At 39.6% G+C, this 286791-nt stretch overlaps 10 protein-coding genes across 16 annotated transcripts; 4 read left to right on the forward strand and 6 right to left on the reverse strand.

The window, feature by feature from the left end:
• Window positions 1–42513: 42513 nt before the first annotated feature.
• SHCBP1 (SHC binding and spindle associated 1) lies at window positions 42514–133846 on the reverse strand. Of its 2 annotated transcripts, XM_064160313.1 has the most exons (13): window positions 59371–59482; window positions 57070–57237; window positions 56383–56498; window positions 55273–55481; window positions 54288–54380; window positions 50767–51000; window positions 50507–50675; window positions 49145–49265; window positions 46104–46235; window positions 45567–45685; window positions 44748–44834; window positions 44293–44434; window positions 42514–43664 (listed from the first exon to the last, which is right to left on the reverse strand). In XM_064160313.1, the coding sequence occupies exons 1-13, from the start codon at window positions 59441–59443 to the stop codon at window positions 43345–43347; spliced, it is 1983 nt and encodes a 660-aa protein (XP_064016383.1). In that variant the 5' UTR covers window positions 59444–59482; the 3' UTR covers window positions 42514–43344. The 2 variants fall into 2 exon arrangements, with proteins under 2 accessions (XP_064016383.1, XP_064016384.1); XM_064160314.1 differs by lacking the exons at window positions 56383–56498; window positions 57070–57237; window positions 59371–59482 and adding an exon at window positions 133842–133846.
• Window positions 72954–78948, forward strand: LOC135184483 (histamine H3 receptor-like). The gene is made up of 3 exons (XM_064160306.1): window positions 72954–73224; window positions 73304–73470; window positions 75712–78948. The coding sequence occupies exons 1-3, from the start codon at window positions 72969–72971 to the stop codon at window positions 76594–76596; spliced, it is 1308 nt and encodes a 435-aa protein (XP_064016376.1). The 5' UTR covers window positions 72954–72968; the 3' UTR covers window positions 76597–78948.
• Window positions 79033–101749, reverse strand: VPS35 (VPS35 retromer complex component). Its single transcript, XM_064160305.1, has 17 exons — window positions 101646–101749; window positions 95074–95172; window positions 93520–93616; window positions 92646–92769; window positions 91082–91264; window positions 90553–90766; window positions 89710–89793; window positions 89158–89267; window positions 86820–86916; window positions 86577–86725; window positions 85884–86091; window positions 85239–85394; window positions 84086–84208; window positions 82992–83171; window positions 81613–81852; window positions 81028–81171; window positions 79033–79931 (listed from the first exon to the last, which is right to left on the reverse strand). Exons 1-17 carry the CDS (start codon window positions 101646–101648, stop codon window positions 79752–79754), a joined length of 2391 nt encoding a protein of 796 aa, XP_064016375.1. The 5' UTR covers window positions 101649–101749; the 3' UTR covers window positions 79033–79751.
• Window positions 101857–108261, forward strand: ORC6 (origin recognition complex subunit 6). Its single transcript, XM_064159758.1, is given in 8 exon segments — window positions 101857–101957; window positions 102616–102745; window positions 103757–103920; window positions 104956–105045; window positions 106043–106155; window positions 107392–107466; window positions 108085–108218; window positions 108220–108261. Coding segments are annotated over 8 exon segments (813 nt in total). The 5' UTR covers window positions 101857–101892.
• MYLK3 (myosin light chain kinase 3) lies at window positions 109817–158538 on the reverse strand. Of its 6 annotated transcripts, none has more exons than XM_064160307.1 (15): window positions 157309–158538; window positions 153931–154038; window positions 130448–130538; window positions 128769–129207; window positions 124499–125061; window positions 122631–122736; window positions 121420–121513; window positions 121012–121121; window positions 120370–120511; window positions 119332–119402; window positions 116401–116529; window positions 114132–114284; window positions 112411–112543; window positions 111391–111439; window positions 109817–110240 (listed from the first exon to the last, which is right to left on the reverse strand). In XM_064160307.1, exons 1-15 carry the CDS (start codon window positions 157309–157311, stop codon window positions 110080–110082), a joined length of 2352 nt encoding a protein of 783 aa, XP_064016377.1. In that variant the 5' UTR covers window positions 157312–158538; the 3' UTR covers window positions 109817–110079. The 6 variants fall into 6 exon arrangements, 5 of the variants coding, with proteins under 5 accessions (XP_064016377.1, XP_064016381.1, XP_064016380.1 ...); XR_010306055.1 differs by having other exon boundaries at window positions 110172–110240; window positions 110605–111439; XM_064160311.1 differs by lacking the exon at window positions 153931–154038.
• Window positions 158539–158627: 89 nt separating this feature from the next.
• On the reverse strand, window positions 158628–171521 carry C20H16orf87 (chromosome 20 C16orf87 homolog). Its single transcript, XM_064160315.1, has 4 exons — window positions 171248–171521; window positions 166832–166928; window positions 164773–164955; window positions 158628–159166 (listed from the first exon to the last, which is right to left on the reverse strand). Exons 1-4 carry the CDS (start codon window positions 171311–171313, stop codon window positions 159048–159050), a joined length of 465 nt encoding a protein of 154 aa, XP_064016385.1. The 5' UTR covers window positions 171314–171521; the 3' UTR covers window positions 158628–159047.
• Window positions 171522–180564: 9043 nt separating this feature from the next.
• GPT2 (glutamic--pyruvic transaminase 2) lies at window positions 180565–204792 on the forward strand. The gene is given in 15 exon segments (XM_064159759.1): window positions 180565–180581; window positions 180687–181071; window positions 189876–189965; window positions 191424–191532; window positions 195141–195274; window positions 197187–197430; window positions 198193–198272; window positions 198824–198869; window positions 198872–198959; window positions 199646–199694; window positions 199697–199822; window positions 200620–200641; window positions 200644–200780; window positions 201370–201482; window positions 202584–204792. Coding segments are annotated over 15 exon segments (1731 nt in total). The 3' UTR covers window positions 202675–204792.
• A 2143-nt stretch (window positions 204793–206935) lies between these two features.
• On the forward strand, window positions 206936–215334 carry LOC135184487 (borealin-2-like). Its single transcript, XM_064160316.1, has 10 exons — window positions 206936–207287; window positions 208105–208233; window positions 209203–209243; window positions 209558–209618; window positions 210294–210361; window positions 211132–211199; window positions 212382–212480; window positions 213150–213282; window positions 213523–213609; window positions 214951–215334. The coding sequence occupies exons 1-10, from the start codon at window positions 206951–206953 to the stop codon at window positions 214996–214998; spliced, it is 1071 nt and encodes a 356-aa protein (XP_064016386.1). The 5' UTR covers window positions 206936–206950; the 3' UTR covers window positions 214999–215334.
• Window positions 215335–216951: 1617 nt separating this feature from the next.
• Window positions 216952–229005, reverse strand: DNAJA2 (DnaJ heat shock protein family (Hsp40) member A2). Its single transcript, XM_064160317.1, has 9 exons — window positions 228812–229005; window positions 225971–226030; window positions 224855–225078; window positions 222758–222838; window positions 222324–222457; window positions 220562–220758; window positions 219430–219574; window positions 219169–219296; window positions 216952–218665 (listed from the first exon to the last, which is right to left on the reverse strand). Exons 1-9 carry the CDS (start codon window positions 228887–228889, stop codon window positions 218477–218479), a joined length of 1236 nt encoding a protein of 411 aa, XP_064016387.1. The 5' UTR covers window positions 228890–229005; the 3' UTR covers window positions 216952–218476.
• Window positions 229006–254460: 25455 nt separating this feature from the next.
• NETO2 (neuropilin and tolloid like 2) lies at window positions 254461–286093 on the reverse strand. Its single transcript, XM_064160318.1, has 9 exons — window positions 285565–286093; window positions 273181–273237; window positions 271733–271873; window positions 270067–270315; window positions 267588–267632; window positions 267372–267499; window positions 264048–264276; window positions 260040–260153; window positions 254461–258395 (listed from the first exon to the last, which is right to left on the reverse strand). The coding sequence occupies exons 1-9, from the start codon at window positions 285596–285598 to the stop codon at window positions 257818–257820; spliced, it is 1575 nt and encodes a 524-aa protein (XP_064016388.1). The 5' UTR covers window positions 285599–286093; the 3' UTR covers window positions 254461–257817.
• Between the last annotated feature and the right edge of the window lie 698 nt (window positions 286094–286791).

The raw sequence follows: 286791 nt of genomic DNA on the forward strand, positions 1-286791 counted from the left end.
CTGGTACATCTAAGAATCATTTGATGAAATGCAGTCATTCCTTTCCAGCCCAAGTCTGCACTGCTACAGCCAGGTAGGATCCAGAACAAAGTAATTGATTCTGAAATTCCACAGCACTTAGAATTTCCCTCTTACAGGTGTCATGAACAGCATATGCTAAACCTTGCAATGTGTGGGAGTTTTCAGCTTTCCAGATTTCTTAGAGTTCTGCTGAATCGAGACTCTACTTCAAATTTGTTATCTACTGCTCATCTGTACTTTATCAACTGCCAATAGTTAAGTTTGTGATACCCAAATGGGTATCACAAAAGTCCTGTTCTTCAGATGCCTGATTATCATCTTGTGAGTAGAGTCAACTTAGTGAGCCCTGGAACAGAAATAATTCCTTTTGAAAAAAAAGCAGTGGAAGTGGCAGTGGGGTTTAGAGGACCAGAATAAGAAATCAGCCCCTCTCACCCAGTGAATATTCACTTGTTTATTTGTTGTGAAAAATGAGACGCCACCTATATTCGAATGGTTCAGATATCCACAGGACATGAAAGAATGAAAAACAAAGGTTAACATCTCTGTACTAAAGTGCAAAATATAAAGCAGTTTGGTCCTCTTGTACTATGCTATACTAGGTCAGCATTTTAAACTCAAACAGCAGCCTGTATTTGATAATCTGTTAAGTTTGGGAAGTTTCAATTTTGGAATTAAAGTATTTCCTGAAATTCCAGTAAGGGAACTTCTTTCACATATCTTTCCAACGTCAAAGTAAAATGTTTATTTCGTGTATTTTTCATCATAACAGATACCTCTGCTAAAGATACACATTCTTACTAAATTGGTACTTTTTATACTACTGATTTGGTCAGATTTGAAAAATCTTTTCCTGTCAACATAATGATCTATTCAGATTGCAGCAAAACTGGAAGAATATTTGAAAGTATTTCTTTCATTTTGCAGATTTTTCCTTTTGAAGTACTTAGAGATTTTCAAATCAGGAAATGGAATTGCATTTAACATTCAATATTACTCATGTAAATTCTCATATACTCTCAAAAAGTCCTGAGGATCCTTATAGTTGGATGCTGAGTACCTAGGCAACTCACAGTTGCCTCTGATTACATTGACAGACCTATTCAAAAAGTCCTATTTTCTGCATATGCACTATTTCATAAACAGCAAAGTACATCTGGGCCATGCTTTCATTTGATTTGTAGCAAAATATTTAATTTAATACTAGCCATCCTGCTTGGAACCAAGTCGAGTGCAGAGTAACTCATTTCACATCTTCCTAGCTATAACTGGGCAGGCTTTAATGCAGGAAACAGTTTTAAATTGAAAACTGTTTGAAATTTGTGCAGACCAATAGCAATGTAGATGAACAAAAATAACAACAGGTATTGCTTAAATGCCTGAAGCTGTCTTCTAAACTTCCAAGCACAAACTACAGAATTGCATTTTACTTTCTGCTGCTAGTCGAGTGAAGCAGCTCTTTTATCCAGAACTTGTCAGTCTCTTAAATTAATTAGAGGCAGTTCAATGATCCATAACCAGGGTACTTTCTACCGTCACTGACAATCGATTTCCATCTAATTCACAATGGACTGAGCTCTGGCCTTACGTACAACCCTGTATTCTTTCATCACCCATGTGTTACATAAGGGCAGAATTAATGTAAGGATTTCTAACAGAAATCTGTGTCATTGATGTCTCAGCTTTCAACAAGCTAATTACGGTATTTGTGAACAAATAACAGTTGAGAGGAACTTCTGACGTGTTATTTTGGGGAGGTCATTTGGAGTGTTTTTTAAATTAAGTTCCCTTCTAATCTTGTAACATTAAAAAGGCAAAATTATCTGACACATGGTATATCACTTAACTAATGAATGAATATTTACTCCAGATGAACAAGTCCCAGCAGCTTTAGTGAAAGGCCTACATATTGGATATGCCACAGAAAAATAAAGAACAGAAGAAATAGAACTTTAGTAGAATGGTAGATTCCATTGCTAAAATTTGATACAAATAATTCACCGTGATCCTGTCAATCTGAGCTTTTGTTTACTCCTGAGTTTCAGAGGAATTCTAAAGCCTTTTAAAACAATGTTCTGTTCAAACAGTCATGCTGATTTAGTGAATTGTGTGCTCTATCATTCTGAGATTAACTGAGGTAGGAGGGGAGAAAAATTGAAAAAAAATAAGAAAAGTAAAACATTCCACACTAGCTATATATAGTGTAAGTCCCAACACTGACAAAAGTAATATGTTTTGAGGACCTGAAAAAGAAATACTCACCAGTTAGACAAACACAGGACAGAACAAGGTTCAATTACGCAATAAGATGTTTTCCTTATATTTATGGCATTTATAATAAGCATCTTCATGGGTACTTCAGAAGTATGAAATTTATTTATGAAAACAATGTAGGTTTAAAAGGGCTAAGATTTTTCATTAAGATTGAAATCCTGAACTTGATCAAATCCCTTCTAAACACTTTAAGTTCTGAGTTAGTACATTGAAATAAAATGTCACAAAGTAGTAACCATCTTACATTACTGTGCTCAACTCCAAACCTGTTGTCATTCTTTCTGATAAAACATGTATCACATTTATTTCAAATGGCTAATGTGTTTTTAACAACATTTTAGCCTATACCAGTGATTCTCCATAACCATTTAATCCTTGAAATGTTTAACCTGCTACAGAATCTGATGTATTTATAGCATGTGAGGCAACCAAGGCACATTTATCACTTGTACCTTTGAAAGTTGAGTTTTATAGATCAAGATACCATGAATATTCCTCATAATATTAGTAACAATGTCAGCACTGGTCAAACAGGAGCTATTCTCATTAGATTATCATGCATTTCTACAGTTGAATACTGTACTGTTAGAAAGGCTGACAGTCTTATGATTAACATTGAAGCAAGCTATTTTATTACTGAAACCTCATAAAACACTGCAACTGAAACCCTTTACTGTTTGTAGCATAGCAATCCTTTCAATATGAGGAATAGTACATTTGTGCAATATCTCTTTAATTGATTGGATGCTGCAAGCTTGTGTGTGTGGGAGAATGCCCACTTCAGAATTCCAATGTGTTTTGTCTGAGCTGCATGTTAGGATTCACATCACATCTACAGTTTGTCATAGGCATTACCCTTGATACCATTTGACTTCAAAGCTGCTCGCTACAAATCCTCTACAATCAGGTTGTACTTGTTATTAATACCTTTAATCTGACCTCAGACAGGAAATCTAGTGCAGGGTGATTTTGCCAAACAGACTGAGCAGTAATCAGCAACCATATCTGATGGATTATGTTCTTAGTAGACAATTTACAGTGAGCAAGAAACACAAAACCACGCATATGTTCATGCCCGTGTGTTACTGTGCATGCAGGCACTGGAGCTGAGTACATTTGTATTCTCACCATTATGTTCTTTGCATGAAGATCAGTTGAAAAGAAATAGCAGTTCTGGGGACATACTGTCCCTCTAATGAAAATATTTATTCACAGCTTTTATTAGTGAAACACAAAACATGCTACAATTTGCATATACTATCCAGTAAACAGTAATTCTGATCACACTTCTATGTGTTTTCTTTTGCATATTTAACTGAAAGCCCAGGAACTTCTGGGATCTTAGGAAAAATCACTAACAATTTCAATTCCCTTCCTGGAAAATATCACTCATCACTTCATTACTACTCATCCCTTCAATTTAATCTGCCATTATAGTCATAATTCTGAGATTCCTGTAACTAGATGCCAATACTATACTACTAACGTAAGTGAATTTTCCTTTCACAGCATTCATTTTGACAACTGTTCTTTTTTTTTTTTTTTTGCTAAAGACAATCTATGTATGCACTGTAGTCTCACCCTATTGGAACCACAGTGTCTACAAAATTCCTTTCCTTTGTGCACAAAGAGCTCATCACTGAGGTTCTGATAGTTTAAAGAATTCATCTGCTCTGCTAAATAGCAGAAATACATGCCCAAGAAGAAAAAAAAGCACAGACTGTCAGTAGAACTTAAATGAAATGCCATAGCACAGACAAACAATGTCAATCTGCTGAAAATAATACAGCACAATGAACTGAAATGTTGATAAGAATAACCAAAAAAAAAAAAAAAAAACCTGACATTAACTTTGTTACACACATTACTTTAATTGGACTGCTTCTTCAGACTCTAGGAAATATCAGTAAGTGAAAACTGGTAGTCAGCTGTGCAGCCACACGTTTACACAACAGGAACATCACACGAATGCTGATTATCACTTCTGTCTTACTCTCAATTACTATCACTCATCAATTTTACCAAATTATTTTTCAGCTTATATTTGGAGAACCCCTTGCTAGAGACATTTAATTTATAGGTACCTAATAGATGTATAAAGGTTGCTGAGTTGGATTAGCTACCCTCTAACCAGAGCTCTTAGTTGAAGAAACAGACAAGGAAAGAAAAATTAATCAATGAAGTAGCACAAAGAAAACACAGGATGCCTGAAATTGGAGGGGACTCAAAGAGATCAAGTCCAAACCCCCCTGCCAGAGTAGAACCATACAATCTAGCTCAGGTCACAGAGGAATGCATCCAGATAGGCCTTGAAAGTCTACAGAGGAGATTTCACAACTTCTCTGGGGAACCTGTGCCAGTGCTCTGTGACCATTACAATAAAGAAGTTCTCCCTTATGTTGAGGTGGAACCTCCTGTGCTACAGCTTGCATCTATTGCTCTTCACCCTATTACAGGGAACAAATGAACAGAGCCTGTTGCCTTCCTCCTGACACTCAGCCCTCAGATATTTATAAACATTTATTAAATCTCCTCTCAGTCTTCTCTTCTCCACACTAAAAAGCCCCAGGTCCCTCAGCATCTCCTCATCAGGCAGTGCTTCACTCCACTGATCATCCTCTTAGCCCTCCACTGAACCTTCTCCAGCAGATTCCTGTCCCTTTTTAACTGGGGAGCCCAAAAGAGAACACAGTACTCAAGATGAGATCTCACCAGGGATGAGTAGAAGCAGAGGATGACCTCCCTTGATCTGCTGGACACACTCTTCTTAATACATCCCAGGATCCCATTGGCCTTCTGGGCCAAAAGGGCACATTGCTGCCCCATGCATAATTTGTTATCCACCAAGACTCCCAGGTCCCTCTCCACAGGGCTGCTCTCCAGCAGATCACCTCCCATCCTGTACTGATGCAGTTTATTATTTCTCCCCAGGTGCAGGGCTCTGCACTTGTCCTTGCTGAACCACAATGGGTTCCCCTTGCCCAGCTCTCCAGTCTGTCCAAGCCTCGCTGGATGGCCACACAGCCTTCAGCTGTATCAGTCAAGCCTCCTAGTTTGGTGTCATCAGCAAACTTGCTGAGCAGACACTCTGACCCCTCATCAATGTCATTGATGAAGATGTTGAACAGCACTGGACCCAACACTGATCACTGGAGGACTCCACTAGTTACAGCTCTCCATCTGGACCTGGCACCATTGATCACCAGTCTTTGAACTCTGTCTTGTAACCAGCTCAAATCCACCTCACTGTCTGCTTTTCCATCTCACACTTCCTGAGCTGCTCACCAGGGTGTCATGGGAGACTATGTCAAAGGCCTTGCTAAGGTCAAGGTAGACTACATCCACTGGTCTCCCTGCATCTACCCATTCAGTTATGTCCTCATAGAATGCTATCAGCTTAGTCAAGCATGATTTCCCCTTGGTAAATCCATGCTGACTACTCCTGATAACCTTCTTCTCTTCCAAGTGCCTTGAAATGCCCTCCACAAGAAGCCGTGCCGTCATTTTTCCAGGGATGGAGGCGAGGCTGACTGGTCAATAGTTCCCTGGGACCTCCTTCTTGCCCTTTTTGAAGACTGGAGTGACATTGGCTCTCCTCCAGTCCTCAGGCATCCCTCCTGTCTGCCAGAGTTTTGAGAAGATGATGGAGAGTGGCAGAGCGATAACATCAGCCAGTTCTCTCAGCACTCTTGGGAGCATCTCATCAGGGCCCATGGACTTGTGAATGTTCACTTTGTGTAGGTGATCCCTAACCCAGTCACTAACCAGTGGGGAGCACTCCCTCCCCCAGGCTTCCTCTCTTTCATCCAGGGTCTGGAGTACATACGGGAGTTCAGTCTTAGGTGTAAAGACTGAAGCCATGAAGGCATTCAGCAAGTCTGCCTTCTCTGCATCCTCAGTTATCAAAACAAATAAACTCTTAGGTATTGAAAATAAAGCATGTGATTATAAAGTGCAGGACTAGCACAAGTACTAAAGAACTAGGCTGTAGATCTGCCAATATTGATCAAAAAAGAATTTGATGTAAAGACTCACAGAACAAAATGGAATGGATCAGTCATGTTGGTAGGGTGCAGAAAACCATAATTGATAAACAACATATCCACATCCTGAGATTAACATCTCGCTTTTGCAAAGTTCATTGAAAACTCCTTTTCTGAAGAAGTTTTACCTGCCAGAAAATAACTGTCATCACTGACACTCTGAAAACTGTGTTACTTGAGATTTTTTAAAACAAACACAATTATTTTCGTCTGCTGCCTAGTGATTATGTTCTAACACTTAAGTATGGGTCTGCATGTTTAGCTGCATCTAAAATATTCATTTATACCGATCTCTGGAGGTGACTAAGAATGGGGGGAAATTGCTCTTTTACTCTATAATTTCCATTTATATAACAGGCTTTACGTAGTTGTTCTTACTGTTTTATCTAACTCCAGTGGCTATTTTAGCATTTTTCAAGTGAAAAATACATTAAAAATTAGTACTATAACTAACAGAACATGTTGGGCAAGTGGAAAAAAAACCAATATGCATACAAATAAGTAGTACAGCCTGATAGCAAACAATTACATCTTACTTTAGGGCCTGCAGCTTTCTCCACTTTTCACATAAAGGTGTCTAGTCACAATTAATATCACTTCCTAAGACTTAAACTAAACTCTGAGAAAGATACGGCCTGTCAGCTAAGGAAAAAAAAAAAAGCAGAAGGGCTTAAAACCGTAAGGTACATTAGCTCTTGATCAGCAGGTAAATAGTGCAATGAAAAAAAGTAAATATGTGGAATTGCTTCCCTTGAAAAGGAGAATGAGTTTATTTGGAAGTACTGAAGAGTTCCTTTGGGAGGCCTAGAGTTAAACTCTTCTGGCAAATGCTGTTCAAAATCAAGCAGCTGTGTCATAGAAATTCTACATCTGAATAGGATCAACACTTTCAGGAACTCAGGATTTATTACAGGGAAGCCTTCTTCACACAGAAAAATTCAGATGGCAAGAAAAGCACATATAAAGATTTCATCTTTTTTAATTGGTTCCATGTCAGCATAAGGAATTTGTTTTTTCACTGTGAAGGTGACAGAATACTAGAACAGACTGCCCAGAGCGGTTGTGAAGTCATCTGGAGACATTCATAACCTACCTGCATGCTTTTGTGTGTGACCTACCACGGGTGATCCTGATCTGGCAAGGAGGTTGAACTAGACAATCTTTTAAAGCCCCTTCCAACCTGTAACATTCTGTGAAACTGCTTTTGAAGTAAAATAAAAAATGCCTATCTTCTACTCCCAAACTAGCTCTATCAGTACAGCATGGGACTCTCAACCCCAATGTTGTGGGTTCATGCATCACATTGAACACCAATAAATCTCTCAAGGTTAAGGGCTGGGCCAGGCACTAAACAAGTCACAGATGTTCTCTATCAAGCCCCTTCCCCTCCCAAAAGGAAGATAAAAGGAAGAGAGGAGGGAGAATTATGATTTGGAAAAGGAAGCTAAAGCCACTTCGATAAAGTTAATCACTATTTCTTATTCTGGGCATTGCTATAATTTTGCTAGCTAAAATGCATGCATTTCTTGTTAAAGTGCATAAACCAGGACACAAAACATTATTGGTCTTGCACTGAGGAACCAATTCAACATAATGACAGTTTATCAGATAAATTATTATATTTTACAGTTTACCCCTGTGACCAGTTTTCACACACTTCTTCAGCTCAGAATGAAACTCCCTTACTATGAAAGACAGAAATGTTGACTTTATTAGGTTGCATTATTTTTAAACCTGAATAAAAGTAATGAATTCTGATTCTGAGTAAATGCCACAGTAGAATGAAAATGTGTTGCATATAAACACTTGACTGCTTGCAAATCCTAATGATACCTTGATTAACACAGTGATTCATGGCAAGGGAGCAAAGCAGCCTCACTGGGCCATACATGGCAATACTGTGACTTATGGCTTTATATTTTTAAATTGGCCTCTCCAGCATGATCTGATAAATCAACACAGAAGTCATTAAATGGTTCATTATCCTAGTAATATGAGTCAATTTCTCTGCCAGGAAATGCAAGAGATGATGGGCATCTTCTACTTGCAACTACGACTGTCCATCAATATAACAGATTAACTGTATGAGGGAGTTCAGTTTGATCTAGAGGGCAACGAGATGGTTCAGATGACAATTATTCTTCTGCAAGGCTTGACCTCTTAGCACAAAAAAGAGAAGTATGTACTAAGAAGAAGAGAATGCAGTTATCCTTCTGTGTAGGCAGCTTTTAAAAATAAAACAATCATTAAGTTAAAAAATAAGAGCCATGACAGAAGAAAAAGAAACTGTTGACAGGTACTTAGCTAGCTATTTTCATGCATGTAGTCCAAGAGACTTTAGTCATAAAGTTCTTATTTCTTAGGAGAGCAAAACTTAGATGTAGTTTCATAAGACAAATACCTCTGGTATAATCTGGACATGGTCACTTAGACATGCTTGCCTTACTGCTTTGTCACCATTAAGTCTGGCACAATCAGTAGCCTATGCTTAGAAGGCCAGAACTTAAAACTATGGCAGTATGCCACAGATCAAGGGTGAGTTACACTGCAGCTTTACATATGCAAGCTGACATGCTAACACGTGCTACAAGTTTCTGAGTACTTATTATGGGTTCAAGGATTATTATTTACTACAGGATCAAGAATTATGAGGATGCCATAACATCCTCATAGGTAAGCTTAGAAGTGTGAGTTAGATGAGCAGACAGTGAGGTGGACGGAGAACTGGCTAAATGACAGAGCACAGAGGGTTGCAATCAACAGTGCAGTCTAGTTGGAAGCCTGTAGCTAGTGGTGTTCCCCAGGGATCAGTACTGGGTCCAGTCTTGTTCAACATATTAAATTGATGACCTAGATGAAGAGACAGAGCATACTCTCAGCAAGTTTGCTGATGGGACAAAATTAGGAGGAGTGGCTGACACACTGTCAGGCTGTGCTGTCATCCAACAAGACCTAGACAGACTGGAGAGCTGGGCAGAAGTGAACCTCATGAATTTCAATAAGGGCAAGTGTAGAGTCCTGCATGTGGGGAGGAATAAACCAGCACAGGGTAAGAGCTGACTTGCTGGAAAGCAGCTTGCTGGAGAAGGTCCTGGGATGCTGGTGGAAAACATCAAGAAGGCCAATGGTAGTCTGGGATGCATTAAGAAAAGTGTGGCCAGTAGGTCAAGGGAGTTTCTCTTCTCCTACTCTGCCTGGGTGAAGCCATACCTGATGTCAGTTTCTGATGTCCACAGTTAAAGAGGGACAGGGAAGTACTGGAGAGAGTCCAGTGGAGGGCTGTAGCTACCCCAGTGACTGACAAAAGCAGCAACAACTTTTGAATTGATGCAGGTGCCCTTTAATCCATGCAAGTGCTCTTTATTACATGCCAGTGTGAGTCACAGGATCACAGGATATTAGGGGTTGGAAGGGACCCAAGGAGATCATCGAGTCCAACCCCCCCACCAGAGCAAGACAAGTCTATTAAATGCCCATGTCCCCCTAATACATGGTGGCGCTCCATTTCATACAATCATATGAACAGCACATTAACGTAATTCAGATAATGTACAGTCCTGGTTTTCCCCTGGGCCAGGTGGCCTACTATCTCCACTCCCCATTGGGAGACAGTTTGAAGCTGTGGGAATCAAAGCCACTTACTTGGTACACAGCTCATTGCTTTTCTCTCTTACATCTCTTCTTTCTTGTATTCCCACAGAGTGTCACAAAAATTGTTAGGGGACTGGAGCATCTCTCTTACAAGGACAGGTGGAGAGACCTGAGGCTCTTTAGCCTGGATGTTACCAATGCATATAAATATCTAAGGGTGAAGGTCATGAGGATGTGGCTGGTCTCTTTTCAGTGGTGCCCAGTGATAAGACAAGAGGCAACTGCTACAGACTAGAACACAGGAGGTTTCACTTAAATGTAGGAAAAAACTTGGAGAACAGGCTACCCAGAGCAGTTCTGGACACTTTTCAACGTCTCTCTGGAGATTTTCAAAACCTGTCTGGACGTGATGCTTTGCAGCCTGATCTAGGCTGAACCTACACTAGCAAAAGGGGTTGTACTGTATGATCTCCGGCACTCTCTTCCAACCCCTACCTACCATTCTGCAATTGTGTGAAGGAAAAAACTTTTCAATCACTAGTGTGATAATGGTTTTAAATGTCTCTTCAAGCAATCCTAATATGTTTACAGTAGTAGCAGCACATTAAATATCTTTCTAAATAAAAATATGGACATACAAACTAAAGAAAGAGCAATACAACCCTACATACTAACTACACAGAGGAAAAAAACATTAATTGAAGTATACAGAGAACAGTGCCCAAGTGGGCATAGAATTGCTGCTTCACCATGACAGAACCAAATATCACTTTTTTACTATGTATTCCTGTTTCCGATTGCCCAAAAGGTCCAGGCAGTTATAGCAATAGCAGCATCCAGCATATTTCTTAGGGAAAAGAGAGGACATTTTACTAAAAGTAATCTGTCTTGCTACTGAATAAGGCAAAAAAAAACCCCACTTCCTAAGACCAATGAGGTGTAAGGAAGCATGCATTTCATTATAGAGAATAGCTCCACCTAATTGTACCAAAGCCAGTAAAATTCAAAGAATATATGCTTACATCTCATACATAATCATTACTTTTCTAAGAAGTAATTAGTGCATTCACAGCAGTTCGCGGACTTGGTTACATATGTAAATCTCCTGCACGCATGCTCATTATATACTGTGGAGGCCCCCTAGTGGTCATTTCTGGCATCCATCCTCTTCCCTATGGCCTTTAGCTGAACTTTGTACTTGCACATGCCCTCTAGGCTGTGTAATATGTCTGAAGAGACAGACTGACCACAGAGTCAGCTTAAACCAGTTTCCTCCTCTTCTTCTTCAAGCCAACAGTTACAATTTCTTATTGTTTACACGGATAATGAATCTTACTTTACACAATACATTCATTTTAGGAAGATGTAATCCTCATAAACGTTCTTATGTTAATACAGTTTCATTACTCCTCCTTTTCTTTTGAGGATTTGTTGCTACTCCAAAGCTACAATCAGCTTAAAGAGATTTTGCTATAGGGTGGTACAGCAATTACAACACTGAATCATTATATAAGCAATTACACAAACTGTCACTGTTATAATGGTTATTTAACACCTGCAGTGGCTCAGCAGTCTAAGATTATACACATACCCAGTGTCCAGGCTTGAATGGATGAGTTGGGGAGTCCTGGTTACAGCAAGGATTTGGAGAATCTTACCTGGAACTGGGAAGTCCTACGCAGTGCATCCACTCATAGGTGGGGCTTCCAAAGTTGTTGCAAGAGGATCCGCCTTTTATTACTCTGTGGAATAAACACATTTACGTGACTCTAAATGTCAAAACCTCTGACTTCAACCTCCTCTTAGATTTCTCAGACCCTGGCTAAGGCCCAGGGGGAAATGAACACAGCTCTTTATCCATTTAGAAAGTTACATTACATACACATATAGAGGTGATCTCTGGGTGCAGTATGCACACAAACACGGCTGGATCCTACATCAGTGAACACAGGGCTGCTAGAAATCAAAGGGTACATTTCATGTTTGCATCTGGCTAAAATTTGTTTTAAGCTGATTGAACACCAATATCTTTAAGTATGCAATTTGCATGGTCCAGCGCCTCCTTTTTGCTGGTGTACTTCCAGGAAGGCAATTGTACAGTTCTTCAAGAGATTTGTTGCTTCAGGTCCAAGTCTCTCAGATGATAGTGATGCATCAGTATGTCTAAAGTTGCTGGAGAAGCTAAAACAACAAACTTACGCAAAGATGAGGGTACCTTTTCCAAATGGACTGTTGTGGTAGACAGGTAAATTTAATCATGCAGGACCTCTAAAATAAAACTCAATACCACCTAGTTATTTTCAAAAATAACATTTAGTGTCAGAGACGTATTCCCACTTCCTTGTCCAGGCCTCACAATCAGAATGTAAACATTCCCATGGCTACAATTTCAGCCAGTTCAGGAGAGTTACTGGGTTGTTTGGTGTCTATTTTTGCCTCACTGTTGAGGTCAGAATTCATTTGGCTACATTCAGGCAGGAAAAAATTGGGATGGGGGCATGGAGGTTGATTTTCTTGCTGCTTCAAACTTCAGGCCACACAATCACCAGATCCACGTGGGCTGCCACCAACAGCCACAACCAACTCTGTGCCACTGTTGTTGGGAACCATGGAAAAAACAACAACAAACAAACAAGGAAAAACAGCTGTACATGCACACAAAACTCACATTGTTCAACAGGCAAACTGACTTGCAAACCAAAATTATTTATCTGACAAAATACTAACTTTAAATAAATTATAAATAAGGAAAAATAAGTTCATTGTTATTCAAAAGCATAAAATATTTAGATGAGAAATAAAACATTTCTGAAGTTTCAGATTTCAACATTTAGCTATACCAATTATCAAGTTTAATGCTGACATACACAGAATTATGAGTCAGGTAATGTCTTCAACATGACTGCCTTTCCAGATGTGTAGGATACATAGTCCTGCAACATCTTTTCAGCAAATATTGGCAATATCAAATGCACTAGGAATACTTCCACAGAGCACCTTTTGGTGATTCAATATCCAGTTTCAGAGGTCTAGGGGGTTTTAACTCAATATAGAACACTGCCATGTATAGAAATAGAAAGTTAGTCAACTATGCATGAAAAGAAGAAAAAAAAAAGTTGTATTATATATTGTATCAGTTATTTTTGATAGTGTTTTTACTTGAAACCTATTGTTTTCCAAATTACTCATTAAACTGGAAACATCTCACAACCTCAAAAAAAAACCAAGCAATTTCCAAGTCCAACAACTTGGCATACAAAACAGCTTAGTGTTACTATAGCAACATACTCGTATTTCTAGACTTCTATGTTTAACTGCAAATCTTAACACTGCATGTGCATACTTTCACACAAATATGCTGTGGTGGAGTAGCATCACTCTCACAGAAGCCAACAGAGAGATGCAGCACTGAAAGCAGAATCTGCCAGGTGACAAATTCCACCTGCTGGCACATCAACAATGTATTTAGTATACACATGTACACACCACACAACACAAGGCAACACCCTTCTGTTTTCTAGATGCTACCTGATGAAACAGGGATAATAATTAACGCCCTGATTGCTAGATATAGACATGCTTGCAGTATGTGTGCATGTAAGTGTAAGTTCTGTTGGACAAGCAGTAATTTGAAGGTTATCATCTCACATAAGAGTGAACACAGCTGTCTTCAGAAGGAAATTGCTTTATGTCAGTCGTGTTTGTGTTTTGTCCTTAGATGCTGGCTTTGTAAGCTGCTAAAGAGGAAGCTTTATACCAGAGTGCCTTCTAGTGGTTAAGGTGCTATAAACCTCCACTTGAAGTAGAAATTCTAACATTTACCAAATAATAATTCAGTAAGTTAATCGACACAAAAATATATTTTAAGCGCTCTTATTCAAAATATTTGTTGCATGTAAGAAGCACAGTTTTCCATGGTAATAATGTTTATAAAAATAGAATGAAAATATATCCTTTACCAAAGAAAGCAAGAAAAAAAAAAATAGGATAATACACTGTTCAGCTTCGGGAATACACTTGACTTGGACTGCAGGTTTATGCCAGGTGGTAAAAAATAAAAATCCTGTTAGCTAATTTCACTGAACAATCCTGTTAAGCAATATTTATCAGAATGATTTTTAACTATATCATTCTCACATCAGAAGTTCATGTGATGGTGAGCCACTTTTAAAAGAGTAAAAGATACAGAAGTTTTTGCCTGGATCTGCTTAGCAGCTTTCAGCCAGTCTATCATCAGAGTAGCTTAGCATCTAATAGCCCAATGCCACACTAAGCCACATCACATCGTTTTCTTTCTTAGATCAGAAAACAGACTCTTGCTGGTAAGTTACACATAATAGTAGCTTGTTTGTGTTATCTAAACATCAATCTAAACTCATGTTTGTTTAGGTATTTCCATAAAAAAGGTATGAAGTATGAAGCAATAAATGGATAATATAGGCTACTATTCAGAAACCAGTGAAGAGCAGCAAATCATTGGAAAAGAAACAACTGCAGATCAGTTTGATGCTGCTGTTTGTAACTAAGTCCAGGCTACAATACTTGATCAGACTACAGATGAGTAAAGAAAAAAGGGGGCAAAGAAAGTACCTTTGTAACAACTTTCTCAAGCATATCAAGCACTATAAACCTCATAAGCAGCCTTTAAGAGTTTGAAAAAGTAAATATTCCAAATAAACACCACAGTCACAAATGGAAATCCTGAGATATAAAACTGTCTAGAAAAGTGGAAAAGAAATGGTCAGATTGTTCAGGGATATTGCATTTTTCTCAGCCTATCAAGCCTATCTGTAAAGTGTTTTGTAAAGACTTCACACTAAGCTATATATAAATTGCAGTTGCAGACCCCTGGCTGCTCTGTAACTAACAGCAGTAGGATTTGGGACCAACCCTCTAGCTTAGAATTGTCATAAGGAAGAAACATAAGCTACTGGTGAGGAAGGGAAGAGAGCTGTCTGTTCACAGAGATGTGCGTCTTCACCTAACCTCTGGGCTAGATCACCAGCATTATACTGCATTGAAACCACTTCTTCAAACAGCTTTTTCATTTCTGGAAGTTAGACAGACCAGTGCATAGAAGCTACTGGGAAACTGTGCTGTATCCAAGGAAAAAGAGATCATGCACCAAACCAGCCCTGAACACATTTGAATATTTCATATGTGTTTCAGAAGAGATGTTTAATGGTTACAGAAAACCTGTGAGGAGGGCTCCATTCAAACACAGGTTACACTGACAAAAACTAAGAAAGACTCAAAGCCAGTTACAGATTAATTTCTACAAACAACAGAGTAACAATTTGTACTTTCCCAAATCACTTCTATGACTAGCATCAAAGCTACCACAAACACATCCCTGTTCCAAGTAAACACTGCTGCTCCCACAATCCTGAGGGAAGACTTGGCAATTAGGACAGTTTATACGAGACAATCCATTTCTCACATAACTCTCTAAATTACCGCATTTGCATTTGACGCCAAACGTGACAAAAACCTCTAGTAATTTAGGGAACTGTGCGTGTGGATCAAACCTGCTAATCACCAACATCAACCGCCTGCGTTCTCCACAGGTGCAAGCAAAACACCTAGCGGTCAGAAAGGGAAGCTGTTCCCTATCTGGGGGCTGCGCCTCAGCACTTTATTTGATGAAGACACCGCACCCACCTCAGCCCAGCACGGTGCCTTCAGACGGTGGAGCTATCCAGAGCTCCCCAGCCCGCCCAGGCGCGTACTCTGCGCAGCCCACGGCCGCCTCACGCAGGGCTAAGCTGCAGGGCGCGCTTCGCCCGCGCGCTTCGCCCGGGAACCTTCTGGAAGCCGGGGGCAGCGCGCGGCCGCCCTCGCGCTTGCAAGGCACGAGTCAGCCGTTAGCCCCGGCGCGCGCCCGCTCGCGCGCTGCTGCTCTGGCAGCCCCGGGGCGGCGCAGGTGCGGGCGTTCTGCTGCGGCATCACGGCGGGGATGCAAAGCTCAGAGGACCGTACTACCGCTGGCTTGTAATGCTGGTGCAGTTGAATCCTCGCTTGGCAGCAGAGCTTGCTCCCTGTGAACCACCGGCAGGGCGGGCTGCTCGGGGATTTACCTACCTCCATGTAGCCTAGCAGTGAGCAAACTGTGTCATCTCACCCCAGCCCAAAGGCTGCAATAAATCACTGGTGTGCACTGCTGCAGGGCATTTGAAGTAGTACAATACAGCCTTTGGATAGGCTCTCTTTGTATGAACCTGCTGCCCCAGCCACCTGCAGAGTCACAGAAGAATAATTTCGTTTACACCAATGAGGCTAATGCATGCATGCAAAACTAAATACTGTGGAAACTGCAATCTCACATAAACAAGATACATAGCACCTTATGATTTTCAGTGAAGACTTCCAACCAAAGAAGTCACATAAACTACTTGCCTGCATACATAGTTTCAGCTCGGTATCAGTAACCAAACAGGTAGCCTACCCTATGGCAAAGTAAGGCCTGTGGGACCTGCCTACAGTCTGCTACTCCAAAGTAGAAGGGTAATAGAACACAATATCCTAAATAAAGTATCACAAACCAAGTGCAGTCATCTAATCATTTTTTTAAAAATCAGCCTAGCTCAGCTTACTTGTACGGGAAGCTGAAGCCAGGTCAGGTCTTCTACTGCCATCTACTTCAGCAATATTTGTGTGGAGAGACCTGGGCCTCAGCAATACCTTTTTGCAGGAGCAGAACAGTTTTTATCACCACATTGCTTCTCCATGAGTCCTCCCTTCTCTACAAACACTTTTTTATTGAATTCCTAAGTGTAAGAGGTCTTCAGCATAGAAATGTTTCTACATCCCTTTCTGAAATGTATTTCTGCGTATTTTATAACAAGAGTTTCAGATTACATTTGATTAGCACACAAACTAATGGAAAATTTCTAACCTATGACCATATCTTTAACTCCATTCTATCAAACACACTCTGTTCATGAGGACAAGTGCCTTCTAACTCCCCCACAGTAATCTGTGTACTGGTGGTTGTCTGTTCTAGGTAGAGGAAGGACACCAGAACGTTTGTCATACCAATATTTGAGCCAGGACTTTAGTAACAGGAACAATTAATGCTGTTTCAGTTTCTCCTTTCTCTCAGTATATTTCTACCATATAGTAACATACATATACCATATAGTAATATCATATAGAAACACTATTTCTGAAACAAATTTCTTAGAGCTTTCTAATGAAAGAAAGAGGGGCAGTAGAGGACCTTCATAAAACTGGTAGTTTACAACTCCTGTATTCTCACCTCCATGTTGGTGCCAAGCTGACTTTTAGCTTTTCCAGAAGGTTCTCCGCTAGACTCAGAAGTTTGTCTGTTTTCACCTTGCTAATCCTTTTGTGAGCTCCTACTCTTTAACCTAGAAATTATTATAGTGGATCCATTCCATTCTGCAAACTGTATCTGGATTAGCTCTTTGTTGAAATGTTAGATTCCTAACAGGCTGCATATAGATCATCTAGAGACACTTTAAACCACTGTTCATGAATTTAGTCTTCATCATTGTTAATGCATTCTATGCCAATAAAGACACCTTTTTATTGATATTTCTCAAGTGCAGGAGTTTTTTTTAACAGATATTGCTTCAACGTATTCTTGAGATTCACTTCTGTTTGACACCTTGTTTTCCTATTTCATGCTTACAACGGGTACATGTAATGGTAGAGAATGCAAAAACAAGGACACATTGTGACAGATTGCACTCTCACAGCAGAAAGGTTGAAGAATGTAGTGATATTTTAAAGCCAGATATGTTTTCTGATTTGTTTCAAACACATACAGAACTTCTGCTGCATCATCATTATACTCTGTACTTCTGCTGGAATGTCTAAAATGTCCTGAAGAAAGATTGGAAAACAACCAGTAAAAGCATCTGTTCAGAGTTAATCTGTATTTGTTAGTACAGATGCAATGCCAGCCATAAGCAAAGTCTTAGAAACTTAGACATTAAGAAACGGACTTTCACACATGAATAATTTTTTTAAAGGACTCATCTTTGTTCTTTTGGCTTCTTGCATTTGGATAATTAGAAATGTGAAAGAGAAGTGTCCTTTCCTGTTGTTTGCCCACAATCAGTGCAAATCACATGATCTTCTTTAAAAAGACATCATGCAGATTGATGCTTTGCCTTGCTATTTTCAGAGTGATATGAAATTGTCAGGAATGAGAAGAGAGCACACTTTGCCTAAAAGCAACATATGCTGTTAGCTGGAAGAGCCTCCAGCTGAGAAAGAAATGGCAGAACAGCAAGAAGGGAGCCTGCAGCACAAAGGTAAGCTGGGACAGTCCTCATAAATGCAGGCCATGGATACACAAGCAGAGCATTGATGTAGAAGGAGAGAACAGCATTTTCTTAGCCACACAGAATGTACATCTGTTTAAGATCTATTAATTAAAAAAGGATATTAACTAAGGATGGGAAGGGTCCATACTGAAAGAACAAAATGGCCAAGAAGAAATCATTGCCAAAATACCATTTTAGCCAAATAATCTTAATTTCTTTTAATTTTAGATATCTCATATTCATAAGGGTTTTTTTTAATAGGATTACATGCATGCAAAATGTTTTTAACTTTACAAACCAGAATTTCCTCAAGATGGTTCATCCAAAAAAACTCCTGACAAACTCTAACAAAATTATTCATATGCCCCACATGTGTAGATAGCAGTACCAGTGGTTTAATAAGCTGACTCCCATCAATAACAAAAAGAGACAGTTTGTTTATACTGAAGGGCACAATCAAATGTTATACAACACTAAAATAATCTTAAAATGCAGAACTATGTACAATTATGAAAATAAAAACACTATTTCACCAAGTCAGAAAGTCTCAACTAGACAATGCATGGATTTGGCAAACACTTTGTTAGCAGTAATAAATTCTATCTTTTCAGAGCTTCAGTGAAGAGGAACAGCTTTGCTACAGCTGAAGGAACTCTCCAAAGATTCTGGACTGGGCAGTATGTGTACTTCTTAAATCAATAGAGAGAGAAGTCTTTTAAGTCAGTTAAAATGGAAAGAATGCAATGTTGGCCTGCTTTAGTAAAAGTAACCGATGAAATCTCAGCTTTATGGCTTTGCTCTTTATCAACATCTTCTGTTAAAGTGCTTCATAAATAGTCTTGCCTCTAAAATGTGCAAATGCTCATACTACTACAGGTAATGAATCGATGGAATGAACATCCGTTTGTGATTGCTATCAGGTCGACAGCAGTTAAGTAGACCACTTAACTTTAAAGAGCAAGCTTAAATCTTACTGGAGACTATTATGTCCTTTGCTGCATTTGAACTGAAGAAAAATGCTGGTAGCAGCTTTAACAGGCTCATAGTTATGTTCAGCAGTAAGACAATTAGGATTAGTAAAAGGTAATAATAGAGTAGCCTGGACTCAAAAGTATATATGCCAAATGTAGATTACCGACTGAACAGGAGTGTGTTATATTGAAAACCACAAAACTGATTAAGGGAGTAGAACATCTTCCTTACGAGGAGACTGAGGAGAGGAGGAGACTAAGAGATGAGCTCATTAATGTTTACACCAATATGTAAGGGGCGAGCATCAACAGGATGGAGTCAAGCTCTTCTTGGTGATGCCAAATGACAGAACAAGCAGCAATGAATGGAAGCTGAGGCACCGAAAGTTCAATCAAACTGTGAGGCTGACAGAACACGGGAACAGGCTGTTATGGGGGGTTAGAGTCTCCCTCTCTGCATATATTCAAAACCTGCCTGGATGCACACAGTATAAGTGATCCTGCTCTGGCAGGGATTAGACTGTATGATCCTTTCTGGTTCCTTCCAGCCCCTAACATTCTGTGAGTCCGTGAAAACTATTTGGTTCCTCTAGTTCAATCTTGAAACCATGGGTCAGACTATTTCCAGAAGGAGTAACATTTTTAAGTGACCTTTGGTACATAGCAGTCATAATAATGTCTTGGCTTCTGTATTCTTACCTTAGTTTTCATTTTACTTCTTATTACAGGAAAGATTTCCAACAAACACTAGCAGGCCCAGGGCAAAATTAGTCAGTGTTATTTAGAATTAAATTTGCATTTGAAAGAGAGTTAGGCAAATCTAAGCTTTTATGATATGCCAGCCCAAAGAGAAACATGACGTTAGTAAAGGCAAGACTCTCAAGAGGCATTGAGGCTATAAAACAAAACACTCCATCCTGTCTCACAGGATGTTTCATTTTCTACTTTGTGATGCTGTTATACCTCTGTGTTTCTTTAACCAGTTCAGGTGGATTCATAGGCATCTTTCTCACTTTTATTGGAAAGTTCCCAACAGCTCTAAGAGAACTCAGAAAATTTTACTTTTTGTTTCTTTACCATAAGTTTCTACCAACAGTAATATCCTCCTCTATAATCTCTAAAATTTTTCACTGAAAGCAAATATGGTCTGTCTTTTCTTCCATTTTACAGATATCTTGGAGCTTAGTGTAGCCATCAGTTGCACACAGTCATATTCTGTCAAATTACTAAAAATTAGTTGAAAAAAAATCACACAATCTGAGTTGCTGTTAGCATATCAGAAAACAATTAAATACAGCACAGATCTATATACCTAGTGCAGAACTATAGAGAGAATAATTTTATGGGTTTTTAAAATGGTGATGCCACTTTCACATTCATTGTACACAGAGTGTTTCATTTACTGGGACATATTGACATGAACATCTTGAGCTCTATAAATACCAATTATTTTAAGCTTACATTTATTTTAAAGAGGCATGTTCGAAAGTAGTTTGTGACAGTAGGCCAAGTTTGCTACCAGTGAGTTTCTGGCATGTGTTGGATTTAAACTAGAAGTGAATTTAGCCCACTGTGCTTTCTTATCTTTTGATATTAAGTGATTAGTTCACTCCATAACATCCATCTGTCAATGTAGTAGCTTTCTATAACAACCTTTTCTAATAGCCTTTCAAAAGAGTTTCCCATACCACTTCAAAATGCATGCCCTAGTTAAATTTGGATAGAGGCCACTGATAACCAAAGATGACAGGGTTCCAAATAAAGTTGCCTAATCATATCCTGACACTTTTCTCCTTGTTTCTATGAGAAACGCTCAGAAACATTATGAATCAGATGAGTACTCAACCTAAACCAAGCTTGAATTAGTGCTGTGATACATTGACTAGCATGCTCACAGAGACATGGTCCAGCATAAGAAGTTTACAGTTCAGGCAGCTGTGATTCCCACCACAGAAAACTGGAAATTGCCCTCCAATACAAGAGGTTTTTTTAATGTGTTTCTTTCCAGTATAAAGACTCTAAAACTTCTTTTCTAAAACAAAAAAATAAATACCTCTGGATTTTTTCTTTCTAATAAATATTGCATGTACTTGAAAGGGAGATGTAAAGGCAATGGAATTCTTTCTGTAGTGTCGATACCCATCATGATTCTCTTATCCTTTCACAACCCTGTTATTTATGGTGAAATCTGAGAAAACCAGCAGCTACAAGAAATTCTCATTCTACTCACAACTAGAAACTAAAACAAAATTCTAAGCATTTCACTCCTGCAGAACTTTTCCTAACACATTCACACAAGCTTTTGTACCATATTTTGTAAACAGCAGTTGACAATACCAGAAAATACAATCTTATATAATTGTCAGGAAAGAAGTTTTCAGCCTTAGGAAAGATTTTACAGAGTAGCATAGTTAACATTATGAAGATTTTTAAGGTACTACTCTTTCCTTCCGATATTAAAATAGGAAATTCACGTAAGTCCATATCTGCAAATTACTACTCACCTAAGTAAGAGATTTTGTAGGAACAGATTCACAATCTCACTTCAGCAGGGTTTTGGCATATGTAAAACTAGAATTTGGCCTATGGGAAGTGTTAAATTAATTTATATTACAGAGAACCAGTGACACAGAAAATGAAAGCAGATGCAATATCCATAAAAAAGCTCTCTCATGAATATTCAAGTTTTTATTTTAAGTATACACTTAAGTATACATTGCCCTACTCCAAAAAGACGTTCAACATTATCAGCAAGTAAGTAGTAGTGGGGCAGAGTGCAAAACTGTGAGGCATTAGGAAATTCTACTTGCAAATAGAAATGTGTGTATTTTTGGTTTGGGAACATATAACAGTTTTATAATTCTGTCTGCATATTAATGGACCAAATGTTTAGATTTGCATATAGAGAAGGTGTTGGGTAGGACATGCAAAGTCTCAGTTTTGAAAGAAAAGTTCTTTCTACAGGCACATAATGCACATCCAAAGTACAAGAAGATGTGCACATGGATACTGAAGGAAAATTGATGGGATGTCAATTCCTATGTTGTTAATTCTGTTTATTTCATTATATTTGATTTTGACCTTGGAAACTGATTTCCTTGTGGAGCAGGAATAAATGTTGTTGGTACTGGCTTTAAAAAGACAGCCAAATTACACCCCAGTTCCATGAAAGTCTGTTTTGTACTGGAAAATGTGGGAAAGGGTTTAGAAAAAAAGGGAGCAAAAATACAGTTCCATGTAAATAGTCAAGTACCACAATTGCTATAACTTGGATAGCTTTGACTTAGATTTGTGTTGTGCAAGTACTGGTTCTATCCTGCACTCCTCAAGCTCACTTCCTATTCAAACAGAGGCAGGGCAAAACCTAATGGAACTCCTTTCAGCAATGTGAACAAGCCAGGGAAAGCCCTAGATAAATCTAAATTCTCATCTCCCATAATTTCTTTTTAAGAGTTCACATGAAATACAGGTGGGTTCTGGGTGTCATTTAGATGCATGGAACAAGAGTGTGCTTGAGTCCCTCGGTTGGCCTGTCCTCTTTAAAATTGTCACAGAATGTTCAGGGTTGGAAAAGACCTCAAAAGATCATCTAAGACAAACTCTCCTGCCAGAGCAGGATCATCCAGATTAGGTCACACAAGAATAATGTATAGCTGATGCTATAGGCCAAGAAAACCTGGTACTCAGCAGTGCTCATTCTGTGTCCCTTTTCCATGCATGAGTCATGCAAAAGGTCATTTCCCACGATAAGTCTAAACCATTTATCTATGGGAGCACAAGATGCCACAATTCTTCTAGACTTATTTCACATTTCTTATTCTACAGTATGGTTTCCTCTGCTTTCCATAAAAAACATAGCTCAAAGTTTTCTTATTCAAGGCTATGCGTAGTGGTTCTCTAGAAAATTCCAGATACTAGGATAGACTGACATAGAGGCACCCAAAATAACCAGTAACAAAGGTGAAGTACAACATCTTTAGTTATGAACTCCTGCTTGCTGTTTATCTCCATGGCCCCATATGTCCGAGAGCTGACCATAGCCCTAACTTATGTAGCACAATTTTCTTGTGGCAGGAAACAAATACAATTGGATACAGTGGGCTGTTCATGCTCCAGGAAAACAGAAAGTGAGAACTTAAAAACAAGCTATATATAAATTCCCCATCATCAGGCACTCCTGCAGCTAGGCCATTCCAGAAAAGCCTCTTTGAATTTTATCAGTGCAGCTATTGATCAGATGTAACAGAAGTCAAAAGCAAGGTAAACAAACTCAAAAAAAAAAAAAAAAAAACCTGGCACAGAGAGATTTTTGCTAATCCCTTCAAGTTGACAGTTATTGCTGTTTTCAGAGGAAACATAGAACTCCTAAGGACACAATGGCTTGGCACATTCTATACAAAGCAAATAAGTGCCCTTCAAATAGCTTTTTGGGTTATAAGATGCCTATCTACACAGCTTTTCTGTTTTTCTTTGGGAAGTGAGGGGATTTTTTTTTTTCTGGTTAAGATTTCACAATCTCTAACCTCTCCTCAAGCTCCAAGAGTAATAAAATTTTGCTCAGTTCCCAAAGCCCAGGAACACAGCAGAAAGAAGAGACGTTGTCAGAGTCGCTTTGCTTGTTATTCACTATTGAGGGAGGCAGGAAGACATTTCTGGGTAAGAAAATTGTCTAAAACATGTCTGACTCTTTTACTGCAGAAGTCATCACAACTGGCAGAGAATCCATCTGTTCAGTGTAACACCAACATATTTGCCATTCTGTCAGCTGAACTAGAGACGTTATTTATTCATGCCTTCACGGTCCCCTGGACATACAAAGTATTCATCTGTGTCTTTGGTAATTAACATCACATTACCAAAGGGTAAAACAGTTTTTCAGTAGAATGCAGCTAACTCCTACCTTACACATTATTCCACAGATGTCACATAACAAAAAACTAGCAGTAACAATGCTTAAAAATAGGCAGCCTTGCCAAACAAGATGCCAAGCATCCCTCTTTGCTTGAGTTGCCCCCAAGGAAAGCAGTGTAGAGTAGAATAGATATGCCTATTTCCATAGAGGAAATACAGCTCACTGATTTATTTTTACTCTCCCAAATCATTGAGACACAGTTCCAGATTTCAAGCTGGCAAGGTTACTTTGTTAGGTTCAACAAAAAAGATCTGCTGGTCTAATATGGGAGTAATGGGTATATATCTCTCCTAAAGACTGGTGCAAAAGTGCTATGAGCATGCACATTTTTGGAAAACCTATAGCAAGAATGAACAGACAGCTGCAAAAGATACTGAACTGCATGGGATTGTCTTTCAAAAAGAAAGCACCAGTGCTTCCCCAAGAAAACTCTTTCAAGGTACATTCCTCAACTAATGCACAAGAACTCTGAATGGAAATCAGCCTTCCTGTAACCTTACCCACCCTGGACCAGAACGACTGCAGATAAGTTACATGCACAGACAACATACCACTATTAAAATCTGATATAATTGTTCAATAACTCCTACTCTACAGGGCATCGTCTTGTTCTGTTTGGTTTTAACATCAAGATGGAATAAGTATTAATACTACATGAAGTCAATAGGATATTTTACAAGACAAAATTTTGTCAGTTGAGCATTTTGGCATCTGCAAAATACTCTTTCAGCAATTAATGCTATCTTCCAAGCCATCTAAAGCTTCAGCAGACCATGAACAAAGCCATTTAACATCCCAGATTTCTTCCACACCCAAGAACTTGTATGACAAAATTGTACCTCACTTTTTGTGATGGTCTCCATGTAATAGAATATGTAAAATACACTGGGAAAATAGGATGAGATTTAACAGACTGCATCATTCAACCAGAAGACTACTTCCAGTTTGCCAGGACTGAAGTGGTTTTACGGACAGAAAAGAACACACGTGCAAGTCATTTTACCCCAGCCATTCTTGGCACTGACTTGCTAGCTTAGACAAATTCCTTATAGCACTACCAGCTGGAAGTGACAGCTACCAAAATATCTGCAACTCAGAGTGGCGGGTGCTGGGCTAGGAACTGGAGGTGCAGTGGAATCCAGGGACCAGCACTTTGTCACAGAGGAGAGAGGAACTGATCTTTTTCTTTCTTTCACATGTCATGTCTTGAGGAGGCACATATCCACTTCTTGTCACAGATGAGAATGATAGCAATGCATATGTTTCTCAGTCAAGGAAAGGGAAAAGACCTTTCAAAAGTCCAAGGCAGCAGGAGGGTAAGAAAGAATTTGTATCGTTACCCCAGTAATATACTTCCTTTGGTACATAACAGCAGTAATAGTACCAATTCCTCCTCTACCATCTTTGGCACATTACAGTGCCAACAGAGAAAGGTATGCAGGTGGTCTCAATGACTGAAACAAAACTTCAGAGCTCCCAGAGGAGAAGGTGGAAAGTTTGCCATTGTCACTGTACCACACAACCAAAATATGCAAAAGACAATGCAGTGGTCGTCCTCCAGTAAATCTCCTGGTTGTGCACTGAGGCTGGCTGCATATCAGAGCTTTAACCCAAGACTGTTTCTAGGCCATGCTTACATTATGTTATTCTGTGGAAAAGGACATGTCCCTCTGACTTTTTGGTGTTATCTTGTCTTTCCTTTGTATGTATACTGTTCAAATTATGATCGAGTCCTGCCTCCATATGGTGCTTTAATCTTAACTAAATTGATTACAATTAAAATAGATGGTTCTTTGACTGATCCTCTTTTCTTAAGTAGAACTAATGCAGATTAACTGTCCATAGGAAGAAGCTTTAAGTATGCAGTGCAAGAGAAATCTCAAGTTTTAAGAGTAGCATTACCATGTATTAACATTGTTGTTTAATGTTTTGTGCTGTTTGACATTATAATAAAAATTAGCAACTAAAAATACATGTTCATGCAAAAAGACCCAACTTTTATCTTTCTCACTTGCATTTTATGTGTGTTGTCTCACTGAACAGCAGAACACCTACAGCAAGTAGTAATCCTTGCGTGTCCTGTAAAGTTGTACCTCCTGAAAAATTAGGCTGTCCACAGAACCATGTATTTGAAATTTCCTAATTACCTTTTTATCTTAATTTTGGTTTTAAACAGATCTAAATACATTAAATGAAAGACATGGGAGATTGCAATGACTGTTGAGACACAAACAACCTCATACAGTGGAGTATAACATCATTTGCAACTGCATTCCAAGGCAAAATCCCCAAATAATGAGCATGCATAAATTAAACTACAAAACTTTTAAAAAAATCCTTCATTTTCCATGAGTGGCTTATTTTGCTTTGACAGAAAAGTCGTGGTCAAGGAAATGATTTCCAACATACACAAGTCAATGAATATGTCCATGTGTATATCTTACTATATAACAAACATCAGGTTTGTGTAAGATAAGCTGTTTACATAAGGAGCAGATGGATGCAAAGGACTGATTCATGGGATAGTTTAAATGAAACCTTTCTTCTTTGGTATTAGTCCTCACAGAAGAGATCAATGAGTATTTTACTATCTGTTGAAAACACAACAGCAAATGCCTGCAGAATTTGGACAAATTCACGTTGCTGTAAGATTTTTTTCAGTATTATTTGTACCCATTTTTCCTCCAGTGGGTTGCAGAGCCTACGCTACAGCTATTTAAGTCCTCCAAAGATATTTCTGGATACAAGCATGAAAGGCACAAATGAATCCAATGCCAGGTGAAAAGGAGCATGTTTTGATTCTTAATGTTCCCAGACATGAATACTTGAGAATTACTGAATCATCACAGAAGGGTTAAGCAAAATAAAGCAGCAGAATGTTTGTTAATGCTTCAGTAAGAAATGCACTTGCTTAACTATAATCCCACTTCTAGATGAAGATTTTGTTTTGAGAAAGATACTCACTTTCAAATAATTGAAGTTTTGATATATGTTTCAGTACATAAAGAAGATTATTATCTTTTAAAACTACGTAGAAGTATGTCTTCAAAAATGTTTTGCAACCACAGGAAAAAGGGTCCTTGATGAATAATTCTGCAGAAACATAAGTATTTCATTTGACAGGGAACAGAGGTATGGCAAGAATGCATGAAAATAAATGCCGGGGCTAAATTTAGCTGACTTGCAAGAGAGCAACTGCGACAGCCACTACATTAGTAATACAGCTCATGCTGATGTTGACCTGGAAGGAAACACACATTTACAAACTGGTTGTACATGGAGGATTTAGGTCTGATGACATTTTATCTCAAATGGAATTTGTCCAGGTAAACTGTCCTATGGCAGTAGAAATTTTACTACAGCAATGTAAAGATTTTTGAGATGAAAATTTTGACAATCTCCTAAAATAGTTGACAATGCATTGTGACAGTAGCCTACCTCCTACAAGAAAGTACTTGCACTTTGGCCACAAGAACCCCAAGCAGCGCTATAGGCTGGGGACTGAGTGGCTGGAGAGCAGTCAGGAGGAAAGGGACCTGGGGGTACTGATAGATAGTAAGCTGAAGATGGGCCAGCAGTGTGCCCAGGTGGCCAAGAGAGCCAATGGCATCCTGGCCTGGATCAGGAACAGTGTGGCCAGTAGGACAAGGGAGGTTATTCTTCCCCTGTACTCAGCACTGGTCAGACCACACCTTGAGTACTGTGTCCAGTTCTGGGCCCCTCAATTCAAGAGGGATGTTGAGGTGCTGGAACATGTCCAGAGAAGGGCAACAAAGCTGGTGAGGGGCCTGGGGCACAGATCCTATGAGGAGAGGTTGAGGGAGCTGGGCCTGTTTAGCCTGGAGAAGAGGAGGCTCAGGGGTGATCTTATTACTGTCTACAACTACCTGAAGGGGCATTGTAGCCAGGTGGGGGGTGGCCTCTTCTCCCAGGTAACCAGCAATAGAACAAGGGGACACAGTCTCAAGTTGTGCCAGGGTAGGTATAGGCTGGATGTTAGGAGGAAGTTCTTCACAGAGAGAGTGATTTCCCATTGGAATGGGCTGCCCAGGGAGGTGGTGGAGGCGCCATCCCTGGGGGTCTTCAAGAAAAGACTGGATGGGGCACTTAGTGCCATGGTCTAGTTGATTGGATAGGGCTGGGTGATAGGTTGGACTGGAGGTCTCTTCCAACCTGGTTGATTCTATGATTCTATGGCAGCGTTCAGTGACTTTAGGATGAGTCTTGTGAGCAGTCACTACTAAACCACATCATCTATTACTGTACAGCACACATGCCACACTTCACACTTGGTACTGGGATTTAACTCCCACCAATTGCATGAGTATCATTTTCAGAAAGTGCAAGTTCTGAGCAGCAAGAACAAGCTTCAGAACACATTTTACTATGACAAACCACAACAGCAATCCAGAAGTCAATAATACAAAAATTATTATACAATCTAATATGCTTAGAAAGTATTTCTCTTCAAATTTAAAATCATATAAACCATTACCCTGTTAAAAAAAAAAATTCCTTAACATAACCTTCTGGATGAGCAACGAAGCATCCAAAAATAATATTCTTTTTCATGCTAATGGTTTCAACTTTATAACATTAGAACAGGCAAGCAGGCCCTACTGAGAGAAAGGATTGTGACAGATGGCAGGAGATATTGCAGTAATTGGACTGACAAAGCAGTAAACCTGACAGAACTTCAAAATCCATTCAATATATTCCATTTGAAGCAAATTTAACATGTATTAAAGTAGAAGCTTCATAGTAATGTTACCCCAAAAAGAGAAGCTTTCTATGTGATTCTGTTTGTTTTCTGGATGAAAGTGTTAAACTTCCATTTGGGAAATAAACAAAAGGACTGTTTACAATTTATCTTCATGTACTAGAATAGGATTAAGAACTCTGGAACCAAAGTTTGGAGCACTGGAAAAATTGGTTATGGTAGTGTAATTTATAGATATTTGATGATACAGGCAAATACTTCACATAGTACTCTTTAAGTGGATTAGTTAAGAGAGCCATACACTTTTGCTGGCAAATCTGAATTCAGTTTGAAGAGACAAGAAAATGTATCACTAGTTACCAAAGTTAATTAAGTTGTTAATTCTGTATGGTCACAGATAAGAAGCATTCATGTCATGTTTTTGCACCAAACCACTGCTGTCCATGGAAACTTAAGGATTAATGCAAATTTAAATGATATTTTTTTCAGAATAAAAGGAAACATGACAACGAAGCAAGCAGCCAAAAAGTAGTCAAAATTATCATTAAGGAACATGAACACACTATAGCAACAAACGAGGCCGATGTTGCTGGAGGCCTAAGTTATTTGCTTTAACATTCAAGAAAGGATGTGTAGAACATGCCTCAGACCAATATACATTTTCATAGAGGAGAGCGACTTGGTGAATGAAATATGAGACAGTTTTATTATTCCAGAGCTTGAATAAATTAGAAGACTATGAAAATCTGATTTTGCATCAGCTTACCAAAAAAAAAAAAAAAACAACCAACCACCCACCACCAAAAAAATGGACAGTCTTAACTTGCTGTTTTCCAGCAGGGAAGATGATACAACAGCAGAAACTAGAAGATGACAGTATTCCACTTAAACCTGTCAAAGTGTCCAAGTCACTGGCTAAAATAGTTTCACATCCTAGCATGAATGATGTGCTAGCATGCTTGTGCTATTTTACTATTTTGAAAAATATCATCGACCTCACTTATTTAGCTTTCAATAAACTGGCTTAAAACCTAAAATGACAATGACTATTTGCTGACAGACACAAAGAGCAGGGATGAGCCATGCCCCCTGCAGGCAACTATCAGATACATGAACTTTATCAAAGTAACCATACCAAAATCACCTGGCAGGATCTGTTTGGCTCACAAAAGGCCTTTGACAGAGTTCTTCAACACAATTCTGTTTAAAAAGCCAAAGAGCCATATGGTAAAAACTCAGAATACTAGCTTAAAAACAAAAGTTGTCCAGGGGGATAGAAATTAAGGAATAATCACTTTACTATCAGTATGGCTAAAGAATAACAGTAATGCCTTAAGATTTTGTACAGCATTATTTATAAGCCAATTTGAGAGAAAATATGAGAATATCATATTTGGCCAGCACAGTCTGTACTGTGGAGTTAGGCTACTACTGCTGAAGAGACTCTGACAAGCTTTCTGTTTGCTATGGCTACCATGTCTAATTCTTTTTACAGGCTACCAGCTTGCCACTTCTGTCACACATTTAAGCGTTTTTATCTCCTGAATAAAAGAAGAGTTCAGGTAAGCATGGTTAATTTATCATATTCACAAGATGAACTTTAGGCAAGGATTAGATTTTCTGTTGAAGAAAATTAGTCCCCTTCTTTTTGTGAATGAGCAAGGTCATCCACGAGGCATCTTTCACCTGTCAGTCTCCTGAATCACAGTGGTGAGTTGGATTTGTTTGAATCCTACAAGCCACCTTTTTTACTAAAATGAAAAAGCTTCCCATGCATGTTCCAGCACGAAAGCTGTAATTCCCTATTCTTTGTACTGATTGCAGCACTTAGATAAGAGAAACATCACAACAAATACTGCAGAATAATCTTTGGGTTAAGATTCTGTATTGCCATTATGAAACGTTTGAGTTTTTAAAACCAATAGGCATGATAAAAAATTTAAAATCAATCTAATAAGTTACAATTAAATACAATGATTAAATGAAGGAGGAAAGCAAGCTAAAAATCACACTGACCTCAAGGCTTCTGCAGCAGCCATTCCCCATTGTAGGTGTAAAAGGATGGATTTGTTATAGATGGGAGGAAACTGAAATTTTCAACAGACTCCTGGAATATCAGAAAGATCAGATAGGACATCATGCAGTAAATTTATGTTTTCATTACATAACTGTAAATGACTTTGCATTGCTTTAAATGCAGATCATATTTTGTGGTATCTGTCAGGTTACCTAGGATGGTCACTTCTAGCAGGCAAATTGCAAGAATTACACAGAACAAAGATTCAGTTCCTCACTATTAAATCCTTTCCAAATAAACTTGAAGTCATTGGGCCATAGACATGTGGGTCCTTACTAAAAGTTTATTTACACACATGAAAAACATCTACATTCATCATGCCCTCCGTTGGTTTGTAGGAACTGTTTGGGCTACAAAGACACCACCACCACCCCCCCCCCAGCTACCTGTCCATAATCACCACTGCTTTGCTGGAAGTCTCCTGGCAGCTTTACAAAGTCAGTTATGAAGCTGTTTACTTTGCTGTGAACTGGAATTTTGCAGTAATTAAATATTTTCCAAGGAAGAAGGCTCAGTGCAAATCTGCAACAGCTATAGCTATCCTTCTGTCACCTTCATTCCTTTCCCTACAATTCATATTAGTTATCTTTCTCAGTAAAAGCAATGTTTGAGTGCTCTGTGCAGTATGCTGGGTATGCCTTTCTCTTCTGTGCCTGTGTCTTCATGTATGAAACTGTCTAGCTGTACAGGGGACTTTTCACCTTGATTTTGTGCATGTTTTTTAACATACAATTTCAAGACATGTTACAGGAGGTTAGGAGGACAAACAGTACTTCTACTGTACAATTATAATGATAATGCTTATGGCATCATAATTGTGACATCATTACAGTCTTACACAGGAATTCTAAGACTTTAAGTGTTGTAGCAGAGTACTCACGCAGGTAAGTTAAACATGATGCACTACACAGCTGATTGGTTTACATGAGGCTTAAATTATTTGTGTGGAGTTGTTACACCAGCATGTTCCTCGTCTGAAGCAAAAGCCTCTCCAACAGCGAACTAAGACATTTAAACCAGCCTCCTTTGTCTGTTGCTATAGTAACTACCTTCAGTAAGAACTCTGCAGACATTTCAAACATAGCCTATATGAATTGTTTATATAATCATATTTTATAGGCAGACTGATTTCTTTCTTAATAAGAAGTCATTGTCTCAGGGGGGAAATGTAAATTTTACTGGCTGCATTAGCAGAACAGATGTAATATATGACCCTGATATGAATAAAGACACTGATTTTTTACTAAGCATTTTTAACAGTTACGACACATCGTTACTCTATGATATATTTGTACTAGGACACAAACATTCTGTCTTTAGGGCTGCCAGTCAAGCATACCTGCCAGCATTAAAGTCATTTGGACAACATCTAGACTGTTTCTCTCATACAGCAAATATTTTGAAAAAAACACAAATATTTTCACATAATCAAATTTACAAAAAACCTCTCACACACACCCAAATGCACTCTGCTTGAGGGACAACTACAGTATTGAGGGAACCTCCTCAGGATATATGATAGTCAGATACCACTGTTGGGTCTCTGGGGAGAAGTTGAAATCTCAAGTTCCCTACAGATACTTTGATTCCACTCTAAAAAAGTTGGATTGATTGTAAAAAGGGATATAATCCAAAGCTCTAAACCCTGCCATTAAATCTAAGATGTGAAATAGGAAAGTTATAGCTGGTTCCCTGCAACTGAAATGCAGTTTTAACGTATTTTCAGCACTGTAAGAGATTTAAAGCAAAACACATTACAAAATTAAACACATAGTGAGAGCCTTCATTACAAAAAAGCAGTCTATCACTTTACACCCAAGATGTGATTAATGTATCCCAAAAAATTATCTTATAGGTTTGAAAACATTTAAGCAAGAGAAGTTATTAGTCTATGTTAATTCCAAGCACCTTACTAACTTACCTGAAAATACACTCTCATGAAAGACAAATGCACATACAGCACAAAGGAAAAGCATTTGGTAACTTCTCAGAGTACTTCAGGATTCATTATTTCCTACTTTTGGCTGAAGCACTTCACAATAAAATTTAGAATAGAGAATTATGCATATGAGGCTAAAGTTCCTTTTTAAACTTTTGACATTACATTAATGGATTTAGTCTAAGTTTGGATGGATTTCATCCAAATTTGGATGAAACTCTTTTGAAGCACTTCGATTCTGGGACAGTTCACCCTTCTATTTTAATGATCTGCACATCTGGTGGCATAACTGTGCTTTTGTGGCTTTTCTTCCAGTTTGATTTGCCATATTAGAAGCTTGTTAATGATTTCATTATCTCTAATTTAATTACATGTACTTCTAAAAAAATGAGATTCCTGAACAGGTCAAGATAATGTTCTTGCTAAACAAAGTAGCAAGACAGTAACTTTTCATAATCCACAAAGATTACTTGTAAAACATTCTCCAAAATTCAAGGTTTTTGTCTTTTTCTTGTCATTGAATGAGGTTTATCACTGTTAATTGTTGCTATGAAACTAAAATAGTAATTCACTCCATACTTCAGATGCAACTCTTGAAGCACCATACTGTCTTTACCTGAAACCTTTGCTCCTAAATATTTCAGGCACTTAACTCTAGTGCAGTCACATTTGAAAACACCATATGATGAAGTAAGACCAGAGTGGTGTTTCTGATAATAATCAATAGCAAATGTATACAAAATAAAAAGAAACACCACTCAGAATTAGCAATTCTAATCAAAGCTTTGGGAAAATGGCATTATCACAGCTGCAAAACTAAGAGTATGGCTTTTTTTGTTCTAAGACACATCTTAAATTCAGCTGGCTACCCACTCTATAATGAAGTTCTGTGCTAAGAAGGATCATCATCATGCAAAACATAATGCAAGGTGGATTCTGAGAATGCTTTCTGCATTAACTGTTTCTGGAACTGGGTAGGAAAGAGAAACTGTGAATTTAACCATAACAAAGAGACTTCATACATATTATTCATCTCACCAAGGTTCCCATTACAGCATTTTATGTACTATGTGGTGCATTTATCACAGTGAAAAATAATTTCTTCTATGTTTTTACTATAATCACTCCATAACATTAGAGTAGTCTCAGACAAGTTTGCCACTAATATAGCAATAAAGACAAAAAACCCTCCCAAACTATAAGGCACTAACAAAATAATTATTGCTTTGATCAAATTACTCTCAGTCAGGGAAGGAAGATAAACACACATGATGTTTAACTGAAAACAGAAAAGTAACATCCTCCAATAGAAGGAATTATCCAAGTTACCTTGCATTGAAATCTTGGAATTGATTTGTCATTAGTAGTAAAAACACAAGTGCTTCAAATGGGGAAAAGCAAAATCAATATTCATCTGTGTGGGTTCTTTTGGCAAATTCTTTATTGATCTGAAAGAAATTGCAATTTAAACCATCAAAGAGATTAATTTACTATATCACTTAACTACTATTCAACAAACAGCAAGAGTGAGCCTAGTGTATATGGCCAGAGAGACAGAATAAAAATGTATCCTAACAGAAAATCCATGGACAAACTGAAACAACAACCTAAATCTAGTTAATTCAGCTGTTTTCCCATATCCAAAAGAAAATGCAAGACTTCACAACTGAAAAGCACTCCATTACTATGGGATACAAAACCAGAAAGAACACACATGAGTTTCTCTGAAACACCTCCAAGAACAGAAATTGTATATAAGGAAGACATCTTCCAAGCCTCCTCTTGAGGCCATAACGTGTTTTATAGAACGTCTGCACTTAATCATGTAGTACAAAAAACAGACTTTAAAGACCGGAAAAATTTTCACACAGATCCTTATGTGTTCAAAAGAAAGGGGGGGAAAAATGACAGACAAAATCAGGAGCTCTGTCTGCCCTTAAAGTCAAATGTCAGCACCCAGAAACAGGGAAAGAATGGCACACTACTCCAGGCTGTTTCATAATTCGAGATGTGGTCTTGCAATATCTAACTCTTTCTGCATGTCCTATCTTGCTTGTTGTGTCTTGTATCATCATGAGAGTGAGAATTTTTTTATTCAAAAAAGAGAAATTCAATACAAATGTCAGTCATGAAACCCATGTATGCATGAACATAACTTTGTGAGCTACCAAAATTTGTGAACAACATTAAAGACAAAACCAAGACTTGCACAACCATGGGTACAGCCCCTCAAGGAACTTAAACAAGAACCAAGTCATACCTTAACATCAACCCTTCAAGTAAATCACCTATATTTTCACATTACATTTTCTGTCTAAGTATTTAAGCAAAGCATGAAGGTGTTTTGGGCTCCCATTTAGAATGTTTACTTTGTACAAACAGTAGCAAGCATTAACTGCAGGTAGAGATAAACAAAGACTATATTTGAGATATCCTGAAGAGAAGACAGAATATGAATCTCATTTTAGGAAACATTTTAGAAGAACTTCTCAAAATAACCAAATCTAAAAATCCAGAAGCTTAGAGACAGAGTAACTGTAGGAATAGCAGAGATGCCAGTGATGCAACATCTTGCACCTCATACAGAAGGAGTATCAAATTTACTTTATGTAAATGCATTGCAGTTTCAAATACTAATTTGGGCACTTAATGTGCTGCAAGGTCATAATAGCAATATGAATTATTGTCTGCTATTATTATAAAGTGTAGAAACTAGGATAAACTGAAAGATATATTTGAATAGATGAACACAGCAACAGCATTACAATTTTGCAGCCTGTGAATACTTTTCTTTTTTACTCCATGATGCAAAAAGCTAACACAACACACAGTTTGACAGAAAGTTATGCTCAAACCAGCACTGACAGAGATGTAGATCAGACTTAAATAGACTCAGGTATTGGTAAAACTTTCCTAGAGTCATGAAACACTATTGATACTTTAAATGACTCAATATTTGGGGGGAGGAGGGATTGGAAAGCCTTGGAAACACTGAGCACTAGCCCACTTCATTTCAGAGAAGAGGTACAGCAAGTCAAACATGAACTTTAACCCACAGTGTTTTATCCCAAACTGCAGTAGAGGCATCAGTGAATAGCACTACCTTTAAAAACGGCTGTACAGGGTGACACTGAGGACTAAGAATGTGCTGATGTGATAAATACCTGTGAAAAACATGCTTCACACTATTAAACAGGCATTCCAAACCTGGAGAAAACTGTTTGAACAAGAGCATGTTTTAATATAAGCTTTTGAGGTGAAGATCTGAAAGACTCTTTGAAGACTCTCTAGAAAATTGGTATTTTCTATTATAGTACTGCTTTAAAGTTTTAAGTGGGTTAAGACCACCCAGTCATTTACCAAAAATTACACAAGTGCACCACACAGTGTGAGTGACTCAAAAACTGCAGCCTGCAGGCCATGAAATATGCTGTGGACCTACACAGTGCAGTAATCACAGGAGTGATTGCTCACCAGAGCTCAATTAGAAACAAGCATGATGAAGCAGCTGAAATTAGTCAGAACATAACTACGTTTCTGTGAGCCACAAGAATAAATGCACTTGTAAAAAGGGAAAAAAAAAAAAAGTAACTCTTCCTGCTAGAATTGGATTATCAATTCACTAAGTTAACAAAGAAATCTTCATGCCTGTGGTCATAAGGAAAAACTCTGGGTAAAGGATGTTTTTGGAACGTTAATCTCTTACTGCTGAGTACTGAGAAGTCCAACAGTCTATTACCCTGTATGCACAACATTGAAAAGGACACTGTTGAGTTGCCTTAGTATGTAAGGATGAGGACCGTTAATGCACTTCGGTGATATGAGCTTTGTCTTCCAAGGCACTCTTAATATTACAAGATTTTGGACAGTGATATAAGGAGCTGTATTGAAAATATATGAACACATACTTGAATTTCCACATAAAGTCCATTTACTCCATCTCCCTTAGAAAAAAAAAAAAAAAAAAAAGGATCAATACAGTGCTTAATTTACATGTTATCATCTAACCCACCAACATTACCAGCCTCTTCAATCGAGGAGCCCAGAACTGAACACAGTACTCAAGGTGTAGCCTGACCAGTGTTGAGTACAGGGGCAGAACAACCTCCCTTGTCCTACAGGCCACATTGTTCCTGATACAGGCCAGAATGCCGCTGGCTCATGTTCAGCCTACTATCTAACAGTACCCTCAGGTCCCTTTCTTCCTGGCTGCTCTCCAGCCACTCTGTCCCCAGCCTGTAGCACTGCTAGGGGTTGTTGTAGCCAAAGTGTAGAATCCCTGCACTTGGCCTTGTTAAATCTCATCCCATTCACCTTTGTGCACCCATCCAGCCTGTCAAGGTCCCTCTGCAGGGCTCTCTTACCCTCCAACAGATCAACACCTGCTCCTAACTTGATGTCATCTGCAAACTTACTGATGCTGGACTCAATCCCCTCCTCCAGATCATCAATAAAGATATTGAAAAGGACTATAAACAGCTATCTAGAAACAACTCAAAGATCCCGAGCCAGAACATTCACATTTAATGACAACAAAATAGCATCTTCCCATTTGCAGCTTTAGAATTCCTGACTCAGACACCTATGCAGTAAAGCCACGTGGCCAAACAACAGGAGTCTAGGATACTGGGATTTGAAGCAGTTCATAATAGCTACAGTGCTGCAGCCTGAAGGTAGATTAGAAAGTAAAAATAAAGCTCCATCAATCTGCCAGGAGCTGTAATCGCACATTTGACCTCGCACAGCCAAGGAACCTGCCTACATCTGGATCGTCACCAGTTTCTTCTTGCAGTGGTGGTCAAGCTCACAAGAATGAGGCAGACCATCCCCTAGGCCAGCTCCTAATCTCTTTGCTCAGGTTTTCAGTCTTCACGACAGCAATTGAAGACTAGAAGCTGTCTTCTCGCATTACCACACATGCACCTAAACCAGAAATGGGGATACATGAGATATGCTGCTAGCTTTCCAGCAGTAGAAAACACACCACTATTAACTGGTGTAAAAATCAGCTAAGTCTTAGCCTCCTTACCTTACTGTAGGCATTGATCAGTACCTGCTCTCTGTATTACTTCTTATCCTGCTTTAACTAGTTCAAGTATGACTCTAATAAGCAGACTTTCAGATACACCAAGCTTCTATGAAGCCATAATCCACCCTTGAAAGCAAGGCAATTCTCCTCTTTGAAAATAGCCAAATCATCCAGAATAACATTAGCTTCATAACTTAACATGGCAGAACACTGATCTCTCAACTCCATTTGCTTACCAGTGTGGTACATACAATGATTTACATTATTACTGAAAAGCTTTTGAGCCAACAACAGTTTCAAAGCATACACACTGAAATTTCTTCATTCTCAGAAATTCTGTAAATGGTGAATTTGCTTTATTAGTAAATAGAGCAAAACAAATAAATTTTATCACACTCTTTCATACTGCACTACATCCAGACTAGAAAATATGAAAACCTGCCAGGTTTATTTTGGTTCCCATGTTTTAACCCTCAGCTTTGCATATTAACCACAAAAATCTATGCTTACAAACAAAATCATACAGTAAGTAGTTTCAGCAGAAGATAAAGCAAAATATTAACCTAAAACCCCCTCTGGCCAGCTGACAAAAACTCCTTCGCACTGGATAAAAATCTTCTCTGACACACAATAACATGCTGCTGCTGGCAAGACTGCTGCAGTGTAGGACTGAGTTATCACTTTGACAACATACACGCATCATATCATCCAATCTCACATATTTAAGGACAGAGGCTAGACTTCCTTCAGCTCTCCTTAATTTTAGAACAAGAAATAGGCAACTTACATCATGGATTGCTTCCCTGAGTCAGATCAGCCAATAGCAGTAGGAGCAAACCAGTCAGATTTACTTTTGAATTTTACTTACCTTTAAGTTCTTGCATTGTTGAAATTTGACCTTTTCCATCACCACCAACTGCCAAATCCCTTTGCTACTCACTCCAAGGTGAAGACTTCAGTTTCTTGCTGAAGTGTACTATTTTGTGTAAGTAATTAAATATTTATTGGAACACTTTAATGTGATTCTCACACGTTCCTTATGATCGTAATAGCCACTGTCTGGACCACTTAAGAAGTAGGCTGTTTAATTTTATACATCTGGTTTATTAGACCAGGGCTGTGATTATCCACAGGAAAATGTGACTGCTGTAAGGCACAAATGAAAACAAAACAATAGCAAAAAAAAATCCTTCAGTGAACATGAAGGTAATAGGAAGTGATTGTTTGCATTAATAACAAAAAATGTTCTTTACCATGTCAAGCATAGAAATCTCCAAATATTCTCTAGACCAGGAACATAGCAATGTGTACCGCAGTGGACAACGTAACTCCTGATACTTTTGAAATCAGCCTGACAGATGAAAAATGAAAGCAGTATGGTTTGCCATAGTAAGTGTAGAGCTGATTTGAAGCGCTGAAGTCCCCCTCATTATCTGAAGTGATGCGAGGCATATGCACCACAGGAAAAGAAAATCGTTATTTTAAGACTGGGCTTTGTATCTCCCAGTTCAGGCTGAGGTGTTTCCTCCTGCCACAACTCTCCAGTGCCTTGTGGGAAATAAGAGGGCTACCTCTGCTGTGCCAGCAGCCTGTCATACCACCAAGAAAGGAACAATAAAATTAGAAGAATTACATTCCTGAACAATAACAGAGTAATATCCTGCTTTGTTAGAGAATGACTTAGCAAACAACCTAGCTGCTACGCTCTTCAAGATGGCACTTCAGACACCACCCCTCTGCACCCTGAACTTTCACCTTCTTGACTGACTACAAGCATCTGCACCTGATCAAGTCATGAAGGCATGCTCACCATGAAAATCTGCAATAGCCCAGCTAAAGCAGACAGGTACACCAGCAGGTCCCTGAGCCTTTTGAGGCTGTGTCAGTGAGGCTGCAGTCACAGAACAATCTGTTGCACCAACGCAAATTGCCAAAGCACTGCAACAGGAAAGGAAATGCATGGGTAAAGCCCAGTCACTGGCCGTATCGTAGAACAGCCCTGTATCTACGTGTACTGCAACAGTGTATTGCCATCTGGAAGGTAGAGTAGTGGAGCATGGAGCCTCAGCATCGTTCCGAGAGAAAAAGCATAGGAAGGGCTAGCATGTTAGTTCTGTTACCCATGAGGTTTTCCAAGTCTTTTCCTCCACTGATGCAGTCTAGCATATCTTCCCCTGCACCAAAGTTCATCCCAACAAAATTTACACTGAAGCACCTTCTGGTTTAACACAGCTAATGTGTGTTTTACGGGGGAAAAAAAACCCACCACACAACATAGTGGAGAGATAAACATTATGACTAAGCTTGCAGGGCTTTGGTTTTACTTTCCATGTATATTTTTATACATGGAAAGTAAAAGAAAAATAGTTTTTTATATAATTTAATGTACAGAAAATACGCAGCCAGCTATTAATTTTGCTTTGTCTAATGAATTATTTTACTGAGTTTTAGAGTAGAAGCTCCATCTCCACAGATTTGTCTCAAAAGCTGTTTCATATACTCTAGGCTCACAGTACAGCTGTAAAATCATGTCTAGAATGTATCATACTCATGTCTTCATCTAAGCTAGTAAAAATCAGTGCTTAATTACCAGAATATGTGTTGCCTAGGAATCCTCCAGGAAAAGGGTATTCAGAGAACAGGAATATAGATCAAATTTGCTGTCAGAAAAGAGAGATTAATACAATGTCACACATTACTGTCAGGGTTCAGTTATGATAAGCTAGGACAAGAATGATGCATGCATCTTGTTCCTCCTAGAAATACTTGTGCGGCAGTAAATTTATCTACTCAGTAAAGATACACAAAGAAAAGGTTAAGACAAAGCTCAAGTTTGCCCAGATTTAAGAATGGAATAGTGGAAAGGCCAGACAGCAATGAAATGAAGCCAAGACCAACTAGGAAAACCACAGGCTGAACTTAATTGCACATTTACTAAGTGTCAAATGCAGTTAAGTCTGAAATAGACTAGATAAATAGGATGAGGAGATCTTATCCTGGAAGAGTTATCTTGCAACTGCATAAAGATTTTGCAAAACTAAACATTTTCTCCAGCTTTTCTAACAGCTACACAAGAAAGCATTCTGGAATTAGTGTCTCACTTAAGAGGCAGGAAACATCAAAAGGGAGATGAGCAGATCATTAGTCATCACTATAACATCTAATGCCTTTAAGGGAAAAAAAAAAAAAAAGAATATTTTTAAATGAAAAACAACAGAAAGGTAAGAGAACTTTTCAAGAAGGAACTGATTTTCTAGTTTCAAATATATAATCCACTAACAAAATACATCACTCAAAGTTGAGTTTACAAGCCTTGTGTTAGGTCTTTCGCTTTAAGTATTTCTTTCTGTACTCCTGAAGGAAAAGCTGTAAAACAAAGAAACTTCAATTTATTAGCGATGGGATTGGAAGGACAGAACTCTGAGATTGAGAGAGCTCCATTCAAAGCCTAATGATATTTGAGTCCCAAGGGACTAAGAATTTAACCACAATTTCATCATACAGTTCCTTCACAAAGCAAATGGCTGGAAGTTGTACTAACAGCTTCATCTTTTCACATTTTGCTCTTGACCTACTGACAACTTGCACAATAGAGTCAACCATTGGCATCTGGTAATGAAAAGGCAAAACTGTGCTGGCATTGAAAGCAGAAGAGTCACATTTTTATTATGTTCATAAATGTAAAGCTGATTCTTAAAAAAGAGATAAGAGGCTGTCAGGAGATAAACCAGGCTTAAAATGAAGCACAAGGGAAAGAAATACTACCTATACATCAGGAAGGCAGCTCGCTGAGAATTAGTTTTGAAAAGATGAAAGAACCACAAGATTAGTTTGTAGCCCAAGTCCTTTAATAAGGATTACACTTGGGAAATAAAGGGACAACATCAAAGCATGAAACATGGCATGTGACCTAATGAATAGCTCGAGATATGAAAATATTGCCAGATTTAACATTAAAGAAATCCTTGAGTGAAGTTAAAGCCTAAAGTCACTAAGTTGCAAACATTTGTGGGTTTGTGCACATAGAGATACTGCAATGGCATTTACGTTCAGCAAAATGTAAAGGTGAATTCTGATGTTAAGTGTCCTGAGCAGAACAAAACCAGCAGCAGTGCACTAGTAAAGCTGCAATGAATACTGTAGTTCACATAATGGGGGGGGGGGGGGAGAGGTGAGAGGGAAGCTTCTAAATTACATCTTTCTCTTCTATTGGCTGTTCACTAGAATGAGTGATTTGTTGTTGTCATCTCACTTTAAAAATGGCTAGAGTGAAAAGTCTGCATCAGACTAATTACATCTGCTTCTATGCAGCACATTCGCTTCTGGTGAAGGCATATGCCTGCTAGGCTACTTTCAGAAATTATTCCCAAGTCACTTGTCTGGCAATGGGCTCTTTACACCATGTATGATTGTTCCATAGGACACAATGAACCACAATTAACTATTTTCCTATATACACTTTACATACCAGTTCAAAAGCTGACTCTTGCACATAGTACAAAAAAAAAATCTGAGGGCAGCTTCTAGGTTTGTAATTGAAGAGTCCTTCACCAGGCAATCCTTCCAGTTTTTCTCTCAAGTGAAAACTAATGCACTGTGCAACAGTGAGCCACTGAATGTTCACAGCTGTGGGCGGAGAAGATTGCAGTTGAGAACATAATTTTAATTTTCCATTCATTTCCAAAACATCAGCTGCTACAAATGGCATACGGTTTTAAAAGCGTTACAATAATGCACTGAAAGGCACAGTATGAATGCCACTAATAGAGACATTACTTTGATTTCTCTTTATTCAGATTAATGGGATTTAGTTAGATGCTGTCCTCCCTCAGGAAAAGGTGCATGGGCACTGATAGCTGCTCGAAGTAAACAGCTGGGCAAAGAAAAAACACAGAAGGCTGAATTATGCTACCCTTCCAAATGCTGTTTTCTAGAAATCCCTTCAAGTAGGAAACATGGCAGCCAACCACTATGTTGAATAGAAGCTAATGAAATACTTGTAAATGTTTTATGTTAAGAAAGAGCATGTCAATGTTTAATAGCAGTGAGCTATAGATGAATGACACTGAAAACCATGGAGAAAGATATACCACTAGTTGCTGAACATCTGTTGTCCACTCTCCCATGATGAACTCTGTGTTCTCTCTTTGAAGATTTCCTTTTTTCCCCTCGCAATGAAAAGCATAATAGATTAAAAAAAACTTCCACAACACTGGAGAGCTAGGAAAAAGTAGCACACAGATTATTAAAACACATGCACAATCTCCATGCTAGAGCTGTTTTCTACCATGTTCTCCATACTTGCAGCAATGCAGCAAAGTTTCCACATGCAGTATATACACTATTAATAAATATTTGTCACATTTTATTGACATTATGTAAGGCTAATGGAACAGGTTAACTGCTTGGAAAGCAGCAGTAAAAATAGCTTGTGCAAATATTTTAATCGCAATGCTACTAGGAGTCAGGCCAGTCAAAAAAGAAAGGTACCAAAACTTCCCTTCCCATTCCATTTGAACTGATTGCCCACAATGGAAACAAACACTTCCTGGGACATTAAGTTTTCGTCAGCTTCTGTGATACCCAGTTCACTCAGTCTCTTCTTGTGCATCTGGTGCTTCTTTGCAGAAGTAGTCCCAAGTTCATTTGCAATTTCATAATTGCCTTCCATTTCTTCAGAATTTTCAGCTTTTTCATAAAGCTCCAACTCAGTTACACATCCAGATAGTTGTTCTTGTCTGAAGTCCCCCACACAAGTTGTCCCACCACCTGCCTGGGTAGGGTGTGTACCCCCTAAGTTGAGAAGTAATAATCACATAAAACAGAGAAATTATTTAAAACTCTTAGAATTATATTTTCTTTAGTCTTACTGTTTTCACCTTCATCTCTCTTATTTTTGAGGTAACTACTCAGTGGCAGTCACATATTCCAAATACTGTGTAAGATGTTGAGGAAAACACAGAAACAGTTGTCACATTTATTGCAGAGAAGAAAAAAAACTGTGCTAGGAGCAGAGCCCAGCTCTAACACATGAAAGAAAAAAAATAGGGGGAAATTAACATAAAGTGGAAGAGCTAAAAGAGAAGCTCTAACTGCTTTCCTGCTGGTTTCTGTATGACCCAAAGAGGCCAGCAGTCACACAGGCTCTGCTTAGCACAGGGAACACAGATCAGACACTTAAAGACTTAACAATGAAAGTGCACACATATCACATAGCACAGACATTCACAGTATCTCTCTGCAGCAAGTCCACCCTTTTGAAAATTCCAGTGTTCCAAAATTTACACAAATTTATTTCTGCTAAAGCTACCTAGACATTATCAACACATTAGGAGACTTGATTATGAAAGATGCAATCAAAAACCTGGGTATACTAGATTTACTAGTTTCAAGCCTTCCTTTTAAGAAAAGAAAAAAGTACCTTTTGTTCTCAATTCAGAAGCATCCTTTACATCAGAGGGTATTGCTGGTCTAACCAGGACCACACCGTATCCTTCATTATTATGGATCATATTATTGACCATGGTTATCTTGGGAATGTCATTATGTTCATCCAAAAAGTTCTAGAGCAAAGAAATAGAAAATCAGTATGTTACATTCAGCTCAAAGGAGGGAAAAATCTAGTTAGGATTTACATGTATTGGCTAGAATGTTTTTCTTGGCCTATGCAAGTGACGTTGCAAAAGGCATTTTATTCCTTGCAGATAAGAAATTATACTGCTATAGCGGACCAATCCAAGGCAAACAAATACCATCACCATCTTATGTGACACAAGAGTTCTACCAGAAGGCAGCAAGGTTATAAAGCCAACTTGAATGCAATTATCTGCATGAATTCTAGTAGTTAAAAGCAAGAACATTCTGCCTTGAACTGACCTTTATCAGTACTCCCTCCTTGCAGTGGTGTATGCCATTGTCTAGCAATGCACATGTACTACCTGGGTATATTTCCACACCAGCACCCTACAAGATAAAATTGATAGCGGTTCAGGCACATACTTCAGGCACATCTCCAGTTTAACTTGACAACTCCATTGCAGATCTTTGTGTTCATCTACCAGTTTGTGCAATGCAAAACTCTTTTCACTCCAGCTTGACAGGTTTAACCAACTTCAGCAGCCACCTTCAAGGTAAGAGGCCCTATCAATGATATCACCACCAGTCTCTAACAGCTTTATTAAAGAGTAACTTTAATATTGCTTTCTTGTTCTTTAGTCATTCACCTCAACACTTAAAGATCCCACCATTCTTCAGACTGTCCTAACCAGAGCTCAATTCTGCATTTATCATCCTTCTGTAAGAATCAGTGGATGAGGTCTCCAAAAGGGTCGTTTCCAGAACAAATGCAAGGTTTAATGAAAAAAAAATTCATAAGAGAAAAATGAAAGTCATGTTCAGCAAGAACTTTAAAATTAATCAGTCCAGCAATGTTGCAATGATCATTTTAAAGACATCCCCTGTTAGAACATCATTTTCATATCACACACACACATCTGCATGAGACACCTCAACTCTAGATATTAATGGAGTCCACAAGACCACTGAGACCAATCTCAAGCTTAGTAGCATGTAGCTGTCTAAAATTAATTTGTAAAGGTTCACTCAAGAATGACAGAAGCCACCCCATCACCACTTATATTATTTCCAAGCAGAAACCCTGAATCTAGGAAATAAGCCAGCATTAAGAATTTGTACCTTGGCACCATACAGATCTGACTTTTGCATCAGTAGTTCAGCTGATGTTCGTACTGTTATGCCTGTAGTTTCACATTGTAACACACAGTTCTCCAGGGTGGTTTTCCCTTGATGGACATCTACATACACAGAAAACAAACACTGTTAATTGAATCAATTAATCAGCTCCTACAAACAGATGAGCTTCTAGTATTTCTGCAGTGTGAATAAATTACTATTTTGAAACAATCCGCTTCAGGTACATTTTAGTTATTTGCTCATGCACGGTTTGAACTCGTGCTATCATGCTAGTGTAAGCAGAAACACTGCTGCAAAGGAGCATCAGTCCAAGATTTGTCTTAGAGATTTTGGAGTTTTTGTTCTTTAAAGTGACAGTGTCTGTTTTTGTCATTGCATTCCTAAGACTTTTGAATTGGTAAGGTATTACATACATATTAACATCTGTGTACATTTTAACATCTTCGGGCATTTTAAACATGTTAAAATGATGTTGAGGCAAATTCTTACCTAGCAAGGTCAAGATGCTTTTATACTTACTTATAATCCCCTCCACAGCATCATGTTGTATTAACTTCAAACTGGAGATCCTTATATTGGCTCCTGTGCAATCTATAAAATTGTCTCCTTTCCCCTGTTTTTCTATCACGATGTCATCTGGCAGGCCATAGCCTTAAAGCAGAGATGAAAGATGTAAGTTTGACAAATAAGTGTTAACAGTCAGGTACTTAGTATATAACACATGAAATACAGAGATTTACAAGTCTAAACTCTTTAACACCCAGCAGTCAGGCTACACCTTACATCTCCTTTGTAACTAATCACAGGCGCCCAAAACCAAACTCAAGAGTTACCTTAATAACATATAATAAAATGCAAAGTTATCTCAGACAGCTGAACAAAAGGGTAATACCTTACATTTGCCAAGGCCAAAATTCTCACTCCCAAAAGTTACAAGAGACCAGGAATATGCAGTAACCGCTGACAGATAGGCACCTGCAGTCTGCTTGCAAAGAAGTTCACTAAGGCAGAAGGTCTAAAGAACACAATGAAAAAAGCAGCTGCCACCACCACACGAGAACGCAAGTAAAAAGCACTTGATGTTGTGAGATTTGCTTAGCTTCCCTATTTAAATGAATCTTGGGACAGTGTTCCTGTGTTGTTTCCAGTCTGACTCAGATTAAAAAGAAACTTTCACAAGTGCATGCCAACACTGATTTAGTAAGCCATCCACAGTTGTCACCATTCAACCACTTACAGGGAAATTTATGAGCATGTAAAGTTTTTATTGCTTGTCACTGACAAGAATCATGATAAGGAAAGCAATAACGCAACATCTATTAAAGCAGCATGAGTCCTATCATTTTCTGAAAGCACATGCAAACTCAGATAAGAAGTGCCTGAAAAGGATGTTAGCTTTTAACCAAGAACATAAATACTGTAATGTGCAAGTCAAAAGATTAAAAAAGCCAAACAAAAGAAACCCAAACAGCCTTTGAGCAGGAGTTGGCAGAAAGTTTAAGACAGCAGACTAAATGCAAAGTTAGGTGACTTCATCACACTATACTACCAAGAAATCTTTTCCCTCTGCTACCAATTTAAGGTCACCCCTAGGGAGGGTGACATGGGGCAGTTCACTTCCAGTATGCAGAAGAGCACCACAGGACAGCAGATTGATCTTGTTTCACTTCACACCACTACAGAGAAGAGGTAGCATCCAAGGCAAGAGTTTTAAGAATAACTGTCTTACAGTAATTTTGCAGATTTTCTATCCATGCTTTTAGATTGCTTTACACTTCACTTCTGAAGAAGCAGTTGCTGACGTAGTAAGAAGGAAATGGTAATGAGACAAGGAAAGAGTGACCCACTGTCAAGTGGTGTTCAATGCACGACATGGCCACAGCTGTACACCCTCTCCATAAGCTAAACAACTCCACAGAAGCTAAAAGCAACTGTCATCCAGTAACACTGATCACATGTAGATGGGCAGATACTGCAGCTTGAGCAAATACTGCACAAGCAGAAGGGAAGTTCTCAGGTGCCTCTGCTACACATTTTTGTCAAGTACTAGAAATAAGCCTTTCCATATTTCCTGCAGCTGCTACTGCTTTAGCCTTTAGTTCTGGTAGGTTTTTAATTATCCCTGATTTGCTAATCCTCATACTTCCAACTTCAGTGTGACTTGCACAGTGTCTGGAGAACAATAAAAGCTCTACTAACCAAAGTGACATTATGTCTCTGATGAGTCACTCCATCCCAAGAAAACCACTAAAACAGCCAGCTGTTCAGATTAGTGCCAGCAATTTTTTTCTTGATGCTCCTACTTCAAAGATTTTTTTTCTGATATTATTGCTATAAGAACTTCTCTAACAAGAGTCCTCACAAGAAGATTAAATGCACTGACATGTACTCATTCAGATGGAGTTGTACTAAAGATAACTATTTATGTGCCATACTCCTTAAAGCTCAACTCACCCTTTAATAGGTGTTCATTGCACCATTTGTATTACTGTTTCCCCAAAGCTTAAAAAAAGCAATAAATATCACCCCATGCAATTTGAGAATAATGTCATTCTTGCAAATAAAGCACTCTGAGGTCCTTTATCCTACAGGTATATTATCTATCAGTCTGTATATCTACGTAAATCAAACAAATGAGAGAAGGGCAGGAAAGAAAACAACCCTGGTAGAACACAAAGGACAAGAAAAATAACAGCAGGAAATTAAACTCCCAGCCTTCTTCCCATTAAGAAGTTTTGACAAGATAGCACAGCTAAATAAGCATCTGAACAGCTGTAAAGCCCCAGTGATATACAGATTATTATGCATGCATGTAGTTGCAGTATAAAGCAGAGGAACTACACTGAGAAATCAAGAATTGCAAGGAAAGTGATAGCAACATATCCTAAACAAGGCAAAACTATTTAGAACACAAATGTTTTGCAAGAAAAATGCAATCACATGCTGCGTCTGTTTCTACAGAAAAGATGTACACATTAAATCCACAGCTCCCTCCTCTACCCACAAGCTTGACGTAATGTAGCTTCATCTTGGTAGCCCATACACATCACAGACGTATAGTGCCATAAGCTAAGTTCCAATTGCACTTCACTCTTTCCCTCTGTATTCACCTGTGCTATACTGGCAGAAAGTCTCAGAGCATATACCTCTGAGGCAGATTAAGATATGCAAAGAAAGAGTACATCTCAAGTACTTCTAAGTTAATGGTTCAAAAAACTGAAGGCTCCTAGCAGGACTTTTGCACTTTCTAGATTAAAAAATAAAGAGTAAAACAAGTCTGCCATGTATCTCTTGAATTCCACCTATATAACCAAGATTTATCCTGGCAAATAGAGGTGGGAATGATGAATTTATTAACATTCTGCAGTCTACAGAAGTAATTATGGCTGATGAAACAGCTTACTTTATCGTGCATCAGACAGTTCTACAAGCAGAAAGGGAAATGCTTTGAAGAAAAAAGCAAATGCTCCTGCCAAACTGCAAAAAGTCAACCATTATGCAGAGGTAGCTTATAACATTGTTTACTGTTTTAAACACCTCTGTGCTAGCAAACTCTTTACCTTCTAGTTCAACTGAATCAGCAATGCAGAACACACCATCTACAACATAATGACCAGGACAGATGATGACTCTGTCTCCTTCATAACAGGCATTTACAGCTGTCAGTGGATCATTGTGAAACTGTAAAAAACAAAGAATACAATCAGCTTCTGGAGAAGCTATAAAAATAGATGTATTTATGCTTTCAAAGCTTGTCTTTTAATTAAATGTTGTCGCTTTTGCTTCAAAGAAATCCTTTCTAATGGCATCAATAATATACAGTTTCTACCTTTAATTCAAGAACCATAGCACTGCACAAAGGAAAACCAAACATTCCTTTTGTTTGTGTCATGATCATTCCCCAATGAGAAAACTTGGACAAAAGCACAGATTGAAGAGCACATGCAGCAGAAAGCAAACCTCAATATAGACTTGGATCCAGGACAACATTTGAACTGAGCCTTGCTATGAATTACTGAAGAAATTGATGGCAGAAGGTAAAGAAAACAAAAACTACCTGCAAGCTGATCTGAACACTGACATAATAGGTTGGACTGGATGGTCTTGGAGGCCTCTTCCAACCTGGTTGATTCTATGATTCTATAACTTTGCTCTGCTGCAAGTCACCCCAAAACTGAGTTCCGATAAAACAATGGGAAACATCAGGTCCTTTTTCTCACTCAAAGAGGGCAGGCTGATACCTTTCTCAAATATTGATGGGGAATTCTGCACTGAAGGATAACTAGTGTATAGAAACACTGAACATTTACTGCATCCTAGCAAACTCTAGAGTAGGCCTAGTGAGAGCATTTTTCAACTGCCAAGCCAGAAAATCTGATTTATAGCCCCAGAGTTAATTCAGGGCCTTCCAAATGGTTCCATTTAGCTTATCTGTAATTCATGAACTTGATCAGAGTGCAATAAACAATTTCATTTGGGCCCAAAGAATCCAGACCAGTCTTAACTGCTAAAGTGCTAAGTCCTGCCTGAACTCACTAAAACTAAACTGAACTGTAAATGTATCTCTTACATAGAACTGGAGCAATGGACTGACATTTTTCTTCAAACTCTAAATAACTATCAGTAGTATCAAAAGACACAAGTGTTTCAAGACTATCTTCCCATGTTTCTTTGTAGAATCATTACAGATGGTTCTCCTATTATTTCCTACACTCAGGAAGGAAACTGCCTGTATAGGCTACTCAGCTGACAAATTATTTGCATCGTCCAGTCTTAGCACTTACTGTTTAAATTACAGTGCTTTTATGAACTGAAAAAATAACTGTGCAAATGCAGCATCTTGCACATGATAGATTAACTTATTCTTCCAAACTGTTTCTGGAGAAACGGTATCAGCAGACAGACAGTTCCTGTTACTGTACCTGTATTTCTAGTTCTTCACCACAAGCTTTAGGGCAAAGTTTGTCCCTCACCAGCGACTGCAGAAGACTTGCCATCATGGTTGATGACACAATATGAGTGATCTTGGTACCCATTGGTCTCAGTCCTTTAGCTTGAAGACCACTGTATTTTTGGTAACCAAAGACATACCTAAAGAGAGCAAAGCCATCAGTTTGCTTCAGCAAAGAGTACCTGTGTGTAGTTTCCCATATGGCCTTTCTTGCATATACCCACCAATTACCTCAGCAGAGGATTCTCAATTAGCTTTAGCTTTTGTTTTAAGTGCTCTACTTTCTCGTACAATTTTAGTCCTTCCACCATGGAGATGTTTTCTATTTCTGAATCCAAATCACTGCTTGATATGCTGCTCCTCACATGTAAGAACTTCTTGTAAAGCTCTTCGCACTGAGACAACAAGTCCTGGTAATCAGCTACAATCCCAGAAGGCACACGGTGTTCAAGAATGTCATAATGCCTGCAATTCAAGCAAGGGGGTCAGTATATTCCAGATTTACAATTTTGAAAGATCAAGTATAAACCTGGAGAGAAGCTGAGCAGTTCTGCATCAGTACTTTAGTCAAGATTCTCTGCAGTCCATATCAATGCTGCTCATTCTTTTATGAAAGCAACAAAACCAAAACTCTGAACAGACACAAGCGTTACTTTAAGTAGTTGCCTACCCATCCTGAAAAATGATCAAAGCTCACTCTAAAACAAAGCACAGCTATTAAAAAGCCAAACAGTAATAATTCAGAAAGTAATTATATAGAAAAATCATCCTAGCTTTAAGTATTTATTGAAAAAGCTTAAAAAAAATTCTGAAGTAGAACAATGTCAAGTCTCTACTAGCAACAACCTAAACAACTATCCACATTAAAAAAAATGCAGAATGAGTAAGACTGACATTATCAGCACCAAACCAAGAATCTGAAGGCACTGCACAGTAAAATTTTGCAGTGTCTCAAGAGTATTCTCTACAAATGAAAAAGCAGGCCAGAAAATGCCAGCCCAAAGCTGCATTGCCAAATTCTGAAAGATAAGGACATCTGCCAGCTAAACAGTGCCAAGAACTCAAGGGCCAATCATGTAGGAACAATCATGGTCACCATAAAAACAGCTGTACAGCAATCAATGATACAAGCAAAACAATATTTAATTATTTCACACCATTTTTATAGGGAGTCAAATAACCAAGAGGCTATTCAAGAGACTGCATGAAACACCAGACAAGATATTCCCTCAACTTTCAAAGGTTCTTTAAAAGAAAACTTGTAGTTAGTCAATTTCTATATAATTCCCATAAACAGTGTTCAAAAACAAAGAGTTTCATAAAATATTAGCAACAGGGTTATCAGAGACAGAGTAACTCAATGGAGCATGATTAACAGCAGAACATTTTATAGCAATATAGAAGCATAAAACGCTTGAAGTAAACAATGTTGTAATTTGGCAATGACAGTATATAGCTGGTCAATATGAAAGTGACTAAAACTACCTTGTTTTTTCAAGCTTTAAACAACTTGCCTCAGAAGACTAGTACAACCTGGTGTGCAGTGTAAAGACACTGTTTGTTCTCATTAATAACGCTCCAAGACCTGAAAAGCATCATGTTGCTATGCATTAAAGATTTATTTCTGCGCTGACATATCAGTGCTTAGATTACAACACAGGATAGCACCATCATCAGTGTAGCTTGGAAATAAGCTTTACATCAAGTATTATATGGAAAAATAAGAGAGGATTTGCTTTTCTTCTAAAAGACTTTAAGTGTTCTGCATTCTTGCTAAAATGGCTGTTACATTTGCAAAAAAACCTTAATAAAGATACTAATCCATGGCACGTCATAGCATTCTGGTTTCATTCCACACAGTCTCCCTAAGACTCAAAAATTCCACAGAAACAGCTATTGTTGGAGTGTAAACACTGCAAAAAAAAGCATACAATAACACATCCTTTTTAATTTGTGTGATCTCAGCAAAATACAGGCAAACCCAAAGTCTTCATATGTCATATTGCAGCCTCTAGCTGCAAAGTCTGGGTAACCACACAAAGTTCATTTGTAAAACACATGCTATATTCTAGCTCACATAATGCTATATTCTAAATAGCATTTCAGGATAGGTTACAAATATTCTTTCATCACTGAACAGTAGATATTGGTAGAGAACTCTGGAGATCATCTAATCTAACCCCCGCCTAACACAGGTTGCACAGGAAGGCATCCAGGTGGATTTTGAAAGTCTCCAGAAAAGGTGACTCCACAACCTCTCTGGACAGCCGATTCCAGTGCTCCATCATCCTCAAAGTAAAGGATTTTCCTTAAGTAAAAACACCTGTGTTGTGGTCTGTGCCTGTTGTCCCTTGTCCTGCCACTGGACACCACTGAAAAGAGCCCAGGCCCCACCCTCATGACATCCACTTAAGATACCAACAATGATAAAATTCCCTCTGTCTTATCTTTTCCAGGCTAAAAAGCCACAGATCTTTCAGCATCTCCCTGTAACAGAAATGCTCCAGTCCCCTAATCATTTTCACGGCCCTTTGTTGGACTCTTTCCAGTAGTTCCCTGTCCTTCTTGAACTAGAGACCCCAGAACGGGACACAATACTCCAGGTAGAGCTCACCAGGGCAGAGTAGACGGGGAGAAGAACTTCCCATGACCTGTTGGCCCCATTCTTAGTGCATCCCAGAATACCATTGGCCATTTTGGCAACGAAGGCACGTGGTGAGTTTGTCCACCACTACACTCAAGTTCTTACCTGCAGAGTAAGGTCAACCTCCTATCTGGACTGGTGTATGGGGTTATTACTCCCCAGCTGCACGACTCTGCACCTGCCCTTGTTGAACTTCATGATGTTTACCTCTGCCCAACTCTCCAGCCTCTCCAGATGTTGCTAAATAGCAGCAGAGTGTGGCAATGTGCCAGCTCCTCCTCAGTTTTCTAGATTCACAGAATGGTTTAGGAGGGAGTTGACCTTGAAGATAATCTAGTTCTAACCCCCTCATTTTGTATCAACAGCAAACTTGCTGAGAACACATTGTTTTAATTCCCCAGCATCAAACCTGGATCTGCATAACACACAAACTTCCAGATATTCATGATGCTGAGTTATGGCAAGTGAAGGAACTGAAAAGTAACTTTCATGAGCAGTGTGTCAAATCTCAGAGGAAAACCTACAGCAAGAATCACTTCCCAACTATTTGTTCAAGGTATGTTTTCTGGTGTGCTTTGTTTATCTAGTGCTCAAAAATATAAGCAGATTGTGTCCTTGTGCACTGCCTCAGTTCCATATGGCATGACAGCATTAAAAACTCACCTTCAGAAAACCTAACGCAGACTAATCCCACTAGGGAAAGAAACACACACATTCCTCCTTCAGCATGACCAATTTACAAGGTTTTGTTTACATTCAATTCCATTCTGGTTTTCATTCTATGCCCAGAGGTATCAGATCATCCCACACAAGCTTTAATTAGGATTACAATTGGTATGCCTGCACTTCGAAGATGACTCTAGCTGAGTTTGGAGTGCCATCTGATGGAAGGTTAAGGATTACTGGGAAAAACAGGGTCCAGAACCCATGAAGCAACTTCAGCTGTACCGTCTTCACACAAAATTCTGACTATCAGACAGTGCATACTGTTAGAACAAACTTGTTTTGATTCAGTAGTAAAGAAATTTTTTTTTTTTAACCAAATTCTGTCTCAATTCCAACACTCCTGTGGTTCTACTCTAATAACATCAAAAGGTTTTGCACTCACAATCTCAGTCGAGGCTCAACGCATCGCACGAAGTAATCAAAATCATCCTCCTCTTCCTCGTCCCAGGTCCTCCAGATGCACTGGTAGAAGAACCTTTTGAAGTAAAGTATTTAGTCACACAAAGGAGACCACATTTGCCTGCACTGAGACAATAGTGCTGAAAATATGACTGCAACCAATTTGATAATTTATCACAAAGCATCATCTCTCTCCAGCTCCATGTTACTGCCCTGTAAACTATTTAGTATACATAGCTGTTATCTTTCTTGCCCTTCATCTGCATAAAGGGATTTTTGTGCATAAAAGGTCAAAATTCATTATAGCCTGAATCCCACCTGAGTAAAAAAAAAAAAAAAAAAAGAAGTGAACAGCTAAAAGGTGGATTTCAACACCAGACTTTTTTTTCCAATCTTAGATCTCTACTACTGAAGTATTCTCCACCTGCGCTCATGACTTCTGACACTCAAATCTGGACAAAAAGGTCATTCCTCCTATATTGCCTATTTGTAGACAGCTTTGAAACAACATGAGCATATGAAATCAAAGGAGATTTAAAAGACAGAAAAATTACAAGGAAAAAAGAACAAGTATGATGTGAACAAGCGCTTGAAGAATAAAAAACAAATTTGGAGCAGAAGGCAAAATATGCAAAAAAAAAGATAAAATGTTATCGAAGAGAAAGGAACACTGCACTAGAGCCAGAAACTGATACAGCCCAAGGAAATCTGGAGTGAAGGAGAAGGAAAGCAACACAATTTTTCCCCCCCCCGCTTTGACAGAGAAGTGATAGTAACCTGCAGCTAAACACACCTTACAGTTGCATAGCTGCAGAGGACAGAAATTTCTCTGTGAGCAGTGTCCTCAGAATACCATTTCATTTTGCAAACCTTGACTTGCAGAGCTGCCAGCATGACCACAAGAACTCAGAGCATCACTCAGAGTGCAGTCGTTTAAGAAAAAAAATGAACATTGAGCATTTTCCTACCTGACATGCTCTACAGCTAGTGCTGTCTGGTCAAACTCTCCTGACTCATCATACACAACCCACAGCTCCTGTAGTGGTATCTGACGCTCCTTCAGCTCCAGGAGTTCCTGCATGCACTCAAAGGTAAAGGTGCTATCCTGTGACTCACACAGGAAAGGCTCACTAAGTTGCACAACTGCTTTCAGAGCAGAGTACTCCATATCAACAACCTGTTGGAACAAATAGCTTTCAGAACCTTAGATCCAGCTGAAGAACAGCTAACATGGAGTGCATAAGTTAATAGGCCACACTGCCTATTGACCCGCACAAACCAATGTACATTGCAGCAAAGCATCTTTTCAGTTGAAATGATGACTCCAGAATTAAGCTTCTGAGACCACCCATCTAGAGACTTTCCCACATTTAAAACTCTGTTCAAATCCCTCATAATACTCATATAAGACCATTAAGCTGCTTATGAAGTTGGGGGTTTTTTTTGTTCTTTTTAAAAATAGGCAAAAATCAGTAGTATCCTCAGGCTCAAACAGATCAACACCTTACAGATCTTTGGGACTCTTTTGGAGTTCATTTTTCAAAGTGCTGACAAGAGATGAACAATCCAAAGAGTTGGGCCAGTGAAAGCCATTTGTCACTAACGGAATTGAAAATTGAACAACCAGGAATTGCACAAAGATGTTTCACTTGGATGCTGACAGACCTAGAGAAGGAGTTTCTGGTTTGGGATACCCTCAGTGGGCCTAAAGGCAGGAGTATGCAATGCAGAAGAACTATTGTCAATACTAAGGTCAGTTACAAGGAGAAATTTTACTGACAAAAAACCTGACAAATTATTAGAGCCTTAACATTTTGAAAAACATTACAACAGCCAGCTCTGTGTACAAATAGCTCTATCTCACAGCTCACCAGCACTGACTTCGGGTTGTTCCTTCCATTTTCAAGAAAGGTGCACTTTGAAAAAACTCCAATGGCTCTAGCCATCACTGGCAATTAGATATGAAAACATTACTTTTCTTTATCAGCTCATAAACTTCAGAGATAAATGATCAGCCTGTTGCAGAGGTAAATTATGTTAATTGGAAACAAATGCCTGAGCAATTCAATTCCATTTACCTCAACGAGGACCTCAAACACATTAGTGCGCCAGACTGCTTGCCATCCAGATGGTTCAATGACCTTCTCCAGATACTCAGCTGTGAAGTCTTTCACTTCAGAAGCTTTGCAGTCAGCTAAAAAAAAAAAATTAAAATCAAAGACAGTATTTTTATGCAAGCAAATAGAAAGTCGTCGAGATCACTGGGAAGTGACAGCCACCATAGCTGAAAAGTTCCTCTGCCACGTCTGAAGTTGGTCTTCATTCTGTTTTGCTCATAATAACTGTCAGAAATTTTGCTTTCTCTCAGTGCTGAGGGAGCAGGAGAGTCATCTGTTTTGTGCTTCTCTGGAAGAAGAGGTCCACTAAGCCTTATAGGTACTGAGGGCTTCAGAGCCAGTAGCATTAAATACCTGTGATCTGTACCTTAAACAGTCACAGAAAACAAAACAAAAATCTAGCAAGATCAGCTAAAACCAAGGCCCAGAATCCACTACTAACACTTTTTAACTTGTATTAAAATCATTGCCCCCCAGGTCACTAGCTAGAACAGCTAACATGACAGCACAAATTATCTTTTCTAGTCCCTGTTATTAAGAGCATCTCGTGCCATTTAATACAAAATTGGGTCTGTTCAAACTGGACCATCTAAACAGTCACTACAGGAAACCTAACTGCATATTCTTTTCTACTAAGAAATTACTTACCTAAGATGTAATCCTGGTAAGCTTTAAAGCGCTCATAAAACAAAAGATGATCAGTATGAAAAGTATCTGGAAAAAGCACATTCCTGTTGGGCACAGTCCTTCCTAAAGCAGTCCCTGGTTTGTCATGACTGCCGTAACCACTGCAGGAATCATTTTCCTGGAGCAGATCTGGGAGAAGAGTGGGAACAAAGTAAAGCCTAAAATCAGTTCAATGCTATCATTACTCGCTGCTCTATTACCAAAGAATTTCTGTTCTGTTCTGTCATGAATTTGCTTTCTACAACACATATAAAGTTATGCTTGGTGAAGATACTGGCTTAGTTGGTTACTTTATAGATTCATAAAGTGGTTTGAGTTGGAAGAAACCTTGAAGATCACCTGTTTACAACCCCTCTGCCATGGGCACAGACACCCTCCACTAGACCAGGTTGGTCAAGGCCTCATCCAACCTGGCCTTGAACACCTCCAGGGAAGGGCCATCCACAGTCTCCCTGAGCAACCTATTGCAGTGCATGCTCCTTTCAGAATATTTACCCTGTCTCAAAAGTGGATATCCCTGTTTGTGATTATCTGCCCTAAGCTGCAGTTACATGCTAACTTACTTTGTCCTGATATATGATTTAAAACAATTCAGATTCACCATTCACACACACTGCCTGCACCACCAAAGAGCAAAGTATAAGCAAAATGAACGGTAAAATGGCAGATAATGGTCTAAGCTTAACCTGTGCTTTCACAGTTGCTCTTCTCCCAAGTCTTTTTCTGTTCTTTGGTATAAGCATTATTTTTGTTTTAATAAGCTGACAAATAACTCCATGGACGTTTCAAACAACATGTTTAGACATGAAGACGACAGTGTAATTCTTAGCCTGCTGAAATAGACATTGGTTGAATCTTCATTTTGATGGGATGCAATGGCAATGCCCCTTTAGCTGTCTTCAAAAGAAGTGGTTCTACTTCTGTTCTCATTACAACTCAGTCACTACTGGTCTTAAAGTATCTCTCAAGCCTAGTCACCTATAAGCTCTGAAAATGTTAGAGGACAATTTCAGTAAACAAATTATGATAGTGATTCAAGTCTATGTTTTTTCTCTTTTCATTAAACATAATGGTTCAGGGCACTCTCCTTGTCTGAAACTATCCATAGGTCCTTGCATTTTCATTAGATTGCAGTATGACCTTCACTATATATACCCTAAACCCCCACATTCCTAGCATATCCCTTACATTTCAGGATGCATTATGAAAGCTAATAGTTTAGACCTTAAGTCTAAGTTCTTACGTATCTGGGGCCAAATTCAATTCAGCAAAACAAACCCACAGAACCGATGTTGTTACAAGTTCTTTTAACAGCTTAACTTTCTGTGTAGCAGAGCCACTGTAGTAATTGTAAAGTAAGGAAACGAAAAGATGATCATCGAAATGGGTTTTAAAATATACATTTAAAGATTTTGGTGAAGCTGTAGCTAATGTTATGTATATGAGAGCTTTTCCCTGCACAACCAAATCTAGCAACTATAATAGCTATACCCTGTGCAAGCCACACTGTGAATTACAGAACACAGCATACATTTCAACAAGCCCTTTAACTTAGCTTGCTCTTCGTTTACAAATGGCAAGCACTAAGTACTAACGGTCTAACACTGAAGGACAATACTCAATAAATAGTAAAAGCACCAATATTGTGCTATTAAGGCAGAGGGAGAACAAAGAAGTCACCTCTAAGAAAGCGTTTTTCCTCTGTCAGTGTTTGAAACACATACATGCTGCTGGACTCTAATTTAAATGCCTGTGGTACACATCTGAGACACACATGGAAAAGAAGAAAAAAAAAAAATCTAAAAGAAGAAGTTACTGGTGTCCGAGAACATCCTTATGTTACCTCTCAGGACACTATTTCCCAGTCCCCATGGCACGCACCAGCAGCTTCGGAGCCAGGGGAGAGCAGAGCCACAGCCTGAGGCTAGCCCTGGGCACTGCAGCTACACAGAACAGGCTGCAGACAAAAAACACTATTCCCGTAAGGGCGGCCAAACAACACGGCAGGGACGGCTGTGCAGTTTCTGTTCCTGGATATACTCCAGCCCCAGCCGGAACAGCCCTAAAGCGAGACAGACGGTGCCAGCGACCTTCCTCCGGCTCGCCTTTCTCCTTCCCAGGTGGGACAGCTGCCTGCGAAGGCACACGCCGACGCCGGCCCTTCGACGCCGCTCCGGGCAAGCTGGCGGAAAAACGGGCGGCGGCGCCTGGACACGCCCGGCCGTCGGTGGCTCCCGGCCGCCCGGGACAGCGAACTCCTACCTGGCTTCGCCTCCTCGACACACCGCTGCAGGCCGGTGCTGCTCTGCGCCGGCGGCGGCCCCACCTCAGCCATGCTGCCGCCTGCCTGCGCGCCTCCGCCCGCGGAAATTTCAAACTGCCTCGGCCATTCACCCCTGTAACGTCACAGGCAGCGGCCGCTCCGATTGGCTGGCGGCAGCGGCGGGCGGTGGCACCAGGCCCGCTGGGACCGCCTTGCACGGGGCGGGCCGGGGTGGGGTGTGGCAGTCAGCCGTTACCCGCAGCTGTGCGCGGGCATAGGGGGGGCAAGCTTCCCGCTTTCCAGAAGGATGGCCCCGCTTCCTCTGGAGCCGGGGGTCAGCCGGAGATACTACAACGGAAAAGAACGCTTGAAAATCTCCGCTCGTCAGCCGTAATCGAAGCCATACACCAGGCCCATTCTTGCAGAACGAGACATGGAAGTGCCGGCGAGGAGGTACAGCTCTTCTCAACACGTAATTCACTGAACAATTCCTTCACCTAACTCCAGGAAGTTACGTGAAGCTTTGCTTCTGACTCAGACTGCTACACAAAAGGCACCCGATGCAAATACAAAGCCCAGGTTTGGCTCCGGGCTTTTGACTTAGGCATCTTAGCAACAGCATCACCTTTCTGTGATGACATCTCTTCATCTTTCACAACACAGCTTTGCAAGCTGTCACTGGTGGTTCCGAGCCTGTTACCACAAACTCCAAAATGTATTAAAATCAAAATAGTGTTACTACTTAGTAAGGTTGAGCAAACGAATTGGAAGACATATCTGAGTAGGTATGATGAGAAGACTGCAGCTCACTATACAGATCTCGGGTAAGATATAAAGACAGAAAAAGTCAAGATGCTCTGCGAAGAATGTGCAGCCCTCTGTGCAATGCATTTCAAAGAACCAGGATCAGAGTCCTGTGACCGAAGCCATATTTGGGACAGTAGAGTCTGCTCATATAACACCACTGTTGGAGTCAGGGATGTAAGATTGCAGCTGTAGGGCAGTCTTTGAGAGAGCTGCTCCTGGCAATTCAACCACTTCAGTCAATACCACGGAGAAACTGGGTTTGAGCTGTATTGTCACCACAGGCTCTTTATGTCATCAACACCTTTAACAAGTGTTACAGCAGAATTGTTCAATTGGGAAGCACTTACTTCTCCAAACGGCTGTTGTTAAACGGGTTTTGAAAGAAATGCTTCAGAACATCAATGGCCACGAGGGGGCTCCATTAGATTTCTAACAAAAAGACTGAATTAGATGCCAGGTCGCAGTTTCTTAATCTTTATTTTCCAAATATTAATTGCTTTTGTAGCAGCAATGCAATGCCTACAGCAGTTTGGATATTTAGAGTAAAGCCACAGACCTATTCATCCTGGCATTGCATAAGTCTGAGTTGTAGATCTACTGAAATCAACCCTTGCTCTTCAAACCAGAAAAAAAAGAGCCTCTTAGACCCTGAGACTTTTCTGCAGTGTGCTATCACAACGTAACCGTTATACTGTGGAAGTATGTTTAACCATATTCAGGTCGTTTTTCCTCTATCATAATGAGTTACAAAATTACACTAAAACTTCTAAATATCACCACTGCCCAAGCATATTTTTGTGGTAAGGCCAGCCTTCAAAGCAGTGTGTTTGTAAATGAAATGTCTGTGAATTGGTACATTTTAACTAACTAACAATTGAGAGTTTGTGCCTTTGAAACCTAGATAATGAACGAACAGCAATGAGAACTTTCACAATAGGGATGAAGTACTGGAAAAGGGATATTCCACCGAGATGATAGTCATCTTTTGGGACTTAGGTCTAAGTTACCCTAGTGGGATTTTCCTCACCTTGTACTCTTTTCAACAGATAGAATGAAGAGAGACTACCAGAAGGACAGGACCGAAATAGTGAACACAACAGACCAAAAAAAGACAAACAGACAAACAAACAAAAAAGACTAAATAAAAGACAGGAAAAGCAGAATACCTTAAGATGGCCTAGATAGCTGCTGTTAAATCTTTACCATTATGTATTTGTTTATAAACCTTGGACCCGTGATCTTGCCTGTACATATAACTTTATATATGGAATAATTGTAAAGATACAGGTGTGTAGATTCTCATATTATTTAAATGATTAATTTTTTTTTCTCTAGATAGATACAATAAACTCAGGAACTCTTCAGGGCTCACACTGGGAAGGTTAGTTCCACTTACCCCTATTTGTTTAGTTTTCAGCTTAGCTGGAAGCAGAATTACTATTTAAGATACATAATATCTTACTATATAAGACAGTTCTACAATGTGTCATTAATCAACCGAACCCTTGCAACAGAGCTATTTTACTTCAAAGAAGCACAGTACACAAAGAAGCACAGAAAGGTACTCATACACAAGCCTGGAGTAAGAACTCTAGGTAAGTGCAAAGCATTAGCAAGACTATATGAAATATTAATGGTCCTGAATTTGAAAGGAAGAAGAGAAAGTGGTTGCCCTCACACTCTGTATTCTGCTTTCACACTTTTGAATGAAATCTTATTGCTACTGCTCTTGTCAATGAGATGCATGCATTTCAGTCACTCTAAACCCGCTATCTTAAGCCCCAAATACATTTGCTCAGCTACTTTTTCGTTGCAATATTAAAGCAGTAAGAAGTGCTAGTTTGTAAAGGACTCTGACATTTGAAATCTGAGATAGACCTTCACTCAAAAACAAGGCACAACAAGTACAATTTGTAAACCACAGAAGGCTTTACAGAAATTGAGGGAAGTGTAGCTACATAAACCCAAGAAAATGAAGAAACAACCTAGAGTCTTAATACTAAAAACACTAAAAGATAATTTTCTTTTGGCATTTCACTAAAGGAACACAAAGCAGATCCCACATGTGGTATCTGACCAGGTTGGGTGTCCTGACAACATGCACGTCACAAACAGCTGAACAATAGCAGCTCCTATGCACGTGCAACATAGAAATCAATAAGACTCTGCCAGCTCAAAGCCTGGTGGTAACCCACAGCCCTCGCTAAACAAAGCAGCAAGCCAGAAGGGCTGCTGAAACTGGCATATATAAGTCAGTCTATAATTGCTTATGGAGCCAGACTGACATGCAGTGAAAAATTATTGCTGTGTAAAGTTATGCCGAGAAGTTGCTTCAGCTCTCCAAATTTGATGTCTGCAAGTTATTGAATATAGAGCATGCAGTCCACAGCTCAGGACAGCCTTTCCTTTTATATGTGGGCTCATGATGAAAAAACACCCATCTACAGAAATATATGATAGCAAACTTACTTGGTTACTCTGGAACAGAATTTCATTATGTGCCACTAAGTTCACTGGGACAACGTATGTTCATGCCAAACACAAACTTCATTCCAAAGTTAAAACCTGAAAGAAAAATAGCAGTGTTTTACCCAGCCTTCTTACAGAAAGAAGAAAATAGGTTAATTCTAATTCACTCACTGCTAGAAGATAAATGCTTTGATATTAGTTCTCTTTTGTGGCCATCCATATATCTCAGTTAAAAGCACAGGATCTGTATGTTTTAATATGACTTAAATTAATATCTTCTTTGTCATGTATCATTAATTACAAGGCAATCTTATATACCAATAGGACAAAAAGATCAAATTATTATATTGCATGTAATAAAAAAATTGTAAGGCTTGCAAATCAGAAGTTAGTCTATCAAATGTGTGGAATGAGCAGTTGAGAAAGCTAGCAGAGATGTGATAATGATGGGAAAGAAACAAATATGCACAGAAGACAGTTTAAAAAAAAAAAAGAGGCTGTTACATAAGACAGTAAAAATATTCTCTGTATTTTTCCTCATCTTGACACAAATTCTCTCTGTAGGCATGGCAATCATTTTAGTCTCTAGGCCTCCATTTGCCTACTATAAAAATGCAGATAGTACTTTTTACTGAATATGTTTTATTAATTTGTTTGCAAATCACTTTTATGTCTGGGGAAGAATGTTGTCATATAACTGTAGATTGCTGTTAATTAGTTGGGTTTTAGCTATAACTAATATCCTTTGCCAGGTACTTCATCAGTCTTCAGACTTCCTTTTATAGCTGTATAAAGATAAATCATTGTAAACCTAAATAAATTGAATCAAACCAAAAAGGCAATTAAACCTTTGAAAAACCTGTATACGCTTATTACCTCAAAAAGTCAAATTCAGTTATTTTTATGAACCATTCTGGAGTTTAACAGATTTGGGGCCCTTTTGCTGATCAAAGAAGATTCTGCAGTTCTGTTTTCACCCACCCTTCCACATACTTCCCAGGTGTTACTGAAGAACAGGTAAGGCACTTCAGGAAGAGCAGAACTACTCCCATTGGAGGACTGATCTAAATTAGATGGGGTTTTGATTTTTGTGGTTGGCTACACACAATGTAGTATGTTACACATACTGAAATGTATCTGCCTCTCAGATATGCCTTCTCCTCAGGAAATGTACCATTTACATATTGACTTTGAGAAGGAATCTGCATAATAATGGAAAATTCAAATCTGCAGAGATTTCTTGATAAATTACTGCTCTTCAACAGAAATGTTATTGATTGTGTTACCCTAGTATTGGGTAGGCCCTTTCTCCAAACACTCGGCAAACTGGAAGGAGGTTTGAAAAAAGCAGCAATCTTTTTTAGATGTTTCAAAGCTGTCAGGAGCCCTGGAAAAATACACTGAGCCTCAAACAAGGTGTTTCTCACCTGATTTTAGCAGTACAGCAGAGTATAGTCCATAACAAAGTGTTTTCTTTCTTTGGAGACAAGCAATAGGCAGGCAGATTTTCTGACAGATATTAAAATTGAAATTGAGTTTAAATGGGAATAAACAGACTTTGGGCAAAAATGGGAATTGCAAACAGGCTTCAGCTTTATGACTAACACTATGGCATTTATTGATCAGGCATTTAACACTGCTTAGCAGAATGAGTGCTGTATTGTGCTCTATTACTGTCAAAATTCTCATTGGCAATGGTGCCTATTCTTACTAATGCCATCACCAGCCCATTACATTTCTGCCCCTCTACTGCCCACACTTTTGAAAGAATAGCAAAAATTCAGCGATTAAATATAAGGCTGCAATCATGATTAATGCAGATGGAGAATGAAACGGATCATCAGACATAATTACGTGGTGAAGGTAGCATGCTTGAATTAAGGCTCTTTCCTATAACCTGGAAAGTTTCACGTTGTATGCTCTTCAGCCAAGAAAGGGCTCTGGTTCAAAAATGTCTTGCCCAGCTCCTGGTTCAAATGGGCAAGTTGCAACCATTCCAGGTTATAAGAGCCCAACCCCACAACAGGAAATTCTGGACTACCGCTTTTTCTGGCAGAAGGTGAAGCAAGACATATGCATTGATACAGAGTCCTTTTGTTGCCAAATAGCACACCAAAATTAAACATTCCAGGTTAGCAGTGAAAGTAAGGAACTTAGCCCCAAATTCCTTTGTTCTATAGGTGACTTGCAAGGAGTCCATAAGAATAGGAACAGAGAATTCTCAGCTAGCTCTTCCTTTGCAGGAACTGGAGCAAGGCACATGCAGTTCTGAATCAGAGATTTTTTTTTTTTTTTTTTTTTTTGTCCAAATAGCACACAAAGAGAAGCATTTCAGGCTATAATCTAAAGAGCCTGTAAAACAGACTGGAGAATTCAGGGCTACAACTTTCTCTACAGGAGATGGAGAACCAGAGCGCTTTCTCAGCTGAAGAGCACACAGAGAGGCACATTCCTTCATTTTATTCCTAAATTGCAAGGAAACTGTAAGAATGGAACAGAAAATTCAGGGCTACCACTTGTTCTGATGCAACTGGAGCAAGACATAGGCATTTTTGAACTAGAGTCCTTTTTCATTCGGCTGGCACTCAAAGTGAAATATTCAAGGATATAAACTGAAGTATAGAGCTTATCTCCAAATTCCTTTTTTCAGGCCTGAGTTGCAAGGAGACAGTAAGAGCAGAACACTAGTGACTACACATGATCATTGCATCTCTTCATTCACTGTAAAGGAAACAAAATTTACTAGTGAGGCAAAAGAATGCAGCTGCTGGTGATGGGGTAGTATATCACTTTGATCAGCACCTCCTTTTGTTTCAGTTAAAATTTGACTGAGGCTGTTCAAAAGCAATTCTCCTATGATTTTGTATAGTTCAAGTACTTTATTTTTTTGAAAAGATGGACGTATCCTTAACTTGACAACTAATGTGTGCCGATGATGCCTCTGGTCTTACAAATCAGCTACTTGAATGTGTTGGAAAAGAGATTAATTAGCATGTGTTCTAACAAACACTCATCAGTGGGCTTATGAATATATTTTAACAGATGGTAATTTGAAAAGCTGGAACTACCCAAACTTCAGCTGATAGTCAGAACAGTGACATGCAGAGAGTTCATTTTGGGCATTAAATTCAGGCACACTATACTTTTGTAGTTGTTTTTCTCTTGATGACTTGTTATCCAGTGCTCAGCAATCTTCTTAGCAATTGTGCATAATTGCAGTAATTTTACCACATACTACATAAATGGGTAATACAGAGAATCATAGAAGCATAGAATGGTTTGTCTTGGTTAGAGACCCTAACCTGGAGCCTTGTATTGTCTGGTCTGAACAAACCCAGCACCCACAGCCCTCCTCATGGGAGAAGTGCTCCAGCTCCCTCATCGTTCCTGTGGCACTCTTCTGTGGAGGGCCCCAGAGACAGACATAGTACTCTAGGTGAGATCCCACTAGAGCAGAGCAGTGGCAGAATCACCTCTCTTGATCTGCTGGTCACATTTCTTTTGATGCAGCCTTGGACGCATTTTGCCTTCTAGGTGCAAGCACACTGTTGGCTCATATCAAGCTTCTCATCCACCAGAACTGTCCAATCCTTTTCAGCAGGGCTGCTTTCTAACTGCATGTATTGATAATGATGATTGTTCTGTCCCAGGTGCCATATCATTTACTTGGTCTTGTTGAAGGACCTCATGAGGTTCACCTGGGCCTGCATCCCTATCTTGTTCAGGTCCTTCTGGATTGTAATGATAAAAATCGATATCCACATACATACTCAAATGTCACAGGGAAGTGTGGATGTTTCAGCTGGGTGTGCAGTGGCTGGCAGCATGGTGTGGATGAAAAAATATTGTATCCATCATAGTGCTGATGAATAAAGGCTGATTGGCATGCCCATCTCCTGTCTTATATTTAACATAGTAAACATGCAGCTTTCTACTAGGCAGATAACACTCCAGCACTCCAGATTCTGTCTAATGTAAAAAAAGGCATTTTTAACTAACTTCCCTCTATGGAGATGAAGCGTTCTGCAACACTCATAACCACATTAGCCTGTGTTTTCAAATGATGTTTTTATTCCTATGTTATCTATCTCCAATCAAAGTAGTATGGATATTCAAATGTTGTCAGTGGCAACAATATGTTAGTCACCTGTACCATGATGACATACATGGCACACTATCTCATGTTTTCACGCTGAAGCCTGGAGGAGCCTCTTTCAAGCAGGAACCTCTACAAAATGAAACCAAAGGTGCCAAACAGGCACATATGCAGCTTCCTCAGATGTTGATGTATTTCATAGGAAGGCAATGAGAGCTATGTCTTGCAGAGTAGATTCTACTTATCTTATAACCTCTTACTACTTAAGCATTCCTTCCATGGATGAATCAAAAATCTGATGCACAACCTGAACAGATTCATCAGGGTTTGACTAACTATAAGGAGCTCTTGAAAACTTACCCAGATGATGAAGGCCATCTAACACAGGAAAAATTGCCATAAAAACTATTAATAACAATGCAATATCAGTCATTATTTACCAGTCACATCTCTTAAAAAAAACAGTATGATCTTAATCATGACTGGTGAAGGGTACTTTGAGTATTTTTTTTGGCTTAAATCCAGAATTCACTGATTAAAAGTTCACTGCTATGATACAGCAGACAAGCAATTGAAAATTGATAATAAAATACTGAAGAATAGCATATTCTAACAGGCAACTGGGTAGAGAAAAGAACACTTAAGTAAAAAGAGAATTATTATATGTTTTTCACCTCAAAATTTTCCCAAACTTAGTTCACCCTGCCCATGGAATAAATTAGGCTCTTGCTGCACCAGACAAATGCTTTTCAAGTGGTATCTAATGGTAGAAACCCCATTAATCTCTACAATGACATGACAAGTTCATTACTTAGTACCTGTATGAGTACCAAAGTGCAGCACCTCCACTCCATCTCGATTTTACTCCTTGGACAAATGAGAAATCTGAACGCATCACCTTTTTTAAGGCTACCATAGAAACTAGTTTTATAAAGACTATACAAGCAGAGAAAATAGGTCAGACACCTGGTGTGTGTGCATGAAATTCAAGACACACATTATCTTCAGCATTAAATTAACCCTCCAGGTCAGTAACAGCACTAGAGATTAGACAGACCATATACCTGGACATTAGCAGTGCAAATGAAAAAGGTGACAGGCCAGGGGGAAAAGGAACCTTTCCAATAATTAAGGAAGAAGGAATTCAGAATAAGTCTGGGTAGCTCTGACATATGCTATGTCCTAGTAACCAGTACATTGAGAGATACTTCCTGAACATCTATCCAGCTGTGAGTACAACTGATAAACATTCAGTCATTTGTACTGTCCTTGCAGCCAAGAGACAAGATTACAATGACAATTTGATGCTGACAACATAAGTGAAAGCTTTTAAGTGAAATACCGAGAGGAGCCGGGATGGGAAGGATACAAACGTCAAACTTGCTGCATTGCTGAAGCTGGTAATACAGAGTACTTGTACTAATAAGTGGAACTGATGTATGCAGAAGGAACAAAAAGACATCAAACTATTTGTAGTGCTTCTCAATGCTAACATAATTTTGTGTAACCTTACAGCAAGTGCCTATGGGATAACTATTTCTGGTACCTCATTTCAGACTTTCATAATCCAAGTCCTTTACTTAAACCATGTTTCAAATCTCCCATCTATATTAATCAAACCCACAAATCTTATTTCTTTAAAAAATATTATTAAAACAATAAAGCCAGATGTAGAGGGGGCTCTCAAGCTCATGGTATTTGGATGAATTCATAGAGTCACACAGCAATCATGACATCACCTGAAGTGCAGAACTGAATCATCTTGGCCTGATCCCTATTATCTCTCTGGCATCACATTCTTGTTTCCACGTAAGCGCAATGGAACTTGACCAAACAGTATACCACAGCCAAAGCAGATGGAAAACAGTTTGTTGATGTTTGAACAAGTGGCTCGTCAAGAACTAAGGGCATAGAAGTCTGCTTTCTTTATACTATTAAGAAAGCAGTACATCACCTTTAAGCTCTAGCCATGCCTTTACAAGTGCCTTTTAAAAAAATCTGGAACAACTATAGACAAGTGATGGTGCTGATACCTACACCAAACCTTGCAATCCTACCAGCCTCAATATATGCACAACTGAATGTTACTTTAATGAAGACAAGAGCAAGTGCATAATCAGTAAATGGTAGGCAATGCTGTGTCCCCTGGCACAGCTCAGATAGGTGTTTGTTTTCTACAGACGCAGGAACAGGAATTATTTTAAAATATTGTTTCATGTGCATGGAGACATGTGCAGAGCATTAAACAAAATTAAGGAAGTCAATATGAAAGCAAAATCCTGACTGGCAAAGTCTTGAAAGTTAGTAGGAAATGATCTTAGCAGAATTTAGTTTTCTCCATGTAACTAGGATCAGCTCTGACAGCAGAATTTGATTTACTGGTTGATAAAGCCATGTATACATTCTCTCAGTCTGAAAATCATTCCTCATTTCCTGGCCTAGGAACCGTTTTCTCTGCCACATACTCATCGTCAGAGAAGAGTTGACAACAACCTATAAATGTTAAATAGGGTTACTGGCAACTAAATATTTTGTCAGAAATTTGGAAAACTACTACTGAATAGTTTGCTTTATGTAAGTGAAGGTTCCACAGCTATGGTATGCTTTCATATCCTTCACTGAAACATGTAACAAGTGCCCTCCAATTCAATAGGGAACACAGCTTAAGTATCAGACAGCACTGGACCTGCTGAGGAGAAGTTATCCTGTAGGTGAAATCCAAGGACTAAAACGTAATATCATTAAAAGGCACAAGCAAATGAAGAAATATTATGTGCAATAAAAGATCAAGTTTAGTTTTCATCTCACGTTCAAGGTAAGTGTACTTACTGCCTGCCTTAATTGTGCATGAAAGAAGATGGCAGCTAAGAAAGCCTTCTGCACCTTCTGCACCAACAGCCTATATGCCCATCTGGAGTCTACCCCTTCTCTCCATGGTTATCTAAGACTATTTGGAAGCTGAGTTTAGCCTATTCCATAGTGTCATCTGTCTGTGGTCTGAAAAAACACATTCTGTTTTTCTATCATTTCTGTAGAGACACTCTTCCACATATGCAAGAGTCATGGGAAACTGCATGATTCAGACAACTTTCTTTTGAAAATCACTGAAGGAAAACTTACAGCAAAGAAAACAAGTATAACTAAAGAAATCACATGAAACAAAAATCAACATTTCAGAGCAGGTAGCACTATATGCCTTGAAAAGTGATGCATTTTTCATTATCCTCCTGGGCTGTTGTCATTCCTCTTTACCAATTCTAATAATTTCTGCCTTTTGCTGCAAGGATTAGATGAATAATAGGAACAAAATCTTTTCAGAAGTCTACAATTCAGTCTTACTCAAAGACACTTTATAAAGAGTTACTCATTGATTTTTACTTCAATCCTACCAGGATCCATTAATCAGAGTGTTCTACTTCCAGGACAGACTGCTTGGACAAGGGAGCTGATAAAGTACAGCTCTCTTGTTTTAAAGTATTTTTTCCAGTGTGTGAATGTATCTACATCACCACAATGTAGATTATGATGTAAAATGAAGCTCTTCTCACAAGAATTAATGTTCTTAAAAGAAAATCAATATCTCAGTAAAAAAGACAGTAACTCACGGGCATGAAAAAAAATCTTTTTTTTCAGGAAAAAGTAAATGCTTGAAGTCTGGGTTTTTAAACCCTGCTGTTCCAAGAGTGCTGTCCATCAGATGCACATTTGGATTTGCTGCCTGCAAGGATTTTCAGACAGCATTAGTACAGTCTTCAACAATAAGTCCCCAAAAGAGCAGAGTCAGGAACTAACAGTCCATGCTTTTAACAACAGAGTTGTGTTAAGAGTTTCAGTCATCATGCCTTGCCAAAGCAGCAATAATAAAAGAGGATCAAAAGACAGTAGAGGTGATTATTATGGAACATACCAAATCTTAAAATCTGCTAGGACATAATATATTACAAAAGTCCCTTCAAATACAATACACAAGTGTACATGCTGGAAACTCAATGAGCTGCAGTAAAATTGCTTTACATTAGAGGCATTAAAGAACATAGCAATTATTAGTGAAAGAATTAATTCTCCCATGTTTTCCTGGTGATTGAGATACTTGGTTTTCTTTGTGTCTCTCAACTGCCTCTTTAACCTTTTATGCTCCACAGCACATTCAGACAGCAATAATTATCAACAAACTTTACCATGACCAAAATGAAGTGTATGGAAAATTGCCAACTGGGCTCAAAGAGGAGTGAAAATGAGTCCCTAAATTAGACAATAACGATAATCACTATGGTAATAAGCTAAAAGGCTTCAGTGTTCCTGCCAGTTGTGCTTTGTGTGGCTTTGCTTATTTGCTTTAGGGAGACAATGATGTGGAGGTATATTTTGCTCACATACATTAGATACCATTTCTGTTCCTGGACACAGAGACCATAAGATAAAAAGTGTAAACTGCAGGATTTCCTCTGTGGCACTACTAATTTACAGGGATTACTAGGCCTGGAATTTCTACTTCCAATGTTGACAAAGGCTTGATGCCACTAGGGAAAAGGCCAGTCTACCTTGAGAGTACATGCTCAACCTCAAGCTAAAATAGGCAAGTTATTAAGTGGTTCTTGTTTGTCATACCTGGTGTCCATCTGAAAAAGGGCTTCCAAAAGCTGCAGTTATTTCAAACTGCAGATTTATACAGATCTTTCATAAAAGAAAAGTTTACCATAATCAGCTGAACTAAGTGAAGATTACAGACATCAAATGATTGGTTTTGAGCAAGTCCTGTTTTCTTTTTATGACAAATGGGCCATACTAAAGGCAGCAAGTCACAAGCTCCTTACAGTCTCTAGGAAGCTCTCACAGAAAGGAAGGCAAAGCCTGTCAATGGCCACATTGTAAGGATGATCACAGCATCATTTTTGTTGGAAAAGACCTTTAAGAGCATTCAGACCAAGCTTCATTTAACTCTACCAAGTCTGGTGCTTTTTAACACTTCTAAGGGTGTGGATTCAACCACCTTCCTAGGGAGCCTGTTCCACTGGTTGAGAACCCTTTCAGTTAATAATTTTTTTCTAATATCCAATCTAAAGCTCTCTTGGTGCAACTTGGGGCCATTTCCTCTCATCCTGTGGCGACCCAGTGGGCCAAAGCATGAGGGCAGAGGTAAGCTGCATTTCCTCTTAAATTACCCTTCAGTTTTGACAGAATTCAGCAGCTTCTGCAGCTTGTTCAGGAGTCACTGTCTCACTGCTCCTCCCCAGTACCGAGACAACCACCTTACCAGAAGGCGAAAGAAGACTTGGCCCTTCCCCGGATGCTCACGTTTGGTTTCTAGAGTAGGTCTGCCTTCTGTGATAAAACTGCCTCTCCAACACCAACACGCTTTAAAATGCTGTCTAAATCCACTGCCAGCTTTGGAAAGAGAGGTTGCAGAAATACTGTATTCTCACAAGTTGTGTGAAAACAGGCACTGAGGCTCTCACAGAGGGAAAGGCTGCGGCAGCCGCTGCCTCGCCTGCCCGTGAGGCTGCAGGCTCACCCCAGAGGCGCAAGATGGCCGCCCAGTGTGTCACCACACCACCGGCCCTGATGGCACAGCGGAAAGAGAGCACCAAGTCAAACAAATACAGCAGACAGCAAAGACAATTTAGACCCATCACAGTTGGACAGATCTCTGCACTCATCACATCCAACCATTAACCCAATACCATCATGCCCACTAAAGCGTGCCCTGAGGTGCCATGCCCACACAGGTTTTGAACATTTCTAGGGATGGTGATTCCACCACCTCCCTGGGCAGGCTGCTGAGGGCCCAAGGGGCTGTAGGAAAGAGGTGTCGAAGGGGTGTAGGCCTGCGAGTCACGGAAACAGGGCAGAAAACTGAAACTACCCTGCCAGAGACAGCAAACGAGCAGTCAACGGGGAGCGCCAGGGAAGGCGCGGGCGGCACCGGGGAGCCGTTATCACACAGCGCCCCACGAAACAGGCTGGGGAGGAAGCCAGCTTGCGGCACAGGAGCTCTCCCGCCCACAGCCCCGACGGCACCACTACGGAAAGTTTCACCACACCTGCGCGGTCCCAGCAAAACCTCGGAAGCGACCTGCCTCCGGGCAGCACCGAGCGCCTCCACAGCCCACCTCGGCCGGCTCTTCGCTCCGCCCTGTGGGGCTGCGGCGGGGTAAGGGCGGCGCCAGCAGCAGAGCGGTGCGAGCGCCGCAGCCGCGCGGGGCACAGGGCTGCCCGCCCGGAGCCATGGAAGGGGACTGGCTGCGGCTCAACCGCTCCGCCAGCCCGCGGGCGGCGGCCCACACCGGTGCGGCGGCCGGGGAGCACGGCACGCCCGTCTCTGCCGACACTGCCGCGCTGCTGGCGGCGCTGATGGGGCTGCTGGTACTGGCAACGGTGTTGGGTAATGCCCTGGTCATTCTGGCATTCGTGGCGGACCGGAGCCTCCGCACGCAAGGCCATTTCTTCTTCCTCAACCTGGCGATCGCCGACCTTCTGGTGGGTGAGTTCTGGTGCGCCGGGAAGGGCAGAGGGCTGTGGTCCTTGGCGCTGCATGTGTTACCACCAAGCTCTGTCCGCAGGCAGCTTCTGCATCCCCCTCTACATCCCCTACGTGCTGACAGGCAAGTGGAGGCTCAGCAGGGGCTTGTGTAAGCTGTGGCTGGTGGTAGACTACCTGGTGTGCACCGCCTCTGTCTTCAACATCGTCCTCATCAGCTTCGACAGATTCATCTGTGTCACCAAAGCGGTAAGGGCTGGGCAAGCGGTCTTGCGGGTGGTCTGCAGGGGCTCCAAAGCTGCTGTCCTCTGCAGGGTGATCTGCTTAAGACCCCTGGCTCTGAACTCCACTGCATCTCACAGGAGACAAGTGGATGTAGGCAATTCCCCTCGGTCCTGTAAACAGTTGTGGGGGCAATAAGCTTTGGCAGAAGAAACGTAAATGTTACCTCTTTCAGTGTAAAAGTGAGAAGCAATCTGCTCTACAAAGGGGCAGTTTGTATGTGCTACTTTGTCAACCAGAAGGGCAGGAGGGACAAGGTGTACTTCCTCCCCAACCACAGCTTAGATAAGCTGATAAAGTATTTGCCACCTGAAACAGACCATGGCTCGCAAACCACAGTACACTTGTTCACAACTGATAGCCTAAGCCAGCCTACCCGCATCCCAGCTGCAGCACAAAGCAGACACAGATGTCTTTGCAATAGGTATCAAACTCTCATCGAGAGAATTACATGTTTACAGCTGCTTGCGGTTCAAAAGAGGCAAAATATACATTATTTTACATCCAAGGGATGCAAATGCTATTTCCACCTAAAAGCCACAGAAATAGCTAGAGCCATGCCTCAGTCACGCAGCATATTGGTTACTGTAAAAAAGAATAGACTAGGCTTTAGAAAATTAAAAGTTAGCTTCATTTTCACTTAGAACATTCTGCCTCCAAGACTGTGCCAAAATAATATATTTTACTTGCTAATATACTTCACTCTTCTACACGTGCTTCTTGGTTATACTTCATCCCCCCATTCTGACTGTATTTCCTGAAAAGATTAGTTTAGATTCAGTGCTTATTCCAAATAACACTAGAGGCAATGATACTTTTTTTCCAAACAGTACAAAGAGAGAGTGTAAGATCACTTAGATGTGTTTTAACAACTTTTTTGGGGAAAAAAAAAGTTAAATTAACAGATTAATTCTTAAATATCCAACACTCATAATTCCTTTATTTTCTAGGTTCTGAATTAGTCATGACTTCTGCTTTCATAAACCGAACTCATGATTATACACAGAGTATAAATATATAGACCAGATGGTTTCAGAAACAGAAAAGGCAATTAGTCATAATAAATGAACACTTTAAAATACTTCACACTAATCCTCCATATAAAAACCCATCCCCAAGCAAGAGTACATAAGTTGCCTGTTGAGTTAGGGCAGTGTGAGAAAAAATGAACACAAATATATGAAGTTCAAAATTATTCTCCATCTCAATGAATATAGAAATCTGCCTACAAAACTGCTACTGAAATCATTAGCAGCTTTGTCAAGGACTGCAAAATCAGACTGGATTCTGACAAACCCAGAATTCCTCAGCTGTGCAGGTATTTTGCCAGTGCAGCATTGGCTTTGGAGATGAAGGCCCACAGCTTGGGGCAGTACATCATGACATGTATACAGAATTCAAGCTTGAGGACTTAACATTACAAAACACTGTATGGGCACTACAGAGATAGGAAGTTGTAATTCCAATTATTGATACTAATATTAGCAATATTCTAATTCCCCAGTGTATTGGGCAAGTAGATAATTTTAATATTCCACTGAAATCTGTTGTTGATATGGTGTACTGACTTACTGAGTCTTTTTACACCTTAGCTTCTCTATTTTCTAAATAAGGGAAATTAGTCTTTCTGCAAAGCACTCTCTGGACCACACCACTCTGTCTATACATCTCCATTGCAGGTAAGAGTTCTGCAAGTACTCACAGAATGAAATCAAGGATATCAAAGGGACTTGAAACACCTGTTACTCAATAAAATTTTCTGATGCAATATTCTCAGTGCTATCACTCTACAATGCCAAGAAAAGAACTCACAAGGGTGTTCTATGAACTCACATCCTTTTCACATTTTATATTATTTTAAAATCTTAAGTAAGCAACTTTTGAAGGACTACGTTTTTAGACATTTTGTAAACTGATGTCTCAAGTAATGCAGCTGTATTACAATCCATTCAAACAAATAGCAGCAGTTACTTACTTCGGAACAGCTTTGATTTTCCTAAGATCCGATATCTCAGAACATATCTGGTCACCTGTTGTTGGAATGGGTTATTTCAGAAGCAGCTTTTCTACGGTGCCAGTAAGCTTGGTGTATAACCCTTCTATCTACACCAATGTATAATCAATCCTCACAAGTGACAGAGGACCATCCAGCAGAGTCTTGCAACTGTCTGAGATACTAGTAAGGTATGCGACTTTTCTCTTTCTCAGGTCAGTTACAGAGCTCAGAAAGGGATCACCAGAAATGCAATACTGAAGATGATCACTGTATGGATTGCTGCTTTTCTTCTCTATGGTCCAGCCATTCTCAGTTGGGAGCACATTGCCCAGAAAAGCATCCTCCCTGAAGGGGAATGTCATGCAGAATTCTTCTACAACTGGCACTTCCTCATGATTGCCTCTACTATTGAATTCTTCACACCTTTCATCACTGTTACATACTTGAACTTAAGTATTTACCTCAACATCAGGAAACGCACATCCCTCAGAAGTCAAAGCCAATCATCACCTGGTCAAGAGGACTGCGAAGTAAGTTTCCAGGAGGAAAAAAGGAAACATGCTGTATTTTTCATAAAACCTGCTAAGAGACACAAACATGAGACGAGAGCAAGCAGCCTTTCTCCCTCAAAAAAGGCTTCAAGGCTCAGCCTATGTAAATTTGGCAACCATTCAAATCTGAATGTGAATCAAGACCTTCCACCACTTCAGGTGGAAATGGAGACCAAGCCTCACAGGAATGGTTTCTACAAAACTACAGAGACCATTTGCAGCATCACCAATAGAGCAGACATCGCTAACAGAATGGCAAATAGATATAGACTTTCCAGAGACAGAAGAGTAGCAAAGTCTTTAGCAATTATTGTCTGTGTGTTCGGTTTGTGCTGGGCTCCATATACGCTTTTGACAATCATCAGAGCCGCCTGCCATGGGCACTGTGTGCAGCATTCACTCTATGAGACTTCATTTTGGCTTCTGTGGGTGAATTCAGCCCTTAACCCTGTTCTATATCCACTGTGCCACATGAGCTTTAGAAAAGCCTTTATAAAACTCCTGTGTCCAGGAAAAGCCAAAATTCACCCTAATATTTTCCAGTAATAAGGAGCATGAAGGCAATTAGTACATCTTGCTTCCAGAAGAAACAAACTGGCTAATACTCACCTGCAAGTATCAAGTGCAATGTGCACTGAGTAGTTTATGGAATGCTGGTAAAGAGATACAAGTGTAGGTATTTATGAATGTATGGAAGTACAGTCATCCATGTAGCTGGAGAACCCACAGCAATGAGGAGAAAGGTCTCAAAGGGTGTAGGGAAATTTTGCCAAGAGTATTTTCTGGTAATGGTGCACTAGTGTTAAAAGTGCTGATAAGGGAATATAGCATTCATGGCCAGTAATTAGAGTTCAGGTTGTCTCACCTTTAATGACTTTAAATAATGCTGATAAGGAATTTAATGACATTGTAACGGTTCTATTTTAACCCCAAACCCACTTTTAGGACATCAGTAGTCCCTACTGTTAAGTGTAGTATTCTTTCCATCCACCCACCCAGTAGCAAGCTGGACAAGATCATGACTAGCAAAAAGCAGTAACTACTGCTATCCAGTAACAGCATGGCACAAAAGGCAACAGAACAGTCAGGATGCCAGAGAAACAAAGAATTGTAGCAGGTAAGGGACCACTAATTTGCATGGGAAAGGTATTTAAGAAACAAGTGAAGTTTAGAGGAATTAAGCTCAAACCCAGAAAAGGCTTTTGAGAGCTTTGTTGTAAGACAGAGGTGAGAATTCATACACTTGAAGGTTTCACCATGAGTTTCCACCCTCAGCTGTGTCTTCCTGCCTCTTGCCAAGAGACTGCAGGGGAAATAACTGTCATGAGTCAAACCCTTGCTCACAGGATTGACAGATATTACTCCATCTTTAGCTCTAATTCTGTTTCCTCTGTAGTTTGTTTGTAAAACTGACAATGGGTCTTGCTACAGACAAGCTTTAGATAAACTTCACTTAGAGCAATTTTAAAAACATTCCCAGTTAGACTAATTCCTGACAAAACTAGTAAAAGAGAAGGGTTTGGGCATTTTTACCTATGACACTCACTGATCTATCCATCCATCAAGTCAACAGTGGTCAACTGAAAAAAAAAATTACTTCATAGTTTCAGACATATAAGTTATGCATCATAAATAATATGACTCAAAGTCTTAAAATTTGCTACCTTACTATTGATTACGAGTATGAAAACACAACTATATACAGTCTTTGCCACTCTGCTTCTGCCACAAGGGAAGCTTGCACACCTCACCAAAACACAGGATCTAGATTTATCCCACAGGAGGTATTGATTTGAACATCACTAGTGCTACAAATTTGTTTCCATCAAGCATTTTCTACATTGCTTAACAATGCTTTCCTTTTCTGACAGCAGTGATAGTTACTGAACAGCTGTAGTTCTTCACTCCACAGCCAAGTGCATGTTAGTACAATTGATCTTGAAAGTTTGCAGATAGTTCTTTGATTTTTTTTAATTTGTAAAATTTCAATTAAAATAATTAAAAATTGTAGGCAAGTCTTATCTTCATAGCCTTAAAGGGTACACAGAAAAAAGCACTAACCTGCCCCATCGGCTCACTGCAGCAGACGACGCCAAACTACTACTCAACGACGTTTCTTAAATTACAAGGACTGACCATAAGGAGTAAGTAAACAGTTAGCAAATACTGTAAACTAAGAGGGCATATTCCTACCATATGAATGCATCTACACAAGCACAATCATCTTTTCTGCTACAGATATTTTCTAACAGAACAATCAGCTTAATGGTTCTCTTCAGAGCAAAAGCATAAATGGATACAAAGCAATATTAAAGAGTTTTGAAAGCCATTAATTATACCACTGTGCAAGTAAAGCCATTACATTATATCCCTATTCCTCCTCCATTCCAGGCCAGACTTACGCATCAATATATCAATATCTTGTTCCCTAGGATCACATTTTCCTTTTTCAGAAAACAGCACTGAATTACTGAACATTGCCACAAAGGTCTCATTCACTATCCAGTCAAGGCAGGAAGATTTTCACTGCAGTGGGTGACTCAAAGAGTAAGGAAGTTGGTTAGCTTTAGAATATTTGAGTAAAACAGACATTTCAAAGCTTTCAGCAGCTAGCATTAACCTACAGACTAGAGCAGTCTTCAAAAGAGCTGACACTGGCAATTGTTCTACTGTTCACTTTCCTACAGCTTTGTCATTTAATTGCTACTTGTCTGTCTCCCACAGACCTACAATCCAGTAGGATCCTCCACAGCTCTCAGGACGTGTCATAAAAGCATTCTGAAATGTGAACATGCATCATTTAAAAAAATACTACTTTGAATGAGACTTTATTACTTTAGAAACATTCTCAGCCTCCCAGCTCATCCAGGTTAACTGTGCCTCGTATTTCAAGTCCCTACAAAAGGTCTTTTGCCCATATCAGAAGGTTCAACATTAGCACTGGGTTTGTCAGCGGGCTCTGAAGAGACATGAAACAACAGGTGTTAATAGCAACTTTATTGTTTCACTGGTGCAAAATTGTGATACTGAATAAACTTGTGTAATGTATTTTCCCCTAAATTTACAGTAATTAAGGTTATACATATCTATATAGATTGCAATTTTTCTATTTTTAATACCATTTGGAACAAAATTATCTTGATAAATATGCCCTGTGCACAGTACTGGCCCTCACTGAATGTCACAGAGCCTTAATATGCAAAATATAACTTCTGTTTTTGAACATGTACTTTAAAACTCTCCAAACATGCATTAATATATTCCAGGTTTTAGGGAAAAATATTACACTTAGTTTTAACCTGCATTAAAAGAAAAGCACAAGCAGAATCTGACATACAGTAATTCCACTAATCTGATGCTCTGTAAGGATCAGACACAGTTTCAGATGACAGTCACTGCCAGTTTAGAAGTCTAGTGCTACAAAAGCAACAGTGAACAGACAAGAAAAATCAGAACCAAAGATCCCTACCAATGTCACATGGATTTCATAGAAAGTTTCAGCCATGCTAACTGATGAAACCTATAGTTGCTGGTCCAATCTCTCCAATTTGTTAGAGTACTCGACACGAGTGTTTCAAGTGCCTGACTGAACACATGAATGCTAACTCAACTTGATGCTTCTGAAAGGCACAACCTATGAATCTATCTTAAAAAAACATAGGGTATGTAAATGAAAAGTAGTAAGTACAGTGGGTATCTTCCTAAAGAACAAGACCTTCATAAATTGGCCCCTCAGATTCTGGTGATTCCCTCCTCAGACGCAAGTGCTCCAGTGTGTTATGAAAGTGTTTGTTAATTTGTTCTGTTTCTTCAGTAGACTCAAGGTTTGGGAGATCTTCTCTTATCTTTTGTATAAGCTGATTCAAAACCTGAATTGTCACCTACAGGAGAACATAAACAGGAGTCATCAACAAGACCTGCATATAAGCACATACTTCTAGGGCTGCATGCAGACAAACTGTTTGAGACCGCCTTCTCTTGCTCCTCATAGGGCACCTTCAGTTTCAGAGTTCTGTGGAAACTCCCCACACTGCAGCAAATTAAGACCTTCAGTTCTGATCCTCAGACCATTGTAATTTTTACCAGAGTATTTCTCTCCAGTTCATTCAATACAAAATTTTAAAGCTTCAGACAATTAAAGAACAATCAGATTGTCTACATGTTCTAACGTAACCTGTGTCTTGTAGACATCAGGATGACAATAACAGAATTAAAATTACTCTTAATGATGAAACTGTGGCTGTGGCCTTGGAAAGCATCCCTATGCTGTCAGGCACTGCATACACCACACAGACCACTACTGTATCCAAAGACTATTTTGTATCTGCCAAGTGCTCTGAAAAATCAGTTTGGATTTTCTCTCATACTAGTGCACTATAGCAGAATTCAGTTGTTAAGTCAGCAAACCCCTAAAAATCTCTTTAGACATTCTCTCAAAACTACAGGGTAGTGCTCACTCTTGATCAAATAATGATATCCAATGGATGTTGATCTCAAGTAGATAAATTCACTAGTAATCTGCTAAAAAAATGTATGAGATCAATAACTATATCAGATGCAGAACTTAAGCTGATACATGACATGCCCTCTCTTGAAATTAGAGCTTACAGCAACTACTTGCAACACACTCAACAGTGACCTTGTACAGCTGTAACAATCTTCTAGTCCTTTTGCACATGTTGAATTAGGTGCCTCTAAAATTAGAGGAGAAAAAACTTAAATTCTAAGACCTAGTAAGTTTTGATGTAATAAATACTTGGAACTGCAAACATTTGGTGTTTTTCCCCTCCATGCAAAAACAATGAAGTTTTATCCACAATTTCACTAGTATATCAAGAACTGGCTACTCTGCTATTATCAGAAGTTCTGCCTTTTGTGAGATTAGAAAACAAATTGAAGAGATACAGTTTGGGACTGAGTGAGGAGCTTAAAGAAACACTTTTTAAAAGAGATGCAAGAGAATGCATTTCAACTCACCGCCTCATTTTCCTTTTCATAAAAATAGATATATCTATTCAGAATTTCTATGAAAAGTTGCACTTGCAGAGAAGGGTCCATGCACTGATTTGCTATCTTCAGAGCCTTCTTTAGGCATTCCATCACTCTTTTTCCTCCATGAAGCTAAAAGGAAAACCACAAAAGTTAAAGTAAGAAAACCCTTAAAGAGCTTCAGTATCTCCTCCCTCGGCATTTCCCAGTTGTCTACCCCAGAAACAAAACTACATAAACTGCAGAACAAGCTCTCATTGAAAGCTTACCCTGCCTATCACCATTTTCAAGTGGTCAGACAACAGCATAAACAGTTGTTAAAAGCCCTTGATTATGAGATTAATTACAGTCTATTCTGCAATATGCCCACTGCAGAATCGATCTGAATTATCTTTACTATTGTATTTATGCACCTTAAATTGCACTGAGATTTTTAAAAATCATGTATTAGAACACATTCAAAACAAATCTACACCTCTAAGTGATACATTTACTTGAAGAATACCTTCAGAAGAAAGGCAGAACTACGTTACCAAGACAGGATGTGTCATGATGCTGTCGTTTCATTCTTACCTCCTCCCCATTCTTGTCAGTATTTCGACCAGACCAAAAGAGATGAGCACAAGTGCTCACAGCCCGGCACTGGTCTGGCTTCTTAAGGAGTTTAGAGGCTGCCAGTGCACACTGAGTCCTCAAAGGCTCATGGTTCTCCTCACTGAAGCATTTCATCCTCTCAAATGTCCCAATTATCAAGGTGATTGCAGCCAGCTGTGCTTTTGAATCACTGATTTCATCTTCATACAAAGAAAAGGCCTAATCAAGGGAGACATCAAGACTTAATCACTGCTGTAGAACGTCACAAAAACCCCAAATCACACCTGCTAGTGATGTGTCAGGAAAGCAACCAATTTTATATTTGTTAAAAGGTTCAGGCAGAGAAAACACCTTTCTTTTTGACACTGTCAAACTCAAGGTAAACCCCGACTGGAAATAAGCCTTGCAAGAAATACTTAAGTAATTCTAGTAAACAAATATAATGTACATATAATCTGAAGATGGCGTTTTAATTGATTTCAAGCATTTGTCAAAATACAGAACTTCAGTGGCAGAAATAGTCCCTGAAGAGGCTCTGGTTCTTGGAAAGACAAAGAACAGTAGACCAGAGACTGAATGGTAGGTCAGTGACCAAGAGTAGGTAAGAAAGCATCAGCGTTGCTGCTACATAGCTCAAGAGCTTGAGAGGACACAGAAGACTTAAAAATCTTGAGCCTTATCTCTAACACAAGGTACATAATTGTCATGCTGCTCTCATCTTGTGCTACAACAGTAGACAGAGGAAAGGCTGAGCTTATCAGCGACTCATTAGTAGCAGTATTAGGGAAAGATTAGGGTGAAGCTTGCAACATGGATAACATGAAACACATCAGTTCTTTATCTGATGGGGAATGATTTTTGCAACAATTAAAGCATAAGATCAAGTAACAGGTTTAAGCAGATTTTCAGAGTAGTCCATAATAGGTTTTACCACAAGGATTTTAATTAGTGAAGCCCAGCATGGCAGCTGGAAATACTGCAAATTTTAGAGACCTTCCAGAGTGCCTGTGGTTAGGACAATATCAGCTAGGTAACAGGAGCTGGGAGACAGTCTTTGGAGCAGTGAAGGAGCATGTCATGTTGAGAAAGCTATGCTCCTCCAGCAAAACAATTATGTGAGCAAGAGGGACTGCTATGCAGCACATATCAAACTGAGTATTCAAACCAGTAGAACGACAGAGCTTAATTCCACAGCAGCTGGGGAAGCAAGAACAAAGATGATGAGTTTCTTCCTATCGGCATTCACTATCAATTGTTCCAAATGTTTTCATCACACTGGATGGTTTGGTGTTCAGGAAACATACCGAAGCCAAATTTAAGATAGCACAGGACAGAGGTTGTAATAGTTGGACACTCACCTGGGACATAAATTCATAGGCCACAGTCTCATGATTCTCAAAGCCAATCTCTCCTGCAGCAAGTGCTCCTTGTAGGAAGAGACGGAGAGGCAGCTCTGCCAGCTCTGCTTTGATCAGAGCACTGATGGTCTGATGAGCAAACGAGAAGATCTTCTGGCACTTCTTTTCCCATTTGTCATCCTAAAGAAGCAAAACAAGCCAAAATTTGAACAAGACCATTGCCATAAGGAAAAGGCAGTCTAAATTGCGGTAAGATCTTGAAGTGCTCCATTCTGTTGTCTCCTGCCCACTCCAGCCACTTATTTACAGAACCAGTAGTGAATGCTCTAGTAGTACTGTGTTCACCTCAGTGTGTCAAAATATCTTCCATTTACTAAAAAGTTCACACCCATTTTTCCTACTCGATCACAGAAACCTTCTGAGGAAATCCACACTGAACTGCAGCTACTAAAGCTATGCTTAGAACATAACCAAGCAAAAACCTTAAGTGGAAAAAAAACCTCTGTTCAGTATGAAGCAATCTGAAGTGGAAGAGGATTTTAAAAAATTGAAGAGCGCTTTATCAAACAGCACTTAACTTATTTCCCAACAATATACCCTCCACAACAATATACATTTGAGCTATCTCAATCAGAAAGATTGAGATAAAGAACCAAAGCTGTTATTTTAGTATATGCTTTCAGAAATATTCTTTGTTACCCTAGAAAGAATCGCTTGCTTTTAGAAACATTTAAATACTGCAGCTACAAATTTAGAAGTTGATTAATTTTACTATCTGTATTTAAATCAGTTTCATGCCATCATCTGCAGTGTTGTGGTTCTCTGGTCTCTACATGAAACCACATGTTGGGCCCTTTCATGAATAAATACCTGCCTCAGCATTCCTCAAGTGGTGAGATCATTTAATATGAATTGATACAAGTTCTTAAATTAGAAAGCACTAACATCTCAAGTAAAGATCTGACTCCAGAAAAAATATTAACAGCTAATCTAGCATTCTGTATCAAGTGTTAGCATACCGTAGCCAACACAAATGCATTTTTGAGAAAGGCAAATAAAAGCAAGTATACAAGAGTTACCTAAGGCCAACTTACCACTTTGGAATTCTCTTTGTAGCGAAAAGCAAGCTGGTATGCAGCAAAAACCAACGGCGGCAGCGTAAAGCGAATACGTTGGTTGCCACCTGCACCAAAGTGCTTCCGGGCAGTGTTTAGGATCTGAAACAGAAACACCATAAGCTGAGAATTCTTGGAGGAGGTATTATTTTCATCTGTAACTTAGTCTGCACTTCAGGGAATGAGAGCATCAGAAAGATATGGAGAGCATCAGGTAAGTTACAGTATTCTGGGAGTGCTACACAGAAATTGCTTTTTTCAATTAAGTGCAGTCGCTGTAGCTTTTTATGTTATCTGCCCAGACTTTTCCTACAGCTGTGGCAACACTTGCTGGACTACATTAACTATTATACAGTTTGGGCTGTGCAGTGAGAAAGAAGCTAATGACACTAGATACATTCTGTCCTCAACTAAATGGAAGCCACAAAAAGGATTATTCCTTATTACTGTAACTTGTATGAAGGTAAAAGAAACCAAGTCCCATGAAACCAAAACACAAGTCACTGTTCTCATACTCTTAAGACAGACTATAGAGCCACACGCTGGTAGTCAAACCTGCAACTTAGTTTCTCCTTATGCTCATTCATAACAGCTTCTTTTACTGTCCTCCTTAGTTCTGAGCACCAACTGCACACACAACATAAATGTGATACTTTCCTGCCTATCTCCCTCGTTCTAAACCTGTAGAGAGAGACAAAAGAACTTCACTTGTTTATACTGCTCCCTTACCCTTAGTTTGGGATTACTTATGTGCATTGATAGTGACGTATTATCAAAACAGTCATTATAAAACCCAGCAACAATTCCAGGTACCAGAGGAGAAATTAAATCTAGGACACAGCGTCACTAAGTTACTGTATTTTAGACATGAAGGAGTCAGAATATTAAGTAACCACGAATTAACACAGTGGCGTACAAACTGCCAATGCACAGGACAAAAAGTGTAAATTTAAATACGCTTTTAAGTCCTTTGCTGATTTTTTTCAAATAAGCATTTCATAATATCATTAAGGTGTCATACATAATCTTTTCTACTGAGTTCGTAGTGCCAGAGCAACGATGCTCCAGCTCCACTAGACTCATCCAGTAAATGATACAAGAGCTGACAGTTCACAGAGCACACCAAGCATACCAGATACTGTTGGTCAGGGTCATCTGAACGCAGAAGATGAATAAATCTTCCCACAAGACTCTGCTCATCAGCAAAGTCCTCAGGGTCAGGATCTTCAGCAGGCTGATCTGGTTGATCTTGGATCAGCGTGGATACCAAATTCATAATAGCATCAACCTGTTAAAGACAACATATGCTCTGTTTTAACTGGAGTAGTCTGTAAGCAGAAGTCGACAGCAACTGGGACCATCTTTACTATCATTACTATTCACAGTGCTAACAAAGCACAAGGAGAGTCTATTAGGAGGTGATGCTTTATGATCTATTTGCCTTACTCCCTTGAAGTGTCCCTCTGAGCACAAGTACAGCACTATCCAGCATTTTCTAGATAATAGGGCTGGTTTTAAGGGAACCAGGGTCTTTGTTCAAACTTAACAGAAGTAGTCTCTAGGATGAAGTCAGGTAATATGTGCAAAGACAAGACAGTTAAGAACATTCTCAAGCAGCATAAAGCCTGTGCTACTAAGACAGAGAGGTAGCAGCATGCAGGGACAGGAAGGCTAGATGACAACACATGCCCTGCCCTGAAGGCACTCAGCATCTGTGTTCAAGTCTTCAACGAGTAATAGTTTAAATACCTAGAATTGCAATTAACTTATGTCATACCTGTTCTTGGGACACAATTTCTGTGTTATAATCCAATACATTGCTAAGCACATAACAACTCATGCTCTTCCTGGACTCGTAATCAAAGTATTCAAAGAGTGGGTGAAAGTGTTTTAGTTTCAGAACTGTCAGGATATTGTTGTAAGTATCAACAGGGATTTTCAAAAGTCTAGTCAGCTCCTTCGAAACAGCACTGCTTGTTGCAATACTACAAGAAAATACATGCAAAACACACAATTAATCGATAGCTCACAAACACTGACACAATTTAAAGTCTGCCTCAGTATCAACTGTGGTGTATACTACAATATCTAAGAAACTTACTGCTAGGGAAAAAGGAAACAGTTTCGAAACAATTCACCTTGCTCTTCAGGATGCAGAGTGTAAACTGCGCTTTTTAAGTTACCAACAGCAGGAGAAGAGACTGTGGCTGCAAAGTCAGCAAGAGCAACTTTCTGAAGTGCTGAAAGGGATAAATAGATGGCTACACAACAGCTTGAAATATACTGTTTAGCTGCATAGATGAGCAGGTACTGGTTAGTTGTTTATCATGACCCTCTACAGCTTGGCCCAAAAGCAGTAGCCTTACGCATCCAAAGTAGGTCTCTTTCCCATCTTGCCAGACATTGGGAAAAGTCAAGATTTTAGAGTATTAATTGCACTCTAGAGATACTGCAAGTAACATTTACTTACTGTTCCAGATTAAGTTTATTGAATATTTCCACAGTTGTCTCCAACACCTTATCAACATAGTCAACTCTGTCTGGGTAGCACTTCATAGCCAAATTAATGAGAGAAACTTGCAAAGACACCACATCCTCTGAGGGCATGTCCTGGCGAGACTGAAATTCGAGACAGTATCAATTTGATTAAAAGAAAAATCATGTAACTTGGCAAAAAGCACCCCAAACCTGCGTGCAGGAATACCCAGCATACCTGTATAACAGTAGCAACCTGCTGTGAAAAGATATCAAACAGTTTGATGTCTGCTGGGATGCCAGGTCCATCTTCACGATGTGCAAATAAAGCTAACCTGGTAATAGATAAAGGAAAACAACTTGGTCAGCACGGTCTTCCTATGCCCTTGATACAGGCCAAAATAAGACACTAGCACAAACAAGTCATTTAGGTATATCTGAAAGCTTTACTACAAAATTAAAAAAGTCAGAAGCTTGAGAGCATCTAAGCCTGGTACTACTCCTGAAAAGAAGTGCTGACAGTCATGGCAAGATAAAGAAAGACCAAGAAGGATGTTTCATAATCCACATTCTTCAGCTAGTTGCAAGTTTTTGATTCTTTGCAGCAGAGAAAGAGGTACAGAGTAGGCTGATGGAAGAGCAAGTATCCTGCACCTGTTCAGTGATACTGCTGAAGTCAGACATCCAGTAGCATTCTCTGAAAAGTAGTCTCCAGAGCAAAACCAGAATATGGTGACTTAAGTACACTTTGCCTCCAGAGATGGATTAACATATTTTGGTCTTCCATTATTTGAAATGAGCAAAATAAATTTTAAGGGGAGAATACCACCTTTTTGGGGAAAAAAGTAACATAAAATGAGAGATTGCTATCCAGCAAACATGCAAAATGTGTTGCAGAGCTGTTTCTGTAAGAGAAGAAAGTCATAGCAATCACCTTTTCTGCACACGTCAGAGACAACATAAAAAGAATCACTATAAGAAGGCTAGTACCCTACCAAAGCTGCAGCTGAAAAAGGCAAGTCTTGCCATCTATGCTTTAAGGGATTATTGTATTCTGAAATACAGGAAGACATACAAAGACACTTAGGAAAAGGCACCTGATGAAATTTTCAGTTACTTCTCTAATCTTTCATTCTGAATTAAGTCTGGGTTTGAGACAAAACAGCAGTTAAGAAAAAGCTGAAGTGTCAGGACAAACAGACATTGAACTACTCTTGTATTTTCTCTAGGGTCATAGCAAGCAGACTTTCTAAAGCTGTAACAGTTATTGGCTTTTCTCAAAGGGACAAGGCAGCTTTTCTTGGCAACAGCTCAGAGGGTAAGGCCAGCATGCTATAACGTATGATCAAGTTGCAGGCAGATGGCTCCATAATTAAAAGCTATGAATTGTTTAGTAAGGCAAGAAAAGATCCCAAAGCAGCAAGACGATTTGCAGAAAGACTCCTTTAACAGAAAAGCCCCATGAGAACATGGACAATAGCTTCACAAGCTTCCTCAGCAGTCCCTGATGTTCTGTTTCAGTTATCCCACGCCAGCTGAAATAAAGATGAAAGTCAACAGTTTCTACCTGCATGGCACAGATTCACATCTACCTACACAATATTGAAACACCTAACAATGGCTAACAACTGCAGTCCAAAACCAGGAGCACCATCTTCCCTGCATGCATGGATTCCAAGAGCAGATATATTCAATTTCTCCAAAATCATAGTACAAAAGTACTTTCAAGAAAGGTCACAGGATCTTTAATCTCAAGATAAACAGCTTCAGAAATTAGATTGCTATAAGAAATGGGACTTTGGAGTTGTGTTCTGTTTTAAAGCTAACACAGTTATGACAAACCTCAGCCATGGCAACTAAGCATAGGAAACAAACAAATATCTCAGATGAAGGCAGAGCTACTTCTCTGCAAAATGCACAAATACTGATACTCTAGTAAGACTGGCATCCTGAACAAATAGATCTGATGTGACCTGAAGAAAACAAATTATAGATGAAGTAAAACCATCAAAATCCTAAATTCCACCAGTTATGCATACAGGCCACCACCAGCCCTTAGAGAAGATGAAGAAGCAATGCCACAACAAATCTACTCACTGCTGAATACCAGTGGGGCTCAAGATCCCTGCGGTAACAGAAGTCCATATATGGGTACATGGACCAGAGATACAAAAGTAGTTCCACCCCGCCACTACCTCTTTTCTGAAGAAAACCAAAGGGTAAAGTAGTCATTTGGATCTTCAGGCTTTCAAGAGGTTCTTATAACCAGCGTGGCTGTCAAAGCAGAACGCTGCAGCCATTTTGGTTCAGAAACATGAAACTGGTCAATACTAAATGGTTGCTTCCTGGAGTAATTTGTTTCCAAGGCTTAATCAGTCCTTAAAGCAGGTTTTCCTGGAAGCTGCAAAATCAACTACAGAAATATATTCTTCTCTCCTTCAATCACAGCTGATAGAAATACACAGAACAGTGAAGGCAAGCAGTATCGAAAATGAAAAGCATTAAAATGTTAGAATTATCTGCTTGTGCATAACACAAACTTAATTGAGCCAATTTCCACCCCCTCGGTCACTCACCTGTCAATTAAAGCAATAATTATATTTTTCACATTCACATTTTGGTGCAGCTCAGCACAGGCTCTGAGAAATGGGTTCAGGGTTTGGAGGTGAAATTCATCTGGGAAAACCTGAAGTTTTAGATCAATAGTCATCAAGTTATAAACTGAATTTGCCCATTGTTATACAGCAGTAAAACACAACAGAGTAATTCTAAAGCAGACAGACACACAGTAAACATGGTCTGGCCTACAAATTAGCATTCCCCAAGCTGGCCTTTACTGGGTAAATGCATGATGCAAGACAACCAGGCAACTTGAGGGCCCAGCTATCTATGACTATTCATACTGCAGGCACTGCTGGCTCAGATGCTTACAACGTTTTGCAACAGAACAGATTTATCTCCACTATGTCCATATGATTTAAAAAAATGAGACAAGCCACTATGTAAGAGTTTCAATGATGCAGTTCTCCAGTTCATGAGAAAGATGTGCAAGTCACTTCAGTCTCAGTAAAACTACTGAAATAAGTGTCCCTGTGTCCCACCACTACAATTTAATTGAAGCAGCTCACCTGTATGATGCACTCCATTAGGTACTCCTGAGCTAAAGCATCTCTACAGTTTACAACTTGCTCCAATATTCCAGGTAGAACAATCTGGAATAGGAAAAAACCCACAACAGTCTTACCGTGCTTTTACAAATACTTTCTAAGCTTATATTCACACATCTGCATTCAGTCCAGAGCAGTATTTCTAACATCTCTCAGCTTATTCTTTACATAAAGGCTATCTGATGAAAGGCCCCTATTTTAAGCAGTTTCACCCTTCAGAGAAAAAAAAATAAATCTACTGGTCTCAGACATTTGTCCCTTTTGTACATTACTAAATCAAGGCTTGCAGGTTTGTAAGTCTGTGATGCCAGCTTTGCTGGCACATATCACTACTCAAGGTCTCAGCAGCACTACTCAAAAATAATTTTCAGTGGCTATATGGTAGAACTTATACGGCATAGGCATAAATAATGCAAGTATTGCCAACCAAACACAAACAATAACAGTTCATTTGAATACTTTATGAAACACAGCTTCATTTGACTTGCAAAGGCTATCACAGAACACTATGTATACATATTCCTTACATCAACTTGCTCTTAAGTAAAATGGGAATCAGCAAGGAGTTTTAAAACTTCTTGTCGACATGACAGACCATCTCATAAGAAAAATACACAAGTCATGTCCTTAGCCACAGAGCTTCATTAACATTCAGAACTTCTCCTCAGGTCATGAGTTCAAGAAGCACACTGGTTGCTGAACTTTGAGCACAGCTCTAACACTTGAAGCTGCTCATCTGAAAGGCCTAACCGGTTTCATTTAAAAGAAGCAACACAAGTCAGAAAGGATGGGAAGACATCTCACCTGCTTGTATCGCTCCACGTTCACACCTTCCAACTGACTGAGGCGAACCAGGTTTGTTCCTACTAGGATCCTCAGCTCCTGCCTTTCTCGCTCCCTCTTCTCTCTGTCTCGACTATGACCTTGGTGTTGCATTCGCACCCAAAGTTTGTTCATCTCAGCAAAGTTCAGCAGCACAAAATCCATTGAATCACTGATGTCTCCAGTGGTTTCTTCACTGTAATTGAGAATGAGTTAGGAACAGGAAATGCTTGTCAGAGATATTCATCCTTCCATCCACAGGTGAACACTGAATTTAAGAAGGTAGGAGAGTAGGGAACTGTGTGATGGAATATCTGGATTCACAAGCAAGGATCATACCCTTAGTTGTGACAAACTCTAGTTCTAGAAGGGGATTTTTAAAGGACAAAACACCTGTCAAGTTTATATAGTTCCAACATATATATTTCTCTCAAATATGAAGAAAGCCATACAGAAAATTTTTTACAACTACTATTTTTAACAGCATAAAGTTATAGCCCATCATTCTTACTCTGCTTGCTCGCCTTCATCTGGTAAGATATTCCTGGTACACTGGAGGAGATAGTTTCGAAGAAAAAGGCCTCTAAGAGGATGCTGTACACCACGACACATCTCCACTAGGTCTTTCAAAATATCTTTCCTGGACTGTGGAAATGACTTGACATAGACAACTCCTACTGTTATGAGGAGATACCTGCAAAAGGCACAGAAACAAGCTGTAAAAACATCACTCAAAGAAAATAGTACATTTCTTCCTTCCTGCAAGTATTACCAAGACAGATAAATCAATCAAGTTATCACCCAGGTCCCAGAAATGTGGATATTTAGTCAAATTCCAACTCTTATCCTCCTCTGCTAGAGCCCAGCAAGCATGAACAACCGCTTAACCCCATTACAGTGCTTTATACATTGTATGTGTAGATGTTTAGTATGCATCAAGTCCTGAATGCTCTCAAACTTGCTTGTCTATACTTTCAGCACCACACTAAGCTGGCAAACAAGCTCTGGCACATATAGTTAAGTAATCTACTATGGTGAGGCAGCTAAGCCTCTTTCACAGTGTGGTCTAGAATGCTAGGTGTTATACTCTCCAGAAAGCCCCACACCTCTACTCATTCCTGCAACATCTCTCTCAAACAACAGGTAAAAGGAACACGCAAGACGCAACGGACTGGTGTTCCAGTATACTTGGACTCTCCTTCAGATTAAGGGGAGAAAAACAAGAAACACTCAAGAGGCCTCAACCATCTCTGCACACATCTCTGCCTCATACACGGAGATGCACAGAGCCTCCATGTAAGCATGAGAAGTGCTCAACAGGGAGAATTTGAATCTGTGTCAAGTAGACAACTCAAATGATTGAAATGATTGTGCAGCAGAGCAAAGACATTGTGCTAGTTATTAGGAACTATATGAAGAAGCAGCTTGGTGTCTTCAAAGACTTCCTGGCAAGAACATAAGGTCAAGAATTAATAACCGCAGTACCAAGCAAAAACTGAATCCTAAGTCTGAATATCCAGATGTTCTCCAGTCCAATGGTCACATTTAAAGATAAGTCTTCTAGTATCATCCCAAGGATGGTAACACATAGCCAAAATAACCCCACCACACATACTCAGCAATGCAAAGCTTGAATTTACAGACATTTTAAGATTCACCCACACTTCTTGCACTGAAGAGACAGATGGTTATGAAGCATCTATTGTTTGTGAGGATCTAGATACAAGTTCATAAAGAGGTAAGAAGTCAATGTTCAGTCAATGCCACAGGTCAGAAAGTGGTACTCAATCTTCCACTGGCCAGCTCTCTTCCCCAAACTCAATTCTACTTCAATATCCAAATACTTCCATTATGTGCAAAACCAACATACTGGCAGAGGGAACTGACCTGCAGATAGCCTAAACCTTGGATTTAACCTCAGAAGTCTGATAGCAACCCCATCTTAAGATATTCAGAAACACTTTCTACCACTTTGAACAGAATTCTTGCTGTCAAGCAAGAATGCAGAGCTTGACCACAATGCACCAGTTTTAAAAAAAACAAAGCAAGCAACACACAGATACACACAAACTTACAGTCTTGGAATAATATTTCCAGCATACTGGACAAGCTCATAAAGGTCTGCCACTTTCCTTCCTTTGGCAAATTCATCTGTCAGGTAGACTTCCAAGTAGTGTAGCTCATCAGAAATTGCCATGTCTTTTAATCACAGTTAAGAAATTTAAGTTAGACAGATTTACAGAGTCATTTGCTCATTCATATCAAGGAGGAATGCTGCAGTACCAAATACAATCATGCCCAGGTAGGTAGTACTTCTGAAACAATTATCACTATGGGGATAAATGTTCAGTATTAACCCAAAGCCTTCAATTGCCATTTTTAACATGTCAGAAAAATAAACCAACCGTAAATCAAACTAGTGAGTAAATGAATGATTGAACAAAGTATCTAAACTAAAGTCTCACAAAAGAATATCATCCACACACTGAGAAAGCAGTATTTGCATACTCATATTCTATTCCCAAGAAACATGAAGAGGTTCTCCTGCTTCAGATTACCACAGTATGCGCATGTAAAAACATCAAGGTACTCACTGTTACAAGCTAACACAGTAACAAAGTGTAAAAAGTTAGTTGGTTTTACAGATTTTAAAGTAACATACTGCAAGTAGAGCTGGTTTAGAGCTGATACTTTTATAGGACTAGACTCCCGAAACCTCCCAAAGGAACGTATGAAAGTCTTTAATTACCTGGTTTACACCAAAGGGAGAAGGTGAACTTCAACAGTGAGCAAAGAGTATATTCTCCTACACACTATAAAGATAACTAAACGTTGAGGAGAAAAGTGCTAGTAAATATCTGAGACCAATGAGATGTCATTGTACCAAAGAAACACATAAGCATTTCATTCCAGATTCAGAACTTCAGCTGTTTCCTCTTCAAAGGATACAGAGCTCATAGTAGTTCTTTGGAGATAACATAGAAGTCCGCAGCTCGCCAAGCATGTTAGAAGCATGTTTCAGAGCATCCATGAGTTTGTTTTTGTCCTTCAGAAGAAGAAAGACAGAATACCCTGTAAGAAATAATACTCTACAACTACACTTGTAGCTTTTTTAAAAACCATGCAAAGATGAAATAAACATTAGGAAAGGAATAATCCTAATGCAATCAAGCGATTTAGTATCCAGCTTGCACTATGTTGTCCATCCTGTCTAAGTGGAGCATTATGCTTAAAAGTGGCAAGACAGCACATATAACGAGAGATACAGCACAAAAAAAACCCTCAACAACCCAAAATGAAAAACACAAACATAGTTTTGTCATGCAGGTATCTCCATCCACCACTAAGATTCTATCCAACAAGCAAAATAGAACAGATTCCCCCTTCTCCCCACACCCACTCTGGATTGTTGTTTTGTTTAGATTTCATGAAGAAACCTCTAGCAGAGAGTATCTGCATTGTCAGCACATCACTGCTATAATCAAACTCCTCTTCCCCTATTTCTCACCCCATAACAACACCCTACTGAAAGTCATAGTCAGTTCGGCTGCATATAACTTATGCACATAACCACCTGGCATGACAAGATGTCATCACAAACTTCTACTCTACCACCCATACATAACTGTTCAATCCAGTGTAGAAAAGAGCATTAAGTTTTGGGGGAGAACTACAAGAACTGTTATTTCTCTCCATATATTTATATATGTAGTTACTCAGTCACAGACAGCAGTGAACAGCTCAGTTACAGCTACTTCAAAATTTCAAAAGCATTCCAGAGCATAAAACTGGAAGAGGTGGTACCTTTCTTGCTACTATCACTGAGCTGCAAAGCTAATTTTCCTAACTGCACAAAAATACACAGAAATATTTACATTCTCACTGGAACTCTCAGAAGTTTCTCTAAATAAAAATAGGCTTTTCAAATCCAAGAAAGATATACATGATGGCATCATCTACCTGCATTGGCTATAATTTCCACATAAAGCAAAATCTAACCAATGGTGTTTTCCCAACGCAGAGGAATTCATGCCCCAGTCTACAGTTAATCATTACAAGATGTATCCTGTGCAGCAGGTAATTCATCATTTGCCTCATAGTCTGTGGTTCATGCCAAAAAAAGACTATATGGAAAAAATAACAGCATGTTGAACTCAAGAATTTTATCATCATATAGTTCTACATAAAATGAATTTGAGCAATAACATTTTGATGTCAAATAGCAGGCTTCTTCTCAGTTTAGGTTTACTTAAATGCAAATCCATAAATTACAAAACTGCATCCTTATAATTTAACTTGCCAAATACTGGAGCAAAATCACGAAGACACATTCAGAGAACACTCAAGGCTCACCCATTAAGCAGATGCTTCATGTGTTTGAAATGCTTTAACCCATTGTGCATCTTTCTGCCAAATTCTCCCCACAGCACTAGTGATTAGTATTTATTGTTTTAGTTCTCGCAGACAACAAGCTGTATTGCATTTTAAAAGTTACATTCTTACCAAGCATCTCTTCATCTGGAAAGACTGCACCTTCACAGCCTGAATGGCTTCGTCCAGGAGTTTTTCCTGCTCATCCTGAGGAGATTGCTGTGTTGTTGGCTGTAAGTTAAAAACAAACAAAAAAGCCCAGAACTCAATTATGAAACTGTTAATGACCTGATTCAGACTGGATTTCTGTAGTTTAGAACAGTGCAAGCAATACTGCAGCACAACCACTCAGGAGTTCCCAGAAATCACTATGTAATACATGAGGGAGAAAGTTCCTAGCACTCCACAAAAACCTGAGGGCAGGAAGGAGATAGGTTATGGGCAGCCTGTGTGAGAACATTCCTTCTTGGAGTGCAATGCCACGGCCATGGAACAGGGTCAACTCTTTCCTTGTAACATGTAGAGATTGAGAATCCAGTGCAAGTATCTGGCAATAAAAACTGTAATAGACTGCAAAGACATTGCTCTGAGAGGAAGCACTGCTAGCTCTTTGCATACTGCTTTGAAGCTCTGTGAAGACTGCACAAACTGCAACTGTTTAGATGCTTTCCTGCATTCACAACTTCAACTGCTAAGTCACACAACTCTATTAGAGCACAAGTTTCAGATAAGGAAAGGATAAAGTACAGTGGAAGCAACGTGCAGAGGGCAATAAAAAAAATGCAGAGAAGTAACAGTTGTCCCAGTGACCCTCTTTGTCTTACCTCTCCTCAAAGAGGTGCATTTCATTTGTTGAACTTTCAACATATTTTGCCTTTGCAAGGATCATACTGAATTTTATTATTACATCCACTACTTACAGCCTTAGATTTCCGCCCAGCTCTAACAGGCTTTCTCCTTCTGCAGCTGCTCCCTGCCATCTACCAGATTGATAACTCTTAAGATGGTCATAGAAAATCATCCTCCAAGATGTCCAAATTTACTTGGAGCAGAACTCCTAATGTTCTCTCCACCTGCAACCACCCTTCTAACACTTCAAAAGAAAATACCTATTATTTAGGTCTAGTCTTCAACATTTCAATAGAGCCTTCCAGTCTCTGCCCATCTTTCAGTTTTCAGGTGGCCTCTCTGAAATAGAGATAAAAGCACTGATGTTGTGTCCCAACCATATCTTCTCTAGTCTTGACAAATGCTATGGACACAGTAATTCACACAGCAGTTGTCCAAGCCTGCAACTTCAGTAAATTCTCAATTTGCGGTTTACACTTGTTGCCCACATAAACTGTGTTGAGAAGGTTCCTGCTCTCTTCTTTTAATTAAAGACCAGCAACAAGCCAGCAGGCCATAAACTACATCACCCTAACATTTTTTTAAAACAGTATCTTCAGTACTCACTACTCCTACATGCCTCACTCCTGGAGTCCCCACAGGATAGATTAAAATCCAGGTCTCCATTAAAAAAAGGAGAAGATTTTATTTAACAGCAACTTAGCAGCTATAGAGCATTGTAGCCTTGGCACACACTGATTTTCTCCCATATTTAATTGGGTTCTTGTTCTGCAATTAGAATCTCCCTAAAACAATCATAGACATTACTACCCCCTTGTTCTCCCAAAATCCCTTTTCCATATACAGGAAACAGTGCTATGCAATACTGTTCTTGCCTTGATGACACACAAATAGGTGGTGAAACTCTGTCCATGAAAGTTTTCAATCACCTAACTAGACAAAGCCATGGCTGATCTGATCTTACATTGATGATAATCCTGCTTTTTATGCAGGTTATTCCTTTCGACCAATGCCTCTGTGACTCAGCAACATACAAACCATGCATAATTAAAGAATCTACTCAGTCAACAGAAAAAAAAAATCTGCTAGTTCCAGTGACTGCACCTCTTAAAAAAACCTTTCTATGTTTGATCACAAAGCACAGGTCTTCCAAAAAACCCAATGTAATTTAAGTGTAAGGTAAGACTAGTGTCTATCAGTAGATGATCCACCTTCCCAAACAATTTAAACTCCAGAAAAACACTCCAACTGTGAAGCAAATACATTCTGCCAGGAGAACTTCTCTATAACTGCTAAGCTTCATTTATGCCATGACAGATCAGACTTTCAAGGAACAGCAAATGACAGTGCTGAGACTAGCATGCAACAATCAAATCAAAACACCATGCACCAGACCTGCTGAGTTATGCCTATGCCAGAATGTTTGTCACACTCTACAGTTCTCTGAGCCCATACTGGTGCTTTAGAGAAGACATCACTACTGAGCTGAACACCACAAGCTCTAACCACACCAGATGTCTCTGTATCGAAGCAGAGTTAGAAAAGGTGCAGAAAGGTTAATGCTAACCACAACCTCCCAAGCCCCCTTTCTCCTAATGGGCACTACACTCACAGAGCTACTAGTCCTTCTCTTCCATCCCCAGTTGTTCACACTGTAGTGCTAGTAAAGACGCTTAGGCTGCAAAGAATCAAGTAAGCTAGCCTAAGTCCTGCCTGTAAGTAATTTTCCCTTCAACCACATAGAACACTGCACGTAGGGCTTTGAAGAGAAGAAGTTGACAGGAGTGCACAAGCATCATTCCCCTTACTTTTGCTGGGAAAAACACTAGTTAAAGCTGATGGCTACTCTGAGTTCAACACTATGCTTTACATGATACCAGTAATAATCTCACCAGAAACAAGTCATTGAAGAATACATTTTGTTATGCAACTTAAAACACTGTATTTTAAGAACAGCTGGAGAAACCAGGGAGTTCCAGAGTCTATAATGAACTTGCATCAGCTTTACATCAAATTCCATCTGCATTAATACAAGACATTGATGGTATTTTCATTCCTGCTGTAAAAGTGAGCAGCAAGATCCTACACTGCATTCAGCACTGGGACTGTACTAAGTACATGACTGAATTCATCAACAGAAACATTTCCATCTTAACACAACAGATTAACTTTTCCATCTGTATTTCTTGAAGATCAAGAGTAAAATTACTTTCAGCTCTGTTCTGATGGTAAAAATAAGAAGGTCATAGGTCTAGACAAAGATGTCTTTACTACATAGGTGTTGCACTTTATGTCTAAAGAAAACATCATCTCAGCATTTTAGTCACAGAGGTAATGAGATAAGATATGCTGTCACTAGAACAGAAGGTAGCAGCTTAAAGTATTGTTTGTAGCATCTTTACTACTATACAAAGAAAACATCTTCACAGCAGCACCACTGAACAAGTTCCAACTCTTTCCTACTTATCAGTTTTCAAAGTGTGAGCATTTATTAGCTTATTCTTTTCTATTTTCACCTTCAGAACTAAAGGTTCCCACACAGCCTAGTTATTATTAAGTGATACACAAGAAGACATTAAGGTGCATTTGCCTAAAATTTGACAAAGTTGTAGTAAAAACAAAAATCTCAAGTACACAAAACATGCAGCAAAAACCTACCGAGGACAATTAGAAGGGCACAGACCACACTAGAAGCCAGATCTACTGTCAGACACAATATTGACTACAGCTCTGCATCTTCCATTTCAAATTAGTAATGCAGAACAGTATTTTCAAAGTGCTAGCTTAACCAAAAAGAGGCAACTGAGCTGTGAAGTCCTATGCCAATCTACGAACAAGAATCCTGAGCACAAAGCTTTTGAAGGGAAGATACACAGACACTGAAAAGTAGTACCCCATAATCAAGGCACAGAACGTCCCACCTTGTCTACAACAGGTACAATAAGGTATAAACTCCTGCATAAACACAGGAGAAGCAATTATGCAGCCATTCGGACTTAAGACATTCCTGAGCCATTCACCCATTAGATGTGCTGCAAATGTTGAAGAAAAAAGAAATGTTGATGCGAACACTGCTTTCTGCTTTTCCTGTTCCCTACCCTTTTTCCCTCTGAAGCCACAAGAAAGCACATGAGCAGTGGAGAGGGACAGTGAACCACCTCTTTCAGTTGCACTATCAGTCTTTGTACAATAGACCACAGCCTTTTCCTTTGAAGAAAGGACTATCAGAAGTTACCATTTGGAAGTTATAGAAGTCACAACAGGCAGCAGCTGAATTCAGCAGGAGGGTGAGGAGAGCTGGCATTTGATGTGAGTTTTTTGCAGTGTGGTTTTTTTGTTTCAGTTTTGTTGCTTTGACTTATAAATAAAGACTCCTGAGCTGTAAATTGTCTTGGACAACACTGATTTCTTTTAAAACCTCAAATGAGCCTGGAAGAAGCCTACTGCCTGGCTGATCAGTTGGTAACAAAAGTTACCCAACAGATGACAAATAGAAAAGTATATTTTGCAGCAGCAAACATCACTCTGGACCATGCCTACCCTCATAATAGCAACTATTCTTGAGCACACAGAGTGCACATTACACCAATTATGTACAATTCACTTATTTTTTAATGTTCAGTTCCACAAGACTTCATAAGATTCATATTCAATCTCATATTTGACACTTCGCTGCACTCTGGATATAGTTACTATTTTGGGTGAGTGTGTTGACTAATTAAGATGCTCATCCCACTTAAAAGTCTTATAACTTGCAGTAATCAAGAATTTCTTAATGATAAAACACAGCAGGATTCAAGGCATTGTGGAGCCCGCCAAATAGCTTGTATTCTGTAAATACTATGGTCCTAAGCTGGATACAGAGTATAAACAATACCAAGTAGAAAGTTTTGATTCCGTTTCATTCTTAAGTGCATTTTCACCTAATTTCTAAATTAAATACTTCTCTTTAGATAATTGATGTGCTTAAAACCTGTTCCGCACATGACTCCTCCTTTTGTTTGTTCACATGCTTGTATCTAGTGTCACAATGAATAACATTTACCCAAGACGGTTTTGCTGCCTCTTTTCAAATTGATTTTCTTAGGACTACCTACCAGTCAGTCACCATTTAAACATATAAAGGGAGTGCAACTCAAGCAAGAAGATAGGTTAGCTACAGAAGCAGACAGGGACAACTGGCAGCCTATAGGTGAAGCCCAAGTGCCCACAATGCGCTGCTGCAGAAGCCACTGAGCTGCTTAGAATCAACAAAGAAAGCATAATCATTTTATACTATACAGGAACCAGCAAAACTAAACCATTTTTCATATGTTTAAGCTAGTACATACTGCCACAGAAAGCCACAAGACATGAGCAGGAATTTGTTAACAAGGGGCTGGACTTCTTAATCATGGAATGATCAAGAACTGCCACAATCCTCTTAAAATCAGTCTTTTTAAAGGTACTTAAGCATCCATCTTCAATGCTTAAAGCAAGCACGGCAACAGCAAAAGGCAGTGGAGCCTAATTCAATAAAGAGGATTACTCCATGTTTAACACCAACAAGTTGATTTTTTTCTGAATCACCTGACATCAGTTACTCTTGGAGTGAAGACACAAAGCCAGACAAGTCCCAGGCCAGTTCCCATGCGACAGGCATAGAAAAGTTGTGTCATTTTTCAGTTAACAACAATCACAAAGTATTTATGTGGAAGACAGAGGCTGTTAGCTATGTAGAATTATCATTTCTCATCACCCAATTAAGTATTTTCTATCTGTGTTTCAAATAATGTTACAGGTTTCACCCCTACACACATCTCTAGGGAATACAGGATTAAACTGATATCAACACGCAGAAAATTTAAAACAGACTGGCTCAAAAATCTACAAACTGTGCACTCTCTGCTTTGTACAGCATTCAAACTGGTTTATCCTCACTGTTTACTGTCAATACTCTCTACGTTCCACACTTACATTAATTAATACATCATTATGGTTATAGCAAATGCTGCTTAAAATTTTATTGAATACTAAATATTATGGAAAATACATTAAACAGGTAAACTTTTTAGTTTTACTAGGGAACCTGATTGTCCCCTTATTTTTATTGAAGATCAAAATGCATTTCTCAGTAAGTGCTATTTCTTTGTTGAAATTTCACATCTGCCTCGCTAATGAACACCACCATTTCTTCCGAAACTCTATCTAACCGGGCCCACCAACGCAAATCCACTTTTTCTGCAGGAAGTAAAGTCTGAAAGTCCTGGAGATGAGGAACAATTGAATAGCACTGCAACACTGGCAATAGGAGTACATATGCACAGCGCCAGAAACGGCATAACCTTGGGTTTGTGACAGGGGCAGCACAACAAAACACAATTACACGCTGACCGCAAGTGCGGCAGCGGTTCCCTAATAAAAAGACCTACTTCCCCGGCGCCCTGACAGCTGAACTCGGTGAAAACCAATAAAGCAGTGGCTCGCACTAACCGGCGCACCACGGGCAGCCTTACCACAGCGCGAACCGTTACGCTGGACATCAGGGGCCTAGCCCTCACCTCAGCCCCGCCTGGGACGGGCGGCGGCCTCTGGACCTGACTGCAGTCCCCCGACCCAGACCAGGCCCTCCTCCACCGCCAACCGAGCGCAACCACTGTCGGCAGCCCCGGACGGCACCGAGCAGAAGCCCAAGGGTGGAGGCCGGCCCCAAGCAGGCCGGGCCTGCCCCTCAGCCACCGGCTAGCGCGGGCCGGATCCCTCCTACCCACACACACAGCAGCAGCAACACCGGTGTCAGCTCCCAGAAGCAAGATTGAGTCGCACCCCGCAGCGTGCACCAGCCCCTCCCAGCCCAGCCGCCTGCAGCCCCTCACCATGGTCGAGCCGCTGCCAGTAGCCGCCCCCGCCAGCAGCACCCCACAGCGCCGCGCACCGTCATGTGACTGCGCCGTCCTCGAGGTGCCACCCACCGCCGCGCTGCGCACTTCCCATTGGCCCACGACGAGGAAGTGCCCCGCTGCGGGCCGATTGGTGCTGGGGGAGACGATTGGCGGCGGGGCCGGCCAATCCCCGCTGGAGCCTGCCTCCGCCTGGCGGGAGCGCGGGGCGCCGGGAGGCGGCATGGAGCGGGGCGCGGTGCGCGCCCTGGCCGCGCGGCTGGGCCTCGCCGACCCCGGCGTTATCAGGTACCGGGGTGCTGGGGTGGGCGAGCGGGAGTGCGGGACAGCTGCCCGAGGCCGATGGCTTCCTCCAGCGGGCGTGATCGCGGGGGGGGAGATTATAGCTGTCAGGAACCGATGCCGTTGCCTCGTACCGTAGGAGAGCTGCTGGCCACGGCACATCAACTCTGGGGGCTTGTCCCGTCTCGGGGGCGTATTGCTGGCCGGATAAGCGGGTCCAGCCGTGCCGTTCTGGCCTGGCGCGGCCCGGTCCGCACTCCTCCCCCCGCCGGACCTGCCCGGGCTGCCCTGGGGGCATCAGGCGTCGGGAGCTCTCCTGGCACGGCAGCGGCAGCCAGGCTGCCTCACGGCATTGCAATGCCAGTCTGCCTTTGGTTTGCTTGGTTGCGGCCGATGTGAAAAAAGCAACATGTCCAGAGGCGAACGCGGTTAATGCAGGAGCCGTTTCAAGCTAAACAATGCAAAGCTGTTGCTGCGCGTTATCAGGGCGGGCCTTGTTACTTAGCCGCCCTCTTCAGCACCCCTGTCCCAAAGCGTGTGCCGCAGCCACGGCTGGAGCTGCCGTGTTGGTTTCTATAGACCTGCATCAGTTCCTGCCCCGGCACTTACTGTCCTGTAACCGTGGTTCTCTTAGTGAAGGCTTCGTGTGCTGGGTGTTTTGCAGAAAAGCTGAGGAGTATCTGCGACTAGCCCAAGTGAAATGCACAGGATTAATGGCTCAAATGACAGCGACAAGCAGTGCTGTAATATGCCTGGACCTAGCAGCTAGTTTCATGAAGCAACCAATTGACAAAGTAAGCTACCATAAACTGGGAGGAGGTAAGGGGTGGTAATAACTGACATTACACTGGAGCTTTCACTTAAGAGTGTGGAACTGGGCAAATTGAGGTCAGTGTTGTAGTCACTTCACAAGCTGTGCTTGCTTTGTTATAATTTCAACTCTTTCAATCTCAGGTTGTGCCAGGGGAGGTATAGGCTGGATATTAGGAGGAAGTTCTTCACAGACAGATTGATTTGCCATTGGAATGGGCTGCCCAGGGAGATGGTGGAGGCACCGTCCCTGGAGGTCTTCAAGAAAAGACTGGATGAGGCACTTAGTGCCATGGTCTAGTTGACTGGATAGGGCTGGGTGCTAGGTTGGTCTGGATGATCTTGGAGGTCTCTTCCAACCTGGTTGATTCTATGATATGATTCTATGATATGGTGGAGTTGCTGTCCCCAGAAGTGTGCAACAAAAGCCTGGATGAGGCACTTAGTGCCATGGTCCAGTTGATTGGATAGGGCTGGGTGATAGGTTGGAGTGGATGATCTTGGAGGTCTATTCCAAACCGGTTGATTCTATGATTTTATGACATAATCTGCTAGCAATGATGTTAAATTTAAGATGGATATTAGGAAGAAGTTCTTCACAGAGAGAGTGATTTCCCATTGGAATGGGCTGCCCAGGGAGGTGGTGGAGGCACCGTCCCTGGGGGTCTTCAAGAAAAGACTGGATGAGGCACTTAGTGCCATGGTCTAGTTGATTGGTTAGGGCTGGGTGCTAGGTTGGACTGGATGATCTTGGAGGTCTCTTCCAACCTGGTTGATTCTATGATTCTATGTGTCTTCCTTGCTGTGGCATTCCTGGGTACTTAATCTTTCTGTGTGTAGCCAAAACTTGGATCATTCATTGCACAAATTTAAGATAGCAGTTTGACTTCATGGTGCTGTCTGGTTTCTCCCTACTCTATTTTGATTGCCTATAAATAAGACGTTGAGAAGCAATCTTGCTAATTCCTGGGAATTTGTCTTTGTCTTCCCAAAAGAGCTATTTTGTTAAACTGTCTGGCTTGAACAAGATGACGTACCAGAGCTCCATGAAGTCTTTGGAATGTTTGCTGGAGGTGAACCCCAGACTGGGAATGCGAGACCTAGCTGTGCAATTCTGCTGCACAGAGGCAGTAAACACCGCTTCAAAAATACTGCAGAGGTGAGGATGCTCTCATGAGCACACCAATAACTGCTAGTCAGATTCTTTGTTAAGTAGTTGTGTCAAGACACTGATGGTTTGAAGGGCCAAGTATCTCTGTTTGGAGTGGTAATGTGAGTTCTTAGCACTGACACTTCAGCCTTCTGTCAAGATCACTTCTTAGAATACATTAGAAAGACTCAGTCTGTGAATCTCAGTAAGTCATTGTCCAGGTCCCAGTTCTTAAATATACAAAATAAGTAACATGAAGAATACAGGGCTCTCAGTTTCAGTATTTGTCCATAGTTTCACACTATTTTCCATTTAACCACTGATCAGGTCACAGATCAAAAGTAATGCTCAGTAGAAACAAATTGAAATGCACAATCCAACATGTAACTAAACTTTTGCACTCTGATATTTACTTTAACAAGAGCAATCACTGAGGAGTTCTGTTAGAGTGCTGTCACCCTGATAGCACATACTTAAATGCTGTTAGGGATGTAGAATATTCCGAGATGCAGGTCAGTGAATAAAGGCTATGTATGTTTGCTGGTGCTCAATGGAAACTGAAAGAAGTAGCCTGATGACAGGTGGACAATGAGAAACTATTTCATGCCACAGATCCAGCATGTCATTTTCTGTAAGCATTCATCTCTGTAATAGAGGTATTAGAGGAATCAGCTGTAATTCTCTCCTCTTCTAGGATGGATTTATACAAAATATCTCATTCTAACTAACACATGTAGTGATAAAACTGCTATGTGTATGGAAAGCACAAGAAATAATTTTACTGACATGCTTTGATGCACATCCCCAATTCAAAATACCCTCAACTGAAAAAAAGAGGAGGTGATCCTAATGCCCTTCTTTTCCTTAGTCTCTTTTGTTCATCTCAGGCAGTAGCAACTGCTACTGCTTGGCTGGGTTGCAAAGGAGCAAGTGATCCAACGGGAGACCTGTTCAATTGCTGATTACCATGTGACAAATGATTTTCAACAGCTTCATTAGCAGCCAGTGCACTGTGCAATTAGCTCTTTTGTTGCTGTTCTTTAGGTATGAATCCAGTCTCTCTGAAGCACAGCGAATGGACGTTGATTTCTCAAAGCCCCTTTTCCTAGCAGCTGCATTATTTGCAGCGTGCAGGTGAGTACAGCTTGAGGGGCGCCCAACAGATATAGTGCATGCTTAGTGGATGCTGCTGCGCTGCTCCTGGCAATGGCAACAGCTGTAGCAAGCCAGCCTTTTTCCTACAGCCAGCTCTGCAATCTATACCGCATTTGCCTTCTGAGAAAGCAGAAGTATTATTGCAACCTTACAGGAAAAGGTCTTGAGTTAGATATACTAAAATAAATTAAAAGTCTTACTTGGTGGGTGAGTGGAAGCTGCAAGTAATTCCATTAGGATATATCCATGACAGCAGCTGGGTAACTTCTGTTAGTGTTTTGCACTCCTTCCTCTCAGTCTAACCACCATTACAGCTCTCTACTAACATGTTCAGAATGTCTCTTCCTTGTCAGGATGGACCTAGCTGGGCACAAGACAAAAAGTGGCTTTTGCTGAGATACTGCTTCTTGTGCAAGAATGGTTGCAAATTTACTTCTAAGCACCAAGAAGCAGCTATTCCAAAGAAGGAAAATCCTTCAGGAGGTAAATCCAATAGCTGTAGGCTTGTATCAGCTTGGAAAATAGGTGGCAGGAGCACCTGACTCAGCTGGCCCTGTGTAAGACCCCTTGCGTGCAAACACTGTCCCTCTTGGTGTTATGTCTTGTAACAGCCTTAGGAAGGAACGCAGGTGCTGTGTACTTGTGCAGATCCTGACAAAGATACTCTTGCCCCAGGAGTTGCATTCAGCTTTTTGCAGTAGTGGGATATTGTCCTAGTTCCCTCAAAATCCTAAAATGCATTTTCTCATGGAACTTGAACTAATGCCGGGTGTCAGTTTGAGCTGTATTGAGTAGTGTAAGGGGTCTGTGTTTTGGGCAAGTTTGTTTCTGAATGAGATAAGGATTATACATGACAACACCTCAGTCCTACCTTCCTCCTTCTCAGAGGCAATGTTGGTATACTGATGTCACCTCACCTGGGTGGTAGTTGCTGGAGCATTGCTTTATACAGAGGTAATATAACTTTCTCTTGTAGATGTTTGAAGCTAAAAGTGGACAAAACTAAAATCTTGGCTACATCTGGTGTGAAAAAAGCAATATTTGACCGTCTGTGCAGTCAGCTGGAGAAGATCAGTCAACAACTCAGCAGTAAGTTTTAGTGGCTTCATCCCTGGAAGACAGCATACCCATCACCTGGCCTCACTGTGCCCATCCTTTTCCACTAGTGATGTCATTCTGATTACTTTCAGCTGTTGCCTGTCAGCCATACCTGTCCATCCACTCCAACATATTTCCTGCAGCCCAGGTCCTAGTCACTAATTACTTGTGGGGAAGTTGCAACAGCTTAGCATGGGGCAAGGTCAAAAGGAGAGATTTCCCTCTGCTGCAGCAATTGCCTCCTTCTCCCATACTACCTGACCCATCTCAGATTCCTCCTTCTCGTTTCCTTTCTGTATCCTGTTTAACATGGCAACATGACACACAAATTAACATCTTGCTACTTCTGCTGCTTTGACGGACTCACTTCTGTGTTTTCCTTTTGCCCCCTGTAGGATTTACAAGCCTAAGCCTTACTCTTCTGGTAGTAATTCAGCTATTATCTGACACCATCCCTCCACTCAAGATTGGGCACACATGAGGAATTTTCCTTGACCACTGTTGAACCTTCAGGTCACTCCACTTTGTTATGAAGGAGGAAGATAGCAATGCACCATGTGTCTTTTCTGTTCTTAGATCTCTGCTCCTTTCTACTTAACTCTTTTCCCAGGTTTTCATTCTTCCTATCCCACTGACAGTACACCTTATTCACCTTGTCCTCACACTTCCTTCTCATGTTTTCTCTACTGCACTGCCTGAATCCAAACCAAAAGGTGATTTCTGCCTGTCAGGGACCCTCCCCCAGTGCAGTACCATCTAATAAAATTCAAAATCTTACCCCACCACTACAGCAACTGAGAGTAGCTGGAAGTTTCTCTGTCAGTTCAGGGAAAAGTTGCATCTGCATACATGGACATCCTGCCACGCTTTATGGGCATCTACAATACAAATTGTGGGAACGGGATAGAAAGGGAAGAAATAAGTGACAAGCCTGAGTCATCAAGAAGGTTAGCAGTGTGGTTTTGAAGTATGAACATGGTGGGTCATTGTCATTACAGATGTAGCAGCAGTGCTAGTTAGAGCAGTCAACCAGTCTCTGTAACCCTTGAGGTGTGATATACCTCTCTGCATGTACAGCTTGGGTGTCAGTCTGGACTAGGGAACTGCTCTGACTGTGAAACAGTACTCTTGGGAGCTGGCAGTACTGTCAAAGAATGGTGTGTAGAACATCACCCTTCATGTTCCAAACACTATATTCAGAAGTAATAACTGAGTTTTTCTTTTTAGAAAATGATGATCCACTGCCTGCAGAGACAGCTGAAAATTATAACATCAACTTGGAGCACTGTGAGAAGGAAGATGGTAAGTTGTATTCAACTCTAAGTTAAAACCAGCTCAAAGCAGTCCTGAGCGTTCTTGCTGCTTAGTGATATTTTGTCTAGGATCCGAGTACCTCAAGTTGGAAGGGTTCCTTAAGGATTAAGTCCAGTTCTGTGCTCCTCAACAGTACTGCTTAAAACTGAACCATATAAAAGCATCATCCAGATGCTCCCCACTTCTCTGGGGAGCCTGTTTCAGCTACTGACCACCTTCTCAGTGAAGAGCCATCTGAAGTCCCCCTGACACAGCTTCCTTAAATTTCCTGGAATGCTATACTTCTGTTTTATAATAGGCCATAATACTCAGTCCACAGCAACTTACTCCATACTGCAGACCACTAGCTAGTGAAAAGACAAAGAGAACCTAGCAGAAGTACAACAGTGTTTATACTGAGTAGTCCTACTAAAATGAAGGGCAACTCTGCCATTCAGATGCAAAGAGCTGACTGCTATGGCAGGTGAGGGAAGCCTCAAACCACAGGAGCAGATAAGACAGTAACAGGCCCTGTGCTTGTGTCTCTAAATTTGATCACTGCCATGGGTATTGCCAGCAGCATGTTGCCCATTACAACCTGTCATGGACTTTTTCCTTCTCTCATAGCATCTGAAGATGACAAGGAAACACCATGTAAACGGCCAAAGACCGAAACCAAGCAAGATTATGAAGAATGGAAAAAGAAAATCCTGGAAAATGCTGTTAAGGCACAAGAGACAAGTAGAAGTTCTGTCTCTGTAAGTGCCACCTAGCAACATTACAGCTGCTTGGTTGCAATTTTAACTCTCTGCTCTAAGAAGAGTTCTAGTAGCATGAGTGCCTGTCTGGTAGGCAAAGGTGATTTTACAAGAGGCCCACTGGTTATTTGGCAGGCTGGTACCTGAGCTGCTATGGCATTAGGTGATAGGATAGCTTCATTTCTCTTGTTGCAAGAAGCAGGTAGCATGCTAATGCTGTCTTAAGTGTAATTTAGTTATGTGCCACTCTACCCCTGGCTGAAAGTCAGTGAATAGAAAGCTGGGAGAGGACCAACAGTGCCTTGTTAAACTGCAAAACCAGCAGGGGAGGTAGGGGACTAATAGTTTTTTCTTCGTTGGTTGGTTGTTGTTTTTTTACTTCTGAAGAAATATTCTATACTCAATTGTACTTCTTTTTATGGCCTATATAGGATTAATTATAAGGCATCCCAAATACTCAGACAATATTCCAAGAAACAATAAATACAGTGGAAGAAAAAGCCTTGTATTATGGTATCAGCTTTTTGCACTTGTCCTAAACCCTTTACAGCACAAAATAAAAATACATAGGGGAGATGTCTGAGTTTTAAGAAGATAGCTAGCTAGGGGACAAGGACCTTGTCTGGGTAATGCAGGCTTTTTGCATTTCAGTCATGAGTTTTGTGATGAGAAGAGAGTACCCTGCCCTGTAGGTACTAAAAGCAACTTTTGTGGTCCTACACTTCCAACCTAGCTATTGAAACTGCAATTTGTGTTAACTGCTTTTTGAAGGAAAATCACAACTCTTATCAGTGTTAGCTGTAATAAACCAAGTCTGAATCTTCTGCCCATTTCTATTTGCATAGCCCAGGCAGAAAACATGTAAGAGAAGTTAACTTCCATAAACACTCAACTCAGAACAGCCAAGAAAACCCTAAATATGTCCATGTGAAGGAAGATAAATTGCCATGTATGAGCATTAGATTTGAAACACCCTCTGATCTTTTTCTGAACTGTATTCTCCAAATGCTTCACTGCTGTAATGCTGTTCAGGTGACTCACAGGTCACCTGTTGGTCATTCCAGCTCTTTTGTAGGGTCCAAAGCAAAATGCACAGGACACGGCAAAACATCCCATGAGGCTGCAGAGGTGGGTTTCACTGCACTACAGAATCATGTGATGACTGCTGAATCTGAAGGGATTTCTTTCTACTGGGAACAAATCAGTAGTCCTGCTGGCCAGATGCACCTTTCTCTTAATAGAATATGGAAAGGAAATACAAGATAGCAGAGAGCATCTGTGTTCCACGCTCTTAAAAAGAGAGGAAGAAGTGCTGTAATTCAAAGCCAATTTTAATCAGCAAGATCTAATTTAATTTCAGAGAGTTCTGAAATGCTGTAGTAACTACTGGGGAATGGACTCCAAATAGATGTCTGAAAATATTATGCAATGGATTTATCTCGAGTAAGTGCAGCAACAAACTGTCTGCCCTTTAAAGTCTCATCTGGTATACAACAGGGTCCTCAGGATGGGAGAGAACCCAACCTACTGTAATGGTATTCTGTTAACACCATGTTTTCTCAGGTGAGGGGAGGTTTTTAAACCAAAACTGAGGAATAGACTTGTTCCACTTCAATTGAATTTATTTGTACTACTTCAGAAATATACAGACAAATTAATATAATCACATTTAGCAGGCAGAACCACTGTGGAAGTGGGCCTTCATAGAAGGTGTTACATTGTCAAGATTATTTCACTTGATCTTAATCTGTCTTAATTCTGGAAATGCTGCAGAAGTCCAAAATTCAGGACTACGGATAGAGAGAAGTAATAGAGTGGAAAAAAATAACTAGACTAGGGTAAGCCAGTATTACAAACCTCTGTATTAGCAACCAAAATTACTGCTCATTTGAGGGGCAAGAAAGTCCATGATGTTAAAGGGAGCTTTTGCATGGTTTGATGCCTTTGCTGGAAAGCTAGTTTTAGTAGTGTTAGTTTCTGGTTTTCTTAGGACCCCCATCCAGCTCACATTGCATTTTGCAGCATCTAGAACAGAAATTAAAGAAATCACAGGTTTAATAAGTAATGTTATACTTTCAGCTGAGAGACTGTAAGTAGCTCCAACTCTATACATAAGGACAAAGTCCAAAATCCAAAATAAGTTAGTAGTGTGAGAAAAAACAATGTTCAAAAGTAAAGTGAGGGAAAAATGGGCTTCAGCCTCCTAACTGGGCTCAAAGCAGAGTCCAGCAACACAAATTCCCAGTCGAACATCAACAAAACCTATTTTGCATACCACACCACATCAGCTTCTCAGACTTCATTAAAACTGACAGTGAGGAGAAAAATAGTCCTAAACTAAAACTTGTGAAGTGAAGGGCTGCAGTCACAGCCAGTAAGAAGCACTTACAAGTTTTATATACATCCAAAACAATGTCTGGAAATGTCTTTTTTGGAAAACATGTCATCTTTTTGTAGTGACCCAAGGGTCATTAAACCATTTTCATTTGTGGCAGTTTCACCTATGGAAATTGAAAAAGTTCAGCTGATTAAGCTCAATTCAGCTCAACGTAAGAAAAAGCAGCAATGGACTGACTCAGGTTGCTTCAAACTAGGATTCCTCTTATTTAAAAAACATCCACTGACAGTTAGGAAACAAGACTAGAATAAAACAAACCAAAACCATTCAACTCAGAGTTGTACTGAGTCATCACCACCACGTTTGGCAGACTTTTTATTAATTACACAAGAAAATAATATCCTGTATCTTTTGTTCTAACTAACAAACACCCAAGGAAAAAATTGTGCTACTGTTGTGTCAGCGCCCTAAATTTAATCACATATGTCAGTCATGAATGAAGTCCAGAGATCTCATGCTTAGTGTGAGAAAACAGCAAAGGGATAAGGTGCTTTCTGGAGCAAACACACCAACAATACTCTGCAGAATCAAAGCCTTCAGCAAGAAGTCAGCCCCAAATATATGTTATTTTCCCATCACTATGTGCAACAACTGAAACTTGTAAAAGCCAACAAGGTAGTTTCTGCTTCTAGAAAACATTTTAGTGCTTCTTCCTCAAGGCCCTTCTGGAACCTTAGCACTAACACACATAACATTTGAGGAGGACAGATCCAAAAATCTTATAAAACAAGAGTAGCAGATGCTTCATAAAAGCTTATGCAAGCTTCGCAGACACACTCTGAAATCTCTTCAGCCTGTTGGCAGCAGCCACCACGTGAAAATGTTTCTGTGAACAAAACAGAAGAGTCCAAACGTGAGTGCAGCAAGAGAAAAGTCCTTTCTCCGTGGCTGACACAGATTTTCTTGGTCACTTACCTTGTGACCCCACACCTGTGGATTGCAGTGTAGAACTGCCTTGTGCTGGGGAACCACTGATTACTGCAGAACAGGCTGCTGGTACTGAGAATTTCTGCAGCATGAGTGGTACAGTGACACTCCCTCAGATTATGTATTTTTTAAAATGCAAGTGCAGTAGTCTGCAACCAAACAATTGGAATGCAGGAGGGGAAAAAGTATAAGCCTCTGGTTTAACTTTTTGACAAGGAATTACAACTGTTCCAGTGACAAAGGGAAATGGTCCTTCCTGAGTTTTCCTCATATTGCCACAGGTGTCTGTGTGGCAAGACCACTCTGCTCACTTTTCAGGACTGATTATCTACAATGCAGTAGGATACTTAAAGTCTTATCATTTCTTCTTACCAAATTTAGTTCAGAAGGAGCATGGGTTGCTAGAAAAGTCTTGAAGAGTTCTCTGGATGGATTTAAGACTGATTTTTTTCACTTCTTAGTTCCACCCTGCATTGAGAGGCACAAAACTGCTCTATGTTGTAGGCTTACTCCACAGTGACAACAGAAAAATGCAGCTTGTCAGTGGGAAAATAAAAATCTCTCCAAAATGAAGAGAAAGAACATTTAATATAAGCTAAATAGCATGTGAAGTCTCTGAACTCATACAGAAAAAAGCCCCAAACACATAAAGCTTCTAAGCAACAATCAGGAGGAGTAAAAATTGAAACCAAACTTGCTAAAAATAGAAGCAACCCCCCTTAATTTACAACTGAAAATAGACTCCCCAAACTCATATTTATAAGAAAGTCTGTGGACAAAGGTGATCCAACATACTAAAAGGAGAGAATAGCTCTGCCTGTGTTGAGCTGATTTTCCCTCTGAAGTAGATGGGCCAGACTTTTTACTTACCTTCCATTTTCTGTGAGCCATGTACCTCTGCAGCAGCAACTGGGACTTAAGGCGAAACTTCGACTTCATGGCTTTGGCAGGCAGATTGCTTAACCACTCATGCTTCAGACACTGTGTTGCACTCATCCGGCAGCTGCAGAAGAAATCTGTCACGTAAAACCAGCTACCTTTATTGCCATTTTCTCAGTGCTCTGTGCTAGTCAATACTATTGATAAAGAAACCTCTTTAAATGAAGAAGTGAGTGGAGATGACTTCTGAGATACTGTTCACCCGAGTGCACAGGATCCTAACAACACCTCCTGCACTTCGCAGGGTAAGGGGTGAGTGGTGTGGTAAGCTGTTGGTGGGTCTGCAGTGTGCCTTTTTAGTGTTTGGGTTGGGATGTGTCAGGGTTTTTGTGCGGTTCTTTTTGTTGTTTGGGTTTTTTGTTGTTTTGGTTTTCTTCAAAGCAGCAGCTGTAAAGATTCATCAGTAAATGCAGAAGTTTGCCAGGAGAATTAATGCATACAGAAAAATAACTGGTGGTAACTGTCTGTCCTGATACTGCAGGCTTATTCTGTGCCTCATATTTAAAAAGTACTGTTGTCTTATCACCCTAAACATGGATCAAGCTAAGCATACACTATATTCTGACATTCAAACAATGGGCCCAGATGTGAAGGTTTGTCCAAAAAGCTTCGAGAAAGATACAGTAAAAGAGAGGAAAACTTGGGGTAGAGCTGTTGAGGGGAAAAAAAATTGTCTTTCTTCAAAACGAAAGTCTGACTCCTGAGCTTTGTCTCAACTGTCATTGAGAAGAGGATGAAAAGATGATTCCTGCCTGCTCACACCTAATTTTAGTCATCAGGAGAGGTAGGTGCAGATCTTGCACAAGGCCAGACCCACTGTTCCAGTATGGAAAAGGTGTCTTTGTCTGCAGGAGAGCAGAGGCTGTCCATATACCTTTTGAGCAACTGGGCCAACTGTGCATCTCCCTGGTAAGGCTTTTCCCCTATTCCCCTATCCCAGAAAAAATGGAAAACTCCAAAGCAAAGTTTATAGTCTCACAGCAAATGATCACATTGTGAGAAAAGATCCTTGGTTGTCTCCTGCTGGCAACATGCTCAAGTTGCATTTATTCTTAGCTTTTCATAAAGACTTATTGTTCAAAATATAATTAGTACTAGAACTTAAATTTATCTGCTTTAGGTAATGATCTGGAAGATACTCATATTCTAAGCACCCCTTTCAATTCCCCTTGAAGACAATCTATTTTACTGTATGCATCATTTCCATTTTGATTAGTTTTGTATCAGTACTTGGCAAGAGAACAATTTCTCTACTCAACAACCCACAGCCATGCTCTGCCATTAATATCATCCTCTTTCTCTACTGCTGCCTCTTGTGTGCAATCACTTTGTATTTCAGTGCAGACAGAATTGAGAAGCCACATACAGAGTTAAGTCCCAAACACTCCTTAATTTTTACCAAATGCATGTAGACCACTTCAGAAGAGAAGAATGCACATTTTCACAGCTGCAACTTCCATTTATCCTCCATGGCATTCAAGAGACATTTTTGCAGTTTGTGTCAGGGCTTGTGAGAATCCGAAGTAACAACAGAAATAACTTGCTCAGAGAAAGAATACTAAAAATAGGTTCCAATACAGCAAATCCTTCCAGATTTCCTCTGCCCTGCCTGTATTATGTGCTACTGTCTTCATGATCAGACAAAAAGGTACCTTTTCTCCTTCACAAGTAGTCTGGAAATAAAGTCCTTGGCTTCCTCGGATAGCTGTTCAAATGCTTCTGCATCAAAGTCCCATGTGCAATTGACTACATAATTCATTGTTTCAGCATCAGTTTCTCCCAGGAATGGGGACAAGCCACTAAGCCTTTAAAAAAAAAAAAAGGGGGAATTTAAAGGAGCTAAATAGTTAATATATGCAAGATGCACTTTTCCTTCTATGAATCTTCCAGTTTATAGCTGTTGTTAGCTTACAGAGAGGGAAGTCTCTCAGCTACTGGGGAGGTGGAAGGGAGAGTTCCACTTCTCAGTCCCTGCCAAGATAAGCCAACAGTTTTGACTAGTAAGTGTTGTAATGTTAGTGTTACTCCTCAGCAGTTCACTCAGCTACCTCAGTTATCAAGGGAATGGAGTCAGGGAGGATCTATGTACATAATCTGTCAGTGCTTTCCCAGCTAGGAAAACTAGAGGAACTTCAAAGCTTTCCTAAATCAAGGCGTGTATCTGTAATTGGCTCAAATTACTTCTTTCAATTAGCCTGTGAGCCCAGATCTATTGCTTCAGCCATTTATTACATCAGTCATTCAGGTTTTGGCTAATATACAGATTTAAACTAAAAAGGTATCCAGTTCATAGAAAGCACCTGTAAATGATTCTAGGATGCAGAGTCAGCTCATCAGAGACTTTAGACAGACAAGCAGCCACTGGCTGCCATCCAGATACTCAGAGAAAAGTCATGTCACAAATAGGGCTAAAACTTTTTAAACCCATGGATAACACCCAATATTAATTCCTCTCTGCAGATGCACACCAAGTCCAAACTACTGAATTGGTCAGATTTCAGAACTGGAAAGTAATTCAAGGGCTCAATGTATAGGGTTAACACTCCTGGGGGAGTGACCCTGAACCTGACCCTAGGGGTCTTGGCCCCTCCTCAGGGGTGGGCCACACTCCAGGTGATGGTTAGCCCACTCCCCCCACTTCCTGTGGTATAAAAGACAGGAGTTCTCCTGTCTCTTTCTTTTTTCGCCCTCTTGCTCCCTACCTGCGTTCACGAATACACACACACACTGATACTGCATACCAGCCACGAGGCAGAGACACCATCACACTACTCGGGTTGTATCCATCCCTGTTTTGTATTTTGCTGTTTTCCCTTCCTTATCCTTTGTAAACTCCCCTACCTCCAATCCCTTTTTCTAAGTTATTGTTAAACTTTTCCTTTTTAACTTCCAAATCGAGTGAGATTGATTTATTGGGGTGTCCCTACCTTTTATCTCTCTCCCTGTCTTTTGGGGAAAAGGGGGGGGAGGAGGGGAGGGCACTCTATAAACTCTATAAATTCTATAAATTGTCATTGGGTCTACCAAATTTATAAGATTCTCTGGGAACTTGCATTTGAACCCAAAACACTCAATAACCCAATAAGAATGAAAATTCTCATGTGCTCTGCACAAATTTTTCAAGCTAAAGAAGCCCTGACTCATTTTACCTTGCTAAGTAAGATGGCATGTCATGGTTTGGTAGTTTCCTCGCCCCCACACTAGATTAACCAGACTAACTCAGCTGGCTGCAAGTTAAGAAATGAAGATGTATTTACAGCCTGCACAAATATACAAGCATATATACACAACATATAGGAAGATATTTACAAATTAAGAGTAATACAGAAATCCCTCCCCAACAGCCAGACTACCCAAGAGGGCTCCTGACCAACTCCCCTCCTTTCCCCCCTGCCTTTATCTCAGAAATAACTACATAAATCTCCGTATAGCTCACATGATAAATCTGCAGAGACCTGAGGTGAGATGTCAAAAGATGACAAAGAGTTACAAAGGAATGGTTAGACCAGGTTACATAGGTTTCGTGCAAAGGAGTTGCGGCAAAATGCAACCAGACACACAGACCAAAGGTGAAGCAGTGAGAAGTGAGTGCCTTGTTTTGACTATTTATGTCCCTCAGCAGAACAAATGAGTGATATAGACATCACTATTATTTTCTTCTCACAGACAGTGATCTAATTTCTCTCAATATCCTCATTAGCCTCAAACTAGCTCAGAGAAGAACATTTACATGCTTATAAAAAGGACTATTTGGTTTTGAGAGACTGTACGCAGTGGAGTGCCTTTGCATTAAAGAGTGAATTTTTTAACAGACAGACGGGGTGAGTGACCACTGCATTCCTGCTCTGTATGTATCATCCACTGGAGTGCTCCTGCAAAGCCTTTGTTGCCATTACCACAACCTCTCACAGGGTTACTCACAGCATATACGTGATGACGCCTACACTCCACATGTCCGTTGGGTAGGAAACAAAGTCATAGTTCACCACTTCAGGAGCCAAGAACTCTGGAGTTCCAAAGTTAACCTTCAGTTTCTCACGAGGTTTGTACCTTGCCCAGAAAGAGAGAGATATCAGTGCTGAGAGCAGGCTGGGGAACATAACTCACATATGTAAAAACCAAGGCACAGCTTTTTGCCATCTGAGCACGGCAGAGCAAGCGCAGCAGACTCCCCATGCAATCAGGACAGCATTAAAGCCTTAAAAGGAATTGGTGAATTTTACTGTGACTTCAGGTGCTGGACCAGCCAGACTGTGTTTTGTGCAAGAAAGGTTGGACCAGACAGTCCTTCCAATCCGTTATTTTCTGACTGAGGTGAACATACCAACAGCTATTCCCTTTACCACAGCAAAACCAGAAGGAAGACCAAATGCAGCAAAACCTGCAAAGGCCTTCCCCACAGAGTGACAGCAGCTTTACTGTCTGCAAGGCCCTACAGAATGCTTTCCAGCAGATGTTGTCTAACATAAAACAAAGAAACTTCCACCAAAACAGCTTTGGAGAGTATTTGCTTAGTGGGAGGTACCCAGCTACAGCTGAGGTTAAAGGACTGAATAACAGATATGAGCAGAAGAGAAGTGCTGAGACTCTGAAGACAATTATTTGAGCTTGGCAACACATTAAACAGTGATCCCACGCCAGGAGAAAATCATGTTGTCCTATTACTTAAAAGGTAATAACTGTCACTGCTGGCAGCTGGAAATACATCTGTGTACGGGCAGAACAAACCATTAAAGCATTACTTTTACCATCTCTGTTCTGTGGAAGATCCTGTTTTCAAAACTGCTTCAGCAAACATTTGTATCTTTACCCTCCTGATTTTAAAAAGCAAAACACAACACAAAACAACTAAAACCTAACCCTCAAAGTACCCAATTCAGCACCTACATGATGGCTAAGGGATCAGGCCCAGACAGCAGGGGTTTAGGAAGGGCAGGTTCTACCTGACCAACCTGACCTCCTTTTATGATCAAGTTACCTGCCTGGTGAATGTGGGGAAGGCTGTGGATGTAGTCTACTTGGACTTCAGCAAAGCCTTTATCACCATCTGCCACAACAAGCTCCTAGCAAAGCTGTTAGCTCATGGCTTGGACAGATTCACTCCAATACGGGTCAAGAACTGCCTGGAATGCCGGACCCAGAGAGTGGTGGTGAATGGTGCCACATCCAGCTGGCAGCTGTCACTAGTGGTGTTCCCCAAGGATCAGTGCTGGGCCCAGTCCTATTCAATATCTTTACTTATGATCTGGACAAGGGGATTGAGTCCAGCATCAGTAAGTTTGCAGATGACACCAAGCTAGGATGGATCTGTTGGAAAGTAGGAGAGCCCTGCAGAGGGACCTAGACAGGCTGGATGGGTGGGCAGAGGCCAGTGGGATGAGATTTAACAAGGCCAATTGCAGGGTTCTACACTTTGGCCACAATAACCCCAAGCAATGCAACAGGCTGGGGACAGTGTCTGGAGAGCAGCCAGGAAGAAAGAGATCTGAGACTGCTGGTAGATAGTAGGCTGAAAATGAGCCAGCAGTGTGCCCAGGTGGCCAAGAGAGCCAGTGGCATCCTGGCCTGTATCAGGAAGAGTGTGGCCAGTAGGACAAGGGAGGTTATTCTGCCCCTGTACTCAACACTGATCAGGCCACACCTCGAGTGCTGTGTCCAGTTCTGGGCTCCTCAATTCAAGAGAGATGTTGAGATACTGGAACGTGTCCAGAGATGGGCAACAAAGCTGGTGAGGGGCCTGAAACAAACCCTATGAGGAGAGACTGAGGGAGCTGGGGTTGTTTAGCCTGGAGAAGAGGAGGCTCAGGGGTGATCTCATTGCTGTCTACAACTACCTGAAGGGAGGCTGTAGGCAGGTGGGGCTGGTCTCTTCTGCCAGTCAACCAGCAATACAACAAGGGGACACAGTCTCAAGTTGTGCTAGGGGAGGTATAAGCTGGCTGTTAGGAGGAAGTTCTTCACAGAGAGTGATTTGCCATTGGAATGGGCTGCCCAGGGAGGTGGTGGAGTTGCTGTCTCTGGAGATGTTCAAGAAAAGACTGGATAAAGCACTTTGTGCCATGGTCTAGTTGGCTGGATAGGGCTGGATGCTAGGTTGGACTGGATGATCTTGGAGGTCTCTTCCAACCTGGCTGACTCTATGATTCAATCCTGTTTTATTAAAATTATTCTAAAAGGAAGAAGTTCTTGCACAGATACACTTGTGGAGGCACATACATGTGTGAATGTACCAGGTCTGGGCTTAAAGTCTCAGTTTAGAAAACAAATAGACAGATCTTGTTCACACTGTCCTAGTAACACTTCTAGTGGAAGTGACTGATGCTCTCACAGTGCTCCTTAAACTCACAAAAGCAAAGTAAAAGAATGAAGTCCATCTTTCTCTGTGAGTTTCCTGTTTCCCATGTGATGGCTCAAACATGTTTTTTTAAACCTCCTTCAATCAATTTATCTATTTGAAAGATTTTAACAGAGAATTTCCACAACGAGCATCTGCACAATATAACCCAGGAATCAAGAAGACTGAGAGCCTTCATGGAGTGCCTAGAGTACAAGTGCTACATCAGAATTCATTTAATAATTAGAACAGCAGTACAGCTTTATCTAATAGAAACGTTATTTGAATAAGTAATTAGATAGTTAATACACACAGCAAAGAACGCATCGTGCAGCAGTATACTGCTTAGCTCATTCACACAATTACCTCAGGGCCGCCAAAATAAAAACACCTCAAGAGTTACCAAAAGCACATTCAGAGGTTTGTGGATTTTTTTGTTTGGTTTTGTCTGGAGGCAGGGCACATGGCTTCCTTGCTGGCATTTTTTGAAAATTAAATTAACACCTGAACTCTCTTACCTCCTTGCTAATCCAAAGTCGATGATTTTAATCTGGTTTCCTGTGCGATTCACACAGAGTATATTTTCAGGCTACCAAAAGAGAAGAGAGTATTTTGAGTTAAACATATGAGAGACATATATAGCAAGAAAGAGCAAAAAATTTTAGTATAATACTTGGCCTTCCATTCCTATCATGGAGGAGGAGAATTATACTGACATACTGAGTTAGTGAAAGGTTTGGGTTTGAACTTCCCCTAAAGAAGTTTAGCTTCTGTTCCTGTACAACAACATTCTTGTACTTCACTATAGATCAAAAACCTATTTTGAAATGGAAAGCCCCCTCAGCATAAATTGGTAGAGTCAGTCTGATGGATGAAGCTCACCCCCCAATTTACTCCTTGTATGTATCAACATTTGACATATGTATCAACATATGTCAAATGCAACCTTCAATTTATACCCAAAGGCAAAATATGTCTTTCTCCAATAAGAATACTTTTCTAGGTGAGGATGTGGGGGATCATCAGACAGTGTCCAAACCTAATTGCAACTGCAGAACTGTCTACAGGCCAGCTAGGTCAAATACCATCTGTAAAGCACTTGTATAAACAAGTTGGTTTGTATTTCTGTTCAAAAAGATCAGTTAAGAGGCCATTAAGAAAATTTTGTCAGTTTGCTGCAGTTCAGTTCCAGACAGTAAAAACCATAGTAAGATGACTGAATCAGTATTTTAACATAGTTACAAGGAGGTAGGAGGAAGTGAAGGGAAGACTCCAGGCATTTCTAGCCAAAGTGGTGTCTGGGTGTGGTTATTTCATTAATGACATTCACTGATGAAGAGCATTGTTTAATTCCATAAAAAAAGAAAAGCTTCTGATTTAAAAGCAAGCTACCAGAGATTGCCAATAAAAACAAAGAGTCAGGATTCTGTAGAGTTCCATTTACTGTAGCTATTAAATTAAGTATGACACAAGTGAGAAACTACTCTTGTACTTAGAGACTCTGTGGTGGGCCAAACCACAACATCACTGAGGACCAGAAAGCATGAACTACTGACCTTCAGATCTAAATGGAGAATATAATGCTGGTGTAAGTACTGGACTCCTTCACAAATCTGTTTGGTAAAAAGGATCGCATCCAACTCTGTTAGATTGCAGCTTTCATCTGTGATCCGGTCAAACAATTCACCACCATCAAGGCTAAAATTTTGGCACAGAACAGTGTTAAAACTTGAAAATCCTCATTAGCTCAATTTATTTCCAAGTTGGGAACTTAGGGTCCCAGTAACATATCAGTAGTCTCACTGACTTCAAGAGACTTTTTTCTGACTAAGTATTAATCTAAAATAAGAACCGGAGAAACTGTCACTAACACCTGGGAGGGTGGGGGTGTATGTTTCAAATCCAAACCCACATGACCTGGTGATCCAATGGGGATCCACAGAACTTACAGGAGCACCAGAGTGTCTATTATTCACTCAGTCTAGGGAAAACGATATTTTCAACCTCTAAAATTTATGAAATGAAGCTTCTCAATAGAAGCTATTTCACGTGAGCTGACAATTCATGTGCAATCCACTTTCTCAGGCTGGAAAAGCACTGAAGTTCTCGTCAAACCTCAGAATTATCATTCTTTATTTCCTTTAGTGACCCAAGAAAACCCAAACATCCGACAAAAACTGAGATAATTTTGAACTTACTATTCCATGATCAAAGTGATATTGTTTTTGGCTTCAAAAGCATCATAAAGCTGGATCAGATTCACATGATTTAATTGGTTCATGACATTAATTTCGTTTTTCACTTCCTCCTGAAAAAAAAAAAACCAAAACACGAAGTATGTTCCTTAAATGTCAATGCATTCAACTATAATTATTTGTTAAACCCAGTAACTGCCATACTACAAGTCTCACATGCAGAGAAGGTTTAATCACAAACACAACAGATGACCAACAGTACAAGCTGCTGCTGAGACAGATTTTACAGTATTTGATACTGCCCAAAGAGAAGCTGTGTCTTACAGGCTGATTCAAGGAAGTGGTGTTAAGGTGCTTGCAATAAGGCTGGGTTTAGAGTGTGCTCACTTGGGTTCACAGCAAGATAGTTACCCTTTCTTTTGCTCCTTTCACTTTTATGATCTTGGCTGCCAGGTTGAGACCAGTTGAGATTTCCGTGCACTTATGGACTTGTCCAAAACGCCCCCTGTGGATAGCAAGCAAAAGATAGGAACGTGGCTTCGTACAGCTTGCTGCAGATGCTTTTCATACAGCTATTCTTATCATTGATCAAAAATAGCATGGTACACAGTGAACAGAATCAGGTGGCTAGCAGCATGAATCTCTTCTTTCTCTCAGCTTATGAAGGATTAGTTTTATCTTTCCAGCCAGTTGTTCTATGCTTACGTTAAAATACTATGCCACCTCCAGATTACTACGTTTCACTGTGGTATGATGACCTGATGATATTTTTTTTGGTTCTGTAACTGAACCCACTTGCTGTCCTTCAGTAATGTGCTAGTGGATATATTAACAAGGATATTTCTGTCCTGATCTCATAACTTCTTAAATGACTACAAGACTAGTAACTGTAGCCACATCACAGACTGCATTTCTCACATGTTGCACATTTTTCCCCATGTCACCCAGACACGTTAATGCCTCTTAGGATGACTTCTAAGCACCATCCTCTCTGCTATTGCATCATATTGCTTATACTTATTAATCCATATTTGTACTTGGATCAACCTGTAAATCAAACCTTCTTGTCAGATAAGACAGATGAATACAAAGACTGAAGCAGCTGCAGACTTCCTATAAGCAAAACCCAACCTTAAGGTCAAAATAATTATAACTTCTCTCTTAGCTTTCTTTAACGTGCAGTTCAGCATGGAAAAAAGATTTGGGGAGCTGCCTGATCTAAATGGACTTGCTAACTTCAGATGCTCTGAACCTGTCTACTGAAAGGGTAGAGGTTTTCTTCATGACACCAGCTGTGGCCAGGATTATTATAACAAATGTTCAAACCAGTTATCCAAGATCACAGCCAGGTATCTGAAAACAGAACTGGGTCAGAAATCAGACATTTAGAGGACACCTCACACCCCCCCACTCACAATCAACAGAAGATGCCTGGCAGCTGTGCTAGCCCAAAAGATCTCAAGGATGAACCTGCTCACTCTGGCTACAGTGAACTTGTGTATTCTTTGCCCATGCACACCTTGGGGCCATGTGAAGGAGACAGTTCTAGCTCTCCAGCTAACTGCATTTCTCCATGTCTTAATTACCAAGAGCAGTACAACATTAGAGACAGGAATCCTTACCCTCCCAGTACCTCATGACGACACACTGAGTAGCACGTTGTCACCTCTGTTGGCTTGACGCTCACTATGCGATGCTCAAAAGGCGCTGGAGGAGAAGGGCTGTCATCTGAAGAGTAGACAAGATGGTTACTAAGCTGTTTCTACACAAATCACTGCACTAAATTCATCTCCCTCACACCAATGACTTCAACCCACAGGACATGCACACCGCCTTGTGTTTGCTAAGTGTAATGGAAAGTATCAACTGGCTTCTCACTATCCACACCTCCACGAAAACATACTCTTGTAGCACCTCTGTTGTCACTGTTCCTGCAGGGATGAACTCAGTTTCTCAGAGAGGTATTGCTAGCTGCAGTCACTTCTGTGGCACTGGGGCTGTAAGGCATAAGCACTGAGGGCCGACACAAAACCAGACAAGACAGCCTCCAACAGAACTTTAGTACGAAGTACACTGCCCTCTCCCCCATTCTCTCTTTGCATTGTGTTCCTCTACTATGCCATCATTCTTTCTTCTACTGGAATTCAGACAAGCACTGAAGTATCTGGGTAAGATTAAGCATGTAGCTCCTTGACTATTTTTAGAGTGACATGCAAGTAACTGTTGCTTTTGCAGCCAGCCTAAGAAGGGAGGTGCCATAAATATCCAAAATCTCTCTGTATTTGAAGTGAGGGACTTCTTACTGTTAACACCCTTTTACAGATGAGGAATAAAGACCCAAAGCTGAGAATAGGATCCTACCTCCTGAATCTAAACCCAGGTTTCTTAACACAGCAAACCTTTAGAAGATCCCTGTCAGAGTTAACAGCAGGATGCTTGATTTCCTTTAAACTGTTATTAGGCAGCTGGAAAGACCAGCACGAATTCACGACAGTGAGCTTATCGTTACTGGTAAAATCACTAAGTATCTCCTAGCAGCAAGGTTTTTGGAAACAAAGTGCAAGTTAAAGCTGCAAACACTACAGCTATTACATTTAATCAGTTTGTGGGAAGTTAAATCATCACAGTATCACCAGGGTTGGAAGAGACCTCACAGATCATCAAGTCCAACCCTTTACCACAGAGCTCAAGGCTAGACACTTAATGTTCGTGCTTTTCTAGGATAAAGTTTCCATAAAATCTCTTCTGGTATTCCTCATTCAAAGCATTTTAAAAATTGATCTCCAGCTATGTTGAGCTGCAATTTAACATGTATTCAAGCCATCTTTAGCTACTGCTAGGAAAGCCAGATCCAACTCAGAACATCTATGTATGTATGTTCTGGGACATACACATGTTTATACTGCCTGGAGACAGCACTCCCTGAAACAAGACAATTAAGTGTTCAAACAGGAACAAAGAGGAGATCTATGGCCACTAACACAAGAAAAACAACCACAAGATAATCTTCCCACAACAGTTTGGGGCTCTCTTGATCTCTGCTCTATAACTGCTAGGGCATACTTGGTTTACATATCCTACCTTAAGAAATAAACGCTTAAAGAAACTAGATTTGTCAAATAAAAAAACAAAACAAAACACTCACTTCTGATCACATGTACTTCACCCTGTGTTATTTTGAAGAGCAATCTTTCCTAAAACATGCTTTAAAAGGAAAATTCCTATTAAAATAATTTGTACAAATGTTAATTCACCAGTTACTTAGGTGGTCGGACATGACAAAATGTTCTTGAACTGTAAGACACAGGTAATATACTGAGCATTACTCCAGCTATTATTCTATACCAAGAACTTCAAACCCACTTGGATGCATGCCTGTGCAAACTACCCTAGGTGATCCTGCTTGGGAGGAGGGTTGGACTCAATGATCTCTGGAAGTCACTTCCAACCTTTAAGGTTCTGCGATTCCCTAAGAAAGAGAGCAACTTACCAATGATTATCTCATCCTGTGTGAGAAGTTTTTCACTAGCTCCCAATGGCTTTGTCTCCTCTGGTGCCATTCCTGTACACTGGTGAATGCAATTTTCACTTCCTCCTGGAGATGCAGACTCAGATTCTCTCCTCTCAGAGCTAGTATCTGCCACAGATTCTTTTGCTTTGTCTGCTTCTTGATGGATTTTCACTTTTACCCCCACGTCTTTTGCAGGTTCCTTTGCCAAAGCATTCTTCGAGATTGTGGGCTTGCATTTTAATTCTGATTTCTCTTCATCCTTTTTAGATGATTTGGGTTTGCTCAGTAATGGCTGTTGCTTCCCTGTTTGAGGTACAAGGTCATTTTGCTTACTGTCCCCTTCAACTTCTTGATTTAACTCAGTGGTTTTTGTACTTTGTTGAAGTTTTAATTTGTCAGAAAGCTGTTCAACTTGTGCTTCTGCAGAGGTGGAGGATGAGGTGGGTACTTTAGGGCTTTTACCTCTGATGTCACTTATGTTTCCTTCCCTGGTCACTCTGATCCTCTCTTTCTTTTCAGTCATATGTACATTGATGGATATCCTGCAGAGCAAACAGTTGATGTTTTACACAGATGACTAACCTTGCCTTTGTTAACTTCATGGGGGATGAAAAAAAACTCCAAGCCTCTGAAAACACAGATTTCTACAGTAGTAAAGAAACCTAACCCCACCAATCCTCTTAGAAAATACTCATCACACTAAGAGAAAAGCACCAAAAAAGATGTTGATGCCTTTTCTGTATCCTCACCTGCATCTATGCCTACCTTCTGCTGAACACAAAAAGTCTCACACCACAAATTATTAATCCCACATCAGCAAGCTTACTCACTTTTTGCAGCTATTACAGTTGGTCTGATAAAATACCTTTCATCCGGTAGAGAGCAGGTAGTGACTGCTTTCAGAAATTACAGGCTGATTATCTGAATGACCAACTACTACTACAGCTCTACAATCCCAAAGGCTTGCATCCATCCCAGTCCTCTTCCAGCTGGCTGACCTGCACATTCAAACATCTGCACTGATGTCTTCAGATAGGATAGTACTTCCACAACTTTCTGTTAAGAATTTGACTTCCATAAACTCTGTTTTCCTTGGCATTCTAACTACTAGAAAAGCTAATAACATTTTTCCCTTGTGTTGCCTAAAAAGAACACAAGTTAAGACAAATTCTCTGTGCTCCTAAAATCCATCTAAGATACTTGTGTGATAATTTTTGAGTCAAGTGTTACTGCTCCAGCTGTCACAAGCACATAGCTTTCAGTAAGACTGACTGAAACTTGTGAAACAGTTGTAAAGCACATTTCATACAACAGCAAATAAAGAAAATTTCTGATGTCACTGCCTCTTTCAGTGAAGCTACCTTATCACAGAAGATGTTATAAAAAAATATTTCTGCTTTTGCATAGCAAGAGTCAGACATTTCTCATTGTGGGCCCAAATGAACTTCATGAGGTTCAACAAGGCCAAGAGTAAGGTCCCGCATCTAGTTTGGGACAACCATCATTATCAGTACAGGCTGGTGGATAAGAGGATAAACACAGATCTGCCAAAAAGGACTTGGTGGTACTGGCAGATGAAAAACTGGACATGAGCATTGGCACACTTGCAGCCCAGAAAGCCAACCACATCCTGAGTTGCATTAAAAGAAGTGTGACCAGAATACTGAGAGGTGATTCTGCCACTCTGCTCTGGCGAGACCTCATCTGGAGTACAATGTCTGCCTCTGGGGCCTTCAACACAAGAAGAAAATGGTCCTGGTAGAAAGGGTCCAGAGGAGGGCCACAGAAGTGCTCAACAGGATTGGCACACGTCTCGTATAAAGACAGGCTGAAGGAGGCAAGATTGTTCAGCCTGCAGACCACCTTTCACTGGTCTTCCAGTACCTAAAGTGAGCCTATGAACAAGTTGGGGAGCGATTGTTCACAACAGCCTGTAGCAATAGGTCAAAGGGCAATTGTTTTAAAGTAGAGAAGGGTAGATTTAGATTGGACCTTAGAAAGAGTTTCTTTACTGTAAAGGTAGTAGAACACTGGAACAGGTTGCCCAGAGAGGTGGTGGAGGCCATGTCACCGGACACCGGATCAGGCTTGAAGGCATCCAAGCAACCTGATCTAGTTGGGGATGTCCCTGTATAACGAAAGGGGGTTGGACTAAATGACCTCTAGAGGTCCCTTCCAATCCAGTGCATTCTGATTGCATGTTCTTCATCACCTTTAACACTCTTATACTGTGCTGTGGGTCTAAGTGGCACCCAAGAGAGCTGTGCAGCTGAACACAGTTCTGAGCACTTCCATTGCTATCTCTTGACAAGCCTGAACCCCACAGGACTCTTGAGCGTTTTTCCAAGCAGGGGAACACGATGTCCTATTGATGTTCCTGTGCGGGCTTAAAGACTTCATTACAAGTTGCATTCATTTTAGACAGGCATTTACCACCCTCACGTGACTCCACACACAAAAGCATAATAGGCACTCCACGCAGGAAGGCTGCAGCTTCTCCCAGAGTCTCCTCTCAGGTTCTGCTTTCCAGTTATCTGTTCATCTCCCTCCTCCCCAGACCAGTCTTTGGGGGGCTGAAAATCCATCCAAACCCACCAGCTGCTTTAGAAGCTGCTGCCTATGTCCAAGGCCACTATTCAACACATCATAAACTAGCACTGAGTACAAACACCTTGTACAGGCAGAGCCTTCAAGGTAGCATTCCAGCAGGGAGCTGAGACAGACTCAATTTAGCTGCTGAAGCACAGGCCACAGCTCATCAGTCTGAGCCTAAAACCCACAGGGAGGACCCTCTGGATTTAGTGTTATTACAGCAACCAGGATGGAAGGAAAAAAAAAATTTAAATATCACAGAATCACAGAATGTTAGGGCTTGGAAGGGACCTCCAACCTCCCTTCCAAAGCAGGATTACTTACATCCAGGCAGGTTTTGAAAGTCTCCAGAGAAGGAGACTCCTTAACCTCTTTGGGCAGCCTGTTCCAGCGCTTCATCACCCTCACTGTAAGTCTCTCCTTGTGTTGAGGTGGAACCTCCTGTGTGTTCCAGCTTGTAGCTGTTGTTCCTTTTCCTATCACTGGGCACCACTGAAAAGAGACTGGCAACTTCATCTTGACATCCGCCCTTCAGATATTTATAGACATTGATAAGGTCCCCTCTCAGCCTTCTCTTCTCAAGGCCAAACAACCCCAGGTCTCTCAGTCTACATAAATACAAAACTATCTATAAACTATATACAAAGCTGTTCCCGAATGTTTGAAAACAGGCTACAGTAGTCACAGCTTTCCTCTTTCTTCTGCCACAAGCTTTCACTCAGACTCGAGAGAAAAATATCACAGGGTCACCATCTTAGCACTAAGCCCTCTCCCTCATGAAGCCAACCTGAGATCAAGAGAACTTTTTTCATTTTACTAATTTATTCTTAATTTACTTTTTTTTTTAAAATAATCCTGTAATCCCCGTAGACATTTACTCATTTGAAACTTTTTTAACTTGTAGTAGTACTTGCAAATATATAGATCAGGCACTTAAATTTCAGTGCAAAGTACATATACAAGAAGTACCATACGCACGTGTGTGTGTCACTTATATATATACACATATATAAATCAATTTATATCCATCAGTCAGGAGGCATGGCAGTTAAAATTCACCATGGATTTTTAATTTGCTATTTTTTTGTTGGTAGTGGTATCTTAGTTGTGTGATTTTATTGATTGTTATTGTCTGGATTTGGTTTTTGTCGTTTGCTTTTAAATTAAATAAATGGAATTCAAACCCTAAGTAAGTAATTCAAAAGGAAATGGATTATGAAAGACATAACACAGAAGATCTGTCTGTGGAAAAGATTATGCCAAAAACGCTGAGGAAAGAAAGTGGAACAGGATGTTTGATTCTGTCATACACCAGTAAATATCTCTAAAACTTTTCACGCCCAAAGTTATCCAGAGGAGTACAAAATAAGTGAGTGGTTTATCAATATCCAACTACTTGAGCTACACTAAGGCAGTCACCTTTCCACCTCCAACACACGGAAGCCCCAGTCAACTGAAAAGTCTCGCATATACCTAAGCCTTCAGACTCCTTGGCTTCAGAGAAACTTACACAGGGCCTTTGCAGCTTGGAGTTTTTGCCTTTCCCCTGGATCATGCATCAGCAGGAGCTCCCTCCTTTAACAACCCAACTTCCTTTTTCTTTCAAAAGCATGAAATGGTCTCAGATCACAGAGAAAGCTACCAACAAGGCCATTACCTGGTATGCGTCACTTCACGCCCTGTGTCAGATATAGCCCGGGATGGGGAGGGCACAGCTTCCTGGGATGCCGCACTTAACGATGGAGGTTTGTTTTCATTCTCCTCAAGTTTCTGATGAACAAGCTGCCTGTGGCACTCATCTAGGTGTGGGGCACTCTTCGTATCGTTTGTTTCAGCAGGAACATTGTGCTTGCCTACACAATCTTGACTTACAGAGGGAAGACCGTTGTGCTGATCCAAAGCTTTGACACCAATGTCCTTTTGCTGTTGACAGTTCTCAGAGCTGTGTGTTTTGCTAGCCCCTTCTACTACTTGCTGCTGCACTGTCCTCTCTTGATCTTGGGGTTTGGAGTCAGCTTTGTAGGCTACAGCACTACAAGCATTCACCTTCTCACACGGTCCCTTGTTTTCATCTGGCTTTTTCCCACTTTCTGTCTCTGAACAAAATAAACCATTAATAAACTATTCTTGACAACAGGGACAGCAAAACAGTGTGGTAATAAATTAACACATTATTCAAAATAACCTATGCAGCTACATGTGGAAATGCAGCAAGAACCCCCCACAAAGGTTTAAAATCCCTACACCAGCAGGCTTGAGATAGCCATTATTAATGCCCATGGCTTAACAGGTTTAATTGTTCTGCTGGCTTTCCATCAGTGTCACCGATTGAACCTCTATTTCCACAAAGCAAACAAAGAACTGTAAGGAGCAAGCTCACTGCACCCAAAATCTGAAATCACTGAGCAAATATAGTAGGCCCTGCAGACTCATCCACCTGAATGTGAACCACCTTTTACCTGATTTGAGGGACAGACATAGACTAAACAAGACTCAGACACAGGGATTTTAAACAGTACCTCTTGCAATTTTCACAAAAGGACAAGAAGTTTTGTTCCTCAGCATCTTCTCATGATAACACTGGTGAACATTAACAGTGGAAATTCCTAGGGTATATTCAAGATTCAACACACACGGGTCACTGGCAATCGAAGTTAGCTCACAACCCTGTGTAGCTTTGAGTTAGATTTGTAACTATTTCCTTTATTTTTGTCTCTTCCTAAGGGATGAAGCTGAAAGTATTTAAAGGATACAGTAACAATTCGTGAAGACAACAGAATGACAATGCTTGCTCAGCATCATGCTCACCCTGCTGCAACTCCACGGGCATTAATAATGGATGTCGATGGGCAATGCTTTGGCAGATGCATCCTAAATAGGAATCTAGTCCCAATGCATCAGTGAAACTTGCTGATCAAAACCAAGATATTCCTAATGTCAACATAACCCTTTTTCACAGAGGGGGATGAGGGAGGACTGCTTCACATTCTCTAAAGGAAAACAATTTATTCAGTTTGCTACATATTTCCACTACTTTGTAGCATGTGAACAAGGACTGCAGCTCATTAATTCCAAAAGGAAAAAATGAACAAAAAAAATCCCTGAACTGTGCAGACAAACAAAGCTGATGCTTTTAGTTTCTTGATCACCTGATGTTTTGTGGGGATTTATCTGCGGGGACAAATCACCTTACAGAAGAGACGAATACTTGTGGATAAAGTTAATCAGTTACATTTGAGTAATTCAGGTAGTAGGAACTAGCAGGCTATTAATTTCCACTTCGTCTGCAGCACATTCCAGAGTTAAAGCCTCCAACATGCCTAGTGTGATGCATACCTTCCAGAGACTTCTTGCTTTCAGTTTGGGTTCCTCTGTTACTAAGCCCATGCTTAGGTTTTGCACCACTCTCCTCGGGCTTATCTTTGGCCTAAAAGCAACAGAGGAACACAAAAAAAACCAAACAGTTATGTCCAAGAACATTTATTTTCCATTAGATTCCTCCAACTGTGTAGGTATTCAGACTGTAAGATGGACACTAACACCTCTGATCCCTGAATTTTTGGTTACTGCTGTGTTTACTCCCTTCTTCCAATCTCTCCCTGCTTTTGCAGGCATATTCCTAAAACAGAGTGACAGCACTATATATTAGCTCACTGCTTTCCAAAATTTTGACTGGCAGAGGTGTAAACCTCCTGCCATCTTTGCTCAAATTAAGAACTATGGCATGTGAAACACAAGAGAGACAGAAGAAAAATAAATTATACTGTATTTCTGTTGCTTTTTTGTGACCAAAAGCAGTATGTCTCTGAGCATATTGTTAATACATCTGCTTCAAGGCATCTAAAAATTCACCATTTGAGCTATGATAGAGATAATACCAAAAAAGAGCCTCTACCTTTATGGCAACTCCTATATAAGTACTTGGCATTACATGTCACCTTTGGCATATTAAAAACAGATCTACTGTCTTTTAGAAGCAGATTACTGGTTTAAAGCAAATTTGGTCTTCCAATTAAGAAAGCACAGAGGAGAGAATTTCTAACAGCACCAGCAAACACCTTGCACAGCAGAAGATCTGAAATCAAATTAAAGCCAAATAACAAACATTGAGCAAAAATAGGAAAAGGTGTAACAGATTAGTGTGTAGTTAAAACCTAGTGAGGACCAGCCTTCTAACCTTATTTATATACGCAAATAAGCAACATTTACAACATTTCTGCAGAGAACTCTTGATTACAAGATTGCTGCAAATCAGTCCCTTCATCTGTTAGTAAGTGGTTAAAGATTTCATGCTTCAGTCCCACAGATTACACAGAAACACCCCCTATCCTCTTCCCTGAAAACAACCAAAGGGTAAAAATATTAAAGAACCATTACCATTTTTATTATAGCTCTAAGCAAACCTGCAACAATGACCAGGGGACACATTATTCTTGCAAAATCCCACATGCGAAGAAAGCCTTGGATAAGCAATGGTTTAACGCTGGTGGGATTTCTGCCTGCTGTTTGGGATTTGGGTCCTATGAAGCTCAATTCATAGCCTTTCATTAATGTGACTCTGACCTCACAATACTTTTTCCATAAGCATTCCCCTGGCATCCCTGGTATGCTGTCACACCATCAACCAACAGCTTCACCCAGAAACAAAAATATGACTTCCCCACTTCCATTCCCGTACTGTGTAACCTTGCACTAAGCCAGCTCCATGATAAGCAATACACCGTTAGAAAACAGCAAAGGTTGGAAAAAAGCACGTAGGAAGTTCCCTTTGTATGCAACTCCAGTGTAACTGTGCAGCTTGTCAGACACGTCTACACTGCTATCATAAAACAGGCTGCAAAAACGAGACTGAAGTTAGCACATCGCTCAGCACAAGCAAATTTGTCTTGAAATTCATTCTTGCTTTGCTCCACATCTCTCCAGCTAGGTCAAACACATATGCTATGTCACTAATTCAAGCCTAGTTCAGATATCACTCAGCAGCTTGTAATCAAAATATAGGTGTATCTTAAGGTTTTATAATTTGCCTTATGCTGCAATTAAAAAACTGTTCCTGATCAGGACAAAAAACAGTGGTCATAGTGCAAAACATGAGTTAGCAAGTTAGTCATCGAACTCCACTTCCCCAATAAATATTACCTGTTCTACAACCAAGGCAGTAGTTAGAGAGTGGGACAGACCCCCACCCCATCTTAGTCCTTCAGGTCACCAATAGCAGGAATTTTACCTTTCAGTCTCTGTCTGCCTATCCATATTACTTCGATGAAGTTCTGACCTCCTTCGATCTCCTCTTTTGCTAACGCTACCAAGGACGCAGTGCATAATGGCTAGCTGACACTAAATCCCAACAGTTTGCTACAAATCCACAGGAAACATTCTTCCAATATCTCTCATGTCACCTTCTTTTATTTACATCCCTCTTTTCTCCTCTTTTCACTTAGAAACTGTCAATCTGGAAAAGAAATAAGTTTATCATCTTTAAATCCATCTCCACCTGGCCCTCATCAGTTCAATGTTTACATCTGGCAAGTATATGTCCCCTAGCACTTTGCAATGACTGCAGCAGGAACTTCTAACAATGCAACTTTAACTGAAGGGTATCAAGCTTTCTTATTTCTCCAGAAACCTACAGAACTGAAATTGGAATTGCAAGCAAGTACAAGCTTCATCTCTATGCAGAGAATTCCTTGTTCTCAATGATAATGGTAACTCTTTATAAATTCATCTAGCTCACTCATCATTCTCTGGCACTGAGAAAGGCAAACCAGAAGAGCACTCAGAGCTTGAAAAGGTATGCTAGCATCTAGCATGACCCTCTGCTCATCAAAGTAGCTTCCACCAAAACCTTGCGCAGTTTTCATGAAAATCACATGGACCAAGACACAGATACTTGCATTTAAGCTAAGTTCTCCTTACTGTCATCACACCTTCAAATACACAATGATTTTTAGAACCAATATATGTATTCCAACTCTTCCAGTTTCTTCCACCTTCTTCCTTACCACAGCAGGACACAAGCCTCAGTGCAAACTGAAAATTTCCATTGCGTTAAACTTATTTCAAATGCCACTAACTTTTATAAAGGATTCCAACACCTTATCAACCATCTACCGATTTTGCTTGCCCCTCATTTTCCACATAGAAAACAACAGAAGAACTTATGAACTTGCAAACACAACTCCTATTTGATCTGAGGAGTGAACACTCTTGATGGAGTTGAGGAAGTCTTTGTTTTATCAAAAAAATGTATCTGAAGGCAACTTAGATATCAATGGATGTATAAATCTGCTCAGTAATATGACCATAAGTCAGCACAGGTTTTATAACAAGCACTGTGTTCAAGATCCACAATCAAGAAAACCAAATGCTTCTTCCAACTTAAGATGCTTCCAGTATGTTGCTCACACTTCCAAGACATCACTTCAGCCACTGAATGACATTGCTAATTTTTGAGCACTGGTAAAAGCTGAGTTTCCCTTTACAAATTATTCCTCATACTTGTTACATGATTGCCTGGCACACTTCAGGAACCTGAAACACAAGACCAAAAGGCACATTTTGAGCTTTGGTCTCTGCCTCAGAAATCTTACAATTCAAAGGTCACAGCAGAAACCTGTAAGAGCAATACTGAAAGGAAAACCTGAATTACACATACTGCAAGAAATCAGCAGAAGAACCAAAAGGTCTCCTATGACATAAACTAAAAAATGAATAGTAAAACAAAACCAACCTCAACGAGGATTTCCAGCAGACTCCCCTTCTTCCATGGCACAATGCCTTTGAGAATAAAATCCACTACTTTAGAATTTTTTAGTACTTCTCCCACAAATGTAATAACATTATCCAGCGTATCAACTCTTTTCTCTATCTTTGCCAGCCTCTCCTTATGCTTCAAGGCATCTAGCTGGGCAGCCTTCATCAATTTCAACACTTCTGAGCATATGCTCTGGGTATCAGTCTGATGAGCACTCTCCGAAACCTTTAGGCCTTTTATCATTGCATCTGTCTCATCAGGAGTTGCCCAGGACACTGTTAGCTTGTTAATACCTTTTTCTACATCATCAATGCCTTTGTTAACTTGCTGCAGTTTGCCTGTCAGATCTTCTTGGAAATGCAACAGTTTGTCCATCTTTTCGTTCAAGACATACAGTTTTTTGTCCATTGTACTCAAAGTGCTCACTTTCGCAGACTGTAATTTTGTCAGGGCATTTCCCTCTGCAAGGTCCAAGGCACCCCCAGACATTCTGTGCAGACAGTAGGATGGATGTCAGACAGATTAGCTTGGATATTCATTAATCATAAATTAGAAAATAAGGATCTGAAAGTTCATCATCTTTAGCTATGCCTACACCAGACAACCTCACTTACTGGAGTCGCTAGAACATATCATGAGATAGCTACTGCACAAAAGATTTATTTCTGTGTTATCTATTCCTTACTGTGTGCTTTCAATGATGGAAGTAATCTGGCACCAGACTACATTTTCTTGGGCATCCTTGACGTCACAAAACCATTTAAAATTCTTTGTCGAGTGGCTGTTGACAGGTAAGCATTTGCCAATGCCTGAGCAGACCTCTGGAGGTAGGAGGACTATATTTATGAATAGTTTCAGGTCCATGATAATGGAGAGAACTTGCTAGAGCATTTCTCTTCATTAAATAGGAAAAACACAGATGTAAATTCAGTGGCTTTGTGGCATAGAACAACTCAGCTTTGTGGCACGGAGCAGTCAGCACAAACACAGTGTGCTTTTGAGGTTGGCTGGCACTTGGATTTAAAAATAGAGTACAATGACAAGGATCTGATATATGTATCTAGCACCAGCATATCTTTGTTAACTGAACTTCTATAATTAAATCTTTCTCCCAGGCTATGAAAATCAACTGAGTCAAACAACAACAACAAAAAAAAGCCACACCAAAACCAAGAAATATCTTCATGAAGGCACAGCAGAGTAAGTCTGAGCAACAAAACTATTGAATCATAAATCTTATTTTAAGGGATTTGTTACTGACTTGCGTTCATTTCTGAATCATGGCACGTACACTACAAAAATACTCAGTCACTGGAGAACAAAGATAGTCATGTAATGCTTACACAGCCCCCACTGCCACGCTTCTGAATGCCTTATAAACATTAATGAATGATGTATCCTTAGAATACAGCACAGAATGAGTCAGTCTTCTTCCCAGAGGATGAACTGCAGCATCAAGAGATAAAGCAGACTGTCCCATGCCAGCCATGGCATTGTGTTAAACAACTGTCTATTTCTTCCAGGCATTTTTTCATTGCAATATGTATCAAGAGCAGGGGGAAGCAGTAGGGAAATCCTGCTGCTGCAGGAGGTCTAGTGCAACTGAATATTGGGACCACATCAAAGTCATCTGCTTTGGGATACTGAGCATCTCTGCTTCCAGTCCCATCCTCATTTTAAGGAAAGGGTATATGGGAAGAAAGTGGTTTAAGTTTTACAATATCCCACATAATATCATTTCAAAATATTAAGCATACAATGCAGTAGTAAACAGCTGTCTTGAAAGTAAAGGACATTGGCAAAAAAAGCTTTGCAACTCTTATTTCTCATTTAAAGAATCATTTTTCAGCCAAATGCCTCAAAGTAATTCCTTCTAACCCACAAACATGATTCAAGACAAGTAATCAAAAGAGACAGTATTTTTACTCAATCAAGAATACCAGTTGAATATTGCCCTCTGGAGACAAAAGTAAAGAGGCAGAGAAGTAACTTCCCAGAGCAAGATGGGCCATACAGTCTGGGTAAGTCTATCCAGTCCAACAGTTGGGTTTCCTGCTGAGATAAGATCATAGCCAGAACTGGCCTGCACCTGCTTTAGAAGGCCAAGAACACTGTATTTAACACATCACTCATGTAGGCTATTGGTTGACATTCCCTTGTACAGTGAAAAGGTCTATAAAGCACTACCGTCAAGTGACCCTGGCATGACACACTTTGATATTGCCCAGCTCACAACAGTGTAACATCACTGTGGTATTAGCTCAATTTAATCTTACCATTACAGAATTTTCTTTTCTTTGTCTACAGATTTCAAGATGGAAATCTGTTTCATAACCTATCATGCTAACAATCTTGCAACTCCTGGCTTCTGTCTCCATTTCCATTTTATTACTTTTCAAATTCCATCTAAGAATAATACTCCCAGGCAGTTGCACAGCTAAGGATAGGTTACTGAATCTGAGACCACGTGTAGAATTGCAATGCATCTCCTGTCAAGCAGCTGACAGATGATAGTTGAACAGATCAATTACAACATTTCATTTACATCAAAGTAATGAGATTTCTAGATAACACTGTTCACCATTTGCCTGCATGGCTTAATGAGAACCTTTAAGTCCTTCCTCCAGGTTACTTTGCCTCTCAGGAGGACAGGAGAGCACCTGTTGCCCATCCACACTCACTTGACCACAGAGCTTATTCTTGCCATTAAGTCTTTTTACCCACAGAAACTAATTACTTTAGGAGACTGTCTCATTATCATTATTTTTTTTCTTTTTTTGTTTACACAAACAGCTACTAAACTATTTTACCATCTTGGAACAGAAGAGTGGCAGTCAGTACTGCTTCCCTGGTGTGGCAGTAAGGATTCACCAGCCCACTCCTCCACACACTCCAACAAAACTCTCCCCTAGAAAATGAACAGGAAAGTCATGCTACTTTCTCTGCTTTCCCTAAGTTTCGTTGATTCTGTACCTAACAATCATTTCCTCAAAGCCTGCTGATTTTAAGTCAGCCACAAAAGCTGCTCTTGGATCCAAGAAGCCTCTCATCTACAAGACGCCTTTTCACTACTACTAGGAGCTCAGAAGACAAGTCTTAAGACACCTTCTATAGCTGCTAAAAGCTCTTCTGTCATGGTAGTTTGCTCAAGTACAAAGTCAGTAGGGATTCACCATAATGTAGAAGAGTAGCCTTGGCTCTGGATTAATGCCAATAGGAATAAAATTGGTAAATGCAAATCCTTGTCCCTTAAGTGATGAATAGATCTCTCAGTACAAATAAGAGAACAGATCTGTTGCATAAGAAAGGATTATTTCTAGAAAGTCAACTTCTCTCTGAAAAAAACAACAAACACATCAGTACTACATAATCCAGAGTTCTAAACCACAACAAAATCAACAGTTACATCAACACAATCACTCTTGATGGCTTAAAATCTGGCTGGCAAACTGAATTCCTCAGAGAAGTCTCTGCTTTGACAGCAAATCACTTTTAAGAAGATAAAAATCACCAAACTGCACTGCACTTTGTTTTCTCCATTTCCTTCCTACTTCAAAGATCTTTTCAGCTTCACGTTTGAGAAATACCACAACTGCAAAGAGTTGTATTAATTTGGCAATTTGTAACCATTGCTTCTAACTTCACCTTGCCCAATACCACCACTGAGAATTACTTTAAGAATATATTTGACTTTTTTCTTTGCTCCTGCACTTACACTTTCAGGGTGAAAAGGCTCTTCTCCTGCTTCTACCCTATGCGTGTACTGGCTGAATTCTCATGACTTGAAGCACAATTTTCCATTGCATTGGTTTAAGTGCTTGAAAGGCAAAACACACAAGCACCTCAGATTCTGTTAGACTGCAGTGGAACTAACTGAACAAACTGCTCATGGACAGATACACGAGTGGCATCAGTCACCCACAAACCAAAGGACTGGACTCAAGCATGCTTTGGCTAACGACACACACTCTTCAAAGCTTTTCCCAAGTAACTGCAAAGCAGTTAGTGCCATCAACTCAAGCCTCATGCAAGCTAGAGTCTTGGTCATTGACCTTTTTCTCTCTTCCTCACATTTCTGACAGTTATCATGAAGCACTGTGCCCACAGCTCCTTGTGAGTCTTTACTGCAACCTAAGAATGGGGGCATTTGTAACTAGTATTGCTATTCCCCACTAATAACTGTAACACCACATTAAGAAAATTCTAGATCAGGTTGTCATCTGTCTTATAATGTAGTCTCTTATGTGCTATATTCAGCTGCTGATTTAGATGTTACCAACATTTTTCTTTCACATCACTCAAACACAAGAATAACTTCAACAGCTCAGGCTTAGTCCCAACATAAAGTCTGCTTGGAAAAGGATTCAGAGTAAAACTTTGTGCACAAAACCTGGTGGTTTTGCAATCTCTTTTCAGTAACCAAATACTTGCAGAGACACCACTTGTACTCCTTTAGGTGAATGTTTAAACAATTGGCAAAATCACAGAAAACCACATCCATTTCAGATGTGCAAAACATCTCCAGCTACATTTGTAATGGTTTTCACCAGATGGAAGAAAGACACAGTAAACAACAAAAAAAAAAAAAGTAATTTAATCTATAGAGAGGCTTGCTTGTCTAAAAGAAGGTTACACTTCATGCCAGTGGAATTGCAGAAAACAACAAACATCCAGCTTTTTAGAGTAAAGAATAAAAAGACTTTTCTCCCCATTTTACATCACTAAAGCAAGATAGTATAAGAACAGTTGAATGTGAATTGAAAATCCTGAGTCAAGGCCCGAGTGGCAGGATTGAGGACACTGATCCATTTTTCTGTCTGCACTTGGTATCTCAGTACAACTATCTAGTCAAACAACCAGAGGATATTTGCTGCAGGCATTACCTTTTGTAGAACAGTAAGCACACCTAGTGCTTCTCAGCAAGGCTTCTATCACTACTCAAGAAGTTTTGCTTCTGAATCATCTTGCTACTTTAAATCAAACAGCCAACAGAACCCAGGGTATTACTTTCAGTCAACAACACAGAAGGTTCTTCTCTGCACTCACAAGAAGCTCCTAAATTAAAACTACTAAACCATCAACTTAGCAGTTCTATTAAATTAGTGACCAATTAACCTCCACATGCATTGCAGAGATAGCTGTAGTGTAGACTCAGATGTATGGACTGTCAACACTAAATTAAAAAAGACAGCATCAAGTCCTGGCACTGCAAAGCAAAAACTGCTCAGAGGAAAATACGTAAATAACACTGCTGATACATGATCCGAGATATAAATGGTTTGGATTTCATATCAGTTCATACCATACAATCGATTCAGCTGGAAAAGACCTTTAAGATCACCAAGTCAAATACTGAGACTATTCCACAGAACCACAGAATTAGCCAGGTTGAAAAAGACCACTAAGATCATTGAGTCTAACCTATCACCTAACCATTCTAATTAACCATGGCACAAGTGCTTCATTCAGCCTCCTCAAACACCTCCAGAGATTCTGACTCCACCTACCTAGGCAGCCCGTTCCAAAGGCAATCACTCTTTTCCATGAGGTACTTCATTCAGCCTCCTCAAACACCTCCAGAGATTCTGACTCCACCTACCTAGGCAGCCCGTTCCAAAGGCAATCACTCTTTTCCATGAGGTACTTCTTCCTAAAATGTGTCATGGCACTTTGGGCTACACTGCAGCTCTTTCTTGGAGCAGGAGATACATTAGAAACTGGCATCTTCTTGCACCTGTAAGCTGAGGAAACCCTCCTCTTCCACACATCATTCACAGGCTGCCTTATCTGACATAGAAGGAGGCAAGCCCAGCTTTCTGTCAGTTGCACAGCGCAGGTTCTCTGAGCCCTGGAGGGGAGATGCTGTGAAAAATCAACCCCTGCCTGGCCATGAACATTTTTTTGCTGAGCTTTACCTTCAATATGGTTCTTTCTGTTCTCCTTGAGTGGCAAAAGCAGATATGCCTCTCCTCCCTCTGACCTGTCCCCCTGGCACACCTTCAGCCCTGGAGAGTGGACATGGCATTCAGTCAGGTTCTCTCCCAGAACAAATATGGCATTGCATCTAGCAGAAAAAAGAATGGAAGGTGGTCAGGGTGGTAGGAATACCAGATGAAGAATGGATAAATCAATTATTTCCTTCCAGGAAGCCAGAACTGGGAGGAGAAAAAGTGACTGGAAAACTTGTTCCTTAATGAAACAAAACAGGAGACTTGTAGCTGTAGACTGTGGCTCATTCTGTTCTGCCATGCAAGTACAGGAGATGTGCAAAAAGGTTGGAGCAGGACTGTTGCTGGAAAAGGGCTATCAGTGGCCTGTAATTTTTTTCCTGCATTGTCCTGACAGCAGTGAGAGTCATCTCATAGAATCAACTTGTCAATTTGTCACTGAAGTGTAGTAAGGCAGCACCAGCCACACATCCAGTAACAGTACATCAAGACCTTCTAGTGCAAAAAATTAGGAGAGTAGTTACAACACCAGGCTAGATGCTGGAAAGGACTGCAGTAATTCTGCAGAGAGGTCAGCACGTTACACTTGCCAAGAGTCTCCACACAGTCCATGAGAATGGTGAAACACAGAGGTCCCTCACTCTTGTTCAGCCACAACATGAGTCATGGGAAAAAATTGTAAAAGTTTAGAGAAACTCAATCTAACAAAGAGCAGATATTATCCAATGTTCCACTGACCGTAACCCGATGAAAAGTCCAATAAATCAAGCTCCATGGTCCACAGCAATGACTGGCACCTGTCTCACTGGCTTACCAGGAAAACCAACCACTGACAGCCATGCTAAGAACTGCTTCATGGAGCAGAACAACCGAAATAGTCATCTGAAAACTTTTTTGTGGCACCTGCTCTGGCAAGGGGCGTGGACCAAATGATCTTTCAAGGTCCCTTCCAGCCCCTGACATTCTCTGATTCCATGCATTATGTACAAAGCAAGCCAAACAACAGATTTGTAGCACACTGATTTCCTTTTATGGCAAGAGAGGTCAAGGAAGAAGCAATTCAACTTGGGCCAACTCCTGAAGAAGTGCTGAGAATTAATCAGGACTCTGAAACTCCCCACACTGGGCTTCTGGGTGACTTCAGCTGAAACTGGAAACAGGAACTCAACAAGAAAATATCCAGACCAGAACTATTTATAGAAGAAGGGCATTTGTTTGCCCTTCTACCCAGTCCCATACAATACCAATGAGCGTGCATCAACAGCACTGGAAGGGATGAGATCTCTGAAAAGAAGCAATCAGGACAGTACACACCTGAAGTTGGAGGCATGAGTAAGAACCCCAAATATGTTGGATGAGTCAGAAAGCACATGTACTGCTCAAGGCAGAATATCAAAACAAGGACACAAAGTAAAGAGTGAAAGGTGAGACACAATACAGAAGCCAACAGCAGGAAGAATGGTGAATGGTGCCACATCCAGTTGGCAGCTGTCACTAGTGGAGTTCCCCAGGGATCAGTGCTGCGCCCAGTCCTGTTCAATATCTTTATTGATGACCTGGACAAGGGGATTGAGTCCAGCATCAGTAAGTTTGCAGATGACACCAAGCTAGGAGCAGGTGTTGATCTGTTGGAAGGTAGGAGAGCCCTGCAGAGGGACCTGGACAGGCTGGATAGAGGCCAGTGGGTTGAGATTTAATAAGGCCAAGTGCAGGATTCTGCACTTTGGCCACAACAACCCCAAGCAGTGCAACAGGCTGGGGACAGAGTGGCTGGAGAGCAGTCAGGAGGAAAGGGACCTGGGGGTACTGATAGATAGTAGGCTAAAGATGAGCCATCAGTGTGCCCAGGTGGCCAAGAGAGCCAATGGCATCCTGGCCTGTATCAGGAAGAGTGTGGCCAGTAGGACAAGGGAGGTTACTCTTCCCCTGTACTCAGCACTCATCAGGCCACACCTTGAGTACTGTGTCCAGTTCTGGGCCCCTCAAGTCAAGAAAGATGTTGAGGTGCTGGAACATGTCCAGAGAAGGGCAACAAAGCTGGTGAAGGGCCTGGAACACAAACCCTATGAGGAGAGGCTGAGGGAGCTGGGGTTGTTTAGCCTGGAGAAGAGAAGGCTCAAGGGTGATCTTATTACTGTCTACAACTACCTGAAGGGAGGCTGTAGACAGGTGGGGTTGGTCTCTCTGCCAGACAAGCAGCAACAGAACAAGGGGACACAGTCTCAAGTTGTGCCAGGGTAGGTATAGGCTGGATGTTAGGAGGAAGTTCTTCACAGAGAGAGTGATTTCCCATTGGAATGGGCTGCCCAGGGAGGTGGTGGAGGCACCGTCCCTGGAGTTGTTCAAGAAAAGCCTGGATGAGGCACTTAGTGCCATGGTCTAGTTGACTGGATAGGGCTGGGTGATAGGTTGGACTGGATGATCTTGGAGGTCTCTTCCAACCTGGTTGATTCTATGACAAGAACAATGCTAGGTCCTGCTGTCTCAACTCAGCCATGAATGGTGAAAACAAAGCTGTTCTGCAATATCATTGTGTAGTTTACTACTCTAGTTTCTGGGATATGAACTATCTGAAGAGATGCTCAATAGAATATATTTAGACTGCAAACCACTATACAAAATTGAAGTTGCAGCACACAACACCTTTCTCTTGAGTTCCCACAGAGCATAGGAAGATAGTGTTAACTACTGAGATACTCAGAAATTTTCAAAGGCACATGTTTTTATAAAAATCCCAGCCTCTCAAAATGGCTTACTACTGCCAATTGTTTATTTTGTTCAGTCCGTCCACCTCTTTTCCTAACTCTCTATCACTGCCTACACATTGCCTGACAAGACTGAACCCAAGAATGGCAGTTCACAGAGCCTGGGATACCAGATCTATCTGCTGAGTAGAGGAGTAACACTCCAGATAAATATGAGTCTGAATTGCAGGTGTCAAGGCCTGGTCTCTATCAGGCCTATCCATGTCACTCTGTAATCCAAGCATCAAATAACTGAAGTAAAACAAGAGACAACTATGCAAAGAGAGTTTAAAAGGTAATTATTCACAGTGCAAAAACAAAACTAGAGATGAGCATATGAGCCAAGAGTATCTGAGTAGTTTCACATAACATCAACACAGGAATGCTAACAAAAATAAGTCTGAGTAGCAAAATCAGCAAGATGTTGACCCCACCCCCAAAAAGAGTGGAATGCACATCAGCTACCACAGATGAAATAAGAGAAGAATATCATGACTATCTTAATGTGAAAAACCTGATGACTTTAGATATCTCAAAAAGTGGCCACATCCTAAAATAGAAGTCAGCAAATCAGAGGAAAGCAAGCAGCACCACTAAAGCTAAAAAGATTCATGTAGCTGAACAATGTTGTTCAGGTCATGGGAAAGAAAAGCTTGAAAGAAGCAGAGGCAATGTGGTCTTCAAGCACATGTCTGAATGCTCTTATCACTGCCTCCCCCAAAGATGATCCAAATTCATTCATGAAACACAAATGCCTCATTGTATTGCTTGAGCATGAACTATACACTCTGTTGTACCTGGGCAGTTACATTTCCAAACCATCTGCAAACACACTCAGGCCACTGTTTACAGAGCTGCCTAGTGTTATGAGTCTTTCCATAACACCAGGATCAGCTGAGCCAGCCACTTACTTGAGTACAAGCAGGCAGATCAACAAGTACTATGCCAGAAAGACCACCGTCAACATACAAACAACAGGCTCCTCACTGCAGTCACTGAAATCCAAAGTGTACACATACTTATCAGCTCCCGCAGAAACAGGCTCAAACCCAACTTATAGGCTGCTATTCCACATGGGAGAAGTGAGCTCTCACCATGGTTAGTAAGAAGCTTACAGGTAAGAGCAGTTCTCACCAACTTTACTAAGACCTGCACACATGGTCCAAATCATTATTTATTCTTATACACCTCTGGTCGGCTCATATCATCCAAAAGCATTCTTCTCTTTACCTCGTTCTGTGAATGTAAGGGCCAGCTTTGTGACCAAAACAAAGAATGATTTTCCATGAGTTAAACATAATAATTTTAGTGTAGTCACAGTAATGTGATCCAATGCAAGATACTCAAACCTTATTTTTTATTCGTATCTCACTGAGAACTAGGAAACCAATAAATCTTGCTAAATCTAAAGCTGTGGAGCTTAACATGCTTTCAGAAGAGAAGTACCACTGTCACTACTTTTACAGAAAAGGAAAATGAAGCAATCAATACTGAAAAACTACTCAAACACAGACAGATCAACTACAGAGAAACACAAGATATTCTAAATCTCATTATAGCCTTCATATTATTACATACATAATGTAGACAGAGAACTGCAGTACTAACTTCTTCCCCCCCAGAAAACCCTTGGATTATTTGCTTTGATAGTTCCAAAGCCACCTTCTTATAGCCCTTTCTGAAATATCCTCCCCCAAGAAGTATAAGGCAACAGGCACACATTTCAGCTTAGTTTCTTTCAGGTTTAATCTTGATCTCTTTAAAAAGAAACGAACATCAGCAATTTAAAAACATCATTATCTGTTCAGCACGAAGAGCAGTTAAGTAGTATATAAAAATTAATAGACAAAAATGTTTTCCTGCTATGTCCCCATAAACAGACAATAAATCATGTGGCCACAGGGGTAACAAACATATCTAGTCTGAGCCATTCTGTTTCTTATGCAGTAAATGATAACTTATATTGTACTTATGGATACATTACATTCACTACATGACACTGCATTAATTTAAGGCTTCAAAACAATATCCTACTTGTTGAAACCAGAAATTTTGTTCCTTTTTTTCAACTGGGCCAGAATTTATTTTATTTATTTTGACTGAGTTCACTTATTCCATAGGCTCTTTAAAGAATGAAAACTAATACAAACTCTTTAAGGAAGCCCACTATGGCTATTACTGAATGAAATACACAAGGAAATTCATTCTTCAAAATTTTGGAAGGGAATTGTCTTAAAAACTCCACAACAATCTGATCCATTCTCCTTTAAAATGCTACTCCTACAACCTATTATAATGTTCAAGCAATTAAATCAAGCACACATCGCAAATCCAAGCAAACTGAAAAAACAGAGGTCCCCCTAGACTACCTACCACTGAAGCCACTCAAACTTAACTCCAGGAATACATTTAGGAGACAGGCGTTTAGGAATAGCCAACACTGGTTAAAAAGCAGGTTCTCACCCTCTTTTCCACCAGTGACTTGTCTGTTTGTCTCCTCTTGCAGGGTTTGTGGTCCATTGTTAAGTGATTCAGCTTTCAGAGTCAGACTTTTTTTCATTTGCTTGCTTCAGATATAATGGGGTTCTGATCTCACAATTTTTAATGGTTACTACAGAGCACATGTTTGAAGTATTAAGCATTCACTGTTCAAACTTCATGTGCTGCTTTTACCACACATGGTTCCTCATAAGATCGTTTCAGCATGAGCCTTTTCAACAGATTGTCTTAAACTGAGACACATGACAAATGAAGTAAGAAGTGGTAATAACCAACCTCCACATAATTTGAATGGCAGTTTGGTATCATGAACTACAAATACATCTCTTGGAAAGTAAGTTACTAAGTTTCACATGTGCCAAGGCCCTCATGAAAAGTAAATTTATTTACAGAAGTGAAGCCTGCAGTCATCATTTAAGAAACACCTCCTTAACATCAGCAGGTGTTCTGTAAGCCAACAGACTGCAAACCTGGCCAAGAACATGGAACAAACAGCACTTCACAACAAGCACCAAAACCAAAACTGCGCCATCTAGAAAGTTCTCACTTTCAAGCTGGACTCAAAATAAACCAGTAAGGAATCACTTACCGTGAATCTCTTTATGTAATCAGAAACACAAAATCCTCCCATGCTCACACGAAGGGATCTGTGCAGGGAAGTTTCTTGATACAAAGTTCCCATCCTGTTTGGCTCCTGCAGTGGTTGCCCAGGTAGCCTGCAGCCTTTTACTGAATAATGCTGTACTGCCTCCCTGGATCTTACTAGAATTCTGCTTGTGTGATAAACGAGGCATTTCATCTTATCCAACACTACACCAGGCATTTCAATCATTTCACTTCCTTATCAGCAGTACTAAGTTCTATCTGTATCCCAGCAGCTCACTTCCTGAATTACTGATAACAGTTACTGTAAGGCATGGAAACAACAGATGACCAACAAAACTCCTGAGTCACTAAGGAGTCCTTTCTTTGTTTTTCTCTGTTATTTTGACCAATTTACCTTTGCTTCAGCTGTAACTCAAAGACAGTATGTTTGCTTCAGCCAAGCAGTGACAACACTGTCATTTATCCAACTGCTGTTCTTCAGCAGCAGCACCCATTATTGCTGCAGCTTATTTGCTTTAACATAATATGACTACTACACATATGGGCATTTATTTTATTTCCCATTTTTTAAGCATAGGAACAGAAGGAACAAAAAAGGACAAATATTCATACTCCACTGAAATTCACACACCTATTCATGCCTTCAAGAACCTTCTCTACAGTCTGATGTGACATACAGTCGTTCACTTCAGTCTATAAAATAGCTTACAGTCCAAAGTACTCACTCATGTGTACACAGTCTTCAAGTCCATGTAGGCATACTTATGAACCCTTAGATTTAGAATTCTTTTCTTCCTACACAGGTGAATTAAAAGTCATGATGAACCCAAATGATGTTCCTCCTCATGTATTTAGTGCTCAGATGATGAAGACCTTTCTATTTTGCCCTGTGTAAAATATATTCTTTCTTTCTGACAAGTTCTTACCTATACTACTGTGTCAACAGAGTACAAACAGAAAAAGACAACAGATACCAAGATGTTGGATGACCTAAGAAAAAGTTCTTGAGAAGTAGAAGCAAATCTGTTTTCAATTTTCATCCGTGTTGTGCCTTCCTTTCCTACTCTGCCTACTAGCTGCAGAAGAATTAGCTCCAATTATTATCTACAAGTGATCTAATACTAATCTAAGTCCTATCAAGCATGAGTATACAAAATGATAGCTACTTAGTATGGACCAGTGACCTCTGAGCAAACAGACAGGTATCTCAGACAGCAGTACCTGGGCTTGGCATGAGCCATATCTTCACTGTTTGAAGCTAAAATAGAACTGTGTCTTACCATAGGCAGAGTGCACATGCACTCTCCCTTGAAATAACCAATGAAGCAATGGGGATAAGATACTGTACCTTTAGCATTACTATCTAAGAGATGTCAGGTCCAGAAGTGTGGGTATAGATCTGGCTACCCCTCTCACAGCAAAAACAAGTGCTTCATTTCCACTTGGGTTTGTACAGCAAGATAACCAATATGCTGTTAAAAAACAAAATAAAACCAATGTGAATACAGACAAAAACCACTGAATTAAGGTGAATGAGGAACTCTCGCAGGGCAAAAACTAGGGAGAAGATGGCAACACTTGCTGTGCTGCAAGAAGTTTTTACTGCCTGGCAGGAAATGTTTTTCAGGTCATTCAACAAACAAGTGAAAAGGTAAGGAGCTGCCTGGGATACAGAACCAGGTGATTACAACTTGTAAAGACAGGGTTGCTCTACCAAGAGTTTAGTACTCTAACATCCTGGTAAAGGGACATTAGAAACCTGAGGCTGCCCAAGACACTGGAGTAAAGCCTCCAGAAACCTGAGGTCAGTCTCAACCGCCAGAATCCTGTATAATTTCTGCCTCTGTGCCTTGGCTTTTCCACCTACAAAACAGAGTTCAAATCCTCCCAGCTCATAAAATATCTTCAGAGCTTTGGACTCTTATTACTACTCCTTCCTTTGAAAGGTAAATCCAACTCATAAATCCTAGGTCAGAACCACCTCAAAAATTTCGAGATTTATCAGCTATCTCCATAGAGCAGTACAGGAAACTGGTGTCTTCTTGAGCAGTAAACACTGAGACAGCTGTGGAACCATTTTGCCTGGATACAGTAAGATTGTGGCACACCTTGTGGCAGCACCTTAAGCAGCACTCTGAGCATTTGATCAGGAGCATTATCCAGCCACTCTCAATGGAAAAAGAGACTGTCCACATGGGTATCAAGTTCTTGAACATGTCCTTAAAGCTCCTTTATTGACACCTAAGTGATAACATGAATTAAAACGTTACTGTAGATCCTAAGAAAACAACAAATACTACAACTACTCAAAAGGTACAGCACTTAAGAGATCAGTCGGGAGATCTCTAGAGTCAGGGGACCAAAAAAAATCATTTTTAATACATTTGTGACTTATTCAAATAGCACAAGTAATCATGCTGTTACTCCAGATTTAATAAAGAGAAGCTATTACTTAATGTGGCAGCAGAGGCATGTACAGCATGTAAGTGTCATGCCACAGGGCAAAGCTTGCATGACAAACAAATCTTTCAGGAAATCTGGCAAACACCCCAGAACAAGTGAGGCTCAGAGTCTGCAACTTTCTATCACCAGACCTAAATACAACACTGTAGAGTAAAACACCACCTTACTGCAGTTTTCATCTATTAATACAAATAATATAGTTACAATGATGAGTTCCACAGACTTTGGGTTTTCTCCATTTTAGCTTCTAAAAGCTATAAATTTGGATCTTTTCTGTCACACATTTTCATTTTTGATCCTATAATGTCAATTCTGGACTGTTTTCAGAAGAATATTAACAAATCAGTAACATCAACATAACATTTAATCCACAAGACAGAAATAGTACTCTCTCCCTAAAGGTACATGTAAAGCAAATGGGCAATAGACACAAGACTATCCTTTAGTACTAGGGAATAGTCCAGTGGATTTTACACACAAGGAAAATCAGAGTTTGGTGCCTTGCCCTAAAATACTGTGAGCTAGAGTCAAGGTAAGTGCTGACTAAGAACAAGTATTCTAGTATAAGCTTTGCAGATGTCACAAGACATCATTTGCTTATAGGAGAAATACAAAACTTTTCCAGAAACCACACAAGTGGCACACAACAAATTAAATGAAGATCGAGGATACATTTCAGTTTTTAGAGTGACCTTTTGAATCTGCTAACTTTAGTCTCCAAAACTCCTCATTCAAAGCAAGACAGTTGACAGTTAAAGCATTTGACATTTGGGGTGAACACCAAGAAAAGGAAGAAGTTAATGTCCAGAGGCTATGAATTATAACAAGCTTCCTCAGCCAGCTGCTGGCTGCACTAACTACACAGCAACATGAAGGGGCTCAGCATTTGAGGTGACCTCTCATCTCCCATCATCAGCCTCCATGAATTCAGAGGAAAAGCATTTTTCCACAAACACAATAATCAAAACAACATTCATTAGCTGGAGCTGTTAACATGGCAGTGAATACAGGTATCTTGCTTCCTAAAAATAAACAAGAAACAGCTTCGGTCCACTGACACATTTCTTTTACACACTGAAAAGTTACACTTAAGTATTTCAGAGACTTGTCATTAATTATCAGAGGCAGGGAGCTATTAACACTGATGTCATCTGGTCCAACTTCTTGTGACTATGCCCAAAACATCTAATTGAAGGTTCACAGCTCTTTTCCAAATGGAACCGCCAAAATCTAGCAATAACTTACCCTTTCATTACGTTTCCATCCATGCAACAAGCTGGAATTGAATGCCAGCATACAGGAGTGTTCCCAGGGAAATGTATACAGAATCAGTAGGCAAAGTAATGATACCAGAAATGTCCAAGTCCTCTTCTATATCTCATCAGGACGAGTATTCAGGAGCCTGTGAAGACTCTGACTGACGAGGCATTTTCCAAGAGCAGTCAATTTCTGATTGTCTCTGTGCCAGTATCAGCACATTTCTAGAGTTGCTCCACTCACAATGGATTAGTATTAAAGGCCAGGTCTGAAAGCCTCCCCACCTCATTAATATTAATTTCGTATTTTAAATCCCTTTTACACAAGGGCTCATACCTAAGGCTAGAAGTCTCAAACTACAGTCCATTTTTAAACCTGCAGTATTCGCTCTCATAGTTTCAGAAGGAAAATACTAGCAGAGACAGTTTTAGGCAGGCTGCTTTTAAGAGAATAGTATCCGAGCCTTGCTTTAACTTCATTAGCCCACAAAGACACTAACATTAATCCCATGTGCAACACACAAACCCAGCTATCAGCAGATTTTCATTATTCTCCTTTTGTTCCAGCTGCCAAAGCAGATGGGTATAACATTTGCAGCTGAATAAACTCAGGAAAAGCATTCCACCTAGAGAACAGTTCAAAAATAACTACAATCATCATAAAAACAAATTAGAGGACACAACTGACTTAGTATCAACTTCGTTTCCTGGCAAGCATAGTTAGATGATTTTGCATTCAAAGCTTACCACATTACACAGCAAGCCTCTCTTCAATGGCTGTAAAAAAAGGTGGAAGGATAACAGATTCAAACCTTCTCTGTAAGAGTGAGCATCAGTTTGGTTTTGCTTTTGTATAACACAGAGCCTTATTACATGGATCAAGTCTGCAGGTGCCAACAAAGAAGTCTGGGATGCTGAGGCAGAGAGCATGCACACCCTTCCAGTCTCCATTACTGAAGAAAGCAACAGCAAAAGGAAAAAGTACAATCAACTTCACTAGTTTTATGTTGCAAAGAATTAGTTTTAACGGAGATTTGTTGTTTGAAAGCCTGTTACTTTGTAACACAGGGGAGTAACAGTTCACAAAAACCTGAAACCAAAGGATTTGACACCATTGCTTCCCTCAAAAAAAGAGCACATCAAACACACTTCCCAGAAGTAGACCGTTAATAGCATTGGACAGTAGATTTTTAATCAAGGTCCTGCTTCACACACATGCTATTCTGTACTTCATAAAAACAATTAACTCATACTGTCTTGCCCACTCTGAGGCAGTCATGAAGTACTGCAGGTAATTACAAACTCTCATTTAATGGGCCACAAACTGGAGAAGACTCAAGTTCCATAAGCCCCACGAAATACACACCAAAACTGCATATCCAATGAACACATGGAAATCAGATGCATAGGTTCCTTTATATGTGACTGAAATTCAGAGCTAAGTCTTTTCAGCTGTATTGTTAACTCCGGCTGTATGGATTGCTGACTAGACACTGGTAGAAAGTGTAAGTAACTAGGTTCATTCAAGTCCTTAAAAATCTTCTTTACAAGATGTTCCCTCATCTGAAAAACAAGGATTTGCACTGTCAATCCCACTCCCAACAATAGTTTCAAATCTTATTAATCTTCTATATTGTGTCTGAATTAGTTTCCCACAAGCCCAGTAAACTCACTATTAAGGATACAGATGGGGAAGCCTAAACAGAGAGAAAAAAAAATATATCCTCTAAAGAATTAGCCTCCCAAACCACTGAATTTTTAAGTGAAAAAAGAACAGCTCAATTCTGAGGACAGCTTGAGTAACAGTATCCCTACTCCTCCTACAAATGAAGCACCTTTCCAGTCATCTCTCCCTGTTCTCCAAGGTGCCTTCTCTGCCATAACATTCTACATAAGGTGTTCACATCTCTCACCAATAGCCTTCACATACTCATCTTTAATTCTCATTATTCTATCCTTCTGCATTATCTATTATATATGGGCAGAAAAAGGAAAATGTATGTTAAGTCCTAGCTTGGTCAATCTGCTCCCTGTTTCCTTCTTGCATCTGGAGTGAGCTGCAATTAGCTTCCTCCCTCTACTATATAAGGAAATTTGACTGCAGCTACAGCACTAATAAGGAGAACTGCATGCCTGAAATTCCAGAAATTGAGATTAATGTAATCATAGCAGTCTGCCAGTGGCTTTTCAAGTCATTGTGCTTTTGGGTATTATTGCAGTCAACGACTGCAAGCTGTCAAAAACCCCTTAAGATGATTATCAGTTTGATCAGCAAAGAAGAAGTAGCAAATTGACAAGCAGCAAACACCAACCTCAGAAGTCTTTCATCTCAACCTACTTGTTAGTCTTGCAAAATATATGCATATTATTGTGTGACTTCCTCAGATGCCCCCATGTTCAAATAATAAATCTTCTTGTTTGCTAATAATGCATTTCTAGCATAGGTATTCAAAACAAAATCTGTCCCCTACTACTTTCTATTTGCTTTTATTTTTGATCATTTTGCTTTCAAGTTCTTGTATCTTCCTGTGTACTATTGCCATCTGTCTCAAAATCAAAATTGCTGAACAGTATCCATTTTCTCTTCCAAACCCTGTACTCCTTTAACCTTTTTTTTCTCTGAACTACATTTAGATGCATACACATGGGCTGTAAGTAAACGTGAGCTTCACTGTTGCTAAGTAACTGTGGGCCAGTAGATAACACTGTCAATGTTGTAAGCAATATCACACAAGTTGCCAAGTTTGTAATTTGGTTAAGTGCCAATGAATGTAAGCTGAATATTTCAGATGACTCTCAATCTTCTTCAAATGGACGTGAGCAACAATGAAAGAATAACAGAAGCGACTAGACTCAAGAGTAATCCTACACACTGTGAGACACCTTGTCCCTATCAGGACAGTTAGGCTACTCTTTAGAATGCAGCTACTAGCATTTATCTAAATTGGACTTTTTCAACTTCCATTCAGCCCATTACCACTTCCAGGTGAATTCAAAACATTCCTCTATAGAAGTGTTAGAAAGACATTAGACAAAATTTTAATCATTCAGTTATTGCTTTAAAACAAACTTTTTGAAAGCCTTTCATTTGGTGTCATGACCTGTCATTACAAATAAAAAATACCACACAAACCTCAGTCACCTCTAACAATTCCATAATTCTAAAGCTCATCTCCAAATCACAGGATCACAGGATGTCAGGGGGTGGAAGGGACCCAAATTGATCAAGTCCAACCCCCTTGCCAGAGGCAAGGCCATAATCTATCTCAGGTCACCTTAAAATGCCATCTCTCTACAGAATTAAGTAGCAAAACTACAGGATTTGGATTCCGAATCAGTTCTTGGCCAAGACTCAGTAATGTCCATGTTTTAAGCATTTCACAACGTAGTGTATACTTTTTCATTCTGTCTTAAAGAACAGAGATGTATTATTTTCTCAAGAGAAGCAGCAATCAACCTCCACTGTTTCAGAAAGCTAAATTCAAAAGCAGTTATACCTTAATCCTTATTGTACAGTAACATTAAGTACCTTAGTTAATTGCAAAAATGTAAAACATTGTAGTTCTAACTTCATGAGAGGTTACAGATCAACATTTCAGTTTTTATGAAGCACTCCAGCTGACAGTCTCATGTTAAATAAACAGCTTTTTTTTTTTTGTACTCACACTTTATGTCTGACTTCAATCTTGTGTTCAAGATAAAACCTACTCTACCTTCAGGACACTGTGTGGTGTCACAAGACAGATTTAATACCTACTGCATCTCTTACACGTGTTATGACAAGATGGATCTAGATATTCATGAACTATGCTGTCAATAAACTGAAATTTTACTGAAATTAAAATGTTGTTTAATATACCAGGCTTATTTTAATTTGCCAAAGAAGTAAACCTCATCAATAAGCATTACTTTCAAACACATTACAGACCACCATGCAGAGCCTGTAAAAACAGTGTTAAGACTCAGTATCCTTTACTCATTTTACTGAGAATCAGCAGCCTTCATTCACCTCTTGCTCCAGCTAGTTCAGGTACCCGAGATGAAGCACTTCTCTGTTGGTGGTGACCATCAAGATGAGGGGTCCAGATCACCTACACAGTACGCTCCAGCCATGCATCTCCTGTGTGCTCACACGTGCAGAAGCACATACATTCTACTCCACAATTTCCCCAATTGAAGTAACTTTGATCTCAGTCTGAAGATTTTTATTACCAAGATATTTTCAATAAAGTATTTATAAACTGTTTATTCAAGACAAAACAAAAAACCATGAGACTTGGAAAGCTGCCAGACAGTATTTGTACTCGAGGTATCTGTTATGCTCACTGATCTTAAGAGCTCTGTCCACAATCAGAAGTAGGATTTAAATTTTTTAATCTTTATGGCATAATTAAAGACTAAGTTACAACCAAGAGAAATAACCTATAGTAGGAAACAAAACACAGTTAGCTAACTTTTTATTAGATGTAGTTCAGTTTCTATGTATGAAGCTAAGCAGTACCCAGAAAAGCAGCTTTTGGCAAGTGGGAAAAAGATGATGGAGGCGTACCTGACTTTTTTTCTTAGGGGATATGCTGCATGATGACAAAAATGCACCCAGAAAAAAAACAGGTTTTGAGTTTGAAAAACTTCCGTGAAGGCAGGTTTGGGGTTTCTTCTGAAGGAAAAAAAAAATATATATACCACATCACAAATATGCATACAAAAAAACTCACCACACCAAATAAAGCTCAAAGGCAATTACAACCACCGAAAAACAAAACCACAGATTCATGCATTTCCACTGCCTTCTGCCTAATCCATTTCTTGGTTTTCACTTAGATTGCACATCCTAATGAACAGCTATCAGCTGTGAACAACCCTTTGTACACAGCAGATAAAAAGCCCAAAACACTCTCTCTACATAATGCTTTCGGCTCATTATGAACTCACAGCACCTAGTGTGTATTTTTGCAGTGCCTGATCAACCACAAGGTGGCATTCTCAACAGAGAAACTGCCTAATTAGACAACTGTGAGGAAGCCAGACTCTTGAATTCTGTTAACACTAGTGAGTTTTGAAAGTGACGCCTGAAAAAAGAGGGGAAAATATTATTCTGCTACTTATTAGAGCTCTCCTACCGCCACTACTACCACTGCAAACTCCAAAAATGACAAGTATATAACTGGGGAAAGCAACAACTTGAAATGCTGTGGTCACTTGCCAGAATCCACAAGTGAAATAAGTAGAAAGCCTACTAGAAAACACTGATGACACTGTTAATAATTTGAAGGATAAAACTGTTTTTAGACTCACCTGAAAGCACTGGTTAAACTTGTTAATATCTGTTCTGCTCTACATTCATAGTAAGCAAGAAGTGAGGCATTACAGCTACAGGTAATCCTGGTCCTGCAGGATTACTAACAGTTGAATGACTTCAAGGTCAATTTTTGGCAAAACGAATTGATTTTCTGCTCCTTAAGATCATTTCATAATGCAAAGAGCATGTAGTTCCAGTGATTATGAGCCCTGCTTAAACACACACTCCTCACCCAAACAAAAACACTTGTGCAAAGGCACCCAGAGATACAATATCAGTATTTCCACTAGTTCATGCACATAAAGCAATCATGTTCTGGAAACAGCAACTCAAAAAGGCTTAAGCTGTATAGAAGTGTGTAGACAGCTTCCTTGTTACACTGTTTAATCACAGGTTAGCAATACCTTAAAGGTTATCCGTATCATAAAGAACAGAAGTCAAACACCAGGTACTGTTAAGTATCAAGATACCAAGCATCCTTGACAGTACAGTCAAAGATACAAAGAACAGATACAGTGCTGATAGTAGCCTACACCAACTGCTGTGTCACCAAAAAAACAAAACACAAACACCAGAAAAACATAAATTAAAAAATATTTTAAAAAATAAAAGCACTAAATAAAAACAACCCAAAGACCTTGTTTGAGATTTTGTATTTGAAGCAAATACCTCCATTCTACTCTCCCTTTCTGTAAATTTTGCAGAGTGATGATAGGTGCTACAGGGTGATGATAGCCTGCAAAGTACTCCACAATAACTTGACCCATCTCAAATTTTTAATCAACCAGAAGAGTATCAGAGTGAAACTAACAGGAAAACTAAAGATGTTTGTAACATTTGACCACAGAAAACTTGACATCTATAGGACTTTCAGGGAAGGTGAAGCAGCTTCATTCAACTATTTTTTTATTAAACTGCAAAATGAAAGTTCAGAGTACCTTGATCTGGACAAACTAACCTCTACCAATTCTCACAGCTCAATAGCCAATATCATATACAACTGAAATCATCTACTTTTAGTGAAGACAACCAGTAATACCCATTAGCAGGCTTTGAAGCTCATGTTATGCTGGAGTAAGTGACATTCTGAAGAAAAAATATTTCAGTGTACTTTCACTGAAAACGAGACTATGCTTTTTTCCAGTATCAACAGTAAGAACGTATGAGTAGACAGCAGCGGTCTTTAGATTAAGGCTGCCATCTAGTAGCAGAATAGGGTAAATGCAGAGAAATCTCAAGATAGCCAGCTGTGAGCCTGCTTGATGGTCTGACATTCTGCTACAAAGACCTACAAACACTGGAGGCATAGTTATTCATCAGGAAAGAAGTGCCAGGAAACAATTTGCTAGATGGTGGTTTATAAATAGGCACTTCTCTACCATTCAGTTCACAACATACAATTTACCTAGCCAGGTAAGCAAGCACAGAGGCAGCACAGCAAGATTTTTGTGGTGATAAAATATTTGGTATTTTTTCAAGATAATTAAAAACCCTGCAACTTAATTCACGTTTTGTGAAAGAAAACTATTGTTCTGTGTGAGGTTTCATACTACAAAATGCAACAAAACCAATTAAGTTAGATTGAACCACAAGGGCAGGGCCTAAAATCTTACACTGATCTAGGAAGTCAGAAAAAAGCTTTGCACAAGGAACTTCCTGGAGTGTTACCATATTTATTCTTGCCTCTTGGAAACTACTGTTTCCAGTTATGTGCAGTTTCCAAGTATGTGAGTGCTGCAGTACATAGAATTTCACTCTCTCATCATTTAGCTGTCACTGGGTTTATTTTAGTTTCATAGATAAAGAGGAAATATGTTCTGCAGCTACGATCTACAATTATTTGCCATAATGTTTCACCCACTGATTATTTCTAGTGCACAAAGAGCCCCTGAAATGCCATCAAGTTTATGTCTATTTCACACAGTGCAGACAATTGCCAGTTCAGTCACTGACTATGTTCCAAGAAATCCATGTCATAACACACCACATCTACAGAGTTACGAGGGATTTTGGAAGATTTTGAACTGTCCTGTCTATATAGGAAACAGTTGCTTCTGATCGCTGGAAAGAATGCCAGGACTCCTGTTTTGCAAGATCCACTGGTGAAAACCCACTTCCTCCCCTGGCTATTTTTAAGGCCACCTGCTTCCATTACAGCTTTCTCAAAGAACCTTCAAGTCAGCCAAGGAAGAAGAAAAGCATGACAAGTGAGAAAGAGCTGACAGCAGAGACCTGATGAAGACAAGGGGAAGTAGTACAGAAATATAACTCAACTACTGCTTAAAGAATCTCTTTAATGAAGGCTCAAAAAAAGGAGAAAAAACAGCCTTGTGCTTTTGAGAAGTATAAACATATTTCCCATACTTATCAGAGAAAGCACCGAAAGTCTGAAGTTAAATTTTGTCACATCTAACAACATCAACTTCAATCCTCAGAAGGTAACTTTAATTCCACATACAGGAGCAGAAATAAATTGATACCTGTAGTAATACAGGTTAGAGCACTGTATTAGTATTTCCCTTTAATCCTCCTGATCATTCTAACAAAAGCAGCAACAGAAGCCTGATCTTATCCTTAAGCTTTCAAAATTAGAATTTCCCTTTAGTCATTCTGACTTGAGTAACTTACCATGCAAACACATCCTCTATCCTGAAGAGTTACTCATATGTCCTTACTACTGGTATCTGTGACAGGCTACAATTCTGGAAAGCAGAAGTCTACACGATGTAGGGAAGCAGGCCTTGTGTTCACAGTTCCTCATTTACTGGAACAAAGACAAATGTGTATTAGCAGTTTAAGTGCATTTCCATACCCATCCCTCTCACCTAGTGTTAAAAAGTACTCCACTCTTTAGGAGTTAAGAACTGAAAATCACTTCCCTGTGTTTCCTGCTTCTGTGTACAAAGTTTGCATCTTTGGCTTAGCTCAAAACTATCACAGCTCCGTTCTTTAATCAGTAACTGATGAACAGTCAGTATTTCATAGCACATAGCTATAAATAGAAATTTCTGCTCCCACACAGAGATCAGCTCTGTAGCAGAATCTCATTAGGTGATTCTCACTATTCAAGTGACACTGAAAAGCATGAGTAATACCGAAGAACAGCTAGAGGCATTTAGTCGCATTCCTCTTAAGAAAGTGAATGAAAGGTGACAAAACCCTAATAGGTCAAGTTTTAAGAACAAAATTACCTCCTACAATCCTTGCCTCGGGATTTTATAGGGCATTAACTTTTTTTATCTTGGAAAGAGAAAAATCTCTGCAGATTTACTCAAATAAGAGTTTTGGCTCAAATTGCACTATATCACTTTAACAAAGACTCCTTTGCTGAGTATCTTCCCTGAACCTACTTTTTTACCCAATCAGCTAACTTATGCACACTCAGGTAGACTTTTGCTTTGGTATTTACTGTCAACACTCTAAATGCAATATTGCTAAGAATTACACTTTTAAAAGACAAGCAAACATGTTATTGACAGTAAAAAGAACTATTACATCCTCCTCTCTCAGAACTACCAGTAAGATGACAGCTGCAGATCTCTCTGATGCCTGCTTCTCTCCCTCTTTAGTAAATGATGAGCCAACAAACAGTATGGGAGAAGTACTTACCATTTGGACAACGCAAGCACCCAGCAAACAGTTGTTAGAAAACAAATGCTTAAGTCTGAAACTTCAGAAATCTGACCTCAAAAAAAGGGTGTAACTTTTTCAAAAACAACTCTATGTAGCAGGAAACCATTTTCTAGAGAGAATTCATCAACAATAAGAACCTGTCAAGCAACTCCAAATGAAACTGCTTTGATTTTCTTCATATCAGAATTATATCATGCCTATTAAAAAAAAAATAAATGCACAGTCATCCCTAGGATGGATATCAGATTCCTAAGAGGATTAAAGCCACCACACCCTAAGCATCACAAATGTACTTAATGCCCACTTCAATAAAATACTGGAATATCAATTTATTAAAAAGATATGTGAACTGTACATATGTAAACTGCAATATAGCTGAAAAATCTGAAATATATAATTTTAAAGGAAAATCACTTATTTCTGAAAATATTTAAAATATTGCATTTCTGGCAGCAAATTTAAAAGAAGTGCTCTGGAATAGGTGCAGTCTCTGTGCATCTAGCATTTGTCTTCAAGCCGTCAAATATATCTGCTTTCTGATTTTTCATAGCACAGTCTTGTGAACACTTTTTTCTGACTTGTAGAAACAATTCATTTCCAAGAACAGCAGCAGAATTTTAACAGGAAATACTATGGTCCTCGTTGGTGCAGACAACACACTTTCTGAGAGTCCATGACACCTTGGAAATAAGCTAGCCATTCTGTATAGAAATGCAGCAGATTGTGCTTACATGTTACAGAATAAGTCTTTGATTGATAATTTTTCTGTTTATTTCCGCCAAGGCCACTGAAAAAACGAAGGCCTTCTCATCTGAAAGGTTAGCATACATGTCAACTTCCTTTTCTTGTTTCTCTGTAGAAGAAAAAAAAGGCACTATTAGATGCTTTTTTCCATTTAGTGCACATTACACAGTAGTTAATAAATTATGAGGAATGGAGTACTGAATTGAAAAGAAGTTAAACAATCAACTCCTATGCAGTGAGGGATTGAGAGAAAGAAGGAAGGAATGGAGGCACACAAAGGTGCTGAAGGAGTCACAAAATTAGTCATCCAAAAGTATGACTAAATTTTCTTTAATAATGTAGAAAAAGAATGAGTCATTAACATTATACTGATTCCTGACACACAAAAATTCAAGGCTTTTTAATTTTACTAGGGGACGAGGTTGTTTGGTTGACGATTTTTCTTCCATGCTTGGTCTTTTTGTTGTTGGCTGATTAGGGTTTGGTTTTGGGTTGGTTTTTTTCTGTTTGTGGGGTGTTTTTTGTGTGTGGAGCGGGTTTTTTTGTTGTTGTTGGAGGGGAAGGTGTAATGTGTGTGTGTGGTTTTGTTTTACATAAAGATCCCCACCCCAGAAAAAAAGTGAAGTAAATTTCAATATCCTCATTAAATGTATTTGTGTGTGTGTCCCTATTTTACTTCAAATAGCAGAAATCCAAGAGTTAAACTACAGTCTCCAAAACCAGAGCAGATACATGGTAAAAGTCAGGTTCCAAGTTTGTCACCATGACCACTGCTGAATTCCTATACTGCAGACCTTCAATCCTATCCCAGATATAGAACAAAGCTAAAAATTGCAAAGAGCATGTGAAAGCCTCTGAATTCCTTCTGCTGACGTTGACTGTTTTCAACACTACAGGCACACAACAGCAAACCATCAAAAAGCTTCAATACTGCAGTGCTCAAGTATACTAAATTACATTGTAGTATATGAAAAAAAGCCAGAATAATTTCAGAAGTACTGCTTTCATAAATATCACTTACTCCAGATCATGACTACTTATATCCTAGTTTAGTTACCCATGGTTAGCTGACAACCCATGAAGAAACAGAAATTTAAAAAAAACACATCAAAGCAAAAAAAAGTTAGATTTGTCAGCAGATGACAGGCTTGTAGACACAAAGAAGAGAGGACTACATGTAGAGCCTTAAGTTTGGTGTCTCCAAAACTGTAGCACTCCATCTCTAAACCAAGTTCCCCACTGGCCTGGACTAATTTACAATCATAACATAAAACTCATCTGACAAATCCCTCTGTCTCATTAACACACATGCACCTACTTTTGCCTACAGAACACTCTGATAGACTGCTCCACCGAGAAATGTAAATTGACAATGCATAAGACAAAGCTGCACTGAAAATAATGGAAAGCACCATGTATAAGAAAGAACGCAGCACCTCACATCTACACCTACTCACACAGTTAATGGGTTCACAGTCATAACAACATTTGTAGATTTGGCTTCACATCTGTGTCACAGCTATAGACATTCCAGCAGACTGCCTTCCACATGAAGTCAAATGTTTGCACTTAACCAAGTGGGAGAAACTGAAACACTTCACCACTGTGTTCTGATTTAATATTAATATATATTCTAGACAACTTAATCACACACAACCTCACCTTTCCCTGCAAGTAAAATTGCCTAGTGAGGAACCTGGACACGCAAAGATGCATCAGCTACCTATTTAAAAACAAGAAACTTAGTTACTATACTAGCACAAATCAAAGTATATTTGCTATTTGGAATACAAGTGATTTCTGCTGGTTCTCCAGCCATGCAAGACAAAACTCAGTAGTGTATTGAGTTTGAAATGAAAGCTAAGAAATTGGGCTTCACGGCAAGACCTGAACTGTAGTTTACAAAAAAAATGAGTTTCCATATGCATGCTCTGCTTAAGTTGCTCCACTTCCTCTACCATTTACAAATGAACAATGCTGGGAGTTGTTCTGAACACAGACATTACACATACTTGTTATCCCACATTCGATTTTTTTATTTTCCGTATCTAAATCTCTCCTTTGTGGTTTTTTTTTTCCCCCCCCAAGCTTCCTGATCCAAACAGATACAGTCACCACCTAAGCATGTCAGCACTCAGCGAAATTTAAAATGCCTTTTTTTGGTCTTTTTACTGTTGACAGACAGTAGAGCTCTCAGAAAAAGAAAAAAAAAACAAAAACCTCCTCAAGCTTCCCCTTCTTCTTATTCTCTCAAAGTACTGGCTTATTCTGAGAGACTTCAGCTTCACAAAAGTTACATCTTGTTAGCAAACAGGGGATTAACCCAGGTTTTCAAGCTTTATGCACTCTTAAAACAACTCCAGTTATCAGTAACTAAGAGCTTGCACCTGTGCATGACATTTTATCACATGCTACTTTGTAAGATACTGTGGTTTCTACAGACACTAAAACTTTGTTTCAGTCTTACCTGGAAGTAGTCTTGACTCATTTTTCTATTATTACTAGACCAGCTTACAAAATCACAATACTATTTTTGCAAGACATTAAAGATAATACGTCTCTTGCTATACAACTAGGAGGCTATTACGCCAAAAAAAAAAAAATCAGTCTCTTTGATGCATACCTATTAGAACTGCAGATCTCCTGCAGACCTACTGCCCTTAAATCTATTAGGTATAAATCAAATAGGGATCCTTCCCCCTCAAAAATTTTCAATGGATTCAAAATCCAAAGTTCTGAGTTTTGTTATCCAAGATGAAAAGTTCCTCCAAATACTCACATCAGACAAGCAAATGCACAAGAAATACAGCTGGAAACTGCTACAAAGGAGAAACTTGAGTCAAGACATTTAATTAAGCTTAAGTTTTAATCAGGATACTGAAATGTAGGTATCTTTACAAAGATTCATCCCTTGTTAAATATCAAGTATGCTTTAATAGTACTCCAGGCCACTGTCTCTGAGTCTCATTTGATGGTAATCTTTCAGAATTACCAACACCATTTCCTCCAGCATACAAAGGTAATAAGACAGACGGAAACCAGTGTGGCTGTGCATCACAGTCCAACACAGTAAAACAAAAAACATACCACCATCACAAAAATAAAATCAGATTATTATGACACACTTCTAGTCTCAAAATATACTCTTTGTCAGAAATGCTAGAATAAAGTGACAACTTTGACAAAGCAAACCTGCAAGAAGTTCCTATTTCCCAGGGCCATCCCATCACTCTGAAACATGATAGAAGCATTTTGCATTCCAGCACACTGCCATAATCCCTTAGCCTACATCAGCTTCCTCTTTCCTTCCTCTCCATTCCTTCTTATTAAAACTGCAGGAAAAGTAGCTTATTTTAAAAAGCCTCTGGCTTCTCCTATTGTCCTTAACTGTTGCTGAACCCTGAAGTTTATTGCTTTAACATGATCCAGTCAGGAAGGATAGAAAAGAACTCATCAAAGACACAGACCTGACAACAAGCATGCAATCACAGAATCATCAGGGCTGGAAGGGACCCCAAGAATCACCTAGGTCCAAAGCCCTGCCATGGGCAGGGACACCACATTCTGTTGGGTTGCTCAGAGCCCCATCCAAGCCTAGACTTAAGAAAACTTCCAGGAATACGGCTTCTACCACCTCCCTGGGCAACCCATTCCAGTGTCTGACCATCCTTCACCTGGACTGACTATCTGGTCTTATACACTATTACAACTCAGGTGTTTCCTGTTCCCCTGCTTTCCCTCTACAAATGGATTAAGCATTGCAGAAATATAAGAACCAAATATCTAACAGTTGTATAAGCAGTAGGCCTCTTCTCAAGTGTTTTATTGAAAGAATGGCACGGTGTGTATCAGCAAGTCACATGTACTCCAATATCCCAGAAATAGACAATAGAGCCACTTCAGGGCTGACTTAGAACATTATGCAGACTGATATAAGGACTGGCAATGAGTCATACAAAAAAATCACCTTGACTGTAGAGTTGCTTAAAATGCTTTTCTGCAAACAGCACTACCAAGCAGCAGCTTTGGTAAAAGGAATGTTTCTAAAATTTCCACTAATTATACTGCACATAGTAAGCCAATTTTGTAAGCCACTTGAAAACAAGTTAACATTGTCCATTTCCTAGTAATTACAAAATGATGGTCTCTCTGCTGAATTTTTGTAGTCGTGACAATCACATTTATCAACTTCATTCTAAAATCTGACAAATAATCACCACTGTACTCTACACATTACAGTCCAACATAATGAGCAATAAGTCAGGAGAAAAAAAAAAGTATCTTAAGCCCACTGAATCTTAAACAACAAGGTGTGCTGTACTGGTGAAGAGCAAAGATAATTACAAATGGATGTGAACAGAAGCTCTGTACCAGGTCTTCAGAAAAAGCTGATGAAGAAAACAGGAGCAGTCACAATATGAAGTAAAGAGGACAGGACAAGAAGATGAAGGCAATATTCCCAAGTGAAATTCAACTTCCAAAAAACATCAAACACTATGAAAACAGAGAATCACAGAATGGTAGAGGCTGGAAGTCACCTTGAAAGATCTAGTCCAACCTCCACGCCAGAGGAGGATCACAGAGTAGGTCACAGAAGGACGCATCCAGGTGGGTTTTGAGTGTCTCCAGAGGAGACTTCACAACTTCTCTAGGCAGCCTGTTCCAATGTTGTCATCCTCACAGCGAAAAAAGGTTTTCCTCATGTTTGCATAGAGCCTTCTATGCTCCAGCTTGCACCCACTGCCCCTTGTCCTATCACTGGACATCACTGAGAAGAACCTGGCTCTGTCCTACTGACACTCGCCCTTAATATATTTATAAATATTAATGAGTTCACCCCTCAGTTTCCTCCCCTCCAAGCTAAAGAGACCCAGCTCCTCAGCCTTTGCTTGTAAGGCTTAATAATTTTTGCAGCTCTGCACTGGACTCTTTCATACAGTTCTGTCCTTCTTGAATTGTGGGGCTCACAAGTGGACACCACATTCCAGACATGGCCTCACCAGGGGAAAGCAGAGGCCTAAAATTAAGATCTCCAAAACCAGTAATAGTAAATGTAATGTCAACAGATTCTTAAAAGTAGGAATCCTAAGTGACAGTCACACTTGAAGGGCTCCAAAATTACTCTAATGCATGTCACAGTCTTTTTATTGCATAAAGATTAAAAACAGCAAGTCAGCAAGGAACCTTAATAGTCAGGGAGGAATCCTTTCCTCTACAGGAATATTCTGCAGAATCATGGGACAAAAATTCAAAATCACAATAATGACTCAAGACACTATTTTTACTTCAGCCTTCCAAAAGGTTTAAAATACTTTTTAAGCAATCCAGTGACAATCACTCTGAAAACACACATCATTATACTGTTTGTCCTTACAATAAAAGGCAGCAGTAACTAAAACAAACAAAAGAACCCCCAGCTGATAATAAATAACCACAAACAAAAAACCCTACTAAGCACCACAATCCAGTGGCGTTCAACCTACATACTGAAACTTCATATGGTGGCTAAACTTGCAAGGTTAGTTCTTCATCATTAGGTCCAGACACTGAAACAAAACCAAAGGTCTCTGAACTTGAGAAACAGTCCCTTTCCCATATTAAGATACTGGCCACTGGCTGAACTGGTCTAGTTACTTAAATAGTATCAAGTTTTATTGATAAAAGCAGTCTCCATAGAAAAAGAAAACCCGATTAACACATCTCCAGTTTTCATACCTCTTTCTTCCTCATGCTTTTTGGCTGATGCACTCTTAGGTCTTCCTCTTCCTCGTCTGCTATGATCTGAATGGCTGTTAGACCTGGATCTTTTTCGGTTTTCTAAGTCTTTATTTACTGCAGAATTTATCTTCTCTCGCTTAACTCTCTCTGTCCGTCTCCTTTTGGCCTCACTCTTGTTTTCTGTGCAAATGAATAGAGATGATATGATCTAGAGTTTTTCTCATCTTTGTTCTCAACTTATTCTTAGTGCTTATCCTACCCAATCACCTTTTTTCTTTAGATTTCTTAGCAAAAAAAATGGTTACATGTCTACATCTTTACAGATCAATCATACCTGCATGGTATCCATGCAGAAATTAAGCTGTCAGATCAAAAACAACAATTCACTTGTTGATTACAAGAATCAAACCTTTAATTCAAATACATTTTGTGGCACAAGACCACTGGAGACCAACCTGTTCCATACTCCTGCTCAAGCAGAGCCACCAAGAACCAGCTGCCCAGGGTCACATCCAGATGTCTTTTGAGTAGCACCAAGGATGGAGAATCTACAACCTCTCTGGAAAACCTGAGCTACAGCTCAACCACCCTCACAGTAAAAAGTGTTTCCTGATGTTCAGCATGAACAGCTGGTGTTTCAGTTCATGCCCACTGCCTCATCCTGTCACTGGACACCACTGGAAAGACTCTGGCTCCATCTTATTACACTCTTCATTCAAGTATTAGTATATGTTGCTAGAATTCCACTGAGCCTTATCTTCTCCAGGCTGAATGGTCCCAAATCTTTCAGACTTTCCACAGAGAAAAGATGCTGTAGTCCCTTCACTGTCTTTGTGGTCCTTCACTGGAATCTCTCCAGTCTGTCCAAGTTTCCCTGTACTGGACAGTCCAGAACCAGACAGGACAGCACTCCAAGTGTGGCATCCTTGGCACCAAGTGGAAGACCATCTCCTCCCTTAGAACACCAAAGGCAGCCTATAACATTACAAGCTTCCTTTGCCACAAGAGAGCACTTCAGACTCATGTACAACCTGCTGTTCACAAGGACCTGAGGTCCTCTCCCGCAAAGCTGCTTTCCAGTAGGGTGGTCCCCAGCATATATTTGTGTTTGGGGTTCTTCCTCTCCTATTTCATGTCCCATGTACAAAGCTGAATTTAGTTGAGCAGAGCTCTTGTATGGTTATGGCCACCAGCTTCACTTATTAACTACTTGACCAACAACAGGGGAAGCAGAAAGAAAACTGATCAACACTTCCAAGCTGTCACAGATACTGCTTAACCTCCCCCACCTTTAACATTAGTTATCTAGCTTCACATCATATGATTCCTACAATACCATAAAACTACAATTATCCTTGAAAATAGTAATAGAAAATCTCAAATATTTAGCTGGCACTCCTTAGGCCTGGTAGATAATTTTAAGAAACAGACATAACAGATCATGTACTTTTTTTTTCCCCAAAAAGTCTTTTCTGACCAGTGCTGGTTCTCAGTAACTCCTACCAGCACTGGAGGAAGTGACAAAAACACACACAAGGAGAATGTTAATCATGCCAGAATGCACATTCAACCAACTTCTCACTGTGCACATAAATAACAAAAGATATTAGACAAAAAACAGACTATTTTCAAATTTAACACAAGCAGAGAAAATCAAGACTCAAACTGTTTTACATTAAACATATGACCAAGTCATTTTTCAGAAAAGCTAGTTTAAATCAGGATGGACTCTGAAATTTGATCCCTTTGGCATCTCTAAACATTTAGCTTCAAACAGGATTAACAGAAAGCTTTCTGTATGGAGCTTTTTTGCATAGTGACCAATTTGTGCAGCCAGAACACACAGAACATCACATCACGAGTATGCAACTGAAAACGTCAGGCTTTTCCACCCTCAAAATTCCACAAAAAGTAACATATTTGAAGTCTACCATGCACAAATTCAAAGTAAAGTACAACAGTCAATTTACACACAGAAGTAAAACACTCAATGATTTGCCTCTAAGAAGTAAGGGGAAAGAACTGTTGTGCCCTTTTTTTCATCTCCAAGTATTACCTGTGATGGCTGGTGATCTCTCAGCACGTCTAGCATGTAAGAGTTTTCGACTAATAAATATGTAGCCACAGGGACATGATTTACATGCAACAGGGACCTGGAAAAACAAAAGACAAATATTTCAGGTAACTTCACATTAGAACAACATTCCTGTCAAATTTAGAAATAACTAATTCACATTTTGTCCTCAGAGATTCTTCTTTGTAGTGTGTGCGCTACAAACTATGGCCTGCACCACTTAACAATTGTATTTAAACATACTAAAATCAGGTTGTGCTGTAAATCACCCACCAAACTTTTTTTTTTATACAGTTGTTAGAAATCAAGCTCGAAATGTATAGCTGTTGTGATGCCTTTGTACTAGAAGCCCTTATCCCCAGATTGAAGTCAAGAGCAGTAAAGCAGGGGTAAATTAGCACAGAATCACAACTGCTCTTCCAAGTTCTGAAACATCCCCAGTCAAATCAGTCAGGCATTTCCAGTTTTGCTCCCTTCATCTACTTTTACAAAAAAAAATCTGAAGAAAAAGTATGAGTTAAAACCATCATTATGCTCTGAATACATTCAGTTTCAGCAGCATTTGAAAGAACCCCTTTAGCAAGCAGGGGCAGCTTGAAACAGGAGGCACAATAGAGCCCGAAGCCAAACAGATGCATTTGTACCACACTCCAACAACATCACAGACAAAGCTGAGTGGCTATGGAAAGACCTAGTTAATTCAAAATGCAAATAACCTAAAACAGCTAATCAAAAGCTCACTGTTGGCTGAGGAGTTTGAGAGACTACAGTGCTCCTCTGACTAAGCAGTCAAGAGCAGCTAAGTTCCCCCAGTATAACACAACTTAAAATGAGAAGAATCTGGAAGTGCCACACTTACATGAAAAAATGGAACAAGAAAAAAAAACAACTTTACTCTGAGCAATTAAAGTGATGCTGATGGGTTACAAACTTCATTACTTTCACTTAAAGACAAGTTATTTTAGGATCTTTTAAAGTAGTAAGATACACACCATACTGTCTTGATTACATTTAAAACTAAAAACACAAATCAGAGCAGGTTTAAACAAAGATCTGGAAGAGATTTACACAACACATTAAAATTAAGTCATGTTGAAGCATAACATCAGGGGAAAAAAAAAACAGGAGGTAATTTCTCAAAAGGAGTTAAGATACGTCTGTACAAGTTTGCCAGTATCCACTGGAACAAATAGGAGTGGAAAACCACAACTGCTTGCCCAATTTTACCACAGGCAAGAGAACCAAGTTTCAGCATTCTACCGACCAGGAAAAACCTGTCAAATTAGTACACAAATTTGTAAAGCAGGACTTAACTGTTACTCAGAACAAATAAGTTATTTAGTTTTCTGTAACGTATCTTCAGTCTCATACTTCACCCTATGAACGACTTACAGCTAGACTTTTGATGAAGGTTTTAGACAACTACAGACTTTTAAATTCCATTTATGGAGACAGGGACATAATAAGAAAAAATCCAGTGGAAGTTTATTGAACCTTAAAGCCCAGAATTTAGTAGATTGATGTGCATACTTACCTCTTTGTTCATGTCAGTTTAAGACTAAAAAACTGCTATCTAGTGGAGCCTTTGCCTGTATTGTTAAGGTGATACAGGGGTTCCATTTAAACCCATTTTTTAACATCTGGGTCTCTCCAATAATTGTAATCCAGGCTCAGCCCAAAAACTAATTTTGGAGAAAATCATCCAAGGGGCTTGACACAGGCCCAAGGTGTTTCAATCAACTGTTTAATAGAACAATATTGTTCTGTTACAAGTTTGGCATGTAGGTCTGTGGGAAGTGGCTTGTTCATTGAAATGTGTCAGATGAGTTATTCTTTGGAGACCTACACTGATAATATCCTGTAACGTAACATAATGCTACAAACACTATTTTACTTTGCTTTGCATTTTCCTAACCAAAACCAAACTGAGTTTCTCACACAAGAAAGTTTACCTGAAGCTAAATTAGGAAGCGATATCCAATTCTTCTGATGAACTCCAAGTACTTCAGGCTCCCTAGTTTAATCAGACTCTGCTTTGGTTGTGAAAATATCATTGAGATAGTTCTATTTTTAAAAACATCTAAAGAGTAATTACAGATCACCTGATTTATAACAGAAAAGTTACACAGCCCAAAACAAATTACTCAATATCATGCTCCGATGTCTGTGGTTAAGTATTTCCATGCGTGCCACATCTTGCAAAGAAACCAGAAACAAATGCAAAGCCCTTGTTTACAGAAGAATTTTTAAAAGGCTAGTACAGGACACAGCCACTTACGACACACACAAGAGCTTACCCACATTCTCTAAAGGGCTGACTTATACCCTAGGTATTAGTATCTAGTCCTCTCAAACATCTGAAACTGCCAAACAAGGTCCTGCACACCATACTTGTGCCAGAGCAGGGCACAAATACATATTAATTCCATGTTAGCCACAGAGGAGTTGCTAACAGAAAAACTACACTCACATGTGTTTTAGTTTTAAAGCACAGAACAAAGTGAAAGTTTCAGCATCAGCTTAAAAAGCCTGTATTTATTTAGCCACTCTCCCTAATGTTAGTAGTTTAACACTGACCACATTCATAGAAAATAATAACCTCCAAAACCCCTCCACCACTCATATTCAACTTGTCACTCATTTTAATTCCTTCTTTCACCAACTGAATAACCCGAACTTGTCACATTTTTTTCTCAGAAACAGTACTTCAGTGACGTGTTTAACATGTGAACATTTGCAGCGGCTCGGCTATTGCCCAAAACACGAAGAGACGCCTTACTCCCCCCGCCCCCCCAGATTACCATTCTAAGTGTTCCAGAGTGAGTGGAAACACTATTAAAAACTATGCAAGTCAGAACAATGATGTAAGATGACTGTAATTTTTTTAAGTCTCTCCAAATAAAGAAGAATGGCATGAGATTAGTCTTGAAGTATTTGGAAGTAAAATAGCGTATACCAGTGCGGCTTCAGGGTGGAATAGCAGATAACACGTTTCCCACGATTACTTATAAGAGCCTCTGCCCCTACCCGGAGCCCCACAGCTGCCTCTGCAGCGCAGCGCTATTGTTCCAGCAGAGGAGCACTGCTGGAACAAACCGCCCTATTTTTAATAGCAACATCATTACCAGTAAAAGCCTAAATGAAGACGGGCTCGTGAAACAGCACCAGTGAAATCAGCTGTTATTAATAATGTTTAAGTAACTCCATTTAGTACACAAAACAAAACTGAAAGGAGACACAAACAATTCACCTATGCATTTGGACTGCACGAACAGAAATTGCAGCAAAGGTCTCTATTTTGCGGTTTCTGAACTACTCCATGAGAAAACAACACGACTGAACGCTCTCTCAGCTTGCCTCAGGCACATTAGTCATCCAAAGGGCAAACTGCATTGCATAAATTAAGTTCATTATATTTTGAATAAATTGCAGTTACTAAACAATAAACACAAAAGCAATCCTCAATGTCACACAGAAATCCTTCAACATAATTTAACTATCACACCACCCTGCAAGAGGAGCACGATATTTAATCCACATTCCAAACATAGACTTGCAAAGGCAACCATTATTTACTCCATATAAACACCGCTTCCCATCGGCACGGAGACACTCCAATTTCTGCCTCGCCCCCTCCCCCCCCCCACGCAGACAGCTCAGTCGACAGCTTCTCGCAACGATATTGCAAACGCACAATCTGCAGCAGTAGGTATCAAGAAGCAACCACAGCCGACACTCAGAGAAAACAGGAAACGAGGCAACGTGTGCTAACGCGGCAGCCTGTCACGGCCGGGACACAGCATAGCCCGGGGCACAGCATAGCCTGGGGGCGGCACGGGCTGCGAACAAGCCCTGAACTCCGCCCGGCCGGACGAAAGGGCAGCGAGGGACAGCGCACACCTTCCGTGCCCCAGCAGGACAGGCCATAGTGGAGCTGGTAGTGCCGCTCCCTTGGAGATACTGTAAGAGAGAGACCGTGGCTCAGGGCGGGGAACAGCAGAGCTGCGTAGAGGGGGAGCGGGTCCCGCAGCCCCGCCACCGGCCACAGCCGAGGGGACATGGACCCCACCAACAGTGGCTGAAATCCACTGCCCTTACTGCACCTACGGCTCTCATCTCCGCCTGAGCTTCAGCGGCAACAGCACCTGTCCCCGAGGAAGCAGCCGTCAAACCTCTCCCTTCCTGGGCGCCCACCGTGCCTGCCGGCCAGAAGCAACCAGTCCCAGTGGCGGGCCGCCCGCTTAGGGAGATGGGCTCCGCACACTGCCTCAGGATGGGCAGAGGCAGCGGGGCCAGCGCTCCAACCCCTCAGGGAGAGCCGGTTTAGCCTCACGGTAACTAATCCCTCTTCCCGACAGGGATGGGCCTAGAGAAGCGCGACCCCAGCAGACACCTCACCTGCTGGTCGCACTCCGGGCAGGACTTGGTGGCCATCTTCACTTTCTTGGCCCTACTCGAGGACATGCTCGCTGCTGCTTCTGCTGTTGCCTCTGCCGCGCCACGCTGCTCCGCCCCGCCCCACGGCTGCCGTGAAAGGCAAGACAAGAGGGCAGGGCTTGAAGCCGGCAAAAACCTCAGCAAGTCCCTCCCGCCGCCGGCGCGGCCTCCGACAAAGAAGCGGCTCCTGCGGCCGCCGCCGAGAACGCTCCGCCTCCAGCAGAGCCGGGGCGCGTGCGCCGGGCGCGCGGGCGTTTGTTCCCGGTGCTTTCGGCGCCCGAGCGGGAAAGCGCGGGGAGAGGCAGCGGCGGAGCCTCCGGGCTGCGGGGCCGTCCCGAGCAGAGCTGCTGCCGGCATCTTCTCAGCCACTGCTCCGCTCGGCTGTCGTCGATGTGGTTGAAAGCCAGGCAGTGCCACGAAGTGAATAGCTGCTGTCTTCGCATATTTCCATGGTCTTACGTTTAATCTGAGGCGGTGGCAGGACACCTCCATTGCTTATCTGCTACCTGCGCCCCGCAAACGGCAGGACGAGGTTACAGTGGCACGCAGAAGCAGTCAGAAGGATTAAATCCGGCTTTGCTGGTTTGCGTCTTAGTTCAGAAAAAGAAAGGCTGAAGCTGAGGGGGAACGTTACTGCCTGCTGCCCCTTGGTTTTGCACCAAGTATCATCATGAAGAGTTGTTACAATTGCACATTTGATGGGTTTGCACTAGTATGTTGATTTTACTGTGTCTCTCACCTAAAATAGTATAATGTAAACTTACTGTACTCCTTGTATTACATTACTCAGAAAATGCATTTAAAAATAAATATAGCAGATAGAAATATTCATTTTAACTCCAAAGTTCCTTCAGGCTGCAGCTTTTCAACTGAAAATTGACACAGCATGTGAAAGCTTTCTGTTCCTAAAAAATGCGTACATCTGAATCATTCAGAGATAAAAAAAATAATGCTGGTGCTGTTAACAGAAGACTGGATAGTTTGGGTTTTTTTTAAATGCAAAATGTCTGCAGGAGAAAAGTGCAGCAAAGTCTAACTAGAAAATTCTGTTCAAAAATTACTGTTTAAAATAGCCTGAATTACAGCTGCCAACAAATGCCAGTCCTTCCCATGCTTACCGACAATATTGTACCATGAATAAAGAGTCAAACGTAACTCGCAATATAGTTTCCTGTGGCAGTGCAACCTGTTGATTTTATCTATCCTTCCTTCTCCAAGAATCTCCACCTTGAGCCCAGTTCCCACCCAAGGCAAGAGAACATACTCTCCTGTGTGCTTGGGAGATCCTGGGCTCCTCCACGTGTGTCTTGTGGGTTCTGCATGAGTACAGTTACTGAATTGGCTGAGTTGCCCCTTTCCATTTGTTCTTAATATTTAACACGTCCCAGCAAGTGGATTTTCTTTCCCTTTTCTCTCTGTATGTATATTGTTTTCAGCCTATACCTATCCATTACCAGCAGAGGTCTTTCTCCAGAGATACCCAAAGACAAGACAGGTTTATTTTCATCTAAACCGTGACTGCTGTGAAAAGCACTAACGCGTTCCATGTAGGCAGGACATCCAGATTTTATTCCTGAATCAAAACCAAATCCATGCAACCGGTCCTTGAGACTACTGTGGGATTTTTATTTTTCATTTTAACTGAGAAGGTCCAGACACAGTAAACCACAAAAAAGACTCTGGCACTTCAGAGGGTCTTTGTAACAGCAGAGGGCTCTGCTGTGCATAGTAACAGTATCTAGTGAAGTAGTTAATGAATATACAAGAGAGCTAACAGAGATCTATTACAATTCTCTGTCTTTCTCCATAGAGCAAATAAACTAGTCACTGACAGCTGTTCAACTATTCTAATACAAATAAATACATTTTTCTTTTTGAATGCAAACAAGAGAATATTCATATTTAAACAGCTATTTATTAAGATGTACCAAACAGGCAGGCAATTTTCTTGTTATTTTATTAACACATTACGTTTGAGTTCTGCATCACTTCAAAAGTTTAACCCAGCAGCAAGAAAACAAAACAAACAAACACATACACACACACCCCCCAAAAAAAAAAACCACAAACAACCCCAAAAAAAACAAACCAAACCAAAACAAAAACAACAACAAACTTTTAAAGGATACAGTACCTCATCACTGTGCTGGTTTGGGCTGAGATAGAGTTAATTTCCTTCACAGTAGCTAGTATGGGGCTGTGTTTTGGGTTTATGCTGGAAAACATTATGCTGGGTTGATAATTTAGGGATGTTTTAGTTACCATTGAGCAATGCTTACAGAGTCAAGGCCTCTTCTGCTGCTCAACCCACTCCACCAGTGAGCAGGCTAGGGGTGCACAAGAGGCTCTGAAGGAACACAAGCAGGACAGCTGACCTCAACTAGCCAAAGGGATATTACATATCTTACAACACCCAAAGGGAAAGTTGGCCAGGGGCCACTGCTCAGACTGGCTGGGCACCAACCCCTGGACAGTGGTGGTGGTGGTCAATTGTTTTTCATTTATATCACTTGTCTTTCTTGGAGTTTATTTCTCTATCTTTTGTAATTTTCTTTTTAATTACATGTTTATTAATTTATTTTGTTTGAATTAATTTTATTTTAATTATGAAACCATTCTTACCTTGAACTTAAGAGTTTTCTCACTTTTACCCTTCCAATTCTCTTCTCTCATCCTGCAGGAGGGCAATGAGCAAGCAGATGTGTGGGGCTTAGTTGCCAGCTGGGGTTAAACCACAACACTCTATTAAGAGAGTCAATAATGAGACCAAACATCTTTTAAAATGTGATCTACACTAATTAAAAATTAAAATAAGAAAATTAAGCCTATTAACTAAATGCCTATTCATGATGGTATCTTTTCACTTCTGCTGTCACAACAGAGTCCAGCTGACCTGAATGATCTGAGATCTCAGGGTTCTTTCCCTGCTTCCCTGGAATGCAGTGTAAATGGCTGCCACACCAATACTCCAGACACTGCAATATTTTGGCATGCAACCATAATTTTACCAGAAAACTATTCCCAAGCAGGTACAATTCACATATCTAATCCAGAGTAGAGCTGCCAAGAGAAGTACTTTCTAAATTACTTTTCTGCTCACCACTACAGACAATTTGGAAGCTTTCTGCTCTCCTGCAAGTAGAGTTTTCTAAGAGCTCTCCTGGGAGAGACAGCAACATGAAGTGAACTTAAGAATGAAGTTCCTAAAATGCTGTGCAACCTTGTGTCAGGAAGGTTATAAAGTTAATCACAATTAAGTAATGACTTCCTAAGTAGTTAGATACATTCAGTGGAGATCTTATTCTTTTCACAGGTAGAGTACTGTCTAGTCAATTATTAAGCTATAGCTAAACTACCTGGAATACCAAGAACAGAATGTATCAGAGAAAAAGTACAAATAATAGGAACAGCTAGATGATAACATTCCCTGTGTTACTGTAAATTAATTACAATGCTACAGTACACCACAGGTAAAAGGAAAGGACTATATAAAAATCGGTTCATTAGATAAGCTTTATTTTCTACAATTTTGGTTTTGGCAGTTTTGATAATCACATTTTTCAATTCTTAATACTGTTGATATGTTTATCATTAGTAGATTTCAGGATAGCTGTAATCTGAGTTGTTGTTGTAGGCCTTATAGGCCCAAAATAGGCTTATACATGTCCTGCTTTGCCTAGGCATGTTTTTCTGCTCCACCAGAGAGGCAAGCACGGGAAGGGACACAAAAGAACCTGGAGCCACTGAGTCTGGCCTGTCCAGGGTCCTGTGGTGTGAGGTACACACACTTAGCTTGTGCCTGCCTAGTGCAAGACCTGTGCTTTTCCCAAATTAGGGAAAAGAGAGCCTGTGGTTTTGCATAATATGGTATGGTTTGGCTAACTGCCATCCTGATTGGCTATTCTGTGTCCAAAGGGCAATTAATCTTGGCCCACATTGATAAAAGAGATATGCAGGTGAACAACATGCTTTTGCTTCGCTGCTTTGCTTCCCTGCTCTTTGCTGTGCTCTCTCTGCTGTGCTCAGTAGTGCTACTGTTGCACACTGCCTTATTGCTTGCCTGCTAAACTCCACTGCTGCGAGTTACCAGGAGCAGACCTTGGATGCCTGCACACGATTGGCCTGTGTGGCCAGCGTGGCATTGTGCTGAGACTGCACGGCATCTGCCTTCTGCACCTGAAGGTCCTGCTAGGAATTCCTGGACATATATACAGATCATCCAGAAGAAGCCAGGAGACAAGGTCAGAGATTGTCTGCATTCTTTCCCCAGAAGCCAGGAAGATTCAAGCCTCAACGTCCAACAAGATAGAGTCCCCTGAAAGCATTTGGGCACTGTCTGGACTGTGGCTAGCCCCCATGAGGGTAATAATAATTTGTGAGGAAATGCTTAAATGCCTCTTTGTAATTCTCTATTGCCTTCTGCCATAGAGCAGAAAGAGCTTGAGCCCAGCTACTGGGCAAGTGGCATATTGACCACAAGCAGCATTTGACTGCAGAGCCTTCTCTTCCAGTTCAATTAATGTTTATATTTTTTGCTGGTTATTACTAGATCTAGATATTATCCATAGAATGTTTCCATGACTGTGCAAGAATTGAAATACTATTAAAAGTAGTGGTTGGGGGTGGTGAGAGTTCTGACTATCAAAATTAATAAACAATATTAATTTTGGAAAATATCATCTCACATCAATTAATTTCCCCTCTGCAACAGAGTACCCTCTGAATCCTTTCAAAAGAAATCACGCCTGTGCCTAGTACGTCCTTTGAGATCCCATTACTCTGAATTTGGCCAAGAACAACACTGAAGTGGTACATGTGTTGGCTTTGTTCTCTAAGTACAGCTAAACAGTGAGAGTTTCACAATTACAAAGAATTTTATTCTTCAGAATATTGGCATGCATTGCTATCTTTTGGTTTCAGGAAGCCCACATGCAGCTTGATTGCCTGTCTCTAATTTAGGTTTTGCACATTAGAGCTTGTCTGAAAGAAGAGACCACACCACCAATGCAAGTTAAGTATGCCAGCTTCTACCAACACAATGGAACTGCTAGCTTTTTCAAACAACAGTGACATAGTTTTGAGACGACTCAAGCATTACTGTGTCATCAAGCTTGCCAGGTCATCAAAGCCCACACTTGCTTTACAGTTACTGCAACACTTTCCTACCTCTGCCATTGAATGTCAGCTTCACTTGTCCACCACACTCTATGGCAATGGAGTCTAATTGAAGTGAAGGCCACTTCAGTGAACTTCTATGCCTTTACTGTGCTGTACCTAACTGTATGGTAATTATCATAGAATCAACCAGGTTGGAAGAGACCTCCAAGATCATCCAGTCCAACCTAGCGCCCAGCCCTAGCCAGTCAACTAGACCATGGCACTAAGTGCCTCATCCAGTCTTTTCTTGAACACCTCCAGGGACAGCAACTCCACCACCTCCCTGGGCAGCCCATTCCAATGGCAAATCACTCTCTGTGAAGAACTTCCTCCTAACATCCAGCCTATACTTCCCCAAGCACAACTTGAGACTGTGTCCCAATTAGAAAGAAACATTTTAATTTCTAGCTCCTGTATTTCAGTAATGGGGAGGGGAAATCCTTTAACATTTCAACTGCTTGGCTTTACTTGATTTTTAAATTAAATGTGTCCAGTAGAGTGACCTTGTCCATATATTGTATAACAATGAATTCTGACGAATTCTGTCACTGAAACCCCTCAGGGCTAAAAAACGTGTTGGAAAGCTCTAATCAAGCTGAAGCAGAACCAACAAAATGAGTCTTATGGCCCAGGTCAGCAGTAAGTATAAAAAATGCTTTTCTAAAAATGATGTTATTTTCATAGACCACATTTTCAGTTCCTATTAAGGGAATTAAAAAGGCTGTTTTATACACTTTCATCTTGGAATTGTTTGGGCTCTTTTTGCTTATCATGAGAGGATGAGAGCTGGTAAACATTAAGATAGGAAGTCACTCAACCAACAGTTTTTCCACTGACTGCAATGAACTTCGACCAGATCTTAAAGTTTTATGTTCTGCTTGAAGCACAGTAGGTACAGTAATTTCCCTGAAGATGCTCCTTATATTCTGAACTGCTTCCATCAGCAGTATTCCATAGGAAACAACCATCCTTCATACTTGTACAACACATAATACAGAGAAGTGTTGCTCTTTTTGCCTAAAACTCCATAGTTTTATAATGTATTTTTCATTTACTCAGTGTGCTCAAAGATTCCTAAATATCATTAACAATACTTTGCCATTCTGAGCTATTAATAGTGGTTTTCTATCCAATGCCTTTATTTAAATAAAACAGCAGAAGAAAAACGTTTAGTTACTATGTGCCATGTGTAATCACAGGGTTTAAACCACACAAATACTCATGACAAAGAAGCTTGCTGAAATTGTCTCAAAATGGAAATGTGACATCAGCTGCTAGCCTGTTTATCAAGGGTTTTTCAACTCCCTATCCATCTTTCAATGTATTTATGCATTTGCTGTTGTTATGTATCTCCAACTCCTTACAATCAACCTGTAAATCATTCTTTTAGCTTCTTATGACTGCAGGAAAACTATCCTGTGCCTTTATGACTAAAGATGGAATGCAACATGGTGATCAAGGAACTGCCCTTGGTAAGCAGTACTTACTACCTTCTTTGTCTGGCTTATCTGAAACTTGTGTTCATATGATTTGTATAGCATATACAAACTATGCGTTGATCAGCCAATTGATCATCACAGGCCAACCTGCAAAAGCTTCAGTTTTCTCTGAAAGGTATAGTATGAACCTGTAATTATGTGTATTATCTGCAGTTCAAGTAAGGGAGAAGGGGGCAGAGAGAAAGGAAGATGTCAGCAAGTAAACACAAGAAGACATTTCGTCCTTAATAGGTCATTGCACAAGAGTTTTACAAACATTCTTTACGTAGTTTCACAGCTCAGGAGGTAAGTGCATCATATGATATGTAGATATGCCACACTACAGTAAGTCGAAGTGGCACACACAAAATCACAGCCATATTGGTATTGCAATGAAATGCTGACTCTCCTCCAGAGCTTTGCTGATAATTTCAAAAAAGCTAGAAGATAGACACAGCTTTGCCTTAACACTGCAAGTTTATCATACACTATTCACTCTCCTGAAGGTAGTTGTATTAAAATATTTGGAGGTATATTTATCATAATTAAAGCAACAGATGCTTTTTCTGCAACACAGAAACACTATTTCATGTTACATTGAATACGAAAAGGCTTCTCTATTCATCCTATTTATTTCCTGTGTGCATTTCTAAACTTAGGAAATTAATCAGATCATTGAATTTCAAATTTGTGAATATTCATTCAAATGTTTTACTAAATATTGTATGTTTTAGCTTGTGCAACATTCATTTTAAGCTTGTGAGCCTTACTCCAGTGCTGTTATTCTACGTCTCATGCTAACAAGCAGCATTGCAGAATTTGCAAACAAGGTCTGAGGTCTTGCTTGGATAGTCAGATAGAAGCAGAAATGGAGCTGTCAGTCAGTCTTCTAGTCTGTACCTTTGTTTCCTGGAAGATCAGTCAGAGATAATGTGGCAGTGCTGGATGGACACCAGCTGTTTCTGGGGGGCGTATTGGGGGTGGAACTGTAACCTATGGACCAAGAGCAAAGGTTAGTTTGTGCTCTTCCTCTGGCAAAATCAGTAGAATGTCATTTTTTAATATGCTATGTTGCATTCCAACACTGATTTCTAATGAACCCTGAAACACTCACACTCAAATCAATATGTCTGGAAAGTCCACTTGAATCTACTAAATGTAAACGTTAGAATTTAAAATAAGTTGAGCATTTCAGGTAATCTGATTAAAGGTTACTGCAAAATCATTTCTGTTTGGGTTTTTTTTTTTTTTTTTCATTTTCTTCATCAACCAAGGCATGAGATCAAAACACAGAATGGAACCCAAGACCCAAAACATCTATTTTAGGTGCCTAAAATAAGAAGCTGGTTTTCTATATTCTAAGTCAGTGGAGAAAGTGAAAGTTTAAAAAAAGTTCTACCAAAAAAAACAATTCATAAATAAGTCTGGTTTACAGCCTTGGCTCTCACTCAAGGAGGTAACATTAGGTCATAGGAATATTCCTGAGTGAATAATCCCTTATTCCACTTTCACAGCACAAACAAGGAGTCTCTTCTGAGCACTCAAGATGCATAAAATAGGCCTTCTCCTCCTCAGGGCAGCAAAAAGGGAAGAACATCTACCTCTCTCCCCTGCTGTTGTATTTCATGGCAGACCTCCAGTGATTTGCTATGGAAGCTGAACTGAACCCGAGAGATAAAAACATTTTCATCATCTGGAAACAATGAGGAAACTGTGAAAGAAGCCCAACTTGTTCCCGCGGGAGGGAAGGATCAGGAGAAAATGCTCCACTGGCAGAGTAACAGCATAAGGGATAAAGCTGCTGGCGCTCAGTCTCGCTCTCCAGCAGCCCTCAACAGGTGACCCATCTGCAGCCCCACTGCTCACACTGAACCTTACGCTGCATTCCTAACGCAGCCGCGGAGCTGAAGAATGAGCACAGGCGGCTCCTCTGCCCAATGGACAGAGGAAGCTCGGGAGAAAGACTGCATTCCCCACACCGCAGAGCAGAACAGCACATCCAGACAAAGGCAGGAGGCGGCGTGCGGCGGCACGGTAGAACCCGCCGCCGCCCGCGCAGCGGGAACGGCACCGTTGTGCCGCCCGCCTACTGAGGCTGCGACTCCGCTGCCCGCTACCCCAGCCCCGCTCCGAGGCTTGCACCAAGAACGCTTGGCTTCGCCATCCCTTTGGGAAACGCCCCTGGTTTCACCCCCTCGCCGGTTCCCCAGCATCTCCAGCCCCGGGAGCGCGCCCTGCCCGCCAGTAGCGGTAGACAATGCGGGACCGGGTGCTGGGCGGGCAGGAGGGGAGGCCTGTGGATGCGGTAGTTCCCTGCCCATCACCTGATGCTGTGGGCAGGCGCAGCCCAGAGCTGCAGGAACTACAAAACCCGCCAGGCAGCGCGCTCGGCAGTCGGGCTGGTGCAATCCACACCTTCGCACGCTCCGGCCGGGAGAGCGCCGGCAGGGCGGCTGAGGGCGCGCCTGGGGAAGGATGGGTTTGCCCGGGACTCTGCCAGAGCACTAGCACGGACACGTCTGCCGGGGAGAGGGGTCTACAAAGCTGTTCTGATGCAATGGTGGATTCTGTTGCTCTTCAGATAGCATCGCAACGCTGCAAGATTAGTTGTATCTATCGCAATTAAGTTTGCAGGATCTGGACATGAGACGATCGAGCATGTACGTGTAACTCTGTCAGCTTCTCGGCACTTCTCCTGATTGTATTTCTTGGTCGTGTGCATCTTGCTAGCTCCCAGTGTGACTACAAGCTACATCGCTCCTCAGTACTAGCATCCTTAACCTTGCTTTGGGAACTACCTGGAGAGGCACGCGTCGTTTTGCCTTGGTTGCCAAGCAAACTGCGGCACGCCTGGGCTGCCAGGGACTAGAGGTCTGCCGAAGCGGAAGGACAGACATGGCTTTGCGCTGCGTCGCTTCGCTGGCGGCTGGTCGTCAGCTGCGGTGTCCCCGGCTCCCGCGGCCGGCGCGGGAGGGGACGGTGCGCTGGAGCAGCGCTGCCAAGGCCTCTGCGGTGAAGATCAATGAGAAGGCGAGTAGGGAAAGGATCCTGACGTTGGAGTCCATGAACCCGCTAGTGAAGGCGCTGGAATATGCAGTGCGGGGCCCCATCGTCCTTAAAGCAGGCGAGATCGAGAAGGAGTTGCGGAAGGTGAGACAGGAACGGCCGTGGGTACAGGGCAGGGAGGGCTTCCGACCCTCAACCGTCTGCTCCTTTGGCGTGTCCGCTGCCGCCGCCCGCACTGGCCCTGCCCCCAGGGCACACCTTCGCCGCCGCCGCTCCTGATTGGGGCGTCGAGGGGCTCGGCAGGGCCGCGGCCGGCTATGGGGCCGACGTGGCAGGCAGTGGGGTGGCTGGCATCCCGCGGGGCTGGTCATTCACCCCGTCGAAGCCTCGGGAAAACAGGCGGCTGGGTCTGTCGCGGTGGCGTTGCGAGTGATAGTGCAACGCCTAGTACTGAGTTAGGAACTCGTAGCACAGGAGCAGCTTTTCCTCTGTCCCTGCTGCTGCCCTGCTGTCTGTGGCTGGACGCGCGCTGCCCGGACCCTGCCCTGCCCAGATCAGCCCGCCCCGGCTCCGCGGACGGACCCCCCTCACACTCGCCCCCCTCGGCACGGGAGGTGGGAGAGGCTCTGAAGAAAGAAGCCTCCCTCTCCGGCTACTGTGTGCCACCGATTGCGTAAGGCCAATCGGGTATGCCCCGTGCAGAGGTGTTTACATTTCTTCATCCACATAGGTCGTTTGCTGCAATCCCGTGCGCTCTGTGTTATACAAGAGAGTGACTGACCAGCTTTTATCACACAGATAAGGCGTTTAAAGCGTTGAGGAGGGTCTCTGAGATAGTGCCTCTGCCAGGCAGGAAGGCTCCTTTGACACCGGCCGTCTCCGAAAGCGAGAGATGGACCCGATGCTTCCAGGCACTGCCCCGCGGCCCGTCCCACGCTCCCCTGGTTCTCGGTCTTCCAGAGCCGGGAAGACTAATGCTTTCTCGGTAGACCACCGGTACTATGCTTCTCTTTTTCCAGCTGTACAGGTTGAAGTGCTTAAGAACAAGAATTCAGAATTCAAATACTCAGTAGCACTGCCCAAAGTTTTACGTGGCTAGTATTTTTGGGAGGATTGGGCAATAAAGTGTAACGTGCAGTATTCCTGAGGGTCTGGGCCAAAATGTGCTACGTAAAACGCCCCAATCAGTCAGTGCTTCTGTTTTCTTCTTCATGTTTTTTTCCTCTTTCCTTATCTTAAGACTTAACATTGAAAAAAGCCCAACCCTTAGTAATTCAGGCATGGCTTTTTGTATGTGCTCTTCACATCACAGATTCTCCTGTCAGTCAGAAGACTCAGTTATTTCTGTTTTGAATAAAGCATCTAGCATAGTTATTTTTCTGTTATTTCAAATACTGTTCCTTGCCTTCTCTGCTTTAGAAAGGCTTGCTCACATGTTATTCAAGTGCTGCAAGATCAATAGACTATGTAAAGAGCTTTGATCAAAACCAGTGCCATAATAATGCTACGTAGAACACATGATTTTATTTCCTTGGTCTCTATGTTACTTAATTCTCCATGCTTTACAAAGCAAAGCACATTTTCAGTTCACTCTCTATTGTATATATATATAATCTATTTATGTTTAATTCCATAATTGTTAAAAGTGGCTTTTTTATAATTCTACTTAAACCTAGAGAGTGGTGACAGAAATATCATTTCTGAACATTTGTTTTGATTTTTTGCCTTAAAACTTGTTTACAAATGTGTCACTGACTTTATGCAACTAGGTTCTTTAGTGGGTGCATTTTCCAGAGTATAAAATCTTACAGTGTTCTCCCTAAGTATGTTTGTTTTCAAGTTAACATCACAGAGCAGGAGGTACTACTTGACAAAACAAACACAAGATGATCTTCACTAACTCCTCCCTACTCCTCTGCTTACTTCAATTACCAGCTGAGTCACTGGCAGAGAGAATAATCTTCTGTGCATTTTAAAAAAAGAAGTGAGAGCAAGTCTTTTCCAGTTGCTTTGTTGTTATGGCAGGTTTGTGCCAGCTTACGTGGCAGTTTCCATCAAAAAGTTGTGTGGTTTTGGGTTTGTTTTGTTGTTTTCTTTCTTGAACCAGTCTCACGGAATATTATCAATGACTACCAGCATTCATAGACATGACAGACATGTGATTCTGCTCTTAAGATGACTAAAGCAAATAAAAACCTCCCTGCTGGCAGGGAAGGAGGACAGCATTACTCCAAAAGTTGGCACAATGTGTCTGCAGAGAACACTAATCAAATTAAGGAAGCAGTTGCAAGAGTTTCTTCCACACTCCTCAAGTTACTCATTCCTTTTTGCCTTTCCGATAAAAATGTCATCCTTTCTATTGTTTAATCAAACTGCCTGTTAAGGTATACAGCCTTGAGTAGTATTTAGGTTCCTTATGATTGAAATATAGGTTATCTAAACCTCTGGGTTTTGGTCTAAAAATTACTTATGTGATCACAGGTCAATGGCACTTGCTTACTTTTAATTAAAACTGGACCACTACTTTATTTTCATCCCTCTCAACCTTACTTCACAGTTATGTCAACCACTGCCAGCAGAATTGACACTGCATGATAAAGAGGCTGAAGCAGTTGTTGGAGAAAGGTGATGCCCCACAGCACTTCTAGATCCATATAGGACAAAAGGGTTTCGCTGTAGCAACTCTACTACATATGATGGGGAAGAAGTTTTTCACAGGCATGAAAGCATTGGTTCCATAGTGTGACCTGAAAGCACTTAATTGTCTGGTGGTAGCAAGAGCAGGCAAAGGTGAAACAATGATATACCCACTAGTAAATCTGCCTTTGTCCTGTTTCACTGAGATGCCTTTGGGTCATTTGTTTCTAAGCTAAAATGCATCTTAAATGCAATAATTGTCTAATGAGATGAAATAGAGTCTCTCCCTCTTTAAACTTGGTTCAGTTCAGTTAAGACTTCATACTTGTGTAACTTACACAGCTTGATATGCAGACTATAAAATAGCTACCTGAAGCTGTTTGCACCAATTAAGCTTCAGTTTTCTCTGTTTTGTTCTGCTGCATTGGATTCTGAACAGCAGGTCCTCTGTTCTACCTTGCACTTGCTTCTTCTGTCTATTAACAGCAGCTCATTACAACAGGAGCTGTAACTCCACAATGCACATAGAAATAAAGACTAAAATGTTACCTGAGAAGTCTCCAACTAGGCAATTGAAGGGATAGTTCTTTTAAAAAGTAAGTAAAAATGAGGCATGAGTTTTAGTGCTCAGGATTCAGACAATGTAAGTGACTTGTTAGAATACTCTGTTAAATATTCTGTTAAACAATATTCTGTTAAAGCAGAATAAGATGGGGCATGCTGTACTTGGACTTCATAACTGTGACTTACTAAGTTAATGCAGGGATAAAGGACTGACCTCAGTCATTTTCCTTAGTGCTCCTGGAAAGCAAGCTAGAGCCTGGGCATACTTTAATAGATGATTATACTCTCAATAGCATTCAAAAAACTAAGATTTTTTTCTATCTCCTTATTTTAGACTTGCTAACATATGACTGCTGTATCAAGTATTGACCTTAATTACATTTCAGACTAGAAATTTTGTCTTAAAGAAGAATTGAGTGCAACAATAATGTAATCCCTGGACAGCACCTCCACTTTATCAGTAATAAGAAGCAAGCTTTATCTTTACATCAGCAGCACACATACCTGATTTGTTATTTTGCTGTCATGTTAATTTTGACTGATCTTGTTATGAGAAGTCCCTTCATACCTGTTATCTTTAACACTCTTGACATCTCACATTCTCATTTTTCCCCCTTTTCCTGCTTAGGTTTTACATAATGTCAGGTTAAGATGGCTTTTACATATTCACAAAGCACGTGCATATTAAACTGCATTTCAGGATCCACAAGTCAATTCTTTTAACACTGGAGACTCTTTGGTTTAGTGTGGGCCACACAACATTAGGTCCTGTTCAAAACTTCCAAGTAACAGAAAGAGAACTGCAGGGAGAAAGGGGTAGAGGGGTGGTATGCAGAGATATATAGGTAGCATGTAGAAAGTTTCTTCAGATCAGCATAGCTGGTTAACATACTTCACCACTGAGTCGGGAACTAGGTGCTTTTAATGCCAGTATACACTCTCTACCCACTGAAGCACATTTATTTCTGAATAGCCACTGTAGTCTGAGCAAGAAGGCTGTACACTCATCTCCTGTGCCCACGTTTTTCATTTGTGTAACTGCTGCAAATAGGTTCCTGTTGCATGTTCATTCTTTAAGTTACTGGCTCACTCAAACATTTCTGTTCGTATAATAAAACTACCAAAATTCCTTTTACTTATGTTGCTATAATCACAGGCAGCAACTGCTTAAGTATTTTAGTTAAAAGACTGTAGAGATTTCCCCATTTTTTGGTGCTAATTCTTCAGGCTTTTAAATTGAAAGACACTCTGACTTAGAATGCAGGCTTAATTGTAAATGTGAATTGACTCTGTCCCTGGGAGTTGTGGGAAGAGAAAATACAGTTCAGACAATGAAATGCAGAATACAATTCAACATGCCAAGAAAAAGATACAAGATTGACTGGTATACCCAGTAATGAAAGATGTTAAGCTTAAATTACCATCCTGTAATTTTCTGCTTTGAATACGTGACTGTGTGCACACTAAGAAAGTATCTTCCAGGCAAGAGCATTTGACGTCATTAAGACAGAATTGTTCCTTGGTTGCCTGTACATGTTGCATCTAGAATTGAATCTGTAGTAAATCCCATGTTTTATAACAGGGCAAAAACTACGGCAGATGAAGATGAAAAAAAGAAACCCAACATGTTTTAAGAGTAGTTACTAAAAATCATATGTTCAGAAGCACACAGTCCATGCAGTTGAAAACAGTAGCAAAAATCTATTCCAAAATAGCTCTTTTCCTATAGATCTTAAAGTTAAGAGGGTTCCTAATGCCTAATCTTCTATTGAGCATTATTTTAATTATGTCCTTTTACAATCATATTTAAACCTAGGCATATAGGCAAAATTTCTGAATGCAGATGCACTTTGAACAATGTGTAAGGCACAAGTGACTTGAGGACAATTTGTGTTCTATAATCCATACCTGCCACTTAAGGGTCAAGTCCACTGATTTTCTCTTCTGATATTAGGGGGCACACAAGTAATCACTGCCATTTCAATCCAAAATACAGAATTTGCCTTCTCCTTCCTTCCAACAACAGCTCATGTCAGCTTGAATTACACATGCATAACATAAACTCAAAGCCTTACTCTGTGGTAAGCAGGTCAGGTTTATTTTTCTGCTGTGAGCTGTTCTAATAAAAATACTGGAATGCTAATTCAGGCCTTCAAGTCCCTATTAGTTAAGGGCCTCTGGGTAGTGCTTTCTTGGCTCTTTGAGAGAAGAAAACAAACTAAAAAAAAAAAAAAAAAAAAACAAGCACACAAGCAACTTGGCTACTACAGCATAGATCTCAGCTATGCTGAAATGTTTCATTTTGTCAGCTGTCTTATTATGTGTGTTTGCACAAGTCACAGCAAAACTAAACTTGGTTTCTGCTAAGGAAGTAGCACAGTGTTGCATAGTCGTCAGGGCGAGGCACAAAGCAATGGCAATGAAAATGCAACAGTGAGGAGCAGCCAAGAGTGTACAAATTCCAAAATTCAGAAATAGTTGGAATACCAACTTACTCATCTGGAATTAGAAGCACTCACATTTTCACAGCCTCCTCAGGAAAACCATCTGCAGTTCTTTCCTGTCACCATTACCAAATCCAAATGACACAAGCCTCTCTACAGATTGAGGGTATTCCTTTGGAATTTGCTGGAGACTTCAGCAAAGACAGCCTTAGGTCAATTTGCACCCTTCTTCACTTTTTTTTTGGGGCACAGTGTTACTTTGCAAATTGCCAGTATTCTTAGACAGCACCACCTTAAGGGAAAACTCCAGGTGTACTAAGACTATACAGAGATAAACCAGCTCCTGGCAGCACATTGTCTTCATGTTTCTTCTTTGGGATAGTGTGTGTTCTGGCATCCTATTTTTGCCTTGATCAAATAAATCTCCCAACACTTCTTGCATGGTTGACTTTCTCCTCATACTATACTCCTAACCTGCTGGATTTCTGGATTTCTTGAGGCTGTGGGAATGTCATGAGGGAGAGGAAGCTTCTCCAATCCTGGTTAACTACATAAAGATTTGTATTGGCTCTGCACCAATGAATTCTGGTTCACATATGAAAATCCCTTCTCCCAACTTTATATGATACTTAGAATACCAGTATGGTTAGAATGACCTGCTTAAGTTTTCAGAGGCTTTTCATCTCATCTTTTAAAATACTTCATTTCCTCTGGGGAGAGGGACAGAAGTAACTGCAGAAGGAGTTAATTTCCAAAGAGCTTATTTCAAATCTGAGAAGATTTCATTATCAAGAAGCCAGCAACTTATAAAAAACAACCAAACACCAACAAAAAAAACACAAACCAACCAAACCAACCAAAACCCCCCAAACAAGCCATGACAAAACAAAACCAAGCAACAACAACAAAACCAACACATTTTTGTATTTTCTGCTTGATATTGGAATATTAAAATGCAAGATGGCTTCTTCAGATTTAAATATGGCTCCTACAGTTAGTCCCCTTTCTCAGCATTTCAAAAGATTGGCAGAAGATTGGCTTTGCTCCCAAGGTGAAGATGAATCGTGTTTTTTTGGACAGTGAAGTGCAACTAAAGGCAGAAGACTATAGCAGTGGCTGTTTCATAGGGCTGGGGATTGTTTTTCCTGTTCAGTAGATCTAAATATCAATCTGGTACCTAACTGCTCTTGAGTTTATTATTAGAGATCCTGTTCTACAAGCTTCACTTTTCCAAATCTATGCTTGCTGGCAGAGGCTGGCTGCAGTCCAGTCAGACAAGACTCTAGAACACACCTTGAAAGCATCCCCATAGTGAGAGAGAATGAAAGTGTGAAAGACAGGCTGAGTGACGGAGTATTTAAAATATATGTGTATGAGAGTGAATAAGAGAGAAGCTAAGAGAGTATGAGACAGAATGTAAGAGAGAGAATATGAGAGAAAGAGAATATGCAAAAGAGAGAAAGAGAATATATGAGAAACAACATAAGAGAGAAGCAGAGGTGGGGAGGGGACAGCTCTCTATCACTAGAAAAAAGCAACACAATTCCAGTGTCCTAATTTCTGCTCCCTTTGTATGTTCTTTGGCTTGCCAGGGACTTAAATTCTCTCAGCAGAGGTATGCTGCTGACATGGTCAAAGACTGCTTAGCCTTTTGCAGTGAAAGTAAGTAGGGAGGACTGGCTGACACACTGTCAGGCTGTGCTGCAATTCAGCGAGACCTGACCAGGATGGAGAGTTGGGCAGTGGTGAACCTCATGAAGTTCAGCAAGGGCAAATGCAGAGGAATGACTTTCTCTCCCTCTCTTTACAACTACCTGAAAGGAGGTTGTAGTGAGGTGGATATTGGTTGTTTCTCCTAGGTAACAAGCAACAGCATGAGAGGAAATGGCCTCAAGAAATGGCCTCAGTTCACTGGAATAAGCTGTCCAGGGAAGTGGTGGAATCACTGTCTTGCAAGTGTTCAGAAAACATGGAGGTGTGGCACTTTAAGAACATGGTTTGGTGGTGAACTTGGCAGTGTTAACAGTTGGACCTGATGACCTTGGAGGTCTTTTCCAACCTTAATGATTCTATAAAACTATGATTATGCAGCTGTAAACTTGCAAACCTTGGCACACTTGGGAATTTGTATCCCTGGTGACTCCTATATTTTAGTTATTGTTAACTTCGCATGACTGGATTCTGGTCTGTCACTTAAGTCCAACACATAATCCATGGTAGAAGAGCAAATATTAGTTCAGGTTTGCCAGCCACATGTCCTATATCCAAAGCCAATAACTACTTGTTGTTCACACATGGACCAGGAAGAGGCTTTGTGAGTTCATTTCACAGCTAAGGCAGGTTGTTACATGTAATGTTGTACAGAAAACTAATCTGTCTAACTTTGCAGTCCGCATGAAAATCCTGTCTCTGTTAGAAGGCCTCTCTACTATCTCTCATACATAAATACACATTAGAAAAGCTGTTAATTCTTCTGATAATGTTGTCCTTTACTTTCAGTGCATCATTTTTATTTAAATCAGTGGTGGGTTTTTTTTTCTGCTAATCAGTTCCTTGCCTTTTCTCCCATATTTTATTTTGCTTCTTAAAGAGCTGTGATTGCTAATCAACAGTAATTAACTGTTTTCTCTCTGTTCTCCTGATTTATTCAGTTCCTCACAGGAAAAAATGGCTGGCTGTTCAGATTTCCGAGATTACAAAGATCTCAAATATTCATGGTGATTACTTAGCACTTCTGCTGTTTATTACATAGTATCTCACCAGCATAAAAGATCTACATATGGAAAAGTGGGGTCATCACACAATGAATACTCAATCTAAATAGAAAATAAATAAATAGCAGTATCTATCTAAAATATACTAAAGGTCTTGAGGTTTCATTTGTGGGTGGATTTCTGAAATGTCCTAAAATCTTTATAGCTTCTTTACTGATCCATCCCTCCTGTAGGTGTATCTAACAAGTTGTTGTAAGTGACCATTCAAAATGTCACTTTTTTGTCTTTTCTACTTCATCACGTACTTTTCAGGCAAGACAAAGTCTTACTTTCAGCTATCAGGAAAAAAACAAACCAACAAACAAAAGAGCCAGCCTATCATTTAAAAATGTGTCAAAATCAGCATAATTTCTGTAAAGTAGCTAAGATTCAGTGGCAGTATTGTATAAGAAATGAATTGAGTTTTACATTAAACACTCTGTTCTGAGATTAGGCACTGTTTAGTTATAAGCATATGACATAACAAACAAAGATTTTTTTTATCATCTGCTTCAGCCCTAACAATACATTATGAATTATCTCTTTTTAGGGAATCAAAAAGCCTTTTACTGAAGTAATTAAAGCCAACATTGGAGATGCGCATGCAATGGGACAAAGGCCAATCACCTTCCTCCGGCAGGTAAGAAGATTACAAAATACTGTTCTTGATGTTTTATTAAGTTACCCAAAATACCCTTAAAATCTCTCTGATGTGTGTATTGATATGAATGATTCCCTAGGTGCTCTTAGACTTCAAATAGTTCTTTTGTAAAGAGTTACAAATTCTGATTTCTGAGATGAAGTCCTGTACCTCACTTGCTGAGTGTCCTCTTAACACCACAGTAGCTTTCCTTACTTTCAGATCATTCCCCATCCATGCTTTTTCCTGCCATTTCTCCTATGTTACCAGTCAGCAGATACATTATCAATAATGCTCTTCAAAAAAGAAAGTGGTTGGCTTCAATGAATATGTAAATGCTTTTCTTAGCTGACACTATAAAATCTGCACACATCTGGTGCATTTGTACTGTTGTTGATCTTGCACATTTTACCTCTAGGCAAGCTAACTGACAGATCAACTTTTTAGGAAAGACTACAACAGAATCCATATTTGTGCAGTATTCATAAGATACAAGCAAGGTTGAAAACTAGTATTATGCCTTTTACTGAACATCCCTTAGACACAAATGGAAAATCCTCAGACTATAATAACGTAAATTCAGAGTTCTAGGACAAGCTGAAACCATATCAAACTGAGATTCCAGATCATGAGATTGTAAAACTGAGCTATAGAGCAAACTGCCAGCAAACTAGGAAGACCAGAACTTCTTACAAATTATTCCAATCCAATGTTATTAAAGACAATACTGGATGAATGGGAAATCCCTTCTCCTGTGTGTGCACATTCTTTAGTCATTATCACACAAGATGACAACAGACTATTCATACTACACCATGTAAGCATAAGCACGAGAGAGGGACTGGGAGAAATTAAGATCTCAACCAAGCCCTCAAGATTCTTTGTGTCTTACATTCCTTTATAGACTTAATTCTACTAGGTCATGTTTCTACTTTTATTATGTTCTATATTACCATTTCCTTTTTAATTAAATATTTCCCACAAATTCAAGTTAATAATAACCATAAGTTATTTTGGGGAAGAATTATTAGAACATAGAGCTGGGAGTTCAGAATATAGGTATATTTCTCCTTTCTGCTCCACATTTAAACTTTTGATTTCTTGTCAATAAAGTGGGCTAGTAATACACAGAGTGAAGGGTAGAGATGTTCAGAAATTACATATGACTAATGAACTGTGTCTTATTGTGCTTGCACTGTGCATTGCTCACTTGGACTCTAATCTTTGCTGTCTGTAATACAAATAGTTCATAATTCTGTAACCTTTTTTTATCAGTGGAACCTGGAACCCAGTGGAAGTTCACTTTTATAAGCAATACCCTTTAAAGAACAACTCCAAACTTTTCATCATAACCTTTGCTATATATTAGCTAGTATTTGTGATCAAGGAAAGGTAACAATAATATTACCAACTTAAAATATTAAGAAGTGCCCAATTTACATTTCCTTGGTGCTTTAGGTAGTGGCATTGTGTACATACCCAAACCTGTTGGACAGCCCAAGTTTTCCAGAAGATGCCAAAAAGAGAGCCAGACGAATCTTGCAGGGCTGTGGAGGAAACAGCTTAGGTAAGCCTCTGTTTCAGTTACTCCTGTTGGTGTTAGAATCAACAATTTCAGGTTCAATATTTACAGTACTGAAATTTCTTATTCTTGTTTTACATGATTACAAGTCAAGTTTGCCTAGGGCAAAATGATGGGGGGAGAGTTCACTTACTGAGAAAAAAAAAATAACAGTGCAAATTTTTATGAGAACTGTTGCAGAAGACAAGATGAGAACTATAGAATTATGGAGCTCTTACCACAATAACATCTGGGCATAACCCAAAACATAATACTGAGAGTTTTGTATTTGAAAAGTTAGTGGCAGAGAGTACCAGTGAAGCTTTGTTACTGTTCTTATCACATGTGTCAGTCCTGAGCTGTGACAGCTGGGTTTCCTGCTAAGTATAAATGGGGCTGTTTACAATTTTATCATCTCTAGATGATTCTTTGTTAAGGAGTCTACTGGCCTTGTAATGATGGCATCAACAAATGATGTATGTCCATCTCAGCCAAGCAGCTCATATTTCCTTATCTTAATTTTGAATTGTCAGTCCAGGTTTGTCAAGATGTGAACTGCCGTATCAGAAAGTGAGGTACCGAGGCAATAGTGCTGTGCCAAGGGAAAGCTACACAGCTGAAAGGTGGTAGCTTTATACTTAGCCAAGATAGTTTTCACTGAAGATGTCAAAGCCCAATTTCTACAAGATAAAATAACCCTTGAAAGAACTAAAGAACTCTTCAACTCTTCAAGAAGTGTTCCTGCAAGAGTATACATACAAATACACACAAAAACTTGGCACATTTAGTATATAGAAAATGGAAGAGATAAAGATATCATCTGGCGACTCTACTGCCTATTTATACCTGGGAAATGCCTCTAGAATTTCTACTATAGTGTTGCAGCTGTTTGGTATGTCAAAGAATCTGGGGTATTTAATCACCTTCTTACAGGTAAGCTAGCAGTGACATTTCAGAGTACAGATTAGAGTAGTTATCCTATTTCTTAATCTTTGTGATTGTAGTGCTCATTTGCACTGGCATATTTTGAGAGTAAGTGCTGTGAAACTTTATAACAAACCCTAAACACGTTAGCAGTATTTCAGCCTAACAGCACAGCCTAATAAAGAATTTATTTTATCTTCACTTTTTTTTTGCATTAGTGTTGTTCCTATATGTAAAACATTAAAAATACATTGATCAAAACTGAGAAGTTCCTCTAGCTTTGTGAATTCCTTTCCCGGCTTACTTTGGAACAATTAATTCACATAGTCCTAACTGTCATTTAAGACTTACTGGGCATACATTTCAGTTTTGCATCAACCCTTCTTTGTAGTGATTTTCAAATATAGGGACATGGTGGGAGTTCTCAGAATGCTGGGTCCTGATCCCATGCTGGAGTGAAATGAAAGGAATTCAGCCTTGCATGATGTTTCAGAAATAAGTTGACTCTGTACAAAATCCCCTTTTCAGCAGAAGATCACATATTTCAAGTAATTTGAGTTAGCTCAGTAGATGCTTAGGAAGTAGGCCTGAAACAGTTGCAGTATTCAAATAAGATGATAATTGTAAATACATCCTTTTATTTTAAGTGGGTAAATTGAAGTTCTGTAAGTTAATGGAATCTTAAATGATTTTTTCCTGATGGAATATTTACTAAGAAAAACTGTCCTTCTAAATTCATGAAACCTGTAACCACTGCAGACCCTACTGATCTGCTCTAGTGGTTTCTGCCTTCTCTCCACCCTCTGTGTCTCCAGTATCATATATCAGATAGACATATTTTTTGGCTTTGATTGCTCATTGGTCTTCATACAGCACTCCATAAACACACAGTCAGAGGCAAGCTAAATTGAAGTTATTGCTATCACTTTGTGGGCAGTCTGACAGCTTACTGCTGTTCTTTTCATGGCTAAGAAGGAAAAATTTACTTTCCTGGGAAAAAAAAACCCAAACATCAAAACCTGATCCCTTCAAATAGCTTTATGTGCTGTGTTGTGTTCTAATAAAACTTGATTTTCAAAAAACATGCCAGTCTAACACAGAAGTGGCATCACTGTGTATGGTCAAGCTACTTGTAGTGTTGTACCCACATCTGCAGGGGTCTATTTAAATGTATTAATTGCAAAGTCAGTATGAATGTCTTGACCTCTGTATATGAACTAAAATAATCAAACTTCCAATGAATGTTCATCTGACAAAACCGTACTCATAGTATTGAGCCTTTCTACCTGCAGACCATGTATGGAGACTATGATATGTCATCAACTTCTGTTTTGTTCAAATACCCTGACATTCCTTTGACATCACTTGCTTTGCATATGGGATAATTGTATCTTTCCAGGCATTTGAGAAATGTACCCCTCTCCTCTATAAAAATACATCTAATATATGCACACAAAGCTTTTTGGGTTGGGATTATTTATTTGCATCGCACAGTACAAACAGATGGGTCCTAGTCAAAGCTATCAATTGAGTATAATTAAATGTAGAAGACCTGAAAATTGAATTCAGGTTTTCTGTATATCCTCACTGAGCCATGAGGCTTAGTCCTCAATGAAACACAAGACAGAATCACACCTTAGGTTTGTTCTCCAAATTAATAGCAGTTTCTTAGTGTGGTCCAAGACCCACACATAGATCCAATGTAACTTCTAGTCCTGCAAAAGTAAATGTTTAGGACACGAGGGAACTTTGTGCCCTGAATTGCCATTTTGTTTTATGTAATTGTGCAGCTCTTGCAAAGGTTGTCTTTATGAATTATGATTTTGCAGGAGTATTATCAGGCAGACTACTAGCATATAACTGAGTGAAGACAGTTAAGTCAGGCACAATTATTCCACTTCAGCCAACAAGCCAAAAAGATTCTGCAGCTTCGTGACAATGTTCTAAATTAGATGTACACTTGTCACTTCACTGTCCATCAGTCTTAGTCTTCATAGTTTGAATCCACTCCTCACCTTGGCTTAGGCTTATTTTCACTCTTTCTTTGTGGCACGTGCTCAGCAATGCACCACACAGCCATCTAACATCTTACTTTATTCAACACTATTAGTTGTGCTCTGTAAATTGCACAAGGCTTATAGATTGGTGCGATCCTAGATGTTTCTGCTGCAAGTAACTGAAAAGCAGTTGTAGGAGATGCTGTGGGAGGAGAGAGATGCAGTTTAAGATTTTTTGGGTTTCATACTGTGAAACAGAAATCTTACATCATTGTGGATTTGAAGAAGTTATTTTCCATTCCCTTGTACATGCCACCTCTTTTTCTTGTTCCCATAAAATAGGTGTCAGTTGACATTCTGAAGTTGTTTTCAACATAAAGAAAGCAATGAGAGATAGTAAAAATGGGATTGCTGTCTCAGTTTTCAAAGTAGCCTTTAGGTCCTACTTTTTAACAATCTAGTATATTATATTTGTTTAATTCCAAATGAATTCTTTTCCTCTGAACAAAGCATCTCCAAAAATACCCCAAACCCACAAAAAAACAACAACAAACAAGAAAAACAAAACCCCAGTCCTGGGGATCCAAAGCCCTCAAACTACTTCATACGACGCTAATTCAGGAGTTTTGCTTGCAAACAGAAGATCTGATATTCATTGTACTGAATTTTCATCTTATGCTTTACTTTTCACAGGATCTTATACTGCCACCCAAGGTATAAATTGCATCCGTGAAGATGTTGCTTCATATATTGAAAGAAGAGATGGAGGGGTTCCTGCAGATCCAGATAACATATATCTTACCACTGGGGCAAGTGATGGTATTACTGTAAGTGATAAAATTAAACCTACGTGAACTCTGTATGTGTAGTATAAACTATAATTTATCAGTGACCTCTGAAAATAGTTCTCTGTTGAACATCTGATCTCACAAACTGTGAGTCTGATGTAACAGATTACTGAAGTCACATTATCTAATACACCCAATTAAGTGGATGTACCATGCTAGCTAAGAAACAGGCGGATGAAGTCTCTGAGTACCTTTTATACTACCTATTGTAAATGTAACATAAAATACATAGGTATCCAAATATAAATTTAAGAGATTCAGACCATTCATACTAAATAATGGTGTCCTCGATGGTTCAAATACATAAATACTGAAGATTAGCATGTATGAATCCCTGGAAGAGAGAAAAGGGAATGACCTCAGAGGTGAGAAGTCTCAGCAGTTCCTCCTAATAAACTCTGCTAGTGCAGGTTAATGCTAATGAAAATCCCAAAGATCTATTTCCCTAGCCATCTTGTTTGGGAAAAACTTCAGGTTTTGGCTTCAGCCAAGGTTCCAAGATGGAAATAGCTGCCTCTATTAGATTCTTCCTTTATATGAACACATTTCTCAGCAGTTCTTTGCATTTATTAAGCTTATGCAGCTTCTTTGTAAAAGCCTTTTTTTAAAAATGACATCTAGTGGCAGAGTTCAGAATGATAATGTTCTGGCGAGCACTTTTCCAGATGTCTTTACTGAATTGGCCTTCGAGAGCTTTTGAAGCCCAGCATTATACTGCAGCTTGTCATGAATAGCAGTGTAGCATACTAACTGCATCATGCTCATTTGATTTCACCAGTGACGAAAAGTGAGCAATATAATGATTCTCATTTGGCACTTCCAAGAATAAAACAACTTCATAACTTAGGAGACAGAAGGTGTTAAAAAGATATTTTTTTCCATTTGATGTTGATTATACATTTTGGATGTTTAGCATTTCTAAACTAGTGGTGGGTATAAAATGATGTTGATTGTAAGTCATTGGCTTAGCAGCTGAGTTAGTATGTGATGAGAGACACATAAAGGCAGATTTTGCTCTAAAACCAATGAGAAAGTTCAAGAATAGCACTGTTACATCTGAAGAGCTAATTTTGTTTTTACACTATTAATACATGTTGATCAGGATGCCTGCTTTGATTGCACTTGTACTTCAGAGTTCTGCACCCGTACTTGATTGTAAAGGCAAGAAATCTCTCCAATTCCTGCACCAAGTGCACTCTTTTATTTAATTCACATGAAAAAAAGCCTACATATAGACACAAACATATGCATCTAGGCACAGGCTCTGCACTGACCTTAGCACAAACACAACCTTTCTGTTTGTATCTTCTGGGCACAAACCACATATATTAGATTTCCATCCCAAGAAATGCATGCCTTTGGTTCTTCTGTTACTTGAAAATGAAAACACTGAGTATCTAGTTTTGTTTCTAGATGGCCACATTTGCTTGTAATCTAATACAGGTCTCTCTGTTCCAAAGGAGACCCAAGTTCTAAATTTTGAGTTTATTTATTGGCCTTTTATGTTTAATGAGATAAAATGAGGCAACAAGCAACAACTAGCTGAGGCTTCTTTACTTACAGCAAGGCACAACAGAAATATAATCTTGATACTTCTGTTTCCAGCTTTCCCTCTAGCCTTGTGCTCAGAATGTCTTTCCTAAGTTTTGCAGTTGATCAGACATAGTCTTTAGAAGCCATGACATACAGAGGAATTCTATTAAGCTAGGGAAGACCATCTGGGCTCTGCTAGTAACTTAACTCAAAAAAAAATAAATGCCCTTTGATATGAGAAAATTTCTGTGTGCTTCTAGATTTTTTAAGAAGAATGATCAGTACTTATTCTAGAGTATATTGTTAGTGCTGATGCGTGACCTTTTTTTCTTTCCTTTTTTCCCTACTTCTTTCCCAGTCAATCTTAAAGATCTTAGTCTCAGGAGGTGGAAAGTCCAGAACAGGAGTGATGATCCCTATACCACAATATCCTTTATATTCAGCAGCCATATCTGATCTAGATGCAATCCAGGTGAACTACTATTTGGATGAAGAAAATTGCTGGGCTCTAAATGTGAATGAACTTCGCCGATCCTTATATGAAGCTAAATCATATTGCAATCCAAAAGTCCTCTGCGTTATCAACCCTGGAAATCCCACAGGTCTATACCAATTTTGTGTAATTGATGTGGTTTAGGACCACTTTTGTTTTTTCCCCCTTTTCATTCCTTTGACATTGTAGGCAAATCCTAAATACATCTCAATTATTTGTATGCTGAATTCTAGAGATCAGTGCACTAAGTAGGACAGTATGTCATACTTTTAGAAACATTTTCAGTATCATGGAACTCCAGGGATTTGGGAAGAGAAGATGAAGCAGGTTCACCTTACTGGATCCCATTTGAAGACAATGCTTTCACTGAAGTTTCATGCACTTGTAGAATGACTTTCAGTTACTTTGAGTCTTTATCAAAGATCTTGTCCTGACATGGCCTGTAGCCTCTTGCCTCTGAGAGTCAATGGCTACAGATAAACTCTGAACTCAGTGGCAACCACTGCTTCCTTCAGAATAATTTAGTTTTTTAGTAGGTCAGCTTGTTTAGTGACAAACTAGCTCCCACTTAACCATCATGTGAGTATTTCAAACAGTCAGTTACATACAGAGTACTCTTAACAAGTTATTGATTGATTACTGTAACTTACACTTCTTTGCTTAAGTTGCACTAAGTTACCTTGAACCATGATTCCTTCCAAAATGTTACTTAATTTCACACTTAGTGAACTGAATTCTAAAATTGAGCAGCACTTTTTTGAGAAAGAAGGATATGTTACTGAAAAGCCAGCAATCTAACTAGGTCTGGACAAAAAGATTTGTAAATATATGCTCCAATGACTTTTTTCCTGTTTTAAAAATCAATCTATAGGACAAGTGCAAAACAGAAAGTGCATTGAAGATGTGATACACTTTGCTTGGGAAGAGAAACTTTTTCTTCTGGCTGATGAGGTAACTGAATATTCTGTTCTCTCAAAAGCACAGTTAGGAGCACACATGAGGTGTAATCCTGTTCCATGTGTGGTATTGTTATTTTTTAAGTACAGGGAACAGATTCTCTACTATCATATGAGCAAACACAGAAGATTCTTATTAGCAGAGGATAATTATGGGATGTGGCTTGATCTGGATTTGAACAAGAGGGAAAGTTTAAGGGACACAAGCAAGGACACAGAAGGAGGAACCTTGCTGGAACTGATCTAAACCCCTATGTGATACTCAGTCCATTTCAAATGAAAGAAACAGAAGGAAACTCAATTTAAACATACAAGACTAAATTATACAAAGAAGCTCACTGTCCTTCCAAAGGCTAAACTACTAAGTATGGCCACATGAGATAAAATGCATCGTAACAGTAACCACTACTTAACAAGAACCCTGTGTCTTCTAATGGCTTTTGAGTGTTACCACTGTTTCTCTCAGTCCAGATCTGGCTCTCTGACAGGCCATCTTTTATCCTTAGTTGGGGGAACAGAGCACATTAATGTCTTCTGACTGTTCAGGTTTACCAGGACAATGTGTACTCTGAAGGATGCCAGTTTCATTCCTTCAAAAGATTCTGTATGAGATGGGACCCGAGTACTATAACAATGTTGAGCTGGCCTCTTTTCACTCCACCTCTAAGGGATACATGGGCGAGTAAGTCTGCTTTAGTTTTTTTGGTTTGTTTCTTCTTCCTTATTAATCTGGTGGGACAACCATTTCATGTTAGGGATCTGAAGGTAATCCGGTCTCTTCTATTAATTTTAGTTAAAAGTTATTAAGAAAAGAAAAAGAAGCATTTAAAGCACATAGCAATGGATTAGCTCAGTGGTTTTCAAAGTACCAAGTAATAAGTGTATTTATTTCAGACACCTAACACCTCAGTTCCACAAAGATAAAATCTTAACAGTCATAACCTGGACCTATGATAAGGAAAAACATGCTCTCAAATATTCAAGGGAAGAGCTCAAGAATCACTGGGATGTTTGATTGTTTTGGGGAGGAAGAGATGGAAGGAAAAAGAATTTTCTGATTAAATGAATGCTGTTACAGCCATATGCTCTTTTTCTGAAAGAGCAAATAATCCAAGTTAACAATAACTTGTCTAACAGAGAAGCTGCATGTACATCGATTTTCTTGGTGTGGGATACTAGGGCTTAATGACGTATCATTTAGTTCCATCTTAAAATATTATCAGTATAGCAGAGCTGTTTCAAACAACCTGTATGCTACATATTGTACGATCCTCCTTAATTGCCTTTCCACTTCTGCAGTTACTTTTCCTTGCTTTTCTCTATTTAAACACTTAATTAACCAATCTTTTCTGTTCACTTTATTGACAGATGTGGCTACAGAGGAGGCTACATGGAGGTCTTAAAACTTGCACCCAGACATTAAAGGAACCGCTTGTTAAGCTGCTTTCTGTTCGCCTTTGTCCTCCAGTCTCAGGACAAGCAGCACTGGATGTTGTAGTGAATCCTCCAGTACCTGGAGAAGAATCTTATGCACAGTTCATAAAGGTCAGCAATAAAGTGCTTATTCTTTTGTGCATTTCCTAAACCTATCCTGTGAACATAAAATATGCACAGAGATCACACTTCTTTCCTTTCTTCTTGGACAATCCTGTAAAAGTACCCATTTACAGAACCATGCAGGGTATTTTAAGTTAACTCAATATGACAACCTTCAAAAGTTGTTTTATTTTTCCTTTATGCTTCCTTTGTTTAGGAGTCAAAAAAAGCTAAGGCAGCATTATCAAATCAGCTTTCTTGCTGAGAAAATTTCTCTTGTGTTTATCATGACAAAATAATCTACTGAATAGATTTGCTTTTACTAAAATCTAAACAGGAATGTAAGCTCAAATGCCAGCTGTATAATCTGCCTTGTCTGTAGGTATCCAGTGCCTTTATATACCAAACTAACATGGCTTTCTGTATTAAAAATATATTCATCAGTTTTTCTCACCTGTTAAAATTAAACTCAGTTTGGCTTAAGAAATTACAGTTTTCAATCAGATTGAAGGTTCAACTAACTTGGTCTCTAAAAATTAGCCAAGAGGGGAAGCACAGAAAGAAAAGTGTAAGAAGAGGGTACACAGGTAGAGACTTTTCTTCCAGGTTATTGTCTACCTGCAACACTTTGTAGTTTTATCCTGCCTAATGTAGGATAAGAAAATCATTTGCTGTAATCAGCTCAGTCAAACCCTTCAAAATCACTAAATTCTGGGAGGGCTTCTTAAGCATCATAGTTTTTTCTCTCTGGCATTCTTATGGCCACTTCAAGTATCGTCAAACCAAACACTTGCCTTTTAAAACAGGAGAAGGAGTCTGTTTTGAACAACTTGCCAAGAAAGCCAAAATAGCAGAAGACATGATTAACAAGGTTCCAGGATTTCATTGCAATCCACTTCAAGGAGCTATGTATGCTTTCCCAAGGATCTTTATCCCCTTCCAAAGCCATTGAAGAAGCAAAGGGTCAGTCAAGTCACTTTTACCTCAACCCATTTTAATCTTCACATACATGTCTCTTGTCACTTCTAAAGATTATTTTTTTATTTCACTGATGGAGTAAGCTTGTGAGGGTTACAAAAGCAGTACTTCATTGACAATATATGATCTTAACTGTAACATAACCTGTATTTTAAGAGGGCAAAATGAAACAGAGCATTTCATCAGTGGTAAAGCTTCCACGTTAAGAGTATCACCCAAGGACAGAAATAGGTCTGTTTTTTTTAGCTAATTAGTTCATTAGGTCTATAACCTGCATGTATTTAAGAACTTCTGTAGTTATTTATCAAAGGGACCTTTCTAGTTGCACATCATTCAGGGAAAAAATAGTAACTGCCAATGGAATTGGAACATACAGCTGTGAAATTGATTTCACCTTGTCAAATGGCTTAGATTTTTGTGTACAGTTTTGAGGCTGTTACTTAAGTCACAGTGTGATTTTTTTTTAATCTTATGTAATAAATAGAATCAGAAACTAATAATTTAATATATGCTGTCATGAAATTCTATGTATTCGGAATATTTTGACTTCCATAATTCCAAAACATCTATTCCTTTAGGCTCATAAAATGGAACCTGATATGTTCTATTGCATGAAACTTCTGGAAGAAACCGGACTATGTGTTGTACCTGGAAGTGGATTTGGCCAAAAAGAAGGAACCTACCATTTCAGGTACAGTTTCTGTTTGCTTAAAATCAAAGGAACTGTAACTCTCTATGTGTTACAGGTCTGTACCAACCTAGTACTTTCTCTTCTGATTAGATATAATGATTTTTATTGTATCTTATGTTGTCTCACTTTCTCCTTGGTATTTTCTGTGGACTGTAAGCTAGGTCAAAGACCTGGTCTGCTAGATGAGCTATTCAGGATTGTGCAGTGTTCTCACAGCTTGCTCACATAGTTTTATTCTATTTTTATACACTGACATTTGAAATGCCTTCTCCACAAATACAAACAATAATAATAGCCTACACTTGAACCAGAAAGTGGACTAAGGCACTACAAAAATTGCCCTACTTTCTTCTGAGGGGAGGAGTGATTGAATGTTTCCTTATGTAGAAACTGTGTGAAAGATGCATTGTCTTCCCTATAAATCTGCCTCTTAAGCACCCTAAAAACTCCTCACTTTATCAAAACAAGATATTGGACTAAGTCTTCTAATACCAAAACTGTGAACATAAACTCTATTGCTTTTGCTTCCAATGAACAGAACTGATAGCTGCAGGCATGCAGCTCCAGTAAAAAACCGAGTATGAATCCTTTTCTGTATCAGTTTGGGAAAAACATTTTGTTCTGTAGGTCTTGCATGCAGACTCAACCTGATTGTTGGATTACGCAGAAGGCAAAAAAAAAAGGGACTAAAACGTGTAATGTGGGATGCTGCATTGCTTTAATGCTTATGAATTAAGTTTTCAACTCACAGAGAAATGTACATTTACTCATAGCTGCCTACCTCTAAAGCTCAAAAAATGGTGTAACTTGCTGTAACTGCCCCCAAAATGAAATCTGAGTTGTTGTTACTTCTTACTGATCACTCAGTAGAAAATAACAATTATTGAATTCCTACATATGAACCGATTGAAACAAAATATTCTAGATTAATAGTATAGTTCAGTTATTGTATAAATGCAGAAGAGGATCATGTCAAAACAGCTATTCAACTTAACATGGTACTAGCTGAGCCCTGAGATTAACCAAGATCTGTGCAAAGATCACAGTTTACTCTGAAAATGACACAGGTGTTTTTTTTTTCCTTTAAATATTATTTTTCAGAATGACCATTCTTCCTCCAGCAGAGAAGCTGAAGATCCTACTGGAGAAAGTGAAAGATTTCCACATAAAGTTTCTTGAAAAATATGCATGAAACTACTGTGGCATTTTCCCCTCATCCAGGCCTCTTCAAGGCAGATCCAGAACATGAACAAAGATGTGCTCAGAATGTGCTGTTCATTTAATTAAACTAATTTCCAAATAGATAAAACAATCTCAGATACTACTACAGCTTATTGGACTATTAAATTAATGTCTGGTATAGAAGACATCATTACACTTTTCTTTTTAAGGGGAAGGGGGGAATGTGAAAAAAACAGAAGAAAGTACATGATTTTGTGCCTTTATTGTAAGTTACATTTGTGAATTTTTGACTCAGTAGGTTGGGGAAGGGAGTTGCTCAGCAAAATTACTACTGTTGTGTGGACTTTTTTACAACAGAAATGCCAGGAGCAATTGTTTAGCTAGAAGCATGTTTCCCATCTTAAAAAGCTACTGAGAAAAAACACAGAAGCCTCCATATTAAGTCTTGTTTGGTATAATTTGTTACTGTTAAGTATGAAGTGTTCTCCAAATATGATTAAGCACGTAGGTACCGCGTGCTTATTAAAAACAGATGGGTGCAATACCTTTGAACTTCTGTTAAAAAGAAATCCTGCCATCACAGCATACTCTGAGTGGAATATACAGTTTTGATCAGAGAAGTGAACGTGGTGTCTGTGTGAAACCTGTTTTCATGAAACTGAAAGATAATGAGGAATATTAGCTTCTTGTTCATATGCTATTCAACACACTATCCCAGCATAAGAGTGTTGAACATTTCTCTCCTAACAACTCCACCAGCCCTTGTTAACTCACATCTTTTGTATGCATAAAGTGTAGTAAATTGCTGTTTCAAGGAAGATGTGAGTCTTTTCAAGTAAGGCAAAATGCAACACTACTCCACAATCACTTTATCTATGGAGAACAGCTGTTTGGAGTGACCTCTTAGCTGCCCAAAATCCAGTTTCAATTGGCAAGGACTAACAAATGTTGCTTCCAGAAAAATGCTGGGGGTAGTTGCTAAGGAGAGTGTTGTGCACCAAGCATGATAATACAGCTTACTCTTAAATCTTCTGTAGTCATACTGCTGGCTCAATGATCCTGGTCCATATCTAGGTCGCTATCTAAGAGTACAGATGTATTACAATCAACTAATCTATGTCACTTTTCTTGCACAAGGAAAGAAGGCTACTGCATTTCTAGAGTTAGAGGCTGAACACCTTCTGGTAGCACTGATAAAGGACTGAAGAAACAGCTTTCAGTATTCAGCCATAAAAGCATTAGCATTTGTCAGGCCTAGGCTCAGCAGATATAAAGTTCATTCACTAAAAATATCTCATTTCATCTAGTAATGAAGTTATTTAGAAGTAACCTCATTTTAATGTACGCTATCTTAATCTGCCTTTGTAGGTGGTTCAACATCATATGGTGATCTAGTTTACTAAAGCCAAGGGCTAGAGAATCCCCACAGGGATAAAGTATGTGCCAATCTGTTATGCATGAAAGACAAAAGGTGTTGCAAATGTTGTCCTTGTGCAAATGTAGCTACAAGTCTATGACATAGTAGTAGCAGTTGGTGTACTTTTCACATTTCCTTACTGAAGTCTGTAAGAAGAATTTAATACTTCACAATCACCTGCCAGTGGTTACAGGATCATGAATGAGAACGGGACCCTGCCTCCCTCACAAAGTTACTGTGGAGGCTTGGAGAAAAAAAAAATCAAAACTTTCATCCTTGGAGAAGCAGACTTTCTGGAGGACAGCAGACCAAGAATATTCATGTTGCTACCATCCGTTGATAAATACCTTTTATCCGTTAGCACCCTCCACTTGGCATCCTTAACATACACTAATGAAACAAAACCAAAAAGCAAAACCACAGCTCAGAATATTGATGTAAAAATAGACAAAACAGAACTTTCCTAGTCTGGGAATGTGTCCAAATCAGATCTGGCTTTGGACTTGTAGTACTGTGTAGATTGTAGGACAGTGTAGATTGACGCTAAGCTCTAACAATGGGTGTTAGAATATTTTTTTATATTTTTGTAATTACAGCTTTTTCATGGGGTAGTATTTGTAATCTAATAAGTCAACAGATTTTATATTTACCTTGCATTTGCACCTGATACTTCTGAAAAAAAAAATAAAGGTTTACAATTTCTAATGATAATTTACAGGTGTGAAATGCCTTTTGTTTGAAGTTGGGACAGCAATTCTTACAGTTTTACATCAAAATATAATGGCATAAACTGAGGTTTTTCTAAACATTCTATTATGGTGCCTTTTATGTTTCTGACATAAGGGATAACAATTTGTTCTTGATGCATCTCATATGGAAGGGTGGAGATTTCTATTCCACATCCACAATATTTATATGTACTGTGGTAAGGATAATGTGCATTTTTGTGGAACAATTCTGTAAAACTATGAAAAGAGGCTTATTTTCAATGTCTTTTAAATATTTCATTAATAACAGACAATCTTTACTTTCAAATGCATGCTTCTAGGTTTGATTTTCCTACAGGTGCTCCTTACAATGATACTTCAGATGTATGAGACTTCCAAATAATAAAGCACATGTTAAAAAAAAAAGACAGTAGTTCTCCATTTCCTATGGTATTGAAGCAACCCTGCCAGACTGCAGCATGAGACATTTAACTTCTTGTTCAAACTATACTTTAATCTATGCACCATATCATTAATTTCTGCATCTCACTAGTGTATAGACATGAGATTTGTCAGACTTGTTACCACAACACTACTCTCTACCAACACGGAGCTCTACATAAAGATGGTCTTAGGTACGTTTTACGCTCACAATTAATCATTCATTTTTACATCAGTAAAGAGATGTAACCAGGTGTTATGCACACCAGACTTCTTTCTTCATAGAGAGGATCAATCACAGTTAAAGCTGATCAGTTCAGGCCTGAAAGCTTTGGTGATAGGGTTGTTGGTATTGTTGGTTGTGTCCTTTTTAAAAAAACAGACACTGGATCCATGTACAAGACTTTATTTGCAGAGCAACAGTCATATCTTCATGCAGTGACACCTCAGAATGATTATTAGTGATATGTGGTAATTCAGAAGAAAATTAAGTTGAAGAGAAGGGAAGCTAGGCCTTCTTCCCTAAAAATACATACATATGCCAACAGAACGGGGGAGTGGGAGAAAAAAGCTTGCTGTTCTTTCCTTTGTATCAAGTATTTGAGTGTTCTCTGGAACAGAAACATTTACTTGTTTTTTTTTGGCGGGGAGTAGATCATTTGTTTTACAAGCAAGAACATGGTCTGATATGAAACGGTTATGCTAGGGTCTGTCAGTCATATTTTTTTACAGCTTTTTTTGAGAGTTGTAGGCTGCCCCATTTGGATCAGCAGATAAGGATACTGTGCCAGACATACACAAAACCCACCAGTGGTTTAAATCATTAACAAAATTATTTTACACAGTTCCTTAATATACAGGTCTGATCCTTTGTACAAAACCTAAGGTGTTCATAGCTCTAGTGTGATTTTTTTATTTGGATGCATGTAAGAAAATAAATTTCTATATGGAATTCTACTTTTAAAGACATGTTTTTATACATTCAATGCTACCTGTAGTTGTGCCTTTCTAATCACAGCACGGTAGGAGGTGGAAGGGACCTCTGGAGATTATCTAGTCTAACCTCCCTGCTAAAGCAGGTTTGCCTGCAACTGGCTGGACAAACTCATGTCTAGGTGGGTTTTGTCTCCCGAGAAGAAGATAATGTTCCACATTATTACATGTTTAGTAAGTACTCTCTTCACCTGATTAGAATGTACCACAACCTGTAACAAGTTCCATCAGGTGGAACAGGTATATTCACTTAGCTAGCTTTAAAGCACTGCACACTCTACTGCACTAACATAGTTAAAAACAAACCTCAGCTCTGAAATAAAACCATTCCCGTGCAGCAGAAATGTTTCCTAGGACCTGCCCCGCCCCTGGCAGCACAACCACAGCCTGCTCCCGCCTCTGGGCCTGCGTTCAGCACTCTCCGAGGAGAGGCTGCTACTCACCCCGCTGATGAAATTGGTCATTGCCCTACCGCAGCTCCTCGTGTGTCGAGGTCAGCAGCAGCCGCTTGAAAGGAATTTTTTTAAAAGCACAATTAGTTTTCTGTCACTAAACCAAATGATGTGTGCGTGTGGCTACACAGAAACCTGCCCAGCCCCTGTGAGGACAGGAGGGTCCTGGTTTCGCGCCTGTCTGGCCGTGCCCAAGCTCACCCCTGGGGCACCACGGAATAGGGGGGGGGCTTCCAGATTCCCACCCCCACCGTTTCCCCGCACCCCCGTCCTCAGATGCCGTCGACTTCTGGGTTACCTTCCCTCCGCGCCTCAGCGCCACAGGCGGGAGCCTCCCGGGCAGCCCCTCACAAAGCGCCGGGCCGCGCGCTCCCGCCGCCCGGGAGGGTGTGTCCGCAGGGCCCGGGGGAGGAGGAGGGGAGGGAGAAACTCCCGCTCAAAAAAGCTTCCCGGAGCACTGCGTTTGTCCAGCGGCTTGCAGGCATGTCTCTGAGGAAGCCCGTGGGCAAGCGTCGCAGCACCGACTCGGGTGTGGAGTCCGACCGCGGGGCTCTGTCCCAGGAGAAGAAGGATCAGCGCATCACCCTCTTTCTCAGCGATTTCGACCAGCAGGGTAGGGCCGGGGGCGGCAGCGAAGGTGTTGGGGTTGCCTTGCAGGTGCTGAGGCAGCTCGCAGAGGTGGTCGGTGTGTGGGAGCTGCCTAGCACATCGCCGAGGCCTGACACTAGTGGCGGGCACCGTGGCGGTACGGGTAGTGCCCGCTTGCCTGTGCTTTTCTGCCCAGCAGTAGGGAGGAGGCCAGCGGTTGCTGGCGAGGAGAGCCGCTGGGCCGGAGCCAGGGCACAGCGAGGTGGAGGGAAGGGTTCGCGCTCTCCCACGAGAGGCCTGCCGCTGGACGGGGCGGGCTGAAGGCCTGCGGAGAGCGATCCGGAGCCGCTGACAGGAGAACCGCAGCCCGCCGCGGGTCCACAAGCGCCATCCCACCTTCTTCACTTCGCCGTAGCTGCTGCAGTCGCCATTTCTGCATCATTTCTTGTCAAGCCTAAGGAGTGGCTGATGGCGACTTTAGGGCATTTGGGCTCCCGAGTCAGACTACCGCAGATAAAGCACTGGTTTTTAACTTAATTGTGTAAGGCAGCCTACTAATGCTTATACGTGGAAATACCATAGAATCAGCCAGGTAGGAAGAGACCTGCAAGGTCATCCTGTCTAGCCTATCACCCAGCACTATCCGGTCAACTAGACCATGGCACTAAGTGCCCAATCCAGTCTTTTCTTGAACACCTCCAGGGACGTCGTCTCCGTCACCTCCCTGGGCAGTCAATTTCAATGGCAAATCACTGTATCTGGGAAGAACTTCCTTCTAATAGCGAGACTATACCTATACGTATGTGACCTATATGGCAATAAAAGCCTCTTTTGTTTTAAAGCCAAGGAAAATATCCAAGAAATGAAGAAAGAGCTTGATTCGCTTTTGCAAACAGCTGAGAAGGCATTTACGGTGGAGCTTTTGAAGATGCCAGATGCCATCAGGAAAATGAAAAGAAAAGACTTGCTTAGTAAGTGTGCGTGGCCTTATGTTTGCAAGGGGCACAGACGTTATTACAGCATGATGCACTCTTGACTAATATGAGGAAGCCTATAAACTTGATGACTTTTATGAAAAAGTTTGCTTTATCTGTTGTATATTTTAAATTAATGGCAGTGGTATTGTACTGCAGATGCTCAATAAAGGCTCTGCAACAAGTAGATTGCCCTGTGTAACATGGGGTATAGAATTGCTGGGTAACAGCGCAGAGGCTGGAGCCACATTCAGTGTGTGCTGTTAAGTAATCTGATATAAAGCCTGAAGAGATGCAGAATAATCAGAAGTCTGGTATTTTCTGTGTGTAAAAATTGGGCACCTCTTTTGATCTGAATCTGTTCGTTCTAGCCACAGAGATTAATTTGTCTTTCTGTTAATTTGAAGTCTTTTGTTGCTATTTCTCATTCTAGTTCTGTGATTGTGTGCAAGAAAGTTTCATTTTAACCTCTCACTTAAGCAGCAGTTCAAGCTGTGGTGTACAGTCAGCACCAGATGTATATTCTGGTGAGAACTGTTGTTTTTGCAGTCTGCTTTGCAGATGGAAATTGTGGGGGCTGCACAAGTTCTCTTGAAGAACTTGAGTGTACTGTAAGCCTTTGCTATGTATTTGTGTCCTTGAAAACTGCCTAAAAGAATTAGCTTTCTCCAGCATAATGTAAGAGGGCTTTTACTCTTGGAATTCAGATTAGATATTGCATGACTACAGTTAGTATCTTCTTAAAGATTAAATACTGAAAAGGCCTAAGATTTTTGTTGTTGTTTTGTAGATGAGGCTATCCTACAAGACTTTAACCTTGTTCAAATGCAACATATATGCTATTTTACTTAAGCAACTATAATCCCAAATTATTTGTTCAGCTTCGTTGCCATAAGAACAGAACCTGCAGATGTTTGTATACCATTACTCGCATAATTATTAAGTTACCCTTTTCTTGAGTTACAGATTTGCAAGGAGGGGAGGAAATGGCTCTTGCTGCTGCAGTGGTAAGTGTGCATTTTCAAATTTTATCACAGCTTACTCAGTAGAATTCTCACTGTAAACATTTCATACAGATTATTTTGTTTGGCTGCCTGTTTAAACAGAAGATGATATGAAAAGGCTAGACAGCCAGCTATTTTGCTGTTGTGACCATGACCTAAAGCTTTTAGGGTCAGCTACTGGGAGAAATCTGTATGTTTCACCAATCCAAATTCTGTCACTTTCTCTTATGCCCTCTTAGTTCACTGCCTTTTACAGGTTGATATGCATTTACTGGATAAAATCTGACTCCCTCGTTGGGTAAACTTTTTTTTTCCAGACTGACTGCTCTCTAGAAGACATACCAAATCCAAAATTGGTGAGGACCAACAGCAAAAAAGGCAAGTTAATCCACTAGTATATAGTTTTGTTTTTAAATTCACTCTCTCTTCTGCTTGTTTTTGTTTACTTGAATTGAGCATTTGTAAAGTGGATTTTAAGCTTGAAGGATACAAGAGGGAAAAGTGTATAACTAGAGGTATAATATACAAGTTCACCCAGCATTCAGTCTGGAGGATCATGAGCTATGCTGCTGTTGAGTTATTTCAAAAAACACAAGATAAGAGTTCCTGCCCTTGGAATTTATCACTGAAAATGGCAAGAGACCGACTGAAGTGACTTGTCTGTGCTTTAGAGTACAGCAGAAGAGCTAGCCAAGTCACTGACCCCTGTTTTCACATAAGTTCCACTTGGACCTCCTGCTCATCAAGATTTGTAAAGAAAATACCATATCTCTCCACAGTGCAAAATGTGCAATAAGAAGGACGCTACCACTGAAGTGCAATTCTGTTTTGTTTGGAGGGTTGAAGGTTATCTGGCATTTAACTGTCCTGTGTATTGCAGTGTCTCTGATAAACACACATAGTTTGTTTTGAACTCTGTCCCAGGCCAATGACCATGGGATAGCAGAACTGATATGTAGCTGTCAGTGGGCAAACAGGCTTTTAACAAATGAGTTTGAAGAGGTGTTTTGTGCTCTTCATGAGATTTTTGTTTTATTTGTGATATGTTTCTAGTTAAGGTAACTACAATTGTTGAATATGAAGATGCCAAACATATTTCTGCGAAGGAAATACCTAAAAAAGTAAGTTTGTTCTGAACAGTCAGTGCAAGAGTTCTACCAGTTCTGACCTGCTGTGAACCTTGCTGCTTCCAAGGCTGGGTAGGCCAGTGGCCTGCTGCTTGTTTGAAAGATCTGTTCTTCTAAATTCCATGTATTTCAAGTTAAGTAAACCTAAAGTGTAAATTAAGTTAATAATAAAAATGATATCTGCGCTTCTGTTAACTCATTCACACAGACTTGCAAATACTGACAGAGTCATTCTGTCTTTACTTGCCAGGAAGTGTTGGTGGCTTGAGAAACTACGTTTTTGTTGAGACTTTTTTTATAAACTTCACCTTCTGTTTTAATGTATGAATGCACAAGTCATTCAAATATAGAAAAGCTTTTTTGCTGTCACCTCTAAACCGAATAGCACAGGTGTATTAATTTTACCAGCTCAGTCCATCTGTGCAATGCAGTATCTTAGTCAAACAACAACGAAGCAAGATGACAACAAAGACAAAAAAGATGATATGCAGAGTTACAAGTATTAATTGTAAGAGGGCTTACAAATTGGAAAGTTGTATTTTATATGGAATTTAAGGATAACAAATACTTATTTGGTGTTACAAAACACTTGTTTTGGAATGTGTATTTGCCAGTTTATGTATATGTAGAACTATAGAAGGCACCACTATGGTATTTAACTCTTCTTTTTCATCAGAGGATTCTTAAAGTGTTTTTTCCTGAAAACAAAAATTATTTTGTCTTAAAATGACACTTTAACTGTAATCTTACATATACATTTTCAGGTTTCCAAAACCAAGTCATTGATTTCATTGGCTTCTGGTTTAAATAGCAAACTGAACCCTCTTTCTAGGTAAGACTGCTTATTTAACTGACTTGAATTTGTGAATACTGAATAAAATGCTTTATTAGATAAAGTAGCTTTGATTTGAGGCCTACAGGAACACATCTGATAAAGGTGTTTTCCATAATCTGAATTAAATGCATTGTGATGTGAACTTTGGAGAAGTAAAAAAAGCACCGCTAGCTAATGAAGGGATGTAGTTGGGTCTCTCACTCAACAGAATTGTGCACGGTTCTGAATCTACATGCCTGTGATCAGTATAGATTTTCAAACAATACTTAGTGTGTAACCTTTGTTGCACTGCTAGGACTAATGGATTGTTCCGTCATAATCTAGCACTCATCCATAGCTGAAAGGGAGCTGTCATTAATAGGAAAATGCATAATTGTGAAACCACCTTAGAGCTGCTCACAGTCATAATAGGCCAAATTCAAATCTGATCTAACAAATTAAAAACTTAGTGGGTGTCTGCATGAATTATTTTTCTTGCTACACCCAGAGCTCCAGTGTGCAGACTTGTACTCACAGGCACTTATTTTTGATACATTCAAATTGTCCTCAGAGAAGTAAAAATATTTTTTTTAATAGCCTTTTAAAGTTACTTTCTTGAATTGTGATTATGGAATTTTTGGCTCAACAAAAGCAAACTAAAAAAGGCTGTTTAGCCTGGTTAAGTCAGACTTTTCTGTCCTTGGAGTTTGCTTTTATTCACATATACTAACACCGATCCAGAAATACGTGCTCTTAGAGTATCTCAAAAATGCATGTGAGAAAAGAAATACATGGGAAAGGATTTCTGTGAATGGAGTTAAGATTCAAAACTGGAAAAAAATTTTTCTCTGCGTTCAGGTTAACCTCCCAGGATACTCTGGGAAGTCATCTACAAAAATTTATTCCTGCTGAAAAAGAAAATTACCAAGCAACTTCTTGCAGACTCAGATAGAAAGATATGGATGCACCCTTAATTATACCAAACCTTGGTATTGCAGCCTCTTTTGTACTAACTCTTGTTTTTCCCCATGGTGTTAGGTCCCATTATTATCATGTCTACCTCATGAGTGCTTCCTCACATGTATATATGCTGGATCTTGGTCAGCTGGAGAATGTTGAAGTGCTCCGTGACAATTTGTCTATCTTCATCCTAGCTAAAAACAACTACTTGGTTAGTTGTTTTTTCTTGGTTTTCTTTAGGTCTGCTCACTCTTCTGCATGTGTGACTGATGCCATTAAGTCTCTTGCTTCTGACTGCAGTACCACAAATTTAAAAGCCACACCAAAGATATGTAAAAGGTAAGGTTTTTTTTGTCTTGTTCTTTAAAAAAAAATTGTTACGTGTAAAGACACTATATAACTAGATAGATATTAATGTAGATATGAATCAATCTAGATTTACTACATCATCATCTGTCACTGAATTTGGTAGTGGGGATGTGAACCAGTCAGCACCTCCTGCTTTGATTGTGGGTGTTAACATAAATCCTGTACATCCACGAGAATATGATGTCATAAGTTAAGGTTTAAAAAGAAGTAAAACAGGTTTAGAGTAAATTCTACTCCCACCTACTGTTGTGTAAAGGTATAGCTTACAACTTAAATTCTCAGAGCTTGTTTTAAAATGTCACCAATACTGGTGTGTATTAAAAAAATGAAAACAACCCAAACCCTCAAAGACCCCAAGTATTCTTGTTGCCAAGTGGTCCAAATGTCAGCTTGCTCAGCGGCCTGTACACAAGCTTAGAACATTGCTGAAGTGTTTTGGACTCAAAAAATGTCACCTAGTTGTGTGGGTAAATGCTGGTGATGGTTTTATTTCCTGTAGTCTTCTGGCAGAACTGGAAAAATTGAAATAGAACTGCCTTTCTGTTAGGTATGTTTTGTACTACTTGTCTTTGCTTCATGCTTGACAATTTCCTTCAGAGTGTACGAGGTTAACTTCAGAGTAACTTCTTTGTGTTCTAGTGCTGGACTACAACACGCTGTCTCAAGAAGTGTACCTACTCGTGGAAGAGTTCAAGGCATGTTACTAAGAAGTAAATCAGTACCCCAAGATAAAACTGTTCCATTTGTAAACATTCCCCTGGCTGATGGACAGGTATCAAACCTTCTCTTCTAAAAAAATACAACCCTACCCTACTTGAATCTTACAGTAGTTGTTAAACTTAAAATAGTCTGATAGTGGTAGCCATTACATATTCTTAAATGACTTGGTGCCACACAAAAGGGAAAATGGTTACTAGAGTTCTGCAGTGTAGCAGGGGGAGGCACATGATTTTCAGAAAAGCTGGACATTTACTCAACCTGGTTTTGTGTTTTTTACTTTTTTTGTTTTTAGACACTCTGTACAGCTGGTGGAGACCTACATAATATTGATGTGCAACTACTAAATCAAGATACAGTACAGCATATTCATAACTTAGTGGTAAGCTAAACTAGTAGGCTTACATATAAGTATTCAGACACCAGGTCTCAGGTGTTCATATCAGATACTGTCATGAACATGAATTCTGTATGCTTCATCTCTTCCAAGGTTAGGAGTCTAAAGTGGTTGGCATGGATTGGAGGAAGAGGAATAGGGCAGAGGAACAACAGGGAGGGGATAACTGCTGCACACATGTAAAAGTAAATGCACTTAAGAACAAGCATGTGCAGTTTGCTAATTGCCTGGGGGGACAACATAACTCTTTATTCTAGATTTCTCTGGGATCTACTGCCATGTGTGCAAACTGCTGTCCTGTCATGTTGAGAAAGTTTAGCTTTGTAAGCCTAAGTTTCAGTTATTGTTATAATCTCTATTATTCTATGTCACTTGCTGAGTAAGAACTGTACTCCTGTTAATTCTCTGCTGCAACTGAATGGTGACTGTGTTAACTTTGGTTCAGGGAAGTAAAATTATTTTGAAGCAGAATGAATCACAGAACATCAGGGATTAGAAGGGACCTCAAAAGATCACCTAGTCCAAGCCCACTGCCAGGGCAGGATAACTTAGAGTAGGCCACACAAGAATGCCTCCAGGCAAGTTTTGAATGTCTCCAGAGACTCCTCAACCTCTCTGGGAAGGAGCCTGTTCCAGTGTTGTCACCCTTACAGTGAAGAAGTTGTTTTCCTTATGTTTGCATGGAACCTTCTATGCTCCAGCTTGCACCCATTGCCCCTTACCCTATAATTAGCTATCTCTGAGAAGAGCCTGTCTTCATCCTCCTGACATTCACCCTTCACATATTTATAAACAGTAATGAGGTTACCGCTCAGTCTCCTCCTTTCAAAGCTAGACACCCAATTCCCTCAGCCTTTCCTCATGAGGGAGATGTTGCACTCCCTTAATCATCTTTGTGGCTCTACACTGGACATTTCTCAAGCGGTTCCCTGAGGTCATTCTTGAACTGGGGGGCCCAGAACCGGACGCAATATTCCAGATGTGGCCTCACCAGGAGCAGAGAAGAGAGGGAAAGAGAACTCTGTAGCTCATACTGCCTTCTCTGAAGATGAGGGTACTTGGGCTTTAGTGCCCAATCACAAAGAAATCTATCTAGACATAACTAGTAATGGGCTGACAGTCCTGCAGGTATTTTGATGTGAATACAGCTGTATGAGTTAAACTAAAGGTCTGTAAGCTGGTTCATATTTTATAACCAGGACTGGCCTCTACAGCTAGAAGAGGGGAGAGCTTGCTCACTGCTTGCATCAGCTGCTTCAGCAGTAGTGACTCTCTTCCAAAATCTGTTTGGTAGCTTGAACTAAAATATCCTTTTTCCTCCCTCAGAGTGAGTTGACTGTACTGTGTGGAAAGGCAACAGCTAAACCAAGTTAATGGAACTGTCTTGTGACTACAGCTCTTGCTGCCTTTCAAGTGTTGAGAGAATGTCTGTAGCATCTTAATAAAGCTAGATATTAGTATATGTTTTATTAAAAAATCGTGTGATATGTATTATTTGTTACATCTGTGAAGGAGAAAACTCCCTTTCCAACTTATGAAAGGCTTTGTTAACATCTAATCTCAATTTACAGTAAAATAAATATAGTAAGAGGTGGTATGTAGCAAATAGACTTTAACTCTGGTATTCAGAACAGGACCTTTTGGTTATTTTTACATAACTATTCTTAAGTAGGTATCTCTTCAACACCATTCTTCCATAGGTGTTGCAAGTTGAATATAGCATTAGTTTACTACTTGTGTGTGTCCTTGTGTGCTGGAATTAAGCTGAACTGTTAGTTTCTAAGTTTTAAATAGCATTTTAAAGGCCATTCAATTGGAATAAGAATCGAAGAGGAATAAGACTTATTTCTGGTCTCATGCTTGGAAGTGACAGGAATATGGTATTCTTGTTGAGGTGGCCTGTAGCAGAACCCCACGAAGGTGTCACTTTCCCTTGCTTTTCTTTTAATCCTCACCCCTAAAATGGCATCTCATCTTCTATTCCCAAGTGGAACTCTATGGACTCCAGTTGGCTTTTGATGTAGAGGACCACACCCCTTTCCTTCCTCCCCTGCCTGTGTTTCCTGAAGAGCTGGTACTAACCCATCAAATCCCACACTTCAGTCACAGGAGCTTTCCCATCATCTTTCAGTAATGCCAGTGACTCCATACCCCTGTAGTTGTGCGCAAGGCTGTAGCTTTTCCTCCTTGTTCTCCATCCTCCCTTTGTTAGTAAACTAGCTTCAACGGAACCCCATACACTAGGTGGAGTTCCCTTATCCTGTTCTTTAGGTGCTCTCTTCAGAGCCTGCTGCCTGGTTTGGTAAATGAAACAGAGGACGGGTAAAATTTTCTAAGGGTCAACACTTGTAAGTTCAACAAGGCTTCCTGAGTGTTCCTTTCAGCTTCTTCAGGTGACCATTCAAAGTACAAAAAAAAGCACCACCTACAAAAACCCTAGAGATATTAAAAAGATGCAAAGAGGTGGTGCTAAGGGACATAGCTTAGCACCAGACTTGGTAGAGTTACATAATGGCTGGACTTGATCTTACTGCTCTTTTCCAACCAAAATACTTCTGAGTCGAAGTACTTCTGATAATCATCTTCCTCCCCCCAACATTGTACTCATTTGCTCATAGTGCCACCTCTGACATACTGAAGTTGCAGCTGTATATTGCTGAGAACACTCAACAAATGCTGATTATTCAGTGGACAGTCATGTTGGCCCAGTTAAAGCCTCAAAACACATCAAACATTCAACTTCATCAGTAAACTACTAAAGCATGAGTAACTGTAGCAGTGCCTTACTTGCAACTTAATATTGAAATCAAGAATTTATGTGAAGTCTTTCTACACTATAACGTCCTAAAGGAATGCTCTTAGTAGAGCAGAAAATAGATCAGGTAAGGGCAACTCTGAAGAAGTCACCACCTTTTGCAAGGTACTGCTCTCAGGAGCCCAAATTAATGCCATCTAACACTGAAACTTAATTATATTAGTGCTGCATGCAGTGATTAACTTCCCTGCCAAACCTCTGCTTCAGCATGCTATACAAAAAAGTTGCCATGAACTCCTTCCTCTGTCCCTTCACAAAAAGCAATTTTAAAGTAAGGAAAGAAAAAGTTTAGAGTACATACTCTGCTTTCCAAGGAGGTAAAACTCCTAAAACTGCTACCTAAAAGCAGAATACTGCAAGAGTTTTAATTGTTCAAGCATTACAGGTTTGATATGACTGCTTGGAGAAATGAAGCAGGAGAAAGGATCTGTATATAACCATGGCTTCAGAGAAAACAATCTGATATATTTTAATAAATGAAAAACATTCACTAGAGCATAAGAAGTCAATAGTGAAGTACAAGTCAAACAGTATTTATTCTTGCTTTAGTTTTATAATCTACAGCAAGGATGTTCAGCAACACTTAAATGCCAATGCCTACCCAAGCACATGGAAACCCCTGGAGTTTGTCCCTCCAACCCCACTGGTAAAGTGTCAACAGCTATCTGAGCAATAAACACATCACACTTCAGATTTGTAAAGAAAAGGAGAGGCATCTTTCAACAACTTGGCTTCAAGAGAGAGATAAACCTTACTATAAAGCATTTACCAACCCACATTCATGCACAGTTTCTTGATGTTGTAACAACACACTTAGATAGCTGTACCTGCTCATTACTTAAGCTCATGTTTTTATTTTGTTACGGTATTTTCACCAATTCAAATCATAAAGAAAGAACCAGAAATTAAGTTGGGAAAACTGAATGCCTTAATAGTTGAAGTGCAAACTAGTGAAACAGTAACAAAATCATCTATACTTAGTATGTTTCCAGGTCAAAAATTTGTCAAACACAATACTAATCTCAGTCTCTTTACAAACTCTGTCAATGCAAACTCAGGTTGTCAGGCATAATGTTAATTTTTTCTAAATCTTACTTTATAAGCTGGAAACATTCCTCAGGGAAGTTAGGCTTTGAACTGAAGGCTTAGAGAAAGATGCCATTCTTTTGCAATTTAATAATCTGCATCCAAAAGTTTGGCTTTTTTTTTTCCCTTCTAGCTGAACTCAGATATCATTATGCTCTTCTCTTCATATGAAGGGGATAGGACTGTAGCCTTCCCCGTGCTGATTTCATCATATATCATTTTACATGTGGGATACAATTGTTATCGAACTACAACCTAGTCTTAAAGCACCTTCAGCCTGCATTTATAAAATGTCTATCATCTACACAGTTTCTTGGTACACTGAATAGTTGAAGCCACTGGAAAAGTAAGAGTTAAGGCAAAAGAAATCTCTTATACACCAACTGCTTTTATTTAATTTCAGAAACCGTTCACAAGATGGTAGAAAAAACTTACAACCACTTCTATTTTAGTCTTCCATTGTTCCCAGTCAGCTTTAAACCCATTATGTGCAAAGCCCATTTACCATGCATCTAGATGATAGATACAGGCTATGAATTTCTTTATTCTACTTGTAGCAGCTTATGCAGGTGCAGCCAAATACCAAGCCTCAGGACAAATTGTACACAAACTTTACAATGTAGAATTTGATTTTGAAGTAGGAAACTTAAAATCTACACAGAACTGGTAAAAATAAAGCACAGGTACGAGGATAAACTTAAAACCCATGTGAAAAGGAGTCTCATCTTCCTTTCAAGTGCTTTATTCTGCTACACAGTCAAAATGAAGATGTAAGCTTGTGGTTAGTTTAAATTACACTCTGTAGATACTATAGACCAATTTAAAAGTTACACATACAGCAATAGATGTCCATTGGTTCATCTGGATTACTTATACAATCCAGCTGGATTGTTCAAAACAAGTCAGGCAAAATTTGAAAGAAAATCCTTGTGCAACTTTTTAGACAAATGTTTACTGATGGGCACACTGTACCCCAGGTCCATGATGGCTGCTTTCTTCATCAGAACTATCATTATAAGCTTCGCGTCTCTGGCCACCACCTGAACCACGAGTGGTATCAAATTCCTGAAGATCTACCTCTTCTGCATCACCGATTACATTGGGAAATTCTGGTCTAGCTGGCAGAAGATCTTCAAGTTCCTGCCCCAAAAGAAATAATTGTATTCAGTACTGCATCTACAACTGCTAAATACAGTGACCAGTTTCCCACAACTTCAAAACTCCTTCTCAGAGAACTTTGGTTTACAAGTCTAAACTGATGTAAACCCTGATGCACATGCTCATTTAAAAGTATCTTAAGTACTTTTATCAACTGGAAGACACATCTTCAAGAAAACTAACAGCCCTGCATATCAACTACCGAAAGTGCAATCAGTAAATACAGCTGAACTCTGAAAACTTATCACAAAGCAGCAGGAAGATTCTTCCTCCTGCCCTCCTCTGCTCAGTAACTGCACACCTCTTTAATATAGGTTCTGTAAATTAGTGGATATTTTTCAGTAGCATGTTGCTTATAAACAGCATTAAAACAACAATTGTACTAGCATCTACATTTTAAGCACTGAAACTGGACATGAGGTAACATACACTTTGTATACACTGTCAAATACCACCACCACATTTATGCTTGGAAAACTACTTACTGAAAGCTTTTCTGGGCTAATCCAGTTATTTTCAGGAAACTGTACATTAAATCTAATGTAAAGATCCCCCTTCTCAAAAGGATTGCGATACTGTGGCATTCCTTCGCCTCTGACTACACGAACACAATCTGTAATTCAAAGAGAATTAAGCTGGAGAGTGCTACTTCTGAACAACTCTTGATTTTTCTCGGCTCGGTTCAGTTAGCAGGACAAGAGGAACAGGAATAAGTGTCAAAGAAATCCTTCTCAGGTCAAGCTTACCTGGTTCAATTACTTTTCCTGGAGGATATTTAACCACAATTTGACGTCCATCAAGGTGCTTAAATGTGAACTGAAATCCACACAGTGCTTCAACAAGTCCAATCTTGTGTGTCATATGCAAGTCATTCCCATCGCGATGGAACATCTAAAGAACATAACTAGGAGATATCTTTTCTAGTCCTATAATCCTAATGTCACAAGGCTCATTATTTAGAATGATTATTTAATGTCAGAACAACAGCTTTTATACAAACTTAACTTGATTTTGGTAATTCAAATAGATTAACAAGCTTGGAAAGTCTGTGTGGTTTGGAGGCAAACCACACTATCGTGCAAGGTTCAAATTAAACAAAATGGCCTACAGAGCAGCAGTGCTGTCTATCCTTAATATAGAAGTGCAATTAAAATTTGTACCAAATACATTCAACATTTTGGCCAAAGTATAACACAAGCTTTCTCTTTTCATAATAGTAATATCTGGCCTAACAGAAGCATTAAAAAGGAAGCAGTCATCTCAACTCTACCCTAAACTGTTACCATTTCTCTGAGCTTTAATGCAGAAAAACGTGAATTGCAACAATTCAAAAGTGCAATGTATGTATTGCAGAATTCTGTAAGCATAAGCCATAACTAGCATAACATAGTAAGTTTCTTTGTTAAATGAACCACTAAGAGCATTTTGTCATATACACCCACAAGCACAGCAGCAGAGATAGAAAGCATAGACTGGGGACTCCAAGAAGAACTTACTGCCATGTCACAAGACGCTCAAAACAAAAAACCAAACCAAGCCCAAACACCTGGCATTTTGTTAGTGGCACAAGCAAAACAAGTTAAACACCATGAACAGCTTTTCAATGTGTGTCCACTCTACCAGTCAGCCTGAGCTTACCTGAGAAAGCTACCTTAATTAGTATCAGAAAGCACTGCAATCTGCATGTGCTCTAGCTACAGACTTGGAGGCTTTTCCTTGCTCACCATGTTATCTGGTATAAATCTATTAAAGGCTATTCACCATTTCTCCTAGAGCTGCAACTACATGAATTACTTAAAAATGATCAAGCATCTATCTAACTGAAATATTAATGACTAGGATAAAAGGCATTTAAAAAGATGAATGCAAAAACATTACCTCGTTCTCCTTTTCTTGGAGTAAGAGGACAATATCACCTGGTTCCACACCTGGAGCCTGATCTGCTTCTCCACTGAATGTAATTCTTTGCCCATTTTTCATGCCTTTGTCTACATGGACTTCAAGTATTTTCACCTCTTTGATCACCTTCTTCCCTTCACATTTTTTACAACGGTCTTTTTCATTAATTACTTCACCTGGAAAAAATTTTTTTTTTAAGTCCAGATTTCCACATAATCGCAACCAATTCTGAACAAAAAAATTAATATGTTGAAGAATACACACACTACAACTAGTGATTTACATGTTGCTTTATGAATTCTTCTTGAGAGGAAATCCAGGTTCCATTTACCCTACCTGGAAGAGGGAATGAATACAAACCTTCCAAACTGTCTCATTAAGCACTTTGAAAAGCCAGAGTGCTTTAGAGCAAGACAAAACAAGACTTTGTCTGTAGCTTCTAATGCTTCTTAAATCTTAATTTGATTCCAGCATCCTTACCACCCAACCTAGTCCTGTTAAACACCACCTAATTTTCCTTTCCTTGTTATGCTAGAGGATGACAGCTGTAAGGAAAATGATGGCACTAAAACCAAAGAGAAGCATCCCCCCCCTTCCTTAAGTCAGAATACAAATTTCAGACTATTTCAATCAATTTAAGCAGCTTAGCTCCACTTTTGTTAACAAGCAAACAAACATATTGCTGAGTTCTGTTCACTGGCAGCAAAATTTTGCAGTATAGCACCACAAGAAGGAGCTAGGTAAATGCAGGCAGTAGAACTAGAGTCCTGCATACAAAGTGGGGGAAGATAGCTGCACAAAGTAGTTTCATGCAAGAGCAATACACAAGCTTTCCCACAAAAAGGATGTGACATTTTCTAATACACACAAGAGTTCCACTTTTGTGCTCTGAAATTTAATAGTTTTCCCATGTTGCTCATCATCTCTAGAAAAAAAAACTTAATTCTTTCAGCAAACCAATGGATGGCTATTGAAGCTATCATCCTTGTACAGAATAACTAAAGTACTAGGGCACATACACTGTACAATAGCAGTTCTTATTTCCAGTACAGTGGTATTGGAGTGCCATTGTAAATGTCCATGGCTTAAGTCATTAAACTTGCCAGCTTAAGCCACCTTTCTGTGGAACAAAGCATTGACATTAGGATGCAGTCTGAACTACTAAATATGTAGGCTAGGTAAGTAAACTGGGAAAAGGAAGATGTTTTAAGAGCATGACCTATGAAATGCTTGGACTAGTCACAAAATAACTCCATGAGATTTCCATGTATTGTAAATATTGTCATTCATAAAGTGACCTTACTACTCTGAAAACTGCCAAAGATCTAAAACCAAATAACATGAAGTGTAGATCAGATTCTTCTGCCAACACAAACCTCTCATCAAAAGGTATCCTCTTAATGTGAGGAAATGAAAACATAACTTTAGGTTTCCACTTTTAAACTAAATCTGTTCTTGTATGTTAGGACACTGCAAAGACAAAAGCTCCTAAACCAACAATATCTTGTTTTTTTACTTTAAAAAGGAGTAATAACAGTAAGTAATAGTCATATCTAAGTGATTTTAAAAAACAATCAATCCCTTATGTTCCAGTTTCCAGGCTGCTTTTCAGTACTGTAAATCTTACTGCCATACCAAGTAAAATTATTTCTGCATCAGACAACAGATTGAGACACAACTGACTACATGGAAACAAAGCTGTCCTGGACAAGTTCCTCCAGTGATGCATTTAGTGACATACCTTCTCCATTGCAGTCAGAGCATACAGACTGCATCTGCTGAACCATTCCAGGAGCCAGCTGTCTGATCATGATACGTACACCTCTACCTCGGCAAGCATTACATTTCTGAACAGCTCCAGCTTTCCCTCCCTGCCTAGAATAGAAAGAATCACTTACAAGAAAAATACTTTTTTTTCCCAAAACATATGACAAAAGCCCCCCTACATCTGTACATTAACATGACTAATTGCACTGCTAGTTAAAATTATGTTCTCTTTTCCCCCTACAGCCCTTGAACAGTTCCAGTTCCATCACCTTTATCATTAAACAATTTCCTACTCTGAAAGCAGGCTCCATTAAGTCAAATACTGATAAAGATCTGTCACAGGAGATGCTTCATTACACCAAATGCCAACAAAGCAACCAGAGCACTCAAAAATGTAAACAAACTTACCCATTGCATGCACTACAAAGGACATTCTTGCTAAGCTGTAGTTTAGTTGTCTTTCCATTATACAGATCTTCTAAAGATACTCTACAAAATAAAACATTTCTCCTGGGTTATCATTAAACGACTTACTTTCCCCATGTAATTAGAATACTCGCCTAAGAGAAATCAGAAAGAAAAACCACCATATCTTCATAAAAAAAATATTAATCTGCTATTAAAATAAGATTTTAATGCATCATTTCAGCTTTCACAAGGAGTCATTAATAATTATTTGATATGTATGAATATACATGTAATTCTAAACAGTTTCACAGGAAAGCTGTCATTTAATCAGAAGAAAGCAGGTATGATTGCTTGTGTTTCTGAACAGGAAACAAGCTGATCTAGCATTTTAGCTTTTATTATATAGATGGCCAATTTTTTGTTTTTCATTCTACCAGACAGGTGATAAACAGACCTCTCTGGACAGTCCTATTAATATTTAGAGCAGGCATACATAATATACACAGAATACTTACTAATCAATTGACCTTCCCACACACTACAGTTTAGTGAGAAGAGGTTTAGTATGTCCCCAAGGCCACTTAACTCTTTAGATTTGATTGTACTTCAATTTAAAAAAAAAGCACACTTGAACAGCTCTTGAATATAATATTAAACTCCAACAACCTTCACATAATTTTGTCTGGTTTGATTTCAAACACAACTACCTCTGTTCAGTGATTTTACTTTTCAACTCAGTCTAAGTAACTGCACTTTCTGAAGTTAACAGTGTCAGCTGCTAGCAAGGTTAATGCCTCCATGATTTTAGTTAGTACCAAGGACTGGTGTACAGACCTAGGTCACTACTAAATCTCTACGGTGTATAAGGCCCCACCTCCAGGGAGGATTGACAGGACAAGCGACCCTAAATTGAAGAACATATTCCATTCCACATGCGATTCTCAGCAGAAAGCTGAGGAATCGTGAGCCAAGTCTCTTCTTCAATGGCCAGCATCCAAAGAAAACTGTCTGTTCCACCTTCAATCCTAATCCATGTTCCCAAACCCAGCTCCTGTCTGCCACTGAGTCCAGTCTGGGACTTCCCTCATACCTGCCCACAGCATCAGTGGTGATGGTGACTAACTGACTTCAGGACAGTTGGTTTCAGTATCAGATTTGTATATTTCATTTTCATTAAAACTGTTTAATGTTATTTTCCACCTCCTAAATTTCCCTCCCTTATTCTCCTCCTCTTTCCTTTGTGAGGGAAGAGGGACTTTCAGAGAATATCACTCATTTAGTGGCCGGCCAAATCCTTATCCTTGACATATTGACAGAAATTAACATCTATGAACATATTTAGTTTTTCTCCTAAAAGAGTTTGCTAGTGGATAGAAATTTCAACTCAATGTATGGAGAAAAGGTTGCCTGACATCAGTGTTCACTAAAGCCAATTCCAAACTTTGTGTGCAGTATTAGCAAGCAAGCACAGAGAAGCAAACAGACTTTACTAAGCATGGTTCGCTAACCACGGAAAGCTACAGCTTAACTTCAGAATTTAGGAAGGACCTGCTCAGCAGGCAAAAAGCCGGTCATGACTGCAAGCAGAGATCTCTACAAAACAGAAATCAGATGTGATATTCAAGCATGGCTTTAAAACAACAAAAGCAAACCCACCACACACACTTTTAATCCAACATGCAACTGAACTTCAGTTTCAGCCAGTATTATGCTATTAATGCACATTAACTTCAGTGTCTCCAGAGCCTTAGTATTTCTGCTTCTCTAAGAATCTAGTTAGTGTGTAATATTTGTTTGATGAATTCTTTTTAGATTACAACTTCCAAACATAATTAAGGAGTAAAACCAAGGAAAATAATGATAACAAAATATATACAGGCTAACAACTGGGCAAAGCAAAGTATTAGTTAGTCTCTAAGATTAAGCAGTCATGAAAAAGATGACTGCCTTCTGGGCTCCGCATGACACGCAGGTCTGAAAAGTAGGTGCATACTGCAGGATCTCTCAACTGAGAAGTGCATAAAGAATATCAATTAGCAAAGTCAACTACTCATTGGGAAAGGTTTAAAGTACAAATTGCAGTATCAAGATACTCACTTGAGTGGATGCATCATGTCTTCTCCTCTTCTTCTACCATTACGACTTCTACTCTGACCACCCATGAAATTGAACAATCCACCACCAAAGATATGGGAGAAAATATCGTCCATTCCACTGCTTCCACCACTACCTTCTCGAAGACCCTGTTCTCCATATCTATCATATAACTCACGTTTCTCCGGATTTGACAATACTTCATAGGCAAAGCTTATTTCTTTGAACTAGAAGAGGAACAGCCGAAACAGCAGATGATAATTTAGAACTTCAAGGGAATATTGTACTACCATTTCTCACCCAGTATGAACACCCATTTAAGAAGGTACAAAAGAAAGTTTTCATTCAAACGCTGAAGACTTGAAAGTCATACTTGGGCTTAACTGTGTTACCTGTTACCATAAAATAAGACATTTTACTGCAAAACTTTGACCTTGTTCTTCACTGTGACAAGCATAAAGCAGCTTTTTTACAAAAGAATCCAAAGAAAATCTCCAAGTGCACTACAGCAGCCAACAACCAAAAATCCCCCACTGACATACTAATGGTGAAGTTAGGTGCTTAAAATATACTAACAATTAAGCAACTTAAAGTGCTTATTAATGTGTTTGCCTTCAAAACAAATTAACCTTTTCATAGTCATCCCTGCTTACCTCTAAGCAATGATTACATCAGTGAATCAGGTGCGTCAACTTCATTTTTTGGTAAATTATCATAACAAATCTAATTCTACCTTCCCACATATATAATTTTGGTTTGTCCTGCAGTTTCCAGAACCACCACACAGATTTTTCCACATCGAAAAACCTTGGAAAACTGAGGCCCTATCTTTTTCAAATATCTGTGCAGACACCAATGCCAGCTGACATCATCTTGGCAGAAGAAGAGAGGCAGTTTTTCTCTCAGCATTACCTTATCAACCAATTTGACTCTGCCAACTGCTGCATTTTTTCATGAGGCAAGCTGGCAGATTTTGACATTGGAAAGTAGTAGCCAATACACAGTTGCCTCACAGCTATTTTTTAATAAGTAGTAACAGCAATTGCCCAACACTTGTATGTGGTGCCTTAGATACTACTGAATTAGCAAACTTCAGAATTACTTTTTAAAAAGTCTTACCTTGTCTCCTGCATTTGGATTCTTATCAGGATGGTATTCCTTGGCCAGCTTTCTGTATGCCTAGTCAAAAGAGACACAAAGTTAATTTCAGTTCTGATTAGTTATTTTCTGACAAACTCCAGTACTGCCTTCAGGAAGAAAATCCTAATAAAGCAAAGTAAGGAAATGAGCACTTCGAAATCACTCATGCAGTGAAACAATATATAAAGAAGTCTGACACTGACGTTTGCATAAATCAATTACACCTGGATTTAAAGACACCTATAGCATATGATACCCAGAACTGGTTTTCTCTCTTATTTTAACTTGCAGAAATAATTACACTGAATCTTCATTAAAATTATTTACTCTACAGACCCCACTCAAAACCTACAATATGACAACTTAATTTCAACCCACCCATTTGTCTTTCATCTCAACTACAGCAAACCATTAACAATACAATGGCTGCCTCAGCTTCTCATTCAATCCTATCAGTTCCTACAAAAATAATTTTATTCTTCTGTACCTATCAATAACAGAAGATTTCATCTCACTCTGAACTATGCAAGTCACATGTGCAGAAATGTACAGATCACCGCTTTTATTTAACTTCATTGCTCTAAAAGAGCAAAAGCACAGCCACATCTCAAGAAGAGATTGTTCAGAATATTTTTAAATAGTTCTTTGACTCTCAGTACCACCACTTTTTCCTACAGCAGTACTTTAGAGGGTCAAAGCAATTAACAGCACAGAGACCATTTAATGTGTTTTCAGCACTGAAGACCTCAACACCCCTCAGTAACAATCAAGGAACAGGTATGAATAAATTACATGGTATACAATCTTTCAAGTTCTTCACATAACTTCTTTTTTGAAAAAGACTACAGTGATGCAACTGTAAACTGAAACACCCATTTTTAGCATGAATTTTTCAAAAGCTCCATTTCTGTACAACTAAGCATCGAAATTAGCTTCGTGACTGCATTAAAAGAGCTTCACGCACAAAGTTTTACAGGCATCACAAAGTTCCATTTGGTGCTGGAACAAGTAAGATTCCTTTTTGTATCTGCACAGTTACTTCCCTTTACTGTTTAATCTGAAACACGCAGTACTTCTGCAAGCCATGAAGAAATAAAATTTGATGAGCAACAACTGAAAGAAAAATAGAACATGGATATTACAAGCCAAATATTCGAAACCATAGAACAATGGAAATCGTAGGTTTTCTAGGACAAATCACTATCAGTAATAAAGCATAATCTTCCACAAACCTACATATTCTGTAATAAAAGAAAATACTGTCCTCACATTTCAAGGAGTCAAAGAGAAAAAAAAGACAGACTAAAAACATACACCATATTATCAGGAAAAAAGAAGCTTGCATGATCAATTTCAAAAAAGAGAGCATTCCTGTCTTTATCAGTAACAGTATTCCAATTAAAGCAATTCTTAAGACCACTCATGGTCCAAAACAAAGTCAACAATATTCATTTAATCATGTTGAAATAAGAAATACAGTGGCCCCATATTATAACTTCAATTAAAAACGTAGCTATCAGTCCTAAACCTTGTTCTTTCAACCCTTTTGACTGAGTTATTACCTATTTGTTTCCAGTTTCCTACATTGTTATATAGGTTAAAATATCAGATTAATAAAGCATTCATGTGACCTGTCAACAACAATAAGACAGAGATGAACTCCTGGCTGTTGCAGGCAGTTGGAAACTACTTCCCATGATAAATCTAATCTACAGGAATTAACACTGAGCAGCACAAGTTAGCCAAGTGAAAAACTGCTGTCAGCCTTTCATTCTTAAAGGACACAGATATCCCTAAGATAATTCAGTTAGGGGGAAAAAAAAAAAAAAGCTTTCTACTTGGCCGCGTTCAGTATGCAGCACTATCACCTCCCCGCACGCCTTCCAGCTCTAACACTATTTCAACACCGCAATTGCCGATCCCTGCACAAATGAAGCTACCACATGCATGATGGGTAGCGCACAGTTGTTAATACCAGAACCACCCATCAGCGGAAGAAGGTCACTACTAGGAAACTGCTAGCTAATTATCCTCCCTCACGTGTAAATAGTCACCAAGTTCTTTCAGAAAAAAACGAAGTAGTTTATGCACTACCTGTACTCAATTGCTATACTAACGATCTGCTCTAAGTTTTCACTTCGCTTCTTTGTTTACCTTACTGTGTCGCTTTCGGTCTGGAAAGGCTCGAATACATCAGTAAAACGAAACCTAAGGCCTACACGTGGGACAGACAATGGCTCTAGTCAGAGCCTTCTGGGCCTTCAAGAGAATTTTTACACGTTAAAAAGGCTTCCGCCGGCTGTGAACACTGCTCTGCCACGCGAGACGGACGCAGCGCTGCGGGGGCGAGTCGAGCAGTCTCAGTGGCTCCCGGAGCCGACGCGGGACCCGGCGGCCAGGGAGATGGGGAGCGCGGCCCGGTCTCGCTGATCCCTCCTCCTGCTCTCTTTCCCCTGGGCTCTGCCCGCGGCCTACCCTGCTCCAACAGCGCTCGCACGCTAATTAACCTCCAGCGGCTCCATGGCGCGGCCTACCTCAACGGGCTGGAGCGGCACCGGGCGCCTTTCCCCAACACCGCACCCTCCCCTGCCGCAGGCCTCAGCCGCCAGGCCGGGCGGGCCGCTGCCACATTCAGGCCACGCTCCCCGAAGACGAGGCCTTCCCTCGACTCTCTTCCCCTTGCCTCCTGCCGGCGTCGGGACCGCTCGCCCTCCCCGTCCCAGCAGCCTGGCGGGGCCCTGCCCGCCGGCGAGTCCACCCCCTCCCGAACAGTGCTGCCACCCGGTTTCCCCGGGAGCCGGCCACCGCCCCTCCCCACACCTTCTTCAGCTCGTTGTCGGAGGCCCCGGGAGGCACCCCTAGAATGTCGTAGAGCTTCGTGTCGGCCACGTTCGCCATGGCGGCAGCGGGTGGCGGGCGCAGGCCGGAACGGGCCGAGGGACGGCGAGGGCGAAACCGGGAGCAGGACGAAAGCCGCCGCAACGTCACGCGCAGACACGCTGCGTCACCACGCCGCGACGCGAGGAGCCCGCCCCCCCGCCCGGTGGCAGAGCGGTGCCGCCCCCTCGGTCGGGCTCGGCGCCTGACCCAGTTCCGCGCGGGCGGGCAGGGGGCGCTCGTGCCAGGGGCGCGAGGGGAGCGCTCGCGGGGCGCGGCGGGGGCCGTGTCTGACGGGGTGGTGAGGGGCAGAGGCCTGCCGGCCTTCAGCGCGGTGGCGCAGGCCCGGGCCTTTGAAACAATGATTTGGCAGGCCGGGGAGGTTGCACATGGAAACATGTATCGTCAGCTTTGTCCTTTGCTGTTTGGAAGCCCGAAATCCCGGTGTGTCTCTCTGTGCAGCCGGAGAGTCCTCTACCTGGCGTGGCTTCTCTTGGTTCCTTCAGTATGTTACCGAAGTTCGTGAGAAAAGGGGCCCCTGTGCAGCGACCTGCTGCCTAGCCTCAAGTCCAGAGGCTTTGAATTCAGGGACATACTGCAGAAGCTTCGGTAGTTAAAAATAACATTGGTACCCATCTGCTCCATTTTTGTATCTTGCTCTACTTTGGGGATCTTAAAAAAGGCACTAGTTGTTATGCTAGGCCCAAAGTGACTCACAGGAGCAAAGCATGCTCGAGTGGTGCAGAGACCCTGAGGCGCTAGCTGGACAGCACTAGCAGGTAAATAAAAAACCCAGTTACCATTAATTAGAGGTTTGTCTTTTAAAGCCTAGCCAGGAGAACAGCTCCTGGGCCTTTCCTTAAATGTGATGTTTTGGTCCTTAGACCCTCACTGGGCTGCTGGAGGGTTCTAAAAGCTGTTGCAGTTGCCTGGCTGAGGAAAATGGGATGGGGTCTCTGTAAGGGCAGAAGGCAAAATCAATTTCTGGCCTCTGTGGGCACTCTCAGAGCATGCATCAGAAAGCGTGTTCCCTGAGGAGGAGGTGAGCAAGGCTGACCCCTGGGGAGTGTCTGCTGGAAACACAGTAGTGATTTGGTATGTGAGAGAGAGCTTTGAAGTGATTCGTAGATTTGTAGGGTAGAAATTTGAATAGGCTGCTTGCCTGAGGGGAGCTCATCTGAGTGCTCAAAGCTTTCTTTCTTCATTGTAGGCAGACTCCTCATATGTAATGCTTTGACACAGCTTGTGGTTGCAATGGCTGTATTGAGAAATGCAGTCTTATGGTAGCTTCTCTGCTTCTTCTTAGGCTGATGTGCATAAGGCCATAAATACCATCCTTTTTATTCATTCTGGTATAATCTGAATTAGTAGATGATGGTAATACTTGCCCCTGGTGTTGCAGGTGTGGCAGCAGTCGAGAGCTTCAAAGGAAAATACAGGCTTGTTTTGGAGGGAGAAATGTAGTGGCAGAGCAGAGAACAGCTGAGGGAAAGTCAGTCCCATGAACTGATTCAGAGATGCGCAGAAAGAAAAAGAAAACAAAAAAGCCCCAACACTTCCATGAAGAGAAATATGTTTCTTTGGTATTTTGGGGGGTTATGTGTTCAGCTCTGTTGGTAATTCCATGGTTTAATACGTGTTTAAAGCAAATAAGGCTTCACAATTTGTTTTAGTTGTGTTTTGGCCAGTCTGAATTCAGCTAGTCTACTAATTGTCTGTCATGCAGGCCTGGCTTAACTATCTTGGATTGTGCTCACTTACAGATTGACATATTTCTAGAGAAGACTTTTTTGGGCTTGGTTTATTGTTGTACAGGATTTTCTTTTTAGTGATCAAACAGGTAGGAGAAAAGTTAGGAGTATGAGGGAGGATGTCATTGCCCTACAAGTCAGGCTTACTTTAGGAGTTAAACAGAGTCAGCAGGACTCATATAAGCAGTATTTATCATAGGATAACACTTATATGTGTGTTTTCATTTAAAATAAAAAAATAAAATATAAAGATCTGAAAAAGTGAGCTAGCTGATATGAGTAGGGTACCATTCGTGTCTATGCTTGTAGGGATGAAGTCCACCAAAAGTTCAGCCCAGATTTACCTGTCCTGTGAGCTGAGTGACCTGTTGGCAGCTCAAGCTGGAATGTGAGCCAGCAGTGATGAGTAGGTGAACTTGATATATCAGCTTGAGCCCAAGCTAAGAAGGCAGTTTAGAATCTGTGTTTGTGTAGTTTCTTCTCCCTTGACAAAACATTCTTGTTGCTACAGGCCACTTTTATACAACCAAGTCATGCAGTAAGTTCTAAGAAAACTCCTCTGGAATGAAATTTACATTAAAGAATCACCAGCTTGGATAATCGTTATTTTTTATTAAATTAAAATATAGATGACTAGAAAAGTAGTTTCCCTTACCTGCATCCTGCTTTTACCATCAACTTGTCAGTTCTACTGACAGAACGTTTTGGACATATAGCTGACATATTGTGTCTTCTCTCACTAGTTTATGTTAATTAGACAAAATGTTTTTAATAAGGTTCAGCTTTTGAAAAAACATTTCAGTTTATTATGATGTATAGTGCATGCAGCAGCTGAGATGAGCCCCTTAACATGATGTGAAGTGGCCTTGCCAAAGATTGCTATTTTTAATAATACAATGGAGTTACACTTGCATTCACTGTTTATCTATAAGAATTTTCTTTTTTTCCAGCATGCATTGACTCCGGTTGTATTCAATCCAAAGCGAGTGCTGGAACTGTAAGTATCTGATCTTTTAATTACACTAGCAATTTGAATTCACTTGCGCTCTGAGAACTCTTTATGTGCATTAATTGGAGGTCCTGCTGGCTGTGTATACTTTGCCCTAAACTCTGTGTGGAGTGAGAATCAAAAGCATTCTTAAGGGAAAAACTACTAAAACACCTGCAAACCCACAGCCTCTGTATACAAAGAGAGATTGATACAGGTGTTATATTTACATGTTTGAAATTTGTATGCAACTAAAGTTTATACATTCTTACGTTAAGTGTTTTAGGCAGTCTGCCCTATTAGGCCCTGTTTTCCGTAATACATGGAAACATTTTGAAGAAAAATTCTCATTTACTGTTTTCTGTTCTGTCTGTTCTTCAACTGAAGGTCTATTTTCAACAAATGCTAACAAGGACAGTTTTCTTGTTGCATAAGTATAAATATACCACTGATATAGCTCTTTATTGAGTTACATTTTTCCTGAAGTATAATGCAACTATTACTAAATAGACTGGGCCCTCCAAATGTAGGACGAGAAGGTAACTGTGAAGAGTAATAGCTAGGCAGTGCTGAATAGACAAGGATAAAAGAAACCATTGGAGAAAGTAACTGAGGACAAAGAATAATTCTGTTTACTAAAAAAAGAAGACATTTCTAACTAATATATTTTGAGGCTTGGGCATGTAAAATGCAATTAAAGTATTCTGTAGAAGCAATCAGATACTCACTCAACGCCTTATATAATCTATAGGTGAACAGCATCTGTTCATTAGCCCATCAATAATCCATCAGTCAGTGGCTGTCTTAAAAGAATCCAGTCCAGCATCTGTCAGAGTTCTGTCCTTGAACAAAGTTAACACATTCTTGAAAACTCTTATTGAATTCCAGCTTGATGATGACTTGTGGATGACCATTTCCTCATTGCTTTGAGGTTTGCAATTGTAATGAATCTTGTTCCAGGCAAGATACAAACTATTGGTAGATCAACGCTTTTGTAGTGAGTGTTTAGGAAATAAATAAAAATTAATAAGCAATATTAATTTTGGAAAAAATATAGTCCTGCATTAATTAATTACCCCTTCATTACATCTCTACACCTATATTGTCTCAGATAAAGTACTTTACATGAAATACTTAACTAACGTTATTTCCATGAGTACTAAGACTGCAAAACAAGTAACAGGAAATAATGTTTCACTTTAAGTTACAAACATATCTACATTTCCTTTCTTCCTTTATATAGTAAAAAATTTGATGTCTAGAGTTATGTGTTATTTTGGAGAGAAATAATTTCATTAAAAATGTATGTACAATAGAGATCTTTGCATTTAGATAAATGCAGAGGATTGTCACATTTGGAGCTTATGAAAATGAAACAATTTTGCAAGCTGGGGCAATATTTCTTGGTCAGTTTAAGAGCTGTATACTAACGGGCACATCTATCATCATATATAATTTTGTATGAGTTTTTTAACCATTTACCAATATCTATTACATTAGTTTTTAAGTTATAAAGGTTACTTCATAATTTTAGCTTCAGTCCTGCTCCAGTTGATCTCAGTTTTCTTGTTGATTTCAACAGAAATGGAAACCTAGAGCTTTGCCAAATGTCTGTCTGAGGTTTGCCAATTTGACATGTTTGCATAACAAGTTAAAATAGGAATGGCTCTTTATCTGTCAATGAATGAATGTGAACAGAATATCTGAAAGTATGAGATGTCTGCCTTTCAGCTATGAACAAACTACTTAGCATTTGGAATAATACTGTGGGACTTACTGGAGAGAAGTATTAAAATTGTCTTTCAGATTCTCTCTTGTGTTAAAAGCAGAAATTGTTTATTCATATATCTGTTGCCTTGGTACTTAGGGAAAATGTGAAAAATAACTGTTAACTTGTCATTCTACTCCTTCACTTGAATAATGACTCATTTCTGACTTCTTGGAGAGGTTTAAGAAGGAAGGAAGGTGGGGAAATAAAGTCTCTTTTGTGTTACTTAATAACCTTTTTTGGTAATTCAAATTGGAAGGAAGAGGCCTGAATATAAAAAAAAAAAAAAGTTATATGTAAGAAACAGTAGTACTTAAGATTTTCAGACTTAGAATCCTTAAAGATGACTCTGGTCATAAAGTGGAAGACTGGGTGATTTAAGAGCATTTAATCAAACTTACCCTGAAGTAATGGCTACCTTCTCTCATTCTCATCTAAGACTATTTGTGGTATTGAGCTGCTGCTCTGAAGAACTGGCCTCAGTTATGCATTTTGGTTAGTGTTTTAATAAAGCACAGCAGCAGTCTCTGTCATGAGATAACTGCAGTGTCTCCAGCTAAAATATGAATTGCAAATGAAGCAGGAAATAGGAAGAGCCTAGACAAAAGGGGACTGCCAAGGAAGCCTGGCTTTTTGGTCTTTGCAGGTTTCCTGTCTTCTAAATGTTATGCTGGAAATGCAGCTTAGCATATCAGTAAGATACTGGAGATTTTATCTTCTTTCCCCCATCCCCCTTCTTATCTCTTATCCTGTGAAGAATTTTGCATCTGATTGGTATGAAGAAAATGGCAAGAATAAATACAGAAATGAATGGGCCACTCTGCCAGTAGATACCCGTTGAAACCCCTTGCAAGTCTCCACCAACATCCTAGTTGTCTAGGGAAGTAGTCACAGACAGATATTTAGCATCTTACTATTGTAGAACTGGAGATACAGGGTTATTTATAAAATACCTCTTATCTACTAGAGGTCTGAGGGTTGAGAAAGGTGGACTTTTCTCAAGGCCAGAGCTCTTCCTGGAGTTCTAACTATCTCTGATTAAAGCTAAGAACAGTTCTTTAAAATCATGTGTTTAAAAGACTGCCATTGTCAGGTGGTGTGTTTGTGTTACACTACTACATGCTAGTGTTCCCTTTATGAAAAGTTTGTGTTCGAAGACTTTAACTCTTGTCTTGCTGCTTCTGGAAGCAAAATACTTTTTCTGGATATCAGAAATTTGCCACATGGAGGTTAAGCAGAGCAACACTGCCTCTGTGTTGAGGAACATGCGTATTTCTTATACTGTGTCAGAAAATCAGGTAACATATCACTGAAAATTGTGCAGTGTGCCTGTGCTGCCTTGTGGAAGTCTTCCTGTCCAGCCTTTGTTATCTGAGAAGCAGTTATCCTAGTAAAAAAATTGTTATTGTGGTTCATTTTGGATATCTTCAGATAAACTTCTGAACTTTGAAGTCTATTATATTCTCAGTAAATAAATTTATCCCTCTTAAAGCAAAATTAAATGGGCATACTTAATTTCTGAATAAAGCTGTAGTATGCAACTCGGTGATCTTCCTTTATAATTTTTGCTATGAAATCTTGGAAAGAAAAAAAAAGTTAGGGGGAAGGAAGAAAAGCCTTATGTTTACAGTGTGGTACTTTCCTCAAATTAAGTAATTTTTTTGTGATGGTGGTGAGTTTATTTTAAAATACCATATGAATTCTGGCAGTTGGGATGCTGCTGATCTCAGAATTGAATGAATTTGCCTTAAGGTTATGAACTTCCCTATCTTCTGGTTACTGTTTTGTTCCTCTTATTTCTTGTCTCCATTCATTAGAAGATTTATTTTTCGTCTGCCGCTGTATTCTTGTAACTAACCAGAGCGAGACATGCAGGAGGTGAAGGAGGGAAACTCGGTCTCCGAGTGCTGTGAGTTCGCTTCCATCCTCATCCCGGCGCCATCGGCCGCCTGTGTGGCCAGTAGAGGGAGCATTTGCTGCTGCAGTCGGTTTGCTCCCACCTCTAGCTGCCTCTAGCCCTTTCTTAAAAATTTTCTTACAAAAGAAAAAGCTTCACTTTGTTAAAGTGAACAGTTTTCACTGAAATTACTCATCTGCAATTGTCTGTCAGTTTCGGTAAATATCAGAATTTTGAATTGTTTGCACAGTAACTTGAAAATAGGAAGGAAACACAAGAGCATAATCTACAAAACTGACAGTTAAATCAAAATTTTGGTAGTTATAGTGAGTTTGGTGGGACTTCTGTGAACTCAAAAGTGTCAATTTCAGCAAAATCTGCTCCATATTGCTTTATCAGACAGCTCTGGCAGTTGATTGTATTGTGCTGTGTGGAAACCTGTTTGACTACAACCCAATGTTTCTACTTCGCGGCTGTAGCAGAAATAGTAGTGAGAAAAATAAGGTCATGCTTTCAGAAAAAGGAAAATAATAACATTTGAAACCTATAGGTAACAGTTGAAAAGGGGGAGGAATGGCAAACAAATTGAAATCAATGCCTGACTTAATTGGCAATACACCTTGCAGTAAAAGGAAAGTTTAGGTAAGTGCAGTGAGGCAGCCAAAGCTACTCTTCTGTTTCAGTTAATGCCAAGCGAAACCATCTCTCATGGGTATCTCATGAACATTGCTAGAACTTGTAACATCTGATGCTGTCTTTTAGTAGAGGACACACCTATCTGTGTTAAGGGATTCCTTCACTTCCTGATCTATGACTGGGAAATAGGAGGAAATTCTCACTTCTTTAAGAAGTGTAGAAAACATCTCCTAGGGAACAAGAAATAGCTTTATGAAGAGGCCTGTATCTCCTAGCCCCTTTTTATGTTACTTAGGCAATTATCAGATGGAATAGTTAACTGGTAAGAGTTAATGAAGATGACCTATTCCATTCTGCAATTCTGTAAACTGTGAATAAATACTTAGCTTTAAAACAATTGGGCTTTTTGTATAGGGGGGAGAAAAATCTGTAATCTTGGGGCCTTTAATTCATTCACTTTTTTTAGCTAAACCCAAAACCAATCACAATTAATCAAACAAAATTATTTTGCTCAGTCAATAAAATTACACTACATGCTGACAAGTGAGCAACTGAGACTGAATATCTTGATTATCTGAGAAATAAGATGCCCTGGTGAAGGTAAGGTCTCATAAAAATAAATACGTTCTTTCCAGATGGAGAAGTGAGTAATGAGCTTAGGTGCCCTCTAGCATTGCTTCAGCTCACAAACGTTCTACCTTCAGCATTGGCTTTTCCTGTCAAATGTAGGAACCTCTGGGCAATAACAGCTCAGTGCTCCTGACAGGAAGCATCTCAGCTAATGATATATGACAAAGGGGTATATACTAGCACTGCCATAACATGTGAGAGAAGGAGAGTTCATTGCCTATTCTGAGCTGACAGGGTAAAGAGCCTAGCTATAGCACAGCATCAAGATGAACTGAATCAAAGAATAGTTTACTAGTGCTGGCAAAAGATGTATAAGTAAAAAGGGTGATATGACTAGAAGAGATCAATAGAGGAGGGAGGCATCCCTTACAAAGTGATTTAGTAATTCTTCAGAATGTGCTATGTTAGCCCTGAGAGGCAATGTATAAGATATAAAAGTAGCTACAGAAATGTGAGAAAGGGTTGTGGTTTTTTGTTTGTTTTGAGGTGGATTTAAGTGTCTGCATGAAGTCTTGCAAAGCTAAAGACCATACTTGGAGCATGCCTGTATATGCTGCCAGCAGACTGTTTTTTTCCTAAATTAGAATTTTAAGTCTAACATCTGCTGATATTCTGAACAGTTACAGTGAGCTCCTCAGACCTGCGCACTAAGATTCCCATCAGTTCTACCCAAGCAGTAAATAACTTATTTTTCAGAATAATAGTGAAATGATTTTAAATAGTTAGAGGTAGCTTAAGATCTCTTGCTTCACTTCATTCTCAGTTCTGTCCAACTATAACCACAGACAGTAATAGCAAGATTAACATCATGTATATTTGATTTGCCTTGCTATTTTTCAACTTTCCTTACATTAAAAATAAATGTAATAATTTGAATATTCTAACCTATGCACTGCTGATAAATTTGTATTAACACTGTTAAGATTAAAATTTTGCTGGAGGTAATAATGGGAAATGGAGGAAATGCTTTTTTACATTTTGCTTTTTTGCATTAAGTATGAGAAAGATTCAATAGCTAAATGATACTTCTGTTCAAAGACTGACAGTCCAGTTTCTTTATCTATATATACTGTTATCTATAGATGTTCATTGTGGCAAGAACGACCTGCATTTTTATGACAGATAATAGTACGCCTTCTTTTCTTAAAAATACTTATCAATGTGTTGTCTAGTTTCTTAGTAGACTCTAAATTCTGTGCCACACCTTAAGCTTTAATTTGAATGCTAAAACCTAAATCGAGCTTGATAGTATTTTAAACATCACATTTTTAAAACCTCAATCTGTTTAGTGAAGGAGAAGTGATGTGACAGATCAGACACTGTATCAAGTGTGGTGCAGGAAACTGGCTTGGTTAATACCACAGTTACATTGCAAAAATGCACAAATATCTTCTTCACATCTAAATAATAATTTTATAGAATATGTTAGGTATGTAATATAGAATCTCACTCATGAAACTCAATAACAAGTTTCATATAGCATAAAGTAGCTAAGGAACTGTTTGATTCTTTGCCTTCGTTTCATATTATTAGTCTGAGCAATGGCAAAATGTCGGAGGTCTTATGGTTACTTCTGGCATCCAAAGACTCTAGTAGTTTGGTATCTTTGGGCTTACAATTGTTTTAAAGTACTGTTTTCTTTTTTTTTTTTTCCTGCTTTCAACAAAGAAAGAACTATATGATCTGTGGTATTTAGGACTTATTTATGTGAAGCATTTGGATTTCATATAAAAATAAGTGTAATTGTGTACCTGTTTTGCATGTTTATACAGGCTTCTTTTGACTGAACTAATAACCATCCCTTTAATTTTTATTTTGGTGAAGAGGTGAAGACTATAGAGATTATGATGATATTTACTTTTATTCCAAATGTCATATTTTCTTTTAAATGCTGTGTTATAACCTTTCTTTCACTGTAGCTTGCTTTGTATGTTAAGGCAAAATTGATCCCTGAGCAGAAAGCTGATACAAGAGTTACATGCCTCTTAAATTCTATGTAAACTTCACTTGGTGCCTGAGATTTACACTGGTATTTTGCAAAGAGTTGAACTTCACCCTTAAGACCTGGTTAAGGCATTCTTAACTTGGTCTCATCAGGCCACTTGTGAGGAGAAACACTGCTTAAAAAGCATTGAATCAAGCTTCATTTATTTCATGATGTATTTTTAATAATGTGAATAGTAGTTGTACACAATAATCCCTATTTTCTCGTTGTTGCAAGATGTGGTTCTCAACGTTTGTTACTTTCATATCCACCTACTGAAAGGGAGTAAGAAGGTATCATCTTTCTATCCAAGGTCATTAGCATACTAGAGCAGCCTACCACTTTGTCTCTATGTCTTATTTGATGCCAATAAAGGAAGAAACTCCTGAAGAACGTGTCCTTAAAGACTGAGTTCAAATGGATAAAGTTTGGGGATTAATTAAATTGTTAAATGGAAATTTTAATATACTCTGCAATCCACCTACTTTGACAAGTATTTTAACTTGGACTGTTATCTGTGCTGTCAGTCAGACATGCTTGATGTGCTTAACTGTCGGTGTTCAGAAATAAGTTCCACAGCTGAACTAGAGTATGTTCTTATGAATATAGGCCAATTCTCAAACTGTTTAAGGAGCTTCTCAGTTTTCATGTGATGAAACAGGACACATTTTTCTGCCTTTGTACTTGCTTTTATTTACTGATGTGGGGATTTTTTAGCTTCATTTTTTGTGGTCTCATCACTGAGGTCAGAATGTACTATTAACATTAATATCAGATTAAAAAAATTGTCTGGAACAAAGTAATCTGTTAGGTCAGTTAAACACTCCAAGTTGCACAATAACCCCCATTATTTTATCGTACTGTCATAATTCAGTGCAGGAAATTTTGTGCTATTCTTTTAAAAGCCATCACAAAAAAAACGTATGACAATGGAGGAGTTGTAACTGGCATGGTTTCATATTCTCAAAAAAAATACAAGAATTTCTTACCGATTTCTTTCTTCTGCAATTGTGAACAAATACAAGCACTGGTAGAAATGAGCAGCTTTGTTTCATTTTCCCTGTAAGTCCAGGGAATACCAAAGAAAGTAAACTGATAGCTGAAGTGAGGTGCAGACCACTGAGAATTGGGGAGAGTTTTAGAAACAGAGTACACATAGTAGTTTTGCAGGCAAGAAATTTAATTAGAACTGATTTTCAGAAGTTTAGGTCTGTGTCTGTACATAGGTACACTTACATTTCTTGTGTCTGATTGTAAACCAAATTGCCTTTAATATGTTTCACAAAGGCTAAACAGGTGATGATTACCGTTTTGGTAAATCTGGGCAAATTCATAAGTACTTTTGAGTATTTACAAAAATAACTATTTGAAAAAAAAAATTAATGATTCTGATGATGCTTTTAGTGTAGCTCTACATAAATGCTGCTTTATCTGATCTGATATTGTTTAAATTGCGAACAATCTTGCAGTCGTCTTTGCTCAACGTTATTTCATGGCAACCGTATTAGTACTTTTCTGATCTTTGCCAGTAGCTTGGTTCTGAGACATTGTCCTGAAAGGCTTGATGGCTAATATATCTTTCTGATGTAGCGGAATTCCCTTGGTGTTCCCTTTTTTTGTTGTTGTTTTATTGTTTTATTTTTCCACTCAAACTATTTTAGTGGCATGTATGTGCCAACAAAGCAGACATTCAGGTGTGTACTCAGATATCCTAAATATTCTGTTTATTTGTACCTGTTTACAGTGGAGAAAAATTATTTGCTAGTTCATATTCTTTGGTTCTTGCACTTAGTAAAATCGCCAGTTTTCATCACTTAGAGTTCCAGGTCAAGTGTGTGGACAGAGTTTGAAGATGAAACTTTAGAATGCTTATCAGCAATTTGCCTGCATTGAAAACATCACTACATTCATCACTGCTAAAAGTATCCTGCTGATAGTTGAATAATTGAAATAAAAACTGTGACAAAGGATCATCTTTTCTAACTTTCTACAAAAAATTAGTACAGAAAGTGCATCCATAGTTTACATCTGTGTCTTTGTAAGACTTCATGGCAGCACAGAACAAGTTCTTTTTCTAAGAAAACTGAAGTTGGTGACTGTGGGAATAGCTTATGACTATGAATCAAATATATTCAGAAATCAAATAATGCCTTATACCTCTCTATTGTCTTGACAATTTTATATGCTAATTATTATTTGAATGAATAAATAAATAAGAAAAACCAAAACAAATGGTCCTGAAAACTACTCATAGGATTGCATCATTCAAGTCTGAGATGCCTGTAGATGAATGTTACAGATGACTTCTAATACATTTATTTTTGTCTTTTGCAAATCTGAATGCACATCCTATAGGAGGAAAACAGCTTGATGAAAAAAAATGTGAGGGACTGCTTTCTATGGTGCTTTCAGTCACTGCACTGGGCTGATAGGTTATTTGAAAAAGATGAGACAGAAAGGTCTATAGTGAGCTTACTCTGCAATCCCATCTCTTCTCACTATGTACTTCTGAGTAGCTTTCTCCAGCTAAGTGGCACAGATAACAACTCTTCATATCTTTCTGTCCCTGTGCAGACTTTGATAACTGTTGCATTCATCCTGAGTCTCCTGCAAACCTTTAAAGTGTGTTTTTCCATTTTTCTATAAATTCTAGATCTTCTTTAACTTGAATGAGGCTGGGAGGAGAGGGGGGTCACAACTGTTGCTGATAAGCTGTTTATTGTCCTGAGCTTTGTTAGTTCAGCTTCCTTTTCCGGTATTGTTTGTAGCTTATCTGTAAATGGTGCTGAATCAAGACAAATAAATCAGAGACGAATAGCTAAAGGACTGCTTTTATCTACTTTAGCTTTAAAATGTCATCTATATTTTGTGGCTGCTAGTGCTTAGGATATTAGGATATACTGTCTCATAAGACACAACTTGGACAGATGTGATACACTGTGCTTTGTCAAAACAAAGACTGCAATATTCAACTATCATCTCTAAAGCTTTGAACGTTGGATAAAGTAGCACTGGGACAGTTTTGCTTTGTCAAAGGTTGTCTGGAAGTAAAATTTCTAAAGTAATAGGGGCGGGGAATGCTGAACTATATTAGAGCAGCAATGGTAAAATTTGCTAGAAATGGCTCATTGTAGTCCATTTTTGTTTTCATGTAATACAGTATAATTTAGAGGTGTTTATTTAATGGGGCAAAAGTAAAAGCAGAATCATGTCTCATACCCAGAAGGTATTCAGGGAGGTGAAGGGGAAGCAGATTTGATGGTGCCTGGTTTTAATTTCACTTTATATAGTTTTAGTAAATAGTACTGAATGAAAAGAGCAGGACAGCCTACAATGTTTACATATGGGTTTTGACTTTTTGTGCAATTAGCAGTTGCTATTTGTTATAATTATCATGCATGGGATATTGTAACAGTCATGAACACTGTGAGGAAGCTGCAAACTCATATGACACAGTCATTTGAGCAAAGCATCCTTCTGATACTACTCAAAAAGACTGCAGTCATGGGACCTTTTGTTTAGAGGATTGGATGAGACTAGAATGGGTAATGCGGGCTCAAAATGGCTATTGACAGGAGAAGAAAGCCTTACCCTGTGCCATTCTTCCTCCTGTTCTCTGTAGTCCACTTCTGCTAGGTTTTCCATAAGCTGACAGATATGGGTGAAAAGGTTGTTTTGCTCTGCTTTTGGATTACATTTTTTTCATAGAGGCCATTATTCCTGTGGAAAGAAATTGAGTAGGTTCTTATGTGGGGCATCCTTACAGAGATGTTCTGTAGAATTGCTGGGTAAAATATCTCCGTTTTAAGAACAAGAGAATGGAGAACCTCTAAGTGATGAAAAAAAACCAAACCAAACTCACCTGCCAGGTGTAGTTTTAACATTTGCAGATATGGCAGATGACGGCAGTGCTGTGGATTTGCTGCCTCCAACAGCATCCATTTAGGCAGCCAATTGTTTTGCCTATGTCTAGAACTATTTCTGCTCTTTGGTTAGAGCAGGGAGCAATTTTATGAGCACCTGCAAATAAATGTTCCATTTATTATAAAAACCATACTTGCTTTTCCACAGTTGTTACATATGTGGGTAAATTAACCAAAAACAATAGACTGCTCACACAAGTGACTGCTCAGCTGAGTAAGTCATAATACATCACTCATCTCTTGTCAAGCAGTTGGTATCTTCAGTGGAAAACTGCTATAGAGACTTAATTACCATAATTAATTGAGACTATTATTATACTGTCTTGTATTTGAATGTTCTGTCACTAGCAATACATGTAGGAGAAAGGCTTGAGAATTATTAGATTATTTATAGTGAACTTTATATGCTTCTGAGATGGCTCTTAAAAAAAGTCCTCAAATGTTTCCAACACTGAAACAGTTTGAAATCTATTATATATTCATTTTTGTCATCTGTCCTCTTGATATTGGCTGTAAAAGAAAAAAAAAACTGTTGTGGAGCCATGTTTTTAAAGGATAGAGATCATCTATAGAGTTTAGAATTTCTATTCTAGTCCTCTCTTTTTCTGTGAGAGCAAAAATATATGCACAGCCTTTTGAGCCTATTGTGGCAACACTGGAACTTGCAGTCTTTCATCTTTTTCCTTTTTTTTTTTTTTAAAATCTGTCTTCATAGCCAGGGGTATAAATGAAGTCTTTGTTTCCATTTTCTCTAATTTTCTGCTTAGTTTCCATCAAAGCAGGCTCTTCTTGAAGACTTTAAATAATCCATTACTGTGATGCTTTTTTCTTGAAGTGTTATGGGCTTTGTTGCATCAGGGAATGGACTATATATTTTGTTTGGTATTGTGATCTACAAATTACCCTCTTGCTGGAACTATGTTGGATATAGTAATATTAAATGCAGTGATTTTATAGAATTGTGTGACTGTGGTGCAGCTATTGTCCAGCCATGGACGGGTGAGAGTTCAGTAAGTGCTGATAGAGGGTTGGAATGACCTTAGAGAATGGTGTAGCAAATGTAAACAAATGTAAGCCTGGAGTCTGTGGTTTTCGCCTATCTCTGCTGACTTAGAATTGCCAGACACAATATAGGTATTGTTGAGAGAATATGAAGAATGTCTATGCCAAGTAGTGTATAATCCTAATGTAGTTCTAACCTAGGTGTGTATAACCAATCAGAATCTAACATGATGTTGTAATCCTTCTTATGTGGCCTTCTGATAATGAAGTATATAACCCTGTGCTTGGGGTGCAATAAAGGGATTCATATTGGATTTGGATCAGATTTGGATTGGCTTGTATCAGGCCTTTGCCCCTTCTCTTATTACCCTCTGATACTATGGTATCGCAGCCTGTGACAGAACTGATTCCTTTACTTTCTACCTAGAAGATAACTGGATACTAGAGAGATTAGAGAGGTTGTTTCATGCTTCCAAAAGTAACATTCCCAAAGCAGTGGTATCCGTAAGCAACCTTGTGTTTCAGGCTTCCCTAGTCAGCTGCCACACGCCTGCTGAATATAGTGTAGTCCTGTGCTGTGTGCTGCCTTAGGGAGACTCTCATCTGTGGAACTACTGATACGTGGCTGTCCTGTGAGAGTTTGTGTGGAGTAGTTATATTGAGGTCATTGGGATCAGTCATCATGGTTTTACAAAAGGAGAAGTCATGTTTGACTAATCTGATAACCTTCTGTGAGGACATAACTAGGTGGATAGATGATGGAAGAGCAGTGGATGTGCTTTACCTTGATTGCAGTTAAGCATTTGACTCCGTCTCCCACAGCATCCTCATAGCTAAACTGAGGAGGTACGGTTTGGATGATCAAGTAGTGAGGTGGATTGGGAACTGGTTAAAGGAAAGAAGTCAGAGAGTTGTGGTCAATGGGACAGAGCCTAGCTGGAGGCATGTAACTAGTGGAGTCCCTCAAGGGTCAATACTGAGGCCAGTATTATTCAGTGTATTCATTAATGACCTGGATGAGGGCACAGAGTGCTCTGTCAACAAGTTTGCTGATGACACCAAGCTGGGTGGAGTAGCTGACACACTGGAGAGTTGTGCTGCCATTCAGAGAGACTTGGACAGACTGGAGAGTTGGGCAGGGAGAAATTTAATGAAGTTCAACAAGGGCAAATGTAGAGTTGTGCACCTGAGAAAGAACAATCCCATATATCAGTATAGGTTTGGGACTGACCTGCTGGAGAGCAGTGAAGGAGAGTAGGACTTGGGAGTCCTGGTGGATGGAAGGATGGCCGTGAGCCAGTAGTGTGCTCTTGTGACCAGGAAGGCCAATGCCATTCTAGGGTGTATTAGAAGGGCTATGGGTAGTAGGTCGAGGGAGGTTCTCCTTCCTCTCTACTTTGGCCTGGTAGGCCTCATGTGAAGTATTGTGACCAGTTCTGGGCCCTCCAGTTCAAGAAGGACAAAGAGCTGCTTCAGGGAGTCCAGTGCAGATCCACAAAAAATATTAAGGAAGTTGAACATCTTCCTTATGAGGAGAGACTGAGCATGCTGGGGTTTTTTAGCTTGGAGAGGAGGAGACTAAGAGGTGACCTCATTAATATTTATAAATATGTAAGGATGAGTGCCAGGAGGATGGGGCCAGCCTCTTCTCAGTGATACCCAGTGACAGGACAAGGGGCTATGGGTGGAACTTGTCACATAGAAGGTTCCATGTGAAGGATTTTTTTCACTGTGAGGGTGACAGAGCACTGGAACCAGCTGCCCAAGGAGGCTGTGGAATCTCTCTCTCTGGAGCTATTTAAGAACCTTGTGGATGTGTTCCAGTATGATCTGCTCTAGGTGATACTGCTCTAGCAGGAAGGCTGGACCGGGTGATCTTTCAAGATCCCTTCCAGCCCCTGAAATTCTGTGATTCTATGAAATATCTTACTCAAAAGAAAATATTTTTGTAGACACTACCCTCATCTGTACTAAGTATTAGGTGTGAAAGGAGATAAGTGAACAAGAAGGCTTACATGGGAAAGACCCCAGTTAAACTTTTGTGGAAGTTTCCTGTGTGGTAGGTGTTTACCTATATGTAGTAACCACCCAGATTGGCCCGGTGTTCTCATGCATTAGTTACTTTGACCAGAGACAAACTGAATCTGAGCATAAAGATGAAAAACAAAACCCAAACCAATCCAAACAAATAAAAAAACAAATCAATCTAAGTCAGCTCTTCAATACAAGTGTAGTAACTGTCATTCTCTGTTACTACTACAGCCTCTGGAATTGTGTTGATTTAGATCAAATCCAAATTCAGTTACTACAAAGCCTGGATTTTTGCTGCAGGTATAGAGAAAATGAGTTTGTTCTTTCCCCCAATATTCTATTTTTTTCCATTCTGACAAGGAAGAAAACAAGAAAAAGACAAAGGAAAAACAGTTCACCGAGGTTTATTAGATACTTCTGCTGCAGAAGAGACTTTTGTCATTACTGTCATCGTTCCTGTGTCAAAACAGTGCAATCTACTTTTTTCTTTATTTCTAGTAACATCCTCATTACAAATACGAGGAACTGTGCTGAAACCCAGATTACATGAGGGTACTCTTGGCCAGGAAATGCCTGTTTGAACACTAATTTGTTGGCAAACAAATTTCTTGGCAAACGTTTACTCTGGAAGAACATGACGTGAATAATAAACATCACCTGCTCATGTGCGGCCAAAAAGCTCCTGTCAGCATAACCCCTGTAGCTGTAACAATGCCAATATTCTGTCTGCAGACAACTTGAAGAGGTCTGTCACTCATGTACCAAGTGTATCTGCTCTTTTGTGTCAAGAGTTGCTTCTATTTTTTTAAATCTAAATGTCATGTACTTACTCAGTACATCCCCATTTTTCATGTATCAGGCCTTAGATAAAAGAAAAAGAGAGAACTTAGAAAAGATGTGAAACCTATGTGGTCAGGATCATGCTGATGTCTTAAGATACCTTAATGTTTTGCTCATTTGATTGGTCACTTTGTACAGTTTTAAGTCTAATATTAAAGAGATCTTGTGTTACTTTCCCCTCTGATCTGTCTTTTTGTTTCTTTAAATTGTAAATTTCCTGCCTGTGGTTGAGACTTGCATCATGAAGGAGGCATTGTGGTTAGAGTTCTGCTCTTTATTGCTTATGTGTCACAAACCAGTTATATTTGTTTTGCAGCACTCGTGGTTGCACTTCTGCCCAGAGACTGCAGGAAGTAGTCATCTGTACCAAATGGAAGATGGTTAGCTATTTTTTTTTAAATTGAGTAATTTCAGTAGTTTGGCCTTTTTTTTCTCCCCTTCCCTCTAGTCTAGATAAAGCTGTTATTTTTGTGTGTGTGTGTGTGTGTGTTTGTTTTTAATATTAATCTTCCTTTCTTATTATTGGTTTGTTGTTGCGTTTTTTTTTGTTTGGTTTTTTTTTCTGCTCTGGCAAATTGCCTCAGTCTTATAACAAGGAAAAATGCAGTTTCTTTTGAATGATGTGCATACTGCCTTGTTCAGGAGCATGATACAGTATAAAGTTGGAAAAGCCTAGGGAGAATCTTTCATGTCTGCTGTGATATTTTGAAGTAAAACTGAATTTTATAGGAAGCTAGTATTGTCACATCATTAGTAATACTCAGGTAACATTTTATTACTGCATCCATGAAATTAACAGACAAATTTGGTCACCTGATTATAAATGACTAAATCAAGAAAACACAGTGAAAAACACCATAACTGGGGAGAAAATCAATGGCTCCTGTTAAAATTAGTGCTCTATCTTTTGAATCTTGACTATATCGGTATCCCTTTCCAATTGGTGTTATTTTGTTGTGGTACAGTTCTTGTTTAAAATTACAGTCAGCAATGGCAGCCAAAAATAATACTGAAATTGTTGAAAAATCATACAAAGCCACATACATAAATGCCCTTTTTACCTTGACCTTTACTGATTAAATTCTTAATCTGTTAAGGTAATGGGTACAGGAATTAGATACTTGATTGATGAGACTCTTTTTCCATGTTAATGCTATGACTTAGTACCAGTTGTTACTAGAACATCACATCACTGAGGTAGGTTTTTCCTGTCTGTTCTTTGCTTATTTATTTTGCTCTCAGCATGCTTTAGCTGGCGTTAGTGGAGGATCGTAAGCCTTTCAGTTGTATGCTTACCAGGATGTAAAGGGAGTTCTGCTTTCCCTCTGACCACTCTTAAGTTGTGACCAGTCTAATGAAATAAGTGAGCCATACAACTTATGTAAAGAAAGAAGTATTTATATTGTCTCTCCGCTCAGTCTTGTTAGTAGAATGAGAAATTCAGATACAGTAAATAACTTTTTCATAGTCAGAGTAGGGAAGAATCACTGATGCAATTGTAAATGGGGCACAGCATGCCTTTTTTTTTTTTTTCCCTTCATTTTTGTCTTAATCCCCTAATTTAAAAGCCTGAAATATACACTGACATAGCAATTCAGTGAAGTACTGTCTAGTGAAAGAATTTTCTAAAAGCTTCTGTTTTGGTAGGGGTACAATTGAGGCATCATTCCTTCTTCCAGAGTAAGTCACAATTTTGGGGAATATATATATTTTTTTTCCTTTAAATATTCTTTTTCTCTCTATATGTGCTGTGCATCTAGCTTAAAGGTTTTACTAAGAAGCCTTTTTGCATGTTTGTTGCATGTGTTTGGGCAGGGGGAAAAAGTTATTTCTTTGATATTTCCAAGTGTTTCCACAAAATTAGATTAAACCCTGAAACCACGTTAAGTAAAAGTTGTGACAGTAGTGTACCCTAATTTGTTTTCCTAAAGATTGATGCAATGAGTTATTCATCTTTACCTCCCTTCAACTGCTTGAACATCTTTAATTTCTGGATATCCATACATTAATAATTTTTAATGATGACAGCAGGCTGATAATCAAGAAATACTTAACTCACTTGTTAGCTTTCCCCAAATATCCTTCTTTCTCTGCTGTATACATACTTTGTTACATTTAGGTTGTCTGAGATGAAGAGAACAGTATTTTAAATTATACATGTAGATGCTTACAGAGTTGCTGAATAACTGTTTAGCAGATTGTCTGCCTTATTTGCTATAGATATGGAAGGGTTAGTATTTCAAATAATTGCTACAGGAAGATGATATTGTACCTTCTGATGTTTATTTGAGTTTGAATATGAATTGTTATCTGCATGAAGACAGAAGAGAGTGGTATTCTTTGAGCTTTTGATGAAGTGAAGGGCAAGGACAGTGATATTTCACAACCAACAGCTTTAATGGATGTTAATACTGCAGCAAAAAGCTGCCAGGCTGTGATGGTATATTCAGTTTGAGGTTTGATACTGATTTAATCCTGACACTAAATGAATATGCAACATTTGCTTAGGCATGCTGTATAAAGACATTACTGGGGCCCATTCAATTATTAAGTGGTTTGGCTATTAGAAAAAAAAAAATGTTTGCTGTTGTAGCTGGCCAAAGAGGACAGTATCCTTGAGTAATCAGATTTTTCTGTGCTTAAGATTTTTTTTTTTTCCCACTGGAAACAAAGAACTTGGTCTATGGTCTACTTTATGCACCATCAAGATCATGAGTGATGTGACTATCCCTGCATCCTACTGTTAGAGTGGTGTAAGAATGGGAAAATTAGATCATTAGATGGGTGATAAACTTGACTGGTAATAAATAAGACAAATCTTGCAATAGAAGAGTGCAGTGTTTCAGTAATGCTGAGCTCTAGAAAAGTAAAACTATTTCCAATTTTCAGCTTTATACTGTTGTATGAGAGACACATGAGTTATGCCTTGCGTTATATCTATAGCTGAATTTTCCACCCTTTTGTAGAATATTGTTGTGTAGTACCTCTTTTGATATTTTTGTAACTTAACCTTTCCTTTTTGTATTTTCCTACCTATATTTTCCCTTTCTGAGAGTTTCTAACAAAGATTTTCTTTCAAAATCCTTTTAAAAATAGTAAAAGTAAGCATTAGATCAGATGTGGCATTTTCCTTGTGAAGCTTGGCTGCTGAGAGGATGGAGAACCTGGTTTAATTTACTAAATTGTCTTTCGATTTTTTGATTCTAGACATTATCCATTAATATTCATACAAAGTCTTCCTTAAAAAGAAAAAAAATCAATAAACACTTCTGTCCTTAAAAACAGGGTTTTGCTGCTAATCAATAGGTTCACTAACATAATGTATTACCCTTCAGAATAACACTCTCAGTGCTTGTATCTGTCTCGATTTTTTTTCAACAGCTGTCGTTTACACTAAAAAGTGTTTCAATGTGTTCAATGAAGCCAATGCCAATTTTCATAGAGGACCCAAATCTAGTTCTGTAAGAGATTGTATGCAAGTGGTTTTTTTTTGTTTGGTTTGGGGTTTTGGAGCTTTGTGTTAAGTCCTAAAATAAGACTCCTGTCTGAGAGGGAATCAAAGCCATATATTTTTATTTTCCTCTGTATCTACATATAATAAAAAAAAATAGTTTAGTTTGTGTGGTTGGTGTTTTGTTTTGTTTTGGTTTTTTTTGGTATTTCTGTTAAGGTTGGCCTGGGACCCACAGGCAAGATAACCATTAGCTTCAAATATTCTCCCTTCATTACTTAAAGTGCTTCCATGAAGAAAGAAGAGAAGGTAGCCTCATGGTTAGGCAAGCAGAAGACTAGCTAATGTATTTTCAAATATAAGACAGACAAGTTCTTTCACTTTGAGACAGGCTTTCTGCCAGTTCCTTCAGTCATCATAAATTGCTCTTCGTTTGGTTGCAGAGTTACAATCTGCATTTTCTTGCAGTTTTACATAAATTTAAATTATACTGTAAATCTGAAATGACTGTTCCTTATCTTTTGGGGGGTTTATTTGCAATATTAATTTCTGTCCACTACTGCTGCATAATCTGACAGTAAAGATAAGTCATGTCTCCAGTTCTGATTCAAATCAGATGGAATTCAATTATGTATTTCTACCTTAGCAGTTCTTGCTTGATCAACATGGGTATTTTTGTTTTTAAACAGTGCATGCTTTTTTTAGGAATAGGAAAACTGATGTAGAAATATCTTTAACACTCTAATGCTTCTGCTTCTCATCAATATTCCCCTAAGCCTTGTAGGCTGCTTACTAGTTTGAACTCCCTGTTTGGTACTCTTGCTAAATAACAGTAACCTTTATTTATGTTCCTGAGAAGAGAGTACTGGAAAAGAGGTGGGCTTGTCTGTTTTATTTCTTTTACTGGGCATTAACGTTTGCCAACACTATTGCAGTAACATTATAAATAGTGCTGAAATGTTGTTATATCCAGCTATTACACATCTGGCAGCTTGCCACAACGGTATGTGGTTGACATTAAAACTAGATATTTAGTGATTTTAAACACAGTAATACAATATTTAAATCTACCTACTATAGCTCTTTTTTGGACAGGAGATATACATGTTTGCTTTAGAGAACATTTTATCTTGTGATGCTATTAATGAAAGGAAAAGTGAACCTACAGTTAAAAAACCAAAGAAACTTAACATGTATGTTCTGATAATAGGAATAAATAGCTCTTGTTTGGCTTCTGCTAGTTCAAGTAAAGGATGTGTTTTCCTTATGCAAATACCTTGCTGCTACTCTGATGTGGAAAGAGCAGTACAGTAAAGTTTTCCAAGTTTGCAGCTTCATTTATTCTGGATCTTAAAAGTAACTAATTTAGCTTTCTGTTATTATCACTTCTCTTGCACAGATGTAATATTTGATTGCTTGTATTCAAATTTGTCAAAACAGACATAAATGTAGGAATGTCTGGGAGAATACGATAAACTTGGGTGTTATACTGAGCTCTAAAAATTACCTAAAGTGTAGGATTATTTTAAGTATCCATTCCTTATTGATTTCTGTACTATACACTTGCATTTTACATAGATATTTTCTGTTCTTGTGTATGTTCCAGAATTCCCTTCACCATTAAAGATAGAACTTAACAATGGTAAAAGATAAAATGGCCTATGCAGAATATTTTGCCTCTACTAAGTGCAAAGCAAACATCTTCACTCTGCTAGATCTCTTTGTTTTTCATTACTATAGAAAAAAATATTTGACTTTGCCTCAGGCCTTCAATTGCTCTGTTGGGTGATTAAACATACAGTGGAAATCCCATAATGAGTGGTATCAGTCAGGTACCTTGTCTGATTATTCTTTACAAATAGAAGATTCATTAATATATTTAAGAGGCTTGGGATTTATTGACTTGTCTTTCTAAGAATATTTTATTCTCATAGTTGCTTTCAAGAGTATTTTCCTGCTTTCTTCACCCTCATTAATCACTGAATCACCCTTTTATATAATAATCAGTGTTAATTATCATTAGGAAAAATGAGGGTGTTTGCTGAAGTGAGAGAACCTAGCATACTGGTTAAGTAGAATTGTGTGCTTTATTACCTTGAGAGTAATTGGTGTCCATTGAAGTGTGTTAGAAATTGTATTAGAAATGTCCAGTGACTGGTATTTCATAGTCTCCCATTCTGTACCTGAAACAAAGAATTACTTAATTTTTGACTCCTCTCCCATCTGTGAAATAGTGTTGTGGTGGATTCTGGTGCTTTTTTTTTTTTTTTTTTTTTTTAATTTAAAAATTCTTCATACAGTTTGGCCAGTGGAACTGAAGGGAAGCCTAAGCTCTGGATTCCTGAGTTATTCACAGGCAAATGTAGTAGTTATTAAAAACAAGTGTTATGATCTGAGTGTGATAACCAGGGGCAAACTAGACCCTCTCACATAAAAGACACATGCCCTTTTAACTCTGATATTACTTCCTCATAAAATACTAAACCATGAGTATTGGAACACTGATGTACTCTCTTCTAGTTTAGTCATACTCATTTAAGGTTAAGGAGACAATTATGTGAGTTTTGAGTTTTCTGTGTAGTCTTACTTTGAGGTGAAAAATAAACTGCAGTATAAATTCAGAATTTAACCTAATGCTTGGGACTCTGAAATACTGTGTTTAATAAATACTTATACAGTATAATTCTTGCTTCTAAATACATTTGGAAAGAAGACAGTAGCAACTTTTATGTAGGTGCTAATGTACTTTGAGGCTAATTATATGAGGTAAATAATATAGTTTTATTTCTTTATACAAACTAACAAAATAGTGAATAAGATTTAACACTTAAAAATGTCAAGGAAATCTGTGTTTGGGAGAAGTAGTTTAGAGAAGATGGTATGACTATTTTGAATTTTGAAGTGTGTGGGCCTTAGGTACTTATTATTTGTTTTATTATAATACTTATCTTTTTATTGAACAGAATTTGACATATTTTCATTTATTTATAAAAGCTATTTCCCTAAAATTGTGTGATGGTAATGGAAAGACATAAAAAGACATTATGTTCTTGCTTTGTTTCTCCCTGAGCCTGGTTCTGTTAAGAACAGACTTATAAAAACTAAGCTGTTTTATCTGGTATATAGGAGATTATCTTCAATAGCTAGATAAAAGAGAACAAGTTGGCAGTTCACAAATGGCAGTTGTTGGTGTTCATCTATGAAACAGATGGAAAACAGATTTTTGTTAAGCTGATTCTCTAAAATGGAGTGTAGCAAGGGAATTTTGAATGTGAAAATAAACTTGCTGTTAAATGGTGACAAGAACAGCATATTAGAGCATGTTGACATGTGATTTGTGTATTTATAGGGGGGATTTATACTATACAGAGACAGTGATTGGAAACCACGGGAACAGAAGTCTTAAAAGACAGTAGCTTTTTTTATATTGTTAGATTGAGGTAGATGCTATAAATGCTCATTTTCAAAGTATGAATCAACTCAAAGAAAATGCTCTTTATTTAAAAATCTTTCCTCCATTATAATTACTATTTAGTTGTAAGAGTGTGATCTTCAATAATGAAAAAATCAGGATATCTTTCAGACTGACATAGATTAGGAATCTTTGTTTGGTAAACAGTTTACAGACCTGAGCAATCACAGGGCTCATACATAAACTTTTTAGTAAGGACATATAATAGTAAATTAATTTGACTGAGTTTTAATGTGAACAGGTATATAGAGAAGGACAGTAGAGAAAGATCAAGCTGCAGATTTGTTTCTGTGTATCCATATGAATTACAGTATTCCATTTCAAGCAGTTAATTTACACTTGACTTCACAGACTAAGATTGTATTACTTTCATTGTTTAGATGAAAGATTATACTTAAATAGTTGGAAACTTAAATTATGCTATGATCATTGATCTAAGAATCTTCTTATTTAAGGACTAAACTGATGTAAAACATGAAAGACTTTTGTCTTAATTTAGCAAATCTGCTGCTAATGCACAGGATTATATAGACCACGTAAACTACCAAAGTCCATTTTAATACCTTGAACATTCTGTGCTCGCATGACAAGCACCTTCTCTCATAAGTCAGTGACAGCTCTTCGTAACCTTTCTTTGTATGAGTTCAGTTAAAATAGACAGTAATTCTTATAATATGCCATTATAATTTGACGCTCTATGAGGGTCATCTTGTCTACAGCACACAAGGGACTGATACATTTCAAGTGCAAATTAGTATTTCTGGATTCATTGATACATTTCAGCCAGTAAGAGTCTTAAATCTGAATTTCCTATACCACTTTCATCATATCTGTAAATGTGGACGTCTTCTTGATAAAAAGTAAGAATGAATTGTTGTCCTGGTTTTGGCTCGGTTTTGGCTTGGGTTTGGCTTTGTTCTTCCTAGGAGCTAGAATAGATCCATGTGTGGGAACTGGTGTGAGAGGAAGATTGATAAAATACTGATTTTAGTTGTTGCTAGGAAATCAAGGATTTCAACTTCTTATGTTTTACTAGTGTACAGGCGCATAAGAAGCTTGAAGGAAGCATAGTCAGGACAGCTGACCCAAACTAGCCAAAAGGATATTCCATACCATACGATGTCTTGCTCAGTACATAAACTGGAGGAGTTCCTAGTGGGGTGGATCAATGCTCAGGCATCGGTTAGCAGGTTTGAAGAATTGCGTTGTGCATCACTCGTCTTTTCTTGGGCTTTATTTCTTTCTTATTGTTACATTCCATCTCATTACAATTATTCTAACATTTAATCCTCCCCTGTTCTTTCTCTCCAAATTTGGAGAAAGGAAGAGTGAACAAGTAGCTGTGTGGTGCTCAGGTGCTTACTGGGGTTAAACCATGACCGTTTTAAGTACCAGAGTAGTTAATGCTGTAGGCCTTTTCCTGTTCGCTGTGCGTTTAGGGAACATAGCTTTGCCTACAAGCATTCAGTGTTAACAGAGGGTATCAAAGATATGGGTAAAATTGAGAATCAGTATGCTACCAGAAATTTAAGATGGAGACAATGGAAATAGGTTAACAGTACTTAGATATTGAAAGAATATGAAAGGTGCTGTTTTTCACTATCCCTAACTCCACCCTAGATGTAAAGACCATAACATCAGATCCAACTAGACTGAGACTGCAAAACTAGTAGTAGATTCTTCTGCTGCACATGTCAGGTTCCTGCACTGAGTGTGTACCCAAACAATTTTTCTCTGTAGTGAGAGGAATTATACTGGAACTGGAATTATGTCTCTATGCCATTTTTAAAAGCACAGGTATTACAATGAAATGTTTAGGCAAACTATTTTTTTAAACCACCATGCATAAAGCCAAACTATTTTTTTAAACAACCATGCATATGTTTTCCATTTAACTTTTTAGGTTTAATGCTAATTTCACCTTGCTTCTAATAAAACAAGCACTGACATTTTATTTCCTGCCCTTACTACTTATAGAAGCCTCTTTAAATAATGATTCCTCTCAGATCTGTTCAAGTGTGCAGCTCTTGCCACAATAAGGGTTGAGTCCGCAATTAGAAGAGTACTGGAAAGCTTCACTCCAGAATTTTTGCTCTGTATTGGGAATTGAGAATAGGTGTTAACTAGGCAGGAGTGTCTTGTCTTTATTTCTCCTTAAGGCAAGCAAACTCAACAGAATAGACAGCCAAGGGGGGGACAGCGGAGCTCATATTGGAAATGTATATTGGAAAAAGTTATGCACAGAAGCCACGACTGGTTATGAAGCGCTCACCTGTGTCCTCTAGGGCAGCTAAAAAGTAGCTGTGTTCTGACTATGTAATTGGAAAGTTACAACAGAGACTGAAATATTATTTCAAGTTTTTTTGGTACTTATTCAGTAGAGCTTTTTGCCACAGATGTGGCTTTGCAGGCTTGCTGTTTGTTTTATTAGTGCAGGTTTACTGTTCAAAACCAACATACCTTAGGAAAGAATGAGAATTGTATTATTTTTATCCCATGGAGAAATATACCTTAAAGAGCAAATTTAGTCACACAAACTTAGCACTTACAAGTTATATGGATAGAAATAACTTTTGTAAAACTATGTATTGCTTTTTTGAAAAAAATCTGGAACAAATAGATTGTCACAAGTAACATTCTGTGTCATGTAGGCCATGATGAGATATTTATTATCAAAATCAACGAGAAAGAAAGGAAATCTGTCAAGAAATGTTTTAATTACACATTGAAAAGTTTTCAAGACAAATTTAATAGACTTTTGGTGGTGGTTTTTTAATCACGCATGAAATGCAGCTGAAAATAATGCCCATTTTCATTTTGTCAAATTGAAATACAGTCTGGGACCAGCACAAAACTGACATCAATCTGCAACTATAGGCATCTGATTAAGTTCTTTCAAGACATCAGAGAGGGTGAATTTTGAAATTGTGTTTAAGATACTCTATCCTTTTTTTTTTTTTATCCTTCCTCTTCTTACATTCTAAGCATTTTTAAAAAAGCTTAAGTATTTTCTTTGTGAGTAATTACAGCTGTTGTTCAGATTTTGTTTTAAATAAAAGATTTTCTGTTGCTAGGGTCATATATTGATTTTTTGTTTTGTTTTGGGGGTTTTGTGTACTACATTCAGGACAACAAATGTATTTACATACATTTGTAGCAGGATAAGCTCAGTGCAAGCTGGTAGGACACATTTAGTGAAAGGTTTCCTGTAAACAAAATACCAGAATAAACACAGACAAACCAGGAAATAAAATGTACACTAATGTGGAAGTCACACTAAGTATTCTTGGCAAATTGTGATGTACACAGCAGCCTCTGCATGTTAATCAGAACTGCTACTAATACAGACACTGAAACAAGCCTGCTGTACAGGTGCTATATTTTGATTTATTTAATATTGTGTACAGTATCAAACTATATAAAAAAGTTTAAGAACCACAATGAGCATTATTATTATTTTTTTAAATGTAAAAATTTTAAAATTAGGTCCAAACCACCATTTAAAAAGATATGAAATGTGCCATTTGGCAAGTGGAAACAAGGGGCACAGGAAGGATTCCATAAGGGTTGCTTTGAGATTTCTCTGTTTCCAGTATCATCGTTTACCTGGTAATCACACAGACCTCAAGAGTGCTTCTCTTCAGGCAAGTAGGACACGAGCTAAAAGTATCATCACTGATTTTGGTAGGGAAGGTTGGCTGCAATAAGGAGTAAGAGCCTATTTTAAGACACAAATGTACAGTACAGTCTATTTATGTAAATACTTTGAGAACACAGGGACAAAACTGTTTTCAAACTAGAGAGCTGTGAAAGTAGTGAACGATATGGATCTATAATATATGGCTGAATATTTCAAAATCCTAAAGCGTCTTGAAAGAAGTCTGTTATCAAGGTCTGCATCTAGAATAACATGACTATTGTATTTTAAACAAAAGCTGCAAAGATTATATATTTCCAAATGTACTAAAATTACTGTAACTCAGTGTTTTAAAAAGGCAGTATTCCTTTTCACTTGTTTCTCACAAAGCATAGAGTGAGGAACTAATAATTAAAGGCAATATAAATGGTAGGCAAGATGAAACAGATGGCTGGAATAATTCTTGAATGTCAACTGGCACTTAAGTCTAGCTCTACTTCCAATTTGACAAATACAATAAGACACCTATGTTGACATCCACATGGTGCACTTAACTACTTTTATTTATGTAAATGAGGTATTAAAATTGTCTAAAAAGACATCTAAAGAAGAGAAAATCATGTGAGGAAGAGAACAATAGTAATTGTTTTCAGTGTACAATGATTAATAGTTGGGTTGTTTTCTTCCAATATCCATAACTTGTAATTTCCATGCAAAGTCTTTACTCCTCCTCTAGATAGGTAGCTTGGGAAGATTGAAGAAAATCTACCATGTTTGAGCAAGAACGGGTTATGAAGACTTTGTTTTTTTTGGTGGATGGAGTATAGTAAGCTAAAAGTGTGTGCATTTCACACGCTGCATATAGTACACTTTTAATATATACATGGTTACTGTACACAAGCATCTTGTATATACACTGATACCACCGTCACTAGGAAATTAAAAGTCAATAGATAATGAACCTTGTGCTTCTTCTCTTCCTCTAACGTAGATTTCACATGGAATCTCTTCCATCACCCTGTCTTCTATCACTTGCTCAGGGCAGTCATGCGCTTGTTTGAAAGTGTAGTTACTTTTCTTGAATGTGCTATTAAATGTTTTCATTGGCTGAGGCTGCGCAAAGTCATTGTGAAAGGGAAGTTCCATGGAGCTGAGGTTTGTCCTGCTTTGTTTTAGATTAGAGGCCTGAGAGCCACAGTGGTGGTCATGAATGCACCTGGAAGTTGTTGAAGGGCGTCTCATTTTCTGATAGTTTTCAAGTTCTTCTGATAAATCTGCCAAATCTGCTGAAATTTCTTTGTCCCTTAGTGAAAATAGTTCATAATGTGGAGGATCAAATACTTCCTGGAATCCAGTTTTATTGAAAGCATTCTTGCAAGCCATAACCTTTTTGCGAGGTTGCTTTACTTGTACTAGAATTGAAATGATGAGAAGAACTAAAACTATCCCTGATGTGATGCCAATGATTGTTCCATGAGTTTTGGTGATTTGTTCAAACAATCCAGTTCTTTTCTTTTCTGCAAGAGAGGAAAAAAAAAGAGATAATTATGATAAGGCTTTTATTATTTTCCACCCATTTGATCATGTATTAAAACAAAGCAAGCTGTACTGTGATTGTCATATAAGTGCCATATTAATGAAATAACTTAATGGCAGTGGAGACTAGACCTGTATGTCAACAAGATTTATCACACGGCATCTATGCATTTGTTTAGCAAGTCTAATTCTCAGTCTGCATTAGTGGCTATCGTATGAAAATTCAGTGGCAGATGGAACTCTGTGGCCAGTGCATGCTGACTCATCTGGCATGTGGCTTCAATCCTCAACCTATATTGGTCAGTTTGTATTCCAAAACCCACAAATTAAATAGCTTAAATTAACCTTAAATAGGTTAAACACAGCTACAGATGATATTTCTTGTACCAGGGTTGTTCCTGTTGGTAACTTTCCTATTGGTATCAGTAGAATAAAACTGAGATTTAACATTACCTAGTTCTTCAAAAGTGAATTATTATCATGGTCATGATTTAAGATGTGTTTTCACATTTCTTGGGAACTTAACATCTGTGTCTATTGTGTATGTCTGTTATACCCATTTCAACACAGGGTGCTTTAGCATAGAAATATTCTGGTTTTACTAGTCCAGGAATAAGTCAGTTGGAAAATAAGAGGGGGCAGAGCAGGAAGAACCAACCGCCTCAAATCATATGGCACTTTTGGCTAGTACTTCATGTGAAAACACACAAGATGGCAGCATCAGAGCAAGATAATTTTCTGTACTTGAAATTATTATTTGAAGATTTAAATTTTCCATCTAGATTTTTGTTTTGTAAATGTCCTAGGGGACTAAAAGAATTCTGTACTGAAACTGTAGCATTCACTAGTGGGGCAGAAAAGCTCTTAAAACTGTGTAGACAAAAATGTATTACACTAGATGTTTTGTATTATTTTCAGACATCTATCTCCTGATAGTGAAACAAGCTGATGTTGAAACAAGTCTTCACTGCAGTTGTGATTGTTTAAACAATACTGCCCTGCCCCATGTTCTAATGCAGTGATGTGTCCATTTTCCATAATAAGTGACTTGTTGGTTCCTAACAATTCCTCCTTTCCTCCACCCTTCTCACACCATATGCAGCAGCTGCATTTACTGTATGATCTTCTGTGATTAACTACTTAAAACAACTGTTTTAAAAATATATTTGTCTTTGAAGATCATTGTTTATGTTTCAGCTCTGAGAAAGGCTTTTTGAGCTTGAAGGATTGTCAGTCTTTTTCCAGCCCTGCATTTTTTTCTCTAAAAAGCAACTACCTGTGATCCTTGCTTCATTTAAAGTTTAGAAATAGATAGGACATAACCTGGCAAATACTAAATTCTATTTCCTATGAAGCTGACATCCTTTTAAAATCATTTATGCTGAAGAAGAAGAAATTTAATTATAAAGCTGTAAGATCAATACCCAGGATGCTTACATGCCTCCTGAGTTCAAATAGATGCTTACATGTCTCCCAAGTTTAAGTAAAAAAATTAAAACACCTTCCTAAGATTAGTAGAACAGCTGTCTTCAGCATATTTCCAGGAAAAAAGACACTTCATGACTTTCTTGAAAGGCAAACTGACCAGTCCAGCTCACATAGGCTATACTTTGCACTATATTCACCTCTGCAGTGATTTTCATCCCAAGGGTATGCACAGTTTTGAATGCCATTGCAGACTAAAGAATTATTGATGCACATGTTGCTGTGGCAGAAGTAAGTATTGCCTGAGCAGGGAGCTGCATGAGAGAAGAGAAAGAAAACATTAGGAATTTTTAGCGATAATAAACCCGGTAAATTCCTAGTATTTTTTAGAACATGTATGCTATCTTTGTTACAATCACTTGAACATCACACTAATTATCAAATTATTTAGTGGCCCTTCCTGTCCTGCTTTCAGGTGTATTATCTGCTATAAAAAAATTCTTACTCAAAATGGGTATCAGATAGGGTCAGTCACACAACACAGATAATGGAAGAAAGCTTTAATACTCTTCTTATAAAACTTAATGCTTCAAAATTGCATGCTCGTCATCAATTATCTATTTATTCAGTCTGTGCATCTGCTGTGTAGCTGTTGGGAAGCAGTCCCTGAACATCTGCATTTTAAAGCCCATTAGTATCTTAAGGCAAATCAGATTTTAGCTTGTGGAGGGCTGTTTCAGTAATTGCAAGAGGCTTCAGTAACTGGAGGCATCTAAGTCATTCCTGCTTGTGAATCAAAGCTCTTAGATCCTCCTATTAGAGCTAATGCAGGGACTGAGAGTACAGATTAGCTTTTTATCTGTCTACATATAGCTAGAAATTTGAGGAAATAAATTTACTGGAAAGTTGCTCTAAAGATTTGACGTTTCTGTGCATGCTTGACATTAGAAAAAATAATTTTTTATGTAGTAATAATTATTTGGTGGATTTTGCATAATAGACATAGGGAATTCTTATGAATTGAAGGCACTGGACAACAAACTGATTCTTGCTTTTCCTGTTTCAGTTATGTGGTATTTTTATGAATGTCTATTATTAGTGGAGTCAGTTATGTATCAAACAGCAAAGACGTGTGATAGATATTCTACTATTTGCTTTCATAGAAAGAATTTATTTTCGAGCAGTCTGGATTGTCTGAAACATAACGTGAAACCAAAAAGGTATAGCAGAGCAGGGTGACTAGTTCTGCATATAGCATTTCTCACTTAATCCTTCTGTTAGGCTTCACAGTATGAGTGACAAAAAGAGGAGTTACACCTAGGAGAAAAGAAAATTCAAAGCTTTAATTCTGAATTTGCATTCCCTAAATCTGTCTTCTCATTTCTTATTGCATTGAATTTTGGTAACCTATACTTACTGGTTTTAAAGTTTTGTATTAGCTTTCTGTTACTGCTTAATTAACCTGGAAGGGAGTTCTGTATAGGAAACCTGTGTTTCAGTTGTAGCACAAGTGCTCTAGTACTTCAATGTAAACCAGAATGTATTTAGAGTATATTTTTTAAGTGTCCTTGGAGCTTTCTTTTCCCCAGGCTGAACAGTCCCAACTCTTGTAGCCTGCCCCCACAGGGGAGGTGCTCCAGCCCTCTGATCATCTTTGCAACCTCCTTCTGGACCCCCTCAGCAGCTTCGTGGCCCTCATGCTGGGGGCACCAGAACTGGATGCAGTAGTCCAGGTGGGGTCTCATAAGACCAGAGTAGAGGGGCAGAATCACCTCCCTCATCCTGTTGGTCACACTTCTTTTAATACAGCCCAGGATGTCTGTCTGGCCTTCTGAACTGCAAGTGCACATTGATAGTGCTAGTATATAGCTAGTCTAAATATGAAAGCAGGTATCCCAGACAACCTGAAGCAATTCACAGAAACAGGAAGTTGTAGTCAGCATTTCTAAGCATTATAGATATACAGTGGGAGAAAGGCTAGTAAGTAAACCAGAAATGTCTGTAATGCATAAGACTACATGAAGGCTTTATTAGCACAGGTGGAGAGAAAAAAATTTAAGTAGCTTTTCTTTCTGAATTTGAAAGGAAACAGTGTGCAAGCTTTACTTTATAAAGGATAAATAAGACCACTGTTTAAAGGCAATAGCTTTAAAGGCTACATATGTAATAGGCTACAATATCTACTAAAATATTTCCAAATGTAAGATAAAGGAGAATCTACAAAATTCATGTCCACAGTGGCTTTCATGGATCCATGTATTTGCTGGTGTTTCAGTATGGATCTCTTTGGAGCTGTAGTTCTTTTGGAGGCACAGAGGAAGAATTACATGATGTAAAACACATTCTCTTTCTTGTTTCCCTCTACGGAAATAGTTTCATGTTTTTCTGGTTTTGGATGATGCATTCTGCTACTGCTTCTCTATTCACCAACATAACATTTATTTTACATTCCTGTGGCATTTCTTGAACCTTTTTTGGTGATGGCTTCTCTTCACAAGTTCATAAAGATGGGATAAATGGACTTCATTTTCTTTTTTTTCTGCTACTCAGGGAGTACTAAGTCTAAAAGTGATGATGACTGATTAGTTCCAGTCCAGGACTTCAGGGACAGAGCTTCACTCCTCTCATAACGGCTGTGTAATGCTGGCGCAATGTCCAATGTTCTTTGTATCCGGCATTATTCAAGTATTGAGTCAAGCCAGAAATCAAATACATTGATTTTTAACATTGCTGTTAGCTGAATTACTTACTCAAATCTGCAAGCAGCACTAGGTGTGGTTAGGTGACTGTCATGCACAATTAGTTCATTTATGTAAATCTTTACAGAAATATTGATTGTTTCAATGGTTGGCTTCATATAATTACAAATCACTAATAAGGCAGGAGAGAAAAATAGCTTAACAATCCCAAACTATGATAAACACCAATTCCCATTTTCAGTTAGAAAAACTACTTATCACTAGATTATTTAAAAACATATGAAACATTTTTCAGACAAAAGTTAGAAGATAAATAGCAGAAGCCAGGTACCTTTGCAGACTGTCTCCTGCCAGTGGCTTTTGATTTGCTTTAAAATTTAAAGTTTGGGAAGTTATCTAGCTTTAGTAGTAACTATTTCAACCTCTCACACTCAACCTCCACCTCTCCAGTATTTATAATATAAATAGATATTTTCCTTGGCAGAATTCATAGCATTTTCTTAGTTTAAAAGCTGGAATAATCTGTACTATCACTGATGTTAGTTGTTGAAATACAAGCTACTGGAAAAGCAGTTAACAGTTTTGTAATTGTGCATAAAACGGATATTTACTGAAATTCACAATACCCGAAGTTTATTAAATGCCTGTTGCACATTTCCAACCAGTCTATTATCTTACCTACAGTTATCTGCTACCATGTATGCAAAGCAAGCAGTAAGCTATTTCTCTGTTAATAGAGAACTAATAGAGAAGTCTCTGTTAATTTAGAAACTGTTTTACAGGAACTAACTTTTTTTTGTCCTGATAAACTTCACTGTTTAATTGAACAGAATATAAAAATCTACTTACGACCTGTCGCCTGAATATTGAATAAAAACTATCTCTAACCTTGGCTATGGAATCCAAATAGAAATCTAGAGTGCACTTAAGATGTGCTTTTAATATAGCCTTCTTAAATGTAACTTTATCCACAGTGTGCAACACAAACAGGAAGTCTGTGTGGGATCATTTAGAGCCACATGTATCTGAGAAGGAGTTAGCAGCATAGGTGTAGCTGGAGTGGGTGTAGTACTGGATATGAAAATGAAGGCAGAGCTTACATACGTTTTCTAGCCTTCTGAACAGCCAGTGTGGGCTCAAGAAAAGCCTGTTGTGGTGTGTGGCAGGGAACTGGGAGATGGAGGCTAGTGGGAAAGCACACTTCAGTCTCATAGCTATCTATTTTAAGTAAGTCCTTGCTCATTTGTAGAACTTATTGCAAGAAAGATTGTCTATGGCTGTATTATTACTGACAAAAACCAAAAAATTAAACATCTTAGGAATGGAGGAAAGCCTTTCTTCAGGAACCACATCTCTAACTGTAATAAAGAAAATATTTAATTTACCTCCCAGTATGTGAAGGAAACAGAAACAACCTTTTTTATGCTGCAAAATATATAGCTGATGCTCTTCCTTTAACACTTGAAATAGCCTAATACCAGGAGAATAAGCATTTTAAAATCTACTTACGATCCACAAATGAAGTGAACAGCATTCTGAATCTGCTTAGTCTGCTGCCTTCATCTGCCCACATTCGTACCACACCTGTCCCAGTCTGCAGCATGACATCGTTTGCTACGGTGCTGCAAAACTTTGCCTTCAGGTTCTCAATAGAGCTGCTTCCATCATATACAGCAACAAAGTTTCTTTTGCATTCATTTGAATGCTCCATTTGATAGTCGAGAAATCGCAAATATATCTGTTAGAAAAGAGAAATAAGTGTTTCTAAGTAAAGTAATAGAAAAAAAAAGACAGTTTTCCTTCTTAGCAAATCTTGAATTAGATGTTTGACCCCTTATACATGGAACTCAAAATTCACACCACTTTTGAACATACTTTCCTATTAAAAGTTAATGTGGATTATTACTTGAAGCTTGCCTTAAGTTACTATTTCACTTCTCCTCCCCCCTAAAACAATCTTTACTCACTAATCAACTTTGATATATTTCTGTTCCCCTTGGGAAGAAAAGGTAAAAAGCAACACACTTGCTGAACAAAGCCCTAAGCGGCTCTTGTAAATGTGCAGTCTATTACTATGGAAGAGATATAAGAGATGCATAGATGTGCTGAAAGAATGGTAATGCATTTTGACTTTTTAAACAATTATTAACAATGTTAAAATATAAAGAAGAAGAGTCTATCCAGAAAAGTGCTGAAGTAAAATAAAGACATTAAAATTTGTTGCTTCGGAATAAAAGCTAATGGAAGCTAGAGAAAAGCAAGCTGGCTGTCTAGGAAGAGTTAAGTTTAAAACAACCTTCATTGTGTCAAAGCAGAAATCTCATCCAAGACAAGGCAGCATGTGTTAGAACATATGCAATTAGAAGACCTAGACGGCACTGGAAGACTAAGCAAGGAATTTATTTTGCTGGAGGAGGAAACACACACAAGACTATCATTTATTTAGAACCACATGAAAAGATAATGGATCATTTTATTCACAAATGCTTGTACTGGAATTGTCAAAATTCTAGTGAAAGTTGATTAGGTCACCTAAATATGATGAAAAGTCTGCCTTTAAAAATTCCTCAGATTGCCGTTATTTTGTGGGAGAAGAAATCTGTCTGCTACTCCTGTCCATAAGATCTTCATATAAACTGGGGTCTAGACTGTATATGTTTAGATTACAGTTTACAGTTGCCTCCCTGGCTGACAGGAATGCTAAAGACCTTTTGCACTGTGCAGTTTTTCATGCATCTGCCTAATTACATGAATATCAAACCCTGGCCTAGTTGGTGAAGCATGGAAGAAGCACAGATGAATACCATGTTCACTACCACTTACTACCTACCTATTTTTCTGCTCTTTTGTCATATCTTTTAACCTCAGCTAGTGTCAAAGTCTGTACCATATTATCTCATGCTTCATCTCACATTTTTTTTCCTTTATATATAGCTTCATAATTTTTTTTCCTGCTGTCTTGGCTCAGCTGCATTGTAAGCCTGTCTGTCATTGATGTCACATGTCACAAACATGGGTGTGAGCTGTAAGTGTAGTAATTGGGCTGAGAGTATTTTCGTTTAGTGATTGACTTCATGTATCTGCTGTGAAATTTACAACGGAAGCTAAAACTAAATTAGCATGCTTTTACTACAGCTAGTCTGTGTATGAAAAGAGATCAGCTCTGCAAAAGTGCCTTTTGGTTACCATTAGGCAAGTAAATACAAAAGGTCCACAATCAAATTATTTTGATTATTCCAGTAACTTTCTGAAATCCAGAGATAATTTATAAGACATCTGTTATGCAGACTTTGAAGACATTGCTGCAGTTGTGTCAGTTTTTAAAATTTATCGTTATTGCAAAATGAGACTGAGGAAATTAAAAATGTATATGCTTATTTTTCTCAAGAGACTGCACCATATCAGACCTAAAAAGATTTTATCATCATAATTCTGCCAGGATTGAAGCTTAAGAAACACTGTCAGAATATTAAGAATTATTTTTCTGTAATGTTTTAACTCAGTAATTTAGGATGATGATGTAATCTCAGGACTGACCCAACTATAACTCTGCCTTCTGGCAACATGCAGTAATTTATCAAAATACTTAAGCAAGATCTGCTGCACTCAAGTGGCACTGTAGACAGAAAATGGTTTTATTATTGTTGCTGGAAAAACTGATATTACTTAGGCTAGTATTGGGCTCTTGGGAGTTGAGTCAATTCCTCAGTATCTCAAATATATTAATAGAGTTCCAGTTTCTTTCTTGTCTTATCCATTTATTAGCATCTTTTGGGTTGCTGTTTTAAAACTATTTTGGATGTTGATGAATAGGACTGGTTAGTGAAGTATTAGGAGGAGTGTGTAAGAAAACATAGAGTGGGTTTGTCATCTTGGCACCAACTTCTTAATTTTTTTTTTTTTTTTTTTTGTGTACATGCATGCAGTAGTATCTGCTTTAATACAGATACAGAAGCAAAATTACAATTGTGTAGGCTATATGGAGAAAAAATGTATTCTTCACTGCAACTCATCCGTAGTTAACAAGTGTATGATTCTGAAACACAGATATTGGGTATTTTTTAAACAGGCTGCAGCTGTGGTGGTTTTTTTTAATTATAAATAGGATTTTATCTTTCTTTCTGACCAACAAGAAAGCTCGAGCTGTTTTTAATGAGCATAAATCAGTGATGTTTTCATAAGCAGTCTCTAGCTCCACAGACATAATAATAAATACCAGCTACCTTGGTAACTTGTGCTGATTTTTGTCTTGAGAAGCTACTATGTCCTTTTACGGCTTGAGAAGAAAAGCTCTAGTAAATGTTATTGTAGGAGTGGTCCGATAGCTAAGTCAGAATGAGTGATAATTCCTCAGCTGTTTCTAGGTACAGCCTTTCATTTTATCTCAAAATGATGCTGAAAGTGTGTTTTAAGGTTCTGGACTGTGAATTAGACTGGAGAGAAGCAGGTACATATTCTGCTGACTTTGAACCAAATTCTCCAACAGGACCATTGGAGGTAAAACATTAAACCATGGCAGCAAGATTAAGTGGCATTTATGGAAGTATTTTTGCCCACAGTGTTCCCATAAAACCAGAGTCAAATGCCCTTGACAATTCTTGCTTAAACACTTTTCACAGCTCTTTTATATTTTAAGTTTTAAATAAGAATAGGAAGACAACACTGTGGATGTGCTGTATAAGTTTAATTTCAGAAGTAATACTCTTTCTGGATTTCTTAAGACAGTGATACATAATTTCCGTGACAGTGAGACATTACACAATTCACAGCTAGTGACTATTACATGTTACTAATTACTTGGAAACACATTGTATGCTGAAGGATATGACCCACCTTAGCATTTGGAGTAGCTTTAATTGTCCATATGCAGTCAACTGCTTGTCCTGGTTTTGTTTTGCCTTCTTGTTCTACTTGACTGGAACGTACTATTCCATCAGCTCCTGAGAGCTCAAACTGGCAATCTAGGGAAAAGATATACCTTGATGTTAAATTTAATATGATACTAATTAAAATTTTTGATATAAAGAAATTGCTACTGTAATACTAGACCTGGGATGGGATTCAAAATACCTCCTAGGTAAGTGAAGTCAGGATCTGTAAAAGAAAGAAGTCATGAATCACAGGGGCTATCAGTGCTTGAGAATCACTTCAAAGATTAATACAATCTGAAGATTATGTCCATTTTTTATTATGTCTCAATAAAAAATGCTAGGAAGTTTACTCAATCAATTGGAGAAAATTTTTTTAGATTATAGCATTGTTTCACGAAGTTTGACCTTATCTGAACAAGCTACTTTTATAATGACAGCTCAGATTTCCAGAGCTAATACCAAAACCTACTATTCAGTATTTTATTCCTACATTACATTTCTGAACTTTGCCAGTGTTCACTGAAATAATGTGAGCTCCACAGGAGTACAGGGGATCTTTCTGCGTGCATTATCTTTATCAGTCTGTCTAGTTCTGAACAATATGAACTGGAATAGTTTAGTAGAATACATCAACACTTTGAAATTGCTAATTGCTTAATAAGGAACATAAAGGATAGTTCAATACTTTTTCCTTGGCTACCCATGCCTCCTCTATTAGGCCACATAGCACAGTTCTAGACACTGTTTATGAGGAAGAATTTCATTTTGATTGCACTTTTGTCTGCTCTCTTCTAAATCTGTTGTGTAAGTGGAGGATGTATGTGTAGTAGCATACTGTATGCATACTACTGGTGAAATAAGAATATCCTTTTTCTTAATGATTAACTGATGGTACTTGACTACTGACAATAAGACTTGACAAAAAATGAGTCACCAATGGGCTGGCATGTCCAAGGCATACATTTCAGTGATCAGGTTAGTGTTTCCTCACAAATTAGCATAGAAACTAGCCAAGATAAATCAGTTCACAGCTGCGGCACAGAAAATCACCACAGAAACCACACTCTCAAGCACTATGTATGTATGTATGTGAAATGTTGGGTCTGTGCAAAGTAAGCACCAGTTCATGTGAAAGTGCATGATTGTTTCATTCAAAATTCTTTTCTAAGCTAAGATGCAGAATTTGGCTCTTTTTGTGATTCTCTAAATATTTTTCTGTACAAGTTTATCACTTTCCCTATGATGCCTCGATCTTGAGCTTAACACTCAGTAGAGTTGAGAAAATGCCTACTTTGCTCTCCTGTTTTGGTTACCTATAGTGAAATCTACGATCATAATATGCAACATTCTGCAACAGTTTGAACCTTCTTAGTGAACAGAGTAGTTTTATTTGTTGTTTTTTTATGCAGAGGGTGTGTATGTTCATGTCCCCTTCTTTTTTCACAATCTGAGCATATTTTACAACACTCTATTTAAATGGAGAAGAAAGAAAAAGGAAAGTATCGGTGCTTCAGTTGCTTTAACCTCTTGTGAAAATAATATACAGTTTACATGTAGATTTAAAGTTCCAGCCTGGAAGCAGGTTAAGTTAGTTGTGAAAGTGATGTTAATGAAAATAATGCAAATGAACTTTGCAAAAAGCTTAAGTACTGTCCGTATGAAAACATTTTAGCATGTATTCCCAGTGTCACCATGTTAATCTGAAGTTTCCAAATCTAAATCCCTAGCAAGGTATACAATTCTATAAGCAGTAATATATAATCATCTAGTGTTTTCATGTGCTGTAGGAGTAAAGAACAGTTAGGTAAAGATGACATAAAAAAGTTATGCTTGTGTATACATTTATAGTAGTAGTAAAGCTGACATATTTATACATATTTATGTTGTCTTTTGTCCCAAGGGACAATAAAATGCTGATAACTACATGTATAGTATCTATGAAGTACAGCAGTCAACCATTGCACAAGGACATCGGGTCAAATTTTCTTGTAAGAAGAATGCCCTGCCGATTTTAAATGGCCTGACAGAGCAGATGTACTTTTTGTCTGTCAAAAGGCACTGTCATCATATTATACTCTCCTTCATACCCTGTAAACTACACAGTACTTTGAGCAAATAATATTTTGGTTGTCCTAGCCTGTGGTTTAAGAGAGTCTAGTTATACTTAGAGCTGACGCTAGGGCTGTACAGATATTTCCTCTGGCTTTCCAGAACGCAGATTTAAAATGTTTTGCATCTGTCTGGAACTGCTATTGTAGATTTGCTCCAGGTGTTTTTGTCAGTGTCTTATATTCCTAGAAGACAGGCTGTTGAAAGTGCCAGCTCTTTGTCTACATCAATACTCTTTTCATTACTACCGCTAGTGAAACTGTCATGAGTTAGAGTTACAAACCAGGAAGCTGCCAAAGCCTTCAGCATGAACTGACTTCTTCACTAGCAAACCACAGACTTGTAATTTTCCTCACTCAGTTTCCAAATTTGTTTCAGTCAAGCATGCTGTGGGATTAGCAGGACTAAGATTGTAACTGTTGCATTGTATCTTTGCCTTCCTAAGCACCCACGATGAAATACAGCTCTAGACTTACTGGCATGAACGTATCCAGAGTACGGTGGCAACAGCTGGTCATTAACTTGATCTGAATTTTAGGCATCGTTACCTGGTATAAATGAGTACTTTGCTTGAAATCCCTTTCCTTCCAGCTCCTCATCAGAAGTAAACTTGATCCACATAAATCTCCCTGTTGATCTAATTAGTGCAGGACTTTTCAGACCACAGTAACGATTAATGAGAGGGGAGAAACCAAAAGGTCCATCTCGAACCTCCAGATGATCAAACCGACATTCAAATGAGGGTTCTATGTAATAAGGTTCATCAAAGGTCAACTCAATTCTTTGTCGTGGAGCAGCTAGACATCAAAAATCAAGCACAAGATTAAATGAAGAACTATATAAAAACACATGGAAGACATGAAATAATGAAGAGACAAGCCTCCAAAACAGCAAGATAAAAAAACCTGAGAAACTTCTCAAAATATATCTGGCAGTCTGCTACAAAAACTCAGATACACTCTAATAAAAACTGTAAAAATGACTGTGTAGAAGATACTTTTTCATGAGAATTTATGGAGGTATTTTTTGCATTGCTGAAAATTCAGAAATTACATAAATATAATACAGCACATGTAACAGGTTAATGTACATGCAAAGGTATTCCAGTAAAGTTTAATATTAAGATATGAATTAAAAGTAGTGCTTCACAGAAGCAAAGTGAATAAAAAAGGAAAAAAACAAAACACTGAGTGATGCAGAAAAGAATTAAAAGAAAAACATACAAAGAACTGTTCACTGGTGTATTTCCTAAACCTTAAGCCCAAGTTTGGAGATCTTTTGGCAGGAGACATCTCTTATTAGAATACTCAGAGAAGTGTAAATGCTATTAACATGCAGGTTACTACAGATATTGCCAAGACTGAGCCAGTGACAGCCTAATATCAAGATTTGGATCAGGCCACTACATCCTGATAAGATACAGCTATGGCTATTTTGTGACTGGACATTGACTTCTGTAGCTTTTAACTAACTAATTTGTATGAATAACTTTACTGTTTCTTGTTCTTATTATCTGTTGAGATACTTTGAGATGCTAATTGGTATACAGAAAAACAGCATTTTAATAGGAGGTAAAAATAATTAGTGTGTTCCAAGTCTTGCAGCCTTTATCCAAGATATTCTCATTGGAAAATGGTTTTATTCTAGTTAATGATTTTTTTTTGTTCTCATCATGTTATTTTAATAGTGACTGCAGCAGTGCTAAAATCTCCATATTTTTAGTATAGTGCTATGGCAGTCAGATGTGTCTTTCACATTAATAAAGGATAGCATAAAGCTTTTCTGCTTGTGAGACAGAATAACACAGTATGGTCTAGAATATGATGAAGATAGTCTTCAACCATTTTTTGGAGTTTATTATCAGCAATGCTGGAAGTGATATTAAGACAACAAGCTACAATTTTAACCTTACTAGTTCTGTGCCTTCATAGATTACAGTAGATCTAATGGTGTTTTTTTTCTGGCTATGAGGGTATTTCTCATTCCGTATAGCTAATTCCTGAATGTCAGCATTTTCTATTAGTTTCATACTACCACTGCAGGGAGTGTATTTAGCTTCTTATTCAACCAAAAGACCACAGAATTGATTATATTACCAGTATGTCTATACAATACTTGACAGTACAGTAAAATGACACAGTTTTAACAGTTCAAGGTTATCTATCTATTTAACAGTAAGGCTACCACACAACAATACAGAAATACATTGTGTACCTTCTAAGATATAGATGCACTCTTGATTTGGTGGGTACATGTTAGGGTAGTTTGGTGAAGCAAAATGTCCTCCATTGCTTGTCCGTACCCAATTGTCACACTGGGTAGGAGGAATACGGTTTACTCCAAAATTTTGCCCACCTTAAGTGAAAAAACACCTGATGTAATAAATTTCTCCTGCAAGCATGCAAATTTGATTTTGCAAAAGTACAACACTGACATAATGCATATCCTGTATAAGAAGATGCTCCTCTTTCTAAATCAAATAGTCACAGCAACTGCTAATACAGCAGTATTATTTTATGGCTTATGCTTTCTCCATTCCTATGCAAATCCAAAATTTGTTAACTATTTTTGCTCTGGATTCCAGAATATACCAAAGTATATGGCTTTTAGGTTGTGTATACAATAATTTGTTGGAATGCTTTTAACAAGATTAATTAGAATATGTAAATACATTAAATAGCAATGGTAGTTAATAAAATTGCTAGCAATAGATAGATTACACTGGTAGCTAAGTGTCTAATGTAAGATCTAAGCTCTTCTTTTGGATGTATAGGGAAATTATGAGATTATATAGTTTACTGAGCTAGTGCACCATGCTGAAACATTTGCAAGAGCCAAGGAGAAAGCAGTTGGGAATAGTGTGGTCCCCCTGACATTCTTCTTAAGTTACATTTTGGGTCTTCTCCTGGATATCGTTAGAAGTAGAGAGACTAAGACACAGGATATGTGGTTTCTGCTAGACTTTTGCTAAATCTCACTGGGTGCTCTTATAATGTTATTTATGTGGCTTTGTTTTGGTTTTTTTTTTGGTAGACAAGGTGCTCTCATAATGTTATTTATATCTATGTGATTTTTCTTTGTAGACCTATGAGCGGGAGTCCATGCTGATACAAGTCTTGTCTGTCTCCAGTAAATTACATCATTTTCCACTGATACTTTGCGCAGCTTTTTCATTTACGAGGGGTGAAATCTGAGTCTCTCCTGCAGAAATTGTTGAAGGAAGTTCTGTAGGTGTTAGTTCAAGGAATTAATCTTTCCTAAGTGTGGGTTAATCCCATATATGAAAAAAGTAAGGTTTATAAAACTGATGCCCCACTCAGCAGGCTTCAAAAATGTTTGTGGGTGGACTATGTGAAAAGCTTGTTGTCAGATACAGAAAACATGAGTTTCCGTGGTGTTTTTTTTACATTTCTAAGGTCTAAACAGATAAAATTTTAACTGGGCAAATAAATGAACTTCCACATTCATTGTTACTGAATAGTTCTGTTCAATTGGAAAACAATGCAATAAACAGGGGGGAAATGGAAAACACGGGAATATATATGGGTAATTCAAGGTCTATTAATACTTGAATACATTTTCTTTTATTTATATATTGCTTAATTAAAAATTATAAACCTGTTAAGTTTTCTGAAAAGAAAATAATTAAACCAGAATTGTACCTTGTGTCTTCTGTGCAACAGCAATCCCTTCCACTACAAGGATTGTTACTAGCAACACTGGTAAGAGAAATTAGACAGGAAAAACATCAGTAATTAATCAAAATCACAGAACATTTTCTGCAGTCCCAATTCATGCAAATCCATGATTTTCTAACCCAAACGACTTTCTTAAAATCCCAACTTCAGGAAGTTCTTCCAAGTTCCTTAAGGAAGTGTATATGATGTATATGATACTGTTTCCCACAATATTCTTGTAGACAAATTGGCTACTCATGGCTTGGATGAGCACACTGTCTCCTGGATAAAGCACTGGCTGGACAAGAGAGCCCAGAGAGTGGTGGTCAATGGAGTTAAAGCCAGTTGGTGGCCAGTCACTAGTGGTGTTCCTCAGGGATCTGTGTTGGGACTACTTCTTTTCAACATCTTTATTGATGACATCGATTCAGACATAGAGAGTGTCAGCTGTGAGGCTGCAGATGACACCAAGTTAGGTGGCAGTGTTGATTCAAATGAGGATAAAGAGGCTCTTCACAGGGACTTCGATAGGCTAGATCAATGGGCCAACATTAATAGGATGAGTTTCAACAAGGCCGAATGCCACGTCCTGCGCTTGAGTCATGACAACCCCAAGCAATGCTACAGGCTTGGGGCAGTATGGCTGAAGAGCTGCATGGCAGAAAGGGATCTGGGGGTTGTAACAGACAGGCAGCTAATATGAGCCAGCAGTGTGTCCAGGCAGCCAAGAAGGCCAATGGCATCCTGGCTTGAATGAAAAATGCTGTGGCCAGCAGTAGGGAGGTGATTGTTCCCTTGTACTCGGTTTTGGTGAGGCCATGCCTCGACTATTGTGTTCAGTTTTGGGCACCACAATACAGGAGAGTTGTGGAGGTGCTGGAGCAGGTCCAGAGGAGGGCAACAACTCTGGTGAAGGGCCCAGAGAATAAATCTTTTGAGGAGTGACTGAGGGGGCTGGGGCTGCTTAGTTTGACAAAGAGGATGCTGAGGGGAAACCTCATTGCTGACTACAACTACCTGAAGGGACATGGTGCAAAGGCAGGTGCTGGTGTCTTCTTATAGGTAACTGGAGACAGAACAAGGGGGAATGGCCTCAAGCTGAGTCTGGGTAGGTTTAGATTGGACATTAAGAAAAAGTTTTTCATGGAGAGAGTGGTCAGGCACTGGAATGAGCTGCCAGGGAGGTGGTTGAGTCACCAACCCTGGATGTGTTGCTTAGGGCTATGGTTTAAGGTGAATCTTGCAGAGTAGGATTATAGGTTGGACTTGGTGATCCTGAGGGTGTTTTCCAATTTGCATGTTTCTGTGATTCTGTGAGAATAACAATTTATTGTTTGAAGGGACTTGTATGAATTTTCTAGAGTACCTACTAATTCAAAGCATTTTATAACATGCATGTTATCTATCTTCTGTATAATTTTTACATCCTAAAACGAGACATTTCAGTGCTATATTGAACCGCATTTATCCAAAAACTCCATTTGCCTAAAGTGGATGAAAGACTTTTCTACCTTCCAAGAAATTTATCAGGACTATGAGATGCTGCATGGTCTTATCCCTACAAAGATTTCAGCACCACTACAGAACTGTGCTTGCAAGACTGGTTATTGTGATACTGCTATATAGTACCAGTAATTTTTGCACATAATGTGGCAGCAGAAAAAGAGCAGCTACGAGTTGTAACTCTGGGGGGGACTTTGAGCAGTTGACAACATCTAGGACGTGGACACTGTTAAGATATTCACCATTGCATGAACTCTGGTTTGCTGGAGTGTTGTGCTAGTCTCAGGTGTTGGTACCTGCCGATGTATTATAGATTTGAACTGCCTAAATATTGGATTTGTTAAAATTTTGTTATACAGTTCCCTCCAGTGTCCCTTCCTCCCTTGCTTCTTCCTTTTCTCCCTTCCTCTTCCCCTTCCACTTACTTCCTAAAAAGAAGCGGTCTAGTTGATTTTGCCTTTGCACTTTCCCTTGCATTTACACTCACTTTGCACCTGAGAAGCATCAGTCTGAACAGCACATATTAAAGATTCCATGTTCCACTATTCATTGACAGTTTTAAAGCAGGCTTAATGTTCAGATTCTCCTAAAGTGCGTTGTCCTCTCAAATGGTTAGGGATTACCAGGAAAAGAGAGTGAACTAAGAGACGTAATTATGCCACTCTTCAAATCTGTCATTTGCTTCCATCTTGAGTACCTATGCAATTCTGGACACACAGAGCACTAACTAAAAAGGCTAACTCTTCACCCTGTACAGAAGCTTGATGGTAAGAGATAGGAAGCAAGTCATAAAATTGTGTCTGTCTCTTCCAATATAAGAACCAGGGATATCAGACAAAGATGATGTGGCATGTTCAAAGTAAACTAAGATTTTTTTTTTGGTTAATGTGCATTCTTCATAATGCATCCTTGAGATAGAAATGTCTGTTTCAGAAATCCCTTAAGCTGTAAGTGGTTGGAAGTCTTGGATAATATTTAGGGCAAATACAGTTTATTCTACTTTTATATTCTTTCTGCTTTTATTTCTCTGTGAAAGAAGATACCAGGTTAGATGGACATTTAATTTGACCTGGTATGGCCTTGCCCATGTTCTTAATCTACTTGTTTAATACTAAGTCAGACTGGCATGGCTTCACCACTGCAGGGGAAAAAAAAGAGATTTCAGCAAGAATTCTATTGTCACATTGAAGAAGTTAATTTTATGTTCCCAGTTTTCCTCTCTTGTTGCTCAGACATTTTAGTGGCTCCTGCTGAAATTGCATTTTATCTATCTGATTTTCCCTGTGTTAGGCTTTCAGCCCTTTAGAGTTCCAGAGCAAGCTAGCACTGATTGTGAATGATGATGACCTTGACTGAATTGCTCTATATGCTACTGTAATGTTGGCATAGATATATTACCTTGGAAGAAGACGAAATAGGATGACTGTCCATCTAGTAATTGTGTTACGTGTTTCTAATGCCACTGCTCTCTACCCATATTAAACCAAACTGTTCATCATGAGACTTCTCACCAGCAACTGCTTTTTCCCTTAGAAGTTCACAACTGTGGGTGTTCTAGAATACCATATGGGCCTTGCAAACAAGTGTTATGTTCCTAGAAGTTTATTTGATTTGTAGGGATGGATTAAAAGATAGGAAGTTAAGACTTAGGTAGTTTTGCCTTTTCTATCTTAGTGATAATTCCACATTTTCATTAATGTTAATACATAGAAAAATATACCTCCTGTGTTTATCCCATATAAAGTATCAATTCTTAGCCATTGTTGACTCACCCTAAACTGAAAACTCATAGAATCACAGAATGATCTGAGTTGGAAGTGACCTCTGAGTGAGTTGATATAGTATGTATGGGCCACGTTCTCTTTGTTTCCTGTCTTTTTCATCCTCTTCATTTTTAATCTCTTCCATTTCTTGCCTTTCCCTGTTGACACCTGTCCTTCTCATGCTCTCAACAACTCCTAAGATGTATTCAAAACTGCCCAGGTAGCCTATGTAAAGACCTTCCTTTGTTATTAGTTTTATCTCAGGTGATAGCATGATAAAGAAAAGAGGTGTCTCTGACTCATACTCTGTATGTGTGCTGCCCTTATCTCTGTGACATTGCTAGCAAAAAGGTGGAGAGAGGACTTAGGTCTATTCTTCCCGAGAAGAACAGGCAGGGATGCCTGAAGTAGTATTGCCTTAAACTGTGTGCATTTACATGACACAGTATAATGTGGGATAGCAACCAAGAGTGTTTTGGCTGCAAACAAGACCTATCAATGTTCAAGATGAAAGGCAATGAAAAAAGGGAAAAAAATCAGGGTATTTTTAGACCTTTTAGGCTGCTTGCATTAACCTATTTTTGTGTGCATTTTAAAAACAACAAAGCTATCACTCGCGTCCTAAATTCATATCAGTTTCTGAAAAAATATTTTTGAATGTCAGAGACTAATTTGGACCATATAGTCACTAAGAAGGAGGGAAGGTATCTGGAGAAGAGGCAGATTCTGCAGCATAGTGCCCTAGAGAGCTAGTGCTGAACCATTGTCCTGGTACTGCATGCAGGGACATAGACACAGCAATTAGGACAGACATGAGATACCAAACTACTATCACTAGAAGTCTGATAGCATGTTCAGAACAGTGAAGAACAACCTTGTTAATTCCAGTAAACTGAAATTCCAATAGATACAATGCACCTGAACTTGCAGTGGGGCATGGTATTCCTCTGCTCCTTTCTTCTTCTTTTAAAGTCTACTGCATATCACTGTGACATCAGTGTAGATGACAGGTAACCTCAGACTTAGCTCCCTGTTCTATTATGGTACAGGAAGCAGAAGTAGCAAGTATCTAAAAATGCCACTTGAACAGGGCCTGTTAATGTAAGCAACAGCACAGGCAGTCCAGGATTGCTCAGTGGCATTGAGCATTAGGAGGATAGAATGGTGGGTTTGACTGTTTTGTTTTTAATGCAGAACCGTGGTGAGAGTTCTACTAGAGGATACTGAAATATGGGAAGACTGACCTTATAAACTCTCAGCTATTTAGTTGGTAAATATAATAGAGGTTAGTGCTTCTACACCCTGTACTGAGCTGCTGCTTCATGATATGTACACTGTCGAAAAGGCTATCATTAAGCCAGCAGCAGCACAGCCACTGAGGCAGACAGATTAAGAGGGGCTTCTTTTATTCATGAATCTGGTATTTGCTACAGATTTTTATTCCACAAATTATGGTGCATACTTTTGAACTACTATTTAAAGCTCTGATAGTTTTCACCTGTGTGAATGTTAACTAGAAATAAAGAACAAGCTGTGAGCTTCTGTCTCGTTTTTTTGAAGAATTGATTTTTCATTTCCTTCACTTCTTTGCATGAAATATTTTAAATCACATAGCCTGCAGACAGCTGTATGAATTTTTAAGAGGGATGACAATAACCATATATTGCAAATTCTTATTACTATTCTGTTACTGAATTAGACTTATGGAATAATATAAAACAATCCCCTGAACTGGTGCAATAAACTACACATTGTTTGCAGGAGTCAAAATTTTCTTTGCTCACATTTCTTAAAATTCTCTAAAATGCAAAATAAATCTGTTAATTTGTCCATTGAAGTGTGTCTATATAGAGTCACAAATTAGTGGGTAATATTTCTTTTCAAATATGAGAATGCAGTTAGTTTTATAGTAAATGAGTGTTAAACCCAATATTGAGAAATCAGTGTGTTGCTGACAAAAACAAGTGCTTTAGGCTGCAAATCTGACATATGCTTGTACTTTCTGGCAAGATGCATTCTTCAGATGCATGGAATACAGTAGTTCTCTCAGCTCCCTATGGTATGCCTTTCCTATGCTCTTTCTGTGTGCTCTAGGGATCTACACATACAGAGAAAACAGACAATTTGCTGTGTGCCTCTGAGAGCAGTGTCTGTCTTCAGTGATGACAGTGGGGAATCTATGCATGCAGGGCAAGCTGAATATCAAACTGGGGAGCAGTCATGCACAACTGAGAAAGAGAGTGAAAAATTCCACCAATCTTTAAAAAAAAAAGACATAATCATTTAGATTATAACACATTCTTAACATAATGGTGGTCAGAATGCTGGGGATAAAGATGACAGGCATTGCTTAAAGCAGAATTCACTGTTCTATCTCTGTGCTGTATTCCCTGGATTAGGCAGCACCTTGTATACATATAGTCCCAATAGATAGTAACTGACAACACACAGGTCATGCATGTTAGAAAATCTTGCCAGAATGCTTGCTTCTTTCTGGCAGATATAGCCTAGAGTAATGAATGCTTGATCTTAATTATATACTATGTTTTGCCTTATGGGAATGGATCCTTTTCTGTGTACTATTCTTAAACTCAGCTCATAATTTGCCCTGTGTGCTAAAATTAATGTTACTTTTAGTAACTGATAATCACAGTATCCCAGCTTTTAACATCGTTTTTCCCCACATATATATGTCTGAACATAAATGTCTCCACTCACACTAATAACATTAATTGTGTCATATCCTATCTTACTCTCTAGCCAAAATGATATGTACGACATATATCACTTACATGTGTTTTGGTTGCTTTTAAGGACTCCAATTGAGTATAAGGTCCCATGTTAGATCCTGCACAAATTCAAAGTGATTGACCAGTTTTCATACAAAGAACTTCTGCAATGGAGGCAGAATGGTAGCATGTCCCATCACCCTGGATTTTATGTAATTCTGTGTGAATGGTTACCTCCTCTTCTCTCAGAAAGCTAATTAAGTGTATTTCTAATTGAAGCCACTTTTAGCTCAGAAAGACAAACTGTAACTTCTGGGGAATTACTCTTGCTAGCATTTGGTGACATTTGCAAATTGATAAAAGGAATACTGGATTGCATCTGTTGCTGCTTTTTTTAGGCAAACAATTATATTGCTGAGGATGGAAACACAGCAGTTTTTGATTCCTACATGCTCTTATAGTTTGTATTCTGTATATATTCCCTTATCTCTGTCCTACAACAGGACAGTTGCAGATTGGCAAAATCAGTATCAAGAGAGCAGTTAAAGTGGCTGCTTACAATTTAGCCTCTTAACAGCTCCGGTGATTTGCTCATATTGGAATATACTGCAGGATTGCCACAGAATGAAGTAATAGAAATGAAGGTGTGCATCAGGCAAGACATGTTTTTGCTGTTGGTCTTCCCCAGAGTATGCTAGTGGAGCTCCAAGATAATTTTTAATCCTCCTCACAAAACCTTGATAGCAGAAGTGGACTTCACCAGCTGTTAACAGTGGCTCTAGCGCCCTTTTAAGATCCAAATCTTGTTAGCCATTAGTATGCCAGCAGGATATATAAATGCACTCAGATCTGTTCTCAGATATGACAGTTTCATCTTACTCCAGCTGTTTCTACTAGGGATTCCTCTCTAAAATTGCCAAAGAAATAAACTGGGAGTCTGTATCTCTGCAGAGAAACCAGGTTAACTGATTCAGGAAGTAGATGCAATTTTTCCACACCCCTTTTATCAAAATCATCTGCAGAACAATTCAGGCTTGGATGGATCTGTGACAGAGTCCCCTCCAGGTTTGCTCAGAGAATTCAACATTTCTGATCCCTTCCTTCATTAGAAATGTATAGGCAGCTGTGGGCTGCTTCATTTTACAAAGTTGCTACACATCCTGTTACTTATAATCCATTCCTGGATATGTCTGCCAGCAAAACTTCTGCCAGAAGAATGATATCTTTCATTTTTAAAATAGAAGCTTTCCTTTTTGCACAGAAGATCTTTTTTTCATCTTCAAGCTCTGTGCAGCAAGAGACTGATGAGAAGGCTGCATGTGCAAGCTGTATTGATGAGGGGTTCCAAAAACCTTATTAAAATATATAGACTGACTTGAAGTTCAGATGATGACCCTGACAGAACTGATCCTGCTATACATGACTGTTCTGACTGCATCTTTCCCAGAGAGTACTTATTCCTAGAACACTTGGTCAGTGATACTGTTGACTTGAAACTTCATAATCTCTTGTTCTTTATTATGAGTATAGTGTATTTTTCAGTGGAAATATTTTCAGGAATGTCTGTTATGGATTAGTGAGAGTTCTGCTGTCTTTAGTCCTGTCTGGCAGATTATAAGTGAATTTTTTTTTCTAGCTCCTCACTCTCCCTTAAAAAGAGACTCTTCTGTGTTTGTGGATTATATTGTATGCCAAAGAGGTCTTGTGAAATCTATTACCATATTGGCAGTCCTTGCCTGCTGTTTAGTGGGTCAGCTTTGTAATAAGAGAATATGGAGTGAAACATAAAGATAAGCTAAAAGAAATGTGCATTTTTGTAAATTAGAAGGTACCTGCTGCTTTGGTGTTGAAAAATTTACAGTTCCCCACCCCAGTCACTTGCAGTATTTGAAGCAACAGTTGTCAGTTGTATGTCAAGAGAGGTAGCAATTTTGAAGGCAGCAGGCTAAGTTGTTCAAGACTGCAAGTGCTTCATTAATTAAAAAACAATTTGGAGTATGTAAGGCAGAAAAGCAGTGAGCTTGTTTGCAATGCCAGAACCCCAACTGTACCAGAGACACTGTAATTAAGATTTTCCCCTCTGTCCAGGTAAGCATGTCCACCGCTACACATGTAACCTGCTTTGTAGGTAAACAGCATGTACAAGAGTATATACAATTTCTGGCATAACTGCAGACATTTATCAGTTCCCGTCACCATTCCTGCAACAAATTATACTGTGAATTTCTGACAGGTTCATGAATGATGAATCACTTATAAAGTTTCCTCTTGTCTAATATCTCTCTGTGAATTAAACCTTAGGAAAGGTGCTGAAAATATATATATTTTTTTGTCATTAGCTAGGGATACATAATTCAGTAACTCCTCAATCCAGTGTTATTTTGTACTCCAGCTAGAACTATATACCAAATTTCTACACTGACTTTTCTATTAATACCAGTGTGATTATAACCAACTTGACCTGTATAAATTGCAGCAGTCATTGTCAACTATGTTTTAGGAAAACTATGGAATTAATGTTTTTGAAGTTATGCTGCTCTGAAAGTGGTTCACCTGGGATATTGAGTTTCTGTACCTATCAGTAGCAAAGCATAATACATATCACCAAATTGGTATTTTCCTTCTTTCTAAGACAGCAGCTTTTAAAGTACTGTTCTACAGTTACTTGAGTTACTTCTGCTTAACTGCTTAGCAGTGTAAGATGTTTGGTGCCATTAACTTTTTCCGAGCGTAGCAGAAGACAGCAAGTAGATCCTGCTTTTAGGCAAAAAAAAAGAAATCTGACTTACACTTGATACTATACTTGTAGCCTCTAGTCAGAAAGAAGAAATCACCAAAGTATTTTAAAATTGCCTTTTCTCCCTGCTTGTTTTTAGCTTTTTGTGCCATTGTTAACACCTTTTGGTTTTGGAAACAGGAGGCTGTGATTCCTAGCTTTTGTGTGGAAGGAAGCATTACTTCCTAACACTACTTGTTTGTGAGAAATTAGCTGTTAAAATCATGCCAAAATGCAAATGAGGGGGCTGAGCAGAATGGCAGGAAGTTAATTATAGTACTCCACATTTTTCCAGCATGCCGGAGTTGGAAATAATTCTGTACCTCATTGAAGGCTGGGAATGTTGACTTTCTGGAAGTAACAGTAATTTGTCCCAGCCCTAGTAGCTTGTTGAATTATCAGGACAGAAACTGCAGAATTATCTTTTTGGCTTTTAAAGGTAATCCAATCTAATAACTGAACTTGTCCAAAACTAACATACAGTCAGGGTTTAACTAAGGGTTTGTGGTGGAAATGACACAGAGAGCACATTTGAAGGTTGGGAACAAGCTCTTAGCAAGCATATTCAGGGGAATAGCAGATAGGGGAAAATTACAGATAGATATATTTACTTCCAAATCATAGCAGGAACATGGCTTTATTAAGGAAGCAGCTGCTTTTCTCTCTTATGATGCAGAAGGATATAACACTTTATTGTTGTAGAGCAGTTGCATTTTGCAAGCTGTGCTAGGATTAAATAATTATTCTTGTGTGTTTAAAATCTCATTGAGGACTGAAAATGGGAGGAAAAGGCTTTATCTCTCAACAACTGAAATGCAACAAGCAGCTCAGCCCCCAATGGGTTACAGGGGGGCACTGGCTGAACTCCACTTAGCAAAACCTGTGGCTGTTGCACCTCAGCACTGTCATGGTCCCCCATCACTTCTACTCAGTGCTACTGGCTGCTGGATCTGGCTAAGAGCAAATCATTGATTTGAGGTGATGAGATTCAGGCTGAGCACTATGGAGAGAGGCAGTACGAATTATATTTAGGTGTTAATTAAAATTAGCCCATATTACTGACATCCAATAAAAACCAGTATAGTTATTAACAAGTTTAACAGAGGAAGGGATGAAGAACCTCTTCTATGAGGACAGGCTAAGGGATTTGGGCTTGTACATTCTGGAGAATAGAAGGCTTCAGAGAGACCTTATAGCAGCCTTCCAGTACCTGAAAGGAGCCTACAAAGGAGCTGGAGAGAGACTAAGTACAAGGGCATGCAGTGACAGGACAAGGGGCAATTGTCTTAAACTAGAAGAGGGCAGATTCAGGTTGGACACAAGGGTGGTGAATGGGCTGCCCAGAGAAGTTGTAGACACCTCGTTCCTGTAAAGTGTTTAAGACAAGGCGGGATGAGGCTTTGAGCAACCTGGGCTAGTGGGAAGTGTCCCTGATCTATGGCATAGTGGTTAGCACTAGCTGATCTTTAAGGTCCCTTCCAACTCAAGCCATTTTACATTCTACAAAGAATCTGAATTGCCACAAAGTGACTCTGATGGGCTTGCTTCTACCCGGAAGTACACAACCCAAAAATGTAAAGTTTGTGGATGACAGAAATGTATATATGCATTCCATGTTAAGAACGAAGATTAAACTGTTTTTTAAGTATTACTAAAAGGTATATGACTTTTCACAGTATACTGAGCTTCACTGTACTTCATAAATGGTTTAGTAGAACTCTTCCAGTTCTGCACACACAGCTGTTTGCATGGAGAAAAAAAATTTACTGCCACTGTAAGTAGAGTTTCCACGCAGAACTGAAGATGCAACTTGTAAAATATGGAGGCTTACTTTGAATGTTATTCTCAACAGTTTCCTTCTGAGATGATATCTATGTGACTATTTGTAGGAATCTTTTTTTTTTTCTTATTAGATGTAATAATCTGACTACATGAAGACTTTTAGTGAAGGACAGATAAAAAGGAGTGTGTGAAGCTAAGTAATGATAGGCTGTTTCTCTAGTCATAGCAAGTGATGCATTTAGAATACCAACAGCTTATTGACTAACAGCTTTGTGCAATTTGTGGGCTATGAATCATACAAAAAAACTCACATAGCAGGACTTTTTACCTGGGCACTTCTGTTATTGTAAAAGATGAGCATGAGGTCTGTTCATGAGAAAACCTCTATAGTCAAATCTGTAGCAAACACGTATTTCTGACATGTAATTAAATCTGCATTTGTAGATTTAAGAAACAGAAATGTCAGTTATATTTTGGGGTTGGTTTATAGTAGTTTATGGTATGTAAGTAATGTACTCAAAGAGGATGTAAAAAAAAGAAATCTAAATGCCTATTGTCCCCCTTGTAAGTCTTATGTTTCCATGTTATCTAAACCCAGTGGATAGTTAATATCTATACAGAGGCACAATAAGCATCTTTTGTCTCTCAATTGTGCTAACAGATTAAAAATATTCAAACTCTCAAGACATCTCTCCTTCAAGCCACAAACATGGGATTTCACGGGCCATGAAAACATTATGGATCTGAAACACTTCTTTACAACTTTCATGCCATGAGAGGACATAAATGCATATCAGAAACCGTGCTCCACTCTGCAGTAATGCTTTGTTGGCTTCAATAATGCAAGTAGAGGCTCTGAAATTTCCTAACAGTCTAATTTAATAATAAAAAAAATCCCTGATGGTTCAAGTCTGCTCTTGCTCAAGATACAGAATGCTAGAAATAATCTCTTGAAGTGCTGCCATATCTAGCTTTATTTTCTGAAATAAAACCCCTGCCCGTAGTCGAGCTGTACAATACCACAGACAAAGAAACGCTAGGTAGGGTGAGAAGCCTTCCTCAGATGTTTACTTCTGGACCTAAAGAAGTTAGAAACAAGATTTAAAAGCCTCAATAAGAACAGAAGCTCAGGTTGAGTGCCCGTCAGGCTGTAGCTTAAGACTCAGGTGACTGATTTGGGGAAAACCTTGCTGAAAACAAATCTCGGTAGCATGTACAACACCCTGATCGCTGCTGGGGAGAGAGAGTTCCGAAAGCAAAAAGAGTGGGGTTTTTTGTTTGGTTGGTTTTTTGTTTGTTTGTTTGTTTTTCCCTGTGAAAGACTGGACCGCAAGAAGCTCTCAGGATGTCTCAGAAATAAAAGGGACTGTGGCGCAGGGTCGCTGCCATCGTGACCCGTGCTTCTGCAGGCTGGGTTCCCCCCAAACCGAAGTACCGAGGTGCACTAGCGGAGACAGGAGCAGCTCGGTATGACCGCAGGCTCCTGGCTCGGTACGGCCCCTTCGCTGGGAGCCGAGCAGCTCCCACCCTGCAGCCGTGAGTCGCCACCGGCACCGCAGAGCTGGCTTTCGCGGGGAGCAGAGAGGGACCGGGAACCCACCAGCCTCCCGGCGGTGAAGTGAGGTGGGGCAGCGGAATGGTCGCCCCCTATGCAGCCCCCGTGGTATCGTAGCAAAGTTTCCGCCGACGGTAGAAGAGAGCCCGGAGAAAAGCCCGAGAGTCGCCCTGGGTGCCTTCAGGGGTACCGCGGTCTCTGTTCCGCGGGGCGCGGGCAGCTACTCCCGCGGAGGGCGCCGTTGCCGCCCGCGGCTCCTACCTTCCAGCACTGAGCAGAGTTTGTGCAGGGCCATTGTCTCCCAGTGGGCCGCGGCGGCGATCACCGGCGCTCCAGAGCAGCGGCCGGGGGCGGCGGTGGACCCCCGCGAGGGCGCTGTGGCCCGCGGCTACGGCTCTGCCGGCCCCCGCCCGCCCACGGCCATGCCCGGCGCCCCCGCGCGGGGCGCCCTCAGCCTCCGCCGCCCGAACTCGGAGACGCCACCGTGCTCAGTCCCATCGGGAGCGGGGCGCGGCGGGCTTCGTCGAGGCTAGCCTGCCCTGGGAAGGAGCCGGGGGCGCTGTCTCCCAGTAAGGCGGGCTGAGCGTAGCTCAGCAGCTTCCAGCCCGACTGAAGCGACTGCCAGTAAATGAAGCTCATTTAAGATGTAAGGGGTGTTTGTCTGGATGAGCCGCTTGTACGCATGTGCCCGCCCCCCACGGAGCCCCGCAAGCAGCCGCAGCCGGCGGGGCCACTGTGCTCCTCCCGCCCGGCCGGGCACCGAGAGGGGGCGGTGACTGTAGCGACGGGGCAGAAGCCTTTCTCGCCCCGTCCCTACGGGGAGCTGGTAGTGGCTCTCTTGAGGCACCCCGACCCCGTTCCCCGTCGTGCAGCCTGCCCCAGGCCCCATCTTGCCCGCCGGTGAGCCGAGATTTGCCGATCTGCGTAGAGGGGTCCGGCGGTGCTGCTTGCTGAGAGCGCGTCCGTCGCGACCGGGGCGGAGCGGGCAAGCTGTGCGGCCCCAATCCAGGCCGTGGTGTCTCGAGTGAACCCGAAGCTCGGCTCATCTCCTTTGTTTGGGATCTGAGTACTGGTGGGATAAAAAGGAGCCGGTCCTGCCCTTCGTCTTCTGTTCCTCCCCTTCTCACTCATGGCACAGAGCCCGTGCGGCCCCAGCCGTGCGGCGTGCCCAGCTGCCTGCCTGGCTGCAGTGTGCTGCCTGCAGCTCAGGCGCCGGGAAGAGCCCATCACACGGTATTGTGCGGCTGTTGTCTGACAAGAGTGACAGCTAAAATGGAGCTATTACTTTACAAGAAGTTAATAAAAAGGCGCACTTAGCCTGCTGCCTGCCCTGGCTCCCATTCCTCTGGTTATCCATCACATCGGATTAGGCTGTGAGGGGTGATGTTACTTAAAGAAAGGGCCCGAGGTCGGGCAGATGGCGGCGTCGGGGAAACGGTTTGCGGTACCTCCTGGGAGAAGGGCTCTCCGCCAGGCAGGGAGCGGACG

Source organism: Pogoniulus pusillus, chromosome 20, assembly GCF_015220805.1.
Source record: "Pogoniulus pusillus isolate bPogPus1 chromosome 20, bPogPus1.pri, whole genome shotgun sequence".
In the NCBI taxonomy this organism is placed as follows: domain Eukaryota; kingdom Metazoa; phylum Chordata; class Aves; order Piciformes; family Lybiidae; genus Pogoniulus; species Pogoniulus pusillus.

Excerpts from the sequence above, each read along its gene's own strand:
- SHCBP1 (XM_064160313.1), bottom strand. The coding sequence starts at position 59,443 with ATGGCTGAGGTGGGGCCGCCGCCGGCGCAGAGCAGCACCGGCCTGCAG. Across the intron at positions 55,482-56,382 it reads TGTTTGAGGTCCTCGTTGAG|GTTGTTGATATGGAGTACTC; the intron begins GTAAATGGAATT and ends TTGTTCCAACAG. Across the intron at positions 43,665-44,292 it reads TTCTGAATTGAGAACAAAAG|GGGGTACACACCCTACCCAG; the intron begins GTACTTTTTTCT and ends TTCTCAACTTAG.
- LOC135184483 (XM_064160306.1), top strand. The coding sequence starts at position 72,969 with ATGGAAGGGGACTGGCTGCGGCTCAACCGCTCCGCCAGCCCGCGGGCG. Across the intron at positions 73,225-73,303 it reads GATCGCCGACCTTCTGGTGG|GCAGCTTCTGCATCCCCCTC; the intron begins GTGAGTTCTGGT and ends CTCTGTCCGCAG. Across the intron at positions 73,471-75,711 it reads TCATCTGTGTCACCAAAGCG|GTCAGTTACAGAGCTCAGAA; the intron begins GTAAGGGCTGGG and ends TCTCTTTCTCAG.
- VPS35 (XM_064160305.1), bottom strand. Across the intron at positions 89,794-90,552 it reads ACGTGGAGCGATACAAGCAG|ATTGTTCTACCTGGAATATT; the intron begins GTGAGATGTCTT and ends TTCCTATTCCAG. Across the intron at positions 86,917-89,157 it reads ATTATTGCTTTAATTGACAG|GTTAGCTTTATTTGCACATC; the intron begins GTGAGTGACCGA and ends ATCTATTACCAG.
- MYLK3 (XM_064160307.1), bottom strand. Across the intron at positions 122,737-124,498 it reads ACAGGATGAGATAATCATTG|ATGACAGCCCTTCTCCTCCA; the intron begins GTAAGTTGCTCT and ends TCTACTCTTCAG. Across the intron at positions 110,241-111,390 it reads CAGGCTGAAGAGATTTCAGA|ATGCTGCAAAATGCAATGTG; the intron begins GTGTGTCTGCGA and ends TTTCTGTTCTAG.
- C20H16orf87 (XM_064160315.1), bottom strand. The coding sequence starts at position 171,313 with ATGTCCTCGAGTAGGGCCAAGAAAGTGAAGATGGCCACCAAGTCCTGC. Across the intron at positions 164,956-166,831 it reads GAGATCACCAGCCATCACAG|AAAACAAGAGTGAGGCCAAA; the intron begins GTAATACTTGGA and ends TCATTTGCACAG. Across the intron at positions 159,167-164,772 it reads AAAGCATGAGGAAGAAAGAG|AGAAACAAGAAAAGGAAGTT; the intron begins GTATGAAAACTG and ends TTTCTTCTACAG.
- LOC135184487 (XM_064160316.1), top strand. The coding sequence starts at position 206,951 with ATGCCGTCGACTTCTGGGTTACCTTCCCTCCGCGCCTCAGCGCCACAG. Across the intron at positions 209,619-210,293 it reads GAGGACCAACAGCAAAAAAG|TTAAGGTAACTACAATTGTT; the intron begins GCAAGTTAATCC and ends ATATGTTTCTAG. Across the intron at positions 211,200-212,381 it reads AAACTGAACCCTCTTTCTAG|GTCTGCTCACTCTTCTGCAT; the intron begins GTAAGACTGCTT and ends GGTTTTCTTTAG.
- DNAJA2 (XM_064160317.1), bottom strand. The coding sequence starts at position 228,889 with ATGGCGAACGTGGCCGACACGAAGCTCTACGACATTCTAGGGGTGCCT. Across the intron at positions 222,458-222,757 it reads CTTTGTAGTGCATGCAATGG|GCAGGGAGGGAAAGCTGGAG; the intron begins GTAAGTTTGTTT and ends TTTCTATTCTAG. Across the intron at positions 219,297-219,429 it reads AGGAAAAGTAATTGAACCAG|ATTGTGTTCGTGTAGTCAGA; the intron begins GTAAGCTTGACC and ends TTTGAATTACAG.
- NETO2 (XM_064160318.1), bottom strand. The coding sequence starts at position 285,598 with ATGGCCCTGCACAAACTCTGCTCAGTGCTGGAAG. Across the intron at positions 270,316-271,732 it reads GTGCATCTATATCTTAGAAG|CTGCTCCACGACAAAGAATT; the intron begins GTACACAATGTA and ends TTTGATGTCTAG. Across the intron at positions 264,277-267,371 it reads AAGCTACTCCAAATGCTAAG|ATATATTTGCGATTTCTCGA; the intron begins GTGGGTCATATC and ends CTTTTCTAACAG.